The sequence below is a fragment of the Squalius cephalus genome (assembly GCF_949319135.1).
Source record: "Squalius cephalus genome assembly, chromosome: 1".
Lineage (NCBI taxonomy): Eukaryota > Metazoa > Chordata > Actinopteri > Cypriniformes > Leuciscidae > Squalius > Squalius cephalus.
Genome location: NC_137122.1, coordinates 56,013,079 through 56,301,436, shown reverse-complemented (window position 1 = coordinate 56,301,436; position 288,358 = coordinate 56,013,079). Strand labels below are relative to the sequence as shown.

The 288,358-nt window shown below is 38.6% G+C and overlaps 2 protein-coding genes and 1 long non-coding RNA gene across 3 annotated transcripts; all 3 read right to left on the bottom strand.

The window, feature by feature from the left end:
• Window positions 1–48,647: 48,647 nt before the first annotated feature.
• mgat5b (alpha-1,6-mannosylglycoprotein 6-beta-N-acetylglucosaminyltransferase B) lies at window positions 48,648–171,406 on the bottom strand. Its single transcript, XM_079866191.1, has 17 exons — window positions 170,781–171,406; window positions 166,611–166,723; window positions 140,707–140,851; window positions 133,101–133,210; window positions 124,869–124,942; window positions 119,280–119,447; window positions 116,027–116,191; window positions 109,794–109,963; window positions 78,624–78,755; window positions 72,921–73,054; window positions 69,204–69,334; window positions 63,168–63,323; window positions 59,881–60,027; window positions 58,886–59,002; window positions 56,430–56,504; window positions 53,160–53,431; window positions 48,648–51,862 (listed from the first exon to the last, which is right to left on the bottom strand). Exons 1-17 carry the CDS (start codon window positions 170,846–170,848, stop codon window positions 51,664–51,666), a joined length of 2,376 nt encoding a protein of 791 aa, XP_079722317.1. The 5' UTR covers window positions 170,849–171,406; the 3' UTR covers window positions 48,648–51,663.
• An 18,948-nt stretch (window positions 171,407–190,354) lies between these two features.
• Window positions 190,355–191,048, bottom strand: LOC307155822. The gene is made up of 3 exons (XR_013820588.1): window positions 190,989–191,048; window positions 190,698–190,860; window positions 190,355–190,606 (listed from the first exon to the last, which is right to left on the bottom strand). It is a non-coding gene; the product is annotated as an uncharacterized lncRNA (long non-coding RNA).
• Window positions 191,049–272,637: 81,589 nt separating this feature from the next.
• LOC307171728 (zinc finger MYM-type protein 1-like) lies at window positions 272,638–275,420 on the bottom strand (the record flags this gene model as incomplete). The annotated part of the gene is made up of 3 exons (XM_079893523.1): window positions 272,638–273,165; window positions 273,798–273,894; window positions 274,213–275,420. The coding sequence occupies 3 exons, from the start codon at window positions 275,418–275,420 to the stop codon at window positions 272,638–272,640; spliced, it is 1,833 nt and encodes a 610-aa protein (XP_079749649.1).
• Window positions 275,421–288,358: the final 12,938 nt, after the last annotated feature.

Genomic DNA, 288,358 nt, shown 5'->3' with positions numbered 1-288,358 from the left:
TGTATGTGGAACAAACTGAAATGTAAGTTATTTACAGAAAAATATTTCCCTCAAGTGCAGTTCGCAAATCTCATTTTCCATTTGGCTTATTCATGTTTGCTTATGCGATATAAATCCATGACATAAAACCTGACGCAAAACATCAAGGGTTTTTTTTTTTTTAAGTTGAATGTGAGTGTATAGGAGGTTTCGAGAGGAAAAAGAGAAAATTACAGCAATGGCATGGCAGGAGAGCTGTGCCCCTAATGATGTGTTTGGCCTTGAGCTCAGTGGAGATGAGGAACAAGAGAAACATCCAATTACTCTCAATCAGTGCATTAGCGCTAATCAAGGGGAAGAACATGACTGTGAATACTGTGGAGAAAAATGTCAGGATGAAAATGTTCAAATGAGACTAAACATATTATGTTGGCTTGACAAAGCTTATTTACGGCTTGGCAACGGAAGTTAACGCTTATAACTGTTATTGTATAAACGTGCTAATGTACAAACTCAGTTCACTAAAGGTATCCAATTGGTCCATTGTTTTGAAAAGTAGCATTGATTGTTAAAAGTTGAAGATGAGACACTGTAAACACTGAGATGTGATGGTGCTATCTATTTCCATCTACCAACCACATAGCACATAGCAACCACCCAGAGCGTCCTAGTGTAATTGGTCCTCCTTGCACCTCTCCGAGCGGCATTCAAACCAACGTCACTGGAATGGGAGGCAGATGCGCTAACAAGGACGCTAAAGATCACAGCCTTTAGCATCAGTTGCTTGTGTGTCTCTTGAGATCAGGGGAGTGAGGTTTACCAGCACAGATATTTACTAGCTAGTCTCTGTTACACTAGCAACCGCCTATCCTACACCCATTCAAATCTCATACTAGAGTTGTCAAAAAGTAAAAATGTGAAGATACCAGCATTTCCCTGTAGCATTTTGAGCGCTGTTTAAAGGATTCTTAAACACCTCTGATTGGCCTTTGTGTTCTCGTGCTCAACATACATGTCTGTGATTGGCTACAATGATCAACAATGATTGATGCTCTTCACTGAGCGCTTACATAGATACACACGGGAGCGTTTTAAAGCAGGCGTCTATCAGCGAATCCCTAGTATATCCACTAGTAGACGGATCTGCTGATAGATGCCGTTTTCAAACGCTCCCATGTGTATCTGTGTAAACGCTCGACGAAGAGCGTCAAATCAACATGTTTTTGAAGTGTTGATCATTGTGGCCAATCACAGACATATATGTTGAGCGCGTCAACACAATGGCCAATCAGAAGCTTTTAAGAATCCGTTTAACAGCGCTCAAAATGCTAGAAGGAAATGCTGTTATCGTCACAATTTTTTTATTTCAGTACCGACTTGGTAACGAAGTCGGTACTTTTAACAGCTCTTTCTCATTCCAATTTAAAACAATTTTACATTTTGTAATAATAATAATAATAATAAAATATCTTGTTCCTACAATTTTGTACGATCTGCTTACGCTCAAGTGACAACTGAACTTCATGCAAAATATTTTCTATAAGTGCTATATTTTCATATTATTCACATCACACAAATTCATTCAAAATCGTCACCTGGTAAAATACCTTTCCCATGAGATCGGGTTTGTTCAGACTCAAATCTATCTTCAACCTGAGAATTTAAATTACATACAAGTCATATAACCTACAGAATTCATCACAGATCTTGGCAGATCTTTCAGAAAATAGTTTACACAAAGTTTTGAACAAATGATGTTACAGAACTAGTTGTGCAAACTTTGTAACCCATGTACAAGAGGCCAGATGGTGCTGCATTTCCAGAACCAGCTGTTCCTTCGAGAGCCATAGAAACTGCTTCTTCTAATGAGAGGTTTTCCACACACACTGTACTGATACTCTGCTGCTAGTACATTGAGATGCAGACCTTTGCTTTCATTAACATTTGACCAGTATGGGTATACATATGAAAATGACTTCAAAATTACAACCACCACTAAGCAGATTTTTGCTTCTCAAGGCCAGTGACATCTCTATACCAATTCATTTGAACTCAGTCTTGGTCTTAAAAGATTCCTGCCTTAGGCAGTACATCCACAGTCTTGTTGCTATATTTAGTGACTTAAGCCGCATAGTGAATAATAGAGTTGGGCACAAAGACCTTTTCCATTGTGTAAAAAATACTGTACAGTACTTGAACCAAATGTTTGTGTGGATGTCCATTGTATGCATGTATGTGCAGCATTTATGTATCAGTCAGTCAGCATAATCAGAAATTAGCCATAGGTCTGTGAATGATCAGTTTGAACCAATCAACTCACACAATCACTGAATCAGTTGGAGCGGATGTTCTTCTTCAAGAATTAAAATAATTGTTAAAGGAACATGCCAACTTTTTGGGACTTTAGCTTATTCACCGTATCCCCCAGAGTTAGATAAATCCATACACGCCCTTTTCATCTCTGTGTGTGCCGTAACTCTGTCTGACGCACCCACCGCTAGCCTAGCTTAGCACAAAGACTGGAGATAAATGGCTCCAGCTAGCATACTGCTCCCAATAAGAGACAAAATAACGCCAACATTTTCCTATTTACATGTTGTGATTTGTATAGTCACAGCGTGTACAAATAACAAGGTCACAAGAGACACAGCCATCTTCTAACCGTATACATACAGGGAACTATATTCTCAGAAGCCGAAGCACTGCTACTTGGGCGGAGTGATTTGCTCACAGCAGCTGAGAAGCACCGTGGTGAGGAGTAGAGTGTTCGCTCAGAGTTGGAGTAAATCACTCCGCAGAAGTAGCAGTGCTTCGTCTTCTGAGAATATAGTTCCCAGTACGTATACGGTTAGAAGATGGCTGTGTCTCATGTGACCTTGTTATTCGTACACGCTGTGACTATACAAATCACAACATGTAAATAGGAAAATGTTGGCGTTATTTTGTCTCTTATTGGGAGTAGTATGCTGTTTACCTCCAGTCTTTGTGCTAAGCTAGGCTAGCGGTGGGTGCGTCAGACAGAGTTACAGAGATGAAAAGGGTATGTATGGACTTATCTAACTCTGGGGGATACGGTGAATAAGCTAAAGTCCCAAAAAGTCGGCGTGTTCCTTTAAAGGAGAACTCCGGTCAATTTTAACATTGAGCTCATTTTTTTGTAAATTTGGAGTGCTGTCAGTACAGAGAACAACAACAAAAATCTGTGTTGCCTACACCGAGTTATCCTCTTTTTAAAATTTGCACCCTGTTGACTTCAATGGGGCAAGTTTTAAACCTGCTTTTAGCCTCTTAACATCCTTGATGTGTCATTACAAGTGCACAGGTCATGTGAGTGATTCCTTCAGAGTTAACACGCGGTGAATCTGACTGCAGTAGATGTGCAAGATATGAATAAAAATTATGTTTATTCAGCCAGCGCACATACCTGTATTTACATCCTGTTTTCGGTTGAAGTGCACAGTAGTCGATTGTAGAGTTCATGCACATAGGTTTAGTACGTACGATCACGCGCGTGAACTCGACAATCGACTACTGTGGACTTCAACCGAAAACAGGATGTAAATACAGGTATGTGCGCTGGCTGAAATAACATCATTTTTATTCATATCTTTCACATCTACTGCAGTCAGATTCACCCGCGTTCACTCTAAAGGAATCACTCACATGGCTGGGCACTTGTAATGACACATCAAGGATGTTAAGAGGTTAAAAGCAGGTTTAAAACTTGCCCCATTGAAGTCAACAGGGTGCAAATTTTAAAAAGAGGATAACACGGTGTAGGCAACACCGATTTTTGTTGTTGTTCTCTGTACTGACAGCACTCCAAATTTACAAAAAAATCATTGCAATCAGATAAAAAAAGCTACCCATCCCTAGTGAATAAGGTCACTGCTAGAAGCGATTTTAGACTGATGGAGAATTTCCTGCATTCTTTTCCTGTTGAGAGTACTAAAAGAGCATTTAAATGACAGAAAGACTGCAGGGGAAGTTTAGTGTGGCTGTTACTGTCTGCATATGGTTAAACTGCCAGTGTTGGCCCCATTAGAACACGACTGTCTCTCCATATAAAATCATTTAGTGGCTCGCTCGGTTTGTTGTCACGCTCAGCGGACGCTGGTTGGCTGCTGCAATGGCTCCTTTCATCTCTAGGTTATCACCAATACACATTGCATTCAGCACGATGAGCTTGAAAGCAAATTCTCTAGGAATACGCAGCTCTCTGTGGCATCAAACCAACATGCCATAAGCCTCACAGACCCAGATCAGTTCTTAAATGCATTTCAATAAAGAGCTTCTAATGGAGAGTGAATAACTGAAGTCTTTTCAGAAACATTATTTATTGGACACTGTTAGAGGTTCAGAAGAGTGTGTCTCAAAGCTGATAACTCCAGGATGTTCATTTGGTTCAGAAAATGTTACTTGCATTTATGTCTTGCTAAAGATTGCTGCTGTTATTACTGCTGAAAAAACACTTCTTTAGAAATGTTTAAAATGTTCTTCAAACTAAGAAAATAAAGGTTATTAATGAAAGATTATTTGGCGAACCCAATATGATTCTTCTACAGCAACGCTGCGAAAACCACCTTCAAAAACCTTTATTTTTAAGACTTTATGTATGATTTTACAAGTAATAAACTACTAATATAAACTAGTAAAATAATTTTACTACTTATCAATTTTATTACCTGCTATATTTTCCAGTTCTGAGCGGTTGCACACCTTTATATTACTGTTTATGCTCTCTTGGTTTTGTGCTGGAGTTGATTTTTTGGATTGTTCACTGGACTGTATTTCATGATTGCTGTAATACTGGAGAACAATTTTTCTCTGTGGAATCACTGTCCACGGATTCCAGCACACATTACAGTCTTCCTCATTACAAGCTTTTATTCAGATGAAATCCAATTAGTCACAACATGGTCCATGCAATTTCACTTTCACAAGAGGGGCAAAAAGTAAAAAAATGGCTTGAACATTTATGACCTTCCCGAAAAGTAAGTTTTATTCCAAAATACTAGATACTGAATGAAACCGGACATTTTTTTTTTTTTTCAACAGGATGACACACTAAAGTCTACTGGCCTTTTTTTTTTTTTTTTTTTTTTTTTTTTTTAATAAGAGACGAGCCCTTCAATATGTCCCGACCCTAATTTTTTGTTTCAACAGGAAATTAAAGTGTCTTTTACAAGTGCTAATTTTAGAAACCTTCACATGAACAGAACATGCCGTGTGATCTGTCACAGCACTGCCTCTGCCAAACGCTCCCTATCAGCATCATTTTAAATAACATTTCCTCTTATTGCTCTGAGAGCAATCCTGATGAATTCAATTATACATTGCACTTTTATTAGAGTCGCTGAAGGACGCCCATGGGCTCAGCTTTATTTATCTGTGTTAAAGAGTCGTTCTCTGGCATCGCTTTCTCTCTGAGAGGAACACACACAGTTCAGACAACAATCTAATAAATCTTACATAAACCTTGATCTGGCCTATTGCCGCTGTCTTTGCACTCAGAGCGACATATCCATTTGCTTTATTGATGTTTTAGCACTAACATGTAGACAGATCTTTATTCTGAGAAGGCTGAAAACATTAGCCCTGCTTTCAGAATTATGACAGTGTAGGAGGACAGAAAGACAGAATTGTTGAGTTAATGCGATTATGCATTCATAGGATAGTGGCACAAATGAAAGGAATAGTTCTGTCATCAATCGCTCACCCTCATGTCGTTCCAGACCCGTATGGCTTTCTTTCTTCTGTGGAACACAAAAGGAGAATATCTGAAGACTGTGCCAGTTGCTCTATTGGACACAAAAAATAATGAACATGGACTGAAGCTTTCAAGCTGCAAAAAAGGAACATAAAAGTAGTGCACTATATTTCAAGACTTCTGTGGCCATATGATAGCTTAGTGTAAAAATAAAACCGATACATTTCAAAGAAACAAGTATTCCAGTTCATGAATTAACCATTCAGACCAGATCAACCGATTCAAACAACTCAAAATGACTGATGTGTTCACTAAATTCACTTTGATTTGTTTACTCTTTCTATCACAAAACTACTTTTCAGAAAGTGACATTTTGAAAAAGCTACTTGCATTTTCAGATATATTTAGAAATGAATGGACTTTCAATAAAACTTGGCTGCCTATACAGTAGAAGAGAGAGGAAAAAAAAGGTTTTAAATTAGTGCTGCCTGACTAAAGACAAAATGCTGTTGTCATCCTCTTTGCCAAACAGGTATAGGAAAACTACAACACCCATAACGCACTGGGCATATTGCCATCCAAGCCCACTCCCACCAGTCTGAATGAATACGCTTGACCAGAGTCAAAATACTGCCTTTGCTTTAGTTTTAAGCAGCTAACTTTTAGTCATAAATTTGTTGACTTGTATTGTTCCCGGGTGCAATAATTCAAAGAGTGAACGTTTATTAGCAGTGGGTTACTTTGGGTTTCCAGTGAAGAATCCAGTGTGTTCACGCTGTGGCCAAAGGCTGCAAAGAATCTTAAATATGGAGAGAACAGTGCGATGGAACGTCTGAAAAAACATTTGTGTTTGTAGACAACGTTTCAAATTGGATGACCACAAACACAGTCGCTGCGTCCGAAATCGAATATTTCCCTATTATATAGTATGCGAAAAACAGTACGGCAAAAGAGTAGTATATCCGAATACATACGGCGCGTCCGAGTAGGTGCTACATCTAAATTTGAAGTTACTTCATGTTCGTTTAAAAAAGTATCTTCTATATAGTATGAATGTGTGTAGTATGAATGTATTTTGGACGTACATCCACCATGTTGTCATTATCACATGATCTACCAGTGTCAATTACGTCACTTTACTGCCATTCACAAATGCTTTCCCGTGGCCTCATGGGATAGTAAAGTGTCCATCGTCTGTACACTTCAGATTCTCACCGGAAGTAGTAGGTTATCCGGGTACTTTTCGCCGACTGTTTTTCGAATACTAAGACAGAGAACGAGTAAACATTTTTAATTTACATATACTACTGACATTGTAACAATACAAAACGGGTTGAAAATCAGCAAAGTTACACTCATATTTTTTAAACATAGTTTTTGGCCATTTTTAATGTAAACGTGTTTTTATTGTCCAAATATATATTTTAAAAGCAACATTTTGAAGTCAATGTGAAGCCCTAAAATGCATTTTAAGATTTAAAATGAAATTTCTTGACCCTTGAAGTACATTTTCAAATATATTTTGCCATTTCAAAAGTTTAAATAATACGTATTTTAAATATGGAAAACAATTTTGCCGGATGGGATAGACCTAGTTTTATAGACCACTCTTATAACACTTTTATGGTGCTTTTGCACTCTTTTTAAAGTTTGAAAGCTTCAGTCCGCATTAGTTGTGATTGCATGGAAAAGAGCGACCAGCACAGTCTTCAAAATTTCTACTTTTGTGTGACAGGATTGATGACAGAATTAAAATTTTTGGTGAACTATCTCCTTAATATGATTTAAATAAAATCTTACAGCGAAACGAATGGCTCCATATTCACACTAAACACAACATTGGCCCATATAAGCATAATTATATCTGAGAATATATGAACGCTACTGATTCAAGAAAACAGATGTAAATGTCAACTCATATTGTCATTTAGTCATTATTTTATGGCCTGGTCCTGTGTGTGAGGCATATTGATGGAGATTACTCAGTAGTAATAAGAAAGAAAAAAAAATAGCTAATTCCTTCCTGCCATATTGAACACATCAATCATCATGATGAATAAGTTACTGATTACAAATTCAAATGAAACAAGGATGGGGTTTGTATTGACCTGTAGTGTGAAAAAAGTAAAAATGAGGTCCAAACGGAAGCTAGGTTTCATTATGACATTATAACTGAGAATGAATGATCACAGGGTGCTAGGAAAAGAAATTAGCTTTGACCTTTTGCGTGGTCTATAGGTTTGAATCAGTAGTTCTCCTCATCTACAGTCAAACCAAGAATGTTCATTCCCTAAAGGCCTGAGGCAGTTTGCAAAATGAATAATAATATCTCTGTAAAAGACAACTATTTTCCATAGGTTGGACTAGTCCCATTAACTCTGTTGGTTGATGCTGAAACTGAACAAGCATCTTTTCCCATTAAATAACATTCAAAAGTCCTTTAAAAAAAGGGTTTAGCTCCAACACTAATCAAACCTGTAACTCTAGTAATTCTGAAGTCCTTGAGTAGCTTGTTCTTGTGTTTTTGAATAGGAGGTAATTAGAACTAGAGCAAAACTCGGCAGGAGCTCAAGGGCCAGATTTGACAAACCCTGTCCTAATCAAACACACCCAATTTAACTAATCAGCTCTTGAAGGGCCAGTGTCCTGCAGAGTTTAGCAACAACCCCAATTAAACACACCTGAAGCAGCTAATCAAGGCTTGTCTTTTAACAACTGTCCGCTACACATTGTACGATTTTAGGTGATTTCTGTGGTTATGGCTCCTAAACGGTGGTCCTACGTCGTACAGTGAGAGAGGTTCAAAGACGGATGTTGTCGCAGTCTTGCGACCAAACATAGACTGCGATTGTCTGTCAGTGTCAAAAATGTATCCTGATCATCTCACAGTGTGTTTGTTGCTAACATACCTTTACTGACCAGCCAATAAATATGCAACATAATATGCCGTATTGATCAACGCGACATGCCGCAAAAACTTAACAACAACTAACCTTGAGCTCCATTTCCCTCTTTTCCCTAGCCATGACCATATTCTCTTTTTTTTCAGCGCTCTTTTCAATTGCTAAAGTGCGATTCATCTTGCTCTATTTGTTTACCGCTAGCACATGCTGATGACGTTTTATTCTTCTATATTAACTTGCGTCGTAGCCTATGATTCAATAGGTGTCATCATCTTTAGTCTACATACATGTCTAACAGTGTGATTTGTAATGATCTCATAGGATTGCCGAAATAGAAGGCATAAGTCTTCAGTCTCATCTTGAGTACACTGTTAGACTTTTCAAGGGTTTTTTACAGTAACTTACTGGCGTACGGACGGTAACGTTACTCCGAGTCCAAGCGCTCGCGCTATTTCTGGCAAGGGACAAGCAGGTTTACATTTTGCATTAATGGTCCGGCCCGGTGGCTTCAATGTGTCCAATATAGACAGCCTCTGACTGTTATAGTGTTGTAGACACGTGGTGTAAGGCAAAATTTAGGAAATAAAAAAGCATGATGGAATGGTGCCAGCCATAGAGGCCGTTACGTCAAATACAGTAGTATACAGCAAATTTAAAAAATACAGTAAGTCTCTGTATGTGGTGTTAGACGTCACAGAAAATTCCCATGATGCAATGGGAATCACAGTTATTTACTGTAAAGCGAAATAGCAGGGGGATTTAAAGTAAATAACTGTAGAAATTACAGAAAAGTCTAACAGTGTAGAGACTTCCAGGCCGGTGTGTTGGGGTGAGTTAGAGTTAAACTCTCTAGGACGTTGGCACTCCAGGAAAAGGATTGGACACCTGTGCATAAACTCATTAGAAGAAATGTGTCAGGTAAGGAAGACTTCCAAAATGTGCATTGTAGAAACATTATTTGGAAGGCTCTTATATGCTGCACATAACATTGAAGTTCAGGATAGTCCCCACTGAAGGTTTTGAGAATGTGCAGGTTTTCGTAGTGTCATCATTTTGCATGTTCAGAGTGATTAGTCACATGGCATTTGCAGCTTAGTTAAATGAATTAGAAAGAACTGAAAGCCCATGAGTAATGGTTCATACTCCCATAGCAACACCTTCAGGAAGCTGTTTTCAGTGTAGGTAATAGACATGCAAATAGAGGCCCAATCTGCTTGAAGACCAAAATGGTTAAGCACATTCCAAAAGCATATTTCAAATTGCTTACAAAATATTATAAAAGTAGTATTCTATCATGAATCAGGCAAAAAAAAAGTCTACTTTTAATGTTAGTCCTACATAATACTTGTTAGCAGTGCTTCTCAACACACTTTCAAGGGGGCCACATATATAAAACAACATAAAAAGCATGACATTTCTTTAATTTGTTCTCTCAAGAACTGACATTTTATATAAAATCCTTGAAAACCTTGTTACTGTGAGGGAAACTGTGATTTCCAAACATGGAAACACTCAGGATTCCTCACAAATATCTTATGAACAGAAAAACTGTCAAGTACACAATCATGAACAAAGAACTGCACAAAACAAATGTTACACATTATCACACGATCAACGACTAGAGACATCATGTAAATTCACTGGTCATAAAAAGAGTGAACCCTGAAATACATTCAGTTGTTGAAACACTTGGAATTATTGTTATAACTAAAACTATAATCAAAACCATAAAAAAAATAGCTTGAAATAAAATAAAATGTAACTGAAATAAAAACCTTTTTTTGTTAAACTAAAATTGAAATAAATGTTTATGAAAACTAAACTAATAAAAATGACAAAACCACAAACTTACTAAAACCTTAACAAAAACTAAAATTCTAAATGTACATACAAACTATAATAGTAATCAATGATACTAAACAAAAACTAAAATGTGTTATCAACAAAAACCTTAATGTGAAAGCGGTGACGTCATGCGCATGTGTATTATGTGTTCAGTTTATAGCTGTGTATATATTTGATCGCCAACGACTGGCCTGGCGTGAATAATACAGCGTTTAAGTTGTTTTCACAGATCCGTGTGAATGGTGATGATTTTGACAACATTCTCCTCTTTTCCATTTTTAGCACATCATCGTTGTGTAAACGTACCCTTAAGCAATAGGACAAGATAATGCCTTTACCAATTAGGTGATTTATTCTTTTAGATGAAAGTCGGCAATTCCTTTTGTATAACCATCATATTGAGCATTGTGATTTCTCCAATTCATTGTTCTACAAGTGGTCTGTCTCCTTTAGTTTAAATCACATCTTGACAAAAACATTATGTGTTACTTGCTATTGCTAGTCGGCAGCAGGAGGTGTCAGAGAAGAGAAAGCTAAATATAGTACAAAACGCAGATTTTCTGGGGTTTACTTATACAATTCCTCAATAGAGGCTTTCTCAAATGGACACATTGCTCATTGCAAATTGTTTCTGGTAATGTCACTGTTTTCAATGAGATGCTGGCTTTATTTCCCTGATAAAGATTAAGCTTAGTCGATGAGTCAGCTCCCTAGCTTCCTAGGTTGTGAATCAGTGTAATATGATCCTCATTGTGCAATATCACTGGTATTTATGAACAACGGCATCACTGATATCTTTCTGACATTATATTTTAGTGTTATTTTCTTAAAAAAAAAACCATAATGATAAATGCTTTGCTTGTTACATACATATACATGCAACATTTCAGCTGTAAATAAATTATAAATGTTAGCTAAATTATGTTCACTACCTGTCTAGGTATGTATGTTTATCCTGGAAAAAACAACAACATATTTTGTGTTGTTATATGTAGTGAGTTGGCTCACATGATTTGTTTTGCACTCATTTTGCATAGTGAGCATCGATGCTACTTGGTTTTCATGATGCATTGTGGGACTTTTTAGGGACAATGCACTGGAAGGATTTTGTGATTGAGACAGCCCTTAAAATGGCTGACACCCATATCAGTGCCCTGACTACTGAACTAGGGAGCTGATTGAGACGCACCCTAACGTATTTCACCCTTATGAAAAGAAAATATATTTCCCTAATTATGAATGATCAAATATTAAATGGTTTAACAGTATATTTGAAAATATACAGAATAATATATTGTGTTAATATATAACAATATACTGAATAATACATAAGGAATTGCCGCTTTTCATATATTGAAAATATTTATTAATATAATTTTATACTCGGTAATACTCTTCACAGTATATAGATGTACATGTGATCATATATGATACTGCATGTGTAATATATTGCAGAGGTATTTACTCATGCAGCAAAAACACACATACATAGAGATGTATAATTTAATATATTTCTTATATATTTTAATTATTTACATTATAAATATATTTTCAAGCTAGTTCACAAAAGCTCAAAATGGCTCAAAATATTTTTATATAGCATTTATATAGCACTTTTTGAGGGTGAGCAAAAACGCACAGTTTTTCGTCTGTTCCTTTAAATGCAAATGAGCTGCTGCTCCCGGCACAGAGGGCGGAGCTTCAAGAGCTCTTGTCCTTTTACCTCACACCAACATGCACTGAAAATTTCAAAAACTTTTAGCCTTTTATGTTCAAACCAGAGTCAGACAATGATGGAGAGACTCAAGAAGAAGTGACAACATGTAGAATGCAACGGGACATTTCTGAATGGTTAGTTGGTGAATTTATGTAGCTTATGTGTAGTTATCTTCTAGTCAGTGATTAGCATATTCTGTCATGATAATCTATAAATCGTGTTGAGGGGGCGGGGTTTATGTAAATTCTAGGGTTGGTGATGTCACTAACCCGGGAGGAATGTCTTGTAGTCCCTACCAGCCATTTGTTGTAAAAAGCGATTTCTTTAAAAGCAAATATCTCCCTTTGCTTTGAACTTTGAGCATTGTAACTTTGCAGATGTTGTTTATGCTCAAACAGCAACATTACACACTAACAAAAGTTAGAAAAGCTTTTGAAATTCCAAAATAATAGAACATTAAACACTAAAAGATCTCCCCCATATTAATATTGAGCAAGACACATTAAATAAGACTTAATTTTAACATTTGCTCTCCTTGAACAGTCGGAAAGCAAAGCATGCTGGGAACTAGAAATCTGACTCATTCCATGAATATATGTGTGAACATACATTCACAGTTATATGGGAACATGTATGTGCAATATATGTACACAATAAAGGATTAAAACTTAGTGAATATTACAAGTACTGCTATTTGTGTCTTCATTTATAAATAAGATTAAAAATGTATTAATATATAGCCATACATGGTCAATGCATATATTGCTGTATATTGAAAAATACAAGCACTAGTTTCCCATCTATGGAAATGTATTATGTAATATATCGCATTATATTTTGCAGTGTATTCCCATGTATTTTTGTTCCATAAGGGTATATTTGTAAGGTTTATGTTCCATGGCCATTTACAGTAAATGTAAATGTTCAGAAGCAAAAGCAAATCAAGATTAAACCGTCCTGACTGCTGGCTCTTTGAGCTATCCCAAACAATTACAGGGTGATAAAAGCAACACGTTTTTCAACATATGTTCTCCATCTGTTTATCTAGATACAGTATCAACCTACCGAAGTTCAAATGTTTGTACACAGTATCGCTCCAATTTGCTCTCTCTTACATTAAATACCCCCATGTTAATATTGCAGGTTATACTGTATATATACATATACACACACATAGTCTTTAAGTAATATTGAAGCCTTTTTCTGAGGGCCCTGACTCCCAGTTGACAACCACCGTCTTACAGTATATGTTGTATAGTTGTGACACACTTCAGTCAATATTTTTGCACTTCTGTTTGGTCATGCTAGCGGCTCAGAAGAAACATGCAAACATACAAACATTTACAGCTAAATGTTAGTGAGCAAAAAAGTTAAATGTATCAAATGACATGAATAAGTTAGTATTATAAGACAATCAGCAGTAAGTCCACAGAGACACATAAGGCCCTATTTTCTGATGTCTCTTCACTATATTGTCTTCTTATCTCAGATGTGCCAAGCTAAGATCTATCTCTGGGGGTTGTACTGCAGTGGTACTGTAGCTTTTATGAGCAGGAAGTATTAGAGGCATTTTATGAGCAAGACTTTCTCAGAATGAAGATCAATAAATAAATACCCTTCAATGTCTTCAGAGCCACCCTAGAAATAGCTTTCAGAAGCACATGCTCTATTTGAACTGTGACAAATTTCAGTGTTTGTTTGCTTGAAACTATTAAACCAGAGGAAAACCAGTAATGGGGTTTCAGAGAGACGGAATCAATAATTGTAATCCACTCTCAAACTTTTAATCTATCCAGCTGTAAATTAACCCTGTCACTCTGATTTCTCAGCCTCATTTTGGATGGAGGGATAGAACGAACCAGAGAAACAGCGGCGTCTTATCAGTATGAACAAGCAAACACACCCTCTGTGAGAGAGATTGAGAGAGAGAGACTGAATGACAGATGGGAAGAGTCCATTGTAATGCAGGACAATTTTCTTCTCACGCTGATTTAAGATTGGTTAAACTTCTCAAGAAGTCTTTTCAGTTGCTTTGAATGGCCATTAAACTTCTTTTATTTTAAACTTAAGAGAAGGGAAAAAAGGCTTGTTGACCTTCATTAATTTCACCACCATCGCTTAACCCAGGCACTTTGGAGAAATGTGCCTGTGGTGAAACTTCTGCAAAATGTTATGTTGCTTTTTGCATGTTTGTGACATTTTCAAAGTGAAATGCCCAGTGAGTTTATCCAAAACAGATGAACATGAATCTGATAAAAATGTGTTTTGTTGGTTGCAGAATCATGGCACTTTGGAAATTAAATGTGAGTGGCCCTGATGACTACAAGTTAAATAGATTAACGAACTGGTGTGACGTAATCTCATACTTAATCAGGCTATTGGTAGAATTTTGCAGTTTTGGGGAAAAAGGTACAGAGCAAAATCCCCAGTGTTAAATTAACACCCCTCAGTGTTCATTTGTGTCCATACTACAGAGTGTTAAAGTAACAATGAACCAGTGTTGAAGTTAATGAGATAATTGTGATTAATTAAGTGATAATTGACCATTAGTGGTGAAACCTGATGTTAATAAGCAGAGTCATTGAAGGGAAGAGGAACAACAACAAGAACATAAAAAAGAGAGACAGAACAACTAACTGACTTCTAGCCATTACACATTATTACACTTATTACTAACCAGTTTGACTTTATTTATGTCATACATTTGCAAAAGTTCTTATTTAGAATTAATAGAAGTTTAGATGTTAATGTTGTAAGGAAAGTTTTGTTTGAAGTCACCGTTATTATGATCAGTGTTTGCTTTAGTTGGGCTCTTGAACCTTTACTTTTCAATATTAGTTTTTCTCTGGATGCTCCAACTCTGTGTTTATAAAGCACATGTTATGGCAAGAGAAAATATGACCAGGTCACATTACTTTTTGATGATGACTTTTTCATCATATAGCGGCCCGATTCACAGATGTCATTTAGAGTTTAACTCTCTGACTATATGGTTGATGTGTAACTTTAGTATTGTTGACTGTAGCCCTGTGATTTTACAACTTGAGATCCTACAGCAATATGAACCATTTAAAAAATACATTGTGCAAAAAAGATACTAGACATCTAGAATCAGCATATGATTCTCAACAGTGGTGACAAACAAACTCAACATCACAAAACAAGCTACTAAAGCCACAACAAAAACAACCGCAAAATAAAAGCAAATAGGAACGATTCATGAAAATCACAGGACAATTCTCACAATTTATTCATGCTGCAAAGCATGATGGGAGCCATGGATGAGTTTCGATTGGTGGCTCCCATCATGCACTGCAAAATAAAGTGTTTTGTCTGATTGTCACCATTGTTGAGGTTCATATGGGGATTCTTGATGTCTGTGTGTATTATTTTTTTTTTTTAAGCACTGCTGGATCTCAAGCTATAACATCACAGATTTATTGTAATGAAAAATGAATAAAACATTTGCAGAACGAGTAAATAATGCTGGATGAGATCAGTGAATCAGGCCGCTACATGATGATAATATCATAAACAAAGCAGCTGCTTTTTCCAAATGCATTTTAAGTCTTTAGAAAAATTACAACAAATGGTCTCTACGATCAACTAAAGCCGGGTACACACTGCGCGATTTATAATAGTCCTTTACGATTATTGCTTGTCAGACTCTACGAACATGATCCTCACTTTTTGACGATAGTAGAAGACAATTTGACGGTAGTCGTAGGAGAAGTCACACCGCAGGACTGTGCGTCAAATATTCTGACACTGCCAGAATTTCTTCTGAGGTAAAATTGTATCGCAGCGGTCATTAAACGGCTGTCGATAAACAGATCAAAATATATAAGACTTCAGATTTTAGCCTTGAATCAGTGGAATCTTTTAGGATTTGCAAAACTTATCTTAGACTTCCAGATTGTAGCCAAAATTGTACAGTGTGAACCCGGCTTCAGGCTTACAATGCTTTTGGGAAACACAGCCCAGGTCATAGTTTCTCTTGCCATAACAAATGTGCTTTACAAACACAAAGTTGGAGAAGCCAGAGAAAAAAAAACAACATTACAAAGGAAAGGGTCAAGAGCCTAACTAAAGCAAACACTGGTTACCATAATGGTGACTTCAAACGAAACATTCATTGACACATTATCATCTAAACTTCCGTTAATTCTCAATAACAACTTTTGTAGATGTATGACAGAAATAAAGTCAAACTAGTAATAAGTGTAATAATGTGTAATGGCTGGAAGTCTCTTTTTTTCTGTTCTAGTTGTTTCTCTTTCCTTCAGTGATTCTGCTTATCATCAGGTGTCACCACTAATGGCCAAGCATCACTTAATTAACCACTTAATTATCTTCAACACTGGTTTAGTTTTACTTTTAACACCATGTAGTGTTGACACATATGTATATGACACACATTGCTACTGTTGTATCATCTGCACAAAAAACAAAAACAAAAAAAACCCTTTCAAACCTGGAGGGCTGTATTACATGTAGCGCTAGTGCTCAGCTTTGATGAAAGAAGGTGTTGTATTACTGAAAAATAATGACAAAAACGTTGGTTACAGAGTCATCATGGATGATAAATGGTGTCTATATCTATGGCATCTGTGATATCCAGATCACATTTGTTAGGTTGTGGACAATATCACTTGTACATATGTCTGACTTCTGCCAAGCATGAAAATTGAGAAATTATGTGAGTAGAAATATTGAAAGTGGCACAGTAGCTTTAGCATGCAGCACAGAGCACACACACACCGACTGACCTTTGCTATAGCCCTTTATTCCTCACAAATGGGTTTGAGGTTGTGATGAATACTTGCTCCCTTAAGAAGAAGTATAGTACTAAAACTAGGTGAGAATGTTGAAATGAGGTCATGTTGTTGTGTCATGCTGGAGCATTAGGCAGTTGAGGTTTGGAAGGCACCCAACTTGACTGCTGTTTGAGCCAAAATGAAGCATCATCCAGAGCATGTTCATTATATGAAACTGGTGGAGGATGCTTCACATACACACAGTCTCATAGTGCCAGTTTAGCTGGCTCTTTGCCTTTTTAACCGGCTGGGAGTGTATCTGAGCAATCATAATTGGTGCATGGAGAATTCAGTCACACTCTGAGCAGTGATAAGAAACACTATTAGTGCCAAATACATCAAACATAAATAGGCTTTCTTCAGAAATGTGGGTTTGTCTCTGTGGAAATGAACATCATCTCTGTTTTTCTCACCCAGATTGTTTCTCATTGATTGATTGAGTGCATGCTTACACTAATGCCGAGTTCACACTGAATGATTTTAGGCCCGATTTTTGCTCGCCGACAGGTTTTGTGAGATCGCAGACAAATGGCCGAAATCATAGACAAATCGGTGCTCGTTCACGCGAGTGACAATCACGCAGTGTGAATGATCAAATACGCGATCTGAGAGAATCGCCGACGAGTCGCCGACGTCTGTGAGATATTTGGAATGCTAAATATCTGGACCTGTCTGCGATTCAAAATCCAGCTGTGTGAATGTAGCCTGACCTCGTCATAGTCAGATTCTAGTCAGAATATGAGTCTGATACTGCTGCATTGGGCTGTGATTAAGGGGTGTGTTTCAAGGAAAGAAAATGCCTCTGCACTCAATTGGATAGACCTACAACCAATCAGAGCAACGGAGTAAGTGACGTATGTTCTTCATTCATTTTTCCAATCGACAAATGCCTTGATCGCAGTTCTCTGTTCCTCTTTTAAAATGAATGCGCTGTCGATATCTTCTATAACAGACGCGATGGCGGAATCTACACATCTCAATTCTCCAGTGGCAGCCATCTTTGTTGTAAACGAATTCAACCCAAGCGCTCTTTGGTGACGTGGATGATTACGTTACTGTTGATCATCTGTCCATCATCGTATAAAGCCCGCCCTGACAATTTGATTGGTCCAAACAGCTCTGGTTCGAGCATAGTTGCTCCACAACAGATCAAGTCCAGACCGAACTTCCCGACCTCAAATGTCGTGGGCGGGGCTAAGTTCGGCTGGCATCCAGGCTTGTGTGAATGTGTTCTGACTGAAAACCACATCGATGATGACCTACAGCCAATGAGAGAGCAAGATACGGGACAGCGGGAAGTTCGGGGAGGAGTTATAGACTGGAATATCAGTATTACACATAAGCTTTACAATTAAATCAAAAAGAAACAGCAACAGCAGCACATTGCAAAATTATTTATAAACCTCCAACTCTCTTTGCAGAAACACAATCCTTGCTCCCCTCGTCTCCCCAACCATCTCCTCCAGCATAAACTGTTTATTTTTCTCCTTTTCGCTGCAAATCAGCGTACAGACAATTTGGATCGCTATAATTTTGAATAAAAATTTCAGTCTCGCGCAAGAACTCCGGTCTCACGCATGTGTGATCTTGTGTTATTTCATATCACTTCTCGCGTGTGTTTGGTTGTGAAACGTAGTTTGCAGACCAGACAGAAGTTGTCTGTGATTCTTTCTTTCGTAAAGTCATGCAGTGTGAAACCCCCTGTCTCCGATCTATCGTGCGTGAACACACCAGCAACTGAGTGTTACCCCAGATAGTCCTGCAGTGTGAAAAGAACAGTGACCCGACTACTTTGAAAATCGTGCAGTGTGAACTCGGCATAATAGAGAGGATTGGCCCTCATGTTCTATTTGGGTTATTCAATAGATTAAGGGTCATTTTAATCGATTCAAAAACAATGTTAAACACATTGACCAAACTAACAGGAAATGTTCTCAGAACTTTAGCTAATATTTTGGCAAGGTTCTATTAAAGTTAAACAAATGCTTTTTTCAGTAAATTTAACAGAATGTTAATTCTAATCAAGCTGCTCTTTGATGATGTTCATAAAAATGTTAGCTCATAAACATTGTTCATAGAGAATTAAAAAGTTGTTTGTGTTTTTTACTACAATGTTGTTGGTGTTTTTTTTTTTTTTTCCTGGTATACTAAATCAGATAGCAGTCAGTTTTCTAAAAAGTGGATGCCAACTTTGTGATAGATAGAACGTATTAAAACAATTTGAAGGGAAAATAATTACTATTATTTTTACATTAAAGTCATTGAGGTCTCTGGAACCCACACAATTAAGAAAGTAACATCAATCTCATCATAACATGAGCGTTAAGATGTAACCATGCCAAAAGCAATTCTCATAAATTATATGGTTAACAGTCTGCATACTGCAGATAAAGTATTATACATGTTTTTATGCAGTCACCAAAAGGAACAACAAAATATGGATTTTAATGGTACTTGGCTTAATGCATGACACTAAAACCCCTTTAAAAAGAGCAAGAGCAACGTCACTCATCTCTCATTGATGCAAATTCATGCAAATCAGACTCGCTACACCCTTTGCTGACCCATTTAACAATTTCACTAGGGAAGGATCTCTGGCTTTGTCTCTAGTGCACATGTATGTATGTATATTCATTTTATGGATGTGTGAAGGATGATCATTTGTTTTAGGGTAGTGTGGTGAAGTAGTCAATGCTAATAATCAGTAAGTTTGAGTCCCGCAGGGAGTGAATCATTTCCCCTCATTAGTCATTTAAAGGGTTAGTTCACTCAAAAAAAAAGAAAATTCTGTCAGTAATTACTCACCCTCATGTTGTTACAACCCCATAAGACTTTTCATCACACATTTTTGTGTGAACTAACCCTTTCAGGATTTGGCTTTTCCCAGTGTTTTCAAAACTCTTCAGACAGACAGCTTTTTAATTGCTATGATACATAATGCACCTAATGACCACAGTCTGCAACAATTATGAAATCTTTTTTTCCACATTCAGCCATTAGCAAAACTATGTATCTACAGCCATTTTGCACACATCTATATATTGTAATGTGACTTAAATGTATGTTCAAAACACAATTGTCGATTAAATGTGTTTAATTTGTGCAATCTATAGAAGATTTACAACAATTTAAGGACGATAAAGGTTATCCAGGTACCACTAGTCTTTCTTATGTTATCGTTTTTTTATTTATTGGTGCATTTTTCCCCCCACTGGATTTGCTGGTGTGTTAATTAAAATGCATAAATTGCGAAGCACTTTAAAGTTATCTTGAAATAGATTTTCTAGTGTAATCTATTGTCTCGTGTTCTATAATTTTTCAAGGTAGAACCTAAAGTGACGTGTGTGGGTAATGGTGTGTGACATTTTAGTATGACATTAAAATTCATTTATTTTTTACAACACTGTCAATGAAGTCATAGAACAGGGAGCTAAAATTAAATCACAAAAGCATCTGAGCACTTAATGCAGTCAAGCATTGAGTGACTATCTTTCTTATGCACATACTGAAGGCCTAGAACTGCAGGCACACACTATTACAGTAATAGTGAATTTTCGTTTTTATTCACAATGTGGTCAGTTGTCACCTACCAATAAAGTATTTATGTCTCAAATTACATACAGTATGTGGATTGAAGAAATGGAGAGTGTACCTTAATTTCCTAAAAGAAACCGAGAATTTTTCCCTCTGCTGAAGTTGGCAATGTCTCAGCACTCTCCACCAAAATGTGTTTTCCCCCAGACATGCTCAGTAAATTATAAGAACGAGGGGGCAAACAGATATAGCTCTGCAACATACTTTGATTCTCATCATAAGCGTTCCCCCCCCCGAGGAATCATGTCACATATATTGTAGTATACATTTCGGTGTGTGTTTTGCTCTAGGCCATCTGGCTCTTTTGTTCAAGCTCAAGTCAAAAACTTCTAGTGTTTTTAAAGGCATTGGGCTGTGGGGAGACATGTCACATTAGCAAAGACATCGAACACAAAGCAAAGCATGAATCTGAAAAGACAGTGACTGAAATCTCTACACTAGATACAAGAATATCTACCAACAGCTATTGCTGTGAGCTGACTTCAGAATGAACTGTTTCTTACACCTAATAGTATAAAATAGTGTTTTGTATTAATTTTATTAGGTAAAACTTAAACTAAAAAAAAATAGGGTAGTATTTCATCTGGATTACGTAGTTAGATTCCAATTAGATTATCGAACATTCATGTCTCGATTATCCATCGACACAGACCGGTCCTACGCTTTGGGTTCAAGAGTCGAGCATATCAATACAAAAAATCCTCCCCTTTGGGCAGTCCCATGTCTTCATGAAGGTCGTGGAGGCGGCCCTTGCTTGTACATTATTTGCACATTATTTGCATTGTCAACTACCTCAAAGACTGGCTCATACTGGGACATCAACACAGGGACATGGTGCTCAGGTACCTCAGCCATCTGGGGCATCGGGTCAACTGGGAAAAGAGCAAACTCGTGCAGAGGATCTCTTTTCTCGGTATGGAGTTGGACTCGGTCAACCTGACAGCATGCCTCATGCAGGAACGTGCTCAGCCTGAACTGCCTGATATCGCTCAAGGGAAGGATGGTGGCCACACTGGAACTTTTTCAGAGGCTCCTGGGGCATAGGGCATCCGCAGTAAAGCCGCTCGGATTGCTTCATATGAGGCCGCTTCAGCACTGGCTTCATGGTCACGGAGTCACGAGATGGATGTGGCAATGCGGCATGCACCGGGTGACCTTCAGCCCATGGTCAGAACTTGCGTTTCTATATGGGCAGGAGTTCCCCTAGAACAAATACAGACTTGGGCGACACCCAACATGTTTGCAAGATTTTATAATCTTCGTGTAGAGCCAGTGTCTTCCCGTGTACTTGCCACAAGTAGCCAGTAAACACCGGGGACCCGCTTGGTGTCTCACTTACTGAGCCATACCCCTCCTAAAGACCGGATAAGTGTGCTTATCTTGGTCTTCAGGTGAACTCACCAGCTGGCAAACCATGTTGGAGTTCTTTCAGCACCCAATACGGCAATCCCATATGTGTATTTTTCCATGGTGCGGCTTCCCAGTCGTTGAGCCCATGTCTTTCCCAGCCTGTGTCAGAGCCCGCTTTCCCATGTGTTATCTAATAGTCTCACTGTATGGGTCAGAAGGAACAGCAGTGATCGACCTTCTGTGCGTAAAGCCCTGTCCCATCTTCCACCCCAGTAGGTGCGGGGGGGGGGGGGGGGGGGATCAGGTAGCTTACGTGGAGAACTCGGAAAGGGCAGCAATAGTGGCGCTTTGGTTGGGATCCCAATTCTTCAGTTCAGTTCTGACATAACGTTGAACGTGACTGACTGAAAGGGAACGTCTCGGTTAAGTATGTAACCCTCATTCCCTGAAGAAGGGAACGGACACGTCACCACCATTGCTGTACCACCACTGAACGGTCGGGACACACCGTCTCGGCTCTTCAGCGGAAAACATGAATGTGCGATGCAAGCGCGCTTCCATTCATACCCGCTTTGCGAATCTTGCACGCCAACGTCCATTGGCTCGTTTAGTTTACACTCAAAGGTGATTGGACTCTCAGGCGAGGTCTCAATTCGTCAGTTCAGTTCTGATGTAATGTCTTCGTTCCTTTATTCGGGGAGCGAAGGTTATATACTGTAAGTAACCGAGACATTTATGTTAACTAATGTTCACAAATGGAACCTTATTGCAAAGTATTATCAAAAATATATGTTCTTCCTTATGAAAATGGAATTATTTAGCTGTTTTTCACTGCATACTGGTGACATATGCACCAATATATTGAGTTATGCACAGATGGCATCGGCACCTGTCATAAAAATGTGAAGACCCATCTAATCTTGTTCCTTACTTTCTTTACTTGTTTCTGCTTACTTTATGCGAGGAATATTACACATTTGTGGAGTCTTAGGCTTTACTTCTGTACATTTTCTGTGGAAGGTTATTTACTGTCCAAAGCCAATTTTTACTCCCTTTTGGCATTAACCGAGGGTAATTTTAGACCCTGTTTGTGAGACACATAGATTTTAGTATAACTAATCTCAATATTCTTCCTTCATAAATTGTATTCTGTCAATCCAGGCAGTTACTTTAAGCCTGTCCTTCTCCTTTTTCACTTTCTTGCTCTTTTGTTACCCATAATGTTGTCAGAATGAATGGCCATCAGCTAGACTGCAGTGTCAGGCCGAGTGACAGTCTGTGCGGATAATAACATTTCTTCTCTGCATGGCGTTCTTGCTTTGTTTTATTCACAGACACAGCTATCTCCACCATCTCCAGAAACTAGGGAAGTCAAAATGCTCATCTTTGTGAGATATTCATCTTAACATTTCACGTCTTAAGCGAATGTAAACACACAGGACCAAATTCAGCTATCAAACAAAGTTAGGCATAAAGGAAAATAAAATAAACTATTCCAATGGCTGCTTCTTAGTCTATTAATTTCCAGTTTCTTAACGTTTACCCAAATATTTGAACCCATAACATTTGATGTTGTTGTCAAATAAACATGCTTAATTTGTATCTTTTTTTAATGTCGTCTATTTCCTGTAATTTGCTTCTTTGTTCTTTATTTTATTACCAACTAGTCGAATAATTACTTTTTTTTTGAGAATTTTTGAATGGTAAATGCTAGTGTTTTATAAATGTTTTAATATAAAAAATATATATTTATTTGACTTGTAACTTTTTGAATAAAGGCATGCTTTAATATAAAGTTTTGCTGTGATGATAAAAAAAAATCTGAATTGTGAAATTTCACTTGTATGGCCATTCTGAAAAAAAGAATATTGCATATTAATTACAAGTAAATTAAAATGTACTTATCTGGGGCCGTATTCACAAAGCATTTTATCTTACCACTAGGAGTACTCCTAAATCACACTAAAAGATTTTAGCTAGGAGTTTTCTCTTAAAAGTTATTCACAACGCCTTTCAGACCTACTCTTAGTAAAGAAAAATGACAACTCCTAAACTAAGAGTGAGTCTTCGTTGCCATGGATGACGTCATTACTCATGCACGAGCTTGACTGAAGTGACCACTTTGATTGGCTGATGATTGTAACGCGGGAATGATTCCAAACACCTCCCCTACGATGATGAGTGACAGGTGACAGGTCTGAGAATGCGTGCGCTACACAAGTAGTGCGAAGGACGGAAGATGATGAATAACTGAATAAATAGCCTAAATGAATAAAGAGTAAGGCAAAACAAATAGCCTATAGCCTAATGAAACATATGGATTGATGCAATATCTTTGCAACATTATTGAATTAATCTGTCACTATGCCTCTGCCTACGTTTGCAAAGAGAAGAACATTTGGTAACACTTTAGAATACTGTTCCTTCATTAATGAATAACTACACAGGAACAAATGAGTAATGCATTAGTAACACTCTAGTAACTACTATTAACTAACAAGAAACTCTGATTAACGAATTAGTAAGTAATAGCGCTCAGTCAGATGTGATAGTTTACTATTAGCTAATCAATAACTACTATTTTTCATACCTCACTGAAGACTATAAGAACTACTATATACAGGTTAATAAATATTTATAATGCACTATGTTTAATATAAGGTAATGGTAGCCCATTAGTAATGAATCAAGTGTTACTACATCATTCTAAAGGAACTACTAATTATTTTGATCAGTATTCTAAAGTGAAGATCATGGGAACACACTAGTAATGACTAAAGTGTTACCAAATCCATTGGAAGGAACTGCTATTCAAAATCTTACAACAATCTCAAAAGCTTACAATGACTTCAGTCAGTACTGTATTAGGTAGTTATCATGTTTTTCACTTTAGAATACTGATCCAAATAATTAGTAGTTTCTTTAGAATGATGTAGTAATACTTGAGTCATTACTAGTGGGTTACCATTACCTTTTATTATAAATTATGCATTATGCATGTTAATTATGAACCTGTAGATAGTAGTTCTCTGGGAGGTATGAAAAAAATAGTAGTACTTGATTAGCTAATAATGAGCTACTACATTCATCTGAGAGCTATTACTTACTAATTTGTTAATCAGAGTTTCTTGTTAGTTAATAGTAGTTACTAGAATGTTAATAATTCGTTACTCGTTTGTTCCTGTGTAATTATTCATTAATGAAGGAACAGTATTCTAAAGTGTTACCGAACATTTTAATTTGATTTACAATGATACGTTACAATTAGTTGACATGCAATGAGTAGCCTAGTTTTGGTTGTTGTTGGTGGCGTTATTGCATCCCTAGTTATGCCTACAATGCAAAATTGTTCCCTCGCGATTGGAAGCTCCTGTAGCCGCCGCATACGCATTTCAAAACATCGTGACGTGAAATGCCACAAAAAATGGTTTGTGAATAGGTCTTAGTTAGGAGTCCTCTCGACTTCTTTTAAGCTGTCCCAGGCTTAGGTGCTACTTTTAGGGCTAAAATGCTTTGTGAATTACTCTTAGTCAAAAAAATTAGGAGTCCTAAAGTTACGAGTGACACGCCCATTATTTTTAGGAGTTGCTCCTAAATTCGCCAGTTAGGAGCTACTTTTAGCCTTAAAATTCTTTGTGAATACGGCCCCTGAACTTTAGAGTGATTTCTTTTAATATAAGGTACATCTTTAAAATTTCATAATTACTAATACTGTCTTAAAAAATATTAATTAAATAATGTAGTGACAAGCAAATGGTAAACTAAAATATAATTTAGTGTCATTTTTATTCAAACTTGTATTTCATGCATTTAAAAAATATTTGTAATTAAACGTGTTTTAACTTAAATGTAATATTATAAAATACACTACAGTTAAAAATTACTTTACATGTGCTTTAACCCTTTAAGTGTCACCCCCCTTTTTTTAAATATACATGAAAATGCACATTTCGACTTTAAATGGTTGTAATTAAAGAATGCTTTGGAGTATAGACATAAAATTGGTCTTGTTTTAAAGAAGACATTTGGCAGATTTTTGTTGAAGTGAAATAAATTAAGCAAGTGAAACAAAAAAAAAGTTAGAGAAGTTTGAGTGTATGAAAATGTACAATGTAAAAAAATTAATTATTCATATTTTATATAAAATATATATTTTTAAAACCTGGCCGACTCTAAAACTGCTAGAAAATCAAAGCCAAAAATCTGAGTAAGTTGTGTTTCAAATTTTAGGTTGATATCTCAAAAAATGAGCTTTCAGTGAGATTTTGTTTGGGCGCAGTACCAAACATTTTCACTAGGTGACAACCAGACTCCATTACTGCCCATATAAGGGCGCCTCCATTTCCATATTTGTTATTAAAAACATTTTAATATCTTTTTTTCTAAAATAATTGAATGGATGATATCTTTTGAACTCTTGGCATTAAAACAAACTGAGGTTTCAACCATTCTTTCATGATTTTTCATGTTCATTGCTATTTCAAAATAAAGGTCTGAACACGCCTTAGGAATATGAAAATATTTTTGTTGCAAATTGATAAATTACAGCTCCTCTGTAATTTATTTTGAAAATCATTCACCAAATATGAAAACTAGAGTTTGTAAGCTTTCAAATGATATATAGTTTGTCAAGATTAGTTTATGTTTGTTATAGGATATTACTGTTTTAAATATGTAATGATTTTGGGCCCACCGGTGGGCCGGTGACACTTAAGGGGTTAATAAGTTGGTTAACACTTTAAAATAAGCAAATATAATTATCTACAATGAATGTATAATGATTTTAAATCTACATTAATAAACTTTTAGTTTGACATTATCACAAAGTACACTTAGTTAAGTGTGTGGTCTCTATTAAGTGCACTTAACAATGGCTTTTTATTTCATTACATTCTAGAATCAGCAAGTACAGTTTAAAAAAAAAAAAAAACTTACTTAATTGAAGTACACACTACTAGTACAATTAAGCACACTTCTTTTTCCACAAGTGAGTGTTGACTGTAATAGCAACAAAATCCCACTTACACATTTACAGCATCAATCACAAGTACTGTACACACGTCAAATAATTTAAAACGAGAGGTTTTGTCACTGTTTGACAATTAAACATTGAAATAAGCGTATTGTGGCCAGAACATGACTTATTAATCACAAGCCTTGACCTTCATGGCTCTGAATCAAATCCACACCATCATTACCGTTGTTTAATGGTAGTTTGACACCCATCAGAGCGGTGGTTGAGAGCCATTCACAACTTATTAAATTTCCAGCAGCTGCAAGGTCAAGGTCCTTGGCCACGATCCTGGACACAGTCAAGCACGGTGGAAAGTGTGGTGGAGAAATTAATTAGCTCATATAAAATGAAAAAGGATCCATTCCCCTCATGATGATGGGTTGAATGACAGAGAGTCATTATGTGGATACGCTGGCTGAATACATAAAATGGAAAAGATCCATGCACAGGGTTTATTGATGGCAATGAACCATCTGATAACAAACACATTGTAATACAATCCTGGATGACCTTGACCAAGCTCCCTAATGTGACTTTGGCAAATACAGTTCAGGACACTTTGGTTTAAACCTTAGAAGAGAGATTGTGTATGATGTGATTACTCACATTGGGGGGAAAAAAATGGTCTAGAAACAATTTTCATTCAGAAATTGCGGTAACACTTTATATTGATGGTCCACTAGTCCGCCAACAGACATTCTACTGACTATAAGTAACTCTACAAGTATTTCAACTTATTCTACTAACACCTAACAGTCTACTAATACTAAACCTTTAGTGAGCGTAAATGGTCCACAACTGAGACAGAGTCATTTTTATGTATTTATTTTTTGCCTTGCACTCCATCTGTTCTGTTGTCATATTAAAGTATGAATATTCATATTAATGCACATAGACAGGTAATGCCCAGAGTCTATTCACTGGCTGTCTGATCCACGTTGCCTTCACCAGTTATAATCTGATTGGCTGATGGCATTGCAAACTGATTTTCTGATAGTCAAAGGTGTGTGACAATCACTTCTAATTAATTAAAATGTAAAATTTGATTGGCTATCACACCCACTAGTTGCAAAAGTCATAATATACAGTGTAACTTTCAGTGTGTTACTATCACGATACTTTGAGTTAGATGATGGTATGGTGTGGTGTGTAAAAACAGGACTGTGCTGTTTTGGCATTTGCTTTCAACCACACTTTCCCAATGAATCCCTCACCTAAATCTTGCTGGTACAACTAAATTCATAGGGTGGCGCTGTGGATACTGACACTGAGCTGAAGAGAGATTATTCGGTGTGTTTTCAGCTGCATCCAAAGAGTGCCAACATTTTGTTTCTACTTGTTATATTTGGATCTTATTAGATTCATGCATCCCACCAGATAAGGATGTGCTTTAAAGAAGCAAAAGTCTGCTGTTTATCAGACCTGTATCTGTGTGTCCCTGCAACCATTGTGATGATTTTCAAAACAGCAGGACGTGTCTTGTTTTTCTGAATGTAAAATGATTTGATAGCCTTTATGTATGTGTGTGTGTGTGTGTGTGTGTGTGTGTGTTACTCAAATGTATTACTGTGCAAATTGGTCTCTATATAAGATGAGCGCAAGTCTTCTTTGTTTTTCTTAATTCTTCTAAAGAGGCTATTGATATTTTTATGAATGCATTTTTTGTTTTTTCAAAGGAAACCATGGGGTGTTGAAGTTAAATTACAAGATTAAAAATATTACCTCAATTGAGTGGTTCAAAACTTGATGACTATACATGCAATCTGAACAAAGAAAAAAAAAAAAGGTACATTTGAAGAGTCTAAGTGGTCAGCCCGGTCTCACCCCAAAACGTCACATACTGACGCGTCTTGACCATACGGCAACATACGACGAAAAGGGTACCCCTAAAACGTCCATATGAGACGAAGACATAAGCGCACCAGCAGCGCCTCTTAGCGGTACCCTAACGCATACCTAAACCTACCCATAACCCAAAACGTCACATATGGACGTTTTAGGGGTACCCTTTTCGTCGTATGTTGCCGTATGGTCAAGACGCGTCAGTATGTGACGTTTTGGGGTGAGACTGTGTTAAAGTGGTCATAAAAAGTCATATCTTGGCTGTTCACAACCATAGAAATGAATGGGGGAGACCTTAACATTTTTAATGTGTTGAATAAAATCTTCACATCAGCCACAAACACACACGAAAAAGGAAAAGGTGAGAATATGGTATAATGCCCTTTTCACAAGATGTAAAATAAGTGTATGTGAGGTTTTAGCTCAAAATACCCCACAGATATTTTTATATAGAATATTAAAATTGTTAATTTTTGAGGGTGAGCAAAAACGCACTGTTTTGTCTGTTCCTTTAAATGCAAATGAGCTGCTGCTCCTGGCACAGAGGGCGGAGCTTCAACAGCTTGTGTCCTTTTACAGACTCAAGAAGAAGTGACAACATGTAGAATGCAATGGAACATTTCTGAATGGTTAGTTGATTAATTTATGAAGCTGATGTGTAGTTATCTTCTAGTAATTTATTAGCATATATAAATCATGTTCAGGGGGCGGGGTTTATGTAAATTCTAGGGTTGGTGATGTCACTAACCCGGGAGGAATGTCGTGTAGTCCCTACGAGCCATTTGTTGTAGTCCTTAAAAAGCGATTTCTTTAAAAGCAAATATCTCCCTTTGCTTTGAACTTTGAGCGTTGTAACTTTGCAGATGTTGTTTATGCTCAAACAGCAACATTACACACTAACTAAAGTTAAAAAAGTGAAATCATAATCAACCACCCCTTTAACATTAATGACACAGACAGCAGCAGGTATATTAGGCTGCCATCACTTTAAGAGAGAATGCTCGGGTCCAATATACTGATACACATGCGTTTTCTTTTTCAACTGTTTAAATGGCGCTGACCGCGTACGGATTCAACCCTCATCCTTCCTTCGTACTTTGTAACACATCTTTCCCTCGCGGGTCAAAATGACCTGAAGCCTTAAAATTATACTACATTTTTTTTGTTGTGTCCTATAAAGCCTATTTTATTTCATTTTGATAATATATTTTTTTTTTCTATTTTTTTAATGAATTTCTTTGGAGATTTTTTATTTTATTTACCTTTAAATTACTAAATTTGATCAATAAGTAATAGTAATTTAAGCATACTTTTTAATAACTTTGAATTTAAGTAAAATAACACAATTTCATCCCTTTTAATTCAGCTCAAAATATCTTACATTGGGTGTCTTTAACGACCTCTTGTGAAAATAAATAAATAAATATTACATGATATTTCATGACTCTTTCCACTTAGATGGCCTCTATATGGAACTGTTCCGCTGGGTCCTAAAGTCAGTTTTTCTTCAGTATGCATTCAGGTTATCAGATACACATGCAGATATTATAATATATATATATTTCTTTTTTTTTGGCAAAATTTTAGCATTTTTAGTTAGAATTTTGAGCATTTTTAGGTTTTTCTATGTGTACTGAAGCATTCCTCGCACTCCATTCATCCCTATGGGGGTCAAATTGACCCGCGAGGGAAGGATTTGTTACTTTTTTTCAATTTCAACAACAAAACTCTTCGAATCCATTAAACTTTTATTTATTATTATTACTATTTTTCTGTGTGTGTGTATTTGTGGTTCAAGTGCGAAAAAAGTCCTAGGGTCAGTTGGGAGTTTCGGGTCAAAAAAATAGATTATGTTTTATTTCCATTGATTTATACTTTCGCTCCAAGCAAGATGATGCAGGGTAAACTTTGGATTTTAATACAATATAGTGCAATAATGTAAGCGAAGAGTAGGCAGTCTTTTTGTGGCCAGAATAAGCTAAAAATGGGTTCAGACTTAAGGCTGATATTCAAAAGTCGGTCTACAGTATGTCAGACTAATGTAAACACACTGACTGCTACCAATTTTTTACCCAGCTAGAAAGTATGATCTTTTCCTGCAGACGAGTCCAGCTATTGAAAGTAAAATTCTTCACCACACGCTCCTGAAGGGTGGCTGAAATAATTCAGTGTGACGTCTCAGTGAGATTGAAAAGAATCATTTATCCGGCCATGTTTGTACACAGTGTGAGTGGCGGAGTTGTGTGCTATTCTAGAAAGCTCCACTAACAGCCCAATTACACTCCCTCCATGCACAATTTACTCTGCCGAGACTCGCTCAGTCACCCTCCACTGAGAGAGGACAGTGAACGAGCCAATTTCACTTCAGACCCTTAACCAATTAGGGGTGAAAACACACATTCACTGTCACACAGGGGAGAGAATGCCAGAGAGAGAACAAGATAAATGGAAAATAGAGAGTCAGAAGAGAGCACGGTTTGTTCATGCAGGTTGCTTTGCTAACACCTTGTCTTTTGGAAGATGAGGTAAAATGAAGATATTTCATAAAAAATAGACACACAGGTGCACCACTAACTTCTGATAATATTTCTCTAGGTTTTTGAATATTGTATTCGCAGTACTCCATTCTTTAAAAGTTATTAAATATTGCATTGTCTCCTTAAATGCTCATACTGCAGACAAAATATGATGCAGCCCAACATGCTTTATTACATCGATAAACATTTATCTGCTTGTTTGCAGAGTTTCAATAGGCACATTACATGAGTCAATGGCAGTATTTGGCCAGTTAAGATTACAAATTGATCATGTTACATTACTAGTGAATTTTTTATGCTTTCAACTCACCTTCTGTACCTCTGCTGCCTCATGAATTTAACATTCATCTTATGCTACCACTGACAGGAGGACCTTCATCTTTTGCCTTATGCCTTATGGAATCTGTGCAAGACCTGAGTATAATGTTAGCTTGAGGTCATCTAGCTTGAGCAGATTTACCGTCACCCAGCTGAGATAGTGGCACGAGATGAAAGCAAATCACAGACTTGGCTGGTGGATTTTTCTGGTCATCCTAGTTTCTCTGTGGCATGACATTTCTCTGAGGAAATGGAAATCTCAAACCAATGGGATTTTCTTTTGATAGATGCCACTGTTGTGTGGGGGAGAGTTGGGAAAGCTGTGCCACATTTGCTTAATGTCCACAAGAAAAGAGGTGAAATGAGATAAATTAGGTAAATAAAATTAAAAAAAGGTAAATAAACAAAATAATATGCCTAATTATATGATATTATATGTGTCTGCTGTCAGCTGAAATGAGAAGAAAGCATATAAATATGTCAGTGAATGCGAGTTTGTGACAGACTTAATTAATACTGGCTTCAAGTATACTCCCACAGAATAAATCATTTTAAATGTCATTATAAAACATCACCCTGCATGAGACAAGCGGCTCGGAAAAATGGATGGATGAATCACAAAATATCAAGATAAATAGTAAATTAGCAAGTAAATGGAACAATCAATGACACAGATCCACTGGCAGTGCACATAGGGGTTAACTTCAAGTCTACTTGAAGCACAGTTAAAGTGTTATATATTAAGCAGAAAAGTTAGTAGCCAATTGGGAACCTGGTATACTTAAAGTTCAGTTTACTTGAATGTTCTACTTACAAGAATACTTGTAGTATGAACTATTCAATTGGTAGACACTGACAGCAAAAATCCCAAGTGTCAAATTAACACTGCTCAGTGTTTATATAATCCACACTGCACTCTCAGAGTGTTATAAGTTAATGAGATAATTAAGTGATTAATTGAGTGATGACTGAGCATTAATGAAGATACCTGATATTAACAAGCAGAATCACTGAAGGAGAAAAAATCACCATTATGGTGATCAGTGTCTGCATGCTTTAGTTGGGCTCTTGACCCATTTTTAACTTTAGATTTTGTTTGGCTGCTGTAATTCAGTTATAAGAGTGAGACGAACAAAGAGAAAAAGTGACATGATGGTGTTGGTTGTGTTTTAACATTATCATTTTTTACTTGAATCACTGAACATATTTAGAGCCTCATCTCTGAGTTAGGTTTACTTTATTGATTATAACAGCACTGTTCTTGCATAGCATAATATCTTTTTTTTTTTAGCATTTTCAATGTAATCCAATCGATTCTTAAAGCAGTTCTGAAACTAAGGTTTTTGTTTTGTTTTGTTTTTTGTTTTTTCTTTCATTTAGACACATAGACATCAAGAATCAGCCTGTGAATCTCAACAATGGTGACAATTATAAAGCATGTTGCAGTGCATTCTGGGTACCACCAATCGAAACTCATTCATGGCTCCCATCATGCATTGCTGCATGAATAAATAATGAGGTTCATTTTCTTGTTAATTTCCTTTATTCTTACTATTTTATTTCATTTCCGCTGTTTTCTAATGTTCAGAGTTGATCTGTTTATCCAAATATGCTGTTTATCACCATTGCTGAGATTCATACGCTGATTCTTGATGTCTGTGTGTGCCTAAATGAAAGGTTTTTTTTTTTTTTTTTTTTTTTTTTGAAGGTTTCTTTTTGTTCTTTTCTTCTTTTCTTTATCAGAATAACATAACATATCAGAATAATAAATAGAAATCCTTTGGGTTACATTGAAAATGCTAAATTTATTATACTGTACAAGGTCAGTGCTGCTCTAATCAAAAAAGTAACTCTAACTCAGGCTAACTCTAACGCTAAGATCAGGCTCTAAATGAGTTCAGTGATTCAGGTCAAAAACATATTATGTTAAACCATAACCAACACCACCAGATCACATTTTCTCTTTGTTCATCTGGCAGATATAACTCAGTTACAGCAGCCAAACTAAAACCAAAGTTAAAAATGTAAGGGTCAAGAGCCCAACTAAAGCAAACACTGATCACCACAATGGTGATCAGTGCTAATGCTGATCACCATAACTCAATATTTTTTTATTTTCTCCTTCAGTGATTCTGATTGTTAACATGGGGTATCCTCAATAATGCTCAATCATCACTCAATTAATCACTCAATTATCTCATTAGCTTTAACACTGCTTCAGTGTTACTTATAACACTCTGAGAGTGTGGATTATATAAACACTGAGCAGTGTAAATTTAACACTGGGGATTTTGCTGTGTAGTAAACTAGTTTACTGTAAAACACTAGGATAGAATAGCCTATAGCTAGTAAGCTAACAGTAGCCTATATCTCTAAGTTTACTTTCAAATCCCTTTCAATGCGAGTAGGACCAGTCACATTCAAAGTATAATTGCAATACAAAAAGAAAAATACTTAATGTTGTAAAGTAGTTGTCAATTTAGTTCCAAGAAGTGTTCAAATAGTACACTTACAAGTATAGTTCATAGATTTTAGTATATTACTTTATTCATAGTGTATTTGGCTGATTCTTTAATTGTAATTTCCATCAAAGAAATCAATCACCTTCGAGAACAGCTTGGATTGTTTACATCTCTTGCAGTACACCCAATTCAAGTGGCATTCTGTGCATGTAAAGATTTGCTAATAGATCCAAAGAGACAAATATTTTTAAAGCCAGTATAATTAGATACAGTGTTAAACAACTGCAGCCTAGTACACAAGTTAAGTTTGCTAGATGATTATGATAGCATTCAGTTCCTGACGCTATAGGAAGATGTTGCATAAGGAAACAAAATGGCAATTGTCTTCCAGCAACTGAATTGAAGGTTTAATTATCACTGAATGTAGGAACTTTGATAAAGTGATGCATTTGCCTTAACTGAATGTTCACGCGGCATCACACATCGTAGCACAATCAGAGTTGCCCTATTTCGAGTGGCATTTTATAGCATTTTTCTGATTAGAAAGAAACTTTAACTCTTCCAAGTTGAATGGAACCTAGGATTAATGATGCAGTTATCACAACTGCAGTAACATTTATCTGGTAAAAGCAAGTCAATTCTTGCTATTGCCAAAAAGGGCTGCGATAGCGGGCATTAGCATAAACTGTCTTCTTCTACGGCAAGTTTTCCCTTCAAGGTCGACTGTCATGGCAGAGTAAAAGAAGGATAAACAAATTATTTAAAGTCAAAATGTTAATAGCTTGTGACCTAAGTTCTGAGGTTTGTTACCACAACACAAGAACAGGTTTAGTCTGTTTGCGAATGAATGTTTGGAACATATTGGCCATGCATTCACATCAGTGTTTGTGTATTCGTGTCAGTTATGTTTCTGGTCTAATATATCACACACTCAACCACTCACAGCCACACTCTGAAAAAAAATGCTGGGTTATTTATCAACCCAAATGATGAGTTGAGACCAAGTTTGGAAAGAAAATCATTCAAAATCAGTAACACGATGGTGTCAAATAGATATAGCTCCAGGCCGGATATCTCCAAAAGGGAGTGTGCCAGTTAGGGTTAGCGTCTCCCTATGTCAGTGTTTCCCAATCCTGTTCCTTGAGGCACTCCAGCACTGCACATTTCCAAACACTCCCGATAAAACTCATCAGCTTATTAGGAATATACTGCAAAATATAATGCGATATATTACATAATTAATTTCCATGTATGGGAAACTTATTGACGCATTGACAAATGTATGGCTATATATTAATGAATATAAAGTATTTGTAAATGAAGACAAAGGACAAGGACAAAAGACAAAGGAACAGGCTTGGGAAACACTGCTCTGTCTTCTGTAATAGTTTGTAGACTCCCTCCCCCTTTTAAAGCTCCAGTCCCTTGGATATCTCTAGGCTGCGCTTATAGCATTCACAGCGGTGCTGGGTTGGAAATGTGGACGTGAAAGAGTCACACAAGTTCCAGCCTTTCTCTGAGTGCAGATACCACTTCGTCTATGTCAGGGGAGTCCAAAATCTGTCCTGCAAGGCCACTGTCCTGCAGAGTTTAGCTCCAACTTGCCTCAAGGCCTGGCTGGAAATTTCTAGAATGCCTAGTAAGAATTTGATCAGCTAAACTCTGCAGGACAGTAGCCTTCCAGAGAGCAGGATTAGACACCACTGGTCTATGACAGGAATGCATGTGAAAAATAGAAGAAAACTAAATCAAAAAGGAGAGGAAAAATAACTTGTTCTTTTAAAGCTGGAGGATTTTGTCAATGTTTTCTCTCACCGAAATCAGTCAAGTGGTGAGCGGTGAGCGGGAACTGAACAAGCCGGAATGGTTTCCGGAATCAACTCCTCTTGAGTGACTATAAACTCTTTAATTCTGTCGATTCTCTATAATATGGTTAAAAAAAGCAGTGCAGCACATTGAATCAATCATTTAACCCAACCCAATCAAAACAACCGAGTTATTGGAGAAATAAACTCGAGTTTATATCTCGCAATTCTGACATCTTTTCTCAGACTTGTGTGATATAAACTCGCAATTGCTAGTTATAAAGTCCAATTCCACAGAATTGCGAGTATCTCACAAATCTGACTTTATAACACGCAATTGCAACTTTATATCATGCAATTCTCGCTTTATATCTCCCAATTGCGTGTTATAAAGTCAGAATTGTGAGATATAAACATGCAATTCAGAGAAAAATAATATATTTGCAATTGCGATTTTATATCTCACAATTCTGACTTAATAACACACAATTGCGACTTAAATATCACGCAATTCTGAGATAAAAAGTCGGAATTGTGGGATAAAAGGTCGCAATTACCTTTTTCATTTTTTATTCTGTGGCGGAAACAAGCTTCCATACTGAATCACACATAGGAGAAATGATCTTAAGATCAAATGTTTCAACGCAACATTTTATAAATGAGTTCCCATGTGCCAGTCAATGGCCTGTCGAGGTGGCTTTTAGGGTAATGTCAGACCATATTAGGACCCAGTGTCGCATCACAACATCAAAGCCTCTAAATTATTGAGAGGCACAGCCCATTCTCTCCAGATGGGACCTTACGTCTATTGTGACTGCTGTCTATATGGTTTATATTCTGGGATGGTCTGTGTGCAGTCGCTCAATCTTGAGCTCAGTATATTTGATTTGGGATTCAATGAATGCCTCTCTTTTGGTTTGTGTGCCATTTACTAAATGAATTTCCTGCTTTTGGAATAATGCCGACTGGAGTTTGATTCAATTGTATGGAAAATATGGGAAACAATAGTAGTTTATGTGCTGAAAAGCAAGCAGTTTAGATTTTTTAAATGAATGTATATTCAAAAGATATGCAATATTCCTAATCTTGAAATCATTTAAAAATAAAAATCTCCTTTGCCTCTGATAAACATCATATACAAATTAAGTCTGTGAAATGTGCTTTTAATAGGCATCAGTAACTATCTGGCAGAGGTGGATGTTTTTTTTTAATGGTCTTTGGAGTATTTGTCTGTCTAAAAGAGCTCAACAAAGTGCTTTGAAATCTCCTGTTGTCTGTGAGGACGAAGATCATAAAGTGTGCAGTTGGTGCCATACGTGTATAATGCTTGTTTGTCCTTCAGGTTTTAAAGGGATCACACCGGAGACAAATTCTCCTTGATCTTTTGAGATAAAAGAGCTTCATGTACTATGAAAACATACTATAATATTCAGAACTCAAAACTTTTGCTACTCTAATAAATACATCAGCATGATCGCCACATTTACTAGCATGACATTACAGACCCATTGGAAAATCCCGTCTCCGGTTGGAACTGTCCCCAGAAATGTATACAGTACATTCAAAGTGAAAAATGATGTAATGTGGCAAATGGCAAGGAAGACACATCCGCTTAATCTCGTGGTGTTTGTTTAAAGCTACAGAGGGCTCTGCTCATTTTAGCGGATTCAAACCGTTTTATCATTTGTAATCCTCTACCACAGTAATTACTTTGCTCGTGTTAGTTCTAACATCCGTGAGAGCATTATCAGCTTCAAAGTTGGGGGAAAACTACTGGTTAAACAAATAGTTTAATAACATATTTAAAATCAGCATTGAAATCTGACGTTAATTATATCATATTGCTTACCCTTGAATAACTGCAAAAAAAAAAAAAAAGGTAAGTTTCAGGTGGACCCAGCTGTCAGGTTTGCACAAATGAAGCAGACAAGATGGTAAGTTTGATATTTTAATAGCAGAATGGATCGGACACAGCTTGAAAGGTGAGTAAACAGGAAGTAGATGATGGTATGAGGCTTAAAGGGATAGTTCACTTTGAAATTAAATTTTGGTATGTTTTAGCTTACCTCAAGGGCATCCAAGATGTAGGTGTCTTTTTTTCCGCAGTAGTTTCAGTTTTGATATTTTTAGGTCAAACCGTTCTTGTCTGACATTCATATCATGCAGGTCTATGGTCACTGTCTCAAAGAGCATGCACAGAGTCCAAATTAAAACAATTCCCCATCGTCCAAATTAAACAATTCCCCATCGTAAGTACACATTGATGGCCTAAGACACGAAACGAGCGGTTTGTGTGAGAAAACGAACAGTATTTATATCGTTTTTACCTCTTATACACAGCACACGTCCAAGTGATCTGAGGGCGCTCGCGCATCCTGGTGTGTGTCGTGTGCGCAGACTGGTGCATAGATATATACACTAGATGTCGCCTTGGCTACGGCAGTTCATTGGAACGAACGCCGTAGGCAAGGCGGCATCTATTCTAGTGTATATATCTATGCACCAGTCTGCGCACACGTCACACAGCAGGAAGCGCCCGCGCCCTCAGATCACTTGGACGTGGTTGTGTTATAAGAGGTAAAAACAATATAAATACTGTTCGTTTTCTCACACAAACTGCTCGTTTCGTGTCTTAGGCCATCAATGTGTACTTACGATGGGGAATTGTTTAATTTGGACGATGGGGAATTGTTTTAATTTGGACTCTGTGCATGCTCTTTGAGACAGTGACCATAGACCTGCATGATATGAATGTCAGACAAGAACGGTTTGACCTAAAAATATCAAAACTGAAACTACTGCGGAAACAAAGACACCTACATCTTGGATGCCCTTGAGGTAAGCGAAAACATACCAAAATTTAATTTCAAAGTGAACTATCCCTTTAACTGAATGATAACCAAGTCTCTCTCTCTCTTGCAGATGCAGATGATGAAGATACTCAGTAGACAGACTGAGGAAGATCGGGATCGATGGTAAGTATACAGGTAGTGATGTAGAGCGTCTGTGTGTCATGAGAAGATGAGATCAGACAATGACTGAATGGTGACTGCAGGTATATATGGGTGAGTGAATGATGAGATCCAGGTGACGGTGATTAGTAATCCGGTGATAATGAACGGGTGAATGACTGAGTAGGCGGAGTGTGGGAACGAGTGGGAAGAGATGGTGACAGAATCCTGACACCAGCAATGTGCATGTGTAGAGAAAAGGCTTTTCTACTTGACTTGAACACTAATTACAAATCATATTTCCTGTATTTGGACCAAGTGTTGAAAGTGGGCGTGAAAAACACAAGTGTGCAGAGAACTTTTGATTACCTGATGGCACACTTTTACAGCATTGCAACAATGCAAGAAAGTTTTTTAGAGAGCTTTATTGTTTTGATTTTCAATACATTGCACTTTAAAATAAACTTCTAAATGTCTGTTAAGCAGTTCCAATAGAGGTAACAATTTAACTGTGGTGATAAAAAAAAAACAAAAAAAAACAGTTACAAACGTTTTACAAAATATACTGATATACTATACACTTTGGCCTGGTTTCACAGACAGGGCTTAAATAAAGCCAAGATTAGGCCTTAGCTAAATTAGCTTTTATAAACATGCCTTAAAAATCATTACTGGTGTGCATCTTGAGACAAAACAATAGCACTGGTATATTTTAAGATATATCAGTGCAAGTTGCTTTTTACGTTTTCCAAAAAATGTATGTGTAATATCGAAATAATTTTAATTACACTGGAAATTTTCCTCGACAATGTGTGATTTTGGGGCATGGGAGTTCCTAAACATGATGAATTATGAGATGCTCTTAGCATCAAATACCAGTCTGATGCGTTATTAAAGATAGTGTGGATTAATGTTAAGGGCACTGAGCTTTGGCATTTTTCAGACCTGCGACAGACTTGAACTCCTGTCGCGTACACTGTCCCTTAACATTTTCTTAAAGTTTCACATAAAGACCAGGCTGTCAAATTTGCTCTTTTATTTAGAAAGACTTTCTTTACTAGAGCTGCCATATTGTATGTTCCAGTTCTGCCATATATTGTAATACCAGTGGTCGGTCTCAGCTATTTACAGTCTCAGGCTCCCTCCAGCCCGTCCTAGAAACAATTAAGCTACTATATTGTTTGGGAAGTGGTCAGCTGGGTCAAAACTAATAAAGTAATTTAACTGGATTTCAGGGTGAACATGCAGGATTTGACCTCTTTTAAAGAAGCATAGTTTAATAAAGTAAGCAGGTCTTGTAGCTTACCCTGATGAAAAATCACCATCATAAGATATGTTTTGCATGCTGGTTGCTGGTTTGCTGATTCCCAGCGTGGAAGTACCAGTTACACCAGCTCAGATTTGCTAGAGGACATTACAACTATCCTGTCCACCAGCTAGACCAGCACAATATACGCTCTAACCAGCCCGGACCAACTGTTCAATTCAGCTGTTCAAGGAAACTGCTCAATAATATTAATGGTTTGGGTCTTTGAGTGTGTCAGCAGCCTGGACAGTTTGTCTGTGTAATGACACATGCTGAGGAAGCAGGAGACAGCATTATTCAGTGTTCCTACACGTGTCTGTCTGAGAGATCACTCATCCTATTGATCAAGACAGCAGCTCAACAACACATGAGCAGAAACCGAAGAGCTGAATCAAGAGAAAGAAGGACAGGTAACACTTTACAATAAGGTTTCATTTGTCAACATGGTAACACTTTATTTCGATAGTTCACTTCAGACATTCTATTAACTATAAGTAACTCTGCAAAATCCTGGATCAATATTCCAGTCAAGGGTGGATTTCCTGCAGGGGTTCAGTCTGCAAGACTGCCGAATGACTAAAGAAACGTTATTTGCAAGATGGTAGAAAACTGTACATTTCTTGTCTATTCCACCCACTGCTACTTATACCAATGATAGAAATAAGCGCAGTTACAATAGCTTAATATGTGGGAGAGCGTTTCTATAGAGAGAGACAATATTGTATTGCAATAGGTAGCACTTCAAAGTCAATACCTAATCAAAACTAGTTAGCACATTAGTTGTAATTGAAAAGGTTTAATGACAAAATATGGTTATGGTTACACTTAAAATAGTAACAAAACAGATGTACGAGATGATGATAACTTATACCATTAATCTTATCCAGCATGTAAAATGTTACCAGAGAGAGAGGGAAAGCGACCCAGAGAATATGAAGAGAGCCAGAGCATCAAAGAGACAGAGCAACAGTTTCAATCTTGTTTTATCCTTTCCCTGAACATGTGACTAAAACCCAAATGTGAGACATTCAAGCTGACCAATCAGATAATTACAACTTCCCCCACCGTACTAAAGGTGTGACAATTCATAGACCCCCAAAGTACACACATCTTGGCCTACAGGTCTTGATCACTATCAGTCCCCCTGTGCCTTTAGGAACTCCAAATTGTCCTTGTGGTAGAAAGAGGGGGTGGAAAAACAGTAAAGCAAATGTCTTTTGTTGTCAAATATCTTGGATTATTTTCAATCCTACACAACCAATCAGATTTTAGGGACAAGTATACAGTACATTTTATGTCAATTTAGGCTTACATGATTATGTGCTTCTAAATCAGTTCTATTCACCCATCATTTCCCTCGGATTTAAGGATAACTTATAGGTAGGGGTAGGTTTAGGGGTAGGGATATGGTTAGGATTACATTTTCAGACAAGAATGTTGTTCCAGGATCAACAAAATATGTTGACTCAGGAATGCGTCTGCAAAAAACAGGACGTGTGTGTCCAGTCAGGATTGTGACATCAGACATGCCCATAATGTTTAAAGTCTTGTGTTTTCATTGCCGTATGTATTTTAAAGCACTCAAATATCAATATCCACCAAAATACTCCATAAGCCTAGCCGTACCACTGTGCTGGGAAGTTTTTGCATTATGACTGGTGTGCAATCTCCAGGAATTCTCACAAACAATCTTGACAAATTTTGGGGAATAAGCCAGCATGCAGCTGAGCATACGCAACCGATTCGACCTTTCGACCCTGCGTCCAGAGTCAAAACACTGCTGCGCTTGATTTGCATCTTTTGTTATCTTGTGCAGGGTAATTATGCACATTATGCATATTCTTGCCTGCTGCTCTGATAAGAAAACCATTTATGTAGAAAATAAATATAAATGTAAATGTGGGGGCACCTCCTAATGCAATAACTGATGCACTGCAAGAGTGGACTTGTTTAGTGCATTTCAATAAACTCTATTCAAAATACAACCATTCAGTTGTGTTATCACTCAAAAATGTTCACGAAAGTCTCAGCGTGGCTTTTTTTTTGTATATATTAAAATGTTTCTGTAAAATATATACAATATTCCTCTTCATTTTGATGCACTGTTATATTGCAAAAAATAAGTACAAATAAACAACAATTAGAAAATTCTTATAGTCTATCAAACAGTGTGGAAAACATCTTGAATAAAGAATTGTATAAACCATTCTGAATCTACTTGGAATAGAAAAACACCTTTTCAGAGCAAAAATTAACATATATACAGGGTGGGCCATTTATATGGATACACCGTAATAACATGGGAATGGTTGGTGATATTAAAGTTCTGTTTGTGGCACATTAGTATATGTGAGGGGGCAAACTCCTCAAGATGGGTGGGGACCATGGTGGCCATTTAGAAGTCGGCCATCTTGGATACAACTTTTGTTTTTTTCAATAGGAAGAGGGCCATGTGACACATCAAACTTATTGGTAATGTCACAAGAAAAGCAATGGTGTGCTTGGTTTCAACGTAACTTTATTCGTTCATGAGTTATTTACAAGTTTCTGACCACTTATATAATGTGTTCAATGTGCTGCCCATTGTGTTGGATTGTCAATGCAACCCTGTTCTCCCACTCTTCACACACTGATAGCAACACCGCAGGAGAAATGCCAGCACAGGCATCCAGTATCCGTAGTTTCAGGTGCTGCACATCTCGTATCTTCACACCATAGACAATTGCCTTCAGATGACCCCAAAGATAAAAGTCTAAGGGGGTCAGATCGGGAGACCTTGGGGGCCATTCAACTGGCCCACGACGACCAATCCACTTTCCAGGAAACTGTTCATCTAGGAGTTTTTCCCTGAGTCGTTCCCTGAGTTTTTCCAGCAAGATGGTGCACCACCACATTATGGGTGCCAGGTCCGAGCATTCCTAGATGAACAGTTTCCTGGAAAGTGGATTGGTCGTCGTGGGTCAGTTGAATGGCCCCCAAGGTCTCCCAATCTGACCCCCTTAGACTTTTATCTTTGGGGTCATCTGAAGGCAATTGTCTATGGTGTGAAGATACGAGATGTGCAGCACCTGAAACTACGGATACTGGATGCCTGTGCAACTCCTGCGGTGTTGCTATCAGTGTGTGAAGAGTGGGAGAACAGGGTTGCATTGACAATCCAACACAATGGGCAGCACATTGAACACATTTTATAAGTGGTCAGAAACTTGTAAATAACTCATGAACGAATAAAGTTACGTTGAAACCAAGCACACCATTGTTTTTCTTGTGACATTACCAATAAGTTTGATGTGTCACATGGCCCTCTTCCTATTGAAAAAACAAAAGTTGTATCCAAGATGGCCGACTTCTAAATGGCCACCATGGTCACCACCCATCTTGAGGAGTTTGCCCCCTCACATATACTAATGTGCCACAAACAGGACTTTAATATCACCAATCATTCCCATGTTATTACGGTGTATCCATATAAATGGCCCACCCTGTATATTAAATGTCAATTAAATGTTTTATCCATATCGCTCAACTCTAATATCTCTTAGTAGATGAAGCATCACTTTAAAAGCAAAATAATGCATTCACAAGAATTAAATGAAACCAGAGAGCTCAGATAGTTTGGTAAATGGACTGTGCAATTGATTTTACACACTGTCACCATTTACATGATTTTCATCACAGAATATGCTGATCATTTGAAAAACTCATAGCCTAAAACTAAGAAAGCTTTGTTTGAGTTATTTTGCTATGAAGAGCAGAATGACGCGAGCATTGATGAAATGTCTTGGTTTAAATTCACAGGTCAGTAGTGAAGGTCTTAGTTGGCCCACCAGACACCGGCCTGGATTAATGTGATGTAATATTTCAGTGATATTAGTTAAACTAGTAAGGTTGAAGAAGTAGAATATAATGTAAGAGAGGACTGACAGTGGAAGAGTAGAGGAGAGGCATCACTTTTTTTTTTTTTTTTTTTTTTTACAAACCAGAGAACTTTAAAGTAGAAGTTTACTACAACTGCCTGCAAAACTATAAGTGCAAAAGGGCATATTTACTTTTAAACACAGTCCAGCGTATAAGACATTTGAACCTGCTGCAGGGTTTTGTGTGTGAAGTCTCTGAAGGCTCTCTAAGCTTTTCTGGAATATTTTGACGTTTTGAGTCCATGACTGGAATTGCTCTCTTTTCTCTGCGGCCATGCGCTTCTCGTTCTCCTTTACACGTCCGCCTGTTTTCTCTTTTAGAGATGTTGAGGTATCAGCTGAGCACAAAACTGCACAGACAAATTGTACCTGCTGAGAATTCCTGAATTGGGAACACAAATCTCCTGAAAAATAATGGCAATAGATCTGACATGACATATTGCTTTATATTTATGCTTTATATTAAGGCCAAAAATTAAAAATTTTAAGAAAAGAGATCTTCTTACTGGAAGACTTTCTTCCACTCATTGGGGTTTTGGCCTGACACCCCGTGAAGACGCCTCATTAAGAACATTATTTAAAGCTGCACTGAACAGAAATTGACATGTGGAATCAAGAATGAGAGATGGATAGAGACAGAAGTGTTGAGTGGGAGGCTGATCAATTTATGAGCTTAATTTAGTCTGTATAGCTCATAGATAAACTGTGAGTTGCAGAACATCCTATGAATCATGGTGAATATTTTTGTACATGTATAAACAAGCTGAACTTTTCAATATGAGAATTTTTTTTTTTTTTTTTTTTTTTGTATCTTGCTACTTTTACTAACAATAAGCGATGTCGTGTTGCAATTACTGGTAAAATGAATATGCATACATATGGTAAAAACATGGCTTTTGATTAAAACACTGTGGTTTTGACAATTATAAGTCAGACTCACACTATAAATTAGTGTGTTTACTACTTTTATTAGTTGTATTTAGTGTAATCTGTTCCAAGTTTATTGCTGACCATCATTGTTTTTAGTATTAGTGTGTTTAGTATTAGTGTTTACTACTTTATTTAGTGTAATCTGTTCAAGTTTATTGCTGATCATCATTGTTTTTTTTCTAGATAAATACTGCAAAAGTTTATAAATATGAAAATAGATGAATTATATTTAAAACATCCAAATCAAATCCAAATCCAAATCATGCTAGTTATAGTGTGTGTGTGTGTGTGTGTGTGTGTGTGTGTGTGTTCAATCATGAAACTCTAGAGGATGCAGATAATCACATCATTACCGCATGCCAGAAGCTGATTGGCGTCTGTTGATCCTCCAGCCAATGAGATTGCTTGCTCATTATTTAAATAGTGTGGTTTAGCGCTGTAAGCTAGTCCTGCATCAGAGTTCAAATTTAGAGGAACTATCAGAGTTCATTTGAAACCCTCCACCTCCCCCAGCTCCACCTGCCAAGAAGCAGATCTAGGCAGGTGGAGCTGGGGGAGGTGGAGGGTAAAAATACGGGATCTGTACGTCCATTTATGTACCAGCAGCAGAAGCGTATCTTCCATTCCCACAGCAGCGTGTCTGTTGGTGGTCCATACTTGATCTGCAGCGTAGCGGATCTAGTTCAACAAGACCAAACACAATATCACTGCATATTCATTAGCATACTGAAAAAAAGATGTTGTGCATCTCTCAGAAATCATCTATAGAATCATCTAAACTACTACATCATACACATTTTCTAGTACTTGATATGTTTATTTAATAAAGGTTTTAAACCTTGTATGACATGTTACTCTGTCTCACTCTCGCCCTGAGACTGCAAGGCATCATGAAGCCTATTCTTTTATTCTTGAATTCCTATTCAAGATTTGCATTTGTATGCCTAAAAGTTGTTTTCCGTGCACAGACGACACCATTGTCCAAACGATCAACATTCACACGGATCCGCGAAAACGACTAAAAACGCTGTATTCTGCTGCCAGGCCATTAGATGGCGATGAAACACTATAGACTGAACACGTTATACGCATGTGCATGACATCATCGTCTTCAGAGATTCGCGTTTTTGTTGTTTACACGGAGACCGCTTTCAAAAACTTGCACTTTGAAACCCGTTTTCGAAAGTTTGTGTTTTCAGGCACCCGTTGTCGTGTAAACAAAGACGCATAAAAAGTTTTACGTTTTTTGGGGGGAAACAGTGTCGGGTAAACAGCCCCTTAGTTTTAGATGTTTCCCTTTTATTTAACATTTAGTATTCGTGCTTTAATTAGAAAACATTTCAATACATGTTATGATTATTATTTGATGAGGTACAAGGCATATTTGTTGAATGAAAACTATAAAGGGAAAATAATAGCATTTTAAAACTGGCCTCTGGTGTAATTTCATGAACTTTGGGTTAAAGCCACGACCACTTCCAGATTTATCAGAATACTTTTAATATTTAATATTAAAAGAATAATTTTGATATTGTTACAGATATTATCTCCCCTGCACACCCCTAATATACGTATGCAGCATTATCCCTCTCCTGTATTATCCCAAAAGTGAATCTACACAGAGGACCTGAGTTACACTCCAAGGATGTACTGCACTGCCAGTATAATTTATTTATTTTTTAAAGAAAAACTTTGAAGAAAAGAGCAGCTCGTCTGTGTCTCTGAGCTGCATGAGTTTCTATTCTCAGCAGGTTTCTCAGATGATGCCTCTGATGGCAAAGCTGCATCATCACTGTCAGATTTCCCAGAATTCCTCCTGCTATGAGGCCGTCAGCTCTGCGTGATACAGGAGCGAACAATGAATATCACACATACATGAGTCAACAGCTTTAAAAAGACACACACACACACACACACACACACACACACACACACACACACACACACACACACACACACACACACACACACACACACACACACACACACACACACACACACACACACACACACACACACACACACACACACACACACACACACACACACACACACACACACACACACACACACACACACACACACACTACAGTCAATAATCCCAATGCTTTCTGAAGTTGTACACTTCTGAAACATCCCACATTAACATTCATCCCCACTAGAGCAGCTAAAAATGTAAATACTCCCATTTTAAAAGTATATTTTATTTTGTACAAACAATAGTGCATATGAAATATGTAAAATGCACATATTTACATAATGACTTTGAGTAACTCCATAAATAATTCACATCTGTACTTTGCAAGCAGAGTGTTTTTTTCTTTGTTTGTTTTTTTGTTTTTTTCACAGCAGGGAATTTCATTCGATATGAACTTAAAAGTCAACATGAAACCAAAACTGACCCTAATTATGTAATATGCATTGCTGGTCTTATAGTACATTCGTAAGAAAATGCTCAAAGAATGTTCTTTGCAATCTTTCATCAAACCATAGTAATGTTTTTTTGCCTCTGAAGTGACATTTCAGTCATTGTCACCTAGGCTGCGAAGGCTACTGGTTAACCTTTCAGCTTCAGACACACAAGTTCTTGAGCCTTCAATTTTATTGTCATGAACATGTTCAAAAACAATGCTGTGTCAGATTTTGAATGTGTGGGTTCAAAGTCTTTTAGGTGATTTCTGCAGCACATTATTGGCCTACAGCTTCAGCAGTTTTTGGTAACAATTTTTAATAATGGTCCGTCATTAATAAATAACTATGCAGGGAGTAATGCAGGATTAATGAGTAGTTCTACATTAACATTTCAGCTACTACTATTAACTAATATAGAAACAAGCTTAACTAATCAGTAAGTAATCTCAAATTTAGGAGATAGTTCCTTATTAGGTAATCAATAATCACTTCCTGCATAGTTACCTATTAATGATGGACCATTATTATAAAATGTTACCCAGTTTTTTCCTCCCAATTCAAAGCATTCAAAGATAAGAAAGGTCACTGGGTCTGATAACACTTTTTTTTTAGGTGACACTTACACATCTTACATGTACTATAGTAAGAACACTATATTATGTATAATTACAAGCACCTAACCCTAAACCAAACCCTGACCTTATAGTAAGCATGTTGTGTATTCATTTAGTAAGTATTTGTGTTGTTAAAAAGCAATAACGTCACCTTAAAATAAAGTGCTATCTATCTATTGTGGCAATCTAGTGGTTATCATGCAAAACAACCATTTTTTACCTTAAACAATTACTGTATATATATATATATATATATATATATATATATATATATATATATATATATATATATATATATGCTGTCAGTGTCAAATCGATTAATAGCGATTAATCGCATCTTACATACAAGTTTTTGTTTATATAATAAGTGTGTGTGTGTGTGTGTGTATATATATATATATATATATATATATATATATATATATATATATATATATATATATATATATATATACATATATATATATACACACACACATACATATATACATACATATAATTTTAATATAATTAATCACAGGATTTGGCAATTCATTATTATAATCATATAAAGGCCTTATAAAGGCAAATTAATCACATAAAATTTGGCTGAGAAATTGTTAAAAAGATCATTTCAATAGAGTCATTATTGTGTTAAATGAGAAAAACATCAAATATATATTATATTTATATTTATGCATTTGGCAGACGCTTTTATCCAAAGCGACTTACATTGCATTTCAAGATACACATTTCCCTGGTCATGCCAGTCACAGAGCTGACTGCATACACAGCACTAAAACAAAAACTAGCCCTAATCTAAACCCTAAACTTAGTGTTGGTATAGCGTTAGTAGAACATATTTTGCCACGACTGGATCCATCCATGATGTATTTGAACGCTGAACTGAATCCATGAAGTATGTACTTGGATTGTATGCAACTTCAGGGAGAACATTCAGCCTTTGTGGTCGGATATTGAAGGAGAGATGTAGGTTTTTGCAGTCTAGCTAGTAAGCCAACAGTTTTCGTTTATTCGTATTTTTGGCTTATAATTTGAGTGACAGATGTCATATTTTATTTAGCCTATTCTTCTCTGTGACATTTTTTACTGTGTTGACAGTCTCATGATAAGACAAAAATAACAAATAAAATTCTTGCCTTTTAAAGTGCCCCTATTATGCTATTTTAAAGGTTCCTGATTTTGTTCTGGAGGTCTCCTACAACAGGTTTACATGCATCCAAGGCCAAAAAACATTTTCTCATAACATCTCGAATCTCAAACGACTCGTCAGATGAATCAATCTCTCTAAATCCCTCCATTCCGCCTACTCTGCTCTGATTGGTCAGCTGGCCAGTCTGTTGTGATTGGTCTACCGCTCACGGCGCACATCGGAAACAAAACGCACATTACCATAAACTTCAGCTCCGGAGGCTTCCTAAAGCTCAGTGATTGTACCCACTGTTAAGACAGTAACGGCAGCGTTGATTTCACCATATCAATCAGAGAGCGAGTCCGATGATGAAACATTGGAAGAACTAGTTATTGAACCCGAACCTCCATCGAAAGGATGACTTGAGCAGGATGTTTACACTACTCAGTTTGAGGTACATTATGAGATGTTGCAGCTGTAATTCCTCATCATCAGCATTAACAAGTGTACGCCATCAACAAACCCATGTGTATAGTTCTAATTTATTGTGGTGCACATGCGGTAACTATCAATAACGGTGCGTACATTAGTCGTGCACTAACGTGAATGACTGATGTAACATTAAAGTTAGCAAAACAAATCTTGCTCCATCCTTTATTTTTAATTAAAGTAGTGAGAACCACAGACAATCTGCATTAATAGACACAGTTTTAGCCAATAGTGGCCCACAGCTGCTTAGCCGGGAGCTTACACAATATAAAACACAAAACTATGCATTTTGAACACCCGGTAGAAAATATATACATCAATAATTATTCATACTTACAGATTGTGATTCTGAGGAGCAAGTTAGTCCAAATAAACTGAGTTCTGATCCTTCTTTCAAGAGCAAGCGATCCCGTGTTGAACTCTGGGATTTGAGAAGCAGTCGTCAGGAAAATTACGTGTTTGATGGCAGGACAATTTGTTCGAGGGCGGACACCATACAACATCGACGGGCATTATGCAAATGTATTTTCTAGTGACGTAGAACCGTCATCCAGTGGGATTCGAATTACAAATGACTCGTTTAGGCGGTTAAGAGTCAATTCTTTCTTTTGGGAGACAATAACATTACTTATCGTGCACTTTCGACTTTGCAACTTTGCAGAAAGTTTACATTCACAGACAGTTATAGTACACACTGCATGAAAGGGAATATTCGAAAAACCATAATAAGGGCACTTTAAGCGGGAGCGGGAGCAGAATAAAACCTAGCAGGAGCGGACGGAAGTGGGACGAAAAAAAAAAAACAGTCCCACGCAGAAATCTACTTTCGATCTCCAATTTGACTCCAAAATGGGTTAAAATGGGTTGTGTGCCTCAGTGCTAATGTATTTTTGTAGGCCGAGCCGTAAGTCAATCATCATACTGGTTCCATCGACAAAACCCAAATTGGCTTTTGTTTTGTTGAAGTAAATAAGCTCTGTGACCAGTAAAGGTTTATGATTTTTGCATGGATTGTTCATCATGATAATCTTCACAAATGAACACAACTTTTACCAATTTTGAAGCCTAAATACAACCGTCACAAGTAAAAAAGCTAAATGCAGGTTATACATGCACTACACTACAGTCACATGACTTCAATGCCACCACCATTAAGCTTTAGACAAATCTTTCAGTCTTTATTTAAAACCTTTTCCCTGGAAGTTGGAGTTATAATAGTTTGTAAGAGTGTGATTACAAACACAACGAGGCTGGGAAAGCGACTAGCGAGTAGATGAGTTTATTTGTTCAGATGATGACGTTTAATGTCCTCAACAACCTCTATAGTCACATTAAACACTTGGTAGCAGCCGCCTTTTACAAGACAAGTAAAAGCTTTAAAAAAAGGGGGGGGGGATTAATGATGTATTTCATGTTGTAGAATAAAACATGAACATATTTTGAGCTTGTGTTAATCACAGACCTTATTTCAGACATTTAACCAAAAACTCGTTCAACAAAGCCATTGAGTTTATGACGGAAGTGATAAAATGCTAACTCATTTCCCAGTTTTGGCCTACAAAAATACTTCAACCCTGCAACACTCTATAACGTTTCATGTTGACTTTAAAATTCATGTGCAATTCTGGCACTTTCAGCATTCATAAAACTTCAGCTACTAGAGTCTGGCCTGCATCACATAGCAGCCACAAACTCAAAACTGTATTTTGCATTTATTTTCGGCTCACGCCGTCTGACCTTGAAGCCACCACCAGCCGAACTCTTTCAGATCGACTCCAAAGATGGTGAACATCAGGGTTACCATCTCGCTTACCATCAATAGCCCATCTGGAGGCAAAGTTTTGCTTTGGATCAAAGTAACCAAGAGTGAGGACACTTCTTCGGACGTATCTTCAAGCTTGACGTCAATGACCTCAGTCCAGCAATTCCCATGAACCTGTTGATACCAGCGATCTGGGGATTCTGCCCTGGACTGGCCTCAGTTTACCACAGACATCTTTAAAGGTCTATGGTGAAAGCTCAAAGGCAGTCCCTGCACAGCGCCACCTGGCCGTGGAGGTAGTCTCTGCAAGGGCAAACCCGCTGGTGTTTGGCACTGACTCCAGCGCAACTGAACAGCAGCGGCTCCTTCTGCTGGAAACACTCTCTCCTGTCCACCTGTACAGCTGGAAACACATGGTTCTTCTCCGCTTCCAAAGACTCACACTGAGCATTAAGCCTGAAATGCACATATTCACACACAACACATCCGTTACAAACAACCACAGTCAAGTACAGGGGGAGATCAAAACAGCACGGTGAATAGAGAACAATGACTGCTCATTTCTACAGCGGTCTTGGTTACGTAAATACTTTTCTCATTCATTTTCTTCATAGGGATTTAAGATCTGTCAGCTTTAAACCAAACCATCCAGCTGTGAGATGAATAACACATTACACATTTTGACTGAAGCAAAATATTACATGAAACTGCTTATCCCATGAAGCTCTGTAAATGAAAACAAAGCTACAGTGACACAAAACTACTGATTTTATTGATTATAAGTATAGGAAATATTCAAGACTTATGTATATCTTTATTGCTAAAAAGGCTATTTGGTAACACTTTATTTTACAGTGTCCTTGTTACATATGTTACATGTACTTACCATAGTAATAACAGTAAATTATGCATAATTACATGCAACCAGAGGTGTAAAGTCCAGGTTCAGAAAGTAAAAGTCCTCCTCAGTATTTTGTTCCAATCACCTGGATTTGCTAATTAGCACAGTTTTTCAGCCAGGAGATATGAATAATTAGTGAAATCATGGGTGGAATAAACATATGGCAGGACTTTTACTTTCTGACCCCTGGACTTTACACCTCTGCATGCAACGAACCCTCAACCAAATCCTAATCCTACCCTATCCCTATAGTAAGTACATGTAGTCAATTAATATCAATGTTAATCATTAATATCATGTACTTAAATGTATAATTACACTGTAACAATGCCACCTTAAAATAAAGTGTAACAGCCTATTTCTATTTGGAGAAAATGATTGGGACATTTGCTTCGAGATTGCTGCACTTTAGCATGTTTCAATGGAATATTACCGGCCATTCAGAACTTCTACCAGCCAAAAAAAAAAATAAAAAAAAAAAAGATCACAGTTTCCTCGCAATACGCTGTATTTAATATATCATGATGACTCGATGAGTTGAGTATTTGTGCTAAATAGGGCAGATTTGGCTTACATGAACTTCCACAGCGAAGTGAGTAAACATAATAAGTAACACGCCAAATTGGCTTGTGATTTGACAGCGTTTCCCACCACAGTTGATATTTACCCGCATTTGGCAGTTTGGCGGGTGTTCATTTCAAACCCTGATTATACTCTTTAAAGATGTATATGAATACATAAGCATTACAAAGCGAATATATAATAAAATTAATATCATAACTTCATATGAACAAATACATTTAAAAAAAAAACAAAAACATGCAAACAATCCAGAAACAGTGTGTCTCTCACCCATTGAAGGCCTCCATATTGTTGATGAAAGGAAAGAAAGCTGGCTCGCAGATTAGACCGGCGTCCTGGCAGGTTTTCACACAGGACGAGGCCTCTGGAGACAGGACGAGCCGGAGGGCGCTGAGGGGGGGCCAGCAGGCCGGAGCAGTGATGTTGGGTGCCCAGATCAAAGCTGTGGAGTTGAGCAGCTGGAGGAAAGGACTGGGTGGATTCCCAGGCCACGTTCTGGATTCATTGACTTTAGGGAATGGAACGCCGCGGTGACAAAAATCCTACAAAAAAAAAAAAAAAAAAAAATGAATTTGACTGGAAATATCTTTTCAAGATAATTTATGATACATTATATATAAAAAAAACAAACAAACAAACAAAAAAACAGTTTTTCCTGAACAGATACAGAATTAAAATGACGTGTGCTGCTGCTATTTTTGTACAATTTTGTGATTCATCCAATCAATCCAATCAGGATTTACAGACAACTATGTTTTATAAAAATAATAAAACAATTTTATAAAGTTTTACTTTTGAGTTATTTTATTTTATTTATTTTATTTTATGAAAATTACCATATTACAAGGCAAAGGCTTTAATAGTCACCAGACATAAGGCCTGCTGCAGCAATAGCAATAGCAATAATGATAATGACAACTAGAACTATAAAGTTTAGTTTAATAATGGTTCTAATTCTATGAGAATAGGGAAATCCACACCACAACTATGACGATATCATATGATATTGAATGATATTGTCTGAATCTGTTATGGTGGTGCAAGGATGAACCCAATTGCAGACGGTTTGCGGGAAACAAGGTTTATTCTTTACAAATAACAGGGAAAACAAAACCCACGAGGGGGCAAAACAAGAGCGGATTGACTAACAAGACTAGACTAAGACTGACAGAAAACTGAACAATAAACTAACAGCTAAGACAGGATCAAACACTTCACAAGACTTCTCAACAGGTTACTCACGAATGAATCTTCACATAAAGATTGGCAATGAACCGGCACAGGACAGCAAACACAAGGGGATTAAATAGGGAGAACCTAATGACAACAGGTGACACAGATGATTAATAATGACTAAACAAGGGTAACAAGGGGGCGGGGTTACGTGACGAGACAACGCAAGCACACAGCCAAAACAAATGGCCATGTGCTTACACATAAAACATGGGCCTGTCATGATCCTGCCTCAAGACCAGGGAAAAATCAGAGACAAGGCAGAATCATGACAGAATCACTTTCAGAACAATTATTTCCAGCTGATGAACGATAAAAACATTGACAGCCAATCAATCCGTTTACATGCAAACTTAAAAAAAAAAAAAAAAAAAAGTGCAAGTTTCAAAGAGCATGTTTTTGAGAACTATCCCATTATATTCTCCATGTAAACTACAAAAAAGTGAGTCTGTGAAAACGGTGACGTTATGCACATATGTATTACGTGTTCAGTCTAAAGTCGCATAGTGTTTCTTTACAAAGTGACAATGCCATCTATTGGCCTGGCGTGAATAATACAGTGTTTTTATTCATTTTCACGGATCCGCGTGAACGGGGATTGTTTTGACAACGTTGTAGTCTGTTTTAAACACAAAGGAAAAATGTTTCTGTTTTTAGTATATTGTTGTCGTGTACACAGAATTTATCCAATTTTAACGAGTTTGAGCATTTAAAGTGACAAATAACAGAAATTAAGCGTAGCGTCAGTTCTGGCGGGTCACGTTAGTCAAGCTCACTTCAGCTGACACAAAGCTGATCCACGTCTACCTATAGGAATACGATGCCTATCACTGTATACTTATATAAGCTCCTTCAGTATTACCAGCAGATATCACGTTTCTCAGGAGCGAATTACCCTCCTCCCTCCCCAGCTCCTCTCGTCAGTCAGTATGGCGTTCTGATTCCCCTTGAATCAGAATAAATTCTCGAATCATGTTGTACTTTAAAATCTTGAATTAATAATATCTGCAATACATTCATGTTGTTTCTGTTCTGTTTACCCTTAGGGGGGATATTGCTGCTCTTATCTATGCTAGGCTGCATGGATGTGCAGGGAATCAGAATCAGAACAAATTCTCGAATCATGTTGTACTTTAAAATCTTGAATTAATGATATCTGCAATACATTCATGTTGGTTCTGTTCAGTTTCCCCTAAGGGGGGTTATTGCTGCTCTTATCTATGCTAGACTGCATGGATGCGCAGGGAGTTCTCGCCCAGAACAGAACCAAACCGCCAATCCTAACTGTATGCTAACTGTCAGTCATATGTGACGATAGTGGTCCTGACAGAACTGCAGCACGAACTTATAATAATAAAAAAATTACAATCTGTTGATGTGGACGATAATATTGTTATTGTATCATTATCTTTACAGTTATTGTTTTTGGTGTGAATGGGTCAATAGTCTGTTCAGTCAAATACAATAAAAAAAAAGAAAAGAAAATGTTTTTTTATAGTGTCATAATGCCGATACAAATAATACTACAGTACAATGCAAAATATTATTGCTTTTTAACTACTATTTTAACTTCTCTTTAATTGCCTATTTGTAATGAATTCTTAAAAATGAATACTCCCAGGGGTCAAAGGAGTTATTTTACTTTGTGTATGTTATTTCCAGGTTTGAGCTAAAAAAAGAAAGAAAAGAAGTGGTGCTGAGTACTGAAGGAGCTGAACAAAGCATTGAGTAGTTCAGGTTCTCAAAAGTGTGTTTCAGTGTATGTGCTCACATCAAATCCCAAAGGCAACCGACTAGCAAGCTCAGCATATATGTAGTTCACATCATAGGCAAAAATATGCTTACGCTTATTCTCTTACGTTTTTGTCTACGTGTGCATGTGTAAGTGTAACACAGATCATAGACTTGCTCTGCTCACGATTCGCACACTTTCTGTCCTAAACAGTATGCAACATAAATAGCAGTGTGTCCCAGATCATAAAATGAAAGGTTACAGGAATGCAATCTTTTTCTAGAGGACTTTCAAAGTTTCAAAATGGCTCTAGTTGTGCCATTTTTTCATGATGTCATGTTGGATCCAGAGTGATTAGTCACGTGGTATTTTTGGCTTGTGTGATTGGCTAATAGACCAGAACTGAGAATCTATAAGCAAGGGTGACTCAAAGTGTATATTTCCAGGGGTTCTTATCAAATGGCAAACAAAATAAATGGGAATACTAATGGATAATTTTCTCCAGTTGTAATGTAAATATATATCTGTTTTTATGTGTGTTCTTTAATAGTATTGAACTTGAAATGCATCCGTACCTGATGTTGAATGTAAGCGTTCACTCTCTCCAGCATGCCCTCACAAGTGTACTCGTATGGTATAAAGGGTTCCACCTGTGCAAACAGACGAATGCTAAAAGTCACATTTACAACTTCTGCAGCAAACACATGCTGTTCACTTAACTGTCATTATTGTGAAGCCTGATTAAACTATGCATCTTGATTCATATTTAAAGGTACTTTCAATGTTATATTCTTAAATAAATCATAAGTGAACATTCTTCTTGGCTAACCAATGGCAGATGGGCAAGTGTTTAGGGATTGAACCAAGCCTTATGAGAGCTTTGTGTGAAGAACTGACTTAATGTCACACATGGGAAAATCCTCTCCAATGCAGCTCACAAATATTCTTCTCCATCACTTTTGCTTATGACACACATGAATACCAATGACGTCAAATCCAGGGTGTCAACGTTTCTGTTTAGCATCTGATCGAGATTTCAAGAGCTTTGACCATTGGAAATATATTCATATCAACACTGGTTTAAGCCCTATTCTGACAGGACTAGTTTTCATGGGGGACGTTAGAGAAAATCCTTTGAATGTTTTTTATTTGTATTTAAAATCACAAAGACTTGACTTGATAGCTTGACTTGACTAAGAAACAAGAAACTCACCAACAGGTTACAAGGAACAAAGCTAGACAAGGCACAATGGAAACATGAAACAAACAGAACAGATGAAATGTGACACATGAAACAAGAGACCCAATCAGAACAGGACACATTAGACAAGGGAAGAACATGACATGATCACATGAGGGCAAGGGAATCACATGACAAAACCAGAAACTGGGGCTGTGTCTGAAATGGCCCCCTAAACTCTTAAATAGGTCCCTATTTAAGGCAACGGCCATTTATAGTGGTGTTTAATCATAGTGGACATTATCGAGTGCAATATCATTCAATCCCAGAATGCACCACAATAACGAGTGTACAACAAATGCACTCTAAACGGCTAGAGATTACCCACAATGCACTGTGAGGTTCGTGCTGAATGAATTCCCGCGTTGGACCAGAAGATGGCGCCTGCAACTGAATCATCCATCCATCCATCCATCCATTTTCCAAACCGCTGGTCCAATGTGGCTACAGCGCAATATCATACAGGTATAAATTCCTTTTTAATTGATTATTAAATTGTTTAATTAAGGTTTATACATGCTAGTTTCCATGACAGAGTTCAACATAAATATTTCCATTACTACTGGAGCTGCCAGTATGCTAAGTTTCAAATGATTATTAAACAGCAAGCTCAAACTATGCAAAAAGCGGAAGCCCTTCCGGCAAACTCGGTGTCCCAATTCACTCACTCATCTTCATTCACTCCTTCAACTGGACTATATTAGTGGAGTAATGTAGGGAAAAGCGAATAAGGGTATAGGGGGCGATTTTGAACACAACTGCAGACTTGAGCATGAATTAAAAAATAAAAGACATGAACAAAACCCAAAATTAACGTTACAGGCTTCAAGTGATATGAGCATGGGTAAATAAAAACAACTGTAGTTTGTAGGTGTATTCACTGACAACTTTAACCTGCCATTCATTTAGAAAATAGAATATTTCCACTTTTATAAGCTTTCACCAATGCCTCTAGTTCTAACTTTCTTTTTATTATTATTATTTTTTCTAATAAAAAGTACTTGTGTCTCCATAAGACTAGCTAGACTGGCTAAACCAGCATCAAACCAGCATTAACCAGCACAAGTCTTTTCAGCAGGGATGTGCAATCATTCCTAGAAACGGCAATATCCCACAGTGTTGAAACAAATGTAAAATAATTTATCTTTTTTTAGAAGCGCTGACAAAGATTGCACGTCGTATCATTCCACGGGTGATGGTGAAACTCAAAGCAAGTTTGGAAAGACTGATCTTGTGTACATCTACACAATTGCAAACTGTTGTTCTCTGTGCTCAAAAACATGCAAATTCTTTTGTTTGCTTTCCCTATTTTTGCACTGTGGATGAAAAAAAACGGAGATTTCAAACTTTTGACAGACACTCCGTGTGTTTCCATAACAACAGCAAGTTTGTGCTTTGAGAAAGCAACTGAGTCAGAACTAAAGACTAAGATGACTAACAAACACTACATTGCACTCCACTGTTTAATTGGCGCCATGGAAGATTTATATAAAAAAGATGACAGCATCTCCAAATATTCCTCTTCCAACTACTAGGCATGTCTTGATGGGAGTATGCAAATTGTATTGTACAATATAAATTGTATATATATATATATATATATATATATATATATATATATATATATATATATATATATATATATATATATATATATATATATATATATATATTGTATAATTGTATGTAAATTGAAAAAAAAATTGGACATCCCTATATTTCTTCATAAAGCCATGCAACAACCACTGTTACACTGCATATAACAGAGCTGTAACAGAAAACTACAGTTACCTTGTCTTTGAGTATGTCTACAACAGCTGTCTCAAATTCTTGAGAGTTGTTGAAGTCTACTGTTCTGACATGGGGTTTGCCGATGTACTGTTCAGTATACGGGTGCTGAGATGACACCTGATGGGGAGATAAAAAAAATAAAATAGTGTTAACTATCATGATATCACGTTGCCAGAGATGAGTTGAGGCAGGACCTAAATGCAGTAGTCAACTTTATTAAACATTCAATCAAATTAACAAACACTTAGGAGATCAAGATAATGCAAAGAAGAAAAACAACACTAAGCAAAGACATTTTCTCTACACTATGGAAGTGGCGCAGATGATCTGAAAACACAGACAAACAAGTAAGCTGGAGTTGAGCGATCTCCATTGAGAAATTCTGCTTAAATGAAAGTGTCATTCAGTCAGTCTGTGTTCTGTTTGCTTGGACTAAATCTGCGATCAAACCTTCTCCATTTTAAACTCTTTAAAGTCTTTTTTGCTGTTGTTTTAATAGAAGAAAACATTAATGAAAGGATTAAGGAATTCCACAGTTTTAATTTTTGAGAGAAGTTTCTTGTTTTAACAGTTTTCATAATGTATGCTATATGATAATAGCGATAACATTCTCTTAATTTCTGCTTATTGGTGAAAGTGGAATAATTCTGATGAAATATATATATATTTCTCAAATGACAACAATCATTGTGATTTTAATTTTGAGCAAAATAATTGTGATTATCAATGTAACCATTATGTAGCATGACTAAAATGTGACTAGCTTTCATTGACTAAAACTATGCCCAGACATATAGTTAAAACTTGACCAAACACATGACAAGGTTGACTGGCATAGGATGATTTTGTATTTAAGGAAGTAGACCTGTAGTATTTACTGTAGTAGTAATATACATTTTGTACCGTCCTGGTCAAAAAAAAAAAAAAAGAAAGAAAGAGAGAACTAATCCACAGAATATGGTTACTGGCATATAAAGCGCGCAGACTGCACTTACCTCTCTGGAAGTGGGCTTGCCCCTGAAGAACTCATGGTTGAGGGAGCTGCGAGGGGAGTCGAACTTTGGCTGCAGAAATATGCATCCATTGGCTATGGCCTCTAAAGGGGCGGGGCCTTCGTACGGAAAGCCAAATCCCAGGAAGAGCTAAGAGAAAATGTAATGGTATAAATTAGTTTAAACTCTAAACTAGGGTTGTCAACAGATTAAAAGTTTAAACATTTTTTTTTACATATACTCTAATACATACTCTAAACTAGGGTTGTCAACAGATTAAAAGTTTAAACATTTTTTTTTACATATGATCATTAATCAATAATAACGTTTATGAATATTTGATGAAGGAAGTCCCCTAAGTAATTGCTCTAATGGTAGAAAAATCTCTTAGAATGGAAATTACATTCAGTTCAAGATGAAATTCATACTTTAAATTGACAGTTCTACAGTAATATCTAAACTACATTATTACCAGTATTGCTGGTAATGCATTACAAGTAATGTGTATTATGCAATTAGATTACTTTTTTGATATGCTAAATGCTAAAGCCAATTATTACCGTGATAGCTTGTCAAATGATCTAAGTAACCCAAAGCAATTCTGGAGGAGGGTTAACACCTTAGTTGGTAAGTCCAATAGTACTTCAAATAATATGATAATTAATAATGAAATAACAAATGATCCAGCCGTGATTTCTAATGCCTTTAGTTTGCTTTTTTCTCAAACACCGCATGTTCCACCTTCTGTTTTTCACGCAGACCCGTGTCTTAACAGCCAACCCTGTGGTAGCACTTTCAAATTTAGACAGGTTAGATCAACGGATGTTCAACAGGCTATTAATAAGCTTTCCAATAGCAGTGGTCCTGGCCCTGATGGCCTTGAGGGTAAGTTTATTAAACTTGCCTCGCATGTACTAGCACCACCACTAGCTGTGCTTTTTAATATGTCATTTAATACCTGTGAAGTGCCCCTCGCTTGGAAATGTACCAAAGTCATTCCTTTGCATAAAGGTGGAGATTTACAAATTCTGAATAATTATAGGCCAATATCAATAATTAATAGTGTGGTTAAAGTCTTTGAGAAATTAATTTTTAATCAATTATCTGATTATCTATCTGATAATAATTTACTTACTCAATGCCAATCAGGTTTCAGAAAATACTTCTCCACTACCACTGCTCTATTAAAACTCTCTAATGATATCTTTTCTAGTTTTGATGATAATCTGTGTACCGGTGCCATTTTCTTAGATCTCTCCAAAGCGTTCGATTTAGTTGATCACTATCTTCTATTGGATAAATTGCATGCTATTGGCCTCTCGAGATCATCTTTACTCTGGTTTAGTAGTTATTTTCATCATCGTCGTCAGGGCGTGTCCTACAGGGGTTGTCAGTCTGATTATACAGGCATAGTGAAAGGCATCCCTCAAGGTTCTTCTCTGGGACCTTTATTATTTTCTATTTTTGTTAATGATATGCCCTTATGCTGTACAGACTGCAATATTCATCTTTATGCCGATGATACAGTCATTTACTGTAGTAAACCTACCATCTCTGGGATAAACCGCTCTTTACAGCACGACTTCAATTCTGTACAGCAGTGGCTATTGGCTAATAAACTTCTCCTTAATAAATCAAAGTCCTATTCTTTATTGTTCCATAGAAAAGCCTTGGATATATGTGAAAATAATCTTAAGCTTTGTTTTCTCGACTCCTCTCCTTTAGAGTCAACTGAGACCTTTAAATATCTTGGTGTTTGGCTGGAAAGTGATTTATCTTTTAAAACTCATGTACAATCAATGTCAAGCAAACTCAACTCTCGTCTTAAAATACTTTATCAATCTGTTAATTGTTTTAATTATCTGGTCAGGAAAAGAATAGTTTTACAGCTGCTTCTGCCTATTTTGGACTATGCCGATATTATTTATCAGAACACTACTGTTTCTTGTTTGCATTCCATTGATGTGGTCTACAACAGTCTTTGCCGTTTTGTTCTCCGCTGTCCATTTAGGACACACCATTGTATGTTGTACAGACAGTTGTCCTGGTTTGCCCCTTCTGCCAGGCGACAGTATCACTGGCTACAGTTTATTTTTAAAACTTTTTATTTTAATTATCCAGTTTATCTCAAGCAACATTTAGTGCTTTATAATTCGCCATATAGTCTGCGACACAATGATCAGATTTTTTTTGTTGTTCCTAGAGTTAAAAGACAGGTAGGGAAATACGCATTTTGTTTTAAGGCTCCATATGATTGGAATAATCTTCCATTTTCTATTCGTTCTTTAACTTCACTTACAGCGTTTCAAAGGGGTCTCGTGGAACATCTTAGGAACATTTGTCTTTGTTTCTAGTTTTGTTTGTTTGACCTTGGATTTCATTGGTCATGTGTTTATTATTTCTTATCTTTATGTCCTCTTTTTATTTTTTTTTATAATTTTTTTTTTTTTTATTTTTTTTTTTTTTTATAATTTTTTTATTGTTATTGTTATTTGTGTTTCTCTTAGTCCTTGACCTTGTGCAACGCTAATCATGTGTCTGTTTTTCTGTCAAGTTACTTGTGGGGTTCGTATTGGGTGGGGTGGGGTTGAGCATTGTGAGCCGGTGTGTGTGTGTTGTTGTGTTTTGTTGTGCTGTCTTTGACTGTGATATTTGCTCTGCTGTTTTGGTTCTTTTTTTGCTTTGATGTACTGGAGGACCCCCTCGAAAACTAGATGTTTCATCTCAAGGGGTTGATCCTCGCAATAAATATATGTTTATAAATAAATAAATAAATATAACGAGTAAAGTAATGCATTACTTTATAAATGCACACATTAATATTTAAGTTACTTTTTTTTTTTTTTTGGAAGTAATAAACTAAAAAGTAATGTACAATTATAATTATTTTTTTAAATAAAAAATTAAACTACTGAATTAAAATCTCTTCTCCATAACATAGTCACTTTCAATAAAAAGAGTTATACAATAGGTAAAATAACCCATAATGTTAAGAGATTGTTTGTATGGCATACATAGATCTAGGGGCCAGGAAATATTGTAAGTGAAGGTGTATGTTATATATGCTATGGTGTTGAGTGCATTACTGCATTAAACACTTGCAAAATGTAACTTCTCAGTGAGAGTGAGACAAAATAATGTAAAAGTAATGTAAAAAGTAACTGCAAGTTACTAATAAGTACCACAATTAGTTACTTTTTAAGGAGTAACAAAATCTTGTAACAAAATATTTTTAAAAGTAACTTTCCCCAACACTTCTTATCAAAGATTTAAAAGTACATCATGCTAACCTTAGCCTTTCTCAGAAGCTGCTGTAACTCCTGTTGGGGCAGTAAGCCGTGGTTCCTGACGAATGCTGGCACCTCTGGGGGACGCTGTGCCTCATAGTACACTGTCCCATGGATGTCCATGTAACGGTGTAAGATGGTCAGCAACTTCTCCTTACCCTTCATCAGCACAGAAAGTGGGGAGAAGGGATGAGAATAAGCTGTACACTGTACATTTCAATTAGTTAATTTTACTTGAAAAAATCTTGCCTCAGGAAAATCTAGTAAAGAGTATCAGTGTATTCAAGTTTTTAGAACTTGGCTTCTGAGATTTACTGACTTAATATTAACAGAGTAACAGAGTGCATTGCGGCATGAATAAATTAAGCAATTGCTTTGTTTTTACAGTTTTTTGCTTTATTTGACAATTGTATTTGCTGTCTTGTGTCAGTATTAGCACAATAAAGAACAAATAAAATTGTTTTGTAATGGTCAGAGTCTTATACATTTAAAAAGTAATGTAATGGTTACCACTGTTGTGTTTTGTCTGTTGAATGTTGATGTCTGTGTCACTAAAACAATGTTGATTGTAAGATATTGGCACAATTAGAGGGGGATCAACCCCCTTTAAATGTTTACTGTTTCACAATAGTGTTAACAATAAAATTGTAATAGACCGTAACTCAACATCAAATGTAGATTAGTTAGCGATTTAGAGTTATAAGCAACGTAGGTATTACTTCACTTCCTGTGAAACCACAAATAACTGTGATTCAAATGAAGTTCCAACTGACCAACCAAATGGAACACTGATCAGCATAATGGTGACTAAATCATTTTACGGAATCAACATCAATTTATAAAGTCAAATAATGTGATATTCTCTCAAAATGTTCAGTTGTATTGACAATTCAACATTGACTTAGAACATAAGCGAAGGCAACTAAGGAGAAAGATAACTGCAGAAGTGGGAGAAATGAGTGAAAAGTCAATCAAGAGTTGCCCCGCCTCATTTGCTTGACAAAATGGTACTGAATCCAATCAAGTAATCTTTACTTGGGTTTTCTGAGTAACAAAGGCATAGTATGTGAATAGTACAGATTACTAGATTTTTACAATTATGTTCAAAAATTGTTAGACATTAAGTAAACTAAAAAAGGGTTGGTTATAACAACTGTTAGAACAACAAGACTAGTGTGTCAAGCCCTCCTGGAAAGTCCCTACTTATGAGTTCTGTGATTACTATGTCATAAATACAGTTAAAGTGATTTTGGAATATAATTAATACATCTGGCAATTTTCTGAAAAACACTGAAAGATGTTGGGCCTAATGCAACATAATGAAGTTCATATTATGTGCACTGCATTTAATTGTTGCTTTTTCTGATTGTTTCGCAACTACTGACCTGAGATCAGCACCATGGACAGCACACAAACAGAAGCATGGTTACATAGGGGAGCAGTGAAACTGACTTACAATTAAAACTTTACAGCAGAACTACAAAATCTTATCAAAACTGTAATGCATTCGCATTTGCCTTTGACAAAAACAAAGAGCCTGATCTGATGTAGCCAGCATCCCAACAGCATTGATTCACTCTCCTTTTGTTGTCCAATAAAGCCCTCATCAGGGCACAACACATGTGCTTTCCGTGTGCTTATATATGCACTTTTCTTTTTTAGTTTGTATTTGTGCATATGTGACCTCAATCAACAAAAACTAAATGGAATGTAATGCTATGTACACACTCAGAATGATTGAAGAAAAATATTAAAATAATTAATGCCAAAACACATCAGCATGCATTCATTATGCTGGCAAGATATATTAAAACATATTACAACTTATAGATCACATCTTTAATTATGTATGACTAAAGTCAATTTCACCATCATCTCCAGTGAGAGATTATTTCATTTCATACATTAATACTGATTTGAGGCTGTCAAGAGTTTGACTGAGAAACATGTAATTAAAATGAGCCTTAGGCTACAATTTATAGGCATATTAAAATCATGTTATACCCAAGAGTAGTGATTTGATTTCTCTTTTCTTGAGAATATTGCTGTTTAGTTTATACTGCCTAACTCAGTTTCTTATGTACAGGTATATGCAATCTAAAGGTCAGATTACATTATGTTTTACTCAATATTAGATATTAAAGCAGCATAGAGTTGATGCTGTCTGCATGAGTGCTATGGTTTGACAAATTAAAAAAGAAAAGAAAACTAAAAATAGAAGAAATGGTGAACAAGATTGCTTTTTTCCCCAATCTGGCCCTTGACCGTACATTTGATACCTCTATTTTTGATGTTGCTATTTTCACATCAGAACTAAGAGAAGGACCATGTTCTCTGGACAATAATGAAAGTTCTATTAGATGTGCAGTTAAAGAGGTCTATAAATTATTTACTTATTTAAATCATTACTCCATTAATAATTCATACATCTCCTCAGGCAAGTGTTACACCTAATTTCCTATATCAAACCATTAAGAGTTGTGGAGGCAAGCGCACTCTCTTGAGAATAAAAACACATTTGGCCCTTTTCCTTGCGCAGCAAAAGAACCTTGACTCTCATGCATGCATTAACAGCACAGTTCTTAAAGTGACTCGAAAAGTTCAAAGTTTACCTTCCGGACATTTATGACCGAATGAGTCTTGTGTGAACCAAATTGCTTTTCCTCTAAGCAGTAATGAATGTGCGATTGAAGAATAAGAGTAACAGATGATGTGCTATTTCAAACAACGGACATTCGGAAAAATCAATGTCGGGCCTCGTTAAGGTTCACATTAAAGATTTCTGTCTGTCTCTGGAAAATCATTGGTAGGTTAATGACATCTCCGTATCGATTTCTGTATGAAAACGTTAGTTAAACAGCGCTGAGGATAAAACATTGTTTTATAATTCTGTATCAAGCTATCAGTAAATTTAAATTAAACCAATGAAAGCTTATTTGTGAGTCAGCAAGTTGACGTACATGATTCATTCCAATGCGGTTTTCAGAATCTAAATGGAATCTTCTTTTTTGTAAAACATTTTTATGCATTTGATAATAAGACATTCTGTGTTTTATATATTGTATTTTTTCTTGTATGTTATATGTATGCCCCATGATCAAACCACTGTTTAATGTGACCCAGTATGCATTATGCCTCATTTCAAAATGTATGTATAGCCCCAGGGTGTCGGACTGGGGGTAAAACCAGTACTGATTACCAGGGCCCCAAGGGGAGAGAGGGTTCTTGAAAAGTCTGGACCATATTTTATTTTACCTGGATATTTTCATTTCCTAATTAAATTTCATAATGCATGCCAGATGAAATGTAAAGTTAGTGTATTGGCGGAATAACTTGGTTGATTGACTGACCACATGTTGTATACAAAAAAGTAAATACTATCTAAGCCAGGTCTCAAGGTCCCACCCCTTGCTAATGCGCCAAATGGTTTAGTCCATCTGCACGCATTTTGTTTATGTTAGTTAGTTAAGCATCTGGTGGAACGCAAACTTCTGCTGTAGAAATGTCTTTATCAAAGAAAGCAAAATAAGGCCACCAAAGAAGAAAGCAAAGACAATAGAAGGAAATAAAACAAAATAAGGGGAAACAATTGGTAACTGATTTCTTTTCAAAGAAAGCTGAGCATCAACTAGAACAGACATCTATAGTGCTGTACTGCTTGAATATCTCTGCGATCATTAGTGCTAAAAATGAACTGAGACAACTCATTGAAAGAGCAGAACATACACTTTCAGATGATAATTTGGTGTACATGTAATCTGAGATAAAGGCTAAATAAATAAACTGTACACTAGCAATGCTGTTTGCATACAACACACCATTATACTAGCCTAATTTGAAATTTGAAACATGTTTAATTTTAAATTAATAGGTTACAATATCTAAAATTAGCAATAATAGGCACAGAGTATTATTATTTTATTATGAATAAAGCATAATAAAAATAAATGTCATCTCAAGTAAAAATCATTTAAGTAAAGTGACTGTGGACCAGAGTAAGAAAGTCTGAAATGGTGACTTAAGCACATATGGCATTAATATTAGGCTACCTTTAGTGGCATTTACTGGGGGGGGGGGGGGGGGGGACTCAAATGTCATGTATAAGCTATCTGTTCGTTTTGTCTTGTTCATTCTGCAAAGAAAATATGGCTGAATCAAGTCTTGTTTGGTTATCATACAGTAAGTAGTTTGTTCACGTAGGGATTAGAAAACTAAAATGGTATTTTAAGATGTATTATAGCCTACGTTGGGTGTTATATAAAAAATATTGTAATATTATTTAGCTTAAACTTAGTAACCACAGTAAAGTAGTCTAGATAAAGTTGGGAAAGGAGGTTTGAAACTTTGTGTAGACATATGCACACATGACAAATGATCAGGCCACTCTAAGCATTACAGTTAATAGTTATTACCCTATAAACATCTAGGCCTACAGATTCATGTGTACAAAGGCTAGATGATTTTTTTTTTTTTTCTTTGGGGTGGGCGGACATAGGGGCCCATCAGGACTGGGCCTGGGATCTTGTACTACGCCCCTAGCCATGTTTACACCTGGTATTATGATGCGTTTTGGTTGGGATCACAAGTAGACGAGGGAGACACATTCCTGTTCACACCTGGTGTTTTAATCCGTTTCTTTTGTCCACTTTCAATCACTTCTGTCCCGATTACTTCAAGAGGAGGGTCTATGGGCGAGTAAATGAATGTGTTTTTTCAGATCTTTTGATCTAATGGACAAAAGTTATAAAGTTTGAATCCCATATAACTAGTGCACTTCCCATAATGTTTAGGCATCAAGTCAGTAGGCGGAGAGAAGACAGTCTTTTGTGGCTGTTTGAACACATTCGACCACATAAGCGTTTACTCTACAAAAGCAATCCGGTCGAATGTGTTTTCAACTACATTTACATTACCTTTACATTTATGCATTTGGCTAGCGTCTAGCGAGTGTTTACATTGAAAAACAATGGGAAAAAAGCACAGTGGAATGGAAAAATGCATTCTTCTTTCAAAAACATTAAATAATCTTATCGACCCCAAACTTTTCAAGTTCCAGGCCTGGAACTTCCAGGTTTCTCCATGACCGTGGGAACCCAGCTCATCCATAAACTGATGAAAAGATTGTCACACTCTCAGTTAGAGCTGTAAGTGATCCAAGACGGTCGTCAAGAGACCGAAAAATAAATTAGAAATGGGGGGAGGGGGACGGAGGACAAGAGGAGATGATTGTCTTGCCAATCTCTAAGCATACAGTTGTGGTTCTGGGCTGAGTGACACATGCACAATGAGAGCGAGTGGGCTGCTATTTGGCCTGGAGGGAACTGTCAGTGTTTAGGGACTCCACAGCGCAGATAGCTTTAAAATGGCAACCTGTCAAACAAACAGAAATGACAATGCAAACCTCGGGCCGCACAGAGGCAGAGATGGAGACACGTTAACACGGCGCTGAAGAGCGCAGCATTCAAAAAAACGGCAGGAAAAAACATTCAGGTTAAACGTGGAGACTTCATTTCTCAAAGACTTGGAGCTTTTTCACGGCTCCTGGGATGCATTTTGTTCTCTTCAAAACCAATCTCTGCTCCCGAATGCCCATTGGTTCGAACACACTTTCTGATTAAAGTCTGCTACTTGTCAAGTTTTTTATTTATTTCTTTAGTTGGCGGACGGGTGGGCGCAGTTTCCTCTGGCGATGTTCACAGCCTGTCTCTCTCGATGCTGCAGAATGTTTGCTTTCATCCTGCTTTGAAGCGTGTTAAAGCAGGCTGATGTTATTTGCTGTCAGCACATCCAAACACCACTTTAGCACAATCACTGTGCTCAACAAGCCATGATAGGAGCCAGGCAATCAATCTCCGTATGTTCTGACAGTTACACGGACTGAAAGCAAGTCTACAGCAGTGTTTTCAAATGCTGAGCAAGGCTGGCGGTCTGACGCTATACTGCGTGATGGTAGAAATGTGTCAGAATTCTGCTCATTTCTGTTAACCATCTGGAAAACCTTTGCTTTGACCTGCTATTGTTGGATGCACACGTTCTTACCTTCCACATGCTGGCTTCTTTGCCGTAAACCACAGCCATGTTGTTGACTTTGTCTCTCTGGATGTGGAATCTTTCAGTCTGGTTTAGTTCCTCGGTCACAAAACCCATGAAAGAGTTATCAGGAGTGTGTGCTGGGGGGAAAAAACACAGAAATTCTAATTTCATAAATACAGTTCCGTACAAGAATTAATTCATTTTGAATAGAATCTTAAATGTTAGAGAGAGAAGCAGCAAACATAATTGTTTTAAGAATGTCCATTCAATTTCAGTTGTTTTGTTCAGTTTAGATGTAAGCAATATGAAGAATAGAATGCAACAGTTGGGTACCTGAAGGAAATAGGAAATTTATTTTTTTAACAATAACTTATAAACCTTTAAAGACAGCCTTACTGTGAACTATGAGGTTGTTAATCAATGGTATTTGCTTCCGTTGAAGATGTCAGCCTGCCTTATTTCAACTTAATTTTAAAATAATTGTTTAATTCATGGTGACAACTATATTACCCATGATGCTGTACAGAAAATTCCACCAATCAGAGAGTAGAAACAAGCAAAATGCACTCCACCCACTCCTATTTTGCAACAAACTTATATAAACCAAATATCTTGTTTATATATTTATATATATATATATATATATATATATATATATATATATATATATATATATATATTTTTTTTTTTTTTTTTTTTTTTAGCTAAGTACATAGTAGTTAAAGACATGAAGTGGTGCCAATATCATTAAAGGTGCTCTAAGTGATGTTGGGTGACGTCACTTCTTGTTGACGTTCGGAGTATTGTCAAACAAAACGGAGGCTAGCTCGACCCTCCCTCCTCCTCATCCCATCCCCGTCCCCGTCCCCATTAATAAATGTTAAGAAATATAAATATTAATAATTGTAATAAATAATGTAATACAATGTAATAAATTAATAAATGTTTATAAATAATACAAATTCAAATTCAAATGCCACTATTTAATTTACTGATTTTTTTATTACATTTAATAGATGTCATTTAATAGACCATAGTTAAAGAACATTTAATTTCCTCACAATAGTTTAATTTTGTTTTTATATAAATCTTGTATACACATAAAGTGGTGGAAATGTTGTTTTTCATGACAAAATTCAAATCAGTTTGATGACTGGTACTTGTTTTGACTGCACTGAACTTTCAGTTCAGGGAAAAACTGCCAGCCTGAAAAAAAAACCCTCTACAGTAAAGAGATATTTACTGAAAATATATCTTTGTTTTCAGTCATTCCAATCCATCATCCTGTGTGGAATCTGGCCAATTCAATTCAAATTCACACTCGCAAACTGAAAGGGAACAAATTGTTCAATTCTGAATTTCAGCCAACCCTGTGTCCTGTTATTATATTTAAATGAGCAGTGCCTCAGACTGTCTAGATGTAGATTTGTGCATATGCTGCACAGACCCAAACCCTCTCCAGCTCGGAGAACATCTGCTGCTCTTCTCCTGCTTACAGATGATCTGCGCCTATAGCATCTGCTACCCAAGACACAAAACACTCACCCAAACATGCATTGTTCTTGTTTTCTGCACTGTGATTACTAAACGTCTTTTATTATACAGCCTGGTAAACACATTAGAGAAGCTACTCACCATTTACTTTCTTATTTGTGTTATACTCTTAGAATGAAAGGTTCTATATATAGAACCTTATGGTGTCCGTTTACTGAAAATGCGGTATGTTTCATAGTGCGTGTTTTTGAAAATTGTATCGTTATTATTTCTGTGTAAACTATAAAAATGTGAATTAGTGAAAACAGTGACGTCATGCGCATGTGTATTACGTGTTCAGTCTGTAGGCGCTTAGTGTTACTTTACAAAGTGGCATCTGGCCTGGCATGAATAATAGACCCCTTTTGCGCCGACGTCACAATTTCGTCACGGCGTTAGCTGGAGGCAAAACAAACGGAAAACTGGATGGGGCCAATACAAACCAGCACAGATTCGGCTACATAATAAGGAGCTTATATTGTTATTAAATGTCATCTTGTTGTGTTGTTGGGTGCAAGAATCGACGGAGTACAGGCTCCAATTTGACATTTTATCGCATAATGTGATTGTGATTATTTGTGAATCATCTATGATTGTATACATTGTTTTGATTGATTGTGACTGGACTTTTTGAAGAACCTGGTAAGAAAGTGTAATCAAATACATAGTTAAAAAATGTATATGCTGTATCTGGAATTTTTATTTCTAGAAAATATTCACATCATTAAAATTGCACCGTAATGTCACTCTTTACATTGTCGTCTTCTGTCTGGCCTTGGCGCTGGCTAGGCAGAACTGCGGATCGTAGGCTACCACACAAGTCGTGTACAGTACGTGACCATTTAGTACAGTTATAGGCATCTAAATATGTATATGCCCTCAGTTTCTCTTTACGCTCAGTTTCTCTATCGGGTAGGTGTAGAAGTCAGGCCACTCAACCGGAGGTAGCATTGACGTTAATCCTGTCAGATCGTCCATCCATTGAATGAGCGTGTATGCCGGGTCAGCCAATCTGGGATGTCCGTTAAAATGAACTTTTGCAAATAACAATCGCGGTTCTGGACAGTGAGTGACCTTGCACATTAAGATAAAATCGGATTTTCTCCAGTCATTGTTAAAAAACAAGCTAAGAAAACTTGCAAACTAACTTTAGTGAAGCGGCCAGAGGGATCGTTCTGCCTCCACCTAAGCTCCGCCCACACAAAAAAAGTCACCATTTTTACCAACTGAAAAGGGGTCTATACAGCGATTTTAGTCATTTTCACGGATCCGTGTGAACAGGGATCATTTTGACAATGTATTTCTCACTATAAAAACTGAAATAACCCATTAACCATGAAAGTATTAAGCACTCATGTACGATATAGATATAGATATAGATATATATAGAATCTTTTTAGCTAAAATAATATACTAAACACTAAAATAATGCAATACTCATTGATTTTACAACATAAGATGTACTGTAACATACAACCTTAATGTACATAACTGATAACAAAAAAATTAAAAATAAGAAACCATTATTTAAAGTAAACATAATTAAATGTGAAATGTCAAAAAAGCAGAAATGTCAGTTTACGGTTATTTTTGCTTTAAATAAATTTTTTTATGAGACCAAAATGTTTGATACTATTGAAATTTCATAATTCGCGTCACCGATTTAAATATAACAAAAAGTAATACTAGCCTAAGTTAAAAAAACAACAACTCTCAACAACAAAGAAACTAATTACAAGCAACAGGAAAGCAAACTAGAACACAGACACAAATGAGAACACTCTCTTTTGTTGTTTGATTAACATTGATGACACAGACAGCAGGTTTATTAGGTTGCTGTCACTTTAAAACTTTATGCACGGATTCAATATACTGTTACACATGCATTTTATTTATCACTGTTTACGTTCACTTAAGACATAAATGACTGTGTTTAAAAGGAGACTTGCAAAGATGGGCATTTTGACATGTAAGTATGTGCATTTAACCATTCAAGCCCAGTTATGCAACAAAAAGAGCTCAGTTTAGTACTCACATGCTTTATGAAGAGCGGCTTTTTGCGTGCACATTCTCTCAGACAGTGCTCAGAACCCATCAGACAGTGTAGCGTATAGTGAAATGAGTTATCTTTCATTGCTTATTGCACTTCAATGCTTTGAAACTGTGAATAATAAGCAGTCATAGACTCACGGAACATGGTCATGTACTGCTTGCTGTTGAGATTCCAGTATCCCCAGTTGGTCCTGTAGCCATGCAGTGTGGCATACTCCTCATTATTATATGCTGGCTCCGTGCCGAAGGTGTCGATCACACGAATGTGGCACCTAGACAGAAAAAGCAAAAGTGTATTTGCACTTCAACCTCAAATCTGTTAATTTTCCAGCTAATATCCTCACACATCCCATTCCATCGAAGAAAACGCTGTGTTCACATTAGCAGAAATGTTTCCACATTACAATATATGTTTCCCTATAAAAGAGAAAATTGCCTCATTCCCAAAGCAGAGAAAGTTTTTTTTTTTTTTTTCATGCAACACAATGAAAGCAAGCTCCAAAATTAAAAGCACCACAGCACTAGATCATTTGACTTGTAATGCACAAATCAAATGAACTACCGCTGTGGTGCTTTTAATTTTTATGTCTTCTGAGGCAATATGATAGCTTTGTGTGAGGAGCACAGTGAAACTGAAGCCATTAAATCTTTCCCTCCATTCTAGCTATCAAATCTCATTAATGCAATGATATATGATTGAATATAGATATACTTATCAGACGTATCAGACTACATGACTCCAAAAATCTGGACAGATTTTAAAATTACTAGCCATTACACATTTGCTGACTTTGTAAATTGTCCCAGAAAAACATGGGGATGATACACTAAAAAAATTAAGCTGTTGCAAACACATCAAACTCATTCTGAAAAAAATAAATAAATAAATGATGTCAATACTCGCAGTGATGTTAGGTTTAAAGTGCTGTTTATCTACAGTGCTCGAGAGGTGAAACAGTCCCAGAGTTTTTTTTTTATTTTTTTTTACCAAAGCTATGTAACAAAGAAAAAGAAAAACCTGCACAAAAAGAACAAATTAAGGATATATATATATATATATATATATATATATATATATATATATATATATACACATTTGTCAAGGATAAGGAATTGCTCCCGGTACTACAGTTGCATGGTTAACTGACACCTGGTTTGGGGTTCCTTTTTATAGTCCATGACCCGCCCCTTTAGTTAAAACCATTGTAAACATTGGTGAGGTAAGTATAAAATTAAGTATGTATATTTTTCCAATATCACATAAATATGCACACCGACACTGACACTGACACTATTTATCCAGGCCACAGGGTGGCGCTCGGGTCTGGCCAGCTAATGGAGAATACACAACACGAAAGACCGGCATCACATCATGTGAGTATTAATGTAACAAACAAAACGAAAATCAAAAGAAACAAAATACAACTTAGATATATGCGTGTTTTTATGTATAGCGTGGATTTCTGTCAGGGATGGAAATGGAGTGGATATGTTTGTGTGTGTGAAAACCAGCGTGCTAATGGCGTGTGTGTGGGCATCCACATCGCCCCAGCAGGGAATGGAGGAACGAGTTAAGATGGGGTGTGTGTGTGTGTGTGTGTGTGTGTTTAAGTGCTGTGCTAACAACAGGGACAGGTCACTCTGTCACATCACCTCCCCCCTCTCCAGGCTGTAAACTGACCAGATTCCGAGACAGGTAGTTGGCTATTTTGTTTTGGGGTCCAGGTCGATGTCTGACCTTAAACTGGTAAGGTTGCAGGGAGAGATACCATCTGGTCACATGAGAATTATGATCTTTCATCATGTAAATCCACGTCAGGGCTGGGTGACCTGCCTCTAGGATAAACTCTCTCCCCAGCAGGTAGTATCTGAGACTCTCCAAGGTCCACTTGATCGCCAGAACTTCCTTCTCCACTGTGGAGTACCAGATTTCTCTTGGCAGCAACTTCCTGCTCAGGAATCCAATGGACCTCTATTTGCCTGCATCTTCCTGGGCCAGGACTTCTCCAATTCCCACAGCAGAGGCGTCTACCTGAACGATGGACTAATTTGTGAAATCTGGACTTTTGAGGACTGGGCCAGAACACATCTGCTCCTTCAGAGTGTTGAAGGCTGCTTCACACTCCTCAGTCCAGACAATTGATTTCTTGACATTCTTGCAGAGCAGGTTGGTCAATGGGACGGTGGTGGAAGAGAAGTTGGGGACGAAGCGTCAATACCACCCCACCAGTCCCAAGAAGGAACGGACCTCCTTCTTTGTCTTCGGTCTTGGGCTGAGTTAAACAGCTTCTACCTTGTCCACTTGAGGTTTTAGCTCTCCGTTTCCCAGGTGGTAACCAAGGTAGTTGGACTCTGACTTTGCCCACTCGCATTTAGCCACATTTAAAGATAGGCCAGCCTCTTGGATCTTGCTCAGGGGTCTTTTTGAGGTGTAGAAGATGGTCCTCCCAGGTCGCACTGTATCTGACAAAATCATCCAGGTATGCTGATGACCACTCCTTACAGCCTTGGAGGACTTGGTCCATCAATCGTTGGAATGTTGCGGGTGCTCCATGCAGCCTGAAAGATAGGACTGTAAACTGATATAGCCCCAGCAGGTTCTGGAATGCAGTATAGGGTCTGGACGCCTCCTTCAAGGGTACTTGCCAATACCCTTTACATAAGTTCAAGGTTTTAATGTACCTGGCTTAGCCGATCCTCTCCAGAATATCATCAATGCATGGCATTGGATATGCATGAAATCTTGACTGAGCATTCAGCTTTCTGAAGTCAATGCAGATGTGTAAGGTGTTGTCTTTCTCCGGGACGATAACAATTGGGCTGCTCCACTCACTCTTGGAGGGTTCAATAACTCCCAACTACAGCATTGTCTCGATCTCTACCTTCAGGGGTGCCACCAGCCTCTCAGGAATAGAATATGGCCACTGTCGGGAAGGTGTCTGATCTAGAAGGTGGATTTGGTGTTGTACCAGGTTGGTACACCCAGACCTCAGACAGTCTCTCATCTTAAGGACGTACTGGACAATGCCCTTGTCAGACTTCGTCTCCTCTTCAGACAAAGCGGCCTCTCAGCTTTTCCGCAGTTGATGAGAAACTGCCTAGACAGCAACAGGGAGAAGACCCAAGAGAATCTCCGACTGGCACAAAAGGCACAGAATACTTGGTATAACCAACACGCCAGATCCCGAGAACTGCAACCTAGACAAAAGGTTTTAAAACTGCTCCCAACGTCTACGAACAAACTGCTGGGACAGGTCACTCTGTCACAAACTACTTTAATGATAAATTCATGGTTCTTTTTGGAAACTTTAAAGATTGAAAACCCCAATGTCACCATTAACTCTCATTGTATGTAAAGAGCAGCTTCAATATTCTGCTAACATTCTTCTCATTTTGCAATCCAAAGAAGAAAGAAAATGATGCTGGTTTGAAACAGTGAACTATTGCTTTAAGGGGTGGAAATATGGGGGTTGTAGCACCTTATTTGACTTGCTCAGACAGCCGTTATAAAAGTTCTGCAGTCTAAATTCACATCGAAAGCCTCCCTGCATAGCAGTGGGAATACACAGGCCTCTGTAAAGGGAATCCGCTGCATCCCAACTAAGTGTTACTCTGATTTTTGGGAGGTAAACAAGTTTAAGGCTTAAGATCACAAAAAAAAAAAAAAATCACTTTCATGCATCTCTATTATTGAACCCACTCATTGAAGGACAACTCTTCATGTAACAGAAAATAGAGTCACCGCAAACTCACAGTGAGATTGTTGGTATGACCAAGTCAATAAAGAGTAAATAACATTATAAGCCCAAAATAAATTTAGGCTGACCAAGGAGATACAACAATATACATTTACTTTTCAGCTTTAAATCTTGACTAGCACAAAACAATCTGGCAATGAATGATAGGAGGATGAGAGCATAAAGACTCGAAATCATGAAATCAAAATTAATCTGGCACACTTTAAGGTCCAATTCTCTTACCAAAGCTCTTATGACTGAACAAGTGCAATTCACAATGTCTGATACACAATGATGAAATTAATTTTCACTCATAGTTACTGCAGTCATAAAAAAAAAAAAAAAAATAGGAAGTATCATCAGCAAAACTGGATATGGCTCAGTGATTTACTACAGAACCAGTACTGAACGTAATCAAATCAGAGTGTAAATGTCACTTGATGGTGGATCTGGTGAAGAAGCTGTCAAAATTATGTTTCTAAAATTATAATATTATAAGATGTTGAAAATTATAGATTAGAGGATATGTTTGAGATGGTGAATATGATCAGGATGCTGACAGTGAGGATGATTCATAAAACATCTGCTCAAACTGAACCCTTCCAAATATGCTTTAATTTGTTCTTCTGTAATTTATATTAAATTATCAGGAGATTTTTATACTCAAACCGGCAGTTAGAGATCCAGTTAGTGAAATAAGTATTTGATCCCCTACCAACCAGCAAGGATTCTGCCTCCCACAGATTGGTAATGTGCCCATGTGAAACAGATTAGTCCTGTCACTTTAAGAAAGTACTCCTAATGGCCTAATGTCAGTGGACACCTGTACACCACAGAATCTGTATCTTCCATTCCAACCTCTCCACCACCATGGGCAATACCAAAGAGCTGTCAAACGTCAGGGACAAGATTGTAGACCTGCACAAGGCTGGAATGGGCTACAAGATTGGTGAGAAGGAGAAGACTGTTGGTGCCATTATTCGGAAATGGAAGAAGTACAAAATAACCATCAATCGCCCTTGGTCTGTGACTCCATGCAAGATCTCGGCTCACGGGGTATTGATGATCATGAGAAAGGTGAGGGATCATCCCAGAACTACATGGGAGAAGCTTGTTAATGATTTCAAGGCAGTTGGGAACGCAGTCACCAAGTAAACCATTGGTGACACACTACGCCGCAATGGATTGAAATCCTGCAGCACTCGCAAGGTCCCCCTGCTCAAGAAGAGACATGTACAGGCCCGTCTGAGGTTTGCCAATGAACCTCTAATGATTCAGAGAAGGCTTGGGAGAAAGTGCTGTGTTCAGATGAGACCAAAATTTAGCTCTTTGGCATGAACTCAACTCGTCGTGTTTGGAGGAAGAGAAATGCTGACTATGACCCCAAGAACATCATCCCTACACTCAAGCACGGAGGTGGAAACATTATGCTCTTGGGCTCTCTGCTAAGGGTCCAGGATGACTTCACTGTGTTGAGGGGCTGATGGACGGACCATGTACTGTAAAATCTTGTACGAGAACCTCCTTCCTTCAGCCAGAACACTGGATCAAATACTTATTTCACTCACTGAAAGCCAATCAATTTATAACCTATATATAACTTGTTTTTTTCTGGATTGTTTGGTTGATATTCTGTCTCTATCAGTTAAAATAAACCTACCATAACAATTAGTGATCCTTCATTTCTTTGTAAGGGAGCAAACTTACACAATCAGCAGGGGATAAAATAATTATTTTCTCCACTGTATGTCTATATGGTAGTATACACTTAAAAGTTGACAAAAAGTTTTAGAATTAAAAACATAAAATTAGTTTCTCTTTGTAGAAAAAAAAAAAAAAAAGAATTATCAGTTAGAACAAGGAGCGGGAATTCTGCACTCCATTCAACACGGAACGTTGGAAGATTCCAACTTCCTACAAAATGCAAAAGAATTCAAGTGTAGAAATTCCTACATGATAATAAAAGCTGTTTGCAGTTTTCTGTTAATAGTTTTACACCTGCGAAACAAATGCTACCATAGTACAGCATCATTAATCTCTGCTCAGCCAGAGGTTCAAAAGACAGAAAGGCATCTTAGTTTTTGGAACAGAGGCTCAAACTGACCTGTGCTGTCTAAAGGAAAGGCCCATGTGCTGTTTCATCTGCTGCAGGCCGTGGTAGTCTGTATAGATAAGGTCAAAGGACAACGGGCCAATCAGAGGACAGCTTCCTCTTCCTGGAGGCACGCCAAGTGACCTAAAAGTTAAGAAAGAACAAGTTTTGACACACTGAAGCAGTTTAATTTGAAAGTTTGAGGGCAGTCATCAACACTAATGAAACTTTTCACTCTGCATTTCATGCATAATGACGCAACTCATGTTTACTTGCTGTGGTGCAATATACCTGTAGATATTTAAGTGAATCTGTGGATATCATGTAAATTATGTGCATTAATTTAAGGATTTCTTGCACCAATACAGTATCGGACTCGTTTCACTTGAAACAGGTCTTGTGAGACCATGTACTGGATCAAGTATGGTGAGAAAACATTTCTGGGGGCCGAAAAAGTGATTCATTTAAATGATTAATTTAAATGTTAGTGCATACTAGTTAAAGACACATCCATAATATAAAGTGGGACCATATATCCTTTAGTTAACTATAAATGCTTGTCAGTGCATTCAGCAGTACACTTTAACCATATTTCAAAGAAAACAAAAGTAATTATGAAATGAGATATAAAGATGTACTTTGTACAAAAAAAAAAAAAAAAAAAAAAAAAACAGCTAATTGCATTTTAAACTAAATAACATGTAAATAACATGCAATTAAGTGTCCACAAAAATGCTACGTATATTCTTATAAAATATATTACGTCCATAATAAGTTTTCATGGGACATTCATGGGACATAAGACATAGACAATGATTTTTATACTGTACAAACTGTAATATTCTATTCCTTTACACTATAACCCTACCCCTAAACCTAACCATCACAGACAATTTTCTGCATTTTTACATTTTCAAAAAACATCACTTTGTATGATTTATAATCTGATTTTCTTATGGGGAAAAAAAAGTCTCAACAAGAACAAGGATTTGGGGTAATAACCTAGGGTATATATACCCCATAAACTAGGGTATACCTGAATCTCACACATACGTGTAGGAGGTGAGTGTAATGAGTGCACCTTCTTCTCTCTGCTGGAGATCATTTGTCAGTTGGGAGAGTTTGTCTGGGATGGTCCTCCAGGGATACTGGAGCTGCCAAACCCAAAGCCTCTGGTGTTTCTGAGCAGATGCTTCAGCAGAGAAGGTGTAAGACGCCACATTTCTGCTGCTAAACTGGCTTCTGATATTTCATTATGAATTCTGGAATGGTTTCACCCACCCACATCTTTCATACAGAAAATGGGAAAAGAGCAATAAACTCATCTCAGTCATATGCAGGTTAGGCTCCGTTAAAATTCATTTGCGAATACCAAAGGTTTTTGATCTTATTTCGATCTGAAATGTCAAAATGTGACCGCCTTTAACCACAACACCCGGGGTTTAATAGACAATAATGGAAAGACCTTTTTTTTTTTTAAACAATTCCCAGTTAATTTATGCAAATCCTCAGGCATAGGTAAAGCTTTTTTTAGATCCTGGTCTGCAAATCTTCTATAAATGTCACCACTATAAGTGAGGTGGTCTTTTGCATAAACCAGGTAACTTTGTCCAAAGCAACGCGTTTAACCTTGTGTTAAACTAGGAGCTAAAATACATGTAACATGATCGAGTGTGTTTGTTCCACACGACTGGTGTGAAATCAGACATCCTGAAGATTTTTCCTGAACTAATGTGCTCATATATGTTTGGGTTTTTCCAGAAATTTTCATTCAAATGGCTATTTTCTTTTAAGGCGAGACACAGCAGGTGAAAACATCGAGCCAGTTTGCTGTAATATGTCAACATTACACATTAAGGTGGTTATTTCATTATATTTTGTCAACTTAGCACATTTAGATTTCTACCGGAAATCATCAAAAGTTAGCATTCTAACGCGAGCTCCTGCGCTGTCTCCATTCACAGACACATGTCATGCCTGTTATCATTGTAAAGCTCTCAGTCTCCTACACAGCGCTGTCTAATCCAAATATGGGCATTTCCTTTGTAGAAATAACCAACTGCGAAAGTTTGCCTGGGAATCTACAGCCGAAAACCACATCTGATTGATCGACATGGTTAGCAAACTTTTTTCAGTCCACTCGTGTGAAACGCAGGCGCCAAAACATAAGCACAGCCAAAAAGGTGAAAAGAACCGACAGGAGATCGATGAGGGGCCTGCATATGGTGCAGGCATGGATATATACGGGCCCTATCTTACATCCGGCGCAATTCAGCGCCAAGCACGATGCAAGTGTTTTTGGCTAGTTTCAGCCTGAGACATTTATCATTTTCACGTCCTGCACCACGTTAAATAGCAAGTGCATTTGCGCCCATGGTCGTGCTGGTCTGAAAACGAGGTGTGTTCAGACGCATTGTTGGCGCGTTGCTATTTTGAGGCAACAGAAATAGACTGAGCCATTTACCAACTAAAACCTGGTCTAAACTCAATGGTGCATAATTTTTTTTATTTAAAGAGCACGTTAGTAATGTGCGCCTATAGGCGGGTCCACAACGCGCGTACACTCTGCTTATTAAACACATAGGGATGCACAGCAGCACACAAACATGCCAAATATTAAAAATAAATGTAAATGGATTACAATGTAAAAGATTATTATTGTGGACATAAAGATATGGTGTAATCCGGCTTGTCCCGTAGATGGTCTACTTGCACACTTTTACCTCGCGCACGAGCAGATCCGTTTGCGCTCTGGAGATTCGTTTGGTCTTTCCACTATCAAATTCCGTCATGTAAATAGTGAATCTGCCATGGCGCGAACGCAACTGGCATTTAAAGGGAATGGGAAATGAGAGGAATATTAGATTCAATTAGTTATAGATGGACATTTTTTGTGACTGTTGTTATGTGTGTTTGTTAAGGTAGTTTTTTCTCACACTCAGAGTCAGATATATCCACTTTAGAAACACCTACAATAACCAACTTTTCCAGTCTTATACTATTATATTCTGAAGGCTTTTACAGAGGGATTTGTTGATATATCATTCCTATCCTGAGTTATAGGTCCCTTTACTCCAAAAATGTGTATTAAGTTTTTAAGTACTTAAGAAACATAGTCATGAAATTGAACTCTTTATAGAGCACATTCAACACAATAAGCAGACTTATGTTCCACAAGGGTGAGGCACACAGTATCAGGACACATTAGCAATTGCTGACCTTTAATTGTGGTTTAAGTGATCACAAAGCATGTTGGTCCCTATTTACATCTGTATTTAGCACTGACATGTTAATCCAAGGTATAAACAAAGCCTGTATTTGCACAAAATGTCTGCTTCCCTCATGAATCAGTGATGGATGCAGTATAGAAAAGAACAAAGGGCAGTACAGGCAGCAGGGGCTGGCGAACACAATCATACTGCAGAAACAGATAGCACAACAGCTTTACAGAGCACAACAGTGACCACCCACTTTCTTAACAGCCTTGGTTCTGGAAATATTTTTCACATTCATTTTCTCTAAAGGTATTACACAAGGAAAAAATAATCAATAGTTTTGAGCCATGAACCAAACAGACCAAGCTTCCAGATGAATCACAACATTAGAAACTTGTTTTAAAATAATAATAATAATAATAATAATAATAATAATAATAATAATATAAAAGTATTAGAAAAAAAATCAGAAAAAATAAATTGTGTGTGTCTGTGTGTTTCAGGTAAACACTACAAAATGTCCTTACAATGATGCAATATCCGAAATCCTTGTCCTTGTGAGGAAATGTTTTGGTCCCCATGAGGAAAAGAGCTTATAAATCATTCTAAATTATGTTTTTTGAAAATGTAAAAACATTACATTTGTGTGTACACCCATGTGTGTGTGTGTGTGTGTGTGTGTGTGTGCGACGAAGGAGATAACTCAAAGAACAATCTTTAATCACAAATACTCAAGAAATTACAGGGCAAAGGAGAAGTAGCCAAACCACGTAACACAGACGTCACCGAACTATGAACTGAATGAACACATGGAATGAATAATTGAAACAGAACAGGTGTTAACTAATTAAGAACCATGGATACCAGATGTGGAAACTATAATGTTGTTAGTGCAATTATTTAACGATCTTTATTCTTACAAATATAATTTCTAAATTGTTCTCCCATTTTATCAAAACACCGCTCTTATTTTTCATGTAAATTATAAAATCTAATGCACCCATTAATAGCTTCAGTGTAGTTTTTTTTAAAGATTTTCATGTAGATTACTACTTTATATTATTGTATGAGTACCTTTTACGTGGCCGAGCAAGCTATGAGTATTTGTAGCACGTTTCTGTATTTCATTGCTTTGTGAGTATTTGCAGCATGTGATGTAATTTTAATTTAATTTAATTTTTTTTAAAAAAATTTTTATATTTGTATGTTTTCTTTAGTTGCAGTGTGTTGAGCTCTCTCGGCCACCGTAAGCTTCTAACTTGGCAAGACACAGTTTGAAAATAGTTTCCCACAAACTTTGTCAAGTAAATCTAAAAGACTTACCACCAATGGCTGCTAAGCAGTTCCCTTTTGAGGGAACTCGCATTGTGTCGATGACAACTCTATGGGGAACGCCCCTTAGGCGTAATGTGTCTGAAGCATGAATGAAACTAATTCAATCCTATTGGCGTTGCGTGATGACGTAGAGTGTGACGGCATACACGGAAGCTACAAAGGGACGCCGGCACACAACAGCATTAGCTTTCTCTCTTCAGCAAGCGCTCTCTGTTGTGTGAATCGTCTATTTGGTGTTGTTCGTGATATACATATTGTGATATGGCAAGCGAGCAGTTTAAAAAGTGTGTGCATCCCTGCCCTCATTTTATCACGGGTGGGGACACACATGATATGTGTGTGTACTGCTTGGGAGTGCAGCATGCCCAGGCAGCCCTTGAGGGGGAGAGCTTCACCACTGTGAAGCACTATTGATTGCTACGCTCCCGCCTGGCTGTATTTGATGAAGCCGGCCAGGCTCGCGCTCCCTGCGGCTCAGATTGTGGGGCTCACAGAGAGAGTTAGCAGAGGGGATCGAGACTGCTTCGGCACTTTCTCGGTCCTCATCTGATAGCTCAGATCCCTTCAATCCCCTCGGGTTGAGAGCCCGGTGCTGCAGCTGTCTGACTCAGATGTAGACGTGCTCAGCATCACGGCGGAGGATCTAAACGAATCACACGTGCCATTTCAATCTGCACCCATGTGTTTGAGGAGCTTGTGGAGGTTGTGACGTGTGTTGTGGCCAAGCTTAACATCAGTTGGCCACAAGAGAGGCAGGAAGTGCAGGCTACAAGCAAGCTTGATGAGCGCTTCCTACAGCACCGATCACAGCCTTCACGTCGGGGTTTGCCATTCTTTCCAGACTAACACAATGAATTGTGTAAGTCATGGAACAGGCCATTTTCAGTGTGTCTGTCTAATCACCCGGTGTTGGATTACAGCAACATCGTGGGGGTTAAGGAGAATGGTTATGGGATGATGCCGCGTGTTAAAGAGGCTTTAGCCAGCTATCTCTCCCCAGACGTTGTGTCATCCCTTAAAGCCCTGGCGCTGCCCACCAAACCCTGTCGTACTACATCTGCTTTGGTGGGCAGAGCTTATATGGTGGCAGGTCGGGCTGGTGCGAGCCTGCATACTATGGCCATCTTGCAGGCTTATCAGGCCGACCTGTTGAAGGACCTTGATGAAGGCGAGGGTCCTACTGAAGAAGATATTGCGGAGCTGCGCAAAGCCACAGATCTGTCTCTCCGTGTTACCAAGGAGACGGCCTGTGCCATCGGTCGCTCCATGGCAGCATCTGTGAGGCATCTGTGGCTTAATCTGTCAGGTATCAAGGAGAAGGACAGGGCCTTCCTTCTTGATGCCCCAGTTTCGTCTACTGGTCTGTCCGGCGACGCTGATAATGCGGTCATCGACAGGTTCCAGGAAACGAAGAAACAGAGCGCAGCATTCAGGCAGTATCTCCCTCGCCGTTCAAGGTCCAAAAAGGCTGCCGCCAGGGGGCAGCCTCGGCCATCATCGAGCCCCTCATACCGGCAGGGCTAGAAGGAGAGTGTCGCTTCTAGAGGACCCCCTCAAAGACCTTGGGACTCTAGGCGGCGTTCTCACCCACAGGCTCCTGAGAAGGCGGATCTGAGGACCGTACTTCAGGCCAGGAAGGCAAAGGCAAAGATGTCCTAACTCATATGAGACCTCATACTTCCACATCTCCATCCTTCCATCTCACATGAAGTTCCTGAGGTTCGCTTCCAGGGGCAAAGCGTACCAATATCGGGTTCTTCCATTCGGCCTAGTACTCTCCCCTCGCACCAAGTGCATGGATGCAGCCCTGGCCCCGTTAAGGCTCCAGGGCATCTGTGTGCTAAACTACATTGACGACTGGCTCATTTTGGCCCAGTCTCGAGAATTGGCATCGAGATGTCGTCCTTGGCTACATTAGCCGCGTTTCCACTGTCGGGCCAGGGCCGGGCGTGCTAGTGCGTGCCAGGGCCAGTCGCGTTTTCACTATCACTTCCGGGGCTTCATCGGGGGCCAACAGCCAGGATTTTCTGGCCCGTCGAATACCTTGGTCCAAAGCGGGCCAGCTCGGGCTAGAGTCGGGAGACGGCAGCGCCGGATGATTCTGTCAGCATTAAAGACTTTTAAAATAATTTACCTCAAAACTCACTTTCATGTTTGAATGCCTTCTGTTTGTGATCCGATGTGGATTCTGATCATAAGGTAAAAATATTTATACGCGATGCAAAAGTCTATGCACGCTAAACATTACCATAGCAAGCATAGTAAATATGAACGCTTGAAGAAATCAGACAAATAATAAAGGCTATCACAATCATGTTTTTATTTCATCTGTCAGTAGCCTACCGTCTCTTTATACCAGACTACCATAAAATAAAGCAACTTTCTTTTCGGGAGCTTCCTCTGTTTCTCTGACTGAAAATATATGTAGCCTACTGGGAGTCGAGAGAGTGCTAAAGCTCCTCAGGTCGTATTTTTGGTGGCATATTTGTAGAAATGATCATTCTTTCTAAATGTGATGTAAATATGTCCTGTAACTACCAAATAAACAGAAACAGCCTCGACTGAATAAGTAAGTGTCCTCTTTCTTTTGTAAAATAGACCTAATGGTAATTTATTTCTGTGTGACTAATGTGCAATTTTGACATAATTTAATTCATTATGATCGATGTATCACTTTTTATTGTAAACCTGTGGTAAAACATTGATGCTTGGGTTTTAAATATTCAAGTAAACAACAAAAATGCCAGCAAAAGGTCACTTTTATCATGTTTGTTTTGCGATCACGCTGTTTCCAGTGATTTCTTTACGATGATTTTCAATGATTCTTTTCTGATAAAACTTCCATTTGTTGGTGAAAAGATGGGTTATTCCAGAGAGGCGTGTTATGGGCGTGTTTTAGTGAAGCGCTGTGGAGCTTCTGGCCCGACACTGGAAACGCAGCAGATTTTGGGCCTGGTGCTACTGGCAAGAGGCTATTTAAAGCCTGGCTCGCACTGGCCCGACAGTGGAAACGTGGCTATTCAGAGCTTGGGGTTGAGACTCAACATGAAAAAGAGCGTGTTGACACCCACCCAGCAGACTAGGTTCCTGGGGGTGGTGTGGGACTCGACTACGATGCAGGCACGAATGTCTCCTGCACGTATCGAGTCCATCCAGGCCATGGTGACCAGGATAAAGCTAGGCTGTGCCATAACTGTAAAATAGTTTCAGAGACTGTTGGGGCTCATGGCAGCTGCGTCCAACATGATACCTTTTGGCCTGCTGCACATGAGAGCCCTACATTGGTGGTTGAAAACCAAGGGGTACATTAACTGCCCGGTGGCTTCAGTGTTGGAGTTCCTCCAAGAACACTTCTCTGCTGATCTTGCCCCGTCCACACTCGAGGTGTGTGTGGCTGCCATTGCGGCTTTCCACACTCCTCTGAGTGATGGGCCTCTAGGAAGACATCAGTTGGTCGTACGTTTCCTCTGTTGGACCTGTAGGATGAGACCTGCTACTCAGACCAGAGTTTCCACATTGGACCTGGCAGTGGTTCTCGAAGGGCTGGTTGAGGCCCCCTTCGAACCTCTGGAGTTAGAGGTTTAGGCCAAGAACCTGTCGCTTAAGGAGGTCTTTCTCCTTGCCATCACCTCTCTTAAGAGAGTAGGAGATCTCCAGGCACTCTCCATATCTCTGCAGTGCCTGGAGTTTGCAGTGAGAATTAAGGCCATTTTGCACCCTAGACCGGGCTATGTCCCTAAGGTGCCGTCTAATATGGCGAGGTCGACGGTTCTGCAGGCATTTCATCCCCCACCTGATGTGACGGTGGAAGATGGGAGACTTAATTTACTCTGCCCTGTCAGAGCACTAAACATCTATGTTCAGAGGTCTTCTCAGTGGAGGAAGGCCGACCAGTTGGTGGTGTGTTTCGAGTCGCCCAAGAAGGAGCTTCCCGCATCCAAACAGACCATCAGTAACTGGACTGTTCAGGATATTTCCCTGCCTATCAGGTGCACAGTTTGCAGTCACCTTTGGCCGTGAGGGCTCACTCTACCAGATGTATGGCGTCCTCTCGAGCCCTCCTTTCAGGGGCACCTATTCATGAGGTATGTGATAGGGGTGTAACGATACATCGATATGGATCGATGCATCGATATAACGTCTAACGATACGATGCATCGATTCCACACTTAAAATATCGATATACACGTTTATTTTGACACCTCCACATTCTCACGTAAAATCCTTCCGCCAAAGCGCACATTTTCGTTTACACACCAACCGCCTGCCGGTGTGTAACGTTAATCTCCTCATCTGAAAAAGACGCCTGACAAGACTGACTAAACCCTAAACAAGTTTTTTTCACAAAAGCCGGTATTGTCCGCTGTCAAGGCATCGCGAGTTCATGTTTTACAGCAGAAACAGACAAGCACTCGCACCCTTGTTGGTGAACACAACACGATAAGTCCGTTTTAGCGACTCAGCGCGCAGTATTCAGGTCAGATGTCACTTTGAAAAGACGCGCTGGCTAAGAGGAGTTTCGTCAAAGCTGACTAAAAGTGATCGAGGATGGATAATTTCAATGAACTCGTGATATCTTCTAAAGGGCGTAAAAGGAAAATAAAACCTGAAACATTTTCACGGAACCTTACTAAAGCAGCTCGTTTAGTGGTGAGGGAAAAGCTCTCTGTACTGCGTGTATGTTATCACAACAACAAAGTTTGTCAGGCGTCCATGTCAGCTGAGGAGATTAACGTTATGAAGATTAACCGAGTGTTGTATTATTTATCATAGCAATTACTTGGTTTTGTTTGACTCAGAAAGATGAAATGTGAATGTATCTGCTCTGCTAAAAAAAAAAAAAAACAAAAAAAAAAAAACTTTTAACATATTAAAGCATACTTTCAATTAACTTTAATTTTGTAATTTACCTGTATTTTTTAACTTGTTATTATTGTTATTAATCAAAACAACCCAGCTGCAGTTTGATTGATATTACTTGGAATGCACAATAATAATAAAAAACATGATTTATGAAAATGAACAAGAACGGAGTACTTGCAAATGACCACTTCTGTAGGGTGTGCAATTTTCAAAGAGTTTAATTAAACGTTCATGTTATATATTTTGGTTGCATTTGTGAGTTAATAAAAACGTAACTGGTTGTGTGAACATAATATCTAAATATCGATTAATCGATCGATATAGCCCTGAATCGAATCGAATCGTGGAATTTTTTGAAGTATCGGAAAATATCGTATCGCTGGCTGAGAGAATCGATATCGTATCGTATCGTGATGAACTGTCTGATTTACACCCCTAGTATGTGATGTGGCTGGCTTGGCCACTCCGCACACATTCATGAGATTTTATAGTCTGGACCTCCCCTCTACACCCGGCACACGAGTACTCTCATCCTAGTTGTGCTTGAGACAGCTTCACACTGGGACAGGCAGGTTTCGTTGTGGCACAGTGGGTATTTTCGTGTGTCGTCATCGGTGCAGTGCAAGTTCCCTCGAAAGGGAAAATCTCGGGTTACGACTATAGCCCTTGTTCCCTGAGAAGGGAACGAGACACCCTTTGCCACACCTCCTCCTGCCTGTTGTGTGCCGACGTCCCTTTGTGGCTTCCGTGTATGCCGTCACACGCTACGTTATCATGCAATGCCAATAGGATTAGATTAGTTTCATTCCTGCTTCAGACACGTTACGCTAAGGGGCGTTCTCCATAGTGTCGTCACTGACGCAGTGTCTCGTTCCCTTCTCAGGGAACAAGAGTTACAGTCATAACCCGAGAAGTTTTAGGGGCAATACATTACAAGTAACACAAGTTACATAATCAGATTACTTTTTCAAGTAACTATTAAAGTAATTTTTTTAAATAAGTAATCCAAGTTACTTTGTTTTCCCATTTATTGATTGACTCCTCCTCTGTCCCCATGTTGAGATAAATGGTGAGTAAGTGCAGAGGCAGATCTCTCACTTACAGACTGTCAAACAGAAAGCAGATGGACCATAGAATGCACAGGTACATTTATACGGGATACAACTAGTTTTATATTCTTTATATCCTTAGTTGTTTAGACAATGAAAATAATAATTTAAATGTGTATGTGTGTGTACAGGTTTTGTGAGGACCAAATGTCTGCACAAGGATAGAAAAACCTGAAATCAGCTAAACAGATGAATACACATACTAAATAACGTTTTAATTAAAACTGCAAATAAGTTTCTGTGTGGATTATGTTTAAGGGATATAAAATACCATTAGCTCAGTAGAATAACAATGTGTGAGTTTTATTGTGTCTTTTAGAAGAGTATAACGGTGTATTCAGGCAATTATGACACACACACAAACTTAGTGTGACTGCTGCGTTTGTGTTAACACAATATACAACAAGTTTGTTTACAGGTTTAACCTTACACATCTGCTAAAAGATGTGCTGTTTATTTTCTAATTAAATATAAATGAACATGGATTTAACATATTCAATGCATATGGAAACTATATGGGAATTCCTTTTTAATATAAAATATAGCAAACTAAATGTGAAGCAATTGGTTTGCAAGATCAAACAACCTTAACTATGAAATGTGAGCACTGAAAGATAAAAATGTATCTTCATATGAAAAATATCATAAGGTGCCTACAGTATACAGGTATTTATTGATACAGAAAAAGCTATGTCTGCAAATGGAAGTGGAGGTTATTGATATCACTGTGTATCACTGTTTCTGCAACAAAAACAAAACAAAAAAAACTCAAGCCTTGATGATATTCTGGTTTCTAGATGTCTCAAACTAGCCTCTATTTACTTTTTTGGCCAAAAACGTACCTATACATACAGTTTTATGCCACGATACATACAACAACATAATAAAATGTTGTCAGAATCACGTTCATCTGTTTTGGATAGATCTGGACATTTTAACATCACTCACTGGACCTTTAACTTTGAAAGTATTGTGAAAAGTACAAGTAGCGAAATATCATTTGCAGAAATGTCACCATGCAGGTTCATTTTCCCACTAAGCATGGGTTGAGATATAGTTATGTCCACCCTTATTTTCTGAAAAGTCTGCTTAATATTTAGAAAATGTACCGGCTGGAGTGTTTCTGAAGCTAAAAAATGTCATTTTTCCCACTTAAAGCTGTCACGGGTTTCCATTCTTTCTTTGTGAACCAAGTGAACTAAAGCTGCCTCTCTCTCTAAAAAGAGAAATGACTGTGAGCCAAGTGCGAGCTGTGTTTCTACAGGTCACTGGAGCTCAGCAAATGTGACGATTGACAGACACAGAAGCTGTCACAGTGAGCGGCACACAGAAATACAACACAAAACATCACATCAATGCAGCATTTACAACAAACGTGCAAGTGTGACATCTACACCACATGTCTAACACTAACTCACATAAACCCACAGGAATGAAAGATCACAAATGACATCTCCAAAACAGCAATGAAGTGGAGAGAGAATGGATATTTTATTTTCCTAATTTTTTCAAGTGAATCGGGATATTAAACAATAACAAAATGGAGTGTGGGACCTCAGTGTCCATTTTAGTACAACATTTAGATATAGGAAGACTGAAATTGGAGTAAATAGAATAATGTATTGAGTAATTAAGTAAATATATAATACAGGCGAAGCACTGCTACTTCCGCAAAGTGATTTACTCCAACTCTGAGCAAACTCTCTGCTCCTCACCATGGGGCTTCTAAGGTGTAAGTAGCAGTGCCAAGTAGCAGTGCTTCGTCTTCTGAGAATATAGTTAGAAGATGGCTGTGTCTCATGTGACCTTGTTATTTGTATACGCTGTGACTATACAAATCACAACATGCAAATAGGAAAATGTTGCCGTTATTTTGTCACTTATTGGGAACAGTATGCTAGCTGGAGCTGTTTACCTCCAGTCTTTGTGCTAAGCTAGGCTAGCGGTGGGTGCGTCAGACAGAGTTACGGCACGAACGGAGATGAAAAGGGTATGTATGGACTTATCTAACTCTGGGGGATAAGGTGAATAAGCTAAAGTCCCAAAAAGTCGTGTGTTCCTTTAAGTGTAGCAGGCGCCAGCCCCGCTGAGAGATGCTTCTGTATGAACTGAACCAACCAGGTAGTCGACTGGATCCAAGCGACCAGGATCCGTCATGTAAATAGGAAATCTGCCGTTGCGCGAGCGCAACTGGCATTTTCAAAGGAATGGGAGATGAGACTCTGATTGGTTTAATGCACGTAAATCCCAAAACACAGCCATTACTCATTAAGAGAATAGGGGCAATGCTTTTAGACCATGCGCCCGGCGCGCCAACCATTTTTCCACAAAAAGTGGATTCGGACACGCCCTAAGTAAACCTGCGCCCTGCGCTTTAGACCATGCGCTTAGATTGTTAAGATATGGCCCTTAATGTGGTCTTCTTCTACATGGATGAGTTGCTAAATGCTTCCACTTTCCAATAATACCACTTACAGTTGACCGTGGAATATCTAGTAGGGGTGAAATTTTATAAACTGACTTATTGAGAATGTGGCATCACAGTTCCAAGCTTGTCCAGTTCCAAGGACCAGGAGAGGAAGAGCAAAGGAGAGGAAGAGCAAGGGAAAAGGAGAGATCTGGGCGCGGGGGGGCCCCCATCTAAGATTATCTCGTCCCGGGCCAGGCAAGACTGTCAGCTGGGCTGAGTGTACTGTCCAAGTAGTAAGATGTTTGCTGTTGTGATGATGACAGTAGCGCACACAAGAATAGCTGTTCTGTGCTCCGGCACTGTTAGCGATCACACTACACAACTGAACCGTGCTATGGCCCATCTCTTCCAGTCCAGGGACGGTTAAACTAACCGTACCCAGGATAGGTACGGAGCGATCACACTTGTCAAACGAACCACACTTTGGGGGTTAAACGCACTCGCCTAGTGTGAGTATACCCTAAGACTAGATTCAGTGTCACCCTTTAATGTCATTATTGGGTGTTGTCAGAACACCTCCAGGGCTCATAAAACAGCTCAGACCCCAGAGGGTTAATAATAGAATTACGTATAGTCCTATGTGACGTCATTGTGTGATTATGTAAACAAACTGTCCGAAAGAACCAGTTGCAGAAAAGAAAAGGATTGCCATTACTAATCTGAATTATGCAAGCCACATTAATATTATTATTATTTAATTTTACTGTATAACAACAATGGGCAACACACACACACACACACACACACACACACAGTGAAAAAAGTTTTTGCAGAGCAAATATCAGATTTAAAATCAGATACACCCTACTCTTCTATTTCCCTGTGATACATTTATCTCGCTGTAGTGTTTTATTTCAGGGAAGAACAGATGTCTCCTTGCTAAAGAGTAGCTAAATAATAAAATCTATAAGACAGCTTGTTCTACAGACTACTAACTAAGCCATTACAAAAGCTCTAGTTATAAAACACATCGTTCCTGCTCTAAAATCAGATAGGATGAGCTACATTTGAAAACGTTGTAAAATACTCCTCTTCCTCTGCTCGGACAAATGTGTGAACTTGAGGAGAACAATTCAGTGTATCAGCTATTTTATTCCAACCATTTTGCTATAAATATTTAGTTACGTTTTAATAGTGCAACGCACAGATATTTAGTAGTGCATAAGTTGTAACTTAGTGCTTGTAAGTTAAGTCAAAACTAGGCAAAATTGTTAACTTACTCACAGCTGGTGCAACCAGCCCCTGCTGATTAAAAGACAGTGAGCACAAATGAAATAAAAGTAAAGTTAGTGAAGAGAAAAGATTCTGCAGCATTTGAGCGTAAATGACATTTCCACTGCCGTTATATTCAGACATTTTTAATCGTGAGTTAATTGTCCAAAAAATTTAATCAGAGAACTCGTTTTTACTATGGAAATGGAAATCGTGGCAAAACAGCTGAGCAGTGACTGTCCACTCCCATGAAGCATTGCACATAAATCAAGTTGGTCTCCCTACATACTCCCTACATAGACTATTCTGGTGCTTGTGTATATTTGAATACTACTTGGAGATTCTTCTTCAAAACGGGATGATGTATCAGCCTGGCACCTTGTAAGCATTACTTTGTTTCCCAGTGGACTGCTGCTTTTCCCCAACTCCCAGAAGTTACCAATATTTTACCAATCAGTCTGGAACTAAACGTTTAAACCTGCTCTTCCATGCAGACAGTTTTTGTGTACAATATGCATCAGGTGATCAGTGAACGGACCATGTGGATCTTTCATCTGAAACTAAAAACATTGCATTAGTACAGGTAAATAAATTTCTTTTTGTCTCCATAGTCTGTTAAACACCATGAAGCAGAAGCACACACAGTCACATCTGAGAGCATCTCTGCCAGTTGCCACACTGTTTGTGTTCAGCTGTCACAGAAGTGGACCCATTAAAAATTAAACTGCCCACATTTCTTTCCATTAATTTCAGGCTTCACTGCTTCAAATGGTTCTTCTGCGGACAGCTTAGTCCAATTATAAATAAACTCTACTCAAAGCTGTTGCAACTCTAAAATCTTAAAAATCTCTGTGAAAAAAATAATAATAAAAAATAAACCCCACACTCTTATTCCTTCAGGACTGTCCTCTTCCAAAAAGGCAAAGGTAAACACCCCTGGTTCTAAAGACATTTTCTACAAAAACTCTAAATGTGTACGGCTCATTTCCTATACTGCAGTACAGGATTTTCTAGCACAATCACAGCAGGACAGATCTTTAATACATCTCAAATGTGTTTTTGTAACAAATGCAACAGATTACACAGATTAGAAGGCGGAGAATTTATGAATAGATGAACAATTGTGACGGGTGGAAAATCAAGAGAAGTGGTAGTGTATCACACAGAGAGAATGAATATGCTGTAATGGAAGAGCACAAGGCTGTATTAAGCAGACTGCCATTTCATTAAATCAACACTGCTAGAGGCTTTAATTAGATGTATGCAAATTCCAATATGAACTTGTGAAGCAAGCTATGTATGCAGTTATGTAGCATAAAGTGTGAGCAGTGGTAAAAATGTATCCTGAGTGCCTACATATAAACACATACAAGTAAGGAATTGAATGATTCTGGTTCCGATAATGATTCCACAGAACCATTCCAGTTCCTTAATTAATTATGTAATGATTATTTTAGTAATTTGGAGAAAGAAAGAATAGTTGGAATTGATTATATGTAAAACAATTATTTTTTTTAATTATTTTTTTTTTTTGCATAAACTCAGCATCGTTGTTCAATTACAAGTCAGACTTTAGCAGAACAACAACAATAAGAAGAAGAACTTATTGAGGCTGCTAGAGGCTTGGAGAACTCACAAATACAAGGTTTTACAGCATTTGTTCCAATTGCTCTGATGCTGACACATCTCTATTCAATTTACATACGGGTTGCATACAGGACTCTTGTCTCCAGGCACAAATTCAATATCGGTTTCTAGGGAGTGCTGCAAGGTTCATTGTTAGGCCCCTTAATCTTTTTCGGATGCATATGGTGGAATCAGACTTACTCTGGGAGAAAGACTAGCCAAACTGGATGCAGACATACATTTAGAGGGAGCAGTTTATGTTCCGAGTATACACTTCTGAGTACACAGCCCTTGCACACTGTTCCACTTCAATAGAGCCACACTAATCTCTCTCCTGATATCAAGGAAAGCCTAAGGAGAGATTTTATAGTGAATGTACCACTTCATTTTGACCCGGGGTCTGCAAATATAGCCAAAGACTTCCATTCTAGTTAGATCATAGGGCTTCACATGAAGCCACTGGGGTTCAGATTGAAAAACGGCAGGAAAGTAATGAAGCATTCCTTGTGACCAGCGATTTATGTCATATGGAAGAGATTTTTCTGTTAGCGTCGCCTCACTGCACTCAAATGAATCAGACACCTAGAGAAGTGAGACAGATGCAGACAGAAATCCCAAACACCACTAGTCTCTTTCTTCAGTAACATCTCAAAGCAAATGAATGCTGCGTTAGAAATAAGCTCTCAAGGACACAAATGAAATCATTGTAATCTTATAACGGCATAAATCCTTTTTCAATATACAAAATTTGTTTTGCTTAAAAAAAAAAAAAAAACAGCATTGCAGTTGAGCATGTGTGGTTCACTACAGATCAAAAGCTTCAGGATTCACATTAGCTGACCTTGTTCAGACTCAATACAAAGTTGATAAGAGACCGTATTGTTTTCTCAAGAGGCTGAGCAAGTTTCTCATCTCAAGTAGAAACAAAAAATGCATTTTCATTTACATTTGAACAACTTTTCAGGCTAAGTCATAAGGAACCTCAATAACCTTATACGGTTAACATGCATCTATTATTGCAAATTATAAAGCCTTAAAATAAAATTAATGACAAATCCAAATCCAATGATGTTGAAAGGCTGATGAAAATGGCAGTAACTCAAAATACATAAAAAATTAGGAGAAGATTGGTTGTGATTGTATTCTTGTTTCAGTAAAAACAACTGTATTGTTTAATAATTCATACATCAGATAATTATCTTTTAAAAATACGTGGGTAGAAAGAAATGTGAAACTTTTTTGTTGTTAATTTCCACCATGTATGCCACTAAAAATGTCACTGGGGCAAATGGGGAAAAAAAAATAGCCAGACTATTGGAATTGTTTTACCTTATTGTTGGCCCCTGAACAGTAACACAAGTTTCATTTCCAGTGATGCAGAGGATTCATATCCAACTTGCTTCCTTTGCAGCTGAAGAATCAATCTGCTATAGATATATACCTTGGTATTCATGCATTAATGGTCCTTGAAATGTGATCTGATCTTCTATGAAGACTTATAAAGGAAATGTAATGTCTATTCTAAGCTCAGGTCATATAGCACTGGACTAGGTTAGTTTCCAAACTCTTTTTAACAAGCATGGCATACCAAACCCTCACCTGAATTAATGGCACTCTAATTATCTTTCTTTCAATAACTCAATATCCTTGTTTACTCTGTTTAGACTAATGAACAGTTTTTAATCACAACTATTGTGTGTGATTAAACCCAATTCATTTGATTCATTCTAATTAGTAGAAGATAACAACACATATCAGGAGAAACTCCACTTTTTTGTGTCAAATTATTGTGTCATTAGATGCCCAGAGAGGAGAAGCTGGACGTCATTTGACTCTACAGTGAATAAAACATAAATAAAACAAAAGAAGATACCATTAAATTAAAAATTTAAAATGATTTTTATTTTATACTAGTGAATAAAATATTTTAAAAACTGAAAACTGCCTCTAATGTTCGAAGGACCACTAAAAGGGACACAACATGAGAAATCAAATTTTGAGATGACAAAAAACAAAACACAAACAAAAAAACACACACGTACGTGTAACTAGCTGTTTACATGCATCCAAATAGTCTGTTTATAACCACACTGATGGCTCAATCGATCCCATTGAGCTCAGTCAGATTGTAAGGGGTGGTGCAGACCTGAAATAATCGAATCAACAGAAAAAAAAAAAAAAAAAAAAAAAAACATGCTTCAAAAAACATTCAAAAACACCTTGCACACATGCTCACAGTGGTGTGATGTATATGTTCTCATTTGTTTAGCGAGCATATGTCACGCATTACGTCTACAGTATATTATGCATATAAAGGGCCATTCTTGATGGAGCCCGTGGTGAACGGACCTGAAGTCTAAGATGGTTGCAATTTTTTTTTTTTATTGAAGAATAGATCAATGCAAACTTTGTTGGACCTGCCAGCAAACCATCACCTGTATGATAGTGGCAAAAAATGCTGTTATTAATTTCACATGAGAAGAAGTAGTTTGCATAGAAGTCTTGAAAACAAAAAATGCCCATTTAATTATAAGAATCAGAAAGAGGGTGAAACAATCCAAAAATTAAAATACAATGTTTGGTGCAGAAAATCTTTAAAGCAGTACTCCTGGAAAAATAAATGTATGACATGACCCCTTTAAAGCATAACATTGTAAAGTGAATCAGGCCTGTAAGCTATAAGATTGTTATTATTTCAGTAATAACTGACATCTTCAGTGCCTTGTGTGCCATAAGCGGCATACATAAACTGTTCATCTGCTGAATATTTCTCTACTGAACAGCTTTAGTAATGGAAATCCGTTCTTTGTACCACAGGGCACAGATTTGTCTTCCAAGTCCCATAATACATAATTCTGTGATAGGACAGCATTCATATGCTTACAGGCAGTTGATAATATAACAACATGCTTTGTGCCCATAAAAGGGCTCATGTGTCTTAGCGAATTTGTGCAGTGTATCATATCACCGTTATCTTGATTAGGCACCTAACGCTGTTTTCAACTGGAGTGCTGCTGCTCTAGATACAGCTTCAAAGCATTGGAACAAAAGTACAGTGATAAAGGGAGAAAGAAAGAGTGTTAGTGCCCTGTGGCACTAAAAATACAGCTAATGCACACAAAAAAAAAATCCTCTTTAGTGTTTCGAGAACGTATTCAAAGAAAATCTGCGCAACATAGGCTGGCACCTTTAATACTGACTAGGGTAAGATAATGAGAGCCCTGACCAACTATAGGAGGTATAAACACAAAGGACAAACCGTCTGATATGTGTTCACAGTCGGCAACCTATAAACAAGGGGTGATGCTTGATACAGTACATACTGCATATCAGGAATAAGGTAAATCCTCTTCGTAGAATGGATAGCGCACCTAGAAAATTCTAAATTCTTTCATCATTTTACACCCACATGGCTTTCTGCATGATCACAAGGGAGACAGTCTTGGCAGCTATTTTTCTTATAATGAAAGTGGATGGAGACTGGGGATATCAAGCTCTGAAAAAACAAAACAAAAAAACAACAACAACATAAAAGCACAAAAGAGTCAAAATTCTATACTATATTCCAAGCCTTCTAAAGACAAAACATAACTTGATATCACACAATATGGTAACAATATGTTAAGTACAGTAAAAGTGACTTTTTCCTCATTTTTGTCTACTTTTATTGTACATAAAAAAATACACTACAGTTCAAAAGTTTGAGGCCAGTAAGATTTTTGTCAAGAAATCTATACTTTTATTCAGCAAGGACACATTCAATTTATCAAAAGTGACAGTAAAGTCATGTATAATGATACAAACGATTTATATTTCAAATAAATTAAATGTTTTTATGTTCTTTTCATCAAAGAAAATGTATCATGGTTTCCAAAATAATATAAATCAGCACAACTGTTTTCAACATTGATAATAATCAGAAATATTTCTTGACCAAATTACTGTAATGACTGTAAACCTGTTCCCTGAAAAAGCAATAACGAGATGCTGCTTACTCATACGCTACGGGAACATCATTTGTTTGATCGGTTGTGAAGCATGTGTGTCAAACACGGCAAGAACTTGGCTTAAATAAACTCTGACGATAGCGTTATTGGAATGCACGCTCGCGAGAGGCTATAAATAGACGTGCAACAGGTGCGCCTTCAGGTTATCACTTTGTCTAATGAGACGCTCCCTTTCAAAAGCTCCTCTCGTTTTCCAATTTCCGAATTCCAATGCGGCCGCACTGGGAAGTGTCTGGACCCCTCAAGGTTGTGTAGTGTGTCCACACAACTATTGAAGAGGTCTCAGACATAACTCTCCCCAATTCTCTTTAGAAAAAAAAATAAATCTTTAGAGTCAGAAGCTTGACAGGCGCTGACTCTAGTGGCTCAAAAGGGGTCTCGACCAGCCCCTCAAGGACTATGGCTAGATCCTACGAAGAGACCTTCACTCATGGGAGGCCTCAGCCGCCTAGCTCCACGAATGAAGCGGGCGATCAGAGGGTGTTTCCGCACTGGAGGCCCATCAATCAGGGCGTTCCAAGCTGATATGGTGGCCACAAATAATCCGAGAGTCGCAGGACATGTGCCTGTTGACAACTTTTCCTGCAGAAACTCCAACACTAAAACAATCTGTCAGTGAACTGGGAATGCACGGCGTGCAGTACACCACCTTTCAAAGAACACAATTTAAGGGCATACATTCTTCTAGTGGAGGGGGCCCTGGCACTCAGAATAGTCTGTACTACATCAGCTGGAAGCCCATAAGCCCCCTTGAGCACGACAGGGAAGACATTTGACGAAGGCTTCCTCATGCCTCTTCACCTCCTAGAACCTGCTGATGACTGTGTTCACAGAATCGCCGAACAGTCTGAAAGGCAAGACGGGGCATCAAGTAGGAACACTTTGTCCCTGTTCTTGATGCCCGTGAGGTTTAGCCACAGATGCCTCTCTGTGGAGACCAAAGCCGACATTGAATGGCCTCCTCGTCTATGCTCCCGCTAATGCTCAAATCCTTCAGCAGGTCAGCCAGGTTTGCCTGTAACACCACCATAGTGTGCAGAGTAGCATCAGAATGACCCGCTGATTGAAACGCTTTCCCCACCGGTGTGGATGTTGTTCTGCATGGTTTGATGGGGAGCGCTGGCTTTTTCAATGTCGATGAGCTCCCAGGGGAGAGACAGCCCACAAGTGTCTCTTCCACCTGAGGCATCAACCATGTGCCCTTACACCCACAATAGTCAAATAAGTCGGGGACACAAAGACACACGATGAATGTGGTTTGGTTATGGATAGGGATTTAACTCATCATGGAGAGCCTTGAAAAAGGGGAAAGGCCGTCGTTCAGGCCACTCCCCTTGGACACTGGACAGAAAGCTGTCCTCTAACTTTGAGCGCTTGGGAGCCTCTTGTTCCTGTGGCCAGTCTATCCATAACCTGGGGACTTCACGAGTCACCACCTCGAGTAACTCCTCGTGCACTTTATTACCGTGGGAGGAGCGCTCGGAGGTGGCGCTCTCAAAAGAACTTCCCAATCTGGAAAGAGAACGAGAGAAAGGGAAGGACCAGTCTCCTGCTCCTCAGCCAGATCAACTCACAAGCCAATCAACTTTTTTTTCCCTTTCACACTCAGAAATTCTGCACATTGACAACTCAAACTCTAACAAAGTGTACAGATAGAGAGGAAGCACACGCACAGGCACAATGCTGTCTCTGAAGACAAAGAAACCTGAAGGCGCACCTGTTTCACGTCTATTTATAGCTTCTCACGAAGTGTGCATTCTAATGACGTCATCGTCAGAGGTAAATTAAGCTTGGTTGCTTCTCAATCGGTTGAACAAAGAATGTTCCGGTAGCGTATGAATATGCAGAATTGAGAGTAGCTTTTGAAAGGAAACAGCATATTAGAATGATTTCTGAAGGATCATTTGACACTGAAGACTGGAGTAATGATGCTGAAAATTTGCCATCACAGGAATAAATTACATTTGACAGATATTAAAACAGATTAAAAACTGCTTTTAAATTGAAATATTTCACAATATGACTGTTTTTACATCAAATAAATGTAGCCTTGGTGAGTATAAGAGACTTCTTTCAAAAACAATTATTTAAAAATCTTACTGATCCTAAACCTTCAAATGATATATCTATCTAAAAAAATTTTTTTGATTCAAGTATTTTTTTTTTTTTGTTGTTGTTTTTATATATATCTGGTGTTTTGATTCAGCAGAAGAAAGTCATGCCAGTTCGGAGCGGCATTAGGGTAAGTAAATGATGACATAATTTTTGTTTCCTGCTGAACTATTGCTTTAAATTATGCACATCATTAACATTCCTCACAGTGAAAGACAGTGGTGATTTGAAATGCACAACCGATGATGCCGCAGTGCAGACATATGCTTCTCTAATTCAAAGTGTAGTGAACGACAGTTTTTAAACTGCTGTCCCCTCACGGCAGAGACCCCATTTATGCCTTCCACTGGCTCATTTTCCCTTCAGGATGACAGAAGGAAGAGTGCTAACAGGAATAAAGATCAGATAGACACCAGTGTGAGTCTGCTTCACATTCTAAGACAGAATGAAATGTAATAGATGACATTAGCACTGCATTAATCTTAATTTTGTTTCTCTCTAGCTTATACTGATGCTGAATAATTACCAGTCTTTTGTACAGGAGATCCCTGATGGGACGTGACATCTGTCTTTGCCTCTTTTCTCACCTTTGGCATCTGACGGCTTGTGTGACAAACTGTGTCTGCAAGCTGTTCTGCCCTCCCTCTAGCAGAACCTGTTCTCCGCAGATGCCCGGGACTCCATGTCATTCACAAAATTATGTCTATAACACAGTCCCACATTGCCATTAAACCTTTAATGGGGCATTCACATATGACATATATGGGCGTTCAGCCACTGTATTGTTGCAGGTTAGTGAGTAGCTGTATTGTTGATGTAGTGCTGTAATACTCCTGGAGTTCCTAACGTTATTGGTTAAGCTACACAACTGGCCAGAGATTATGAAAATGTATCAAATGCAGTGCATTTTGAAACGAACAGAGGCAAAATCAAAGAATGTATATAGTGTGTGCTTGCCTATGTCAGCAGAGTCTCATAATTATTCATGAGGCTGCACAGCCTTGTCCTATGTGAGGGCACTGTCTTATAATTATTCATGATGCCATGTGACCTTTCCTTTTTGACAGGTTCTTCAAATACTTTATGCCACACATAGGTCACAGGTGTTTGTATGCATGGAGCAAAAATACGGTGCTCTCACACGATGTTGAAAGAACGACAAGCTTTCAGTCAATCGCTGACACCTTTGAAATGTTTATGTGCAATGATTCACAAATATGGAAATTGTTTCACAAATGATTCACATTTATTACGGAAAGGATTTTTAGATTTACGGAGAGGTGGACTGATGCTCGTGTGAAACACGACGCGGTCTGACGCTGATAAACTCAGAATCTCACACACCATCCACCCTCACTGTCAGTGTGTCAATGATTACTGCATATCTGGGAATTGTCACAGAATGACTATTATTTAACACTGATTTATAAAAATGGCTAACACTTTAGTTTGGGGACCAGTTCTCACTATTAACTTGTTGCTTATTAGCATGCATATTACTAGGATATTAGCCGTTTTTTAGTACTTATAAAGCACATATGAATGCCTTTTTCTGCATGACCATATTCTACATCCCTTAATCTGAACAAATACCTAAACTTAACAACTACCTTACTAAATATCAATAAGCAGTAATTAGGTTTAAGTTTATAGGCAAACATCATAGTTAAAGGTACAATATGTAAGAATTTTGTATCAAAATCTCTAAAAACCAATTGCATAGTGTTCTATACTAGGGGTTTTCAAACTGTGGGTCGCGACCCATTTGTGGGTCGCAGATTGGGAAGAGGTGGGTCGCGCAGTCACTATTGGCTGCAGCTAAATTTACGTTTCATGAATGACACACACACAAACATTTTGCACGATGTACCAACGTTAAATAGAAATCGCTATGAGATCGCATTACACAGGAGAATTCAAATGTCACGAAAGGCGCTGCGTTTCCCAAAAGCATCGTATGCCCAAGTAGATCGTAAAACCGTTGCCACTTATGGTCTCTACGATCAGCTAAGCTCTCGATGCTTTTGGGAAACACAGCGGAGACCTGAATCAGCCTTTCGTGACATTTGAATTATCCGGTGTAATGCGATCTCATGCAGAATGCAGAGCAGTGATTGGAGTAAACGAGTTTCTTCTTGTTAATAATGCGCACAGAACCGCTTAATGAACCGCGCCGCTCTGAGACGCTGAAATTGTTAACACAACATGTCGCAAGCACGCGCTTCATGAAACAAATCGCACTGATTTCTCTGTCGTCTGTTCAACACAGCACTGTTGTCTTTCAGAGATATGGTCGTCTTAAGAGTGCGTTGTTTGCGTTCCCTTGCATGCATTTTGCTACAACGCAAAAAATATAGCCTATATATAAAAAGTATTTCACATGTACACACACGAGCACGAAAGCATTTTCTACGCTGAACAACACTCGCAGCATAAATATTAGTATTGAAATTCTAGGTCCTGGGCCTACTGTCAAATAAAATTATTAGTCTATTATATTTTTTTATATTCTGATTTTTGTCATATCAAACCTTTGGTTATGATTAAGCTTACTTAATCTTTTTTAATTTCTTTAAATTTGTTCTGCCATGTCTGGTAAATCAGTTGAGGCAGCAGACAAAAACTACTCAGTATTCTTCACATTATTTCAACAGCCATTATTAGGCTGTTAGGCTCTCAATTTTTGATAATGTGCCAAAAGTTTGTATTGCAATTAAACTTGTCATTCATACTATAACAAGGAAAAAAAACTGCTCCAAAGAGAACTAACGCCTCCCACCCCACATTCATGCTTTAAAATTATTTTATATTTTGGTGGGTCTTGAGATAGATTATTCTTGTCTAGGTAGGTCCTGGAATGGAAAAGTTTGGGAACCCCTGTTCTATACAGTATTTCGGTCCCACTTTATATTAAGTGGCTTTAAGTACTATGTACTTACATTGAAATTAATAATTTGATACAATAGACTTTTTGTGTACATACATGTTTTTACATTGTACTTATATTTTAAAAATACATGCATGTAATTACAGCTGTAATTTACATTTGTACATTTGTAATTACACTGTTGACCCTTCCCTTACACTTTAACCAACCCTTAAACCTACCAATACCACCACATCTGACCCTAACCTTACCAGTATCACACCTCAATAGCAGCAAAAGTGTTTTACAATACAACATCCACACAATAAGTACATTGTACTTATTTTTCGATGTAAGTACATAATACTTAAAGCCACTTAATATAAACTGGGACCTATATTTCTTTCAATTGTGTACTTCCATTATCCTAAATGTTTCCAAGAATTAGAAAATTCAGAATTAAAATAAAAATTCACAATTTGAAAAAGTGCCCATCCCTGTTCACTTGTTGCCTGTCCAATATCCGCGTTATCCCTGGTTTCCGCTTGTACTGCCATAGTAACCATGGCGACAGACGTGGACAACTGCGTAGTGTGTAACGTCTAGCGGCGCGCTGTTGTTGTTCCGTTCAAACATTATTTACCATGGCAAGCAGAAAGTGGGGTAAAAGGAGAACTAAAACAAGGATCAATCTCCGCGTGGCGTTTCCGAGATGCCGAGAGCTTCATGAGAGCTAACTTGGACTTGACAGAGCTTCACGAGTCACGACTTGACAGAGACGCCGCTCTTGCACGTACTTTATTAGACAGGTGAGCAAATGTTATATAGCTCAACATGATGAAATGTTAGAATATGATCAGTATGTTATTCTAATGTTGATCTAGCTTACTGCTAGTCTCATATAGCAAACAAACTAACACATAGAATAACATTATAACTTTCAACACACTTGCTGTTTAGTATGATAGTGTAACGTTAAACCAAATGAAACAGCGCTGCATTACCTCACAAGATTAATTCAGCACTTGCGGGTAGTTCGGTAGAATGAAATGTCCTAATTCCTTTATATCCGCGGGACTCGCGTGTGGTGCTGATATCTGTCTCTCATTAGCAAATCGCGCCCTGCTTCATACCACAGTCATGTTAAAAACATGAATATTTTCACTCATCTATAAACATTATTAGATCCATCAGCATGACAGCAAGTCCCATCATTACGCTTATCACTGCGTCATCAACCTACTGTATGCCTTTGTTATTGGAGGAGATTAGCGACCCCTAGCGGCGGAAAAAATTACATATTGTAGCTTTAAAGGGATAGTTCACCCAAAAATCTAAATTATCCCATAATTTACTCACCCTCAAGCCATCCAGGTGTATATGACTGTCTTTTTTGAATCAAACACAATCTGAGTTATATTAAAAAATATCCTGGCTCACATTATAGCTTTATAATGTGAGTGATTGGTCCTTAGATTTTTAAGCCCAAAAAAGCACATCCATCCATCATAAAAGTCATCCATACAGCTCTAGGGGGTTAATTAAGGCAATGTGTTTTTGTAAGAAAAATATCCATATTTATTACTTTATAAACTATAATCATTGGCTTTTGGTAACGGTCGTACGCGCGTCAAGTTCCAGCGAAAGAGTGACCTCTGACCCAACGCATGACGTAGGATGTAGGAGTAGCGTAAGCTCAGGTGAGAGTAAACGCCTCTTACGGTTTAAACAAATAGGGCTGGGCAACAAACTCAAGCTCCTCCAACATTTCTCTTTTCAAATTTCCTGTTTTCTAATTCATGACCAGTGTTTTATTTTGCTCTATCCTCTGCTCTTCTGCGTTCATCAATACGTCATGTCAGAGGTAACTAGAGGTAAACAGAGGTAACTCTTTTCCCAGGAACTAGACTCGATTTACGGCCGTTACCGGACACCATGAGGGTGAGTAAATTATAGGATAATTCCCATTTTTAGGTGAACTAACCCTTTAATAGTGTACATGTGTTCTCCCATCTAAATTGTGACCTAAAATATTTTTTTTAAAAACTATTAAAAATGCAAAAGCACATTTCCATATATTAAGATGTAGAGTACAAATGAAAACAGCTCTGAATTTATTTGTGCATAAAATGACTAACACTAAATGACTTATGTATTTGCGTAATGTACAGGATTGGCAGCTTTAAAAGTGTATATATTTGTGCATTTTTTTTGTGTACAATTATGGATTGCAGCATGCATTTGCAAACTTTAACACTCAAATCATTTGAACCCGTTATAATATAATGAAACTAATATAATCTCATTCCACAGGTTTCCATGCATACTTTTATTTAAAAAAATAACATTTTCATAACTGCGGTGAGAATTGACCTGTGCTGAAACGGGCAGCTACATGACATCTTAAAACATGAAAGGATGACAAGCTTCTTTCTTGTAGCGTGTGCTGGGCTTTTGACAGGAATCATCAGAGTTTCATGTATTTGCTGTGTATCTGTGCTCTGCTTTGACACTGACAGCATTCAGCCAGCAGGAATAAAGATGAGAATAGAGGGACAGCAGCTGCTGTGGACGAGAGAGTATCATAAACCTCTGCAACAGCTGGAGAACAGGCATCTGTCTGTTCCCTACAGAGAAGAGACACGGGGTATGCAGTCAAGAGGGGAAGCCAATCAGAGCATGTTGCCTTAGTGGGACTCATCAGAGAGGGTGAGTGTGTGTGTCTCATAATTTCAGAGAGTCAGAGGACATGAAGCTAGAATCAGGACATGCTGGGCTTTTCTGAAATATTCCATAGAGACAAATATAGAGGTGATGTTTTGAGGCAGAATTGCATGTATCATTTGTGGAGAAGACAATCTCAGAATGTACTGTATCCTGCTCTGTAAAGAAACAAAGAAAAAAAAAGAGGATATAGCAGGAGAATTGCCTTTCTGACTATTTTACCTAAAATGTGTCCATCTATTCTTACCATTTTGAAAAAGAAGTACATTTAATTGTATTAATTGTGCACTTGTAGTGTACTTCAAATCCTACAAGTACATTTTAAAAACTGGACTTGCAGATAATATAATATAAATTAAATGAAAGGCCATGTGAGTGCCCTTAAAGAGAGACACTTCCATGAATGTTTCTTAACACACTTAAGTACACTTTAAAAAAAAAGTCATTTTAAATCAATGACAAGAAGTGCCCTTGTTTTAATGTGTTGACTAGCATACTAATGCACATGTAATGTAGTGTGTTTCCAATATTGCATTTAAAGTTAATATATTTTACATTTATTTTAAACTTCATCATTGCAAATATATTTAAATACGTGGCATACAAGTTTCAATATAAATAATATTAAAGCATGTTTTAGTTTATCATAAATGCTTGTCAGTAAATTCTGCATAAAAAAAAATAACATTATAGGTCAGTATATTGTTGCCAATTTGTAATTTGGCAACATGTTTTGTTTTTGAGATATGAATTGGTCTCGCATGCTCAAAATAGTCATCGTAAATATGGTCGTCGAGTGAACTGATATTCGTTGAAAGGGTATTTGGCATTGCATTGCATAACAAACTCTTTTGAAATCACTTGTGAGTCTTATGAAGGTCTATTTTAGTTTTAGATAGGATGCTGCCTTAGAAGGCTTACTGGGTTTTGGAACGCAGCCTATGTGATATTTTGGTCCCTATATGGCCCAGGTCCCAGCTAAGTAAATGCAAGAGATGAGGAACCATTTATTTAAATAATAATAATAATAATAATAATGATAATAATTCACTCGAGTGAATCTGAGCAGAGAAATGTTTTGAGCAACAGAGAAATACATGCAGTTTCTTAAAATGACTCTACTAGAATGCAAAGACTTTTTAAAGTGTGTTTTGGCTCTCGCATACTGTAGATGTTTCGTGATTTCACTTGCCAATTTATAGACATATCAGAATTATTTTTCCCTCCTCATGAAAAAACTATTGAAATTGCATTTCATCTGACTTCAAAGCAGCACGCTGAAGTCTGACAGAGATTCGGATCAGCAAGAGAAGTGACTCCAGCATCCTTGCATGTTCTGACAAACCAGATTAAAGAAGAATGTCTTCAAGTTCAACAAAAACTGTAACTGAAGGCAATTTTCACACATTTCAGGTTTGACAGTTAGCGAGATTGGCAAAAGCCAAAAGCTGAACTTTAGAAGGTGAAGTGAGGATGGCGTGATCTTTCAAAGGACTGATGGAACTGTCTGTTGCACAGAGACTGGCAGGCGCTTGTGTGAAGGCCTTTCGCATGATTCGATTCAAGATGTCTCAGTGCATTAAACTGTAGAGCAAACCATCAATTACAACATTACCTCCAGCGTCATGTTTTCAGTCAAGCATCGTAACATGGCATTCAAACAATTTCAACTTTGACCCCGTCTGCTGCCCTACGAAGCCCAGCCAAAGATTACCAGAAAATGTGCATGTCTTTGCAATGACAGGAACCATGTTAAGCCTTGTGATTGGATTTCATATTTATTTTTAATCTTGGATCCAAAGATCCAATGTATCGTGAAAACAGTACTTCAACTTCATTACATTTTTCAGGTATGTGTACTTTATCAGTGTAGTTTTATTGTGTAAAATTTTACTTCACTTCATTCCAAAGCATAATATCGTATTTTTTACTCCGCTACATTCCATAAAAACATGTCGTTCCTTGTTATTTCGACCTGAATATACAGCAACCCTATACTGAGATCGGATAGCGAAGTCTTGGACGAATTGATTCTTTCCAGTGAACCTGCTGAATTGGTTCACATACAGTATAACACAGAGCGATTTATTCTCAAATTGGACTGATACAATTGCAACTGCTCTTGACTCAACAAATCACTGATTCAATGAACTGGTGAAAAGAACAGGAATATCGTCAAGGTTTGAATGTGTGTGTAACCGATGGTGCGAAAAATGAGTTACTAATGAATATTAGTACTGGTTATTGTCATTGAAATCATATTTAGTTCATGACTATCAGTAATTTGTGATGTAAATCTGCTGAAAAATGGGTAAGCTTTTAAGCCCACTTATGCTTAAATGTGTTGGTGTAGGAAATATAACGCAAATTAATGTCCATGCATCTTCCCTGCTGCTGTACCTCTTTCAAATGATATAAACAAGTATGTTTGCATAGTGTTCCTCTTAAAATGTTAACGCATTTTGCACCATGTGACGTATGTGTAACAGTAATGTTTAGTTTCAGTGTGTTTTAGCTCGGTTCTCGCTGTTTCCATTTGCATGTGCATGTAAATGTATTGAACTCTGACCCCCTGACACCCCTAATAATTAAAATAGTCATAATTGTTTTTTTCTATGGGGACAATGGGTCTTTTTCACATAAAATAGTAGTCCACAGAAAAAAATAACAATGTATGGTTTGGGGCTATGCTTTCCATGTAAAGTTTCACATCTGTATGTTACATCAAAAAAAAAAGTACAGCTTTGCCCAGGAGAAGGTCAAACTTGTTGTCCAGCATGAACCGAGACAGAAACCTGCTGTCACGGCGCTTCAGTTTTTCAGCTAATTTAAATTCACTAGGAGAGACAGTAAATTTCAATGTTCGACATTACCTTTTTTTTCCTTCCTGTCATTTATCAAAGCCATCACCAGAACCTTTTTTCCTGTTGTGAGCTCATTTACATGTTTACACGTTTACTGTGAACACTTACTGCTTTCTTGTCAACTATTTGACAAAGCCTGACTGATTACATGCACACATTCAGGCAGGTGTCACTCCTGGGGTATTTTATAATAGCCTTCTTTTCAGCTCTAATAATCCTAGAGCATCCAAGGCAAGTACAAAATGAAGAGATTTCACATCTTCCAGACATATTTTTCGTTAAACTCGAGCAAACACTGCCAGATTGCTGTGTGCATAATGGAGCTGTCCATAGTGCTGAAATATACTCTTTAGCATTGAATGCAGGAATTTGAAGGAGCACCTTTTGTTTTTCACCCTAAAAATCTACAAATACTCAAGTGATACTTTAATGAGAGTTAGTTGACATGTAGGCACAATGTTATGTATATTCAACATACTATCTAAAGGGGACCATCAAAATAAAGTGTAAACAACTTGTTTAGATAATTAGCTAATTCCCACAGCGGCAGGACCTGATGGCCAAAGAGTCAGAATGTGATTTTCAGAAAATCGAGCGAATTTAACATAGGCCTACTTTACAAAGAAAAGTTCACAATTGTATCTGAGCAGATCTCAATGTCACCATCAAAACACTGCAACTAAAGTGCATCTGCACAGGTCATCAAATAATAAATAGTACCAAGGCGACGGTTGGCTTATGAATATTGATGAGGTAACATGACTGGAGACACGACTCACCCCTGCAGTTCTTTGACTGAGAGTGAAATCTTGAGGTTGTGTCCCAGCACATGAAGGGTGGTGAGGATGTCTGCCCATTGGACCATCTCTCCAAGTGGCCCACCTTTCAGCACTTTTGGACTGAAGACATCACCGGATTCCTCTGTTAGAAAGCCCACATGCACCAGGATCTGAAAGAGGGATGAGATGCTATGTTCAGAATGATATATTACTCATAGTACTATTTCTGCAGAATAGTATGTCTACTGTGCACATTTTCTGTAAGCAGAGGATACCAGGATAACCTACTAGAATCGCCAAAATAAGCAATTTTTTTTAATGAACTGTTAAAAAAAGCCAAAAAAGCTACATATCAAGATTAAGTCAATATGTCTGAAGAAGGATAAAAAAAAGGGATAAACTTCCATAAAGCTGAAGTCCACAACAGTAATCCACAAATTAGAAATCTCACAATTCAGCTTGCAATTGGGTCAGTTTGGTTTGGTACATCACTATTAAGGATACATATCTATGTACTATAAAATATATATTAAAATAATATGAACCTTTTTACATGAACACAATTCATACTGTACATATTTCATACATAACCATTTCAGAGATGTCATTATACTCGAGATGTGTACCAGACTGTGGTTTCATTTTTGTAATGTGCTTGTTTGTTTGTTTGTCATTTTATACATCTAATATAGGAGATACAAGGTAGACTGAAGGCAGTCGAACACATCAGGGCTTTTCTAACTAAGGCATGATCAAAAGATCTTTATGATTTGGATCCAACCTTTATTTCAAGTCTCCATACAAGGTTGAAAGTATTTGCCCTTGACTAAAAAAAACATCTGAATTCACTTATCAACTAAATAGCTTGTAAAAGAAACCTACATAAGAGACAATAAAAGCATCCACTGCTAAGTCGTTTTCCCAGCATGAGCTCTATGTTTCTCTGTCTTTCAGATACAAAGAAGAAATAAATAGATAAACAGATAGACAGACAAAAAAAAAAAAAAAAACACAAAACAATTAAATAAAATATTCCACTAAAGAAGTGTGCAGAAGCCAAGTTTTTGGTAACACTTTATAACACATATTGTGTAATAAAGTACTTAAAAAATTATTTGTAAACTATTAGTTTATAGTTAATTACTTAATTAAAAGACTATAGACAAATAGTGAGTTCTTCATTGTCACTATAATTAGCTCATATGTAAAGAGTTAGATAATGTTTTGTTAACTTAATAACAGTAAATGTTATTAACAGTATGCTGCATTTCCATGTTTAATAGGGACTTTCCATAGAAATGAGTTTTATACTCTACAAACTGTATATTCTTTCCCTAAATCAACCACTAATCCCTACTCATCTATTTCAACAATGTGATCTTATGAGTATTTGTATGTAACTCATATTGTCATTTATTTGTTTGTTTGTTTGTTTATTTTTAAGTGGTTATTTGGGTTATTATTAATTAACTCATAATAATAATGCAATTACTGTCCAATAAAGTTTGGTTTAAAGCACTCACTTAATGTCATTTTCCCATTTTCCGTGACCTAATCTAAAGTGATAACTGTGTGAAGTGAATACGTTGTTAACAAAACATTATCTAACTCTTTACATATGAGCTAATTAACCAATAACACTTTGTTAATTACAGTGACAATGAATGAAGAAGGCTATTATTATTAATAACAGGCATTAAGTTTAGATCAGATCGTTACTATTTTGTCTGTTTAAACAGACAAAATAGTAACGATGGGGAAACATCTAAGATAATGTCAGTAAATTACGGAGTGCCGCAGGGATCTGTGTTAGACCCTCTGCTATTTTCAATATAAATGCTGCCACTTGGTAATATTATAAGAAAACATGGAATTAGTTTCCACTGTTATGCCTATGATACTCAGTTCATCATGACCAAATAAAATCTTTAAATTATCCAAGTTGACAGAGTGTGTTAAAGATATAAAATATTTGATGACAAGTACTTTTCTTCAATTAAATTCGGATAAGACTGAGATATTATTGGACCAAAAACCTGTACACAGAATCTCTTTGAATACAATTTGCATTTAGAAGGATTTACTGTTACTTCATCCTCTACAGATAAAGACCTGGGAGTTATATTAGACAACAACTTGTCTTTCTAAAATCATATTTCATATGTAAAAAAAAAAAAAAAAACAGCTCTTTCCAAAATTGTATACACCTCACAGATGCTAACATTTTCCAGTGCTGTGTGTAGAAAGACATTAAGTGTATTTTTTTTTGTTTGTTTTTTTTTTTTAGGGGAAAACAGTTAATTTACGGATAATTAGGATGGACTTCTATCTTCTTCTGGATGGTTTATTGAATGAATGTCACTGGATGTACCATAGATGAGTAATGCAGCTCTCAAATATTTCAAGGTATTTCAGAATGATTTATGAAGCTCTTATCCGAGATTTTTTTTTTGTCCATTTCAGAACCATTGTTTGCATGGTGCAAATGTATGAAATCGTTGCATGGCCTCCCTTGCGATGCTGACAGACTGACATGTCTGAAATATATGTGTGTAACATTCATTTCTTAGAAGGTTGATAAACTACAAATTACACTTTTTTTTAAACAAGAAATGGCCTGATAGTGTTTTAGCTTCACAAACTCTCCTCACATTCTCAAAAGTCTATAATTTTCTACTATTACTTCAGAATATGTATTTGTTTGTGCATCAGATTAAAGACACACATGACCAGTGTATATGTAGGTTGGCTTGCCATTTTTGGTTATTGTTTTGCGTGGCCACACTGCTTCGGGTGAGCTTTTTTTATTCCACTTCTCCGTCTATTTTATTCATTTTATCTGGCAATGCTTCAGAGCATCTTCACTCACCAACATATTTCTTATGCTGTGTCTGCAGTGAGAGAACTGCGGTCAATACACCACTCAAAACCCGAGCATCGAGAAGCATTGTGCGGAGTCCGAGATGGTCAGGCGGAGTTCTCTCGCTGCAGTGTGAACACGCAAAAACACTGAAATATTTCGAATTATAATCAGTAAACCAGGCCACTTCATTATGATGTTGTCACCATCAGTAACAAATGTCACCTGTTCTCATTGTAACAGTAAATTTGTTTTTTAAACATATTTTTTATAATAAACAAGAAAGACTAAATTTAATCTCAAGGGTCAAGAGTCCAACTAAAGCAAACACTGATCTCCATAATGGTGACTTCAAACAAAACATTTTTAATAAAACATCAACATCTAAACCTCTGATAATTCTCAATAACAACTGCTGTAGACGTATGACAGAAATAAAGTGTGTAAGAAGTGAAGATGTCAATGCTGTATATGGAGCTCTTTAATCCTCCTCTGCTAATATCTTGAAATATTTAATGTTTTCTTTTATCTTCAGTTGATTTCATCTAAGGATGTGGATGGAAGTCAGTTGTAATGCTTGTGTTTATCTTTTTTCTTTTCTTGTTGTTTCTCTTTCCTTCAGTTATTCTGCTTGTTAACAGGAGGTGTTCATCAGTAATGCTCAATCATCACTAACTTAATCACTTAATTGATCACTTAAAAAACTGCAATGTATATCTTCTTTTAGTAAACTCAAATTAAATAAGTTCAGAATACTCCTAAATATTGGCTTCTAAACTTAAATAAATTAATTAATTGGTTTGGTAATCCTCAAAATTAATGAGTTAGCTTAACTTTTTGAGTTTGACTTGTGTGCTGTTGTGAGCTAGCAAATAACTACAATCGCTCATTAAAAGTTTGTATCACTCATTTAAGTTCATTAAAATTTGTAATTTCAGTGGTTTTACTCAATATATTGAAGTTCACACTTTATAAAGTATTTGAATGCAATGTAAAGTTTGAATGTGTTTTAAGAAATATCCTTATTTTAGCGGACTAAATAAGTTATGAGAATAAGTAGCCTACGCATAACTATTGTTGTTTTAACTTCAATTAATTGAATTGAGGTAATCGGTGGTTCATCAAATGAAATGAGTTAGCTTAACTTGTTGAGTTTTACAGTAGCCACATGCTAAAACATGTTAGCCACATGAATAACCATCCTAGCAATATGTCAAAACAAGCTAGCAACTTAAAACAAGGTAACATCTTGTATTGCACCTAAAAAAAAAAAAACATGGTAGTAACCGGTTAAATACATGTTAGCAACAAACTAAAACATGCTGGAAACATGCGAGCAACATTACTGCAAAATGCCCACATGTTAACAGCGTGCTAAATCATGTTAACAACATGGAAACATGGCAAAACATGCTAAATCATGCTAGAAACATGCTAAATCATGCTAGATGGGTTACAATATGTTGGCAATGTGTAAAAACATGTTAGAAACACTTTATTTACTGCATATCTTAATTCTTTATCTGACTTCAGACTTTTCAGGCATTTTCAGACAGGGTTTTGTCAAGCCAACATCAAAAATGACATTTTTACACATCTAGTTGGAGATTGTGACCTTTTTAGTTTGATTTTAGTTACCTTTTTGTTGTTGTTGTGAACACTGACACCAAATAATGGAATAAGCTACATTACATGCAATACATTCTCGCAATTTCTCTATTTGTGGTTTTCCAGTGAGACCACTCTCAGTGAAAATTAAAAGCTGATAAAGTGATATATGACCATGGAGTAGAGGTCAAGCGCACAATCAATTCGCGTTTTGATGTGCTGCACAGAAACTTCAGCCACTTTATTTTCTCTATCTTTCTGAAATGAAATGTTTTCATCCATAAATTTCATGCATCACTTTTTGACATTAATTAATTGTATTTGTAGTATATTCAAGTTGCTTGTGATGTTTCTAATCCCTGACTTTCTAACCTAAATAAACTTTAAATCTCTAACCATGAACTATAAATATAGATGTTATATCATATATAATGTCATTAACACTAAAACTACAAGCTAACCCAAGACTTGACCTTAACCCTATAAGTATATGTAGTTAAATATTACTCATTACTGTAATTACACTATAACAACATCACCTTATAATAATCTGTAACAAAAAACACGCTCTGTCATAATAAATGGTTCTTTTATTAATATATAATATTTAATTTGGTATATGTATACCAGAAATATTGTTGTATTGTATCTAGTTTACAGTTAGGTTATTATTTGGGCTTCCTTAAAAGTACTAAATAGTTTACTGTGAAAAAAAAAAAAAGAGTTGTTAAGGAACCAATATCATTAATTAGAATCAATTCTGAGGCAAAATAATTAAATTTCCTATACACATGGTAAACACAGACAGTTGGTAATCCATATCAATTAATAGAAGGCAGATTCAACCAAGACTGTTGAAAGGATGTTAAATGACTCAATAGGGCACATCGAAAGTGCACCAACCAAACGGAAATGGAACGCTGAGAAAGCGAACGTGAAGACAAAATAGACAAAGAGACCATAATTAAAAACTAGCACATGGGAAATGTGTGCAACCAGCCATTGCAATCAGTTTCACAAGCACCTGCAATTATCTTATACTTTTCCCAGTCAAACTCATAAGCAGCATTCTTCATCTACAGTAAACAGCTTTGTCATTGTCACAGTCAAACTCTTTACAGAAAACCATTTTTCTCTGACAGAATTGAGAGTGTGTATCGGGGTTGTATCTCACAGTGAGATTGATTTAATTTAATATACAGTTGTTTTCAGGCTTGGCTTCGGGACAGAAAATGAAAATAATCAGTTTGTATCGGCTTATTTGTAACAGATTCTCTTGAAAGGAAATGGTACAAACATTACTGTTTATAATCTTCATAACAAATGTTCCTATTCATGCGAGACTAGCTTTTCCTGAGGAGGCTAGGTAAATTTGTGTTTTGCAGACGTATTTTCTGATTTTAATACCATCCAAATCAAACGCAGCTGTGTTTTTCTCATACAACCTCTATAAAAATTTAAATTTTCCTCTAACTCTGAGAGATCTAATCCCGGTTCAGGAACAGCTGTGATTGGTTTATAATTTATTTTTAGCGCATCTCATTTATTTTGACCTTCATCAAACACCATATCTACAGCTAAACTTGTGGTTTGAAATCCCAATTGCATTCAAATCAATACATGATCCTCTGTTAATAATCAAAACTAAAATGTCACTTCGAAAACAAATCCCATCTGAATAGTGCTAACGAAGTCATTGTTCTACAAGGAAACCTCATTATAGAGCCTTTAATTGAGCTTCTTTAGACAGTGTGTGACAGCTCACCCTCTTCTGCTCTCTGTACTGACCGCGCAGGCGCTCCTCGAGTCTTCGTGCAGCTACAGCCCACTGTGCAGACAGTCTGCGCATACGTCTTCTCATGAAGCTTAAGGACTCTTTGCCTGAGCCGACTCGTTCCAACAGTAGAGACAGGTCGGAGCGGAAAAATGCCTATGGAAAGAGAAAAGGTTAGAAAGAACAGGCAAAGAAGTGTACAGACGAAATGTATGTCCATACAAAAGCACTAAAGTCAGAAAAAAAATATACAGTTGCACTTTAGAAGCACACTTTAGCATAATTTTAAATGAGTACTTGTTACTGAAATAAAATACTTTAAATTAATGCTTAAGTGACACTCAATGGCATTTTAATTGCAATTAAATGAAAATGTATTATAGTTTGAATTTACATTAAATGCTGAACTTTAGAGAGATCCACTCAAGTAGGACTTAAGTACATCTTTATATGTAATAATTTCATAATTTAAGTGTACTGATGAATGCACTGACAAGCTTTTATGAAAAACTAAAATATACCTTGTCATTTCTATTGAAACTTGTATGCCATGTATTTTTAAATATATTTGTAATGAAGCTAATATTTAGTACAATTATATCAACTTTAAATGTACTACACACTACAGTTACATATGCTCAAGTATGTTAATCAATACATCAAAATAAGTGTTATTTAAGGAACAACAAATGATTAATAAAACATAATTATTTAAATTGTACTTCACGGTAAAACTTTTAATTTGAAATTACAAAGTGCACTTTTAAAAGTTTACTTCAAGAACCCCTGAAATCAAAATTTAAGCTTTTTAGCTCTTAATATGAATATGTTAGCCTTAAGGTTATGAATAAGCTGATGTGTTCCAAAACAATAGCAAAATTCACTTTTAGGAGATTTAGGTTTTAGAAGAAAACTTACAGTCTCTCACTTCCGCTCAAATGTATCACAAATTTGTATGACATCACCGTGGACTTCAACTTTTCATCACATCTTCTGTCCAATCAAATGCTCTCTAGAATCTAAAGCTCCGCCCCCTATGCTATAAATACCACCTGGCCAAAGCGACCGTTGACACGTCACGGAGCAATATGGTTGGAGATGTGTGTTCGGTTCCTCAAACGCTCCAGTTTTATTCCGTTTTCCAACTGTACGTTGGTTAAGAATGAAACGGCTAGAATTTATTCACACCTCTACTATTGAATCCAACGTATTATCAGCGCTCGGTTTCGCTTACATGTTGCTGTCAAGTACGACTTGCAGTCTGTGAGGTAAACTAAACGCTATTGGCTATTTGAAAAGGGGGAGGAGCCATCCAATATGTCCCGCCTTAACTTCCTGTTTCAGTGGAAATTACGTCAATGCATCACACAAAGCTGTGCGTTCCAAGGCACTTCAGTGGGCCTTTAATGAGAAACAGTCATGAAAGTGAACTCTCTTTAAGTACACTTAAGTGGCCTGTTATGTCATGAATAGTTTTAGAAAATAAATAGTTGAAGAACACTACAAATGCACAAATAATACAATTATGTGCACTTTATTTTACAAGGGTAGCCTATACAGTGTTTTGCAGTTCTTCTCTTGGATATATACTATACTTACTAAATGACTCAAACAAACTCTGAATATCTTTCAAAGATTTGATGCCACTAACCTGGAAAATCCAGTGATTAGCCATCAAAAGCTCAAAAGCAAATCAACCCAATGCTTAAACACAACATAGATTAATGGACGGCGAGTGGTCATGCTGCATGAGGCTGAGGTTAAGCAGGATTTTACAAATGAAAGAACTGTCATTTTAAAATGCCAGATAGTGGCATAAGAGTTCAGGCGTATGCTTGTAAAAGCTGTGTGGAATTTAAAGAGGTAATTATGCTAGACAGGAAAATGCTTCAGTATTTTAAGCTCTAGGGGAAAGAAAACTTTAAAAAAAACAACAATATCTCATTTCAGTCTTGGCAGGGTTCAGTGATGTTGTGAATAAGTGTCAAACAGCTGGAATTATTTCACTTGAAATGACACTGTGAGAGTATCTACTAACCAGGTGAGATCTGCACGCTGCACACACAGCAGAAAACCCACTGAGCTTCCTTGCTTTCTACAGCCTACCAAGGCAGAATCCTAACTGAAATTAAACCTCATAAATGACTGATTTGGAGCGCTGCATAGGTAGCAACCTGTGCGTCATGGGGAATGCGGGGGACTCAACACACAATGGAGAAAAGAGCTTAATGGTAACATATTGCTAATCCAACAAAGTGCTACTTCAGCCTCCAAAAAAAAACAAAAAACAAAAAACAAATGCATGGCTATTTTACAGAACGTTCACTTACGGTGTACTTACCTAAGAAAGTACTGGTAATGTAAGGTAACGATAAGGGTTAAGGTTAGATATAGGGGTAGGTTCAGGGTTTTTACCCAGTTATTGAAAATTGCTGTAATAAGAACATAAGATTCACACGGGGGACAGGGCTGTAAAATAAATTGCTACCCAACATATTATTATAATTTAAAATAACTGTTTTCTATTTGAATACATTTTAAAATGTAATTTATTCCTGTGATTCAGAGCATCATCAAGGTGCGTTCACGCCATGTCGTAATTACCGCAATTACATGATTTCAACTTGTGAAGAGCATCCACGTCCTCGTAGAGCTCGTAATTACAGCTTGTAAGATGGAAATTGTTTGAGAGCTCGACTTGAACCTGACCGCTGCAGATTTATTTATCCGTTGATAGTGGTGCCATAGAAACGCATAATTCCCAGTCTGAGGATGTGAACAGCTCCGAATATAATGTCCTCCGGAGTCTACGGTAATTACGACGGCGTGAATGCAGCATTACTATGTGTCATAATTCTTCAGAAATCAGTCAAATTTGTGATGCTCAAGAAACATTTCTGATTATTATCAATGTTGAAAACAGAGCTGCTTCATATTTGTTTGTGGAAACCATGAAACATGTTTACATAAATCTTTACTGTCACTTTTAATAAAAAATTCATTTCTTAAAAAAAAAACTCTTTCTAACTTTTGAAGAGTAGTGTATTTATGATTGCTTCATCCATCAAACTTTTCTGGATTTTTTTTTTTTTTTTTTTTGGGACAAAAGAGACCTGCAATAGTGCCTATGTAGTCAACTCATTAGGTTAAAGAAAATATCCTTATAAACTTCAGATTAGCCACAATAACTCACAATCACCTTCTCTGTTTCAGTGAGCTCAGTATTGTAAATATTGGCACTCACCTGTCTTTTAGGGGGGCTGCTGGTTGTGGGGTGGATGCTTTGATTCCTCCCGGCCAGCGGGGGGCAGAACCACTCGACTTCACTAAGGTAGATGAGGAAAGAGCAGTCGGAGCCATCCACTCCATAAAAGGTGTAGCAAGGGTCTGAAGTCCACCTGGCTCTCATCCACTTGAACATTAAGAGATGAATAACAGTTAACTGTAGGTTGGCATTATTTTGACATTTCACAGTGAGAGGACAGAGGTGTGATGCCCAAACCAAGCATGACGGGACCCATCAAATGATTAGTTTTCATGAATAACTCAGGTTTGGAATTACATTTACATTGTATTTTGCAGACACTTGTAGCGTCTGGATCAAATCACGATGACTTGTCATTTTAAGATTCAGAAAGCTTTTAACCTATTTGACTCGTTTCATGTAAATCACAGCTTAGCGCCGATGAGTCTGGACTGAATTGCTACTTATGACACGTTTGTGACTTTGTAGAAATTGAACAGGAACACCTCCGAAGCTCGTCGTGGGCTTCACATAGATCACTATCAATTTCAAACCCCCCTCTCATGGTACTCCAAGTCCAGGTGGCCAGGAAAAGCCCTCTCCGAGATGCCCAATACACACACACAAACGTCCTTTGTATCTAACTCAGAAAATAAATAATTCTGAAATGTATATGATATATTCCTGTATGAATGCATGTTTTCCCCCTTATATTAACCTAGTTATGACTTCCTAGTTGTGTTAGTTGAACTCTAAGTGCTTATTTTAAAGAATAAGAATGTATCTCTAGCAGAACGCGGTGTCCTGTTACAGGACCCCTTTGAGACTGATACGAGTTTTACGACCCCAAAAGGAATTTGCAGAGGGCTGTGACAGCTCACTCAATTCTTGTTGAGGATTTTAAATAAGCCATGTTAATCCTATATATCCTATATATATATATATATATATATATATATATATATATATATATATATATATATATATATATAACCATTTGAGAAATAGATATATCTAAACACATATCTAATTTTCTCATCTAATGATTTTCCTTCTATGTGGTTTGGCCTTTGTATTCTTGTAAACTTTTGGGATTAATGTAAAAAATTAACTTTTTTACATACTATGGTTTACCAAAATCATATGTGTGGCATGTTTGGTCTCTATAAACTCCAATCTTTGTCCCCCATTTGTTAATTTACATCACATTTTGCTAACTTTATGACGCATTAGTATTACAAAGATTCTTGTGTTAAACATCCAATCAAATTACATGTTCAGAGGCCTGCTCGAACAATGGGTCATAAAGAAATTTCCCTCCAAAGGAACACACTTCTTATTGGCTTACACACCTCCAGAGGGTGTGACATCTTCACACTTTGAAGATCACTGATCACAAGATCAGCTCTCTTCTTCATGTTCGCTCTCTTCATGTTTTCGTCACTTTTTGTTTCGCTTCTTCAAGCTTTTGTTTTCTTCAAGTTTGTTTTGTCTACCTAAGTCCGTCCTCTCTCAGCGTTTTGTTTTACATCTTGCCTCGTTTTAGTCTCGTGATCATTCATTCCTACCTACGAGTAAAACGGACTTAAACTGAGTTTAAGGTTGTCTGCCCCTGCTTAAGGTGATTTGATTCTTTGCTGGTTCTCAAAGGTTAACTGTTTGTGATAGTTTGCCATTCTTGATCTGCTCTTTCTTTCTTTATTTACTTTCGTTATTCTGTTCATATATATATATATATATATTCTTTGATTAAATGTAGTTGTATGTTTATAGTTTCAAAACCCATTATACGCTTGATTGTCTCTGTCTGCTGCTCATCGATCAAAGCCTCTTAAATGTGTGATCTTAAGCTACAAGCTTTACATTTTGATTAACCTACAGGTTAGTAATCTTATAGAACAAGAAGGTTATGCTTCATGGCCAGAAGAATAGCTTTTCTTGAGAGTTTATAAGAATAATAATACTCCTTGAGAGTTGATAAGAAGATCGTATGGTCGGTTCGGCGGACGGACGGATTATTCGATGTGGAATTAATTTTGTAGGTTATTCTTAAATTTGATCTATAGCCTATCTGTATATTTATAATTAATTATAATTCGTTGTGGTTAATTATCTATATACAGAGATACAAATATACAGGCTATGTATTCCCTTTTTGGGTGATTTAAAATGTGTAGGTAATAATGGCTCCTAACCAGTATGATTAATTGCTGATTATTAATTATTAATTATAATTCCCCTCATTTGAGCGGATTTCGCTACACACTTTTATCCAAAGCAACTTAAACGGCATTCAAATTGTTTATTTTACCAGTACTGGCATTCTCTGCATGGGGATCTTGGCATTGTTCAGGAACTGGAACTGATAGAGCATTTCAGTTCAGGTCAAAGGGTCTTATTTACATGTTGGGTTCAGTCTTCATCTTAATGCCTCGAAAGTTGCAGTGACATTGCTACATGGCTGTACCTCTTGGTTTTTGATGAAATACCTCTCTGATTTCATCAAAAATATCTTCATTTATGTTCTGAAGATGAACAAAGGTCTTACAGGTTTGGAACGACATGAGGTTAAATAAGTAATGACAGAATTTTCATTTTTGGATGAACTAACACTTTAAATCTTTGCCTGCAACCGTTTGTTTTTTAAAAGTTGCCAGCATTTTTGATAGTTTTCACAAAAGTTTCATGACCCCAGAATATTTTGTTGTATGGATATCTGAACAGGCAATATATCTAACGAAAGAACAGAGTCTCTGATTTAAAAAAAAAAAAAAAAAATTCTAGCTTCATGTGGGTAAATTTCATTTAAAAGCAACATTTTGAATAAAAAGCTGCAAAATTCATGTTGTTGTTGTTGTTTTTTCAAAGACTACAACATAAATAAGCAATGCTTTTATCACTTGTTTCTGCTTCTTTTTTGCCTGTGTTTTAATCCGGAGATTCTGTTCTCTTTCAACAGATGTGTAATAGCGCCGCCTACCATATAGCAATGAAAGCAAGGAAAGCCGTATAATTCCGTCAATGGCAGGAAAAGAGTTAATAATTGAAGGTCAGCAGCAAAAACATTAGTAAATTAAGTAATATTAAGTCCATAAACTCTATTTGATGTATTATTTAATTATTGCAGATTTCATAATGTTCAAAAATTTGTGATCAATAAGATTTTTGGTAACTAACTATACATAACTTTGTAACTACATGTCAACTAACTCTCAGATTGTTAGTAGACTGTCTGCTTAATATCTGCTAAGATTTTATTTTGATGCTCCTCCAACAGACATTCTACTAACTAACTTTGCAACTACATGTCAACTTATTCTACTAACCCGAATAGTCTATTAATACTCTAATGAGAGTTTGTTGACATGTAGTAGCAAAGTAACTTAGACTTAGATGTCTAAAGTGGATTATCGAAATAATGTTTTGAATTGTAATAATATTTCACGATATCACAAATTTTACTTCATTTTTTGGTCAAACAGCTGCAGCCCTGGTGAACAGACTTCTTAAAAAATATATAATTTAAGTCATGGTTATATGGCGTGCACATAATTAGGCTCATTATAGTGTGTGCTTTATTCACAAAATGCCATGCTCCATGTGAGATATGTCAGATCTGCTGTGCTCTCCGCAATACAGCACTGCGGTCCTGAGATCTCAACCGTACTGTGCAAACTGCGTTCAGCACAGATTTTGTGGGTGTGTTTGTGCCGTTGCCTGATCTGCATAATTAATTTAGTGGATCGGGGGCTAAAGCAGCGCAGACAGAACATGCAAATAAACAGCTTTCGGCAGGAGCAATTCATTCTTAGTAAATTCCCCCATGTGCATTACCTACAATACAAATCATTAAAGCCATCATAATTATTTTAACATGTTGACAGCCCTATATTTCATAAAAATCAATTTACTGAAAAGTGGAAAAGATGCAAATGTGATATATGTGGTGAAAGAATGTTGATGCAGGTAGGTGTAAATATGTGCAATAAGCGGGGAAATATTTATGAGGATGAACCATGTGTCATGCAGGGCAAAAGTGTAAATTCGTGCTGAATATTTTATGTAGGCACCTTGCTTATCAGAGGTTACGCATCTGTTTCATGGAAACTAAAGAGTTCATGAACTGCGAAAATGTTATTTTATAAGTAATGTTCAGGCTTATACGAAGACAACAGCAGCTACATGTGCTTTTGGCTTCAATGCTGGTTTCAGTGCATTAGTGCCAACAAATGCTCTCATTCGGGATGTTCACCACAAACAATGTGCATTGTTTCTTTCAATATCTTTTTTTTTTTTTTTTTTTTGTGCTGAATATTTGCATTGGTCTGAAAGGACAGAGAAACTCGTCTGGTTACATGGCACATTTGGCTGATGTCTCCAGTATTCACAATATATTTGTTATTATTCTACTAGCAATATAAAATTAACCCTCTGGTGCTCTTCGCGTGACAGTCAAAAATGACAGAATGTTTTATTTATTTTTTGTCAATGAAATGAACATACTATATTTTAGTTTGTATGTTTTTTATTTCATATTTTGTATTTTTAGGGGATTTTTTTATACTAAATTATTATTTACGCTGTATTTATAATCCATTTCACTTTTTTAGCATAGACAACTTAAACTGTCGTAAATCTTGAATGCTTTAGAGCACAGACTTAAGTTTGATCTCTTTTCAAAGACGACACTTGATAGATTATTGCTGAGGTGAAAAAAGTTTTAAAAAGTTAACTTAAAAAAAGTAACAGAAATTTACGTGCATTGTTATAAAAAATGCTCAAACATATTATTTAAATTTTTATATGAAATATATATTTTCAAAATCACGTTTTACTCTAAAACTGCAGGAGAATCAAAGCCATACTGTACATCTAAACAAGTTGTGCTCCAAATTTGAGTCTGACATCTCAAAATTGAGCTTTCAGTAAGATTTTGTTTGGCTGCAGTACCAAACGCTTCCACTAGATAAAATTCGTCTCCCATTCATTTCCAATGCGGCCATTTGTGATCGCGAGGAGTACAAGTGTGACTATTTTTCTACAGGACCATTTAACCTTTTCGAATCATGTCCTTGATTTTTTTTTTTTTTTTTCACATAGCAAGTGCCAAAACTTTTACCAAGTTTCGTACCATTCCAATAAAGTTAAATAAATAAATAAATTCGTTAACATTTTGGTAAAAAATGACCAACGAGCACCAGAGGCAAGACAGAGAACATTTCAGTGTTTAATGATTTGTATGTGGTGTTTTAAAGACCATGACTTTAGATTAGCTCTCTCCATATATAAAATATTGTAAATGCACTCTAGGTTTCTCATGGCCAAACACTGATAGGGAGACGTGTTCACATGGTTTCTTTAAACCTAGGACAAACTGCACTAGAATAAACAACATTAGAAGAGAGACATCATCTATAAAACAGCATCATCAATCAATGAAACAGGTGTGAAAACACTCTCCAAGAAATCAATTTGTTTGGTGCCAAGTGTTTGCTTCCACCAATCTGTTTCCCTCCAAGGCAACCATGGAAGAAAAAAAGACAGACATAAAGGAGTATGAGAGTTTTTGAAAAAAATCTGTCAACTCACATCCACTTTACTGGCGCAATCCGGGTACGCAGGATCCTTCGGGACTTCGCACTGGCCCATAACTCCATCTCGGCCTGTAGATGAAAAGGACGGGCAGTCACAGTCTGATAACACTCTTCCACAGTACAGTAGCTTCGGTGGTGAACACCAGTGGGATCTGAACGCTCTCGGCTTTAATGAGGCTTTGGGAGAGTCCTCCCTATCTTCTTCCATCTACTCAACTTCCTCTAAGCTTGCTTTATTAGGTATTATGAAAGTGAACTCTTGGCCTCATATCTCGTACTTGTCTGAGTAAGGCTTGCTCTGGGCTTTGTTAAGAGCTCTACTGCTTTCTCTTCACTAGGGTAGAAAATTGCAAACATCCCCCTTCTCCTTGATTAATAAACTCCCATCGCTCACTGGTAGCCGGTCCCAGTCAGCCTAATTAACTTAGAAAGATGTTGTTCTTTGTAAAACAGGCTACTTCAGATCCATCAAGGAGCAATACAGAGAGAGGAATTATGGGCTATTCTGCTTGATTATGAAAAGACATCCTTGAACCCTTAAATCAAAGGACATCCACTGGCTCTTGTATTCTGTACCCATGGAATATTAATTTAGGAAATTCACTCCATCGTCCTGCGTTTGATACTCCCCAAACTTTGTAGAGATCCCTATTGAAGTCTCTTTGATTGCAGACTCTGATATTTTGGAAACCAACAAAGAAATTGTTGAAATCTCTTTTGATATGAGACGTGATATTTGAGCAAAAATCTCAATGCCGTCTAGGAGAAACATCTGAAGTATTAAAGTGATCTAATTTATGACTTTTGTATGGGCATATCTATAAAACAAATAGCTATTTTTTGAGGGAAGTCACCAATGCTATATTTATTTGATAAAAAATACACTAAAACGTTAACATTGTGAAATAGTATTATAATTTTAAAGATCGGTTTTAGTTCTTCAGTGTCACATGACACTCTTTATAATCTTCATATAATCTAATATGCTGTTATTGGTGCTCCATTATCAATAACTCATAAATTAATGTTCCATGTTGTTTCACAATATTATATTTTTACAGTATTTTTGGTTCAAATAAATGCAGCCTTGGTGGACATAAGAGACTTCTTTCAAAATCATTAATAAATCTAGTAACACTTTCAATTGTCCACTTTAAAAAATTCTACTAATAAAGTAACTTTGCATCTACATGTTAACTAGCCGTTAGAGTATTAGTAGCCTGTCAGTTTAATTTCTGCTAACACTTTATTTTGATGCTCATCAAAAATACATTCTACTGACTATTGTCACGGGTGGTTGCAGGCAAACAGAAGAAGAAGAAGAAATATGGAGTTTCCTTTGTGTCTTTTTTTTATTCAATCAAACATACAAGGTTTGAGAGTAAAACTAAAAATGAAGAAGTTGATGACAATTATTTGCAGTGCGTGTACATCTTTGAAACCCTTTATTTTTCTTTGTGCATTTCGAACACTTTTTCATAACAAAAAGCACAAATTTTGCTCTCTTTTCTGCTGTCTTTTTTGCGGGTCTAAATCTTTTGCTTGCGAATGAAGCCGTGTCTCAGTGGGCGGTCTCTATCAACCAGGGATGCGTTTCCCAAAAGCATCGTAAGCCTAAGAAGATCGTAAAAACGATCTTACGACTGATCTTAATATTACAGTCTCTTTTAAATCTTGTTAAATCTCTTTTTTGGCTTATTTTATCTGAAAAAGAAAACTTGCCTAATAATTCTGCACACCTGAAAATAAGACATTTTTCATTTCCAGCCTTCATGAACAATTATATATCACTTATAAATGATTAAATACAAAATGAATAGTAGTTATTAAGATTAATATGGTTTGGAATTGGCAAAATGTTCCTGGGAATAAAATATAATCAGAAAATCAACGTGCCTAATAATTCTGCACGACCTGTATTGGGCATTTCTTGGTTGGCCAAGTATTGACAAGGCCATTTCTTCCTCTGCTGTGAGAAGAGAAGACTCATTAGGCCCACCACCTGTTTTATTAAATGTGGTCCTCTGCAGTGCCCTTTTCCTTTTAGCAAGGCTGGCAAAGTCCTGCACTTCTTCCTGACCTCCTTCCCTCATCTTTTAATTCCTCTAGTTGCAGTCCGTTCTGTAGCAATATCCTCTCAGTTTGTTTGTTTCTGTTTATTTGTATGACTGCCCTTAAACCTCTGAAAATAATATGTTTGTATAGCGCCACCTCCTCCAAAATGACATTAATCTCCTCTTTTTGAAAAATGTCTTTTCTTTGTTTTTTTTTTGGTTCAGCCATTTTGCTGGTGTCTCCACCCGTAGGTTTGTGCTTTTATAGATTATTGGCCTCGTAGAAAATGCACATCAAATGAAAACAATTAGGTTAAACATCCCAAAATACAAACGTGTGCTACAATTACCAGCCATTCTACAAGGTGACATTTCAGCACTTGGCAAACGGACAGCGACTCTTAAGTATCACTTAAAGCACAGCTGTGTGCGATCGTACCAAGTGTGTTTTTGTGAAACGCACGTGAAATGAACACGAACGTTCGTAAAGCTGCTCGTAGAAAATCCTCGTAAGTGCTAAGATCCATCATTATCTGGAAACGCAGCCCAGGATGAAAGGCCCTTTTCTATTGGTCACCCTGGATTGAAGTGACAGGTTGGCCACGCCCACTACGTTTTCCCGCTGCTGCCGCGCAGTGTGTCTGTGAGTTGTAACATGTCGAGCAACAGGTCGTTTACTGAGTAAGATAACTGATTTAATATCATAAACTCAGTGACAAGTCAACTGAATATTTATCTTCTTATGCTCTCCCATTTAGATACTTAACCAGTATGCTAAACCAGTGAGGTCGGGCCAAAGGGTCTGGTTTAGGTAATCATATGTCTGCCATAACTTCTGGGTCATTTCATTACTGGAACCGTGATTGGGCTAGCAGGAGAGACGTTACACTGAGTTTTAACAATATTAGGCTTACAAATTATAATTATAATATAGGTACATAAAATACATAATATAAATTAGGTTTTATAAATGATTTTACACGTTTTCTTTCATTAATATATATATTAAATTGTATAACATGCACTTATCTAGAAAGTCCAAGCAGTCTTTAACTTTTTGCTGTTATGTAAGTGCATTTAAACTTTCACATTTTTCATATTCATATTTATTCATATTTAATCTTAAGTAGAGATTTAAATAACGCTGACTGTCGGAAAAGAATCCGGCTGTCGCAGTGTGACTTGCTACTTTTAGCTGCTGGTTTATATGTCATGTGCATGATCTGTCTGTTATCAAAACTGCATGTCTCTAGAGCACCAAAAGTTAAATAGTGTACATTTAAGCAAAGAAATAACAGTGATTATAATGTGTGATCAATGATCTGCAGCAGCAGCCATATCACCATGTAGCCCAAGACTGGTCTCCCACTGAAGCTAAGCAGGGTTGAGTCTGGTCAGTAAATAGATGGGAGACCTCCTGAGAAAACTAGGTTGCTGCTGGAAGAGGTGTTAGTGAGGCCAGTAGGGGGCGCTCACTCTTTTGTCTGTGTGGGTCCTAACGCCCCAGTGTAGTGACGGGGACACTATACTGTAACAAGCACCATCCTTCGGATGAGACGTAAAACCGAGGTCTCTCTGTGGTCATTAAAAATCTCGTAAAGAGTAGGGGTGTAGCCCCGGTGTCCTGGCCACATTCCCTCCATCGGCCCTTGTCACCCATGGCCTCCTAATAATCCCCATCCACTGAATTGGCTCTATCACTCTCTCTCCTCTCCACCTATAGATGGTGTGTGTGAGCGCACTGGCGCTGTTGTTCTTTGGCTGCCGTCGCATCATCCCAGTGGATGCTCACACTGGTGGTGGTTGAGGAGAGATCCCTGGTATGATTGTAAAGCGCTTTGGGTGTACAGTAGTACATATGAAAGCGCTATATCAATGCCTCATTCATTCATCTGGATTTGTATTACACAGTTCCATATAAATGCTTCTGAATGTTATATATTTGTTACATCAGCTAATTTTGGAATGTTTTGTGCAGCAGCAGCGGGAAAACGTAGTGGGCGTGGCCAACCTGTCACTTCAATCCAGGGTGACCAATAGAAAAGGGCCTTTCATCCTGGTTGATAGAGACCACCCACTGAGACACGGCTTCATCCGCAAGCAAAACTCACAAGCAAAAGATTTAGACCCGCAAAAAAGATAGCAGAAAAGAGAGCAAAATGTGTGCGTTTGTGATGAAAAAGTGTTAAAAATGCACAAAGATTTTCATAGATTCACACACACTGCAAATCATTTTATCAACAACTTTATTTTTGAGCCTTAAAAAGACTTTTTTGCAATCTTTTTTTTATTTAATTTTTTTATTACAAAACAATTCGTTTTACTCTCAAACACAGTATGTTTGATTGAATAAAAAAGACACAAAGGAAACTCTATAAAGAAAAAAAGTTCCAACACGGAGTTAATCATAATAATCCAAATAATAGGCAAACAGGTAAAGCAACACACACACAAAGGCTAAGTTTGCATGACAACGATATGCTTAAAACAGAGTTTTCCGCGTACAGACGTCACCATTGTCAAAACCATCCCCACACACACGGATCCGTGAAAACGACGAAAAACGCTGTATTCTGCTGCCAGACCATTAGATGGCGATGAAACACTATATTGAACATGTAATACGCATGTGCACGATGTCATTGTTTTCAGAGATTTGCATTTTTGTTGTTTACACGGAGACCGTTTTCCAAAACTTGCACTTTGAAACCAGTTTATAAAAGTTTGCATTTCCAGGCACCCAAAATGCCGTTGTCGTATAAATGAACAACCAAAACACATAAAAAGTTTTTAGTTGAAACTGGTGTCGTATAAACAGCCCCTTAATGTAAGAGTGACCGGACAACAAACAGAGGAAAAGGAGGAACTTAAATACTGGCACAATTAAAGGTAATTAACGATACACAGCTGAAACAAACAAACTCAATGACGGTGACCATGGTAACAAAAGAGTGGCGGGAAAATCAAATGAAGTGTGACTAATGAAAAAAAACTGAATGTCCATGAAAACTAAAACAGAGAGAAGATAACTGTGACAACTATAAGTATATTTCTAAGTACATGTTAACTTACTCTGTTAACCCTAACCTAACAGGCTACTAATACTCTGAATGAGAGTTAGTCGACATGAAGCTGCAAAGTTACTTTACTAATTACTAGAATGTCTAAAGTGGACCATCAAAATAAATTATTCCTTAATTATTCCAAACTTTGGACATGAATATACAGTATATTCTGATTGATTGTCACGTTGTGTCACATTTTCACATTCATTGTGAACAGGCACAGTCACTGGAAACTGACTTTACATCAAAAGACATTTAGTATTATCAGTCAAATATTTCAGTTAGAAATGTCTAAAAAGTCATTAAAAACAATTTCAGTAGCACACTGAGGTTCTAATTTTCAAAAAAGAAAAGTTTTCTTAACAAAGTAAGCAGAGTTTGAGAAGAATCCTTGTACTTTCTGTCCAAATGGCAGAGCAGAAGTATGAATTATGTTTGTCTTGCATTAGTAGTTTAAATAAACCTCCCACACATCTTGCACATATGCTCGCTAAAAACCAGCTGGAAATCGACCAAACTCTGTTGGCAAACTTCAGAGATATCTAAACCTACAGAGGGCCTCACTGAACAAATAGCGGCAAGAGATGACTGGCATTATTGCGATGGAGTTCAATCAAGTTGCATTAAATAATAAATAGCAAATGTGTTGTCCTGCAAAATGGCATTGAGCCCAGACCTCTTCATGACTAATTTTAAACAGCATTTTTAATATGATTTTGGCTCACTATAAAGAGACTAAGACGAGAGTTTTTGGTGAGTTTATCAATCTTGTTTGCTGTTTTATGTAATCAGGCAAAAAATAACTTAATGGACTTAATTTATACTTAATTTAAGTATAGACACAATGAGACTAGTTTTATAGTATAATATATATACAGTATATATTATTTTTTGTTTCTTTGAAGGGGAGAGTACTATAAAAATCAATATGCCTATCGAGAGTTCACATGGACAACATATGCCAGCATGTGTGTGTGTGTGTGTGTGTGTTTAATGTATTTGTAAACATTTTAAGGAACACTGAATATCAATGCAATTAATCTCCAATAAAGGTTGGTTTAAAGCACTTAATTTATGACATTTTCCCATTTTGAGTGACCAAATCTAAAGTGAGAACTATTTACTAATAACCAATTAACAATTCCTTTACTAGGTAATTAAATAATAATAACTGATGATTACAGTGACAATGAATTAAGAACTCATTAAATATAGCCTATTATTACATGGCTCTGTGAAATACTTGATTCTGATTGGTCAATCGCGCCATCCAACGGTGTGTTATCCCCGGTAACAACCGCTAAAAATAGATAACACGGGCTCATCCAAAATGGAAAAAAAAGCACTATTTTTTAAATAATTAAAAACCACATTGTCAAAAGTTGAAGTCTCATCCTCATCTAATTAAGTTTAGTTAAAGGGACACTTCACCCATTTGCATTAAGCTTTGTATTGTTAGAAACCCAGTCATATATTATAATAAACGTGGATTTTTCATTAATTTTTCCCTGAGATGGGAGAAATAAGGATTTAAGTGTTTTACTTCCTGCTTATTATGACGTAAAAATCATCATTTTGCGTCATAATAAGCAGGAAGTCACATTTCATTGAAAAGTGTAGAGACTACAAACACTAGCTCCTCATTATTCCAGGGGGCGGGACCCGCTCACGCTACAGGCTTATTACAGATCAGTGGGTGGGACTTCACTTTCTGAAACTAAAAGCAATATCCTCCATCTTGTTTGGAAGCTAAGCTAACAGGCACTGTGGAGCCGTTTATATACTGTCTATGTGTGGAACCAGCTGTGAAGATATGACAATAGCGGAGGGTAATGTTACTCAATATGATATAGAAGAAGAGGATTTCGGAAGTCTGATGCTCGAATCAGGTGTTTGTGGCTACCTTTACAAGCCGCATAGCGAAGAGCAGCCGAGGCAGAAGACCTGCCTGCCGCGGACGAGGATCCCGGACTGGCTCGAGCTGGGGGCGCCGGTGATCTCACTATGCAACTACGAACACAGAGATAGAGTCCGTCTGCTTTAAATTTAAACGATGCCAATTTCTCCTGGACGAAATCTCTGAATCAGACGAGGACACGGACGTTTGTGTTGTGAACCATCCTAGTTTCGCACCGCATCTGACTGAACATCCCGGTAACGTTACCATGCAATAATTCACCACTTCGAAAGAAATACAAATGAGGAGTAATTCACTAATGAGTTTGCCAAATAACTAACGTTAGACAATTTGTATGAAATGAATTTCAAGCTCCGGTGGTAGCTAGCCTTATAGACGGATGAGTGATTCATATGCTGTTCTGGATTAGTGGGAGTGGCTTGCAGAGCTGTGCAATGTGGTGCATTGTGGGAGTTGTTGTCTTTCATACAAATGCGTCCTGAAGTTACTTTCTTTCTTTCCTCGGTCAAGAAGGCACCAAATTCAAAATTTATTTTACATTTCGACTACATATATGACCCACTTTCAATAAAGATCAATGTTCCCATGGGTGAAATGCTCCTTTAACTTCTGTTCTGTCACTTGTCAGATGTGATGCATGGAAGCTTTGTCATTAATGTTAATTTTATTTTAATTTGCAGGTTTTTAATCTATGCAGTGCCGCTTTTTAAAGTTTTCTTCATCACATCAAGCAATCCTGTTATGCAGAAGACTTCTTGAATGCATTCAGTGTTTTTCCTTATTTAAAATAAGGTATGTTCACCAAATATCCAGTGCTGGAATTGATTTGTTAATAAAGTGATGTGATCAAATGTTAACCCTGTTGTCTGTGTTCTGTATTTTGCTTAATGTATTTATGTTTTTCATACATATTTTCTTTTGGGACAGTGAGAAATAATCAATTGCTACTACAGCGTACAATTTTCAATTGGACCAACGACACGGTTTGATAAACATAATTTTTCCATTGGCTCAACATATTTCTGAGCCCATGTTAACAGACTATTGCCACAATTGCTAAAATTCAATTCACAGATATTAAATTAAGCCAATTCAAAAATTTAGATGGGACCAGTTACTAGAACATTTTGAGTTGGAGAGGTTATTTTTCTTCCTAAAACAACCCTTACAATAAGAAAATCCTCAATCACCTCTGCCTGGGATGTTAGTCTTCTTGAGAATCTGCTCCATTCGTATAGCCATGTCAGACACGTTCTGGGCGATGGCCTGGATTCGCTCCACCAGACCAACTGGCTGAAATCTGGAGAAGTGAACAGAAGTGAGAGAGAGAAATGATGCCCAACTATTAAAGAAACAGTTCACCCACAATGAGGCTACTGGACTACTTTGATCATAATTGATAATAAAAAAAAAAAAAAATTAAGCATGACAGTAGAAATCACAATCAACTTTGTTGTATGCAATAACCAGCTCAGACAACATCTCATTTAAAGTCCCACAGAATGAAATAATAAGACTTTAGGGTGAGAAAAGATGAGTTTAAATATGCATTATGGAAATGAGGCACATCTAACAGTGTCTGTGACTAATAAATATGAGAAATGAGAAGGTACACGGTCTATAGATGCATCCTCTTGCTTTGACTGAAGCAGACGTGTCTTTATTTATTGTTGAAGTGAATTGCAACATCCTTGAATGGTGCGATTACCCATTGGACATGCTAATTGCTTGAAATATGCTTGGAGCATGAAATAGCGATGCTTCTGCACTGACACCATTTACATAGATAGATAATGAAAATGACACACGGCATGTTTAGGCCTGGCCCTGAGAGAAAAACACGTTACAGCAATTAAGCCAGTAACTTAATTCCCTTGTTGTTGAAGCCTAGAAACGATCCGAGAGATTAAAACAACTGGGTTCAAATGAAGGGGAAATTGTTCCATTTAATTGTTCCAGAGGTGGATTTTTAGAAGATTTCACCACTTTTTGTTAAATAAAGCTAACATTGAAACAGCCTTGGAATGTTTTAAGTATGCAGTCATTATTTTCAAATGACTTTTATGTGTCATTATGTATTGATATTTTTTTTTTAAAAATTAAAATTGTATATATTTTTTTTAATTAATGATAATTGACAAAATAGTAAAATAATCATAAAACATTTCAGTAACACTTTGCAGTAAGGTTTCTTTTGTAACATTAGTTAATAAATACTGTATAGACAAATGTATTGCTCATTGTTAGTTAATGCATTAACAAATGTTAACTAATGGGACCTTACTGTGGACCTTAAATGCATAGTTCACCCAAAAATGAAAATTCTGTCATAATTTACTCACCAATCTTTTTGGTTTCCAACATTTTTCACTATATCTTCTTCCAGCAGAAGAAAGAAATTCGTACAGGTTTGGAGCGACTTAAGGGTGAGTAAATGATGACAGAATTTTCATTTTTGTGTGGACTATCCCTTTAGCTGTTACCAACATTTCAATTTTTATTAAGTAAAAATTGTAATGTAAATTTTTGTATGTTAGTGATGGGGTACACAGTTGAAGGCCGGGTCACCTATTTCTGAATTCTCTTGAGTTACAAGCTCAGATCTTTAACCATTATGCTTCCACCGCTCCATAATGCTTAAAGACATGGCTGAAATGAGTCTTAAAAATGGAGTATCAAATAACAAAATGATAGATATTTTTGACCAAATAAAACATCCAAATAGTGGCCCTGAATATTTGCCCTGAAAAATATGGATATATACAAATTGAGTAAATTGTTAGATTGTGCCGATATCCTGCCGACAAAGGCAAAATGTTAGATCAGATGGATCTCCATCTCAGAAATATCAGATATATTAGACATGTCCCAAATCACTGCCAGAAGATATCAGTCTTAAAAAAGTCAGGGAAGAGCAGAAGCAGGAGACAAAGTGATGATAGTAAAAAGAGTCTTTCAGCAAGCTCGGGGAGTGCATTGTCATCTTTGTTTCACACCAAGTGTTTGATTTCTTCATAATACAGCTCGCATGAACCGCCTGCAACCTCGTGCCCTGCAGCTATAGTACATCAGCAACACGCTGAAGCAAACAGCCTCCCTTCTGTGAGCAACTGTCACTCGCAATAAATGTCACCTCTGCACAGCACAGGGCTGAACGCTCACAGAACCACGCCATCTGAACCCTGACCTTTCTGACTTCACACCCGAAGACAATAAAGCGTTTAGGCGGAGCTGTCACATGCATGTTTGACTTCTGCATCCTCTGCACTTCTGAGATTTCTTTTTTTAGATCCTGTCAGAGCTTTTTACCTTCTGTAGTCTTGAATCCACACCAATCAAATCAGTTTTTTTTATAAAAGAACGTCAGTGTTGATTTTTCAGTCCAACAGACACATTTCGAAAACACAAGGTAAAGGCTCTAAGGCTTTGCTTATGCGGCACCCAATTCAATCTGTACTGTATTTGCAATCAATTTTAGGGCTGACTTTCACATTTTCACATTGGATCCGTTTGTTCAGTCAGTGTAGTCAATAAACGTTATTTCTACATCGGTTGTTGCAATAATTACTTCAGCTACAACAAGGTGCCCTAAGACTTTTGTCTACAGCAACAAAGAGTACAGTAGCATGGAAAGTGGTGAGCTCATCAGATAATATGTGACCCTGGACCACAAAACCAGTCACATGGCTAATTTTTAGGACATTGAGATTTATACATCATTTGAAAGCTGAATAAACGAGCTTTCCATTGATGTATGGTTTGTTAGGATAGGATAATATTTGGTCGAGATACAACTATTTGAAAATCTGGAATCTGAGGGTGCAAAAAAATTGAAACATTGAGAAAATCGCCTTTAAAGTTGTCCATTTATGTTGGCGATTGTGCTGCATTCACTCACAAAAATAAATATTTTATATATTTACGGTAGGAAATGTACAAAATATCTTCATGGAACATGATCTTTACTTAATATCCTAATGATTTTTGACATAAAAGAAAAATCGATCATTTTGACCCATATAATGTATTGTTGGCTATTGCCACAAATATACCCGTGCCACTTGTGACTGGTTTTGTGATCCAGGGTCACATATAAGCATCAGAGGCATGACAGTATTTTTAACAATCATTTTCATGTTCACTCATTCACTATTTACTATATACCAAATGTAGTTACATAGTTACAACGAGTCGTATTACAGAGAGCGAACAAAAATTTGTTCAGGCATGATTGTAGACTGCATTGTGTATCTAAAGCTTCAAATTAGAATATCGCATAAAACATTTGCGAAGCAAGTTGCATTTCCATCCCATTTTAACAATCTAAGCGCATGGTCTAAAGCGCGCGGCACAAGTGCATTTAGGGCGTCCAAATCCACTTTTGCTAGTTTAAAGATGGGAAAAATGGTCGTCCCTATTCTCTAAATGAGTAATGGGTGTGTTTTGGGCGTAACATGCAATAAACCAATCAGAGTCTCATCTCCCATTCCCTTTAAAAGCCAGTTGCGCTCGTGCCATTGCGGATTCACTATTTGCATGGCGTAATTTGCAAGCGAAAAAACTCAATGCGTCTCCAGAGAGCAAACGGATCTGCTCATGCGCGAAGTTAAAGCATGCAAGCAGACCATCTATGGGACAAGACGGATTCCACCATATCTTTATGTACACAATAATAATCTTTTACATTGTAATCCTTTTATTATAATATTTGGCAAGTTTGTGTGCATGCGTGGTGGACTCTATACTGTAGTATAGTCTATTACTAATGTGCTCTTTAAATAATAAAAAAAATATTGCACCATTGACTTTAGACCAGGTTGTTGTGACTATGCGCCTGAACACACCACATTTTCAGACCAGTACACATGGGCGCACAGATGGGCACAAATGCATTTGCTATTTAAACAACGGGACAGGACGTGAAAATACTAAATGTTGCTGTGGCTGCTGCAATATTGACAGACTTTTTTGTATTATTATTTAAAGACAGACATAGTTTGTTCAGTAAACCACTGTTTAATATATATATACTGTATATATATATATATATACTGTATATAATTTTTTTTTTTTTTTGGTTCAGCAGGGAAAATAAAAATAGTTTTATTTTTCTTGCTGAACCAAAAAAAAAAAAAACCTGAGACAAGTAACGAACTGTCATAATACCGCTACACCCCTAATATTATTGTAAGGCATCTGTCATTTTTAAAAGAAAACTGAATTCTGTGATCATCCCTTTGCGCCTGTCACATTTTTTTTTTTTTTTTACTTCTGAGTCAGACTGGACAGATAGTGAAACTAAAGGATGACGGAACAGCTTTTAACCCTCAAAACCTTTTTTGGACAAATGTGGGCAAAATAATTTGTATTCATTTTTTAAAAATACTTTCCTTAATCTGAGCGGTACAAGACTTGGCAACTTTTCCTAAGTTTGCCACCTGAACACACAAAAAAAAAAAATTGACTCGATTCAAGAATGTTAAGTGGGTGAAAAAAAAAAACTCCTTAATCTCGTGTTTGTGGACAAAAATGGGCACCCATAGGAATGAATGGGAAAAACTGTAATTCAGAGCATTTTTTGGGGGGGAGTCAAAAAAAAAATCAATAGATCCAACACAATGCATATCATACATACACACAAATGAAGGGGTGATCCTGTACAACAATCTCATTGTGGCAAACACTCACACTCACACACACACACACACACACAAACACACACAAACACACAGACACACACTAAGAAAGCATTCAATGAGCCAATAACAGAGCCGTTCTTTTTTCTTTTTTTTTAATAAAAAGTCACTCACACATATAAAAACAAAGAATTGAATGAGCCAATGACTGAATTTTTATTTTATTTTCTAAAATCACCTGTGCACACGCACACACAAACACACACATGCGCACAAGTGCATGAACACATTATAACTATGATTATTGTTTGTTCTTACCTGTTTATTCTTACTTAACACTTACTTTTTTGAGTTATTGTTATTTATTCTTACCTGTTGGGTACCAATTAGCTTTTTGAGTTATTGAAATTTGATGTTTTGAAATACTTTGTATTTTCCTTATAGCATCATATTTGATGGGTCATATTTGTCTAAGCATATTTTGGTATCTTTGTACAGTCTCACCTAACAAAGATATATATATATATATATATAATATATAATATATATATAATTTTAACTTGTGATAAAGTAAAAAAACTTGGTGGTTAAATTCATAAGAACAGTGTTTTATAGAGTTATAGAGCCTACATGCAGCCCTTTAGTAGAGCCATCTAGTGGCTAATGATATTTTATTTTATTTTATTTTTTGTTAATTTTTTACCAACATAAGACACCAGATGTCACCAAAGTCATTTATTCTTACCAGTTTTGTACCAATACATTTTTTTTATATTTTTAAATTTGATGTTTTTTGTTTAAAATAAACAATAAATGATCTACTACTTATTTGTCATATTTGGTCATATTTGTCTAAGCATATTTAGCATTTTTGTATTGTCTCACCTAACACAGATATATATATATATATATTTTAAATTACAGTTTTAACTTGTGATAAAGTCAAAAAATTACATTTATTATAACATTTTTATAGAGTTCAGCCTATATGCAACCATTGAGTACTAAAGCCATATTTACTATTGAAATAATTGATATTATTGCTTTTTTGTAATTTTTTTTACCAACATCAGACACCAGATGTCACCAAAGTCACCACATTTTTTGAGTTTTAGCTGTCTGAATTTAATGAAATGATGTTTTTTACTGAAGTTAAAGAAATATTAAATATAACATAAAAATAAGCATATTTTAAATATAAAATATGGTATTATTAATTTAAATAAATTCAAAAATACCCCCAAAATAAAAAAAAAAAACATAAATTGATAGTTTTTATTTTATCGAAGATAGTGATATAACATTTATTTAAAAAAAATTGTTGGATCACACCTTAGACCCCCGTGCCCACATTTGTCCACATTTACGGAATTAAGGGCTGTAATGTGAATAGGGTTTGAGGGATAAATTACTCATTTTTGTTGATTGACATGACAGAGTTTAGGGTATTTTGGTTTTGATGTGTGAATTGTAATGTGGACTCATAATTTCAAAGCAGCTTTACAGAAAATTCATGTGTATTGTGAAAAGCACTATACAAATAAATGTGAATTGAATTGAATTGAATTTAATGGTATCTTACCGGTGAAAAGACGAAACACATCTCCTTGTGTTAATACTTGTGTATTTACCAGAAATATCAATCTGGTAATTTTACTGTAATTTACCAGGCTTGTTGTGTGAAAGCACAGAGTTTGAAAACATTGATTATTTTTGCAGTTCCATTGGTGATAGATGAGCAGAAATTACACACTTCAGATTTAAACTATCACTTCACTAATTACTTTTCAGTGACACAGAAGAAACAGAAAGTTGACAACTTTGATATGCATCAAAGATTGTATAGCCGGTGTATGTGGGTGTGTTTATCCTCTAAGACTAGATGATCTCTGAAGATATCACACGGAAAGCCAAGGCACAAGTAACCATTTGAACTTCTGATGTGACAGACATATGTTTCCATGGAGACAGGTGAAAAATGTGGGAAGTGGCTTGACTAACTCATCAGCAAGTAGTTGACTGTCTGAAACATTCAGACTTGCTGCTTCCTTCAAGATTATTGGAAACTTCCTGCTTGCAAACTGATATTGTCACTACGGTGTGATGTGTGTTCACAGAAAATGATGGCGGATGTGTTTTGATTTTGCTGACCAGTTGCCTCATTAACCAGCAGCTATACTAGTGTTTTTGGAATGCTTTTTTCAAGCTATTGCTCATTATATATACAAAATGTATGCAATCCAGTGTTCACATTAACTCCTGGAAGTGGACAAGGGGTTAAAAATGCACATGTAAAAAAGCAAATCAGTTCCCTTTCAAGGAAACTCACACTGCGTCGATTGTCGCTGTAGGAACGCTCTGCGTGATTAAGTCTTGAAGCATGTGTGAAATCAGTCCAATGGTGTGGCGGAACGTCAGAGGCGGGGGACGTCTCAAACCAGGAAACTATAAAGCCAGCCCAAACAAAGCAGTGCTAGCTTCTGAATCTTCAGTAAGCGCTCTCTGTGAAATCGTTTGTCATATTTGGTGTTGGACTGATTTCACATGTGCTTCGAGACGTAATCACGCAGAGTGTTCACACTGCACACAGCGGGAACCGAGGTTACAGTCGTAACCAAAGCGTTTTTCTTCAATGTATCAAATAAAAGTCATCGAATTAAAACTTCTTTAGCAGCTGCAAAATCTTCTGCTTCATGCTTCATCCTTTTTGAACATATCTTAATTATTGTTTATAACACTTAGATATATACCCTATAACACCTATAGATATTGTTTTTTCCTTCGGTATGTTGCAACGCACTTAATGTATTTTTATATTTTATTTTAATTGTATTCTTTTGTTCAAAATAAAAGACAGAAAGAAATAAATCTCCTTTGGTTCCTTTTTAGTTGATAATTTCACTGACTCGATTAACTCGTACTCAAGCCGTGATGAACATTTTCAGTTAAACTATGCACTAACTGCTACTGTTCACTTCACCCAGCACACAGATAAACAAGTAGATAACTGGCAATTACAACATTGTGGTGCCATTCATGTGTGCTCATCTCGTAAATAGAATTATCTCCACACGACGTGAAGGCAGCAAGTGACACCTGAATTCAAGAATGTTACTGAAAATGTTATTGCTGTGTTGTAATCATGAATGTGAAGTTGCACCTGTGGAGAGCGGAGCTCAGCTCCTCCAGTTTCTGGGACTCGCTGTTGTTGCTCATTTTCGACAACGTGTCGATCCTCTTCATGATTATCTCCAACATATCGCTGATCTTTCTCAGGACCCCACGAGACTCGAGACCGCCCATCACTGTGACACAAAACAATGAGTACATTACAGTAAGTAGCCATGTACTGCCTAGAGACCCTGCTGAAAAGACCAGAATGTCAAGTTTCAGAATCGGGTTAAATTGATAGAGGCAGCCTTTCAGCATCATTACTCCAGTCTTCAGTGTCACATGATCCTTCAGAAATCATATTCAAATTTGATACTCAGTATACATTTCTGATTATTATCAATGTTGATATATGCTGTTCATATTTTTATATAAAAAATAAATAAATCAAGATTCTTTGATGAAATAGTAAGTTCAAAAGCTTATATATTACACCTTATATTTAAAATATATTCAGTTTTGTACAGTGTGTGCAATGATTGCCTTAAATTCCTCAAGCATGTTTTACTCAGTCATAAGTCATTAATACAAAAACATACAAAACAGTGTTGGGACAACGATAGACCATTTCGTTTGAAGTCACCATTATGGTGATCAGTATTGTATGGTGATCATTATGGTGATCTTTAGTCGGGCTCTTGCCCTTTGAATGTTTAGTATTATTTTTTTTGTTGTTGTTTTTTCTGGCTGCTGTAACTGTGTGTTTGTATAGTACATTTTCTATGGCAAAGAAAGCCAAGACAGATTTTGGGGATGATCTGTTGGTTATTTACTAATCATCATGTAGCCTGAATCACAGATCTTATCCCAAGGATTATCACTGAAAGAGTTCTAGATTTTAAATACTTTTAAATATTGCAATATCCACCCTGAAACATAACTGAATTGAGTGAAAGTAACTTACGTGAATACACATTTGTGTGACATAGTAAACATATTTTTGCTAACAGGTTTTGTCCAAATGCGTAAGCACTTCAAATCTCTTCCCCGATTACAACAGCCACATAAACTGCAGAGTATGTTGCTGTGGCTGCAGCAATATTGACAGACAATTGTTTTATTATTATTTAAAGACAGACATCATTTATTCAGTAAATAATAATAATAATAATAATAATAATAACACATAAAGCAATTCCTTGTGTATTATTAAATACATTGTAAAGTAGTGAAAAATAAATAAACTAAAATGTGTTTGAAATACATTTATTTTATGCTAAGTATACTACAAATACATTTATATATTTATGTACTTACCTTATATATAATATATATATATATATTATATATATATATTAGAGGTGGGCATAGATTAATTTTTTTAATCTAGATTAATCTAGATTAATTTTGAAATTAATCTAGATTAATCTAGATTAAAATGGCTCATTTGAATTCTGCCGAAGGCATTCAGAGTATGTGTGCTACCCAAATAATGACTATAAAAGTAAGTCTTTGAGAACGGGTTTCTCAAGCCAGGTGGCGCATTAGACCAGGGGCTCATCTCCTGTTTCCAAAATGCATCACAAACTGCTTGAGAAAGCTGTTCTACTCATAGACTGTAAAAGTTACTACTGTACTGTTACCGTCCGTAGGCAACATTAGGTAGGCCTATGTTATTATCAACTACTATAGGCTATCAATTAGGGATGGGCGATATGGCCTAAAATCCATATTGTGATATACATTGCAGCCTCTTGCGATAACGATATATATTATAATAAAACCATTTCAGAACAGGTTACACAGACCCTGCTAAACAACTGCTAAATGTATTTTTATTTTTTTTATTTTTTTTGAAAGGGTGTATGTAGTTTTGAGAACATATATTGTGCAAAACTGTAAGTATACAACATAATTTTGCAGATAAATAAAATTTAAGTACACTAGCTGCAGAGACTTAAGTAGGTCTAATGTTTATTATGGCTTGGAGCTTATGAAACCCCAAATTTAAAATTAGAATATTGTCTAACTGATGTCTTTTCAGTTAAAAAGAAACACAACAACGATTCTTAAAATCGGGCGCTTTTAATAAAAAGAGATTATGTGCTACACCACTCACTAAGATATATTGGGAATAATACGCGCTGGTATTCAGTGATATGTTTCGTTTTGAATTTGAGGTGGTAGAACGGATCACACTGGATCGTGTGTTAACTTACCGAACTGTTACACCACACAGTCTACGTCGGACGGCTTAAATCCGAACCAAGTCCAAATAATGGATGTTGCACGGATCTTTTACACCAGCTTTCACTTTCAGCCGTGTTTACTTAAGATGACGACGAATATGATGCGTTGCAGCCGGGTGTTCCTCGCGGCCGCGGGTAGATTGCGTCATCATAGCTTGTGTAGATTGAGCCAGCTCCCAACGCTCCCAACCCAACTTGGAGAATAGATTAACGGCGATATTTTTTTTATCGCGCGATAAGAGTCTCGCGTTAACGCAGCGCGTTAACGCCGATAACGGCCCACCACTAATATATATATATATATATATATATATATATATATATATATATATATATATATATATATATATATATATATATATATATATATATATTATACAATTGTACTTTTTGTATCCTAAATTGGTATACTTAAACTCTGTTAAATTGGAACAACTAACTGTGTACTTAATGTACTTTAGTAATCCGGAAGTAGTGCTTAGATCTATCAAAATATATACATACGTACAGGGATCATACTATCCTTACTAATAGTGATATTAAAACACATTTTAGGCCAAATAAGGTTTAATTATAACCTTTATATCAGTCCTTCTTAAGCAATATGTCAATAAATATGTTAATGGATTTGTAGTTAGGATGAAACACATTTTGGTAAAGGTTTTGTTTCCCCCCCAGGGAATATATTAACACAATATATTATTTAATATATTTATCAATACATTTAAACCATTTAATGTACTGATCATAAATATATGTACATATATTTTCTTTCTGTAAGACCAAGCACTAATTCAACATGGAAATTTATGTTGGCCTAATCCAGTCTGTTTAGCATTGGAGAAACACAATACAGATATAAAGATTCTCTAGGGCTGCACTCTCTTCCGAGAAAGGCTCAAAAACAAAGTCATGGCAAAACAAAGAGCCTGAATGGAGACTGAACTCAAATTCACTGGCATATTAGTTGTATTTACTCATAATACCAACAACAGGCTGAGGGTTTTATTCAACAACATTTCAAAAGCTTCTCATTAGCACAGCCTCTCTCGCTCTCTCTCTCCAGAGCATCAGTGATGAGGCAACCTACTTCAACTCTCATAACTGAAGAAAGGACACAAACAGCACAATACAGGAAGGGGACCAATTAGGCTGACAGTCGAGTTTAATTTCAGAGCTTTTAGAGCTCCTGCTGTCTGTTTCCCGGGAAGCTGGTGTGAGTGAGTGGATGCCTCTCACCTGGCCAATTAAACAGAACACATCTACAGCTGTGAGGTCAGTAGACCTCCAGAACACTTCGCTCTGACATTCTCTGTTATAGAGATCATCCTGAACTGAATGCATCCTTCTAATGATGAAGGCTATAGGAACATTACAGCCGAGTTTCTTCTAAAGTGCCCCAGATTAAGGCCTCTGCGGCTGATCTTCCTCAGAGTTAGACTACTTTCTTTTGGGGTCAAACAATTCTCACAGCTGGATATTTGAACTTTCATTGCAAGTAGCATGCTCACACTTTTATAATGATGGTAAACATGCAGGATTCATTTGTTATAATGAAATTCTGTGATGGTTTACTCACCCTAATGACATTTTAAACCTGCACGCATATGTGGAACAGAACCTATTTTGAAGAATGTTGGAGTCCAAACAACATTGGACCCCATGGGAAAACAACCAAAAAAAAAAAAAACATTCAATCGGAATAAGGAAGTTTGTATAATTAGTCAGGTTTCATTTTCACTTGACTGTGACTCGTTTCTTATTGGGCGTTAAGACATGTTATTGACATGTACATAAGACATCCCTTACGAAAAAAGACGTTTATTTGAGTGTGCTATTAGAATACTTCTTTTAAACTAAAAATAAGAATGTATACTTTGTCTTTTTATGTACTTCTCAGAAATATACTTAAAATTGCACTTAAGTGTACCTGACCTAAACTTGTACACAATATTTTTATCGAGATATACTTAAAAGGATTATTAAGTATTCTAAGCATTCTTGGCTTGTAGTTGTGTTTTCTCTTTTGTTTGAAAATATTGACTTATAAAGAAAACCGATATGTTCCTAATTCTATCTGAATTTGTGTGTAGGCCAGTTCACTGGTAGCGTACAGGGCAATTTACTTCAAATCTACTTTACTCTTCCCCCGCCATTGATGGAATTTTTCGGCTATGCATGTGTTCACTGTTATACAGTAGGGGACTCCGGATGAAAACACAGTTAAAAAAGAAGCAGAAACAAGTGAAGATTGATAACAACGTGATCATCAAACATTAAACAGCATATAAATCAAAACTGCCTAACGTTACCGAATTAAATGTTGAACCCATGAAGAGGAAATGACTTTGGGGGTGCTGATGGACTTGATTTACTCCATCCATGTTTTGATCATTGTTCTAAATCTGATCTGGACGTAGTCTTTGACAAAGACTAAGACTGGCAAAGACTTCACTTGTAGTATAGTTGCAGTACAAAATATATATATATATATATATAATGTAAACACTAAAAAGTGGACCAATTTAGTCTCAAGTAGTATTGAAAAAATACACTTTTAAGTACAGACCCTTTCCAAAAAAATAGAATATCATGGAAAAGTTTATTTCCATAATTCCATTCAAAACGTTAAACTTCTATAGATTCAGGGCCCACAACTTAAACGATTTCAAGTATTTAGTTGTTTATTTGTACATAATTTGGGCTTCCAGCTCATAAAACTCAAACAGGATTTAAAAAAAACAGGATTTATTGATAAAGCTGGATTTATTGATAAAGTATATTTCATAAAATGACCTTGAAGTATACTTGTTTTTCTGTAAGGGACTGTAAAGTCTTGATGTAATGGATGAAACAACAAATATTTCCTTCTGTATTGTGATGTACATCCGAGTGAAACGACTGGTATCACTTTATTTTAATATTCCACTTTAGACATTCTACTAACTATAAGTAACTTTGCAACTACATGTCAACTAGCAGTCACTAGAGTATTAGTAGACTGTCTTAAAATCTTGTACCACATTATTTTGATAAAGTAACTTTGCAACTACATGTCAATTTATTCTACTAACCTGAACTCTAACATAACCCTAACCTAACAGTCTACGAACAATCTAATGAGAGTTAGTTGACATGTAGTCGCAAAGTTACTTGTAGTTATAGAATGTCTAAAGTGGACCATTGAAATATAGTGTAACCAAATGATTTATTGATTTATTGAAGAAGAAAATATGTATATATTCATATATACAAAAATATATGGCAGGGAATTGGTTCTATCCATCTGGTTGTTGATTGGATGAAGGCAGATCTAAATGATCCAGATTTTAGGAGGAAATTTAAAAATAGAACATGCATGGATGAATTGTTCACAATAAGGTCAATAGCTTGCATTTAGGAAATAGATTTAGGAATAGATTAGGTGCATTTTAATTTCATGCTGACTTCAGGTTGACATGGAATCTTTAAAATGCAACACTCTTTAAATCTTTTGTAGGATTTTAATATTGTGACCCACCCTTAGTTGATGCCAAAAAAAGATCTGGGTCGAAAGCAAATATGACTTTATATCAAACTACAAATATGTGAGCCAAATGAGTGATTTGTAGAGTAATATCTAGTACCTGGGAAACTACTGTATAGTTTAAAAACATTCTGGTCAAGATGTTAACATCAGTACGCTAACTGGATGAACACTGAGTGCTTTTGATCTCTGAGATCTGTGCAGCGAGCGCTCTCATTCATCCAAATCAATTGGAAGACTGTGTAAAAACTAGATGAGTAATGATTATGTTGAGAATGATCTACAGTATAGACAATCTCAAACACTGTTCTGTATTTTAACTTGACAAAAAAAAGTAAAGTAAAGTAAAGTAAAGTAAAGTAAAGGAATACTGGTTTTGGTTCAACATCCTTCAGATTCTAAAAACAAATGTGAAATTCAGTGACACTGTAAGTAGTGGGAATTCAAGCAGTTGTTTGATGTTCTGCGAAGGTTTAAAAGCAGAATTTTGATGCTCCTTTTTTCTCTCAAAGCACTGAACTGGAATCTTGTTTGTTACTTACTCAACATGTACTTTCTCAACCACCAATGTTGCTTAAGTAATGAGTATTATGACATCATACAAATTATGTTTTCATTACTCAGACTCCCTTTTCACTTACTGTTTGTATCTGAATGCAAGCATAAGTAGTGTAATTATGTCACTGTTACTTCCATCTCACATTACTCCACTTACTCATACAGCTTCACAAACTCCTCTTTATAAGGTTGTAGGCAATCCCAACTAAAAAAACTGGAAAAAGACTACCTATGGTTTAATCTGTTTTAGCTAATGTGCATTTGTCCAAAACCATCACCAGACCAGCTTGAACAGTAGATATCAACCAGCATTGAGGCAGGTTAACACTAGAAAACCACATTAGGCTTATTATTCAGCCTTAACCGAAAAAGCCTGCTCAGATGCACACTTCAAAAATCCATTGAAATAGTGCACCATCTGGGCATCTTTGAAATACTATTTTCAGCATAGGTCTACTGTTATTTGGGATGCAAATTTTAATCATGCAGACAGATTGTATGCAAATTAGGATGAAGTGAGTGATTGTTGAATAGTTGCTTTTATTTCCCTTGCACTAGATAAAAGCAAAACAAAACAAAAAAATGCTTGGTAAACAACCACCGATTTATATGCTAACATGCAATTTTACACTTTTGAAGTGTGATAGTTCATACATTTCCCATTCATTTTTTCACTGAAGGGTAAGTTGAAATTTCTGTCAGAGGTTACTGACAGCTGCTTAGTGAAACATAACCTGGAATATTCCTTTAAGAAATTCCTTCATTTCATTCAAATGACTTAATTCAAGGAGCCTAGCAGTAAGGTACCAGAAGGCATTATGACTCAAAAATGTTTTTACTAACTCCTTAATCAACCCTATTATGTAGGCAGAACAGTGCGGATAGCAAAACCAGCAGCACAGTTCAGTCATTACTGTCCATGAGAAAGTCACCAACATTTGCTTAATTACAAGATACATGGTTTTATTGGGGTTTTAATCTGATGAGATTAAGTTCTGCTTTTGAAAAGTGGAGGTGGACTCCATAGTGTATGAACTATGAAGTATGGAATACAAATGTCTTTGAGAATCCCTGCTGAAAATAACAGCATAGCTAGAAGCAAGCATGCTAAGTTTGGTTGTTGATATGTTTTTTTTTTTTTACAAGTCATCTTATCCAACAAGAATGACTTGGTCAACCATCCAGTGTTGTAATACTTGAGACCAGACTTGGTCTTGAGTCTCCCATTTGGACTCAGTCTAGACTGGACTCAACTACTATGACACCAAGGCTACATTTTGTGGTTTGTGCAGGCTCACAAATATGATCCGCTCAGTGCTACAGTGTCTCTGGACAACTGTGGGTGTGCTGTGGAGATTTGTGTGATTGTTTATCCCAAAGGAAAGCACAATCATACAGCCTAAATTGCTCAGACCCATAGACTGTAAAAAAAGATGGACGACGCCCATTCGCTCTCTTCCATTGGTGAGAACTGAAGCCGCCAGTGTCCCGATATGGCGCTGACATATTGGAAAGTGAGTCTGCGCAGTAGCGATCTCGGGACCAGACCTGCACAGTAGTGAGCAGGAAGTAAAGCCGCGAAATCAACGCTCCGCCCTCACTCTTGCAGAATGCGCTCAGGGAGAGTGGATTCTGCACACTTTTTTGAAAATTGATTGCAGTACGACAAGAGGCTTGTTAAAATAAATACAATCTCCTCAGTCCTCCAAAGATCCCGAAAAAAATGTCCGTTGGTGCTTCAGTGACTACTTAGCTCAGAGAACCTGTCAATCACAGCTGTCCATCATGACGTTACACCACCGCATCACGTAACTAACTAAAAACCAACTTATTTTTGAAACAGACACTTGAACTTACATCAGCGTGATAAAAACGACAGCAAATGAAAGAAACCACCTTTGGAAAAAAGATATTTGAAGTGTAATTTAATTGTTTAGTTGGTCTCACGTCCCGTTGAATAACACGGGGAGGCGGGGCTTATGACCTATACTAGGACCAGTCACCGGGGGGCGATCGAGACGTTTTGGCTTCACTTTTCAGGGCTTGTGCGGCACGCTTGCTCAGACCTCTTTAGGTCTGTGTCTTGATTTGACCCTCTATGGTTTTGGTCTTGTCTCGAAGACAACTTGAAGACCATGCCGATGTTGGTCCACAAGCTAGGCCAGAATTAACCCAGCACTATAACCAGCCTAGACAAGCATGCCTTGACATTCCTTCTGGTCTTGTTCCAGGTCTAGTTTTATTGGACAAGACCTTGGAGTCTCCAGATTAGCAAAAGGTATCTATAGGAATTAGTACATGTTTCAAAACTATGTTCACGGTACCACAGTCAAATCCCAGCTGAGACGTAAAATCATTATCCTCGATTCCCAAAACCTTCTTGAACCTTAAGCGATACATTTGATCTTTGTGCTGTTCTAAGTTTGACTTTAATGCAGACACCATTTTCAAAGCTCTGGATCAGTGAGGGATGCGAGCAGTGTGTGCCTGCTAATCCTACTAACGTATGCTGCCTCAGCTTCCTGATGTATTTATTAGCTTGCTGAAAAGCCACCATTTGTTAAGCAGTGAGGGCTGATAAAGTGATTCACGACTCCCACATGCGGCTGTATACTGCTGACTGGAGCCGGATCTGCTTGCGTGTGCATGCATGCAGGTGTCTGTGTTAGAGATCCTTAAGGCCATTATACTGTATGTGTGTTATGTGTGGGTGAAGGGGTTCGGGTGATACAGTAATACTGTATCTAGCATTCTCGATGATTCATTTACTGCTTTTTGCTTTGTAGATTAAAGATGAAAAGAGTCTCAAGATTCTTGCTTAGGGATTCAGTTTTTTTGGGAGTCAGTTTCAGTCCATTAGAGGATGGCTTTATGAATGACCATGTCTTTATCTGAATGAACATTAGTACTGAACAAATCCATGTGCCTGTATCTAAATACCTGATTGACCAATCTCACGTACAGTATTGTAGACCCTTTAATGGGACTGTGCCATGTTGGGTCGAGAAGCGGTTCTAACCTTTCAGTAGTACTGAGGCTCAGGCCCCTGATCAAAAAAGTGTTAGATATACAGTATGGATATAAATTATCTTTACAATCAGTAGCAACAGAGTTGTTCACAAACTACACGTGCAATAAACGGCTTCATTGCCGACAAACTGAAAAAATCAGATTCCTACAACAGTAAATATCCACTCTCTCCAGCACCTCCTTTTAGTTTTCTGACTTACAAATGATCCCGTTACGCCGTGAGAAACCAGTGCATGAGTGAACTGTCCAGATGTAAATCTTTTTTTGCAAACTGATTAGCTTGTTTGACTGATTAGATCAAAAGAGGGACTCATTCGCAATCTGGCATTGCTAAGTCTGACGCACACATGTAATGATTGCTGAAATACTGTCAGAGGAAATTAATCTCAGGTCGTTATATGGTAATCTCCACCATCAGACAAAGATTTAACAGTAATAATTTACTGGGGCACAGAGTTATTTCACTGGGGCTCATGCCCCAGTAAAACAAGTCTAGTGATGCCAGTGTCTGATGCCCAGCAGCCTATGCAACAGTTTGTCACCAAATTGTGGACTCTAAAGAGTACCACAGGGGTTGAGGATGACATTTGGAATGGGGCCTTAGTTCAAATCAGACCAGGCCAAGATGCAGGATAATGAATAGGGGTTGATTTGCAAGAGTTGGCAGTCATGTCCTTGCTGACAAATCCAGCATTCGCCAGCTCTGTTTTGGTTGTGAACAACGTAACAATGCAGGTCCACCTAGACCAGCATAAACCAGCCTGGATCAGTGTGAAATTTGTGCTGGATTGTGCATGAGATGTGCTCATGGTTGTGATGATGATACTGTAATGATATGTAAATCTATATGAGGTTTTCACAGCATAAATTCAGTAAGTGAACCCAATCGCGTGCCTCATATTCTTGTACTTTGGACAGTCACGGAAACACCATGCTTTGGGAGTTGTGGGTTGGTGGTCAAGTGGTGATGGAAAACCATATCTTACCATACCTTACCATACCTAACCATAAATAATACAAGGACACACAATGCTAGAGCATTTAGGTAAAAAGGTTGCTTGCGCTGTGCGTACAAAAAATGAAACTGAAACCGCAAATGTGCAAATAAGATTATGTTTACAGAGGGTTTAGGAACATACAATGTGAAACAGCAGCTTATTAATGTACAAGAATAAATAATAACCCCGGGTAAGTTATGAGAAGTGCGAAATGACCCAGGGTTAACTGTCTCAAGTGTGAAAAGCCCTAATGTGTGTATACATTGACTTTTGCCAAGTTACAGATATTCTTTTGTTTATGAACAATAAAGTACCATAAATTGCACATGCAGTACTTCGTACGGCAAGCCACTGGCAACACTTAAAACAACTTTCACAGTTGTGATATAACACTTAAATTAACCTTCAGCAAAGTCAGAGACTATTGCATCTTTTTGAGACTCTAAGATAAGAGTCAAGCAGTAGACTGATAGGTAAACACTCTGAGTCAGCACAGGCTGTGGGTAAACATTCACTGCTGGCTGCAAGCTCCTGAAGCTCCTGAATATGGAGAAGTGTACCGCTGTGATTGACTGAAGCTTGGTGTTGTAGCATGATGTAAGCCCTGTTGGCTTACTGCATTAGACATAGGCCGTCGAAACTAGGGATTGTGGGTTTCAGTCCCATCTGGGCTGAGTTTAGCCAGAGTGAGGCAGTGGATGCCTAAAGGTCAACGGATAGAAACCATCCTCTGCTAAGACTGCTCATTACTCCTGAATTTCCCCTCAGGGATCAATACAGTGCATCTGTCTTCTAAGAGCTGAGAGTCTTCTGTACTGAACAGCTGGAGGAACTGTTTCCAGCAGTGCGAGTGCAGTGTGATGGGCTTGCTCCTGCAGAATATACAGATGTATTGTCGCTAATTGGCAGAAGAATAAAGTCACGTTATGCTCTACATGGGGTAAAATGGGTAAAATGTTTGCCTCTAGATTTAAGCGGCAAATAATGTTCATATCATGTAGTTAGCTTTGAAAATCAAGCTTGCATTGATAATTGCTAAACATTTTTTAGTTACCTTGACAAGATTTTTTTTTTTATGTATGTTCAAAGCACAACCTTTTACTCATTTTAAGTTGACTTTAACTAGAGATAATTAGTTGAGGTAATTTAAGTTGAGTGTGATGCCGTGATGTGGATCTAGAGTTCTGTAGCAGCTCTGATCTAGCAATGAAACTTTTGTCGAGCCTTTTGAAAATAGTGTTATAGAATGGTGCCAGGGTTTGCTGAGTGGTTGCTAAGGTGTCCTGAGTGGTTGCTAATGTGTTGAAAAGAGGCTGCTAGGGTGTTCAGAGTGGTTGCTAGGGCTTGCATGTTCCAGGGTGGTTGCTCGATTGCTCTAGGTATCTTTGGGGGTGTTGTGGTTATTAAACAGCTTGTTCAGTACAACATAAGATCAATCAACAGCATTTGTTATTTGGATTACCACAAAACTGATCCTCCTCTAAAGGGTTAGTTTACCCAAGAATTGAAATTATGTCATTATTTACTCACCATCATGTCATTCTTAACCTGTTTGACTTAGACTTAACACTTAGTGTGTGTGTTATTGATGTGTTTATTATAACATTTTAATTTAATAAATGCAAACAGGTAGCTTGAAATAATTGGATCACATAGTTTTTCTTTCTCCAAAAATACACAAGCAATAATCTAAATTCTGCACCATACCTCTCCAAAATCATTAGTGATGATTAGTCGCAGTGAATGCCCACTTTATGAGTGAAGGTGTGGGTACTGTATATTCCACACGTCAAAACAAAAAACTACTTAAGTCTTTCCCAACCAAATGAACTGCCATCTCAATGAAATTGAAACTAGCTTTGCATAGTACCGTTTGATGAAGTCACTTGAGAGATAACAATGAAATAAGGAGGTACACTCAAGACAGAATAAAAAAGTAATGAATTCTCAATTTTATCTTTAAAACGTAATCCCTTGCTTTCAGCATTCTGAAATGAGAACTATATAAATAAATAACCATATCCTGTTGTTTTTTGTTTGTTTGTTTGTTTTTACAAATGCTCTGCTCTACACTTCATAATCTAGTGGAGAAGACACGCTCTGCCCTGTCTTACTGTGGCTCATCTGTGTCTCAGGGATTAAAGTGTGTTTAATTCATGCACGGAAGTGTGTTAGAGTGTGTGTGTGTGTGTGTTTGCTTCAATTAGCAAACGTTCGCTCAGGGATTTGAAACTGAAGTAAATAGTCTTGCGGGAGGGATTAAAAAGCATGTGACAGAAAAGGCAAAAAGAGCAGTAGAACGATTAGGAATATTAAAGCCGGGTGCAGGAATATATTTCCACTGAAACGGAGAGAGAGGGAATGACTCAAGCTACAGCTCTTCATCACACACTCCACTGCTATTACGCTTTAAACAATGACCACTGCCATCCAGAAGAGTGTGAGTGGCTCTCAACGTGCCACCATCCCAATATCGCGTTCAGCCGTAGGAAAACAAAAGCTCTGTTTCAAAAGCTAGTGCCCTACAGTAGCACACTTGTGACTTGTGCACTATTCACTATTCACATTCACACAGCAGGATTAGATCATTGATAACAGGATTGATAATTCACATTCGCGTGATTGTCACTCGCATGGTCGAGCACCGATTCGTCTCCGATTTTGGGCATTTGTCTGCGATTTATCAAAATCTGTTGGCGAGTGAAAATCAAGGCTAAAATCATGCATCATGTTAGTTACCAAAAAAAATGCAAAAGTATGACTGTACTTAAGGATGTACATAAGGATGTAGTGTAACGACACTAATATTTTGTTGGTAGTTAACACTAAGTTGTCAACACTGCGGAAAAACTACCAACTAGTTGGTACTACCCAACAAATTCAACCAAGAGAAAAAAAAGCTTCTGTTTGGCTCGAGGTCATGGTGCAAAGGACCCTAGGTTGAAATTACTCCGAACCAACCTTTTAAGACGACCACCATACAAGTGAAAAAGTTTAGTACACTCAGCAAAGTCATCACACCCACTGTGAACTGAGTCAGAATGTCATTGGCAGTCACTGGGTAAGGGTGTATAAATTAATTGCCTGTCAAAAGCCTGTCAAATCATCATTAATATGTTTGCTTCCTGTCAGGGCTGACTCGTTTTATGTCTTATCTTGGTCAAACCACATTCTTGTGAGGCCTAATGGATTTTCCGTATTTTAATGAAGTTGGACCTAAGAAATCAGCTTGTCTAAAGAAATCATCTAAAAATACATCAAGATAACTGAGAATTGCCAGCACAGTCTGACCTAAAGTTGAGTTCATGCAACAGAATATCAAATTATCATAAAACACTTCCATTTATTAGTCATGAATGGTCCCACAGGAGGAATCTGCTCACTTGTTTTCACATTTTATTCAAAATTCTTGAACATCTTTTAACAATTCAAAGTCAAGTAACTTGTAAACTTGGACAAATTGGCCTGGGCTGCATTTCCCAAAAGTATCACGTAGATCGTAGAAGCCACCAAAGGTCTTTACGATCTATGATTTTGGGAAACACAGCCCATAACTCTGTCAATATTTTGTGTAGTGGATTTAGCTGACTTCCTATTTTAAGACTTTAACTGTTTTCTCAGTGGTAAACCATTTGGCAACACAGTAAAAGTATAAAAACGCTGTGATCTATTCAAAGGAAATTAGACTAATGATCACAGCTAATTAAATTGATGCATAAAGTTCATTTATAGGCTGTCAAGTCCACTAAGGCAAGCCGAAATAAGAACCCAAGGGAAGCTTTATTTATATCCATAACCAAAATACAAGATAAACAAAACCTGACTTGACCGAGAAACAAGAGACTCACCCACAGCCCACTGTAAAAATAAAAGGTGTCTGGAGGAACCTTTTGGGGTTCTTCACTTTGCCACACCGGCGGAACCGTCTGTAGATCCTCTCGGCACCCTTTAAAAAGGGGAGGTTCTCTGAGGAACCACACAAGTTTCCTGAGGAACTCTTATATTAGACACTGTGTGGAACCATTTTGGGTGCCTCCAGGAACCAATTATTATTATTATTTGTTTTGTTTTTTTCATGTTGTTACTATGGTAACCGTTAACTTCTATTAAACAAACTGAACCAAATACAAAATAAGAATAGTTTATTACATATTTTAGATCCATTTTAATACATGCACTTCCATGCATTTGGGGGAAAAAAAGATAGTAATCGATTAATATCAATGAATAGAATACACAAAAAAATTCTATAACACATTAGCAACATGAATAATCAACCATATAGGCTATACAAGAAAAGACATCTCAACAAAATGCATGGAAACACATGTTCCATGAAATAAATCAATGTAAAAATAAATTGACATTAACATTTTGACTACCCTAATTAAAAATGTGCATCTTCACTTAACTTGTTAAGTTTTAAGTCTGACGCCACTGTTTCCAAGTCCAAAATCTCTCTCAGATGCCAAAAACAAACAACAAACTGCTAATATGCACTCATTGTGCTGTAATATTCCTGAAAATTATGATCCTAACTTTTATCTCTGTAACGAAATCTCAGATGGTTAGTTATTCAGCTATTTTGGATCGTAAAATATTGAAGCCTGGGATGCCGTTAGACTGGAGACTGTAATGCACACTATGGCTTTTGAAAAGCTTAAATGTGTGACTTGAATCAACAGTGCTCATACATGGATGTTGAGTATTCTCACTAGAAACAAGATAGAGGAAGTAGAAGTAGAGGCTTCGACCCGGAAACAGTATTCCTTATACGTCACAACAAGCAGAAACGTTTTCCATTATTACAGAGTTAAGATGCAGTAAAATTAGCTGTTGTTCTGTGAATTGTTCTAGTCATTTCCATAAGAATCCACACGATCTACAATTTCGTGTGTGGTCAAAAATGTCACTATGGGACCAAGGTGGTCACTGGAATTCCCTGGATTTGACCAACAGAAAGCTGTGTGAAAGTGACTCCTGTGTGAGCTGTGCTTCATACATTACGTCGCTACACTGCTGACAATGGTCAATAGACCCTTTTGCCTGTGTAATTCAACGAAATTCACAAATGTGACTGCACCTTTACTCGCTGCAACATAAAATGCAATCAATAATAAAATCTTCACAGGGGACATGAGGTACTTAACGAGCTAGAAAAGTGAAAAGATTTTAAAAAATCAGTAAAAATGTACTGTAATGTTATTAAAGTGATAGTTGTGAAATTAAAATAATCTCCTCAGCCTTGTGACATTTCAAACCTGTTTGACTTTCTGTCTGTGGAACCCAAAAGCAGATCTCAGGCATAATGCAACCCCAGTCACCGTTCGCTTTCACTGCATGAAACACAAGCAGAAAAGAATTGTGTAAATCATTCATGAAACCATTCTTATGAACACTTGTCTAGTTCAATTCAATGCAACAATTTATGTAAAAATGGATAAATATTCTGAAATATGCTCCAAAAATGTCCCAGAAAAGATCCTAGAAATAATCAAAGAGTTCACAACTCATGTGTTATGGGTTTTGTTGCAAATCTTCTGAAGCCATATAATAGCTTTTTTGTGTCTAAAAAGACTAAACTTGAAGTTATAATTCAGAGTTCAAATGGCTTATATTCAAATGCAAATGATTAAGGTATAAGAAAAAATGCTTAGCATTATTGGCGCCAATTCGCCAAACCTATGATATTTTACATGTAAAAATAACATGAATGAGATTTGAGAGCATGAGGGAAGATTTTCAGAGAATAACTGATTAAAAAACACAAGTCCACAGTCAAACAATACAATTTCACACAGAAAAGTTCATAGTAATAAAGTACTTGCGTGTGGTGCAGGTAACTTACTGTAATTCAATGTTGCCTCTGAAATGTTCAGATTATTTTAGAAATGTAGGCTACTGGTTGTTCTGGCGAAACAGAAGAACAAAGCTGATTATATCCATTCACAACATAATATTTATTGACCAGTAAATGGCTTTAAAAGTGTATTAACCACTTGTTCATAACAAACGCCAATGACGACAGCAGGAATCAGCTAAATTTGTTATATCAGCAATTTGAAGACACAGTTGTACACAATACATTGAATTGAATGACTAAAAAAATCTAAGACAATAAGTCAATGATTTCCATTTGTGGCATAAAGTTGATTATATTAGTTAGCATCACGGCTAAAACCTTCATACCACATACTGTGCAATAAACAAGTGGTAAACACTGTAGTAAAGACGTAGTAATGTATAATACATTTAGTTTATATATGTATGTGTTTGAATATATAGTGAGTGGACAGTATATATATTTGTTTGGCAAGTTTACAAACCTTGTAACGGAGAGCCGAACAAACGGCGGAAGCTTCGATGAGGGGAGCCGTTACTTTCCTGATGACGATCAGCTGAGCTTTGTTGCGAGCGATCACAGCAGAGGAATAGCAGCAGTTTCGTGACAGAATAAAACTTTTCATATTATTTTTATTATTATTGTTGTTGTTGTCATCGTCGTTTAAGGTTTACATTAATCAAAATAATATACTAAATAAATGTAAGCCTATATGTATACTGAATCAAACTTAAATATAAACACTGGATTCATTAATACTAACGCTTTCTTTTCTTTTCTCTTCTCTTCTAATTTATATCTGTTTTAAAAAATAATTTAAATAAATAAACGTATACTGCGTCAGACTAAACTGGGAAGGGTCACAGCACTTACATACTGTTGTCCTATTGTTAGTTTAACTGCTTCTGTTTGCTCTCCTCATTTGTAAGTCGCTTTGTCTGCTAAATGATTCAATGTAAATGTAATAATAATAGGATAATAAAAATCTTATCGTGGCCTCACAGAAAAGTTAAGTGTTAAAAGATCTTACAATAACCCTTTTATAGAATTCGAGTTCCTCTAATTTCCCCCAAAGCACTTCGAGTTCTCGTAGTAATGAAAAGGTGACTCCAGAACCTCTGAACTGAATACAAAGTGCTTAAAGGATCCAATAAGTTCCAGCAAGAACCGCAAAGATGGTCAATGCTCCAGCAGTAACCCTACTATAGGAGAAAGAGCTTTAAGGGACTTAAATTAAATTTTTAAGTTCATTGAGTATCCGACAGGATATTTGAGGCACCTTTAGTTTTTACAGTGCAGGTTACAACATCAAATCTATACAAGACACAATGGACTAGGAAAACACGAGACAAAAACAACCAATGACAAGTGGAACTAATCGAACAAGAACCAATGAAAAGACAGAACTGAGTACAAGATAAGACAATAAACCAATGAGAACATGACACATGAGACATCGAAACTTATCAGGACATGACACATGAACTAAAGGGACCAAAGGTGCCTTGAATCGACAGATCACGTGAGAGGCAAGCAGGAAACATGGCTGAAAGTGAAATATCAAAATATAATCATTACTGGACACAGATATTTGTCACACTGTCCAAATGAAGGTATTTTCTTATTAGATAAAATGAAATAAGATAATTCAGGGTACATTTACACAAAAATTATGTACTAAGAACTGATTTTTTTCTTCCTTTGTGTCTTTCGCATACAGACGACAACGTTGTCGAAACGATCCCCGTTTAAACTGATCTGCGAAAACGACTAAATTCGCTGTATTTTTCACGCCAGGCCAGTAGGTGGCGATGTAACTTTCTAAAGAAACGCTATATGCCTATAGACCAGGGATGGGCAACTTCAGTCCTGGAGGGCCACTGTCCTACAGAGTTTAGCTCCAACCCTGAAAAAATCACCTGCCTGTAATTTTCTAGTAATCCTGAGGACCTTGATTAGCTTGTTCAGGTGTGTTTGATTAGGGTTGAAGCTAAACTCTGTAGGACAGTGGCCCTCCAGGACCGAAGTTGCCCATCCCTGCTATAGACTGGTCACATCATACGCATGCGCATGGCATCACTGTTTTCACAAATTCAATTTTTGTAGTTTACACAGAGATGATAATGGTATCAATTTCAAAAGCTTGCGTTTTCAGGCCCCCAAAACAGCATTGTCGTGTAAATGAACGACCAAAACGCATACATTTTAGTTTTTAGTTGCAAACAGTGTAGAGTAAACGGCTCTTTATTTGTGTTTAAATTCATTTTATACTATATGTTATAATACTAAATGATATGTATAATTATATAATACCATATAATAATATTATTATATATATATATATATATATATATATATATATATATATATATATATATATATATATATATATATATATATATATATATATATATATATATATATATATATATATATATATATATATATATGCATGCAAACTAGGGGTAACATTTGTTATTTCTTCTAAAAATTCAAGTATTGACTGCACTTAATAAATCCAGCTATTTTTCCCCCAGGTATGTTGGTGTTAAAATGTGAAGAAAACAAACCCGGATTCTGTCTAGTGAGTCGGTGTGAAATTCTTGAGCTCTTTAGCTCGACTCCGTCTGACAGCAACCGTGGGAGTGTGTGATAGAAGACGAGAGATGCTGCCGTGAAACTGCATTGGTTTACTCATGACTCACTCGCTGTAAGATGACCCGAGGGCTTCTGAAGAGCAGAAGGTCACCAAAAACACTAGCTCCAAATGCTATGTGTGCCCACATCGGCCCAAGATATTTAGCATGAGGGGGCTTGATGGCATTCATATGAAAAGCAGTATGAACACACAAGCACACACACACACACACACATTTTAAAATCGACATGAAATCTAAACTGATCCTGTTTACATTATATTGTTCAAGTTATTATGAAGAAACTAAACAAACAAGAAAGACAATACCTGGTAAGCTACCTGTTTGGGTTTCACTTTATTTTGATGATCCCTTTTACACATTCTGTTGACTATACGTAACGTTGCACCTACATGCCTACTAACTCTCGTTAGTAGAGTATTAGTAGACTGGAATGGGTTAGGGTTAAGAATAAGTTGACATGTAGTTGCAAAGTTACTTATAGTTAGTAGAATGTCTGTTGGAGGATCATCACAATAAAGAGTTATCAGATATTAAGCAGACAGTCTACTAATACTCTAATAAGAGTTAGTAGATGCATAGGTGTAACATTACTTATAGTCAACAGCATGTTCAACAGCACCATCAAAATAAAGTGTTACCCAAATGGGTAACGCGTGGCCACAATATACTTATCCCCTGCCCACATGTCATATGCGGGGCTCTGTAAGCTTGAGCTCGGTTTTACTTTCTCTACCCCTCTCCTCCAATCAACTCCCAAAGGAGAAAATCAAGTTGTTGTTTTTTTTCATCCTCACTGAATATCCTATTTTACTCTGAAAAGAGATCACAGAGCACAGATTTAAAATGAGTTGTATTTCATGTTGACTTTAAGGTCTACTTTAAAATGTTTGATCTAATCTGCAAAAACATTTGTTCATTTTTTTTTTTACATTTTTTTTTATTATTATTATAGAGAAGTCTTTGAAAATGTGCTGAAGCAAATGTTTACAGCATTAATTTCACTCCAAGAATCCAAAAGCAGACTCCTTCAGAGTGTGTGAAAGAACTCGGCTCCCGTTCCCATTAGACCCTCATTTAGCATTATAAATACACAACAGTGCAAGGAGGAAAACATGGATGCTGGAGAAACTAGGGCACATCTTGTGGCGAGGGGACTGGGGATGATTATATCACTGCTGTATCCTTTCAATTCATTCAATTCCTTAAAAAAATATTAGTAATAATAATAATATGCAATAGGTTTTGCAGCAGTCATTTGATTTGTGACTTAGAAATAGTGCAGAGATTTGTTTCTAATTCATTTGACATTCTTTTTCAAAACTGTAAATACAAATCTGAGATCTGAGGCCAGACTTTTCAGTGTGGTCTCAGACATTTGTGTCCCACGGTGTATACAAGTGAGAAAAGACCTCTATACAAGAAGATACAGGCTTATAATAGAATCAGTGTTTTCATCTCCTGCTGTGCCTGTGTGCCACAACTGTCGAAGGCCACAGTTTTTGAACCCTGTCTAAAGGAAAGAGCGCTGATTTTCATCTCGGAGCGGTGCAGATATCTGCCGGAGTGTGATGAAGCACGGGGACGACTCCAACTGAAATCTAAAGACCTTCCTAGAGGATATTGTGTCAAAAGCCCTGCAATCCACAGATTTATATGTCACTAGCAACCAAACACCATGCAAAGCACACGGGAGACTCGACTAACAGGGTTGTGCATCATTCAGAATAGAATTGAGCTAGAAAACAAGATGCAGAATTGCAATTTAAATATGAATGTAAGGAAGTAGACATGCAATAAATTCAATTCTCCTTGATCGTTTACATTTGCATTCGCTTACTCATGTGCAACAGCAAGGGGGCATTGATACTTTTTTCTATGCAATGTAATCAGCCAATCATAACAGTGACCGTTTACTGCATGTGAAATTGTGTCAATGTAATTTACATTGTTATATTGATGCGCAAACAAACACATTACAGTGTATTCATGTTGTTTCCACATTCCATAATTCTGAATGGATCTGTGTACTGTAATAGGCCTATAATGCAGTCAGGTCAAGGTGGTGGGTTTAGGGTTTTATTTTTTATTTTATTTTTTGGCATCTCCATGTGGTCCTGTTCGGTATACCGCTACTTGTCTATTTTTTTTTTTTTTTTTTTTTTTTTTCTATGCATGCTTTAGTGTGCATTCATTTATGAATTATATGAACTCCTTGTCATTTGGTTAAGTTTCCTTTTTTGGAAAGATACCTTGCAGAAAATATAGTTTTGTGAAAATCATCTGGTTTAATTTGCTGGATATTTCAAATGATGATAAAATATATGTGTTAAACAAGAATGGTGTATGCTTAATTTCACGATAAGTGTGCAATTAATCAATTAAAGTAAGGTAATTAAAAATTGTAATTTATTGCCAGCCATAATTATAAATCATTTACTTCATAATCATCAACAGCGTTGGATCCTTGCATAGGTGATATAAGCAGTTTCTATGGCGTTCTTTTAACAACAAATGTTATTAAACATGAGAGCGCTCAAATTTCCTTCACTCTCGCACGAAACTGGACATGCGCTCTCAAACATACATTGGTCTCATGGCTCTCATGTAGTGTGAGCACCCACCGGTGAGCACTGACTGGCTCTGATTGGTCAGGTGACCCAGTCTGTTGTGATACATACAACCGGCGTAGCGTCATAGAACGTCTCTGAAAAGGTTTACGCCCACTTTTAGGGGAAAACAAACCGGCGAGCGCCATACACAGTATTGGATTGAGGACGTGTACTAACCCTTACAAACATGTAATTTGTATTTAAACATTTTTTTTTTTTCACACAGTAGGCTACTCCTATTATGTATTTGTATTTAATTAAAATTTTCCACATAGTATTTTGTATTTTTATTTTATTTTAAATACATTTCCATGTATTGATGCCCATCTCTAACTGCCATCATCATCAATATCTTGCTGTTATGGAAATATCATGAATTACGGATGATGCTATCGAAAGCTAAATCATGCTAGTTGTATGGCTGGACAGAAAAGTGCACTCAGTAGCCACTCTAAATATAAAGACATAATATTATACATTTAAAGATGTTTACTTCTTAAAACCTATGTAAAATTATTCACTGGCTACCTGGTGACTCGATGAAGTACGAGTAAATGTCCAGGTAAGACACTTCTGGCCAATGGGTGGGGTTGTTAGACCAACTTGACGCTGTTAGGGACATGTTTTTAAGTTGCCCAAATTAAGTTTATAAATGTATCATTCACGCTCTATGGAAGGCAGGGTGGACATATAATTACTCGACATATTTCATCTAAGTGATTTCTGAAGTTATACACCTCTGCCGGCTGTGTACGGACGTTGTTTTGTGCCGCTATTTTGTATTGAAGTCTATGGGAAGTCTGGTTTGTTTTCCCCTAAAAAGGGGCGGTTACGAAATTTACAGTTAAGTTCCCGGATGTGCCGGTTGTATGTATTGGTCTACTCTGCTCTGATTGGTCAGATAGTCCAGTCTGTTGTGATTGGTCTACTCTGCTCTGATTGGTCAGATGGCCCAGTCTGTTGTGATTTGTCTACTCTGCTCTGATTGGTCAGATGGCCCAGTCTGTTGTGATTGGTCTAGTCTGATCTGATTGGTCAGATGGCCCAGTCTGTTGTGATTGGTCTACTCTGCTCTGATTGGTCAGGTGACCCAGTCTGTTGTGATTGGTCTACTCTGCTCTGATTGGTCAGATGGCCCAGTCTGTTGTGATTGGTCTACTCTGATCTGAGTTAGTGTAAATAGCCTCTGCCAACAAGACCATAGACTGGCATTATGCAAATTTGTTACAAACCATACTTTAGGTTCGAGTAGGAAGTAAGACTGGAATAACAGACAGTTCCAGGCAGTTCAGAATCTGTTCATTCTTTTGCTAGACAATAAATCCATTTATCGTGCACTTTGATCTTTGAAACTTGTAACATCCATATAACACATTGCATGAAAAGTAATATCTGAGAAAGAAGAAAAAAAAATTGCCACTTCAAAGGAGCTGTCCCTTAAAAAAGGGTCAGAATTCTGTGGTTAAATAAGAGTTAAACGTGATAGTTTTTCTACATATATATAAACCTTGTTAATGTTATAAGTGAAACTCAAGAAACATATAAACATAATTTAAAAAATCAATGTCATGACCCCTTGAACAGAGTACTGTTGTAATAAATAGTACTTAAAATACATTAGTGTGTTGCTAATGTCCGTGTACCTTCTGATAATTTGCTTTTCAATTTAAAAAGAAAATAAGAATTATTATTTTTAGGTTAATGAGTAGAAAATATATAAACAGCTGTGAAAAGACATTAACACACCTTCCGGCTGATTGGTCAACCAAAGACCAGCCCGTGCTGTCATGAGCTGAACGTTGGTTCTGTCTAATTTTGATATTGGATGTATGAATCACCATCCACATCCATTGCATGAAAAAGAGAAGATTTTAATCCCTAATAATGATGCATCTAAAAATACACATTTCAGCAATATTTTGACTAGATTATAGATTAAATCAGATAGGTTATCTATCCAGTTGGAATAGCAATTAGTTAGAGCCTGTCCAGTGAAGGGATGTATGGCTGTGATGCTAGGCATCCTGTATTTCTTGCTTAACTACCACAATCCTGCTATTTAAAACTGACAAAGTGCTCCTTGTATCAACCCACACACAAGCTTTCATTAAAAATGTATAATAACAAACCTTTCTTAGAATAGCCATTAGTATCCATTAGAGGCATAATCCCAGAACATATGCTGGATGGTATTATTCAAGATAGAACATGGCCAGAGTGAGGGTGTAAAAGCTGGTGGATCTCTTATGTGGAAGAGGATTAGAGAATCAGCAGGTTTTCTTTTAGGGGCCAAAAGAGAGCATTGAGATAACATGTATACCACTAGAGCTGAACATTACTGTAGATCAGCAATCAGTAATCCAAAAAAAAAAAAAAAATGGCTACACTTTATTTTACAGTATGTGCACTTACAGTGTACTCACATAAGAAAATACTGGGTAATATAAGGTAACTACATGGTTTAGATGTATGTTCAGGGTTAGTGCCTAGTTATTACCCAGTTATTGTAATTGCTATAATAAAGGACATGGTATGGGAGACAGGGCTATAAAATAAAGTGCTACCATTTTTTTTTTTTTTTTTTTTTTACTTTAATAAATAAATAAAATGAGTATGTAAATTAAGTATTTATACGTAATGGTGCTATTACATACAAAATTGGTATATATCAGCATTGTTTTACTTTAATACTGTGATACAATAAAAAAAAATGCCACAAAATTATGTAATATAGAAACTAAACGTGAAAATAACGACTCAGCGTTATTCCAAAAAACAAACAAACAAAAGACCATTTTAAGTTACACAGAAAAAAAAAAAACATAAATAACGCCATGTTTATGAAAACATACACATTTTTATTTTTGGATGAAATATAAGTCATCTATATATAACTAAGTATAAGTCTATATAACTATAAGTCATGCATTGTATGAGAACTGAACTGAGCTGGATGATGACATCATGGTTTTCTCCAGAGCAGCTATATACAGTATAGGCTTTATATAAAATTTAACTAAATTAATAACTTTTTTACAACACAAATGAACCATCACTGAACTTACTTAAGCTGTACTATGACGCTACTTTCTTCTAGAAATAAACTTTGTTGCATTATTTTCCTGTTATCACTGTAAAGCTGCTTTGAAACGATCTGTATTGTAAAAAGCACAATATATAAATAAAGGTGACTTGACTTAAATCATCTAGAGCAGGGGTAATCAATCTTAGATGCCACAGCCCCCCAAATATGATCTTTCTCGTATAAGGGACCCCCATCCTAAACATTTATCGATCCCCAGACCCCAGTTTGAAAATACGTGATCTAACAGATATTAACTATTCTTGTGTGTTTATTTTCATTTCTTGCAGCAATAAAAAAAAAACTAAAAAAAACCTAAAAGCCAGATTGCAATATGTGTAGTGATATTTGGATACTGACTACATTTTAAGTAATTCATATGTAATTAGTTTGAAATAATTAGTCATTTGTAACTGGAATTAACATTAAAGTAACCCTCACATCTCACATGTCAGCGCTGGGCTCCCAAAACACAGTGACGTCCATCTCTGGCTGATCAGCAGGCAGTGTTTAATGAGCGAGAGCCAGATGCTTTCTCAAGACCTCAGCCTGGGAGTGGTTAATTAATCAGATTGTGCTCTCTTTCTCTTTCTCTCCCCCTCTTTTCTCCATGCGACCTCTCCCACAACATCACAGAACACTAATCCATCATCTTCAGCTTTATACTGGGGTTTGCTGAGCACACCATGAAACAGTTTTCCAATTTTCCAGCTACCGAGTGGAGCTCTTAAGATGGCTATTTGCCGCATTTGGGTAAGCCATTTCCTGTTGGGCACAGCGGTGTTGAAACTAGAAAGGAACTGAATATTAAACATATTGGCTCTCTTCCAAACCTCTGTAGTGAGCCCATGTAGGCAGAATTTTAAAGCAGTATAGGTGTGATTCCAACATCTAAGCTTTCCCAAAAGGTAGACGGCATAATTACACTGCCTCGCTAAATTCTAAGTCAGCATCGCATACATCTATTGCGGAGAAGACAATCTCAACCAGGTCACATAGAATCTGTGCCGGCATCATTTTTGGAACACCCTTCATTCATCAACTTTTACAAATACCCTTGATGAGTGAGTAAATGATGACTGAATGTTAATTTGTGGGCGATTCTTTCTCATGGACAGGTTCTTTTTGGCATTTGCAGTGAGCGAGACCTCTAGCCTCTGGTGTGATCTATCTTCATAACAAAGTATGACTGAAGACAAATGGGGTCTTCGACAGCCAGAGATGCTATTCACAGCACACCGACCCCTGGATAATCAAGCCTGTTAAAGGCCAACGCGAAACCCTCCATTGACCTCATTAAAGATCCCATAAAATGACACTTTCCAAATGCCACAGGATGAATTAGACATGCATATGGTCAGCACAGGTGGACGTGCAGAGCTGCCAGTTATTAATGTACCTTCGGTTCGGATGCTGAATGGGGAATCGCCCAGTCGCTTGGCCGAGAACTGCCCCCCCAGAGAGGTCATTAAGAAGCACAGACTGAAGAAACCGATTCCCGCCACAAATATCCTGAAAAAGACAGACCGAGACAGACAGATATAAATGTGCTGTGGTGGAACAAGAAAAAAACATGTGAAAAAGACTTTCCAGCCAGACAGTGATGAGGATCAACTAGAAGTATATTGTTAGAAGACGTATGTTGTCCTTTAAATGAATAGTTCACCCAATAAATTCAAGGTGCTCATGCTCTGTTTGTCACACAGACATACCGTATGACTTCAGAAGATTTGGAATAGAACGGCAATGCGACTGTTCCTCGTGCAATGCTATTGTATGATTATTACCTAGTTCTGGCATGAAATTCTAGATGGCGTAGCCTAATAAGTCTTTGACTCATTTGGTAACAATCACATTATTATCTACATGGCACAGTATGCAACGCACTTTCAGAAACCCTCCACCTTCCCCAGCTCCACCTGTATAGATCTGCTACGGGGTTAAATCATGTGTTACATATGCAGCAGCAGCGTAGAAGATCTATTCCACCAAGACCAAATACATTAACACTGCCATATCCATTACCATGCCAATCTCTATTACCATACCAATCTCCTGAGAGTTGTCATGACAAAACTTGGAATATAACAAGAGTCATATGTTCTGTATGGTATGTAATGGTGGGGATATTTTGTCGTTTTTAGAGCCTCTCAGACATGGTCACTGTCATTTTATGGAAAAGAACAGCATGGTAGTTCCAGGAACTAGCCACAGGGGTGGTTCCCCGATAACTAATGGTTCCCTTAGGAACATTTTCCTGGTTGCATTTGCAAAGCCAGTAGGAACTCTGAAGTGACGTAAGCCGCGCTTGTTGATGTGACTTTTATTTGGACGGCGCTGAGAACATCAGCCAGAGCCTAAGCACACAGTCAAAGTCCACAGTAATCGATTGTCGAGTTCACGCGCATTGGTTTAGTACCTATGATCATGCGCGTGAACTCGACAATTGATTACTATGGACTTCGACCGAAAACAGGATGTAAATACAGGTATGTGCGCTGGCTGAATAAACATCATTTTTATTCATATCTTTCACATCTACTGCAGTCAGATTGACCCGCGTTCACACCGAAGGAATCACTCACATGACCTGTGCACTTGTAATGACACATCAAGGATGTTAAGAGGCTAAAAGCAGGTTTAAAACTTGCCCCATTGAAGTCAACAGGGTGCAAATTTTAAAAAGAGGATAACACTGTGTAGGCAACACCGATTTTTGTCGTTGTTCTCTGTACTGACAGCACTCCAAATGTACAAAAAAATGAGCTCAATGTTAAAATTGACCGGAGTTCTCCTTTAACGTAAAGGTTTAGAGGCCCATCAATCACTGTTTTCCATGTTCATAGAGTTATTTTGTGGAGTAAATATATAGGCTATAATCTTTGTTTTTACACAGCTTTATTTTTTTTTTAAATGGCAGGTGCTGATGTTTTTCATGCATTTGTCCAATCAGCATACACTGGTGGTAGTGTACAAGATCACAGGTAGTTCCTATAGTGGTTAGACCCTACTCTGAAGTTGGAGCTAAATAAGTCCCTCCAAAAAGAGGTTCCTAGAACTAAAATCGTTCCTACATTCTACGGTGCCAACACGCCAAAATCTGGGTACTTCTGCCAATAGTTCTAGGAATTATGAAAAGGTTCCTCCAGTACGAAAGCCCCTATGGTATAATGTCATAATAATGACAGAATTTTCATTTTTGGGTGAACTGTTTCTTTAAACTTCATTGATGCATTTCCATTGACTTCTCAGTTTACATTAAATCCTAAACATTTTTTGGAAACCAAGTCATATCAGAAACAGGTTCGTAGGATGGCAGTTTATCAACCTGGTCTCATAGGAAATACGTACCCCTTTTTGCAGTGCCACATAATATGTACCATCAGGTACATATCACTGCAGTTTGCACAACAGAAATGAACACTAGAGCAGTGGTTCCCAAACCTGTCCTGAAGGCACCCCAACACTGCACGTTTTCTTTGTCTCCCTAATCAAACACACCTGATTCAACTCATCAGCTCATTATCACAAGGGTTAATGAGCTGATGAGTTGAATCAGGTGTGTTTGATTAGGGAGACAAAGAAAATGTGCAGTGTTGGGGTGCCTTCAGGACAGGTTTGGGAACCACTGCACTAGAGGCAGTAAAACGGCAAGCACTTTTAACTGTTTTCACACACATTTATAATTACAGGGGCAGATTATGGATATACGCGGCTATTTGCACAATTATGTTATGACCTCAAAACACATTTTACCACAGTGCATTGTAAATGAATATATTTTGGAGTTTGCATCACTTAACCAGCTCCATATGTTCGGTTTCAGTGATGTACTAAGCTTGCTCGGTAGCTGAGCTGCTACAGAATTGTACATGCGGAGAGCTCGGGTACGACTCCCGAAAAAAACGAGTCACGATAAAAGAGCTCAAAGACAAGAGTTCAAAAACAAGCTAAAATGCCATGGTTACGATTGCCTTTTTATGTCACATTTGCTTTTGTTAACACTATCGGGTAAGTTTAGGGTTTAGCGTAGGTGTACGTTATTGTAAAATGGAGCATTAAGCTTTTAGCGCCACTCACCAGACATTTCAATTCAGAACTGCGGTGATACGTACAAACCCCAACGTAATAAAACGTTGCCATATTCATGTTAATCTGAAAAAAAATAAACACGTTTTCAGCACCACTCACTGGACATTTCACTTTTAAACTGTCGCGAAACGTGCACGAAGCAACGTATTTTGAGTTTTGCAATCATTTTGCCACAGGTACATTTTTCTAATGAGACCAGGCTACAGCTTATGGTAGAGCAAACATTTCTCAAATTAACCCAACTGTTCAAGCACTGCTAGTGCTTATTTAAAACAATAATAATAATTCTTATTCATCCTGTGAATTAAGGTAAATTAACGTTTGCATTACAGATTAAAAAAAAAAAAAAAAGTAGGTGGAATTCAAAACACTATTAATATGGCCAAATCAAGTTGATCAAACAGTAATGAAAATCATTTATTCATTCATTAAATAACTGCACAATATGAGAACCATCAGCAGAGTAACACTGAAGCATTGTTCGAGTTAATTAGATTAATTGAGTGATGGTTGAGCATTATTGAAGACATCTGATGATAACAAGCATAATCACTGAAGAGAAGAGAAACACAAGAATAATACTTTTTAAGTCACCGTTATGGTGATCAGTTTGCTTTAGTTTTGCAGTTTGAATCTTGATTTATTTTTTTTATTTTTTTATGTTAGTTGTCACTGGCTGCTGTAACTGTGTTTGTTATGGCAAGAAAAGCCAGAGAAAATGTGATGGCAATGTTGGCTACTTATTGATGATGAATATGTAATCATCTGCTGTTAGGCATTATTTTTATTTATTTTTATTTCCACAATACATGCCTAATTAAATTTGCTAATTAATACAATTTAATTGTCTGAGTTTGACCAAAGCATATTTCTGTAATATTACCGAGGGCATAATCATATTCATTTTAAAAGTTGCAGAGCTCCTGCAGAACAGAAATGACCCACATCCTCGCGCTGCTGGATTCCCGCCACTGTGTGAAAACAGCGGGAAAGCTCATCAGAGTCTCACTTCTTACACCTTCCTCACATCCTTTCCTGAAGCTCTTCTGACAACATCAATGAAATCCTCTCAAGAGCCTAAAATAGTTCCACCACCTCCATAAATTCACACCATGTCATTTGCAGTAAGCAGTTGTCTTTCTTTGTAGATATACTTTCATGTGGTAACAGTGAAGAGACGAAGTTTGACAACATTTCAGCTTTGTTCGAGGATACGGACTTGACAAGGTGATAAGTTTGCCGCGAAATATTTCTCACAAAAATGACCATGGTAAGCATCTATCTATCTATCTATCTATCTATCTATCTATCTATGATCTGGTTTGTACCTACACTACCATAAATAAATTAAAACCACAGTAATATTGTTAACGCTGTTAGTTTGTCTGATCTCACATTAATAAGGTCTCACATTAATTGTGTCAAATATCTGCAATATCTGAACATTTAAAATGAGTCCTAGATTTTCAAGTCTTACCTGAACGGTTTGAACGTCAGCAGGCATCTTCTCATCATAGTTATACACTCGCTATTTACAGCAATCATTTTTCACGCGGGCTGTGCAACAACATACGAACTAAAAAATACATAATTTACTTTAATCTTTTCCCCACCCCGGTTGTGTTTCTTAATATGCGAGCTTAAAGCAAACGCCTTCCTTTAACTGAAAGCTCTTTGATGAAGTTGCTCGAAGAAAAACATCCGAAGATTGCTGAGCAAAGTAATCAGCAGGTCATTAATTTGGTGATGTTGAACTCCTACTCATAATAGTTTCCAAATAGAGTCAGAAGTAATCCAGCAGACAAAGGTCCATCTCTGTAGATTGTAGTGAAGTATCAATGAGTAGAAGCTCGTGAGGGGAATGACCGCGTCAGAACTCCCTGCGCAGCGCGCGACGACACTGGATCAATTCAGCGGCACGACTGGCGTTTTCTGTGATGTGTGCCATCACTTTCACCTTCTCTGGGAATAACGTTGTCTCTGTGGCTCAATATAAAGAGGAATATAGTTCAGCTGCTTCGGATGAAGCGTCTGCGGGCTTAAACTGCTCAGCTGTAGTTTCAGAGCCGTGGACAGCTCCCAGTGCACACGCTAAAGGCATCAAGAGCGCCATCCGATGGATTTCCACCAGTTTACTCGGATTATCCGATCTGAGATATGACGAATTGGGTCTTTCTTTCTGTTATGAAGAGTTTTGTGTCAGTGCTGTCACTGTGCTTGCTACACTCTTAAAAATAATGTTTTATTGGCATCTGTCTGTGGTTCCATGAAGAACATTTAACATTCATGGAACCTTTCTATTCCACAAAAGGTTGTTTATTGTAGATAGAGGGTCTGTAGATGTTTTAAATGTTCTTCATATTATAAGGAAAAATGGTCCTTTTAAGAAAAGTTCACTGAAAGGTTCTTTGTGGAGCCAAAATAATTTTTTTCTATGGCATTGCTGCGAAAATTCCCTTCTGAAAACATTTTTCTTTTTTTTTTTTTTTTCTTTTTTTTGTCATGCTGGTTTAAAGTCTCTTCACATCCTGATAACAATCACAAGTTAAGTGGTCTGAACGTATCTCGTCTGTGGAAGGCGTAGGACCATAAAATGTTCGTCCAATCATTGCAATCCGTACGATGTCCTACCTGCCTATCAACATATTTCCATACATCAGCACACCTAGCTTGCGCAGACATCACACATCATCAGCAGGTTTACAGAGTTAGACAGACATTAGTCACCGACATAATACTCTATATTTCATGCTGCTATCAAATGAAATTAGAAGCATCAATAACATGTCACAAAATGACATCACAAAAAGGATGTTCAGTGACACAACGTGTCCCATATTTGTGCGGAAAAACAAATATAGCTAATCCCATGTCTTCTTTTTGCTCATTATTTTCAAGTCTATTTAAAGAAAAAAAAATTCTTTATAATAAATAAAATTTATATTTGAATATAATGAAGCATTTTTCAACATTCTGTAATAGTATTCATAACAGTTGTAGTATTTCCTGCATTTGGAGACAAAGCTTAATATCACCATCAGTTGAACAACTCACACAGCTTACGCCAACACTTTACTGCACATTTTATAATTCATAATTTATGTTTTTATACATTGGCAATTCCCTTTGCCTGTCGTTCAACCATGTTGGCTAATGATGTCATGCAGATGGTGGAGAAATAACTTCTTTTAATGAATCCGTTTGAGATCAAATTAGTGCATGATTTTTTGCTAATTATGGACATGGCATCTGAGGAGAATTCTCATTTTTCTTAGTAATTTAGCTTTATTTGTAGATTCAATCATAAGCTTGTTCTTACAGCAGGTTCGCACATGCGCACTCTTCAAAAACGGCACTTTAAATCTCTTGACAAACTAAAAGGAGTAAATGACATTGGTATGTATTCGAAATAAAAGAGATTGTACTGAATCTCAGCCTGCTTATTTGGATCAAGATAAGGATTTATTAAGTCCACATGTCATGCAAACAAGAAACTATGCTTCTAACCACAGGTCAAAGAGCTGACGCTCCAACTTCCATACATACAACTTTGTGATGCTGTTTGCGAAATATTCGTTGGAAATATGCTTATGGAAAACACAGACCTGCTGAACTATGCTGATAATGACAGAACTTGTGACCATAGTTGACTAACGATGCTTTCTGGAAACGCACCCCTGATTTACACTACACTGTTTTTAACTAAAAACGTAAAACTTATGTGTTTTGGCGTTTCTTTTACATGACCACCGTGTTTTGGGTGCCTGAAAACGCACACAGGTTTCAAAGTGCAAGTTTTTAAAAACGGTCTCAGTGTAAACAACAAAAACGCGAATCTCTGAAGACGATGACGTCATGCACATGCGTATTACGTGTTCAGTCTATAGTGTTTCATCTCCAGCTAATGCCCTGGCAGCAGAATACAGCATTTTTAGTTGTTTTCACGGATCCGTGTGAATGGGGATCGTTTTGACAATGGTGTCGTCTGTACACGGAATACAGAATTTGGTCCTTCCTTCCAAAAAGCTCAGAGTGCTCTGATTGGCCAGCTGATTGGTCAAACACCTCACGCGTGTGTCAGAAATATAACGCCCCCCACCATAATCGCGAGCTTCAGCTTCCAAAGCAGTTGTAAACACACAGTTAATAATCTTGTTGGTTTTATCGGTTTATCACTTTGATCCCAAGTGCGGATGACCAAGCAAATCGATCGGAACCAGCTTTGCAAGCACGACTTGAGCAGAATGTTTCACAGAGGTGAGTTTTTGTTTATTTTTTGTTTGTTTTTATTGCCGGCGCTGTACTCTGCATATTCAGGAAGCTGTCCTCTGTAAATGCACTGTACACAAGCAAACATTTGGGTTGTACTGCTCAGGAACAGCGAATATAAATATTTACAGTTTTCAGAAGGCCAAACAAAGCGGTTTTGCTTTCGGATCGAAACACACAGCGGATCCAGACAACATTCACTAATGCCTTGCCTTCCTTCTTTGGATATACCTTTGGGCGGTATTTCACATTGTGATGCGTGTTACCTGGACTTTGATCAAGGTGTTTTAGACAGGTCTGGATCAGTGTTCTCTGTTGGGTAGAATAAATGAGCTATGTAACTTTGCAGATCTTATACATGCATAAACAGATACAAGATTACTCTAGCCTGGTTAAAACCAGACCATTCTCAGTAGTAACTGAGTTATGGTCTGGCAAAGCTCCATAGACAAATCATTTCCAAACGGGCGTCACCAACTGACGTCGCTCAAATGCCTCTGGGCGCAATTGGATAGACCTAAAACTCCTAAAACCAATTAGAGCGATCGGCATCGTGTACAGCCATTTGCTGTGTCCCAATTCGCCTAAGTTACACTACGCCATAAAAGTATGTACTCTTTTTGTGAAGAAAAGGTATTTACTTTTGAATGTGGAGCAAAAAAGTAGGCAAGCTTTGGGACATACTACTTCGTCATCTTTATCGGACGGATCTGTCGCGTACATCCTGTCACGTAAACTGCCCTGTCAATCATCATGTCACAGTTAAAATCCTCTATTAAATCTAATTTAATTTCCTACCGTTTCGGAGAGAAATGTAGTAGCACGTTCATCTGCCAGTGGGTCTTTCATGGAGACTGTCCTCATGTGTTTGCAATTTGAATATAATAATGCATTTAAAAGTTGAACGGACGTCGCTCAAATGCCTCTGGGCGCAATTGGACCAAAAACCAATCAGAGCGATCGTCATTGTGTAAAGCCCGCCTCAACGTTTCTGATTGGTGCCGCGATTTCTAGGCCATGGAAATGGGCTTGAATGAGCTCTTTGCCAGACTACTTCGAGCAAATCTGAATTTGCCGGAAGTTGTCTGGGTTTTCCCAGGCTAAGATTACTCCCTAAAGGAAAATGAAAACATTAAAAAGCATTACATGACCCATTAATGTATGCGAATCTATGCAAACCGATCTCACGGCAAGTCATACGTATTTTACGAGGTGGCTAATTCGTGCAAATTCATACAACCTCACTCGTACGATTTTTGCTAAATCGTACTTATTTTACGAGTTGCCTAATTCGTATGAATTAAAATGAATTACCTACCCCTGACCCCGCCCATAAACCTACCCATCACTGGGGTTTAGACAAATCATACGAATTCATACGAGTGAGGAATTCACTATTATTATTCATTCGTACGAATTAGCCACCTTGTACTCACTTTTATGAATTTGTACGAATTGGTTGTGAGATAGCGTTGATCTATGCTATATGCTTACACTATCATTGCGTCTAGACAGGATGTGTTTCACTACAGTATTAACAGTAATGAGAATCTAACGAGAGTCATCATTCAGAATAATGAGGATTATGAACTAACTCAAAGGAAGTCAAGCATTCTCAAACACACTGTCTCCTGTCTAGCTCATGGTTTCATTCCCATCATTTTTGAGCCCTGAGAACCCAAAGGACTATTAGCAGTGCAGCCCACACCTTCGGGTGACACACTTCATATCCAGCAGTGAGTCTGACAGATCGGCCATTAATGAAAGCCTCACTCTGTACAGTTTAAGATGCTGAGGATCTGCTTTCAAAAAAAGAAAATCAATAGTTCTCTATTTTCTAGAGTCTCAGAGTACAGCAGTACAACTACAAAAAAAAAGGACAGTGGTGTACAAAACTTTTAGGCATATTGTTGCAGGGCTACTTTAAAATGGAGAGATTTCTGACTATAGCCGAGGAAAAAGTGAACAACAACAAGATGATTGTCTTGTCTAACAAAACAGACATACGGCATGCACTGATTGATGCTTTTTAGTGCTCCCCACTTTGTCTGTCTATACAATTTTCTCAATGAAACAACACCACAGATGCGAGAAAAATAAAGAACACGAAGTCGGCACAGTACACAATGTCTAGACTTGTTAACCTGCGCTCCGCCTGTGGAACACAAACCCTACAAATGACAGACCCAAATGGTTGCAGTTAATGAAGCTTTTGGACTAGAGACAATTGCGTGCATCATAAATCACAAATAGTTCATTATATTTTGGACGGCAAAGTGTGAAACTGCCATGTTTTTCTCGGTCTGCTGTGTTTGACGTCACTAGTGAAGGGCTTGAGACTCTCATGTCCCTGTGGTGTCATCAAACAATAAGCATTATCATTTTCCTGTGTCTACAAAGTGATTAGTCACATGACATTTACGGCTCAGGCAAAAATGAGTGCCTGTGCGCAAAGATAGCTGCATGTAAGTCACGTTTACTTCTAGTCCTGTGTAAGCCGAGCAACGTGCTATTGAGATAAATGGGAATGCTAATTTCTCCAAGTTATTAAACCTCTTTGAGTTAATCAGCATTTTACAATGGTGTGGAGCAGTGGTTCCCAACCCTGGTCCTCAAGCCTCTCAGCACTGCACATTTTAGATGTGTCTAAACATGTGCTCATTAGAAGAAACTCCAAAACCTGAATTGGTTGTGTCAGATAAGAGAGACATCCAAAAAGGGCGGTGTTGGGGTAGTCAGGGTTGTTTCTGAAATAGCTGTCTATACCCTTAAATAGGGCACTATTTGAAGGTACAGCCATACCACCAAGTAGTGGGCCCCGAAACCATAGCGGACGTTATCGAGTGCACTCATTCAATCCCACAATGCACCGCAATCACGAGTGTACAACCAATGTATTCTCAACAGCTATAAAATACCCATAATGCACTGTGAGAGTCGTGCTAGATATATTCCCGCGTCTGACCAGAAGATGGCGCCCGCAGCTGAATCATCCATCCATCCATTTTCCAAACCGCTGGTCCAATGTGGCTACAGTGTAATATCATAAAGGTATAAATTCCTTTTTGACTGATTATTAAATTGTTTAATCAAGGTTTATACATGCTAGTTTCCATGACAGAGTTCAAGATAAATATTTTCATTACTACTGGAACTGCCAGTTTGCTAAGTTTCAAAAATTCTTGCAGCAAGCACAAACTATGCAAAAGCCGAAGCCCTTCCAGCGAACTCAGTGTCCCAATTCACTCACTCATTTTCATTCACTCCTTCAAGTGGACTATATTAGTGGAGTAATGTAGGGAATAGTGAATGAGGGTATAGGGGCTGATTTCGGACACAGCCCAGGACTCGGGTTGGGAAGCACTTGCTTAGAACAAAGCTCATCCAATCGGAATTTAAAGTCAGAATATGTTTTATTAAACAGAAATTGGTAACACTTTATTTTAAGGTGACATAGTCACAAGTTACTGCATGTTTAATTACATGCATAATTATGCATAATTACAAGTAACTAAACCTAAACCAAACCCTTAACCCTAACTGTAACTCTATAGTAAGTACATGCAGTTAATTAATATTACTCAGTATACTTTGAATTTGAATAAGTACAATGTAACTGTCACCTTAAAATAAAGTGTAACCAAAAATGTAAACATAATTTTCTTGTTGAGCTCTTTATCGATCTACACCATATAAAATAAGTAATGGTAGCACTTTATGAAAAGGTTTAATTTGTTAACATCAGTTAACAGTTAAATGCACAATATGTATGATTTTTGGAATAAAATATCCAAAAACCACTAGAACAATGTTACATACTTTGACTTGTTTACTTACATTATCCCAAATTCAGAATTCAGCGATTGTAACCAGTGTAACGGCCCGTGTCATTGTGTCGCCTATCAATGGCGTCATATCCACGTTACTCTTGATTTCCAGCTTTACTTCTGTAGGAAGACCAAAGACGCTTTAATATATTATGTGTTTTATTAGACAGATGAGCAAATGTTTGCATACTTTTATCGACAGAAAACTAACCATTGTATAGCTCAACACAGTTTTATTGTTTGAATTTTTAATGTTCTTGATTCACCGCGAGAAACATGTTTGTACCCAACTAGTAAAATCAAACAACACTATCACAACATAATTAGAAAAAGCTTTATTTGTAGCAACAGTAATACAGCATTTTTTCTACCATGAATTTTTTTTTAAATGATTTGCATTCCATTTTGCAACACAAGTCAGAAAACATAATGTGCCTTTAACATGAACTAACAATGAGATATTCTTAAAGCATTTTTCTATCTTAGTTAGTTAATTACAACATTTATTAATGTTATTAAAGTCCAAATTTGTTTCTCTTAATTCTATTTAACGTACCTGAGCTAACCTGAACTAACAATGAACAGTTGTATTTTTATTAACTAACATTAACAAAGATTAATAAATACTGTAATACATGTATTGTTCATTGTTAATGCGTCGCCTAATTTCCGGGACCTTGTTGTCAAGTGTTACCAAATTAGTAATAGAATATGACTGATCAAAGCCACACTGATGTGAAAGTGTATGTGTATTATGATAGCTAGAGTACAGTTATTATAGTGCTGTAATAGGATTCTGACTTACACTCCCAATGATCGGATTCTCTCGCTTTGAACCCAATGAAAACAGATTGTAACATCCAATTGGTTTATTTTTAAAAGCGAAAAGCCAGCATTGACAAAAACAAAAAAAAACAAAAAAAAAACACTGAATTACATATCCTATAATTTGTGTTTCACACACAACACTAAAGCAAGCACAGAGATAAACAGTGCACATTTTACAGTCTTGGGCTACTCCTGCCTTCCAGAAATCAAATTTATTTCAGTCTATTCATCATAAGCCAGCCAGTCACTTGTGTGTTTAGATGCCAATAAACCACTTCAGGCTCACAACTCATCAAATTCAATTTACTCTCACTGTGCGCTAAAGGCTCTCCATGCACTCTAAATGCTCTCACTCATTCATGTACATTAAGAGCTATCAGTCCACTGGAACTATTGACAATCTAATTGATCTTTTCATTTAAACCTTTAATATTTGGGGTTGAAGTGCTCTTCAAAAGTAATATTGTAGTAAGGACAGCTGGGCACTGGACCTGCATCCACAGACCTCTGAAGTCTTAACCTGATAATCTTGACTGCAGTCTTCAGAAAATGACAGAAATAACAAAATCAGGCCTCAAGATGATAGGTCTCAAGACTGACACTTGGGGTTAAGAGTTTGTTCAAATCTCTGACTCCATGTATCACCCAGAAGTGTGCTGTTGTACTTGAAGGGTGATAAACAGGTGGGAAGAAAAAGCCCAATTAAAGGCTGACGGGGACCAGAGCCAGCAGAATATCATGGGGACTTGGATGTGGACTCTTGTCAAATCTCAATTAATTTAAATAAAGCAATTTATAATGGCTTGTCGCTGATAAAACAGCAACTGTAACATGTCTTCATTATCCTTCATCCTACATGAGGGAATTTAAGAAATGAACATATGACACCCAAAACATTGATTTGTGTTTGAAATATTTATGGACTCGTGGTGTGCATGGCTGTTAACAGCTGGTGTATAAAATATTAATATATCCAAGGTTTTTTTTTTTTTCTTTTTTTCAATGTGTCTCTGATTCACATACTGGTTCAGCTCCAATGACAAGTTTGCTGATTTTCATCCTTGAAAATGTAACCACTTGAAATGTTTCATGCCTTATGATGTAACCACTAGTTAATGTAATATGCTTCCTACCAAAGGTGTGACCTCTGCAGAAGTTAAAAGAGGCACTATGTCATTGTCCCTTCCTTTTCTTCTACTGGATGCTGTTTGTGTGGAAAAGACATGGAGACATCTGGTCTGATGCAACTTTCCTGGCCATAACCAAGTCGCTGAAGTTTGTCATCCCTGTCATCAAGACTTTCTTCTGAAACTGCATGGAGGATGCTCATTCAATGGCTAAGGCATTGTCCAATTGTCATACATTTAGCCCTTGTCCACACTAAAACATTTTATTTAGAAAACGCATCTTTTTCTCTCGTTTTGGCCTTCCGTCCACAGTGAGACAGCGTTTTTATTAATGAAAACGAAGCTTTTTGAAAACGCTCTCCAATGAGGATATATTTGAAAACAGCATTTTCACGTTGTAGTGTGGACCGTCAAAACTGAGGTATTTAAAAAAGATGACGTAAGTTTAGTCATGTGACGCATATTGTACCAATAGATATTCATGTTTTTTCATGTGCCTGTTATGTGCTATTCACTTTCACACTTTTCCTATAATATGTTTTTGTGGCCTTGGCTTTTGGCTTGCTTAGTTGGGGACATTTAATATTCAACAATATTATTGATCTGCCTTACTTGACGACGCAATTTTCTTCTAGAAACAAACTTTGTTGTATTATTTTCATGTTATCAATGTGAAGCTGCTTTGATACAATCTGTATTGTAAAAAGCGGCGCGCTATATAAATAAAGGTGACTTGACTTGACTTGAGGTAACTGAGTGCAACCTGGATCAGTGAATGCTGAGATATTTTGCTAAATAAAAGTATTCTGTCAGAAAAATTGCACGATAACTTTATTATCTGTATCATCTCAGTGAGCTTCTGTGAAGTTTTACGCATACACAGAAGGGAGAAATTTCTAAAGTTTCTAATCCACACGTCGGAAAATGCCTGAAAACGCTAGTGTGGACGGAGAGCATTTTAAAACGAAAACGCCGTAGACGTAGCCTTAACTAACTAAACAGAGGTTTAGTATAATCTGTAGACCCCTTACTAGCAAGGTGTTTTAAATGTAGAAACGTACTCGGTTACTAATGTAACCTCGGTTCTCTCTAGAAGAGGGAACGAGTATTGCGTAAGGTTAGCTTACGCATCGGGAAAGTCTTCTTTCTTCGAGATCTGAAGCCAAAAAATTATCCTTAATTTTGTATACATTGTCAACGCAGTGCAGCAGCCGACAGACCTAGGCAGGCTGTATAAGCGTGCTCATTGGCTGCTCGGCGGCAACTGCTTAAGCCTATCGGTGAGCGCTCTGAACGCGGCAACCAATGACCAAGGGCTTCGCGCCCTCCACACCCTTCTAACCGTCAGAATGGGTGTGGCCAGCGTGTATATATTCAGCGCTCATAGGCTAAAATTCTGGTTTTCGCAGTCTGAAGCGCAAAAGCTCGTGGCGCGACACGGCAGGTTACGCAATACTCGTTCCCTCTTCTAGAGAGAACCGAGGTTACATTAGTAACCGAGTACGTTCTCTTACGAGAGGTCTCTCGTATTGCGTAAGGTTAGCTTACGCATCGGGAACCCTTTGTCAACGCCGTGTGCGCCGAGCATCCAGCCCATGAATCCCAGGGAAACCGGGGAAAACACTCTGCTGGGAAATGTGGCCAGTCGGAGAGACGGGCCAGCGCAGTACAGGCACTTCATGCAGCATATGAAATAGAGCGGCGCGGCCGGTCTATAAACATATAACAGTACAAACAGTAGGGCCGGCAGAGCGAGCCCATACAGTACATAAGCACTCATAAGGGTAGGAGAAAAACGACATAGTCGGTCTCACATGAAGGGAAAAATTCCCGCGCGACACAGAATAATACGGGCGGCCAGCAGCGTGGGCCAGCACCGACAACAGCGCGTAACGGGAAATAGGAAACAGAGCGGATCGGCCGGTCTGAGTCAAACACTTCACCCTGAGTATAGTACCAGAATAGCGCCAGCACATGAACGTAGTCTGCACACGAGAAATGGGCAGAGCATACATGTCACTTATGCTGACAGTATTTTTGCCTGTAGGGCAGGAACTTCCAGGTTATAAAACCTCACGAATGTTGATGGGGAGGCCCAGCCCGCCGCCATACAAATACCGTGATTAGAAATTCCGCTGGACCAGGCCCACGACGAGGCCATGCCTCTAGTGGAGTGGGCTCTGATGCCCAGAGGGCACTGCAGGTGTCTGGAGGCATAAGCTGCTGCTATCGCGTCCACTATCCACCTGGACAAGCTCTGCTTCGAGGCGGCAAGACCCTTGGTGCGTCCGCCGAAGGAAACAAAGAGCTGCTCTGAACGCCTGAAAGCGGCGGAGCGCGTGATGTAAACTCTCAGCGCCCGGACAGAGCATAGGAGGTTATCACTGTCCCCACTATCGGATGCTGGCAGAGCCGAGAGGGACATAACTTGTGCCCTAAACGGGGTTCCAATCGCTTTGGGGATGTAACCGTGTCTCGGTCTGAGAATGACTTTCGAGTCATTCGGCCCGAACTCAAGACATGCAGGGCTAACAGATAGCGCGTGCAAATCACCCACTCGTTTGACTGAAGACAGAGCTATCAGAAAAACGGTTTTAAGCGACAGATACTTTAGATCCGCGGATTCAAGCGGTTCAAAGGGAAAAGCCTCTAGGGCCGCTAGGACCAAGGACAGATCCCACGAGGGAACCGAGGGGGGCCGTGGGGGATTCATCCGTCTAGCTCCTCTGAGGAAGCGGATGATGAGCTCATTCCTTCCCATTGCCCGGCCGCGCGTCGTCTCAGCGAACGCTGCAATAGCGGCCACATATACTTTGAGCGTGGAAGGGGATCTGCCCTTTTCCAACAGCTCTTGTAAGAAGGAGAGCACCCGCGGGACCCCGCATGCGGGCGGATCCAAGTTTTTAGTAGCGCACCATTTAGAAAACACCGACCATTTAGACGCGTAGAGCCGTCTCGTGGAGGGGGCTCTCGACTGTGTGATCGTGTTCACGACCCCTTCTGACAGGTCAACGGGTATCCGTTGATCACCCATGCATGCAGCGACCAGCGCTCTGGATGGGGATGCCAGATCGATCCACCGGCTTGGGAGAGGAGATCCTTTCTCACCGGGATCGGCCATGGGGGTGAGTGCGACAGCCTCACTAGCTCTGGGTACCAAGTTTGGTTTTCCCATCGCGGGGCTATAAGCAGCACTGAGTGGTGCGTTTCTCTGATCCTCGAAATGACCTGTGGCAACAGGGAGATCGGAGGAAAAGCATACAGCGGGAGGCTGGGCCATGTCTGGGACAGCGCGTCCTCGCTCTTCGAATAAAACTTCGGGCATTGAACATTGTCTTTCGACGCAAAGAGGTCGATTTCCACTCTGCCGAATAGGCGCCAGAGGACTGTCTGGGGGTGCAGAGACCATTCTCCCGGGGGAATGTTGTCCCTGGACAGTCTGTCTGGACCGACATTCAGGTGGCCCGGCACGTGCGCGGCTCTCAGCGAGCGCAGCGAGCGGTAAGCCCACACGAGAAGGCGTTCTGTCAGCCTGCACAGATTCCTGGATCTGACACCGCCCTGTCGGTTCACATAGGATACCACGGACGTGTTGTCCGAGCGGACTAGCACATGGTGATCCCGTATGAATGGGAGGAAGCGCCTGAGCGCGTTCTCGACCGCTATCATCTCCAAACAGTTTATGTGGAGGCATTTTTCCCGGTCTGACCATAGGCCAAAAGCCGGTTTGCCCTCGAACAGAGCGCCCCAGCCTGAGGTGGAAGCGTCCGTCGAGATAACTTTGCTGGTGCTTAGATACGGCGGATCGCACGCAGCGATAGCTGGCCGTTTTACACACAGTGTCCCGGTGGCTTTAGACGGGGAACATAAAGTGTGAGGCGTCGGGGGCGAAAATGTTCGTTAGTATGTGTGAGCGCTCGAGGGCGGGCACAGGACTTACATTCAGGGGCGGGCGCGGCGCGCGCGCTCTTGGTGCTTAGATACGGCGGATCGCACGTAGCGATAGCTGGCCGTTTTACACACAGTGTCCCGGTGGCTTTGGACGGGGAACATATAGTGTGAGGCGCGTCGGGGCGAAAATGTTAGTTAGTATGTGTGAGCGCTCGAGGGCGGGCACAGGACTTACATTTAAAACATGACCGGTCGTGCGAGGCCGTGTGACAGAGCGGGCAGTGAGTAGGTGTGGGCACGGAGAAGTGGACACGTGACCTACTTTTAACACTAAAGCGGCTTTTGCCTGCTTCATGAGAGTGGGCTCTGTGAGAGACACGGGATGTATAGTGCTTGTGTACAGGGGTGAGCACAGAAACGTGGGCACATTCACTGTACTAGAAACACATACGGCGTCAGCCGTGCAACCAGACATTATGCTCTTTTGAAATTTCTCTGGGTTGCCGTGAGAACGGCGGATGCGCGCAGGCGAGCGGGTAGATATACCGGCTCGTTGTCTGCGAGGTAAACAGCTGCAGTAGCCGTGGCAACGGGGACTGACAGAGCGTTAAGCTTCGACGGTGGTCCAGCCGCAGGGCTGCGGGATTTAACCGTCTTTTCTTCTCTCGTGTTTAGACGCTCATAAATACTCGAGCACCCTGAGAAGGTGTGGTGCGAGAGGTGGGTTCGCTTTCTGTAAGTAAGAAAGACTGGCCGCGAGCTCGGAGAAGCAAGCAGCATAAATTTTTATCTGCCCCGAGAGCTGGGATCGAACGCGGATCTCCCGCATGAAAGCGTATGATTCTGCCACTGAGCCACAGGGGAAAACACATTAGCTCTCAGTTAGCGCAAGCATATAAAAAGCGACCTCATGTGTCGCGTCGGCGTTTGTTTGCAGGCGTGCGTGTGTTTAAAACAGGCTCGTTTACTGCAATAGTAATATTTCCAGTCGCCTGAACTTAAGAGGGGACTGAGAAATGTGTGAGGATTGGCGGTTGTCCAGCCGTAGCGAGACTAACACACTCTCTTCTCTTTTCGCCGGTGAGTGAGGCGCGCACGCTGAACGCTGCTCGTGACCGTCCGCTTTGTCATCCCTTGAACGGCGCAATCTGCGCGGCCCAACGAGGGAGAGAGCGGGCTTGTTTTCTGTATGTATGAAAAACTGGCCGCGAGCTCGGAGAAGCGAACAGCATAAACTTTATCTGCCGCCAGAGTGGGGACCGAACCCGGGTCTCCAGCTTGACAGTCTAGGATTCCGCCACTGAGCCACAGGGGAGAATACTGTACATTAGTACTCGGTTAGCGTCATCATGTCTTGTGACGGTGTTTGCTTGCAGGCGAGCGTGTATTTATTACAGGCTCGTATACTGCAATAGTAACAATTCCAGTCGCCTGAACTTAAGAGGGGACCAGGCCACGGCGGGACGAAAACACTCTGTTCCCCTTTCACCAGTGAGTGACGCGCGAGGACGGAGTAGCTTTCTTGTAACGTAAAGAGAGCTCCAAGACCGTCCGCTCCTGCCATCCCTTGTGAGCGGCTCAGTTTGCGCGGCTCGAACAGAGGGAGAGGAAACTCGCTCCGAGACTGTCCGCTCCTGCCATCCCTCGTGAGCGGCTCAGTTTGCGCGGCTCGAACAGAGGGAGAGGAAACTCGCTCCGAGACCGTCCGCTCCTGCCATCCCTCGTGAGCGGCTCAGTTTGCGCGGCTCGAACAGAGGGAGAGGAAACTCGCTCCGAGACCGTCCGCTTCTGCCATCCCTTGTGAGCGGCGTAGTTGCACGGCTCGAACAGAGGGAGAGTACGGGTATCTATCACATTCGCCTCATCTCCTGACGCGGCGGCGGCGCGGGCGAGAGCCGGCGGTTGAGCGGCCAGGAGGGAGAGGGCGAGAGAGAGCTCGAGGGAGAGGTTCCGGCGAGCTCCTCAGTCACAACAGTCTCCGGTGGTCGCTGCGAGCGGCGCTTCTTATTGCGCGGCCCGGCAGGGACAGGCGGAGCGACAGCTTGGTCGAAAGCTTCAAGTCGAGCCCGCAGGGTCGACATTGAAAGCTCTTCGCACTCGGAGAGTGCGGTGGCGGCGTGCCCGCGGCCCAGGCGGAGAACGCAGAGAGGTGGCGGTCTCCGTTGCTGAGCGGGGCGCGGCACGAGCCGCAGGAAAAACGAGGCGTTTTTACAAAAACGCCTCGTGCTCTTAGAATACACACAGAAACAGTAATAATGTAAAGGATATGTCGCCGGATAGCGTAGCAGGCACGGATGGCTGAAGGCGGCGAAGACGGCCGGCTTCCTCAGGCGCTGTCCTAAGCTTGCTGGTCGCTGGTTTCAACGGCGGCGGCTCTCAAGATCCAGCGATGCGAAGAGCGTCGCTGAAGACAAGAAAATCAGAATTTTAGCCTATGAGCGCTGAATATATACACGCTGGCCACACCCATTCTGACGGTTAGAAGGGTGTGGAGGGCGCGAAGCGCCCTCATTGGTTGCCGCGTTCAGAGCGCTCACCGATAGGCTTAAGCAGTTGCCGCCGAGCAGCCAATGAGCACGCTTATACAGCCTGCCTAGGTCTGTCGGCTGCTGCACTGCGTTGACAATGTATACAAAATTAAGGATAATTTTTTGGCTTCAGATCTCGAAGAAAGAAGACTTTCCAGATGCGTAAGCTAACCTTACGCAATACGAGAGACCTCTCGTAAGAGAACTGATGGTTCTCTTCAGGTGGTTAACTGACTGTATGCGTGTATAACTGACTGAAACCCATGTATGCGTGAGTGTCTGTATGTGTTTGTCTAGACTAGTTATGTGTTTGTGATTTAGATAAGTAAAACTTTTGCGGACATTCACACGAGTGTTGATTCTGTGGTCACTGCTTGCAAAACTTTCCCTTTAACAATGCAATCAGCCCTGAGTAGCACTGAAAAAAATATCTGTTTCTGAGAGGTGATAGACGATTAATATTGAGTGTTCACTGGACAAACAGGTTAATTGATTGTAATATTAATTCTGCTGAATCAATTTAGTTTTTTTTAACTGACCCATATATTTATAATTAATTATAACGCAATATAATTAATTATTCACCTTTCCCTGCAGCATTATCTACATAATTTGCTACAGCAATGTGCTTGATGCTAACATTTAAATGTGTTCATGGCTGAGGTGGATTCACTGTTGCAATGGTCAATATTGACTTCGACTATATGTAGACACGGAGTGTGACATTTAAATTCACAGGATTAATTCATTTCATCCAACATTTAAAAAAAATAAAAAAATAAAAAAAAAATTCACTCACTACAACAAACCCTCAGGCATACAACAAAAACACATGCAATGCATCTTGAGTGAAAGTCCCAAGATGCACCTTTACTTTGGCCCTTTTTATTCTTCCATTCAATCCCCCGGTCACAGAGTGTGCAAGAGACGCACACACATGCAATCACCCCATGACACAATGTTCCTTTGTACATGTGTTTTCATGAAAAATGGCCAGAGGGATGAATCTCAGACTGAGTGATGGTCAACGGAAAGTCTTAAGTGAGCAATCCCATCCTTTTCTGAGTAAAAGCTTTAAAGTCGCCACTCTTTTTCTTATTTCCTCTTCATAGCCTGTTATTTTTTCATGCATTTTCAGTGAAACGTCAAGCTAAAATGCTTTAAATTAATGGTCAAATCCAGCTCACTCTCATTTGGTTCTAAACCTGTATGATTTCTTTCTGTGGAATACAAAAGAGAATTTCTGAAAATCTGCTCTGAAATCTCTGAAAAATCTAACAATCTCTGAAAGCTCAGAAATCTCAATCACATTCATATTCAAAAATGTATACATTTATGCTTCATGTTTGACGTCACTGGTTATGGCATGTTATGTAACTGACTGCATAATAAGTAATCTGAAAGCAATATGAACCTTTCATTTACTGCAGAATTTCAAAACACAAGACAATCTTGATGTTAATATGTAGATTAAGGCCATAATCATTTGATAGGTGTGCCTCTGTACTCCACTGATTTCACTAAGGCAACTCTGATTGGCTTCCCCTCTTGACTGCATACCTCTTGTCTCTTCTCTGTAGGGAACAGACAGATGCCTGTTCTCCAGCTGTTGCAGAGGTTTATGATACTATCTCGTCCACAGCAGCTGCTGTCCCTCTATTCTCATCTTTATTCCTGCTGGCTGAATGCTGTCAGTGTCAAAGCAGAGAACAGATACACAGCAAATACATGATGAAAAATGTATTCGGTTACTGACGTAACCTCGGTTCCCTGAGAATAGGGAACGAGTGTTGCATCTAGCTAGACGCTATGGGAAAACTCCTTTTCTCGAGAATATTGAAGCCTTTATTTTAAAACGCAGTGCAGCTGCACAGCGAGCGTAGAGCAGCCAGCTCGCCATAGAGTCAGGTTAAATCGACTGAAGTGAAACACCTGACCGTTTTGGTAGCACGGCAGGGTACGCTACATTCGTTCCCTATTCTCAGGGAACCGAGGTTACGTTAGTAACCGAATACATTCCCTTTTAAGAATGGTCACTTCGTGTTGCGTCTAGCTAGACGGGACACCCCTTGTAAAACGGCGTGCTACCACAATGGGGTGGGGCTGAGGGTACTTGCGGCGTGGGCTTGGCTGGCTGATGAAGTGGCGTTCTCTTAGGGCGCCTAGAAGCCGAGCTTGAGCACTTTGGCAAGAAATGACGCATGGCTTGTGATGACTTCTATGCTTCAGAATCTGAATCTCTCGGAGAAACCATTGACCGCTGGCCCGAAGAGGCCGGTGTTGGAGCGTCGAGGCAAGCAGTTTTGTCAGCGTCCTTAATCTCGCTCAGGTTCAACCAAAGGTGGCGCTCTAACACAATAAGGCTAGCCATCCCTCTGCCTATAGCCTGTGCAGTTGACTTAGTGGCTCGCAGGACTAAATCCGTAGCGCTGCGCAGATCACTAAACGCTTCCGGGTCTGGTCCAGCCTTGTCCATAGCACGGAGGAGTCTGGCCTGATACACTTGAAGAACAGCCATGGTGGCCAGAGCCGATGCAGCTTGGCCGGCGGTGGCGGCGTAGACGCGACCAGCGAGAGCTGACGTGGTGCAGCACGGCTTGGATGGGTGGACCGTCTTAGTTCTCCATCCGCTGGAGGTGGGCGTGCAGAGATGCGCGGCCACAGCCTCTTCTAGGGTGGGCATCCTGTCATACATCTTTTTCCTCGCCGCTGTCGATGATCGAGAGCATAGCAGAGGTAGAGGATTTCATGCACGCTGAATACGGGGCGCGCCGTCGTGAACTTCAGGCAAGCAGGGCGCTGGTCTCTGGTGGGGGGCCTGCTGGCGCCCTTGCAGTAAGCACCCATCGAGCCTGCTCACGGTGGGCTTCTCAGGCAGCGACCACTCGATGCCAAGGTCGCTAACGGCCTTTGTGAGGATGCGGATAAGCTCAGCGTCGACGTTCACCCTGGCTCCGTCACAGCTGGCCTGACACTGTAAGGCGGGGTCTGGTGTAGAGCTCAGCCAATCCTCTCCCTCAGACGCAGCGAGTGAAAGGGCCGAATGAGATGAGGTCTGCCAGAGATCCATCCGCGAGAACAGCACTGGTGAGGGGATCTCGCGAGGAGAAGGCAAGAGGCGTGGGGAAAGGGCCGGCACGGAATCGCCCTTCTCTCTCTTCTCAGGCATCCTTTGCGCACGTCGCTTCTTCCATCGAGGCTTGAGAATAGGAAGCGAGAGCAGGATGGCGATGAGAATGCTGTCACAGTGTAGGCAGCCACACTGGTTGAGTGCAGCTGTAGCGTGGGCGAGGCCCAGGCACGGCGCGCAATCGTTGTGACTGTCCCCATCGTGCAGAGGGGCTCCGCACGTTGAACAGTTAGTGAGAGGCATTTGCAACAATGCTCTCGGAAATTTGCTCTTAAAGCTTGTGTCGCGACGCTGAACACGTTGGAAACCTTTGAAAAGGATATAGGCATCTCTCGCCGGATAGCTGCAGGTTAACGGCGATTTCAGGGAGGCAGTGCCGGTCCTCTGAATCTGCTCAGCTGGCAAGTCGCACGTTCCGCTGCAAGCTGGACTTCGACGGCGAGATCTCTAAAGAAGTCAACGATGTGAAGTTTCGCTGAAGGAGATTAAATCTGACTCTATGGCGAGCTGGCCGGGAGCGAAGCACCCTGATTGGTTCGCGCGTCTCAGCCTCCTCGCCATAGGATGCGCAGTTGCTGCAGCACAACCAATGGAAAGCTAGACTCTGCTCTACACTCACTGTGAAGCTGCACTGCGTTTTAAAATAAAGGCTTCAATATTCTCGAGAAAATTAGTTTTCCAAGACGCAACACAAAGTGACCTTTCTCGAAAGGGAACTCAGATGCTTCCTGTCAAAACACCAATAAATCGAATTTATTATCATGCCCTCCTCCTGGAAACAGGAGTTTTTCCATGTGCGTTTGTGTTTTTAAAGGACAAAATACATGTTCCATCATCTAATAGCACCCTGTGAAGCTGACAACCCCACATTGGATTGTATTTTTTTTACAGCCAAATGTATTTGTTTTTCTTATATGGTTTGATTCTATCTATCTATCTATCTATCTATCTATCTATCTATCTATCTATCTATCTATCTATCATAATGTTACTTAATGTTGGTCAAAATAATATGTTTTTAGCTTTTTAATTTATAAACAAAGTTTTTAATTGAAATTAATAACTTAATTGAACCATTAAGTTAAAACTAAACAAAAGCTAAAACTAGCTAATATGAAAGTACAACTTTCCCTTAAGAAAGAACAAAAAACATTTTGTCAATCAATATTTGCTGTTTACTTACTATAATTAAAGGCAATTTCGTCTTTCGTGTGTTAATGTGTATTGTGATGTATTTTAATTAATAATTTCATGTATTAATAATATAATATCTGTTTAATCACAAGTATGTGTGTTAATAAAATACTTGTAAATAAATAAATACATAATTTATCATGTCTATTATAAGCTCATATATATATATATATATATATATATATATATATACATATATATATATATATATAAAACATCTGATGAGCTCACTGAGTGGCCCAATTGAATTTCTCCAGATATCCCATGCTCACTGTTTAGGGAATAGTGCGCACGATGTGGGCAGCATGTGGATTGGAACAGCTTCAGTCATGCACCATCTCGCAGTGCTCTTTCACTGTCATTAATGTACTATTCCTGTTGAATGAGGTTCGGTACAGCCGAGGGAGCTTGTGTTTCACTGACATTTCATTACCGGTGACTCTCTCATTTTCATTACCCTCTGGACATGAAGACGAATTACAGGTGTGATGACGCTTGCGCTCAGAGACCTGGAGAGACACAGAAAGAGAGTGTGCAAGAGTGTGACAGACAGAAATAGCCTTACCGCCGGCTCTGATATAAGGAGCTCTAATGCCACACCTTTGTCAATGCTCTGCCCAATACTGATGATTAAGGATAGCACTGATTCAGCCATTGTTGCTATGGTTACGTCCTCAGCGCTGGTCTCCGGGGCCCCTGGTGTGGATACAGCACTAGATGACTGTATAGGCCTTGTGGAACCTTGATCAGACTATGATGGCTACTGAAATGTTATTTGAATATTAATAGGAAATACGTAGGTTGGGTTCAAATCTTCTTAAAAGGGGTTTGACTCAAAATCTGCCAATATACGCATGTTGTTTTAAAAAACAATAATCAAACATCATTTACTTTCATTCCATTGTTCCACCTCGTGTGTTCTGCACATCAAGGGATCTGTCTCAGCTGAACGGTAGAGGGAAAACCGAAGAGAAATTACAGAACTGCTGGAATAAAAAATGTAGGACACAGTAGGAGAGCATTATGTTGTCATACAGAATTCATAAAGACTTCTGAGCTGCCATACTGATGTGTACAGTAGCGTGTTGTGCTAATGAGACTGTAGACTTGGAGGGTGTGATCCAGATAACCATCACCATCACGTTTCCAAATACAGAAATAGTACATGGTGTATAAACAGTAGGAGCACTGAACACATCTCGAGTTACATGAAAGGAAAATTCATTCAGAATCAGTAAAGCTTGATTTGACATGCAGTTTGACTGATGGATGTATACATTTAATTTCTTTCAGCCGAACACAATCAGAGTTATATTAACTAATATAAATAAATTAATATTACATATAGAATATAAATTTAATTAAATATAAACATCTATTAAATACATTAAATAATATGTCGGTTCAGAGGTCACCCTTCCGCCGGGACTTGACTCTTGTGATCGCGCGTATGGCCGTCTGCTGGAAGCCAGTGATTATGGTTTATAAAGTTTTAAATATGAATTTTTTTCTAACAAAAACACATTGCTTCACTTCAGAAGGCATTTATTAACCTACTGGTTTATGATTACTTTTATGATGTGCTTTTTGGAGCTTCAAAAACTTCAGAAACAATTTCAGCTAACTGCATTTAATTTGCATGAAAATGTTTTTTTTATGCAATGAACATGCAAATATGTTTAGAAAACATTGCATTCAGTTTGCACTTAAATATATTCTTGTAAAGTAAATTAGTTGCATAAGTGCTATTTTTTGGAAAGTGTGCTAAAGTAAGAATGAATATAAAATTGTTGTGACATTGTAAACCACTAAACTCTTATTTGCACTGTTCCAACATGAAGAAGTCCTTTCTCGTCTTGACTTGTTTGGGTAATGTCTCACTCTGTATTATGTGTCACTGGTGTCAAAATTGGTGCGACTCATCTTGGAGCTGCATACGTGAACCAGAATGACATTTGAGACCTACAGCAGAGGAGAGAGTAAATTATGACATAATGTCCATGTTTGGATGAGCTATTTTCCTCATTTCCCCCACTGTCTCCCATTTCACACACACTTTATATTTGAAGAACAGAAAGGTCAGAATAAAATAGCAAGCTCATTGGTTCTGCTCATTGGATAATGCTTGGGTCACTAGCATTGCCTGCCCTTTTCTGCTTATTTGTTAGTGATGAAAATGGTGTTTGTGAGCACTTTAAGGCTGAATACACACACACACACACACAATGACACATGATTGATAGAGCGAGCAAGGGATGGGAAATTGGTCTCTTATCAGCTCTACTCTGGTGCGCTTTGAACACATTCAGCACAAGGTCATCTGGGCTCAGGTAACTCTGGTCGGCTCTCGGTCGATAATGGACCACAGAGATGGAAAAGCTGTTCTGCCACGCCGCTTCAGGCACATTCATACAAACTACAAACAATTTCACCTGCATTTATTATTCACAAGCAAGCCGTTTCAACACTCCCATAAGGAAACATCACTCTCATGACTTTTATTCTACACCACCAAAATGTCACTTTGAAACAAATTTTACCACCATATTCACTCCTTTACCAAAGACTAAGGGCCCTAACATACACCCGATGCAATGCAGCGCAGGCGCAAGTGTTTTTTTGCTAGTTTCAGCCCACGGATATCATTTATACGTCCTGCGCCACGTTATTTACATAGCAAATGCATTTGTGCACCCATGGTCGTGTTGGTCTGAAAACGAGGTGTGTTCTAGCACATTGTTGGCGCGTTGCTATTTTGAGGCAACTGAAATAGACTGCACCATTGACCAACTGAAATCTGGTATAAAGTCAATGTCGCAATATTTTTTTGCTATTTAAAGAGCGCGTTAGTAATGTGCGTCTATAGGCGGGTCCACAACGCGCGTACACTTTGTCCCTTAGATGGTCTGCTTGCACTTTAACCTCACACACGAGCAGATCCGTTTCCTTGCTAGAGAAGCGTTCAGTTTTTCTGCTTGCAAATTCCGCCATGGCGCAAGCGCAACTGGCTTTTAAAGGGAATGGGAGATGAGATTAGACCATGCGCCTGGCGTGCCGACCATTTTTCCAGTCGTTAAACTTGCAAAAGTGGATTTGGACGCCCTAAGTGTACTTGCACCATGCACTTTAGACCATGCGCTTAGATCGTTAAAATGGGGCCCTAAATGTTAAAATTTTATGGAAATGCATGTTAGCTTTGGCAGTTAGCATATGCTGGAAGATGCTGTAACTGTACCATTGCACTGCCAGAAACATGTTTCTCTATCAACAGACTGCAGTATCTGTCCATAAAAGAATGCATGGTATAATACAATCACAGCCAGAATATACTTGCAATTTATTTTACAGCTATGAGGAGCAGGATGCTGAACCAATTAGAATTCATGACTACTCAGCATTACTCCACAGAAATAGACACCAAGTGGTCGATAGAATGTTCTGACATTCACAAATTTATTGCATCATGGTTCATGACTGGTGATTTTTCACTCAAAAAAAGGAGAATTCGGTCATCATTTAATCACCCTAATATTTAAAACCTGTATAACTGCCTTTCTTTTGCAAAACACAAATATATTTTGGAGAATGTTGCCATCCAGACAACCCTGTTGACTTTCATGGTTTGGACCAAAACAAATTACAACCCAATCCCCCTTAATCCTCCTAATTGGCCCTTTGCAAAGACCCGCCCCTTAGTGACCGATAAGCCATGGCGCTCATGACACACATGTCCTCACGCAGTGACAAATACATTGCGGAGCAAAGAGGACACTGACAACATGCCAAAAGACAAGACAGAGCATGTTCTTTGGATATGAAAAATGTATATATTTTTTTAAAGAAATTCAAACAAATACAGTTTTGTGGCTCATTAATGTGTCGTGACAGATCGCTGTTACACATCATTTCAAGCGGCACGTGAACCGATCATCTCTTCCTACTAGTTACAACACAAAATAAACATGAATAAACACCAGAAGGTATGTTGTTTCAACCTCCAAAAGATATCAATACACACCATTTTTCAAGTTCAAGTCTCTTTGGCTGTGTTTCCCAAAAGCATTGTGACATAAGTTTATTGTAAGATAACATCGTCTGTCTGATTTGTTTGTCGGACAAAATGGCAGATTATGTGTTATGATTGGTCAGGTGAGTTTCTGAAGTGAGCATCCAGTGGGTTAGGATCCAGATTTATTAAGAAGAGTGTGAAGAGTGTGAATGGCCAAAGTCCCTTTCAAGGAAAGTCTTTTCACTCGGCGGCCATATTTGCTACGCCTCCGAGCAGCTATTTCGGGCATCCAAGACCAAGTCCTATCTATTTGAATGGGGAAATCCCAAAATCTCAAAAACTTCTCGCCAAATTCACATTTAAATTTTAGCTTTCAAATCAGCAACAAATTCTGACAAGAACTGTCCCATAAATGTAGTTTCTTATTGCTTAAATAAAGCTTTTTCTTTTCAAGCTGGACAAGCCAATGTGCATGTGCAATCATGAGCGTGCGTCTCAAAAAACTAAGGCTGCATCCAAAATGACATATTTCCCTACTTTATAGTATGCAAATAACTGTATGTGACAAAAGTAGTATGACTGAATTCACAATAGTCATAATAAAAAGGACAAAACATACCTGGGATGACCTACTACTTCCGACAAGATTCTGAAGCATGCGATGGACACTTTACTATCCCAATGAGGCAACGGGTGAGGATTTGTGAATGACAGTGAAGCGACATACAGTAACTGACACTGGTAGGTCACATAATGACAACATGGCGGATGTAGAACTTCTGGATTACATTCATTCTACACACATTCATACTATAGAATGTACTTTTTAGCGGTTATGAAGTAATTACTTATTCAAAATAAGTAACTACTCAAGAGAGTATATGATTATGGATGCAGCCAGACTGTTTCAATAGCAAATGGAGCTTCTAACTGCAGCTGTAGTGACATGATGATTTTACCATTCAGCGATTGGCTCTTTAATTTAGAAGGCGGGACTTATCCCACCATATTGCGCATTGCACTTTCTACCATTCATAAGTAAAATGAGTGCACGGTCTTTGTAAAATATTGGGAATTGCAGTGAAGCGACTCAACTGACTCTGTAAGTACCATTATAAGGACAGCATAACGGATGCAGTACATCCGGCTTGCATTTATACCACAAACATTTATACTATATAGAACTTATGGTTTCCAACAGTTGCAAAGTAAGTACTTATTCAAAAGAAGTACCAAGTACCAAAAGTGTGATTTCTGGACTCAGCCAATGTGATGTTAGTCCAGTTTACTTCCATTGTTACTGCATTGCTTTGACCACAATGTATTTATAAGTCTAAATAATGTTGTAATTAACATTATGCCACAAATTCTATCGATTTACTTTACTGAACTAAAAGTGTAAGTGTACTAAAAGGTTAAAGTGTATTTTCTTCCGTGAATATTTTCTTTGACGTGACAGCAAAAAGAAATTATTTCTCCAGAATTGACAAAAAGCCTTTGCTGTTTTGAGGCGCTCTTATCCATAAAAACTGTCGTGTCTTTGTGAAAATAATCAGCAGTCTTGCGCAGCGTGATCTGCATTCGGACCTCTCTGCTGAAACAAGCTTTTCTACAATGTGTGTGCGTGTTTAGTCTGACAGAGACAGAGAGAGTGAGATAATAAACAGAGACCAGCATACTCCAGTAGGCGCCCTGCTGCATGTCAGACTCTTCCTTTCGGTTAGAAGTCTTGTGTGCCAGTGTGTGTGTTTCTTATCTGTAATGCATCCAGCAGATGAAGAGAGCAGATACACGCTCCACATACAGGCTCATAAGTCACATCACTCTACTGTGAGCTGGTCTCGGATGGGAGACGAGAACAGGAAATGAGACGAATGGACAAACAAACGCACTTGTAATGAATTGATGTAACCATAGTAGCAGCACTCGGGCATAGCAAACATTATCCTATGTGTGCATTTGAAGAAACTAATAAATTTCCCCGCTTACACACACACACTTTTAATCGTCATATTTTAAAAAGGTTATTGCTTGATCACAGTGCAAAGACTAGCACTCACCCATCAATAGCTACTTTTCAACACATGATATGCTACATTCAGGTTGTAATTTTGACTTAGAAACCAGTTGTTCTGAAGATGTGAAAAGGTACAAGTAAAATCTCTTTGACAACATAATTATTGATGATGGCAGCAAATACTGTCACACCATAAAATGGCGTCAAACTGAATACCATTTAAATTTGGCAAGAAATGGAAATGTACTTTTTTTATTTCTCAAGTGAAGCAGCAATCAAAAAGAAAAAAAGAAAAACATATAGGGCAGGACTTGATTGATCGCTGTTTGGATTGTAAAAAAGTGTGTGCTGTATAATGGAATGAAGACGGATCTGAATGTGACTGGCTTCACTGCAGTGCGGCCTTACATGCAATATGTCAGAAATCGAGTGACTCATATCACAGGAAGAGCAAGTTATGACATTTTGATGAAAAATTACAAAGTCAAAATATAAGTTTAGAACAACAAATATTGTGATGCTGAAAGCTGAATTATTTCCAGCATCATTACTCCAGTCTTCAGTGTCACATGATGTTTCAGAAATCATTCTAATATGCTGATCTGATGCTCAAAAAACATTTCTGCACTTATTATCAATGTTGAAAACAGCTTCATATTTTTGTGTAAACCAGGAGAACACAATGAATCAACAAAGTTGATCTCTTCAAACTCTCCCCTCTCCCTCCTACCCCATCATGAGTGGACACGCCCCCTACTAGGGATCGACCGATATGGATTTTTTAGTGCCGATGCCGATTTTTTTTCATCAGCCTTAGCCGATGACCGATACGGGTTGCCGATTTTCTTGGGCCGATATTTGGAGCCGATACTGCTTTTGCTCACTCAGTTTACATCATAAAAATGATATTTGACAAATATTAAAAACATGTGAGGTAGAACAGAAAAAAAGTTCAGTGCTGAAAATGCTGAAAATACTGAAAATAAATATTTAAGCATAATTCAAATTCTGAAAATAAATTCTGAAAATAAATATTTAAGCATAATAAATAAAATAATTTGACTGGAACATGTTATTCTGTGTAGTTGTCTGATATATGTAATCGTGATCTCCATTTTAAACAAAACAAAAACGATTTTAAACCAAATAGATTCTAAGTTTATTATGAATTAGGGATCGCGTCTAAAACGTGTGGAAAGCACGGCCGCGCCGCTTCTACAAGCGCTTGCGTGTGTTGTTGCTATGCAAACATGAACTGCTCTCTCCATGATGACGAGGAAGTAAGGATTCATTTATTTCTAGCCCTTTACGACTACATATATTTATGGAGATGAGAAATAAAAACCCGCCCTGTCCAGCTATGATCAGCTGTTCGGCCGAGCTTTCGATGTTGTCATGGAAAGGGCAGTTGTTTTTTGTCACATGACCTGCGTGCGCTTGCGGCATTCAGAAAAGTTTAGATGTTTTCAACTCACCACGGCATCGCGTGCGTGTCGCAACCGCGTCGCTTCTTTTGTGAGCACACGTCCAAACCTCAGCCAGGTGGTCGCTGAATAACTCCCACAAATATCACGAAATCACCGAACAACGTCGGCATTATTTAATCCTATGACCAGTGTTTGTAACAGCTGCCGTATGCATATGGATAGCCTCAAACTTAGCTATTTGCAGCTCCCTAAATACAATGACAAGCAGTTTTATAGGCATTCGCGTTTTCCATTTGGACCCACTAACTTGCTTAGCTATAGTTGCATGCACATATAGAGCAACGTGTTTCCACTTTCAAAGTGTATTTCAGCTAAGTCAAACAGTTAAAAAGATTCTTTGAAATTTTAAAACTAACCGTTGTCTAGAAGAGGCTTCCAGCACTCTGCTAGTGTGGGAGGGGCAGTGCATGGGCTGCACGTGAACTGCAGCGTCTCTGGCAACACAGAGCTGCCCGCGCACGGACGCCTGTCTGTAATTAATGCCGGAAAAAAAAAACTATCGGCGAATGCAGCAGCCTCGTATTGGCCGATGCCGATACACGTCAAACCCGCAAATATCGGCCCGATTTATCGGCCGACCGATATATCGGTCGATCACTACCCCGTACTGCTGATTGGCTACAAGTTTGTTGTGCTGCTCGATCCGATCCATTTCATTAGCGTTTCTCAGAAATCGCTTACCGCACCTTTAAGTAAATGAGTCAGCTGTGTTGATTCATTGTTTTTTTTTTTTGTTTTTTTTTTTACTTCTGGAAACCAGGTTGGTTTAGATAAGTCAAAACGATGCCCAACAATTAAATTTAAAGTGTTTTAAAGTGCTTACATTTTTAAATAGAAAAATAAATAAATAATAATAATTGAATTTTTACATTTGCGACTAATCCATATTAAATTAGCATTCCCATCATTTTTATTTTCAGCGTTATTGCAGTGTTTTAGACCTAGTTATTGAACTCATATTACTGGAATGCTAGAGTGACTGACATTTCAGGAAAGTTTACTTTTTAAACTTTTAAATGATATCTCTATGAATGTATCCATAGAAACAAGTCATTCGCTAACTGATGAGATTCATAATGTTTATTTTAGAAAGGCTGATGAGATTTATAATGTTCCCCCACTTTTCAGATCATTCCTGCTCGCATTACGCACACTTTTTATCAAAATGGAAGGGTAAGAATATAATACAGCACTCTGAAATGAATTTTAACAGAGCTCTGCATGAGATTGTAATGCGTTTATGCCTTTTTTTTATTCTCTCAAGTCTCTTGATGAAAGATGTGGGTCGGTGAAACCATCTCAGAATTCATAATGAAATATCAGAAGCCAGTTTAGCAGCAGAAATGTGGCGTCTTACACATTCTCTGCTGAAGCATCTGCTCAGAAACACCAGAGGCTTTGGGTTTGGCAGCTCCAGTATCCCTGGAGGACCATCCCAGAGAAACTCTCCCAACTGACAAATGATCTCCAGCAGAGAGAAGGTGCACTCATTACACTCACCTCCTACACGTGTGTACGTATGTGCAACATTTTACTGTAAAGCCCAAAGTACACGTCACTTTTACGCTTGCTCTAGGGTCTGCATACAGTCCGCGTGATGTGAACTATCATCATCAGCACAGTCACAGTTTTTTTCTAACCAGGTGTACGGTGACAGATTTTATTTGTGCTAATTAGCTTTTACACAATATGTCAACTTGGTTCATAAGGTAGGCTAGTCGAAGGAAATAACAGAAGAGACAGAAACGCAACAATGGATGGCTACGTGGATTGTGCGAGGAGGTTAGAAAGAACTCGCATCTGTACAACTCTAGCCTAAAACATTATAAAGATGTATAAATATCTTCACGACTGATCTCTCAGGGCTACAAAGACGCTAAAGGGAAGGAGTGCAAGTTCAAGTTCAAGGAGTGCGCATGCATTCCTACAATCGCCATATTGCAATTCCCCTTTCCCAAGGAAACTGGAGTGAGGGATTACAGTCGCCATACTTAACGAGACGATTTCTTCTATTTGGCCTTCATTAGCTTTAACAGAAAACCCTCCTGAGTATCTGAAAACCTACAGCGTCTCACAACGAGTCCTCTGTGACTCGACGCACCTTTCATGAAGATTTGCTCTTCAGTCAGTGGGTTCAATGAACAGATCAATTGAGAGACACGTCAAGGACTGATGATTACAGAAACATTATCCTGAAATTTACCTCATAAATAATGGAGAATATTTGTGCCTCATCGCTCACATCAAGATGCCGCATGCATAATATATTATAATTAGTGGAGGATCAAGTAGATGCAATTTCTCATTTGTCAGTTGTAAAATATGTCTTTATCTCAGTCTATGAGAGAATGAGGCTAATTTGTCTTTTGTGTAATAAATCAAATAGACTTTAAGAGTCAGCCTCACTGATGGTGTTTGCCAAGTCAAGCATCGCTATTATTACTCATAGTTGGGTTAGTGATTTGAACAAACTTCTAACTCTATTCAATTTAATTCCACAGACATGAATGATACGTCATATCATGCAGCTTGGTGAGGAGAGGTGTTGATACTTTTCTAGACTGATTTACACTTCAAATATTATAAAATGGACATAAATTAGGCTAGAGAGCAGAATATAATAGTGACTTGGGCTTTTTAACTTGGGCCAGTAAGCAACCTCCAAAAATACCCTAAAAAAACCCTAATACTGTACTAGTAACCACCCAAAAAACCTTAGAAATCAAATAGCGATGGCCCTGGAAACCACTAAGATCACTGAGTTGAATATTGCAGAGCAACACGCAGAATTTTTTTTTTTACATTTTATTTTATTATTATAATTTTTTTAATACTAGAGATGACTTGAACCCTGAGTCAACATTAACATTTCAAAGAGAGGTTAAATTGGGATTTTAGAGGCAGGGAGACCCTCAAATCTGCTGGTGATTCTGGTGCGCTAAGTGAGATATGACAAACACAACTTACAGTAGTATACAGGACATGGAATGGATAGAAAAACTATAGTTTTAGTCATTTATTTAAACTAAAGTTGCCAAACACTGTTCTAAGGGGTTAACACTTCTAGTATTTTGTTGTTGTGTAAACATACCATTCTTGACGATTAAAAAAAGAAAAGCATTAGATGCTGTGTTAATTGTATGCTAGCTATTGTATGGTTTCTCACATATGCACTGAAAAAATATATATAATTTTAAAGTAATTTGAACATACATTTTAAAGTTCTGTAAAAACCTGCTGGTTAAAAGGATGGTATAATGCCCCTTTTTACAATATGCAAAATAAGTCTCCGTTGTCCCCAGAGTGTGTATGTGAAGTTTTAGCTCAAAATACCCCACAGATCATTTTTACTGAATCAGTAAAATCAGTAAAAACACGTCGTTTCATGTGCGTCCCTTTAAATGCAAATGAGCTGCTGCTCCCCGAACAGAGGGCAGAGCTTCAAGAGCTCATGTGTGTTAGCAGCTCCCATTACCTCACGCAGACATGCACTAAAATGTCAAAAACTGTTCTGCCTTTTATGTTTAAACTGGAGTCGGACAATGATGCAGAGACTCAAGATGAAGTGACAACATGTAGAATGCAACAGGACGTTTCTGAATGGTTAGTTGATGAATTTATGTTGCTGATGTGGGGTTAACTATCTTAAATTAGCATATTCTGTTATGATAATCTATAAAATCACTTGTGTGGGAACTGTTGTAAGAACAGAACAGAGTGACATGATATTGCATTAGTGTTACGCACTGTATAGCATGTGAAAAGACGGATGCAACAGCTTGAGCAGAATCACAAATGTGCTCGAACACAACAACTCTTCCTCTTCTCAACATGGACTGCGTGTTCCCGGGGGCGGGGTTTATGTACATTTTAGGGTTGGTGATGTCACTAACCCAGGAGGAATCTCATGTAGTCCCAACCAGCTGTTTTTTGTAGTCCTTAAAAAAAAGATTTCTTTAAAAGTAATATCTTCCTTTGCTTTGAACTTTGAGCGTTGTAATGTTGCAGATGTTGTTTATGCTCAAACAGCAACATTACACACTAACTAAAGTCAGAAAAGTGAAATCATAATCAACCACCCCTTTAATGGTAAGTTCTCTTACTATGAACTGTTTCTAAAAACTGTAATAGAGCTAATGGGACATTTTAATGTTATTTTACAGTAAAATACTGTTATTTATTCACCTGAGCTTGAGGAAAAACTACTTGTGATGAACTTCATCATGTGGCTTCTTTAGTACCACATTGTATGGTGGTTGTCAGTATATTACAAAGGTACAAAATATATTTTAGTACTTAACTATATTAACATTACTGTAAATTCAATAAATTAATTCTGTAAAACTTAATGTTACTAAATTTTTACTATAAATTTCACAGATTTTTTTTTTACAGTATATAACCTAGCCACAACAGAATGAGATCTGTACCTGCAATAATACACACACACACACAAAAAGTAATGGGATACCAAAGTGCACCTTATTTGAGGAAAGTGCTAGCAAACATTACTCTGCTTGGTCTGTTATTACTGCTGTCACCATGGGAAAAACACAATGATGTTAGCTCTTAAAGGTCTGGGCTAATAATCCGAAGGGCACCGGTTCAAATCCCAGAAGGGGTGATTTGTAAAATGAGGCCAAGATCGGTTATCACCAGTGTGCCCTTGAAAAAATCCACTTAACCGCATGTTACTCAAAGGGAGCTGAAGCCCTTTGTGAATGTAGTTGATTTCAAACAAGAACGCCTCTGCTATACAGCAATACAAAAATTCACGTACACCAGTGTCGCTTCAAATCTATAAGAGCTTCTTTCTTTTGTGGACCAAAACAATTTGATGTTTTTCAGTATGTCAAAGGTTTGTTTTCCATGCAATGAAAGCATTTAATGACTAGTGGTGGTCAAGCTCTAAAAGGACAAACATACCATAAATGCACTATATTCCAAGTCTTCTTAACCCATATGATAGCTTTGAGCAAATAAAGAGTGAAATGTTAGTTGATTTGTACAAAACCTCTATTAAAGCCACTATTTTTGGCTATACAGAAAATGTTCAAACCTTTTTTTTACATTTTGAAGCTTAACATGAATCAATTTCCACTTTTCTTGTATGGAAAAAAAACAGCTTTACAAACTGCTAAATATTGCCCTTTTTACAATAGAAATAAAGTCATTTGGGTTTGGAACAACATGAGGGTGAGTAAATGATGGCATTTTAATTTTCGGGTGATCTATCACCATGCCTTTCCCTCTGTCGGAGTGATTTGAAAGGCTGTGTGATGTTTGCGCATATGACAGACTGTCATGTAGAAACCATCTGTGCAGTGGCATCCCTTAACCGTTCTGAAGATCTCACATCATCCAGTCAGTTTAATGTTGCTTTGATCCTGCTTATTTCCATTCCTGTTAGACAGTAATCGCTTTTTGTTTGCTGTCAATCTGTTACACAGTTCACATCGTGATGTGACGCTTCAACACATTTCCATTTCTGACCTTATCAGTCACAGCACTCGAAACGCTAGTAACTCATCACATTCTGGCAATGACAAATATGACGCATTTTTTACTGTGTTACTGTTTTTTTTTTTTATGTCAACAAAGTAACTTCAGATGGTGATACGCTTGTTTTAGTCACAGGCCTGTTTTTACAGACAGGGCTTAGATTAAGCCAGGATTAGGCCTTAGCTTTTATAAATGTGCCTTAAAAAAACCAGTGCATCCTATTCTTGAGACAAAAGAAATGGCACTGACATATTTTAAGATATACAGTATCAGTGCAAGTTGATTTCAGTTCAAACAGCTCAAACACTTTAGTCTGGGACTAGCCTTAAGCCTTGTCTGTGTCACAAAGTTCCCAACTCAATCCCTATGAATTGAATATGAAGTGAAGATAGATTTCTGTGAAAATGAAGTGTTTTAATTGTATTGAATGTGCACTTGTAGTATACATGAAGATAGTACACTTTCATGACTATTAAGTACACTTAATTGCAATAATGTCAAATTAAAAGTTTTACTTTAAGGTACATTTTAAATTCTAACTTTTTTTTGCACTTATTTCCTTGTGTTGACTAATGTACTAAAGTATATGTAATGTATTATAATTTTAACTGTAGTGTGTTATTAAATATTCTATTTAAAGTGAATCTATTTTAATGTACTAAATTGCTTCATCATTACAAATATATTATTTAAATGCATGACATACAAGTTTCAATAGTAATGACATTAAAGTATATTGAGAGGCCGTTTACACAACACCTTTTTCAACTAAAATCAGAAAACATTTTATGTGTTTTGGCCATTCATTTACACGACAACAGTTTTTTGGGGGCCTGAAAATGGGTTTCAAAGTGCAATTTTTTGAGAACGATACCGTTATCGTCTCCATGTAAACTACAAAAAAAGTGCATTTGTGAAAATGGTGATGTCATGCGTAGAGTTTCTTTACAAAGTGACATTGCCAACTACTGGCCTGGCGTCAATACAGCATTTTTAAATCGCTTTCAAGAATCCGTGTGAACCGGGATTGTCAAAGAGATTTTTTTTCCCGTTTTTAGTACATCGTTGTCTTGTAAACATACCCCCAGTTTACCATAAATCTGCAGCACACTTTAACCAGATTTCAAAGACAATAGAAATAATTATGAAATTACTTCTAAATATGTACTTTAGTCTACTTGAGGGGATCAAAAAGCTCTCTAAAGTTGAGCTAATTGCATTTAATTTACATTTTAATTGTGCTGTTGTCACAAGACACACTCAGAGATGAGGGAGAGTTAGATCCAAGTGCAGAAGGTTTATTAAAACAATACAAAATACAAAGAAACAAAAGCTGGGAAACAAGACACAGGAAATATGAACTTGAGCACCAACATTACAGCCATTGAAGGACAAGACCTGACCTTGAACACAGGGAACACTGGGATACACACAGGGTAATAGACTATCAAGTCACATCTGGACACAATCAGGGAACTAATTAGAAAGAAAGATTACAAAATGTGGCACTGGAAAAGAACAGGTCAGATTGCAACCTATAAGTCCACATAACAAAAACACAAGGTATACAAAAGCAGGAGTGCGTAACAGCTGTATACTGCATACTATTCCTTAACTCTTTCCCCGCTTTTGACAGAATTTTCCGTCTTTCAGTGTTTTCGCTGTTATACGGTAGGGGGCGCCCTTACACATCTTCTGAAAGAGTACAGAATCTCTGGATCAAAAAGTAAGGTAAAAAGAGCAAAAAACAAGTGATAAAAGCATAGCTTATGCTTATGTCTAAAAGCAGAGACTCTTTTCTTTCTTTTGCTATATTGCTGTGCAAGTAAACCTCACTCCTCTGATCTCAATAGGTGCTCTAGTGACAGACACAGTCATTAGCCTCCTTGTTAGAGCGCCTGACTCTCACGCCGGAGACCTGGGTTTGAAGTTCGCATAGAGCGGGGGCGAGTAGGACCCGAGTGGAGGTGTTTCACATGTTCACATATTCATAAAACAAAAGATTATTCGGGCCATGAAATTTATTGAAAAAAATCTAAAAATACCGGCAACTTAAAAAAAAAAAAAAAACACTGGCAGGGAAAGAGTTAAAAAATAATAAGTGAAACAGTAAGTGATAACTACATAACTCAATACAACATATCCCATGCTCAATTTTGATGTGCATGTTACCCACTCATACAGAAAAATAAGTACAGTGTATCGTGTGCACAATAGACATACTATATACTGAAGGAAAATTATAAGAGTATTATGGCAGTATGGTATTCTGAACAGAGCCATATCCTGTGTTTATGGCCTCCATCACTATTGTTATGTGAAATCGATCCTCTGCTGCCACTGACATAAAGGCAGCCTTCTAAACAGGGACAGAAATCTTAAGCGCTTTACTAAAAGGCCTTTCCATTGATTTCCCAAATGTCATTTTGCTCGTAATGACAGCATTCGTCCTGAAGCCCCTTTACCATTGAAAAAGGGTAATCAGTTTTATAAATCCTCAACGGGAAGGTCAACTAATATCATGCCCATTAACCTTTACCCTTTTTCATGAAAGTTGTTTCGTGTTTATATTTGACATTAGAATTCATAACTTATTGAGACAAGAGGGAATCTCACAGAAACGTGTCTAACAGATCTAGAAAATATTTTTTTGGGGGGGGTGGCAATGGAGTGCCATGAGGGGTGGTAAGACCAAATCAAGCACACATGCATAATTATTGTGGATGTATGACCTGACAGACACATACACTGTCATGTCCATGCAAAACAGTTACATATCTTCAGAGGAACAACAAAGTAATCATTCTTCTTTAATTTAATCTGCAAAACAAAAGTCTAAATAAAATATGAATATCCAGGGCACTAGATATTAAACAGGTCAACGAATTCTCTGAAAAAACAAAACAAACAAAATATTCTGAGTTTGTACATAAATAAAAAATGTATACTCACAGTATGAATAATTTATTCATATGTACTTTAGTTTACTGTAACTAAATGTATTTGTGGCAAACTATAATTTGGTATATTTAAAGTCTGTTAAAGGTGCATTGCGCAAGTCTCTGAGTTTTTGCAGAACTATGCCCCCTTCTGGCGACACACGAAACTGCAACCAGAGTTGTGCACGCGGTTACATGGAGTTTGCGTTGGGGTTTGGGATGAACTAGAAGCCGGTCTCTTTGAATCCATCTTCTACTTTTGCAAAAGTCGCTCGAGTTGTCTTCGCTGATGCGGATAATGGCGGCGAATACACAAACCTGCCAGACATAACCAGGTGAGCGTGAACGCGCATGACCTCACGCCCAGTCGATTCCGTCCCGAATCCCTCTTATTTATTTTACTGTACAGGATTATAGAGGCAATCGCAGTGATCATAGAAGGGCTCATTCAGCCCATCAGGCAATTGTTTAAGCATGTATGGGTTAGAAAAACGGGTATTTTTAACATGAAAAGTTGCTTAATGCACCTTTAAATTAGAACAACTAATTTTGTACTAAATGCATTTTAGTTTTCCAAAAGCAGGACTGAAGTTTAACTAAAGTTGTATTAAACACTTGTTTGTGCCAAAGTGGAACTATTCCAAGTATACTTAAATACAAGAGTAGATATTTAAAGTGTGCTTAACCCTCTGGGGTCTGAGGTGTCTTCTGGGCCTGGAGGTGTTCTGACATGCTCTGACATTTGTGCTTATTTCTGTTTCTTGTGACATTTTCATGGCTAAAATCTGATTACACTAGCCTGTCAAGCCAGACCTACATCAAGATGTTAGTTCTGGCAACTCACCATAGACACGGCTCAATCCGAGGGGCGGGATAAACGGCTGTCTTTCAAATTCCCTCTGCATGCAATAGGACAGCGCTTCAACCAACCAGAGCGTTTTCCCAACAGCGGAGCTAGTTGATAGATTCAACTTTTGCCATATTTGGCCGGCAAAACTACGAACACATCTTCCTTTTTTTAAGAATGACTTACAGTAAGTGCCGTTCTATGCTCTTTTCTCAAAGAAAAACCTAACTCCAAGTCCTCCAGAGTCGCGGACAAAGCCGATTCGAAAGACTGTTCTCCAGCAGCTCCGCCATTCTTTGTTTTCAAGTGGCAGGTAACCGTCGCAACTCTGTCATCATTATGTTAAGCCCGCCCCGCCTACTCTATACACGACGTGATTGGCCTGACCCAATTTAGGTTTTTGCAGCTCGAAAGTCAATGGAGAGTTGCTAGACTACCCTGACTGCAAAATACATTTTGCTGTCGCTAGGGTGCGTCTAGATTTCTAGGCTATGATTACACTGTATTCAGCACAAACTCTGCTACAATAATATATCAACATGTATGTAAAAGTTCGTAGTTTTGAGATAATGACGTTTATGCGTGGTTTGTGAAAAAACGACAAAAAAAATTGTCACTGAAATAAGGTCATAAAACCCATATTGATTATTTCTTCACAAGACTTTTGAAAATTGTATCACATAGCATAGCATATTTGCTCCAAAACTATGTGAAAATCATCCTGACAACTCATTCAGATAAGACAATATATTGATTTAAAATTTTGAAACGCAGAATTCACACTCACTAATTGTGAAATTACAATTGCAATTCAATTAAACTGTAAGAGTGTTGAACATACATTAATATTATACTGATAACAAACGTTTAGTGGATTTTAAAACACATTGCAAGTAAACTTGAAGTGTGCTAATTGCATCATTGTTGTGTGCCTCAAATAGAATAAAGTGATCTTTATAAATTATGGCACAGCTTAAGAATTTTCCTTTAACTGACACCCCCCAGTATACCAGTAACTCGCATATCATCAGAACATCAGTGAGACAATGGGAACATATACATATACATATACATATACATATAGTAGGAACCACGACGGACTAGAATCGAACACGGGTCGCTGCCACACAAGCGCACGCGGTTTACCAGTTGCGATACCACAGCAGATATGCAACACACAAAACTGTGGTTTACTTTGTGTACTTTCTTTACAGTTACAAGTACTGCTATAAACAAACAGAACTTACCATCAGTGACAGCATAAATTATATGGATTCATAGACTGCAAATCGTCGAGAAAAGTCTCAATATGTGCGCAGTAAGTGGTGCATGAAAATAAACGCAAAACTATATAGAACATGTAAATGCATTAAACTTGAAGTTGAAGAAATAAAGCCAGCAGACACAAAATGAAATAGCCTATCTGTAAGGCATGGCAAACTAACTCACTAACTCACTAACTCAAAACATAAAAGTGATGCTTACCACAGTGGTTACAGGGAAACAATACTTGTCAAGGACACATGGCAAACATGAGGGCTTAACTACAAAAGGAGTGTGGACTAGACAAGGGACACCTGTGAACAATCAAGACAATTAACCAATGAAAACATGACACATTCACATGGGGAACACTTGGCAGGATTACATGACAAGAACAGGGGGGATCACATGACAGACATGAAACAAAACCAAAACGTGACACTATCATCTGCAGAATGTTTTGCTTCCCTTTTACCTGACATGATCTTTCATTAACGCTGCAGGAAGCAATTGCATTAACCAGCATAACATTAGTTTTATTCTTGTGCACGCACTAAAACAGACAGTTCTGTTCGTTGGTGGAAGAATGTGAAAGTGAAGAACTGCGGATGGAATAAAACCTTTACTCTCTGCAGATTGTATCTGCGTGCTTCAACCCTCAATGTACTGCACAACTGCTTCTGATTTAAAACCCAATGAAACAATTTGGCAGTTTGATGGTCTCGCATTACGCTGCAGATTCAAATGTGACGGATTGAAATTATTTTAATACATTTTACGTTGATACTTTTCATGCAGTTAACGTTTGTGAATTTATTTGACATTTGTCATTTTTGAGGACTGGTCAGGATAATTGTAATAATTTGTTTAATAATTCATAATATTTTGACAGCCCACATTTTAAAGTGCAATGGGCCATTAAAGTATCATCAATGGGAAAAGTATTCCAGTAGGTGCATTGGAGTGTATTAGGAATACACTAAAGTAATAGCCTATTAGTAAAACCTTCTTCAAAATCTTTTGATGAAATAATTTTTTGTTGAGTGAGAACAAGTTATAAAATATCTACTTGGATGAAATATGTTTACATTACAACCATGTACTTGAAACTGAAAGGGTTTTCCTTTGCTTTTCCTTCCTGTCCATTTTTTTTTTTTTTTTTTTTTTTTTTTGCATACAGATGACAATGTTGTCAACATGATCCCCGTTCACACGGATCCGTGAAAACAATTAAAAACGCTACATTATTCATGCCAGGCCAGCAGTTGGCGATATATTTTTGTAAAGAAACTACACGCCTATAGACTGAACACGTAATATGTACATGTACACAACTGAACATGTGCATGATGTCACAGTTTTCACAAATTCAAGTTTGTAGTTTATATGGAGACCATACATGTCGTTTTCAAAAACTTGCACTTTGAAACACGTTTTCAAAAATGTGCATTTTCAGGCCCCCCAAATGCCGTTGTCATGTAAATGAACAGCCAAAGCACATAAAAAGTTCTCCGTTCTCCGATTGTGTTATCAGTGCAACAATTTAAGTGCAATAAAACTTATATTCAACAACAAATTATTGCCAATAAATGACTATTTTTTTTTACAAAAAAGACAAAATATCAATGTCCAGAGCACTGAGAGGAAATTACATTTTCAAATAATGTTTGACTTTTAAGTATCAACTGTGAATGTCTCATGTCTGTGATTTCATATACCAATACGGACGGGACAAGAGGTAAACCCTATTCCATAAAAATGTATCCATGAATGTGCAGGAATTAGGAAATATGATTTACAGTACAACAGACGAGAAGAATTAACAATTTTTGTCCATTGTACCCCACACAAAGTTATTTCATACTCCTCTAAAAACAACATACTGTACCCCATACACAGCTCAGAGGGGTGGAGAATTTCATTCTCCTCTAAAAACAGAATTATTGTACCGCAACACCCTACTCTAGGAGGAGGGAGGTGGTTATTAATCTCCTTCAAAAGTAGTTTGCTGCTTGGAGGAAAACTTCAAATCTTCTCTAAAAACAGAATGATTGTACCCCAGCACCTCCTCAGAGGGGGAGGGAGGATAAAAACAGGATGGCAGAAAGGAACGAGAAGAAAAGAATGAAAAAGGGCAAAAACGTTGACAGCTGCCCCGCTTAAACATTCTCCTATTTTTTGACGCACTCAAAGCCCTCTGATCTTAGTGCGGTTTCCTCCTATTATGGCACCTTAGCTCTTCATCCTTGGAGGGGGGCTCGAGTAGCTACGCTCGCCTTCCGCTTCTCTCTCCAGGAACTTGTTACCGGCAAGGGCTCCAGAATTTAGGAGGCGAGAAATAAATTTCCCAAAGGCAGCTGACTGCATTCTTGCCTCTCTAAACCTGTTCACCACCGTCTCACTGGCAGTGCCAAACAGTCCAGAGGGCGAGACGGGGGCATCCAAGAAGACAGCTTTGTCACACTCCTTGATGCCTGACAAGTTGAGCCACAGACGCCTCTCCATCATCACCATAGCAGCCATAGACCATCCAAGGGAATGGGCTGCCTGCCTGGTAGCACGAAGAGCTAACTCTGTGACCAGACGCAGTTCAGAGACCGCCTTGGGGAACAAACACTTCCCTTGATCCAGGTCTTTGAGCAGATCTGCCTGGTAAGCCTGCAATATTGCCATAGTATGCAAAGCTCCACCAGTCTGACCTGCCGGTGCATACACTACCCACCATTCTCAATATCATACGACATGGCTTCAAGGGCAAAACGGGAGCCTTCATCGATGAGGATGTCCCCGAGGAGAGGTCAGTTCGCTAAATTCCTCTCCACCCGAGGCATCCTCCCATAACACCACTCACTCAGCCCCTCTACATCTCAGTGTGCAGGTCTGGAAGACATGGAAGGAGCTGTACACTTATGACTTCGCAGAGATTGCTCGTCTAATAGATATCGACTCTGTGAACTCACGTTCAAGCCAGACAAGTCCGAAATCCAAATTCCAAAGCCTTGAAACCTTTAAAATATATAAAAATAAATCCTAATTTGTAAAATAGTGGCTATTATCAACCTCAACCCATTTTTAACACGCATTAAATTAAATACCTTGTCCAGAGGACATCAACCGTTCCCTTTTGAGAGAACTCAACGCCGCGTCAGTCAATGCTATGGGGTCGCGTCCCGCAGGACCTGGTGTCTGAGACATGTGTAGCAATTAGCCACTCTTGGCCGATGCAGTGATGACTTCACAAGGTGCGCCCCAACGTATAAAAAGGGCAACTGAAAACATGTCATAAGTTTCAATATCTTCAGGAAGCCACTAGTCTGTGTGCTGTGTGAAGATTGCTCTCTTACCTTCTCTTCCCTTAAAAAAATTGTTTCCTTTGAAATGTGCTGCAGAGTTATGGTGAGCAGACAGTTTAAACGCTGTGTCCCTCTGTGTCCACGTTTCGTAACGCCTGAAGATGGTCACGAGCTGTGTGTTTTCTGCCTAGGAGTGGAGAGTGTTCGTTTAGACCTCGAGGGGTCTAGATGCATTCATTGTGATGATTTTTCACTGAGAAAGACTTCCACTAGCTCATCGTATTAAGCATTTTGTCAAAAGCAAGCAACAAGTCTTCATTTAGATACTTCAGGCATACAGCAGAGCTAGCCAGAGAAGTGAAGGGATGTTTCTCACACTCCCTGGACAGCTCTGTCTGAGGTCCCCACGGCTTCAACCTGTGCGCTGCCTCGGTAAGCGCAGGGTTGATCCGAGAGTCTCAACAGCTTGACTCTCTTATAAAGCGCACCAGATGGGATCACAATGAATGCATCTAGCCCCCTCGAGGTCTAAACGAGCACGCTCCAGTCCTAGGCAGAAAACACTTGTATGAAACGTGTACACAGAGGGACACAGCGTTTAAACTGTCTGCTCACCATTACTCTGCAGCTCATTTCAAAGAAAGAGAAGGTAAGAGAGCTATTTTCACACAGCACACAGACTAGTGGCTTCCTGAAGATATTGAAACCGATGACGTGTTTTCAGGTGCCCTTTTTATGCATTGGGGCGCACCTTGTGACGTCATCACTGCGTCGGCCATGAGTGGCTAATTGTTACACGTGCCTCAGAGACCAGGTCCCTCCCCATAGCATCGATTGACGCGGCGTTGAGTTCCCTCGAAATGGAGTGGCTGATGTCCTGAGGACAGGGTCTTTCATTTCTTTCATTTAATGCATGTTAAAAATGGCTTGGGGCTTATAATAGGCATTCTTTTACAAATTAGGAATTATTTTACAAATCAAACTCTTGCCAAGGTTTTAAGGGTGCAAAGTAAATGTTTATAATGTGTTAAACAAAACATAACATATTAAGCATACTGGAGACATGCATTGACTTTTTAGTGTTGTCGACTGTATATTCAGATTGCAGCAGTTCTCAGATCAGCACACACAGGCCTATGCTACAGTTCTCGAATCAAGAACTGGTTGTTGCAGTGAGCTGCAGAGCTGAAGAGACTGAGCATGCGTCATATCACCGTCTTCTTTCGGCCAACTGATGCTGTACAGATACATGAGCACGGGTGAACTGATAACTTGAATGAGGGGCCGAATTCGGCGAAATGTAAGTTTATTTAATAACTGTAACGAGGTATGTTGTTACGGGAAGAAGGAGGCGGGAACCGGCGAACATTTAAAGACTTTTAATGACAAAAATAAAACAAATACAAAATGAAAGTAAAAGCCAGCAGCCCCTCACGGACGACTGCTGGCAACACAGAACATCAAATAAAACACAGGCCTGTTCCTCTCTCGCTCTTCACTGTCGTCGCTCCTCCTTTATGCTTCCGCTCCTCCGTGAGAGATGCGAGACCGGTGCGTCGCGCACGTGTCGCTCATTATCAATCACGCCACCGGCCTCGCGCCGTCCTCCCACGGCCCTCGACCTCGTCGTGCTCGCCACAATAACAAATAAAATAAAGTTGATGGAGACCAGTTTATTCAATAAATATCTTTAAGACATGTAAAACATTTACATTTGCACATCGCCTCTACAGGGTTCATTTCCAAAACGTAAATGTAAGAAACTTATCCAAGATGATTATGACGATGATTACTATTATTTAACTGAAGTTATGATTACATTTTACATTTACATTTGGTCATTTAGCAGACACTTTTGTCCAAAGCGACTTACAACTTAGGACTAGATTAAGCGAGTCATCGTTAAGAGGCAAAAACAATGCAAGAAGTGCTCAAAATACAAAGTTCATGCATTGCTCAGAGTAGCATAAGCCAGATAAGGGAGGATTAAAGGAATCAATTTTTTTTTTTTTTTAGGTTAAGTGCTCACGGAAGAGATGAGTTTTCAGTTGTCTTTTGAATGTTGTCAGGGATTCTGCATTCCGGATGAGGGTGGGGAGTGCTTTCCACCAGCATGGAACCGTGAATGAGAATGTTCTGGAGAGTGATTTTGTGGCTACCTGTGATGGAACCACGAGCCGTCACTCGTTGACCGATCGTAGGCTTCTGGTAGGGATGTAGACTCGTATAGGAGCGAGTGAAAGTAGGAGGGAGCTGAGCCTGTGGTAGATCTGTAAGCAAGCGTCAATGCCTTAAACTTGATGCGAGCAGCGAGTGGTAGTCAGTGCATAGAGATGAACAGAGGAGTGACGTGGGTCCTTTTGGGCTCGTTGAAGACGAGACGGGCTGCAGCGTTCTAAATCTTTTGTAGAGGTTTAGTTGCACATGATGGAAGTCCAGCCAGAAGAGCATTGCAGTAATCAAGCCTAGAGATGACCAGGGCCTGGACGAGAAGTTGTGTTGCATGCTCAGTCAGGAAAGGCCTGATCTTCCAGATGTTGGCATGATCGAGCGGTCTTTGTAATTTGGTCTGTGAAGGTCAGCTGGTCATCAAATATAACTCGGAAATGTCTGACCGACCTTGATGGGGTGATTGATGATGGATCCAGCTGGATGGTGAAGTCGTGCTGTAGAGAGGGATTGGCAGGGAGGCAGAGAAGCTCTTGGAAGCAGAGAAGCTTACGAATGCCTTTATTTGAATGTATTTTTATCCACCGGGATGATAGAAGTGACGTCGTTATGCAAGGATGTAAAATAACTGGTGAACCGTTATTTTTTTAACCGTTCATTGAAACGAACTGTCCGAAAGAACCGGTTTGCAGAAAAGAACCGGACTTCCCATTATTAGTCCTGACTAAACCTTGTTGTGGTAACACTTTTTAAATAATACTCTTATATAATAAAAAATAAATGTATTGTAAACATTTATGACTTTCTTTTTTCTTCTACAGAAAGATCTATATGAAAACATTTGAAGACCATCAAATAAGAATTGTAAAAGTTTTCACCTAATTAACTGAAAACCCTAAACATAGAAATATTGTTGATGTTTTACCATATTGGAAATTAATTGTCTGTGCAAAATATGTCACTTCAAAACGTCAAAAAGATTATAACCTAAAACACCATAGACTTCAACATGGGTATTTCAGTCTAAATCAGTCCATACCCTGTCTCCGTTCTGATTGTCCTTGCACCTTTAGGATATGGGGTGCATTACGGACACATTTGTCCAGGTTTCATCTAAGGACAACTAAGCTAGGCCAAACATGAAACTCTGCCGTGTGTTTTCAAAGACTGTGATTTCAAGTCAAATGTATACACAACATTCCACAGTCACAAGAGCAGGACACATAATACCCATTCAGTGGAAGATTTTAAGACCTTTGTTTTTGAAGAATACCAAAGCCAAGTTCAAGCCAATAACTTAATTTCCTTACATCATCTGCATCTGACCCAGTTATTAAAAACATTGCACTAAGCATGGCTGTACTATTGAAGATTATGTGATTTCAGAACTGGTGGAAGATATTTGCCGAAACCCATTCTGTGCAGCTTTAGGGGTGAATGGGCCTTTAAGCACAATATAGGAGAGAACCCTTTATAAAGGCGCATCTCTCACTGACTAAGCCAGTTGAATACATACTTGATAGTAGCAAGAAAATAACCTTCCAGTATGTTTCAATTCTCCCATTATTGTCTCAACTTGTAAGCAATGGACACATTCAGGACACAAAATATAACAGAATAGAAGGCCATGTAATGTTTCTTCTGAATGCAGATCATTGCATGATGGATCTTTCCACAGAGAAAGCACGGGTAAGCACTACCTTGCAGTCTAATCTAAGTTCCATTTATCTAGCCATTCCTTGTAAGGCAGATGATGTCACCCAATATGGGTACCTAGAAGTGTTGGGGCCACTGCTTAAAGATTTGAAATGCTTTGTAGATAATGGTATTTTTGTGTAGGGGACTGTATTTGCTGTAGTAGCAGATAATCTTGCAGCTCATTCATAGGTGGGTTTGTTGAAAGTTTTCCTTCCTTGGAGAGTTCACAGATCCAGGAACATGAAGTAAGTGCATGAATGTTTCCTCTATGGACTAAGTCCGTCCATACATTGCATGTTGAAGCAGCATTGTGTGACACTGTTGAAGCTCATCATTGTGGAGTAAAAAGATAGTGTCCCATCTCTGACAGATTGAGTTACTTTCATGCCACATCAGGTTATCCACCTGACCCAACCCCAGGGGTTGTACCTTTGGAACTGGTCATGTGGTCAGGTCTAAAGAAAAAAATGATTTTCTCTTCAAGAGCTTAACTCTTCAGTTAATTGATTTCCTTACATATGAAATAACAGAGCCAACTGTCCACAAGCTATCCCCTGAATTTTGCATCACGTAAGAGTATAGGAGGCAATGCGCAGGGAAACTGGTGCTTGTTACAGATGCTACCTTTTGGTTTTGATGACCTTGAAAGATGTTGTTGAGTTTGTCATGGCTCCTGGCCACAACGATGATACACTAGAGAATACATGGAAAGCAAGTTCAGTGAACACCTTTATAGGTCCTTTGATGTGTTCCCAGAAGAGAAATTTAAACTGAAACATCACTTCCATGAACATTATCCATGGCTAACAACTGCTTTTGGTCCACTTGTGTTTCTCTGGACCATGCGATTTGAAGCCAAACACCGATTCTTTAAAAGGAATCTGAGGCAGACTGGGTCATTCAGAAACATTATCAAAACAATGGCAAGAAAACACCAATCAATGACTGCATATCAAATCCATGATGCTATCATTCTCTCAAAACTCTCTGTGTCCAGAATGCCTCAAGTGGCAGTGGAGGCAGTGGAAGTTTCCCAGGGCAGCAGTTGTTAACATGACAAAAAAAGTCACCATTTTAGGCACTAACTATTGTGTTGGAATGTTGTTGCCTTTTGGATCGACAGGAGGGTTTCCTGACTTTGGAGAAATACTCCAAATAATCGTTGTACATGAAAATCCTGTCATTATTTTGAAGTTGCTAAGTGGGTGGTACAATGAGCACCTGAGGAACTTTAAAATAGAGTCCACAGGAAATACTGAATTCCTTCAGTATTCGGAATTGAAAGATGCAAATTCCTTGGCTGCATACAATACACTAGATGGTCGAATGGAGTCCCTGAAACATTTCATTTGCATATGGGAGTAGGTTTTACACTTCAGTTGAATTATTCATGCCTTATCAATCGTATGGGTGTGCCAAGTAAACTTGTACAATTTTAACAAACTGTTATATCTTCTTTTTCTTTCTTCCTACAGCTGAACACATACTGCCAAAAGAAAATGTTGGTCCAGTTGCAAGTCATCATTGAAGAGAACAATGTCCGAAAATTAATGCTTCCATCAGGAATTCCAAATAAAGTGGAAGATCTTGTTTCTAAAATTGTTCAAACATTTCATTCACAAGGGGAATTTGGAATACTCTATGAAGACAAAAGCTTTGGGAACCAATTTTTTACCATCAATTCAACTGCTAACCCTGGAAGACAAGGCCACCATGAAATTAGTTAGAAAAGAGCCTTTGATCACCCTTGACTTGATCCACTAGATGAATCAGGATGTCCTCTACATGAGTACCTTGGACACCCACGCTGTGGATGACGAAGTGTACACCTCTCTTGCAGATGATGGTGAACCGTCAAGCTCACAAGACACTGTTCTTCTCCCTGAGTCATATCGCTCTGCTCCATGGCCAGTGCTGTTTCAGGTGCCGAAGTTTTCTTGTGACATTGAACTTATCATTGTAGAGGAAAGCAAGTCATATTATGCCTCTGGAACACACTTTCATGATGCAAGTGTTCAAACTGCAACAATGCAATACCTTGCAAAAGCTATATTCTTTTACACAGCCTACCCTTCAAGTATGCAAATATATTCAGTGGCTGAAGCCCTTGTTGAGAAGTTTCCATGCCTAAAGGAGCCTGAGTCCTTTGCAGGGATGCATGGGTGGCAGCAACATACAAGATGCACAATTTCCGTGCCAAGCTTAAATCACAAAAATATACATATCCAGAATTGGAAGTAAACACATTGAAGAGGAAGCTACCGACCAATGCAGCACCAGCCAAAAAATGTGAAAAGACAGAAGAAAGTGGAAGTAATTTAACTCCCTCCACATCATGTCGGAGAAAACCAGGGCACGTTGGAAAATGAGAGGCTTGAGTTAGTCAATTAAATGTAATTGAAGACATTTTTTAAAAAGACTTGAGGCAGTGACCGTCAGCCCAGCAGTCAGTATCTAGGTTTACATCCAAAGTTACAAATTGAACTAATGCGCAAAACTGGAATATTGCATACAAAATTTGCGAATAAAGCACTGTTTCCATCCAGTGAGCCGAAGAGAACATTATCATCACTTCCTGATAAACTGACGCTAAATATCAGTAACACAAATGGAAGATGCTGCAGTAGGAGCAGCCACTGTATAGCACAATAAAGTTATCTTGCTTTCAGAGGCAGATGTCTGCGGTTTGGGAATGCAGTTGTGTAAGACACTTCTGGAAGGTAATTATGCTGAACCACTTTGACCCGGGCATTTCAGAATGACCAAAACAGCATTTCAGATGCTGTGCAACAAGATCAGTCTGCTGGTAGTTCCAGTTATGCCATCCCATCACAAAGTCACAAAAAGTGATTGAGGAATTTATATTGTATGAAACATAGCTAGTGTATTCAGAGAGATGATGCCACAAGGAGGAGGGGTAATTCGATTTATTATTCAGAAAGGCTCAAATAATAGTTTTCTACCAAGAAATGTTATTAATCTCATTTGTCTAATTAAACTGCAGACCTTTATAATTAGTGACTATAACTGATGAAATGGTTGTATTTGTATGTACCCTTTACTTCTTTAATAGATCATATATATTATAACAATAGTATAAGAAGATACATTTATGCTAAATCTTGATGGGTACACACCACGTCTTCTGCAGCTGATGCATGCCAAAGGGGGAGCTTTTGGTACCAGGATGCATCCTTTCCTGAACACTGTAAATGAGGTATCTTTTTGTTTTACTTTTTTCACAATTTTATTTTCAGAAACAAGTCTTATCTATGGTGGCTCTGAAAGCCCAACACACAGAAAAAATAAAAGACAAAACAATCTTATTACATTTGTATCTCTCCCTCATATAATACACCTGATTCAACTCATCAGCTCATTAGAGCCTGCAAGACCCCTATTACAACTTCTAACAGAAAGGGTACTTGCCTATACTTACCTTGAGCTATGAGATTCCTTGAGTAGTTTCAAAGACACAGTTCACCTGTTCTTTTACCTCTAAAATAAAGGTAAACAATATCTCAGCTCAGAAGTAGTATAAATACTAGAGGGGAGAAATATTTGTAATATTTCAGTTGAGAGACATTATCTGAATCCAGTGCTGCACCCTAAAGCCCTATTTGGACGGGATTAACTTTACAAGGGTTGATGGAGTAATGTAATTTTACCACAGGACATCTGTAATATTAATGGCCAATTCACATGGGATAAGATATCTCAGTAAAACTCAGTAACACCTTTGGAAATATATTTACTGAGAAAAATGGTGACGTGTTATTTCACCCGCTGTATTTAAATCGTGCCCCAAGCACTCCCATTCAAAAGGCAAATTGACCGAAAACGAAAATATGGTCAAACTTAAAAGCGGCGTTTCCATTCTAATTATGCTTTTAAACAAAAGTTTGCCTTGGGTAGATTAACAAAAAGACCCTAGGTTGCAATTTGGTGCGAGTTACCCTTTAACATACACACTCTGGGGACATCAGAGACTTTTTTTACATCTTGTGAAAAGGGGCATAATAGGTGCTTTATATTGTAATTTATATTGTAATTACATTGTTTAATTATATAGACAATCCGGGCTTACAGTGTATGTGAAATTCATTGTCCACTCCTCTATCATGCAGAACATGAGGAATTCTGGGATACCTGACAGTGATGAAACCTGCTTATAACAGAAACTCAGACACATTAGTGCTGCTTTTTTCTTCAAAGCTTTTCTTCACAAAAAGCTGAATTGCCATTGCACTTTGAGGATCTGTAAAAGTGTTAACATCTTAATTTGCTCAATCCTTGCAGGAATGCTTATTCTGAAACACGAAATATGTGGATTTTTGAGATGATAATCACTTTGACTTCCAATCTACTGAACTGAATGACAATTATGTTACCAGCTTTGCACTTGAATGTTGTTGTTCAACGCTGTCTCGCAAAGCTAAATGACGTTAGCCACATGAATGTTTCATTAGGTCCAATTATGTAGCTACCCAAGGGAGACGTGTTCATATTACAAGAAAGATGCCATATAGCGTTGTGAGAGGAGGAAAGGGGGGAATCTTGAATAATTACTTACACATTTGCAAGAAAATAGATTTGGTTTTGCCTTCTATTTAAATCACAGATGGTTTTATCAGTTTTCATAACTATTGAATCCTGGGAGATTTGAGAGACAGCGGCTGCCTGTCTGGTTATTCGCACCCTGCTGTTTTTATGGCTGTCTTTATGTATCTGTCTGTGATGCCGGTAGCAGGTTGTTTATTTCAGCACTCTGTAGGTGACACAGGGCTCTTGGATCACTGCAGGGGTAAAATGGATGGATGCATAAATAAATGAGAGTGTGAGGAGCTCAAGGCAGAGAAGATCTGTAGCCCTGAGCTCTGACTGTCAATGATTCCATGTGAAACCTCATGTCTACCAATAAACCTTTATCTTCCATACTGCAGTCATCTCAGCCTGCCAGACCATGCTGGAGCTGTCTATCGCTAATGCTGCCGGGAAATTTCTGCTTGTTAAGTCTTGCCAGTAATTCACAAGAGCAATATCCATTAAACCAGAATTCGTAAATAACTTTGTGTTATTGTGAAGAATGAAGATATTGTTGGCATGTGCTTCTATTGATGTCTATATTTGCATAAAAGTCAAATATGTTGACTTTTCACATTTCACTTTTTGCATTCGGGAAAGTGTATCAATCCACCATCTTTAAATCACAAATTTTCATACATATTAGATGAACCTGCCATGTGATAAATACATTTTTAAAAGAACAAATATTCAGTGCAGTCTCTTTATAAACTTTTTGGGCTAGATTCCCCGATAACGTTGTCTCTTAGCGCTACGAAGACTCTAAAGGTATAACTTAACTAAAGGTATACCATTTGTGTGTTTCCCGAACTATACCTTCGGAAGCTGCTTAAGTCCTTCTTACGTGCAACGTTACCAGGTGCTGTCTGTGGAAATGGTAATGAACTATATTCATGTCGAGTTCGGGCGCATGATCGTACGTACTAAACCTATGCGCGTGAACTCGACAATCGACTACTGTGGACTTCAGCCGAAAACAGGATGTAAATACAGGTATGTGCGCTGGCTGAAATTTTATCATTTTTATTCATATCTTTCACATCTACTGCAGTCAGATTCACCGCGTGTTGACTCTGAAGGAATCACTCACATGGCTGTGCACTTGTAATGACACATCAAGGATGTTAAGAGGCTAAAAGCAGGTTTAAAACTTGCCCCATTGAAGTCAACAGGGTGCAAATTTTAAAAAGAGGATAACTCGGTGTAGGCAACACCGATTTTTGTCGTTGTTCTCTGTATTGACAGCACTCCAAATTTACAAAAAAATGAGCTCAATGTTAAAATTGACCGGAGTTCTCCTTTAATAGAACAGGCCAACATGCTTCCATCTAATTGGCCTTCTAACCTTCACAAGAACCAAAACAAACAGCCGATTCTTTTCTGAGATTAATTAAACCTGTTTGGACAAATCCCTAGTGCTAGACGTGATAGACGTATTTGCTGCTGATCCATACACCACACAACCATAATCTAATACAGATCTAATCAGCCCACTAAATAGCCTTTAATGCCATCCTATCTGCCCCTATTTCACTTCCTAAACACCTCATTATATTTATCACTTTTTTACATTTGTCCAATATTTTCTGGATATGCATTGCCCATGTAATTTTTTTGTCAAAGCACAATCCTAAAAACTTAAAATGTTTCACTCTTTCCAGTTCTTGATTATATCATTTTAGATTTACCTCACCTCCAATTGTTTTCCTTGTAAAAAATATTATCTTTGTCTTGTCAACTGAGAATTTAAAACCCCATCTATATGACCATTCTTCAACTATTGTAATAACCTCCTGTAATTTTTAACAATAAAATCAATGTTCCTTCCCCTTTTCTAGATTGCCCAATCATCAGCAAAAAGTGAAAACCCCCAGCCCATTCTCCAAATCCTCAAATGCATATTTATCATTATAGAAAATAATAAAGTACTCACTATACTTCCTTGTGGAGTTCCATTTTCAATCATAAACTTTTCTGAATAACTGTTTCCTATTCTAACTTTTATGGCTCTCCCAAAGAAAAAAAATCCTTGATCCATCTATACATTTGACCTTTAATACTTAACTTGCCTAATTTGATTAACAGCCCTTCTCTCCACATCATGTCATATGCTTTCTCTATATCAAAGAAAACTGCCACTACACTCTCTCATTTATTCATGCTTTTCTTATTTCGTGTTCTAGACACACAGCTGGATCCATGGTGTTTCTCCCTCTCCTAAAACCACTCTGATATTAGTTTCCACATAATACGTTAACCTTTTTCATTTACCATTTTTTCCATTATTTTACAGATGTTAGATGTCAAAGCAATTGGTCTATAATTTCCTGGATTTGTGCAATCTTTCCCTGGTTTGCGTATTGGAATTATCACCGCCTCCTTCCAACTTTGTGGTAATTTTCCTTCCACCCAAATTTGATTGTACATTTAATAAAACATCCTTGGATGATTCACTGAGATGATTTATCAGCAAATCTGATCCATGCCTGGAGCTGAATTCTTGTTTTTTTCTGAGAGCACAATTTAACTGTGTCTTTGTCAATGGCATATTTAATTGGTCATTAGTGTATTCTTCATTCTGTATTAGCTCTTTATACTTCACTAACATATTTTCCCTTCCTATTTTTCCCTCTTCACTAATATTGTTTGAGTTATGAATTTTAACAACATTTTTCGTCAGCATTTCTGCTTTCTCCTCATCTCTTACAGCTTTTGTTTCTACATCCCATAATATTAGATACCCAAATTCTCTTTTTATCCCATTCATTCTTCTTATCATTCCCCATATTTGACCAATTTCTGTTTCCCTTCCCACTGTTAAAAAATTTCCTCTAAAAATCCTTCTTTGTATTTTTAATGAATATCCTTACATTTGCTTGCCTCTTTTTATACAGTGCATGCAGAATTATTGGGCATGTTTTCTTTTAAAGATAAAATAAGCCAAAAAAAGAGATTTAACTCAGACTGAAAAGTCAAAAATTATGAAATCCCCATGAGAAGAATGCAATACTAATGCAATACTAGAAATAGCAGTTAAGGCATGACCATTGGAAAGTGAAATACTCATTGGGTCAGCAGGGTCAGACAAAAACAGGTGGAGAAGAAAAGACACGTGTTAACTGCAAAAGAATTAAGAATTAAGGCGAAGAATTAAGTGTGAAACCATCGGGAACCCTTTAGTCTCCAGCGCCACCATTTTCCAGAACTGCAACCAACCTGGAGTCTCCAGAAGTGCAAGGTGTCAGGGTCTCAGAGACTTCTAAAAAGTCTTAGGAGAATCCTAAAAAAATGCCCTCCTCTTAATAAGAATCACAGGCTGAAGTGTTGTGAAATACATGAAGACTGTTTTTTTATAGACTTTATAGACAGACAGATTGAGAGTGACTCTTGAAGGACCAGCACCACATCCTCTTCTACCACTGTTTGAAGAATTCATCTTCCAGAATCTGGCAGCAAGTTTTGGGGGTACATTTTTAGTCCATCTCTGCAAAACAGACTTCAGGGTAGGAGATGAACTAAAAATAAACTCCAAAAACTTATTAAAGCGTATTCTGGAAGAATGAATTCTTCAAATAGTGGTAGAAGAGATGTGGTGCTGGTCCTTCAAGAGTCACTAAAATCTAATACTGGCTTAATCCAGGTTTCCTAAATACATATGATTTCTGGTCTCTCTCTAAGCCCTTTTATAAATCCTTTAAACTCTTGACCATTAGCTAACAAACTTCTTGCATTCCATTGTACAATGTTCAAGTTGACTTATCACCTGCGCCTCCTGGCTTCCCACCATCTTCCAGGCATTTTTTGATATTTTCCCAAGATATATTGTCTATACCCAAAAACCTTTTAGCTCCTCTCACAATTATTTTAATTTTTTGTTTGACTTGGTCTGTACAATTAATTACATAAGCAATGAACAAAATCAGCATATCCACTGTCAGTGCTGTGCTGTTTTCCTCTGCTTGACCAACCTCTTGTCTCGAGACGTGTTTAACTTTGTCAGTATCACTTCTCCTTTGCCCTTGGACCTTCTTCATAACTTGTGTTGTTTACATCTTTCACTTGTTCAATTTCCACTGCTCTCTTCCTTACATCACACCCACTGTATGTTACCCTATGTTGCTCACCACAATTACAGCATTTATCTTGTGTAACTCTCTCCACAGTTTTCAATTCTATGATCACCTCCACACTTGAGACATCTTTGTTTTCCTTTGCACACCGCTGCTATATGTCCATATCTCTGACATCTAACAGCGGAGTGGGGGATGAATATATGGCCTCACTACGAAGCTCATATATCCAATTGCAACTCTTTCTGGAAGCACTGAATCCTGAAACTCCAAAAGAACTGACAAACTATCAATCCTTTCCCCATGCATTGTTTTTTGCAAGCTTTTTATTCTACTCACTTCCCCTCCAGAAATACTTCGTATTTTTATCTCACCCAACATCTTTCTTTCATTCACTATTTTCTTGCACACATTGTCAATTTTTTAACGCTTTGTTTTTTTGTTCTTCTGTTTTACATATTATTAGAAGGCTTCCGTCTCTCAAAATCTTAGCCATATCCATTTCTCCTAATTTTTTCTTGGATTCTTTAGACAACGCTATTGGACTAAGATTAACATGCTCATTTTCCTTTCTGAATTTAAGAATTATTTTAAATTCCTCTCTTACAATCTTTTTGCGGACAACCCTGTTATCTTCATCTGAGCTGTTTCCTTTTAATAATCCCTGTTTACTGGATTGGCTTGCTACCAGATTCCCTTCATTTCGTACATTTTTTCTCTTTTCTTGTCCTTTCCCACTACCTACTAAATTCCAATCATCAAACTCCATATCATCTTCATTAATTTAGCCGACCCACGCGCGCCTCTACCAAGGGTGCCCTCTATTGGTTAAGCCAAGTTTAACAAACACAACACTCTTTTAAAAATATATTGCTCGCTACAGTATTATCAGGAAATGTCACTGTAGTATTATTATTGTGAGAACTTTGTAATTACTTACAATGTTTATCTGTATCTTTTAAACTGTCAATAAACACTGAGGGCTACCCTAGTGAAGCCCAAAGGCATTTTAAAGAGTGACTTTAATAATGTGTACCTGTGTGCTAAATTCTCAGGTTTATTTAACTATCGACCTAAACCAACCATGTGCCTGAGCCAATATGTACCCAATTATGTGTGACTAACAAATAAGATCACGTCTCAAGCTGATGGAAAAAAATAACCCCCAGCAACCACCTGAGCAAGCATCCATGCTGCATGCAATTATTCATATTTTGCCATGTTCGAACAGCATAGAAAAGCACGGTCATGTGATCACGTTTATCGACATAGTCTGTATCAGAGTATAGCATTTAAGAAGCAACATGGAACCACAGAAGCAAGTTATTTCAAACACGACTGACATATAGTGATTTTGGAGCAAAACGTGATATTAATCTCATAAATTGTAGTGTTTGACACTAAGCTAAGCTAACATACTAGATTTATTACTAATTTTGAAAGAAAGTTTGCGTAAGACCATTTGAATGTTTTTTTTTTAAGAAGGGCAAAAGCAAAGAACGTTAAGTAAGAGGTCTGATCAAAGAAATGTGGGATTAAAATTGTTTGAATGAAAAAGTGCCAGTAAAACAATAAAGTAGGGTACGGGTTAACAAGTTAAATACAATAAAATGCTCTTTTTTTCGTTCTACCGAAAATGTGCCAGGAACCCACTGTTACTATAGTAACGTGCATCTGATTGACAGATAAATCATGCGATCTTATTTCACTGTTGTTGCTAATGTTGAGGTTATTTCAGCTTCATACAAAGTTTGCTTCGTACATTCAGTTTAACTGCACTGTTTGTTAAAGAGGGCAAGCTTTACCATTAAACTGAACTGTGTGCATGCATTTTAGACACTTGTTCTTGCTCCGTCCATGCAATAACTGCGTCCTTGAATGAGTCGAGTTTACTATTAACTTCCACTGCTCAGTGCTTTAGTAATATCAATGGTATGACCCATTTCAATTTGAAATCAGAAAATGAGCATAGCTCACTTACATTCAGTAAAATATTGAAACGTTAGCAGTAATGAATACTTATTCAAAACACCAGCGCCAGTGATTTTTGATTGGTTTTGATTGGTCTGTTATTGGCTGAAGTCCTTCAGACCTGTCTGTTATTGGCCGAAGCGCAGTCCTGGGCTGCGTTCAGCCCCGACAAAACGTTGCACAACATTTTTTAAACAGAAACGGTGATGCTTTGAACACACTGTTCTGATGACGCAAGAGTGTTCTATGGCAGCTGAGAAGGCCATTCTTTGTGTTCTTTGTGAAGAATTTTCTGAGCCTGATGAAATCGGTATAAATATGTGTTTAATACTACAAAATATGCCCGATGTTACAGTTACTGCACTTGCCGCCCAGAACAAAAGAGAACATCCCAATCGAGTGAAGGGATTTGTGGAAACTGAAATGGAAGCACACATCTTACCTAATTCAGACTAAAACACATCTATTTAGCCTCACATACTGACTTTATTTGTAGTTCATACTGTTTTAATACCCTGTATTTTCTTTCTCATTTGTAGGAAAAGCACTTAATTACCATTGTTTATTTCTATACCAAATGTCATACACTTGCAATGAAGCTAAAAATATAAACAACTACATCATTATGTTGATATCCTATATTTTTACAATAAAACTTACGACAAACATGTCTTCTAATATCCTCAGTTGTTGCGTATACCGAGCTGCATCGAACACATTTGTAAATTACTTTCCTTGAACCCACTGTGCGCACTGGCCAAGTGGCCATAGGAACTGGTAGGAGGGGTAAGGGAGTGACGCAAGCACGGTGACTTTTATTTTGACGGCGCGACGGACCTTTATTTTGGCGGCGCTGAGAACGCCAGAGCAAACAATGCTCGCATTCTCTGTGTTTATTAGTTAGCGATCTGTCTAACAGTACTGTTTAATATCTTATTAGATAGAACTGTTATAGAAAGTAGACAGTATATGAAAAAAGGTTATTAGCCTACATAATCATGTTTGGCTTGGTCCCCTCAAAGTTGCGTTGGATTTTCTCTTCAGCATTTAAGGTTTAGAGACCCATCTATCACTGTTTTCCATGTTTGTATAGTTAGTTTATGGAGTAAATATAGGCTATAACGTGTTTACATTCTAGCTGTTTTAAAAATGGCGGGTGCTGGTGTTCCGCGTGCGTTCGGTCAATCAGCGTACACTAACGTCACGGATAGTTCCTATAGTGCTGGTTTAGACCCTACTCTGAAGTAGGACCCAAATTAGTTCCTACAAATGGAGTTCCTAGAACTAAAATCGTTCCTAGTTCCTGCGGTGCGAACACGCCGACATCCGGGTACTATAGCCAATAGTTCTAGGAACTGTGAAAAGGTTCCTCCGGTCGGAAAGCGGCTATAGACAGTAAAAGAAATGGACACAGCGACCCCATTGGAACTCAATTGAGACAAGTGAAGCCCATTTTTAGCGATTTTTAGCACTTCCTTTCCTGACGCGCAGACTCGAACCGAGCAAAGCGTTACACGGACCACGTGAGCAACCCGTCTGTCTTCTAGTAGCTGTGCCAAGAGAAATCTGAATCATTCCCTTTCGAATCTTGCAGAGACGGAGAGTGTGAGTAGGAATTGTCCATGAGCTAGGAGCAGGAGCAACTTTTGCTAGGTATTCTGATTAATTATATTGTCATTTTGCCTCCACGTCCCCCCGATTGCCCGCGAGCTTCTCCTCCCGTCCATACGGTAATCTCTCTACTGTGCGACAGAGAGACGCGTGGTTATGACGCAATCGTTAGCCTACTTTTACAAAAACTGCTTCTACGGGGCCATAACATAAGCTACAAGGCTACAAGCTACAATGGAGCATTTTATACATTGTCGTGTTTCTTTAGAAATAAATAACGGACAAATGGAGTCTTCAAACGCCTCAGATGTAAAGTTATTCGCTGTCAAAGTGACGCCAAAATGAATGGGAGTCAATGGGATGCTAACTGCGGTGAAGATCTGCTACAAGATGGTGGCACGCTTCAACTTCCGGTCGACTTCCTTCCCGCCTGGTTGCACACCGGTGCACGCCGTTTCCAGGAAACATGACGTTCAACCCGGAAACCGTAGCAGAACGTTGCGCACCGTTTTGAACTTGAATGTGCCCCTGCAGTAGTTTGAAAAGTGCCTGTCAAATGCCAGCTCGCCCTGTTGCTCCGTTGTCATAGTACTTTGTACTTTTGGTGAAATATAACTGTAGCGAAGTTCATTGAATACTTTATTTTTATTTGACTCAAGTAAAAGTACTACAATTTAATTATACTCAAAAAAGTAGAAAATATTTTAAAAATCTACTCAATTATTGTAACAAAAGTATTTGTAATTAGTTACTTTCCACCAGACTATTTAAATGTTGAGCAAGCAATCTCATTGGCTGCAGGATCAGCAGAGGTCAAATAGATTGTGCCATGTGGTAATAATGTGATTGCTTGCAGATTACAGCCCCTTTTATATATATTCCATATTCCATATATTATATATATTCCAAATCTAAAAATGTAAATGCTGTCAAAACATCTATATAGCTGTAAACATACACAGGTGTTAGTCTTTCAGTTTCATTATGTACCATACAAAAAAAAAAAAAAAAAAATTAGGAATAATTTGGTACTGTAAAAATGGATCATGTAACATACCGCAAGTCAAACCTAAACAGCAGAGAGTGTCATACTTGTTTTGTAAAGACATTTTTAAAAAAGAAGACATTGAGAAATGCGTCCTAGCGATTGTAAAAAAAAAAAAAAAAAAAAAAATAAATAAATAATAATAAAAAGATTAAGACACAGAATGTGCTTATAGATCCTAAAAATAGACCATGTTTTCTTTATACAAAACATAATTCTTAGTTATTTTCTGTTGAGTTTGGGGCGTTTTATTGACAGGCTTCTTAAGATTCGTCTTCACGCATGCTCAGGTTATCATTTAATGGATAATTCCAAAGTACATACTTTTATACAATTGTATTATCTTTAGTGTTTATGAGGATCTGGGAAGCAGCAGTGAATCTTTAGCATATAAAACAGAGTGTTTAAAAAAACATACTTAACTCAAGTTACATCCGCATGAACTCTGTGATCTCATAAAATAAATATGTTACATAAGATTTTACACAGCCTGCAACCATACAAAGGACAAGTAGTTTGGAGAATGGATGGATGAATGGATGTATTTTACTCAGAAAAGGACACCGTAAAGTTCACTCTATTCCATACCTTGGATCCAGCAGAATAATCACACTGATATATAAGCTTCCTCCCAAGGTGGAGGAATTCATTCCACACTCATCCATACAAGTCAAACAAGCCGTAAGAGATGCATTCATTTTCACTCCAATCAAATGTGTGCTCTCTACCTTCTGCTGGAGGCAAGGAGCAATTAAACTGAGCTCCGCACACTGGGAAGTCCACTGAACACACTCTGACAGCAAGTCGCCACACGACTCCACTGGGAAGAACAGGACTTGATGATGTGCAGGACTCGGATGTCATTTGTGACCGATTTCAATGTGCTGTGGTCTCAAAAGACACCTTGAAAGATCACAATAAGCCTCATTCTTGCTGTTTCAATCTTCTTCCTAATCAAACTGCAGAGCTATAAATGACAAAAGAGCTGACAGGAAACAGCACATCAGACGGATGAATAGGTTATTAGATTTGTATCATAATACATTCAAGCTGTATTGTAAAGTACATTGGAGTGTATAGTCATATATTGAGTGGCATGCAGGGAAATTAACGTCAGTGCTGCTGAGGAACTGAAGCTGTGGGCGGCTGAATGTGAACTGCATTAAACTAATCTACCCTGCTGAGAACAAAAGCACTTAAGTGCCTTAGCTGTAAATATCCAATGTCACTTTGTTAAATGGTGGGACATTATTATTGGAGTATTTAAGGTGATTAGTTCAGCTTACACTTTTCATTATAAGGAGATTTGGATGGATGGCAGATTGAGGGATGGGTAGGAGATTGGGCGAACAAATGGACATATGGTCAGATAGATAGATTTAAAACATGTCACACACATTTTCATTATTCAAAATTCAATAATCCATATTCACCTTTCAGATTTCACTTTTCCAAAACATTAATTCTGTTTAAAAATCAGTATCAGAATCAGAAAGAGCTTTATTGCCAAGTGTGCTTGCACACACAAGGAATTTTTCTTGGTACTGAAGCTTCCAGTGCACATATACATATACAAATACAAATACAAGAAGAAACATAGCAATACAAATTATAAGAATACAAATATAAATATAAAAATATGAAAAAAAAAGTATAAAAGTATAAGTTCACAGTTGGGTTTAGTCAGAATAAACATTTACATATTATGAACATATTTACAGTATTTTGAATAGTATGAATAAATATAAATATCACCTTTAGAAGTTTAGAAGATATTGAGTTTAGAAGATATTGCACTAATGCAATGCTACAGGCATATGCCTTGGGAGGTATGTTAACTGTTCAGAAGGGAAATGGCCTGTGGGAAGAAACTGTTCCTGTGCCTAGATGTTCTTGTGGCCAGTGATCTGAGTCGCCGTCTTGATGGTAACAGTTCAGACAGGTGGTGTCCAGGGCGAGTGGAGTCTGTCATGATTTTACCTGCTCTCTTCCTCACTCTGGAAGGTCCTACGGGTCCTGGAGGCTGGGCAGGGGGGCACCAATAATCCTCTCCACAGTCCGGACTGTCCGTTGTAGTCTCCTGATGTCTGATTTGGTAGCTGAACCAAACCAGACAGTGATGGAAGTGCATAAAACAGACTCAATGACGGCTGAGTAGAACTGAATCAGCAGCTCCGGTGGCAGGTTGAACTTCCTCAGCTGTCTCTGCTGGGCCTTTTTCACAATGGAGTCAATGTGATTGTCCCACTTCAGGTCCTGAGAGATGGTAGTGCCCAGGAACCTGAATGACTCCACTGCTTCCACAGTGCTGTTCATGATGGTGAGTGGGGGGAGTGCTGGGCTGTTCCTCCTGAAGTCCACTATCACCTCCACTGTTCTGAGCGCGTTCAGCTCTGCACCAGACAGCCAGCTGTTCAACCTCCAGTCTGTAAGCAGACTCGTCACCGTTTTGGATGAGACCGATGACTGTGGTGTCGTCAGCAGATTTCAGGAGCTTGACAGAGGGGTCTTTAGAATTGCAGTCATTAGTGTACAGGGAGAAGAGCAGAGGGGAGAGAACGCACCCAGAACGCCAGTGCTGATGGTGAGGGTCCTGGATGTGAGTTTCCCCAGTCTCACGAGCTGCTGCCAGTCCATCAGGAAGCTGGAGATCCACAGATTGAGGATGGCATGGAGAGCTGGATCAGTTTGGCTGTGAGAAGATCAGACATGATGGTATTGAAGGCCGAACTGAAGTCCACAAATAAGATCCTTGCATAAGTCTGTCGAGATGTTGCAGGATATAATGCAGTCCCATGTTGACTGCATCATCCACAGACCTGTTTGCTCTGTAAGCAAACTGAAAGGGATCCAGCAGGGGTCCAGTGATGTCCTTCAGGTGGACCAACACTAGTATTTCAAACGACTTCATGACCACAGACGTGAGAGCAACAGGTCTGTAGTCATTAAGTCCAGTGATTTTTTTTGGGGGGGGGGGGGGGGGGGACCGGAATGATAGTGGAGCGTTTGGAGCAGCAGGGAACTTCACACTGCTCCAATGATCTGTTGAAGAAGATCTGCGTGAAGACTGGGGCCAATTGGTTAAACAAGCAGATGAGATGCCGTCTGGGCCTGAAGCTTTCCTAGTCTTCTGTGTTTTGAAGACTCGGCTCATGTCCTCCACACAGACCTTAAGCTCAGGTTAATGGCAGGAGGGGGAGGAGAGGGGGTGCAACTAAATAGCCGAGAGAAATATATGTCTACTACCTCAGATTTGGCGTTTGATCTGTACATCAGCATCGGGGAATAACATTATAATCTTGTTCACGGTAGAGATCAGCTTTTGCATATATATAATACCTGATAATCATCACAAATACTTACCGCTTGCTCCATTTCTGTAATCCGTTTTTATGAATGAATGACTCTCTCACCTGTTGCTCTAGTCTTCGTCAACAGCCGCTTGCACCCCCTGCTGGTGAGGTCGACTAACAGCTATGGAGATTATCAGTCGGCAATCTACTGATATTCCTGCCGTTCCCGGATGTCAAATGTTGAATTTTCTGTCGAATTTGAACCACTGAATTTATGGAAGCGAATTTGTAAAGTGAAATAAAATGGACCGAAAATACCTGTCAAATATTATAGGTTGTATTTTTAAACAGAATGAATGTTGTGGAAGTGAAATCTGAAAGGTGAATATGGATTATTGAATTTTTAATAATGAAAACGTGTTTGAAATGTTTTGAATATATTCACAGCTTAAATATACAATCATGTTGAATTTCAGCCCATAAAAATGCAAGCCCTAAAAATACAATGCATTAACATGAGGATGAGGAATTGATCACATCATTTTAATTTCTGCGTAACCCATTTTTATGTACCCTTTTAAAAAAATCTTCTAACGATCCTTTTCTTTTTACTGTTTTTACTTTTAACATCTTCCTCTGTCAGTCCCTCAATTTCTCGCTCTCTCTTTGCCTCTTTCGCTTTCTTATGGTTTCCCTCAGTGTGATAGTACATATCTGTAAGCGTTTCCACCTTTAATTGCTGGAGCATCTGAAGTGAAATTGGCTCGTTCACCTCTCTCAGAGGAGCATGACTGGGCTACTTACAGCTGAGTAAATTGTGCATAGGAGGAGTGTAATTGCCTGTTAGACTTGGAGCATTCTTAAGTTTCCTCACCACAAAGTGGCACACCATCTGCTCATCGTTATGCAGAAATACCTTTATGGATGAACGATTACTTCCAATTACCCTGAGGCATTGCACAGGGGTATTTCAGCTACCGGCACAATCATGTGGAGTGGGCTTTATTTTAGATTCACTTTAACTAGCTTGCAGAAAGATAGTGTCTGATATTTCATATACTCTGAAAAAAAAAAAAAAAAACAAGACTTAATGGAACACAACAGTAGGGTTCTGGATGTAAGAATCTCATTAATTTTCTCCATAGAGAAATACATGTTTATGGAAACCATTCTAGACCTACCATGAGTGCTGAGATTGTTAGTTGATGATATATGCTCCGGTAGAAGCCGTAAGTCTGTGCGATTTCATTAAAATGTCATTAAAAAGTCAGTGTGACTTCATTAGAGCTTCATTAAAAAATAAATATATAAAAACAGCTGAATTTGCAGTTAAAAACTACACTACCCATAATCCTGAAGAACGCTTCACCATGAAACAAAACAAAAAAAAAAAAATCTAAGCAAAATGAAGTAATCGAGTCGGCCTCACTAAACTAAACTCAACTCTAAATACTAATGCATACTTGTAAATATTGCAATGTTCTGCAACAAATTTCAAATAGCCTATAATGTATTTCATATTACACCATAGATTTTGCATAGTTAAATTCCACCATTCTCAATGCTGCTGAAAAACTAGGAGGCTGATGCAATATACATCCTCATATCAGTTCATGTACACTGAACAAAATTATAAATGCAACACTTTTGTTTTTGCCCCCATTTTTCATGAGCTGAACTCAAAGATCTCAGACTTTTTCTATGTACACAAAAGGCCTATTTCTCTCAAATATTGTTCACAAATCTGTCTAAATCTGTGTTAGTGAGCACTTCTCCTTTGCCAAGATAATCCATCCACCTCACAGGTGTGGCATATCAAGATGCTGATTAGACAGCATGATTATTGCACAGGTGTGCCTTAGGCTGGCCACAATAAAAGGTCACTCTAAAATGTGCAGTTTTACTGTATCCAATACAGTAAAACTGCACATTTTAGAGTGGCCTTTTATTGTGGCCAGCCTAAGGCACACCTGTGCATAGAAAAAGTCTTAGATCTTTGAGTTCAAAGATAATTGCGTTTATATGTTGCGTTTATAATTTTGTTCAGTGTAAATTTAAAATAAATGAATTACTTCTATACATAACTCCAACATACATATATGTGCTAGTATTATTAGAAATAGATATTAACATTAGGAAAAAAAATGGTGTTTGGATAAAATTCATCACCTTCTGGACTTAAAAATGACAGTATTAAAAACTGGCATTAAAATGTGTACAGATTTGTGACTCACAAAATGTATTCTGTTTATCTTTTTTCTAATTTTAGTATTTTGTATCATGTCCATTGAATCAGGGTTTCTTTCAGCTTGGTCCCCTAAACCTGCTACAGACTGTTGCTAGGAGATGTAAAGCATGGATATAGATTACTGTATGCCAGGCAATATGAAACATATGGACAGCTAATATAAAAAAGTTTATACACCACTTTTAAAATTGCAGCTTTATTAAAATGTAATTATATATATATGTAGTGAATCTATGTAAACACATGTCAGATCTTTTTTCCACCTTTAATGTAATATTGAATCCAACAAAGTTCATGTAACAAACTTTTCAAGGAAAAACAAAAGAAAAGAAAACAAAAAAAACTACAATAACCTGATTGTATATGTTACACTGGGTTGCAAAATAAAGATGACTTAACAGATCTAATTGCAGCAATAGAAACCCGAACAAGGCTTTAACAGAACAAACCAATCAAAGACATGAATAACATGTCCGCAAATTGATCAAACAATGAAAAACTTTAGAAATGAACTGAAAGCTAGGACACATAACTAAAACATGTAGCATACCCACCCAAAACAGAAACAAACCCAGATAATCCCTTACATTTCCCCCATCAAGAAGACGTATTTATGCGCCTTAACTATAATAACATCAAAACAAAGAGTCCAACAGAGGAAGGTGGGAAGGAGCTTAGTAGGTAAGGCAAACGGAACAAACATAAGAGCCAGGCAATTTCCCCCTAGCATTGTGAGCGCTGTTGAGTGCTTAAACAGCTCTGATTGGCCATTGTGCTCACGCGCTCAACATTAATGTCTGTTATTGGCTACAATGATCAATGGTTCAAATGCATGTTGTAAATAGACGTCTCTGACGCTCTTCACTGCGTTTACACAGATACACACAGGAGCCTTTGAAAGCAGGCGTCTATCACCAGATCACTAATATATCCGTTGATAGACGAATCCGATGATAGATACACCCCTGCACAGCATAACACACCCTATTATAATTGGCCATGTTTTTGTGTTTGGAATTAACCAATCACATGACTCTCACTACAAAGTAAGGTTACACTTTATTTTAAAGGTCTAATTTAGACATTCTACCTACTATAAGTACTAATAACTCTCATTAGACTGTTAGGGTTAGAGTTCGGGTTCGGGTTCGGGTTCGGTTTAGTAGAATGAGTTGACGTAGTTGCAAAGTTACTTATTATCGTCAATAGAATGTCTGTATGGGGAACATCAAAATAAATGTCAGCAGATATTAAGCAGACAGTCTACTCTAATGAGAGTTAGTTGACATCTAGTTGTAAAGTACTAAGTAGAATGTCCAAAGAATGTCTTTCGAAAGAAAATCGAAATAAAGTGTAACCAAAAGTACCAAAATTATAATCCTCCGTTCATCATTTGAATGATGTTGATTAACCCTGAATAAAAATAAGCTGTTTCTGAAGGATTTTTCTTAGCCTTTTCTTGGTCGCATAATATTCCTGAAGCCATGACCTACAAAAAACTTACAAAGGATGTATGAGATTTCATTGTGAAGACGTACCAATAAGGAGAAGGGTACAAACATATTTCCAAAACATTAGATGTGCCTTGGAAGTCCATTGTCAACATGTGGAGACAATGGGGCACCATAATGACAACAGGGACTCTGTAAAAAAAAAAAAAAAAAAAAAAAAAAGGTTGTGAAAACTTTCCAAGGAATATATATTTTATTCCTAATATGCCTGGACTATAGGTTAGGATGGCCAGACAGAAGGCATTATTTAAAACACACACACAAAAAAAAGCTTTCATAAAATCATGTGGCGTAATTAGTGGTCCATAATTAGGACCATACTTTTATGGTCTGAATAAACCAAATTTAACCATTAGGTCATAATTTTAAAAGTTACATTTGGCACAAGACTGCTTATCACCCAAAATACACCATAACCACTATGAAGTATGGTGGAGCAAGCAGGCTATGAGGCTATTTCTCTTCAGCTGAGACTGGGGCAGATAGAAGGAATAATGGATAGTGCCAAATACCAGTCCATTTTGGCAAAATAAATAAATAAATGGAAGTCCTCCATTGCAATCTGAAGCTGAAGAAGAATATCATTTTGCAGCATGACAATAACCTCAAACACAAATCTAAGTCAACAAAGGAATGGTTTCATAAGATGAAGAACTTTTTGAAATGGCCCAATCAGAGCCCAGATCTAAATCCAATCGAATTTTCCAATGACTTGAGGAGGGCTGTACACAGGAGATATAGTTGATATAATCTTATTCAAAAATGACTGGCTGCTGTATTAAAAGCAAAATGTGTTTCGAACAAGCATTAGTTGAGGAGTGTGCACAACCAGTACATTTTAAGTCCTTTTTTATTTATTTTTTATTTTGTTTGTTACATATATGTTGTTAGTTTCAATATTCCATTAAATGCGGAAAATGATCTGACATTATTTTAGTTGGATTGTTTTTTTTTTTTACATCTCAAAAAGCTGCAATTTAAACAGGGTTGAGTAGCCTTTTTATACTCACTGTATAAATACAGGCTGGACATTTGTTAAAAGCAAAACCTTATCTAGAATTGAATATTTTGAATAAAGTCATTTATGGTTGTATCACTCAATTTCAGTGCATCTTGCAATAAATCTAAGCATCACTGGTATGGAAGCCATAGCAAGGTTACTGGTGTAGTAGAAGGTTGAATTTTTAATACATGAATTACTTTACATTCAGTTTTTAAAGTCATTACTTTATGAATTATTCTGCAATAGCATTTAAAATATTATACAGGGCATGACCCTGTTGCCAACTATGAGAGGATGTACTGTTCATGAAAATGAAAAATATAAATGCAAAGCCTGTATGACTTTGGGTTGGGTGTTTTATAAAATAAACGAAAGTTTATTTGAATCAAATCAAAAATCAAAAAAGGAGTCAGCAAATGGTACAAAATTATTATTATTTTCATTGTTCAGTGTTTTATTGAATAACGAAAAGTTACATACTAAAAAAAAATGTCATTACATAACAGGGATGAACAGAAAAATATGCTTAAAACATTTTACATAGTGAAAGCATATTTTAAAGGATTGGTTCACTTCAGAAATAAAATTTCCTGATAATTTTCTCACCCGCACGTAATCCAATATGTTCATGTCTTTCTTTCTTCAGTCGAAAAGAAATTAAGGTTTTTTAGCTCTGTGATGCGCCACGCATTACGTAATCACGTTGAAAAGTCACGCGTGTTCGAGTTCAAAAATGTTGGGTAGGGCGAAAAGCTCCATCTCATTTTCTCCTCCAACTTCAAAAATCATCCTATAATATATATAAAATATATACACACATATATATATATATATATATATATATACAGTATATATATATATATATATATATATATATATGTGTGTATATATTTTATATATATTATATATGATATATATATATATTTGTAAATGGCATTTGACTTAGTCTTTGCATGTTCATTTTTGTAAACACTAGGTCTGTACTTTCGCCTATGTCACACGTGACCTTTCAACGTGATTACATAATCTGTGGCGCATTGCAGAGCTAGTGCAAGATGAGCATTGGTGTTTAAAAAGTATACAAATGTTTATTTTTTTAGATAATGGCTGATCATTTCGCTAGATAAGACCCTTATTCCTTGGCTGGGATCGTGTTGAGCCTTTGAAGCTGCACTGAAACTTCCCTTTGGACCTTCAACCTGTTGGACCCCATTGAAGTCACAATATGGAGAAAAATCCTGGAATGTTTCCCTCAAAAACCTTAATTTCTTTTCGACTGAAGAAAGAAAGACATGAACATCTTGGATGACCTGGGGCTGAGTAAGTTATCAGGAAATTTGAATTCTGAAGTGAACTAATCCTTTCATTTAAATAAAAGCAACATTTTGGTAGAAATTTATTTTCATACAAGCCATTGATATAATGAAGATATATCAGATCGTAGCATCCAAATTGGCTGATATTCACATGAAAAACATTAAAAGCAAAATAAATGTTATATTTGCCTAACAAACAAAACAGGTCATATCTAAAAGTTAATAGATGTTCTGTGTTGTGTAATTCACAGAGATACACAAACATGGCTTATTCAAAAATATGTAGCATGGAATCCAATTTTTACTTGCAGTTGTAGCAAATTAGCTATATCAAATATTAATAATCAATAATAACTGGTTATAATTGATTATGAATATTTGGATCAGTTAATATAAATAACTTAATGTCGTAAATTAATATTACAATCAATTAACCTGTTTGTCCCGTGAACACTCAGGATTAATTGTTTATTAACTCTAAGAAATGTACATTTCCGGGGCATTGGAAATGTCTTTCTTAAGACCTTTCTTAAGATCTAAATGATTAATGACTCCAGTTATGATCTTGAGACACGGACAACTTTACGTGTGACATGAACAAGATTTTATTAACTAGTCTAAACACTTAAACTACTCTAACACACACACACATACATGCGTACAGTTTACCAAGGGAAAGAGAGCTGAAGCAGAATACAGGAAAGCAAGAAGTTATAGCATTGTTTGAAATTCAGACGATCAACAGCCTTGAGCAAACCATCAGTTTAGTTCTAACACACCCTTCTTTAAAGGGGTAAGGATACTTAATGTATCAAATAATGAGACTAAGTTTGATACTTGCATGTCTCGCCCATTTGAATTAACCTGTCCTGATGCAATTTGTTGAGGCTCCAGTTGACCTTTGCTGATGTGGTCTTGATGAGAGAGAACCAGTGGTAGTCAGAGTATTTTTGGTGAATGGAAAGACAAGGCCGCAGCCTGGCACAAGCTTGGTGGTCCTTAGAAGCTTCTAGTTTAGCATCATCTTCACGTCAGCATCTCAGGAAGGGACTAAGAGAGGGTAAGAGAGCTAAGAGAGCTAAGAGAGAGAGAGCTGATCTTGTGATCAGTGATTTTTAAAGCGTGAATATGTCACACCCTCTGGAGGTGTGTGAACCAATAAGACATGTTTTCCTTTGGAGGGAAATTCTTTTATGACCTATTGTTCAACCAGGCCTTTGAACATGTAATTTGATTGGGTGTTTAACACAAGAATCTTTAAGATGCTTATAATACTAATGCGTCACAAAGTTAGCAGAATGTAATGTAAATTAACAAAACGGGGATGAAGATTGGAGTTTATAGAGACCAAACATGCCACACATATGATTTTAGTTAACCATAGTATGCAAAGTCTGAAACATTAACCCAATAGAGTTTACAAGAATACAAAAGCCAAACCACATAAAAGGAAAATCATGAGATGGGAAAATTAGATACATGTTTACACATTTCTCAAGTGGTGAGAGTCGCAGCTCTCTGGAAATTCCTTTGGGTCGTAAAACTCTTATCAGTCTCAGTGTGTCCTGTAACAAGACACCGCGTTCTGCCAGTGTGTTAGCTTCATTTGGGATGTTAGTTTTTGGGGGAATTTTCACAGGCCTTTGTTGGGAGAGTGAGTTTGCTGGATTATTCATTTAAAAAAATGAATAATTTGTGTGTGTCTGATTGGTCCAGACGCTACACAGTAATGGTTTGAATCTGAACACAATAACATCACTAGCCTGTGGTATTTGACCACCTTCTTTCTTCCTTCTTTTTTATTTATTTTATTTTTGTGAATGGGAGTAAAAGGGGGATTTTTGCAGCTCAGGGATGGCGACTTCCTTCCAGCTGGATTATCACTCAAATTTCTATCTAGAAAAGCCTTAGAGCTCAACACAGAAGCCATCAATAACATGTCTCTCTATGCCAGCAGTGCTCTTAGCGGACACCTGCAGGAACAAATGGTCTCTCAGTGATATTTTGTCTCAGGTAAAAGAGAAATTAAATTAATGAGAAGATACAACTTACCGACATTTTGTAAAATACTGAGTCACCTGTCCTCAATTTAGGTTCAGGCTGCAACCCAATTTACATTCTTCACACTTCAAGTATGTACTTGATAATGGGAAAGCACATACTTTTTTAAATTGCATGTTCACTCTACAGAGTCAAATTTTAGCAGTCTTTTCTTCCCTATGAAACAGGTTCTTGAACAAGAAAAAAAAAATGTAAGGCAGGATTTTGTCCATGGTGAATTGATTGGATGGTTGTGGTTTGCTATTAGTGGATCTCATGTGAGTGACAGGTTGCTCCGCCCCCACACCAGTAAACACATCATCAGAGAAGAGAAGAGATGCTGCAAGAGAGAGGGGAAGTTATTTTGATTAAAGATTAAGAGGGCACATGAATTAAAAAACATAATGATGTACAAGAATAAATCATTTATAATAAATACTGCAATATTCCATAAAAATAAGAATTATCAATTTTGATTTCATGGTGACTTTAATAAAAATTACTCAAAAATGTTTGAAAACTGAGAGTGTCTTATCAGTTGACAAGGCAGTCGGTCACTTTGTAAGGGCATGTTCACACTTGCACTTGGCAAAATGAACCCTGGTGCGACTGATCTGTTTGTGCGGTTCATGTGAATAAGTGTGAACGCTGCCATCTGAACCCAGGTGCACATCAAACAAGCAGACCGAGACGCCTGAAAAGATGGGTCTCGGTCCGCTTCTAAACGAACTCTGGTGAATGCAACTCGGACCACAGACATGTAAACAAACCAAAAACAGGACAGAATGCTCACGCATAACTGTTTTTTCTCGTCATAGTCGTGATGTTGCCCATCACAGTTCAGTACAGGCGTCAACACCTCGTCTCCGTGCAGCAGATCTTGGTTTGTGTGTGTGATGGATAAATAAAACAGCCACCATCAGCGGCCAATTTATCAAACCACAAACTGCCACGCACATCTCACCAGCTAACATACACATTGTACCCTCTTTCTCTCTGCTTTCAGAGGCAGTTCAAGTCTAGCTACTGGAGTGCCTCAGGGCTCAGTGCTTGGACCACTTCTCTTCTCCATCTACATGACATCACTAGGATCTGTGATTCAGAAACATGTCTTTTCCTATCACTGCTACGCTGTCACACAACTCTACCTCTCATTCCAGCCTGATGATCTGACGGTTGCTGCTCGTATCTCAGCCTACCTGACAGACATTTCTGGCTGGATGAAGGACCACCACCTTCAACTAAACCTTGCGAAGACAGAGCTGCTCGTGGTCCCGGCCAACCCAACACTACACCACAACTTCTCCATTCAGCTAGGTTTGTCATCCATAACTCCATCAAGGTCAGCCAGGAACCTTGGAGTTGTGACTGATTATCAATTGAACTTCACAGACCACATTGCTAGAACTGCCTGGTCATGTAGATTTGCCTTATACAACATTAGAAGGATCAGGCCCTTCCTATCAGAGCATGCTACACAATTCCTTGTCCAAGCACTTGTTCTATCCAGACTGGACTATTGTAATACTCTCCTGGCTGGTCTTCCAGCTTGCACTATCAAACCTCTGCAACTGATCCAAAATGCTGAAGCTAGAGTGGTCTTTAATGAGCTGAAGAGAGCACGTCACTCCTCTCCTCACAAAATTGCACTGGTTGTCAGTTGCTGCTCGCATCAAATTCAAGTCACTGACTTTTGCCTACAGAACAACCACTGTAGCTCCCTTTTACCTAAACTCATTACTTCAGACTTATGTGCCATCCAGAAACTTGCGCTCTGCAAGTGAACGCCATCTTGTGGTGCCATCTCAAAGAAGCACAAAATCGCTTTTTCCTGGTCTGTTCCATGCTGGTGGAATGATCTGCCCAACTCAACCAGGGCAGCTGAGTCCATAGCCATTTTCAAGAAATGGCTGAAGATGCATCTTTTTCGGCAACACTTGTTCCATTAATACAGGTACTATCACTTTATCTTCTATTCTGTATCTATTATATATATATATTTTTTTTTTTAAATGAATAAATGTAAATGTAAAAAATACCATCATATGTAGCCCAGCAGGCATACACACAGCATTGTTTTAGATGTTCGGTAAGTTCTATCACGAATACACATATTAAAAGGCGACCAATCAGGTTGTGAACATATCCCTATGCCAGATTCATTGTTATTATGAGAATGTGAAAGCTAAGCAGACCAGAACTAAATGTTTTTTTTTGTTTTGTTTTTTGGTCTGGACCAAACGAACCAAGTGGACCGAACTGCAAGTAGGGCAGCACGATTATGACAAAAATCATCATTTTCGATTATTCCCTTGAAATTGTAATTGCGATTATTATTTATGGTTATTACAATTGACACTGAATGATGTTTTGTATAGCTTTATACCATTGATTAATGCAACTGCATGCCATATTTCTTTGTAAAAAAAAAAAAAAAACTGAATCCTGAAAAACTTTTATTGCTTTTCTATAACATTAAGCCTCAAATGTCAACTATACATTGGTTTGGTTTCTTCTTTAAATAAATAATAAAAAAAGTAAAAAATATATATAGTATAATAGTAAGGGCTTTGTCACCAGGTAGTTCTAGGAACTTAGTTCTAGGAACTAGCCATCAGGGTGGTTCCCCGAGAACTAATGTTCCCCTATGGCCGCCTTCCTGGTTGCACTCGCACCGCCAGTAGGAACTCTGTAGTGACGTAAGCCACGCTTGTTGTTATGACTTTCATTTTGACAGTGCGGCAGACTTTTATTTTGACGGCAGAGCCTTAACACACAGCGATCCCATTCTTCGTCTTTAGTTTACGATCTGTTTAACAGTCCTATCTAATATGTTACTAGAGCTGTTATTTAAAGTAGACAGTATATGAAAAAGTATAAGTGTTTTGTGTGTGGTTAATGCCCAATGTTGCTAGCTGAGCAGAAATACATGTTTGGCTTGGTCCCCTCAAAGTTGCGTTGGATTTTCTCCTTACCGTAAAGGTTGAGAGGTCCATCTATCACCGTTTTCCATGTTCGTAGAGTTGGTTTGTGGAGTAAATATACAGGCTATAATCTGTGTGTGTACACAGCTTTTTAAAAATGGCGGGTGCTGGTGTTTCCTGTGTGTTCGACTAATCAGCGTTAACTTACATCACTGGTAGTTCCTATTGTGCTGGGTTCTCTCATGATTCGCCTCTCACAACGTAACATGCTCTAAACCTTTTTTTGTAATCGTTGTTTTGAATGGAATCGTGGCATCCGCAATTGTAATCGCGAGTAGAAATTCGATTAATTGTGCAGCCCTAACTGCAAGTGTGAAAACATGCTAATTGACACAAGGGAAGCTGACTTTTTATTTTGAACTGGCTGATATATTGCTCTTTAATTTGAGCACACACAACTAATGCAGCAGACTGACAGTAAGCTGAAGTAATATCAAATGTCGACATTTGTGTGTCAGCTGCTGCAAAAACAGATGAGCATCTTGAGGCATGTATAATGTTCAGCTTTGAACAGCACTAATTGTTCTCGTTTGGAGTGCTTAACGAGGACGTCAGCTCCAGCTGCCTCGTCAACACTCAATAATTAGACAGGAGCAGACTGGGACACTTTCCCAGACAAAGATGAAGACCAGTAATTTGAATAAACTGGGTTCCTAATTATAATTTGCTTTGAAAGTTCTTTGAGGTTTATATTTATACTGCTTTCTGTGCTTGGAAATCCAATCTAGTGCCATAATCCCTGGAAAGTCTTTGGATACTGATCTCAACACACCCATTCAGTATATATTTGGATACGCTTACGCGACAACAATGTACTAAAAACAGAAAAGTTTTTTCTTTGTACAGGACAACACTAAAAACACTGTATTATTCATGACAGGCCAGTAGTTGGTGAAGTCACTTTGTAAAGAAATATTTTATAAAGAAGCACCTACAGACAAATTCATGTTTTTGTACTTTACACAGAGACGATGTGGTGAACAGTGTTGAATGTAGTTCAGAGAATTGTGTAATCGAATCAGAGAAAAAGGCATAATTAATCCAAATGAATTAATTGTGTGTTTTTGAAATTCTTCTGTTTTGTTATTTTATATTTCAGTAAATTCCTCTTCCTTCTGTTCCAATTCCAATTCAACATCATGTATGGCATGAGGCCAGTTCAATTCAGATGCACACTCATGAATTTAAAGGGAGCCATTTCTTGTATTTTGCCTAACCTTGGTTCAAGTACTAGATTTGAAAATGGTACATAAATCCAATAGCAGCAAAAGCTGTTTCTGCAAAACAGAGACAATCAACACATTGGTCATTTTAAATAGCACTTGCCAGACAGATACATCTGTTTATTGACGTTAGGGCACTGTTGTGCAGGCATATCTGCATTTAATGTGCGCGGCTTGCAAATGTTCACAGTTTTCTAAATGTGAAAGATTTTCTGCTCGCTGGGATAATGTGATATCAGAGGAGGCCATTAGCACTGAAACATTATGCCACAAAACAACACAATTAAGATAATTAATACATTTAACATCCTGACGCTTTTCTTCTGAAGTGGATGTTCTCTAATCAATCACCTTGATTTTGCTCAGACAAGCACTTTGAGCAGAACACATTTTTTCACAATTAATCTACAGTCCATACTCCATAATGACAAAGCAAAAGTAAAACATTTATTAAAAAAGTAAACACTTAAATATCATATAGACATAAGTATTCACACCCTTAATTCAGTTGAAGCAACTGTGACAATGAAACCACGCTGGCATTGTCTTGGCTGTGGGTTTAGGGTTCTATTGAAAGTCGAGCGTTTACACTACGAAAGTGGACAAGCTCAAAACGTTTTAGACCACGTTTTCCGCTTTCGCCGTTCATTCACACGACAACGGCGTTTTGGGGGCCTGAAAACGCAAAACTTTTGAAAACGGGTTTCAAAGTGCAGGAAATGGCTTCCTTTAAATTCATGAGTGTGCAACTGAATTGAACTGGCCTCATGCCACACATGATGCTGAATTGGAATTGGAACAGAAGGAAGAGGAATTACTGAAATATAAAATAACACAACAGAAGAATTTCAAAAAATTATGCCTTTTTCTGATTTGATTACACAATTCTCTGAACTACATTCAACACTGTTCACTACATTGTTTATATGTAACTGATGGACACCACGGGAGAGGATTTGTGAATTTGCAATGCAACTGATGTCATAAGGCGCATGATAATGACAATATGGTGAATGTAGTACGTCCAGATTACATTCATACCACACACTCATACTATAGGCCTAAAGAACATACCTTTTTTAGTGCTCGCAAAGTAAGTACTTATTCAAAATAAGTACCTACTCAAGAGACTATGTGATTTTGGATGCAGCCATGGGCTATATAAACACAAGTGCAATTAGAGTAACAAGTCACAGGTGCAAACAACAAGCGGAACAGAAACAACTACAAGACACTATTACAAAACAAAAGCACAAAGACACAGAATACATAACAGATCATTTTCAAAACATTTATTTTTTCATAAAGAAAGTTGTACAGGTTTGGAATGACATGAGGGTGAGTAAATGGCATCAGAATTTTCATATTTGAGTGAATTGTCCCTTTAAGAAGCCAATCCTTGCTTTGGAAAAGGTCTTATTGTGGAGCAAAGGCATGCAATAGTTATAAGCCGACACACTTACATTCAAACCTCTATAACAGTCACGATCAATAAGCATCTAGTAAAAAGATGAGCTCTTAACATCATCACGCTACACATAACAGTGACAACAAAACAGAGACAACAACATAAATAAAGCCAGCAAACAGCAACACAATAACACTAAATACATAATTTATTCATGCTGCAATGCATGCTGTGTGCCTTCAAACCAGAGAAAATATTGTTGGTCTATCAATATATTTTTATTTAGATTCAAAGTAACTCAGTATCTCTTACTCTAAAATCCATGTATGATTGAATCACTTTTCTTATAGTGTAATGTTGTGTGTAACTGTGTATGATGATAATTCTTACTGAAACTGATTGGTTTATTAAAAAGTACATATAGTTACATTAATTTTATTCCACCTTAACTCTGCTTCTTTCTAATTCAAATTATAATTCTGCATTCGGCCTTCCTCAAATGAAATTCAGAAATTGAATTGGGATTTCATAGGTATTCTCAACTCACCTCTGAGTGGCACATAACCCTGGGCTGAACAGCTTTACGTAGGTGTTCAGGGTTGAAGGCAGAAGGTGCACTGAGGGATGAGCACTGTATAATATATTCAGCAATAAGATGTGAGGTTTTTTTCAGTTCTTCTAAAAGAAAAAGGCAGCCCCTGGGGCTTCTTTACTGCAGCTCAAGTAAGGCAAAAACACACAATTACATTTCCCACTGTGGTACATCTGGGAAAAAAAACAGTCTAAACAAACTTTGAAAGTACAAGCGTTTCTTATCGCATACTGACATTGTGGGGGAGGTGTGCTGTACATCAGATGGATATTGCTGCTGACAATCCCTCCTTAAGTCATACATATGGATCAGTGTGAATTCTGAGGTGTATCGGATAATGATGAGATCTCTGTCCATGTAAGAACAGGACTCAACCATAAGAGATGTTACATATTTCATCGAGGTTGCTTATGCTATATTTCTCATCTTCTTTACCTATATTTACATTTTCTGAATATACCATCAGTTTCTCTCCGTAGTCGAAAGAAAACCTTACATCGCTGATGTGCAGACAGCAACACAGTGTTGGCCCAGACATCTGGGCCTACACTGTGTTGCTGTCTGGGTCCATTCCTAGGTTATTATTGATGGTTTGCTAAATGTTCTTAATAGTTGTTAGTGTTTTGCTAAGCAGTTGCTAAGGTGATGTGTTAGACTATTTCTAAAGGTCCGTTCACACCAAGGACAATAACGATAAATATATAGTTTTAAAATCATTCTAAATGTTAAATAATAAAAGAGTTCACAACCCAATGATACAGGGGAACGATATTGTTGGAATTGTTTTCAGAACTTTGCTCTTTTTCCAGCTGATGGACGATAAAAAATTGACAGCCCCTCAGAATCCACCGACTATAGAGCTCAAAGACAAAGAGCTGTGGAAGACAAAACTGTAGAGTGAGCTTATAATAAACAGAACAATATTGTGCGTTGCCGTGGACGCTAATGTAGTTCTAGTTATCTTTTTATCATTCTTGGTGTGAACGGGGCTAAGTGGTTGCTTAAGTCATTCATATGTAAAAGTTTTCATACTTAAGCCCAAATATACTACAATCAGTTTTGAAGCAAATTCTTAGCATACGTACAGCTGAACACTTTGAAAGTATACTTCATTTGTTAAAGTTTCATGCTTTTCATACATTTTTACTTGAAAACGGTTTTGAGTAAACGGACCCTAAAGGCCCTGTTTACACCTGGTATTAAGATGCATTTTGCGGATCACAGGTGAACAATGCTAAATACAGGTATAAACAGGGTTTAAAATGTTTTGAGCTTGTCCGCTTCCGACAACTTCTAGAGGTACTCGAAAACGCATTCAAACCGATTTCTTTTGTAGTGTCACCTTTCGATAGAACCATAAACAAGACATTGCAAAGTATACTTCATTTGTTAAAGCCCGTTCACACCAAGAATGATAACTATTATAACGATAGCTATATTAGTGTCCACACCAGCGGACGATATCTTTCTGTTTATTATAAGCGTGCACTTCAGTTTTGTCATCTGTCGCTTTAAATTCTCTAGCTGTTTAAAGCAGGTTGGCTTCTGATTGGCTGTCGTTGTTTTTATAGTTCAGCAGGAAAAGAAAATCGGTCTGAAAATGATTCCAACAATATAATTTCTCTGTGCTGTTATCATTATAGTTGATGTGTGGGCTTTACTATTCTTTTATATGTAGAAAGTTATTTAGAACTATATCTTTATCGTTATAGTTCCCTTTCGTCAGCAGGGAACTCCGACGCCTCGTCGGGGGAGTTCCCCTGACGAATTGGGATCACGCCAGGGATCCAACCACCTTCGAGAGAGTTAACAACGAGCCAATGAAAGAGAAACTGAATTGGCATGCAAAATTTGCATTCCGCATCCCGCCTACCAGCGCGGGTATAAAAGGCGGAAGTAAACATTGCATCATTGCTTATCGCCTCGGAGCCGAACAGATTGCTTTGTGCTGCTGTTTTCCGCCTGAGAAGTGAAGTTTTTTCAACGAGTCTCTTCGGGAAGAGTCCTCTCTGGTGCCGGTGTGACAGCCTCGTCAGTGATCGCCGCTTCTGCCAGCTGTGAAAAAAAAAAAAGCCGTTTTCACGGCTGGTATTTGAGTGCCCACACGGGCTTGCAGTTTCCCCGTGTGTGGCCGCGGTGGGTCCCTGAGTGCTTCGGCACTGAAAGAGAGGTTCTCTCTCTTTCCTAAAAGAGTTTTGGGCGACCTGCTTCTTTGTCTACGTGACAAAGATGTCATCTCGCCCGTGTGTTTCTGGATGCGGTAGACTTCTGTCTCAGGGTGATGGTCACAGACACTGCGTCTCGTGCTTGGGCTTAGCGCACGCAGAGGCAGCGTTTGTGAACGAGTCATGTTCTCATTGTGGGAACATGACTCTGGCGACGCTCCGCTCGAGACTTCGAATCCTTCAGCAGAAAATTGCTGAGGGTGTCCCTTCAGTCTACACCCGATCTAGTTCGTCGGCTGGTTCAGTTCAGCAGGCGACTACTTCGGCTGTGGCTGTTGGTGAGCGTATGAGGGTTACAGTGCGGACTACCTCGCCAGGTGAAAGATCCTCACGAGGCTCCCACTCCTCTGTAGCGCCGTTGCCATCGGTGCCCCCGTTGGAGCCACTGGTGCCGCCCCGTGCGGTTCCGGTTGTTTCCTTCGGGGCGCCACCTGAAGATGCGATGTCTATCGCTGCATCGGAGGGAGAGCGGTCATCCTCAGGTGACGACTCGGCGGGTCTACCCCCTTCGGGTGTGGTGGCTGCGGCCGAGCCGGATCCTGAGCTGGCCGCTATGCTTGCCCGGGCGGCCGCGAATGTCGGGCTCGTGTGGAACCCCCCACCGTGTCCCGAGCCTTCGCGGCTTGATGATTGGTGTATCGGGGCGGGTCGCGCTGGTTCTCAGCGTCCCGCTCCGGTCCCTTTCTTCCCGGAGGTGCATGAAGAGGTGACGAGGTCATGGATGGCACCCCTGACTGCCAGACATAGATCAACTCACCCCTCCTCCCTCACCACTTTGGATGGTGGAGCGGTTAAGGGATACGAGGGAATCCCCCCGGTGGAGCGGTCAGTAGCGATGCAGCTGTGTCCGAAAGCCGCTTCCACTTGGCGGGGTGCCCCTTCACTCCCCTCCCGCGCCTGTAGGTTCTCCTCTGGTCTAACCGAGAAGGCCTACACGGCGTGTGGAGAAGCCGCTTCCGCCCTGCATGCCATGGCGTTGCTTCAGGTCCACCAGGCCAAGGCGCTTCATGACATGCAGCAAGGTGGTCCCGACCCAGGGGTGCTGCAGGAGCTGCGTGTGGCGACGGACTTCGCCCTCCGGGCGACGAAAGTCACCGCACGTTCTCTGGGACGGGTGATGTCCACTTTGGTGGTCCAGGAGCGCCACCTCTGGCTTACCCTCGCGGATATGCGGGATTCAGAGAAATCCAGATTTCTGAATGCTCCCATATCCCGAGGGGGCCTTTTCGGCGACTCGGTGGGGGACTTCGCCCAAGAGTTCTCCGCCGCCCAAAAGCAGTCTGAGGCGCTTCGGCATGTCCTGCCCAGGAAACGGACTGCTGCTGGTCCGTCTCCTGTGGCCGAAGAACCTCGGGCTGCTCGTCGCCGAGGGCGCCCTCCTGCGGCCGCCTCTGCTCCTCCTTCTGGACAGCAGTCCAACTCCAGGAGGCGGGGCGCCGGTCGTAGGGGGGCTCCCCCGCCCGCTCAGCCGCCTCCACCCCCCAAGAAGGCGAAAGGAAAGAGGCGTTCCTGAGACGGGCGACCCAGAGGACCGAGGAACTGCTCTACGGGAGGGGGCCTCTGCTCCCCTCCTTCCCCCGGAGGAGGGCCGGGTGGAAAATCTTTTGTTTGTGTCTGTTTCTGTTCCGCCACCGACCACCCGGTCGGTGGTACCCACAATTTCAATAAAAGAGCAGTTTCTTCCTCCTCTGGGTCATTCACGGATGAGGCTGCTGAACAAGCAGTCTCGTCCGTTAGAGAGTGGGACGACAGTGTGCGCCACCCTCGGGTCTCGCCACTCTCAGTCCCCTCTCCCCAGCTCTCAGATAGCAGTGGCGCCACCTCGGTCACGCCACTCCTCTCTGTCGCTGGGCGGGAAGGCTCGGAGACCAGCAGCCGCCCGTGGGCCTCGCTCCTCGTCTCCTCCCCTTCCCTCGCCAGGCGACAGCCCGCAGCAGAACACTCTCGGGTCTTCTCTGCCGTCTGTCCCCCGGTGGAGGCAGGTAGGTGTTGTCCAATTACACACCCAGACCCCGCTCTCGGCCGCTACGATGCCACCAGAGCCGTGTCCCTGCCCTCCACCTCGCTGCCCCTCCGCGGGTACGCCGGTCGTGCGGGTGGGCTCGTTGCGGCGGTTTCTCGGAGCCTGGTTAGAGCTCCCGAGTCCGTCGCGCTGGCTCATCCGCACCATCCGGCTCGGCTATGCAATTCAGTTTGCACGCCGGCCTCCCAAGTTCAGGGGCATCCACTTCACCCGTGTGCGTCTAGTGGATGCTCCGGTCTTGCGGAAAGAGATCGACGTCCTGCTGGCGAAGGACGCGATCGAGCCGGTCCCTCCAGCCGATATGAGGTCAGGGTTTTACAGCCCTTACTTCATTGTACCCAAGAAAGGCGGTGGGTTACGGCCAATCCTGGATCTGCGAGTATTGAATCGGGCCCTGCACAAGCTCCCGTTCAAGATGCTCACACAGAAACGCATTTTCGAGTGCATCCGTCCCCAGGATTGGTTTGCAGCGATCGACCTGAAGGACGCGTACTTTCATGTCTCGATTCTTCCTCGACACAGACCATTTCTTCGGTTTGCTTTCGAGGGTCGAGCATATCAGTACAAGGTCCTACCCTTCGGGCTGGCCCTGTCGCCCCGTGTCTTCACGAAAGTCGCGGAGGCGGCCATTGTTCCCATGAGAGAACAAGGCGTTCGCATTCTCAACTATCTCGACGACTGGCTCATTCTGGCTCACTCGCGAGATGTGTTGTGCGATCACAGGGACATGGTGCTCCGTCACCTCAGTCAGTTGGGGCTTCAGGTCAACTGGGAGAAGAGCAAACTCTGCCCCGTGCAGAGGATCTCTTATCTCGGTATGGAACTGGACTCAGTCGCTCAGACTGCGCGCCTCACAGAGGAGCGCGTCCAGTCAGTGCTCACCTGTCTCAAGTCCTTTCGAGGCAGGACAGCGGTCCCACTGAAACAGTTTCAGAGGCTCCTGGGGCATATGGCAGCCGCAGCCGCAGTAACGCCGCTCGGCTTGTTGCATATGAGACCGCTCCAGCACTGGCTTCACGACCGAGTCCCGAGGTGGGCGTGGCAGAGCGGCACGTTCCGGGTCAAAGTCACCCCGCACTGTCGCCAAACCTTCTCCCCTTGGTCGGATCCTGCATTTCTACGGGCCGGAGTGCCCCTAGTCCAGGTTTCCAGGCATGCTGTGGTGTTCACAGATGCTTCTGCCAAGGGTTGGGGGGCCACGTACAAAGGGCATGCAGTCTCGGGTCTGTGGACGGGGCCCCAGCTGCATTGGCACATCAATTGCCTAGAGTTGCAAGCAGTACGCTTGGCCTTGTGTCGCCTCAAGGGGTTTCTCAGACACAAGCATGTACTGGTCCGTACGGACAGCACTGCGACCGTTGCGTACATCAACCGACAAGGTGGTCTGCGCTCCCGTCGTATGTCGCGACTCGCCTCCCACCTCCTCCTATGGAGTCAGAAGCATCTGAGGTCGCTTCGTGCCATTCATGTCCCAGGGGAGTTCAATTATGTGGCCGACGAGCTTTCACGTCAGCCTCCCCTTCCGGGAGAGTGGCGACTCCATCCCCAGGCGGTCCAGCTGATTTGGCGAATCTTCGGAGCCGCACAGGTAGACCTGTTTGCCTCTCCGGACACGACCCATTGCCAGTGGTATTACTCCCTGACCGAGGGAACTCTCGGCACGGATGCCCTGGCACACAGCTGGCCCCGGGACTTACGCAAATATGCGTTCCCCCCAGTGAGCCTTCTTGCACAGACACTGTGCAAGGTCAGGGAGGACGAGGAGCAGGTCCTTTTGGTAGCCCCGTATTGGCCAACCCGGACTTGGTTCCCAGAACTCATGCTCCTCGCGACAGCCCCTCCTTGGCCGATTCCTCTGAGGAACGACCTTCTTTCTCAGAGACGGGGCACTCTATGGCACCCGCGTCCAGACCTCTGGAAACTCCATGTCTGGTCCCTGGACGGGACGCGGAGGTTCTAGATGGCCTGCCACAGGCAGTGGTAGATACCATCTCTTCAGCTAGAGCCCCCTCTACGAGGCGCCTCTATGCTCTGAAGTGGAACCTGTTCGTCGGCTGGTGTTCTTCCCACGGGGAGAACCCACGAACTTGCCCGATCAGAGTCGTGCTCTCCTTCCTACAACAAGGGTTGGAGCGAAGGCTGTCTCCCTCCACCCTTAAAGTGTATGCTGCCGCAATAGCCGCATATCACGATGTAGTTGAAGGTAAGTCCGTGGGGAAGCACGACCTGGTCATCAGATTCCTCAAGGGTGCTAGGAGGCTAAATCCACCTCGCAACTTGCACCCTGTACCCTCTTGGGACTTAACTCTGGTGCTTAAGGCACTTCAAAGTCCTCCTTTTGAGCCTTTGCTGTCAGTCGAGCTTAATATCCTGTCCATTAAGACAGCGCTCCTGTTAGCATTGGCTTCCTTCAAGAGGGTAGGGGATCTGCAGGCATTTTCGGTCGACGAATCGTGCCTAGAGTTCGGGCCTGGCCTTTCTCAGGTCATATTGAGACCCAGGCTCGGATATGTGCCCAAGGTTCCTACCACTCCCTTCGCGGACCAGGTAGTGAACCTGCAAGCACTGCCCCAGGAGGAGGCAGACCCAGCCCTAGCTTTTCTCTGTCCCGTCCGGGCCCTCCGGGTTTATATAGACAGAACGCAAAGCTTTAGGACCTCAGATCAGCTCTTTGTTTGTTACGGAGGCCAGCAGAAGGGGAAGGCTGTCTCCAAGCAGAGGTTAGCCCACTGGCTAGTGGATGCTATCACCAGGGCTTATGAGTCCCAGGGTGAGCCCTGCCCACCTAGGTTGCGGGCTCACTCCACTAGGAGTGTTGCCGCTTCCTGGGCTCTGGCACAAGGCGCCTCGCTAACAGACATTTGTAGAGCTGCGGGCTGGGCGACACCGAACACGTTCGCTAGGTTTTATAGCCTACGTGTGGAACCGGTTTCCTCCCGAGTACTCGCTACGGCCAGTAACTAGAGGGAATAGGTGTGTCGGCTTGCGACGCCATTCCGTGAGCGGATACGTGCGTCTTTGTGCTCCGTTGGTTACCCAACAAACGGCTAACCTCGTGAGTTCCTCCATCACCCCTCCGGTGCCAGGCGTTGCGGACCGCCCGGCACCAGGTCTGCTACCTTCAGTAAGGAGTTGCTAGTAGACTGGGTGTTCTTTCCAGTGATCCCTGCGGCGACCCATGATTGCCACGTGCAGTTCAGCCATGTCTTCCCCTTGACAGACTCATTCTGTCGTCCCTGTTGAGTACGCTCCTCACTCCTCTGGACTGGGACTACCTTCAAGGACTGCCATATGTTTCACTACCCTACGTGGTTAGTACATGTGTGTATATGAGGGCCTTCCTCTAGGCTGCCTCAGCTTCCGCAGCGTTCCTTCCCCCTATTATATCCTTGGGGTCGGGCACGCTTTCCCAGTGTTATCCAATATCCACTGATTGGGTCTTGCGGAACAGCAGTGTGATTCCCTAGCTAGCTCCCGCAAAATTTTCTGGAAACTGCTGCAGGGTAGCTTAGCTGGGCGCTGGAAGGGGCCAGCACTATGGCGTTTTGGTAGGGATCCCAATTCGTCAGGGGAACTCCCCCGACGAGGCGTCGGAGTTCCCTGCTGACGAAAGGGAACGTCTCGGTTACGTATGGTAACCCTCGTTCCCTGAGTCCAGGGAACGGAGACGCCTCGTCCCGTCGCCATACTGCTGTACCTTCGCGGAGGACTGGACACTGTTCGGCTCCTCAGCGAGAAGCAATGATGCAATGTTTACTTCCGCCTTTTATACCCGCGCTGGTAGGCGGGATGCGGAATGCAAATTTTGCATGCCAATTCAGTTTCTCTTTCATTGGCTCGTTGTTAACTCTCTCGAAGGTGGTTGGATCCCTGGCGTGATCCCAATTCGTCAGGGGAACTCCCCCGACGAGGCGTCTCCGTTCCCTGGACTCAGGGAACGAGGGTTACCATACGTAACCGAGACGTTATCGCCCTTGGTGTGTATGGGCCTTTAGTGAGCAAGAACTCAGGGGGTTGACACACGTGTACTGGAAAATGTTGTGCTTGTTCAGTGTCTATGCTACTTCTATCCGGAAGTTAAAGACCAATACAAATTGTCTTTGTACTAGTTTAAACTAGAGGTGTGGGTATCTCTTAGGCTACGTTTACACGTTGGCCGGCTATTTTCATAAACGGACATTTCACCCCTCTCCGTTTTCAAAAATAACATTGTGTACACCTGTCAGTTTTCAGAAAAGTGTTAGTTTACACGAACCCGCGAATTCTCCGTTTGCGTGTAAACACAGGGCACAAACGAAGGGAAATGTCTCCGTGTTTCAAAATAACCATGTACGTGTAAACGGGGCCTTAATCCCCTCACACAAGAGCCTGTCAACACTAGTCAGGTTTGCCAAATCCGTGTTTTTCATGCAGAAATAGACTACTTTCACACTGTTGCCGTGGGTTGTTGTTTTTTTGTCCGCAGGTTGAAGTGATTCCCGATTTTGGCCGTGAGTGGGTGGATTTTGAAAAGCAATTGGGCTGGTTTTGTTTTCGCAAACCTGGCAACCCTGACACTAGATGATACCCACAACTAGTCCCTCTAGAACAGGGTTCACCAATTTCGGTCCTGGAGGTTCGCTGTCCTGCAGAGTTTAGCTCCAACCCCAATTAAACACACCTGAACCAGCTAATCAAGGTCTCATTAGGCATACTAGAAACTTTCAAACAGGTGTGTTAGAGCTGGTTGGAGCTAAACTCTGCAGGACAGCGGCCCTCCAGGACCGAGATTGGTGAACCCTGCTCTAGAACACCCTTGCAACCACAAGTTAAATGTTAAAAGCACTCAGAACACCTTAGCAACTGCATTGCAATGCTCTGACAACCACACAAAAAAAAACCTTATTGTGGCGGTGATTTTTTTGTGGTAATCACCAATTATATTTTCTTCCCGAAAATGTAAAATCAATTTTTTGGGGGTTCAAAATTGACCTTTTCTGGTAAATGTCTATCTAATTAATACCTCACAGTATTATACAAATCTGTTTTATAAGATTGTTTTTTAATTGGTGCATGCTGACTGTATTTTCTGAAATATTCAATGCAGATTAGTCAATATATGTGTGGGCAGTTTTAATGAGTTATTGATACTGCACCGTGATGCCCACCATAAGTCATTGAAGCCACAAGCTCCTTCTGTCAATAGATTCCACGTGCGCACACACACAGCAATATTTTCATTTCCTCTGCGTGAAACTCTGTATGCAGCAGAAGTCCGTGGTGGAGAGGGAGTTTCAGAGCTGCTGCATAATAATTGGATTTTGAACTGGTTTCTCCTTAGAGTTTAAATGTGGGCTTTCTGTCAAGTTGGTTTTAGTGCCCTGGCTTTAATTTCTTACTTTTCATTGCTTATAGACCTCTGGCAACTTATCCGATCTTCCTATCCCAGAGAGATCGCCAAAACATGAAAAAAAAGACGACCAAATATAATTTTATTCAAAATATATAAGGAGCTCACAATATTTCCATTCAGACCAACTCACCAGGGATGATTCCAGTCTGATCCAATGGACAAAAATAAAAACTAGATTCTGAAGAATATGCAAGCTGTGCTTGCCCGTGTAGCAATGCTGGATGTGTTTGCCCGGGTGTAAATGGTTGTCTGGGTGTTTCTACATGGTTGCAAAGGGTAGTTGGTTAAGTCGCACTGCACTGACAAACGGCAACAGACACTTTCTCTGTTTTTGTCGGATGAGTGTGTTACCCCTGTTGCAGTCATTTGGGATTGGTTGGCTTTTCGCCAATTGAAAATGTTGAATCTGTCGGGTCGTGGAATGTCCGAGAAGTGACGTACTGTAATCTTATGTTAGGGTGGATTTCCTACAGGGGTAAAAACTGTACATTTCTTGTCTATTCCACCCACTGCTACTTATACCAACTACGGAAATAAGCGCAGTTACAATAGCTAAATATGTGGGAGAGCGTTGCTATAGTGTGACAATATTGTATTTTGTAATTGAAAAGGTTTAATGACAATATGGTTACACTGAAAATAGTTACTAAATAGATGTATGAGATGATAAAAATGTATACCATTAGTTGTACCCAGCATATATGTAAAATGTTACCAGAGAGAGAGAGAGAGAGAGAGAGAGAGAGAGAGAGAGAGAGAGAGAGAGAGAGGGGGGGGGGGGGGGGGGTTAGAAAAAAGAGACTTTAGAAAAGAGAAGAGAGAAAGAGCCAGAGCAAAGACGACAGAGAGAAAAAGAGCCAGAGAATAAAAGAGACATTGCAACTGTTACAATCTTTTTTTTACCCCTTCCTTGACCATGTGACTGAAACCCAAATGAAAGAATTCCGAATGGCCCTTGGGGTAAGAAAGAGGGTGGTTGAAACAGTAAAAGCAAATGTCTTTTTTCATTTTCAAATATCTTGGATTATCATCAATCCTACACTGATAACTGTCGCCGTTGGTCTGCACTTGTCGGTGCAGTGTGAATTTTTTATGTTGTGTCTACACTAGACCTTACCAGGCAATTTTTTTACAACAAAATACTGGCAACTCTGTTGCCAGCTGGTTACTGTAATGAATCTTTAACAGAGAATAAATGTTAACACTGTTGCCAGTAATTTACTGTTAATTGTACAGTTCTTTACTGTAATCTACAGCATGTTACTGCAAAAAATACCATGCATGTTGCCAGTCTTTCCAGTATATACCTGTTTATAAACATACATTTTATTACTGTTAAAATACATTTTGTGGGTATGTCTTTTTATCTTACACTGTTAACCCTTTCAACTCCACAGGAAAAGCCTGTAGTGTCCACACTACAAAGAGTAAAAGTAACTTTGATGCAGTGTTGCAATGAGATAATTATATGAATATGTAAGTGATTGTTGAGCATTAGTGATGAACACCTGCTGTTAACAAGCAGAATCACTGAAGGAAAGAGGAACATCATGAACAGAAAAAGACAAGAGGCGAGCAGAAACACAAGAACTACAACTGACTTCCAGCCATTACACATTATTACACTTCTTATTAACCAGTATGACTTTGTTTCTGTCATACATCTACAGAAGCTCTTATTGAGATCTTTAATTGAAAAATGTTTGGTTTGACCATCACCATTATGGAGATCAGTGTTTGCTTTAGTTGGGCTCTTGACCCTTGACTTTTTAACATCAGCTTTTTCTCTGGCTGCTTTAACTGTGTTTTTGCAAGCCACATTTGGTATGACACACACTCTACTAATTTATATATCCTATAAACTACTGGCAACATTTCTCCCAAATTCTAAATAAAAATATTGTCATTTAGAGCATTTATTTGCAAAAAATGTCAACTGGTCAAAATAACAAAAAAAAAAAAAAAAAGATGCAGTGTTGTCAGACCTTGAATAATGGAAAGAAAATAAGTTCATATTAATTTTTAAACAATACAATGCTAATGTTTTAACTTAGGAAGAGTTCAGAAATCAATATTTGGTGGAATAAGCCTGATTTTCAACCACAGCTTTCATGCTCTCCAGCAGTCTTTCACAATGATTTTGAGTGACTTTATGCCACTCCTGGTGCAAAAATTCAAGCAGCTCGGCTTTGTTTGATGGTTTGTGACCGTCCATCTTCCTCTTGATCACATTCCGGAGGTTTTCAATGGGGTCTGGAGATTGGGCTGCCATGACAGGGTCTTGATCTGGTGGTCCTCCATCCACACCTTGATTGACCTGGCTGTGTGGCATGGAGCATTGTCCTGCTGAAAAAAACAATCCTCAGAGTTGGGGAGCATTGTCAGAGCAGAATGAGGCAAGTTTTCTTCCAGAACAACCTTGTACGTGGCTTGATTCATGTGTCCTTCACAAAGACAAATCTGCCCGATTGCAGCCTTGCTGAAGCACCCCCAGATAATCAATTTTCAGCTTTGTCCAACACCTGGTCGTCTAATGGTTAGAAGGAGACCTGGAGAGGCCTACAAGCCACAGTGTCTCGCACCCACTGTGAAATTTGGTGGAGGATCGGTGATGATCTGGGGGAGCTTCAGCAAGGCTGGAATCGGGCAATTTTGTCTTTGTGAAGGACGCATGAATCAAGCCTCGTTTTCTGCAAATTAGTGCTCTAAATGACAATATTTTTATTTGGAATTTGGGAGAAATGTTGTCAGTAGTTTATAGAATAAAATTAAAATGTTAATTTTACCCAAACACATATCTATAAATAGTAAAACCAGAGAAACAAATAATTTTGCAGTGGTCTCTTATTTTTTTCCAGAGCTGTATATATATATATATATATATATATATATATATATATATATATATATATATAGTGCCTCTTCATTCACTGATGAATCAGTTTACAGTTTATACAGTTTAATCCTGTAATCCTGATACAGTTTAATCCTGTATCAAAAGTATGACACTACCACCACTGTGAAACTACAGCAAGAGTTCCAATATCAATCAGTTACAATGGAGAATTTTTTTAAACACATCATGCACAAAAAAACAAAAAAAAAAACAGCTACAGTGTCATTTAGACACACACACACACACACACACACACACACACACAGATTAAAAAAATCAGCACATGAATCTCAACAATTGTGGCAATTAAAAAAACAACATAATTTATTCATGCTGCAGTGCATGCTGGGAGTTTTATAATATATTCTGGTACCCAGCATGCATTGCGACATGAAACTTTTGATTGTCACAATTGTTGAGATTCATATGCTGATTGTTGATGTCTGTGAGTGTCTAAGTCATGCTGGAGTTATATGAAAATGTATGCACTTTATGATTTCAATATCCTTCAAAATAACTGAGTACTGAAACACTGCTTATCTCATGCTGTAGATTCACAGAGATACTATGATCAATAAATATAATATTAAAATACCCATGAAATAAAAAATTAGAATAGAAATTAGAAATAAAATTTAGAGAATCAGACAGTCCATGATGATTATGACATCATAAGACAAAAGACAAAAACACCTGATCAATTTCCTCTTGGCTTTTTCTTGCCATAATAAATGTTCTTTGTAAACACACTGTCACAGCAGCCAGAGAGAAACTAATGTTTCAAAGCCAAGGGTCAAGAGCCCAACTAAAGCAAACACTGATCCCCATCATGGTGACTACAAACTTTATTATTTTCAATAAAACAGCAACATCTAATGCTCTGTTCATTCATACCAAGTACTATTGTACATGTATGAAATATATTTAATAATGTTAAACTGGTTTGTATACTGGTTTCACACTCGTGTGGCTGGAAGTCAGTTGTAGTTCTTATCTTTCTGCTCGTCTCTTCTCTTTTTTCTGTTCTTGTCCTTCAGTGATTCTGCTTATCAGGTGTTCATCAGTGTCTGAATTCACTTGCTTCTTTTCATTCACTCTGTCAAGTGGACTATATTAGTGAACTAATGTAGGGAATAGTGAATGAGGGAATGAGGTGTAATTTTGAACACAGCCTCTGAGTGTCGACTTTGAGCGCTGTTAATTCACAGTATATTCCTGTAGGCTATTTTCTCGAAAGGGACAAATATTACTCAGGATGCATTGTTTTCTACGGTATATTACTGTTTTAATGGAAAATGGTATGACACTGTCATCATTTGGCCATTTTTTTACAGCAAGGTTTAACAGTGTAGATATGGCTCAGGTCCCTCCTGCAGTGTACGGGGTTTTGGGGTTTCTTCAAATCACTAACCTAAAGCCTAATTTATACTTCTGCGTCAAACTCACGCCATACGTCGTAGGCTGATACAAGGACAATACTAATATATATATATATATATTATATATATATATATATATATATATATATATATATACAGTGCTATGCATAAGTGAATACACCCATGCTAAAGTTGACTAAAAAGAGGAATAAAAAATCATATTTTGGAAATTGAACGTAATGCCTTAATTTAAAAAATTAGGAAAAATCCAACCTTTAAGGACACAAATTTTCTTTGTGAATGAATAATGTATCGTAAATAAATAAATGTTCTTCCTTAAAATACATGGTGCATAAGTTAGTACACCCCTATGTTAAATTCCCATAGAGGCAGGCAGATTTTTATTTTTAAGTTTTTTTTTTTTTTTTTTTTTTTTTTTTAGGATACTATGCATCCTGATAAAGTTCCCTTGGCCTTTGGAATTAAAATAGCCCCACATCATCACATAGCCTTCACCATACCTAGAGATTAGCATGGTTTTATTTCAGTTAGCCTAATAGCTAGTTTGATTTGCATTGAGAGATGATCTTATGGAAAGTACCCCATGCCAATCTCTAGGTATGGTGAAGGCTATGTGATGATGTGGGGCTATTTTAATTCCAAAGGCCAAGGGAACTTTATCAGGATGCATAGTATCCTAAAAATGTTTTTAAAAAAATACTTAAAAATAAAAATCTGCCTGCCTCTATGGGAATTTAACATAGGGGTGTACTAACTTATGCACCATGTATTTTAAGGAAGAACATTTATTTATTTACGATACATTATTCATTCACAAAGAAAATTGGTGTCCTTAAAGGTTGGATTTTTCCTAATTTTTTAAATTAAGGCATTACGTTCAATTTCCAAAATATTATTTTTTATTCCTCTTTTTAGTCAACTTTAGCATGGGTGTATTCACTTATGCATTGCACTGTATATATATATATATATATATATATATATATATATATATATATATATATATATATATATACAGTGATTATCCTCTATTCAATTCCACTTGTTCGGCTAATGATGCAGCTGTGCATGACAGTCATATAGATGTCAGAGACAAAGAAGGACGATGAAAGCAACAATATGTTCATATTAAAGACTGTAGCAGATGAGATTTGTCTTTAATAATACTCTTGGGTCTCAGCAGAACAATGGAGATTATTAAAAAGGGAGGAAAAATATTCAGTTACACTCAAAGTATTAATGCTATTCAAAGGGAGTCACAGTGGTTAGAACGGTTGAGAAGGTTGGACTCGATAAATTGTGAATTGAGATAAATTGTGAATTAAGAATATATTTTATTTATTTGATATACATATTTGATGTTGATTTTAACGAGGGAATATTATATTGAATTGCCTTCAAGTCATCATAAGACATTCCTACAGATGAGTTTGTAAGTTGTATGTGATGTGATATATGTTTAATTTATGACGTGAGCAGAACAAATTTCAGTAGGACTTTATTTTACAGTCCTGTTCCCCCTTGTGCATACTATGTACTTATTATACCAATTACATTAATTGGGTAATAACTAGGTACTAACTCTGAACCTGCAGGTTACATTGATAGTAGTTGGTTGAAAAAGTAACTGTTCTCTGTACTCAAAATTAACTTCTTGTTTATTTCACGCTTGCAATCATGCTGTTTTGACGTCTGGTGAGGCAAGAAATCTCCAAATGGGTGTATCTTTGGGAAATAGTGTGGATCTTATAGTGCTGAAGGGATGATGTATTTTTGTATGCCAAAACCCCTAAACGAGCTTCATTTTAGCACTCCTGAAATAAGGTCTGTGGTGAACACAAGCTCTAGATATTTTCATGTTTTATTCTACAACATAAAATACATCAGTAATACCCATGTGATTTTTTTAAAAGCCTTCACTTCCTGGTTTGGAACCAGGGAGATGCTAATTTTGAATTAGCATCGAAAACTCGAAACCCTGAATCTCTAAAACTCTTTTACAAGTCTGTTCTTTTACAAAAACTGTCCGGATGAACCAATTTGCCAGAATGAATCAGGCTTTCCAGACATACTGTACATATGGTATGTTTAGAACAAACCGTTTTTCTAGATTGACTTGGACTTTCCAATGTGAGAGAGAGCAGACGGTGTGGTTGTTTACCTTCTCTTGCTCGGTAGTAAAGTAATACAAACTGTTGCGCTACAACTAAACATTCCACCGCACATTGCATTCATAGTGGTCACAACTTTTGAAAGACAGTACTTGCAGCCGTGATCATGTACAACCAACATTTTTTACATTTTATTCATCCAATTTTAGAGCCTGAACTATCAACAGTATTTAAAGTCAGTTTCAGTATGTTTGCTGTTCTAGATCAGATATTTATGAAAACATCTGTGTTTGCACAGAACAAGGACTTCCGCTGCATTTCTCTGTGCTTACAACATCTTTTTCTTGTTTTATCATCATCAGCATGAGTCTAAAATCGCTTTCCATTTCCAACGCCAGCTGTTCCTTTGACTTATCGCCTTTCTGCATATTCATTTGCTTTCTCAGCTGTGACAAAGCAAACTGAAGGAAATAAAAAGGAGCCTAAAATCAGAATGCAGAGTCATTCATTAGAGACCGACATGGTCCAACTACAAGAGGTATTGAAACTGATATTCTCTGTGAGTGTATAGTATAATGTTTGTGTTTTCTCACAAAAAGTACAGTGGTGATATACCATATTAATTACACCAGCAAACTGTGTTATCATAACACAGTCATACTCACAAAGGTAAAGTGTCACTCCTCTTTTTGGGCTAATTATAAAAAGATATAAAAAAATCTGATATATGACCTAAAGTCCAAACATTTATCCATCCAGATCAACATGAGTGTGTTTAATGACATATGAAACCCTTAGCATACAGATAATAAACAGACTTACAGAACGTGAACATGATTCTTCTGCTTTGTTAATTAGCAATGCACAGATGTTTTACTGAATTTTAATTAAATATAATGTGAAATAAATTGGTGATTATTTTCGATGGCCAGTAGTTATGGTTTAGCTGTCTGTCTATAATAGTACATGGGAAATATGACATCTACAGTGAAGTCTATCGACAATATCCCCGTTTCTCCAACACCTTCACCTCCCTTGCAACTTGCACATGTCTGTGCAAAAATGTCCTACACCTGAAACGCATCTCTCTGTCCCATGAGTCTGACCACCTCTTATTCCCACATTTACTTCTATCAGTCACTTTCTCTTCCTCCCACCCATGTGTCCAGGCATGGTTTCATTGCTGCAACTCCCACAATGCCAAGCAGCATCGTCCACACACACCCCTGAGCGCCGCTGACATACTGGACCTAACTAACTCAACTTACTACATCTCTTTCATACTCTGACGATCGATCGATCAATCGATAGATAGATAGATAGATAGATGAAGAGGAGGACAGCACAGTGCAGCGTAGCAGACATTCATGATCAGTTTAAAAAAGTCAACAGCGCCATCTTCTGGCTAATTTTGCTTGTTTCTCAAATTTGTTCAAATGCAATCCTCTAACTGAATTAAGCTGGAGAAAAAACAGGTACACATTTATAGTAGCTTAGGGTACAATGGTGCTAAAGGCACACCCTAAGAAAAATGTGCTTATATATATATATATATATATATATATATATATATATATATATATATATATATATATATATATATATGGAGCAACACATTTTGTGTGAAAATAAATCATATAAGTGGTGTTTTGTTTGTTTAAAAATCTTATAAATTAATGAGGTGGCAAGGTGGGCCTTTTGCCCCATAGAGGGTAAAACCAGCATGAGGAAAAAGGCACAAAGTATTGATACTAATACTTTAGCTAAAATTATATGTTTTTAATAATGTCTAAGTTATTGCAAGTTCTAAACAATCACTTTAGCAAATATTATTAAAATAAATAAAATAATTTATTTTTATTCAATAAATAGATATTAATTTTAAAAATACAGAAACAAAATTATTTCAAAAAGTAAAGATTCTGACTAATTGAATAAAGCTTTACATTAGTAACAAATAAATATATTTTAATATATGATATGATTAATATAATATTTTATAATTAACACAAGTGGCATTAGTCATGTATACTTAGACTGTAAAGGCTAAAGTCAAGAGGTGACGTCACGACCAGGAAAGGAAAAAAGCACATCCGGAAAGACCGGCGTTAGCTTCTGTGTTCATACTGTAACACTCAGCCCAAGTGGCAGAGAAACAGAATTAAAAGGAGAATTGTTTAAAATACTTGTTCAATGGGTTTAAAAATGAAGACAAGAAAACAGCGGTTATAAAATAACAGAAATGTATTTACACCAATTGAAATGTGATGCTCACATGACAGGTAGAATTTCAGTTCTTTAAGACAAACACACTTTTTTTAAGAGAAGTAAATGGGAAAATTAAACATGTAAAACCTACTGAAACTCTGATACCCAAATATACAGTTATACACAGAGTGGTTAAGACATTTCCCTTATGTGGCAGTGTCACAATACTGTCTGTCTTAATTATTGTTGTCTGTCCCAAAGTAGTAAAGTTCAATATAAAGAAAATAATGGCGAACAAACAATCATTCAGGTCGTGTGCTTCTCCCTGCCCTCATTTCCTTATGGGAAGAGATACACACGAGCTGTTGGTGGGATGTTTTTGGGAGCAGAGCATGCTCTGTCAGCCTTTGAGGGGTCTGACTGCGAGCATAGTGAGAATGCTGCGGCTTCTTCTGCCCTGGAGGTGAGACAGATGCTTCAGCTATCTAGTTCTGAGAAAGTGGATGTGCTGAGCATCGAAATGGGGGAAGAGGATTCTCCATCTCTTTCCCCTGCATATGAGAAGCTGGTGGAGGTAGTTTCTCATGCTGTGTCAAAGTTAAACATCGAATGGCCAGCCGAGAAACAAAGCGCTAGTCCCAAAAGTAAATTAGATGAGCTTTCTCACACCAAACACGGTACCTCCACCACAGATAAAAGGAGATAGACAGAGCCTTTCTGCTGGACACCCCGCTGTTGCCTCCTGACCTCTTTGGTGAAGCTGGTAACACCGTTAACACCTATCAGGAGGCTAAAAAGCAAGCGGGGGCGTTCAAGCACTACCTCCCTCGCTGTCCCCAGGCCCCTGGGGCTACTGGGCATGAGCAGCCCTAGCCGTCGAGCTCCTCATATCGAGTGCAACAGAAAGACTCTCTGCCGATTTGAAGAACATTCTTCTCTCGAAAAAGGCTTCGGCAAAGGAGAAATCCTGACGCCCATGGCGTCAGACTTCTGATGGTAGCCCCCTCCGGGTAGGAGCGGTGTACACCTCATTACACGGTGCTCGCACCACTTCGGTGCCATCGGGAGGCCAACCCCGCCACCCTCGGTGCCTCTGGGCGAAGCAGTATCGAGCGAGCTAATGATTCTACGTCACCATGATGCTGCGCCAGGCTTCCACCCTATGAGGAGGGTCGAAAATTAGTCAAGTCGGTCGTTTCCTGCCAGTATGCTTCAGGTCACAGAAGTGGCTACTCCAACTACACCAGAGGCCTGCCATGAGAGGCTGGTTCCCTTAGTAGATTATCTGGCAGAATGGACAATTCTGCCAAACATATCTCAATGGGCCCTGCAGATTGTTGAAAAAGGTTACAGAATCCAGTTTGGTTCTCATCCACCACGTTACAACTGGGTGTTACTCACAGCAGGCTCTGGTGATGGATCAAGAAGTGAAATCTCATTTCGCAAAGGAAGCTATATAGGTCAGAATGCGAATTCCTTGCAGTCTGAGAGGTGCCAGAGCAGCATCTACGCATTTCGTGAACGTGCGGGATGATAGAGCTAGACCGAACGGAAAATCTGATACTGGTATGCTAGAGTCACGATCTGCTTCAACGTTAACATCTTGAACCTCAGTTTCTTGACAGAACAATTCAGAAGACGAAGACCTAATATAGGACGCAACCCTCCATCCTCTTTGGGAACAATGCAATTCCGGCAGTAAAAACCCAAGTCCCTGTCGGGTGGAGGAACCAGTTCTATAGCTTCCTTTGCGAAATGAGATTTCACTTCTTGATCCATCTTCTTTATCACACCAAGAAAGGTGGTCCTCTGTACTGGAGAAAGCACACTTTTCTTGGCATTCAGTCTCAACCCCAACTTTTTCATATTAGCGAGAACAACATCGATATGTTGTTCTCGCTAATATGAAAAAGTTGGGGTTGAGACTGAATGCCAAGAAAAGTGTGCTTTCTCCAGTACAGAGGACCACCTTTCTTGGTGTGATATGGGATTCAGTGACGATGAGGGCCATGCTTTTGCCTGCTAGTGTCGCCACGATTCTCTCAGTCGTAAAAAAGAGATAAATCTAGGCTAGTCATTCAGTGTAAAACAGTTTCAGAGACTGTCGGTTCTGATGGCAGCGCGTCCAACATAATACCTTTTGGCCTGCAGTACATGAGGCCCCTGCAGTGGTGGCTCAAGACCAAGGGGTTTTCCCTGAGGGGGAACCCACTTTGTATGATCAAGATCACGCGACGGTGTCTCCGTGCCTTGGTTATATGGAGGAAACCTTGGTTCTTGTCGCAGCGTCCAGTGTTAGGAGCTTTTTGTCATCGAGTCACTGTCTCGACAGATGCTTCTCTCACCGGCTGGGAAGCGGTAATGGAAAGCCGCTCAGCTCATGGTCTGTGGAGGATTCCTCATCTTTCGGGGCACATAAATTGTCTGGAGATGATGGTGGTATTTATGGCATTGAAGCACTTCCTCCCTGACCTGAGAGGCCATCATGTACGTGTTCGTAAAGACAACACATCGGTGGTCTCGTACATAAATCATCAAGGGGGTCTGCGTTCACATCTACTATGCAAACTGGCACACCAGATTCTCTTGTGGTCCCTGAGGAAGATGCTCTCCCTGAGAGCAGTTTACATTCCGGGACATCAGAATGTAGGATGTCAATACATCCTGTAGAGACTGGGCCCTGGGAATGGAGACTTCACCCCGAGGTGGTGGAGCACATTTGGGAGGTTTACGGCCAAGCAGAGGTGGATCTGTTTTCGTTTCCACGACACACTGTCCACTATGGGTTTCTCTCATACATCCAGCCCCATTGGGACTGGACACAATGGTACTGACTTGGTCGGGGCTACATCTGTACACATTTCCCCCAATTGCTCTGCTTCCAGGAGTTCTGGAGAAGGTCTGCTGGGACAATTCTTCACTCCAGAGCTCCATCCACTAGGAAACTGTACGCCCTGAAGTGCAAAGATTTACTTCTTGGTTTACATTACGACAATGGGATCCAGTTAATTGCCCCATGGGTTCAATTCTAGAATTCCTTCGAGATAATTTTTCTGCAGGGTTATCTCCGTCTATACAAAAGGTGTATGTGGCGGCCATAGTGGCATACTATGTCCCCTTGGTTAGATTATCTGTGGGGAGAGACCCTTTGATAACATGTTTCCTTCGTCATACTTTGAGGCAGAGGCCTGCTGTTCACACCAGAGTTCCAGCTTGGGACTTGGCGCTGCAGCGCCAAGGCCTTAGAAAGTTTATCTGCGGCTCCCTTCGTGCCTCTTGACTCTGTCTCAGAGAAGTTTCTGACACTAAAGACTGTGTTTTTTCTGGCAATTTCTTCACTAAAGAGAGTAGGAGATCTTCAGGCCTGTCGATATCCCCCTCATGCCTTGAGTTTGCACCAAGGATGGTCAAGGCTTTCCTTTACCCTAAGCAGGGCTATGTTCCGAAAGTTCTGACCAACGTACATCTGACTATCGTTCTGCTGGCATTCTCTCCTCCTCCTTTCAAGGATCAAGATCAGGAAAAGCTGAACCTTATTTGTCCAGTTAGAGCACTGGATACTTATGTCCACAGAGCTGCCCTGTGGAGGAAATCTGATCAGCAGTTTGTCTGTTTTGGGTCACCTAAGAAAGAGCTCCCTGCATCTAAACAGGCTGTTAGCAAGTGGATAGTTGAGACTCTCTCTCTTGCTTATAAAGCTTCTGGCCAGCCATCGCTTTTGGCCATTAGAGCTCATTTCACTAGGAGTATGGTGGCCTCCAAGGCCTTCATTTCTGGGGTCTCCTTTCAAGAAGTTTGTGATGCGGCGGGCTGGTCATCGCCGCTCACTTTCGTCAGGTTTTATAACTTGGACCTGGGGGCCCCTGGATCACGAGTGCTTATGTCATAGCTGCTCCCAGTATTCACACGACAGGTACTTGTGCGTATGGCGTTTGGGCATTGTCGTTCCCAAAACGTCATTGACGCAGTGCAAGTTCCCTCAAAAGGGAACATCTCAGGATACAACTGTAACCATAGTTCCCTGAGAAGGCAACGAGACACTGCGTCACTTTGCCATACTCCCTGCATCCCTGTGATCGATTTGCTTCGGCTAAATCGAAGCTGACACCGGTCATTGGATGCTTTTATCCTTTCCTGGTCATGACGTCACCTGCCCGTGACGTTCACTCTCGCCATTGAACTAGTTGACACATGTGCTTCAGACGCAATCACGCGGGACGTTCCCAAAGCATTATTGACGCAGCGTCTTGTTCCCTTCTCAGGGAACTGGACATTCTTTACGTTCCCAGAACCAACACTGATTATTTGGAGAACGTACTTGTAACAAAACTCTGTTAGCTGGGATGTTGGTTGCCTTATGGGCAAGAAAAATGTATAGAAGTGTTGATATTGAACTAATATGTCTTTTTCATAGTTTTACCTCCTGCAGGTTATTAGACATGTAATAGGAGAATTTCAAGACATGATGGTGGCTAAAGATAAAGACTGCTTTTGAAGATTCAAGAGAAAGTCTGGATAACAAAGGTTAAGTGAATTCAGCATTACAGTGTAAATTGCAGGTTAACCACCATAACCAATTAATGTGTAAATTAAAGTGCTCAGTATGTATATATTTAAACATTTCTGTCTTAAAATGCGTTAAAATAACATTTATTGGGGTTTCTTCAAAGGTAGCATGTTTTTTTACAGTAAGGGTGATGACGTCATAAGAGGGAGTAGCAACCCATAATCTGCTAGATTCCTACTGTTTGTGGATTGACTATGGAGAACGACTGGGAGACTGCCAAAAAAAATTCAATGCAGGAAAACCCCTGGACTGGTTGTATAACGTTGGATAGAATGATGGTCCGGCCATCGCGTATCATCACACATAAGGTACACACTGTGAAGTAATTTGCAAAAAAATTTTAGAGAAATGAAAACGGGTCGCACCACAACCATTATTTGCACTCGCACAAATGCCCCCAAATATATTTTTAGGTCGCACAGATTAAATTGGTCAAAATGGTCGCAATTTCGAGCCTTGAATTATAAATGTCCATACACTGCGAATGAGCTATGGAAGTCTCTATGGAAAAATGGAAGGATCAGTAAGTTAGATACCGTAATTTTTTTAAAGCGCTCAGTTCATTCAGTGAGCAAGCGTTAAAATGTTCTGTCCATTTAGTTGTGAAATATAACATGTGAAAGAAAACTCAAAGATGTATCCAACCCGACGCGAAAAGAAATCTCAGTCTATTGATCCGCTCTTTGGGTGGCCCGCCATCTGATTCTCTCCTCGAATGCGCTGTTCAGTGTTTAGCGTCAGTGATTCAATAACTCGAACACAGTAGGGATGGGTAAATGAAGCCTATTGAAGCACTGAGGCTTTCCCCTGAATGTTTTGGTTAAAGATTCAAAGAATTCGACTCTTTCGAATTCGAGTGTCGAAAACAGTCAGAAAACAAATTTATAGCTGCATGTTTATGAGCAGCTGAATGCACAGTGCCATTACTTTATCTATTAAGCACAAATAAAAGACTGACAACGCTAAATGTTCAGTTTTCTGATAATATAATTAACATATTAAAGTGTGGCAATAAAATATTTTTGCTAGCTAGGTCTCCAATATAACTGCTAGCCTACTTGCCGTTAGACTAACGGTAACCGACGGTAACTATAGGCTTGGAGTCCCTCTTATGACGTCACGCCCAGCCTAGTGGAAGGGAGAGGGAGTGCTTAAAACCACTGTAAAAAGTACCAACTTTCCATATTATATTCAGCATTTTGGTATAAAAAACATACAAAACACTGGTGGGCGGTTCTTATCTTTATGTTTAATAAGCACATTGCATTATATTCGTGAAAAATGTAACCTGCAATTTACACTTTAAACTAAAGATAACCTAGGAATGCTCATAGCATAATGTATTTTAGATTGTCGTAATGGTTCTAATTTGGAAGTTAAACATCCTTGTGTGGAAACATTAACCTTTGTGAATGTTTAAGAGTTCTATATTATATATTACATTATGTCTAAGTTACGGTCTTAAGAGGCTGTAGAAAAGATTCATTGTGCAGTAAGAGAGAGAGAGACTGTTTGAGTGGAGGCAGGAATGGTGTTACGTCTGACTATAATCTGCTAAAGCTTAAACAAAACAAAGCAATTGTATTTGAACCAAAACAATCCAGCTGACTTTTCTAATAACAAATGAATAATGAACAAATTATTTGAAACTGTTTAAGAGACCATGCTAAAACTAGGTAAAACCTGAGGAAAAGAGCAAACCTTGAAAATGAGCAGTTCATAATCATGTGTGTCTAGTAGCCTATGTGTGTCTAGCATCACAGTGTGTGTGATGGTGACTGCACTGTATGTTTCATAGGTATTAATTTGGGGAAATATTCTGTCCTGATTGTGTGTATATTGTGTCATTATCCTCTGGAATGAATGTTTTTATGGAAGTAAAATAATGACAAATGTTTTTGAAACAAAACGCTTGTTGAATTGTAGGCTACTACTTGAAAAAAAATATGCATTGCATTAACCCTGCTTGCATTTTAATGCATCGTATTTTTAGGGCTTGCATTTTTATGGCCTGAAATTCACCATGGTTGTATATTTAAGCTGTGAATATTTCAATTCAAAACATTTAAACACGTGTTTATATTAATTAAAAATTCAATAATCCATATTCACCTTTCAGATTTCACTTGCAAAATATTCATTCTGTTTAAAAATACAACCTATACTATTCAACAGGAAATTGTCTGTCCTTTTTATTTTGATAAACAAATTCACTTCCATAAATGAAGTGGTTCAAATTCGACAGAAAATTCAACCTTCGACATGGGGAACGGCAGGAATATCAGTAGATTGCCGATTGATGATCTCCATAGCTGTTAGTCGATCTCACCAGCAGGGGGTGCAAGCGGCTGTTGACGAAGAAAACTTTATAGCAACTATGAGAGAGTCATTCATTCATTCATTCATTCATTCATTCATTCATTCATATAAACATTCATTCATTCATTTACAGAAATGGAGCAAGCAGTAATTAGGCTATTTGTGATGATTATCAGGGCTAGTATATGCAAAGGCTGATAAAGACACAAAAGCTGTGTTAACATTTAAGTCTTCGCTGTTCCTTTTGCACCTACATGTAAGCAGCTTTCTCTACCGTGAACGAGGTTATAATGTTATTCCCCGATGCTGATGTACAGATCAAACGTTAAATCTGAGGTAGACATATTTCTCTCGGTTGTTTAGTTTTCTTTATATCCCGGGCGCTGTGCTGCATGGGGATTCCCTCAATATGTCATTCTCTAGGATTCCCCTGCAGACAGGACACAGCTCAATGGACGAATACAGTGATATAAAAGACCAAACTCGCACCTTATTGGGGATGTAGGCTATAGATATAGGAACAGGCAGACAGACAGTTTAAAGCTAAGCGATTCCCAGTGAAATACTGGCATAAAGTTGGCTTGACACTGTATATTTGATATTGCACATTTAGGGACAGACTCTAAAGTTACATACTTTTTTTTTTTTCTTATGTGGGCTATAATGACTGTGAATGGATATGTGTTGAAAAGAAATAATGCTGAGCGTTCAAGGCACTTCAGTGGGTCTTTAAGTGGTCTTAAGTGGCCTTTTATTTAATATTTTTTCATCTGTAAGTCCAGTTTTTCTATTTTACTTTTAATATTTTAATCAGTGGCGGCTCCTGCAAAATCTCTCAGGGGGGGCAAATGTTTGGATGATTGATAAGGATAAGGTCCACCCATGCAATGGATAAATTAACAGCTTAAGCATGTAAAGGCAACTTCACTACTTTAATATTAATGAAAAATAAAGTGACTTACAATAAATCTCCTTTTTTGTTTCTATGAGTGTTAACAATTCGGCAGCAAGTCAAAATCAATTCAAACAAAGCCCAGCCAGGATGCAAATTTCGAAAAACCTTTACTCCAATTTCAATTTAATAAAAAAAACAACTGAAATCACATAACTCACTATTTACGCTACTTTTAGCTACGCACTTTTCAAACCTTAAACACATCAAAATTCAAGCACTTTCAAGGATCAAGCACCTGTACGAACCCTGCAAATTACTCACTATTTACACTACTCACTATTATTACACTGTTTACATCACATTACTCGCTTAATACACTGTTTACTTATACTGAAATTTTGCCCTTCTCTCTTTCAAAGTAGCAAAGTGATCAATTACTCTCTCATTGAAAGCAGGCATGTTCCTGACTAGTTCCCTCTCCATGGAAAGCATAGCCAGTGCATTCAGACGTTCCTGTCCCATTACATTTCTCAGGAATGTCTTGATTCTCTTTAAGGTTGAGAAACACCTCTCAGCTTCAGCAGTTGTCATTGGAGTGGTTATGAGGATGTTCAACAGAGCAACAGTCTCTGAAAAAGTATCCTGGAGGTTGTACTTCAGCAAAACCTGGTACAGCGCCAGTGCACCACAACAGCCCTTGAATTCTGGACTCTCATAAATGAGAGACAGTTCAGTCTTCAGCTTCGCCTTATTTAACATAGGGTATGCCCTGGCAGTGATGTTCAGAGCCTCAACAGGGAATGTATGGCCATGCTGTTGAAACATCTCTCCTTGAAGCAGCGTGGCACTTACAAGGTGGTCGGTAAAGGAGAACCTTTCTTTGGTGTGGACCAAGATTGTGTCGCAGACCTGACAAAATAAATACATTTATTTTAGTTATAAAATAAATTACTTCTTATAATATAAATATGGAGATACAAGGTTTCCATCCCGACAGCAACAATGTATCAGGCAGAATCCATATTTTATATCTCCATATATTTTCAAACATTAATGCTATTGGTCACCCTTTACATCTGTCAATGTGTTTTACAAATATTTAACCAATGAAAACCATTAAAAGAGCTTGGAAATTATTTTGGGGAAAAAACAGGTTTTCTTTCGTTTCCTGAAAAGTAACAGTTTTGGACATACAAGGCTTCTGTCCGACAGCGATGATTTGTGTGTGTGTGTGTGTTATTACATTAATTAACATTTTACCACAATTCAAGCTCAAATGGAGTTTGACTAGGGTTTTTGACCAGTAAATGTATTTTCAATCCACTCAGATAGTTTATTTTATTAAAGATTCCACTAGGTGGCGACAAATAATATTGTTGACGTGTAGGATAAAGATTGTGTTGCTGTTCGAATGGAATGTACAAATTTCAAAGTACAATGCTAGGAGTAAAAAAGACTGCTACCATCCTTTCCTAAACTGATTGTAAAAACAAAGTGAGATTTTCCAACACTCGAGTATTTAAATGGTCAGCAATAAATACCTCTTTAGACAGCCTCTGCTTGTCTTCTTCTCCCAAGGCCCTCCTAGATCTTGTTCCTGTTGCTACTTGCTCCTGCTCCTGAAATGAGCTCTGGTCCCTGAACACAGATAGATCAACAGTGTTTTGAATAAAACTATTTTATGAATAGTGTCATTGACAATACTTATTCATGTCTTAGAAAAACAGAAGCAACACAAATAGTCTGTTTTATATATATTTTATGAGAATAGCTCAAAAGATATAAAAATTGCTGGCTAAACTTTGTTACAGACAAGGTAATTACAATTTCCAAAGATGCAGAGGATTAAATTAGTTCCCTACTTTTAAGTGTCTAAATCTTGTTACCATATAGCATACATTTTTAAATGACACGGTCCTATATTGAGAAGGTATGAACAATATTATATGATCTTACCTGATGGACTGCACTTTCATTGTGAAGTTCTGGAGGGCTTGTTTGATGAAGACTGCATCAATGTTCTTCTTCTGCAGCTGCTGGTACATCACGTCGACGTGAGGCATGATTTGATGAAACAGATGCAGAAAAAACTGAAAGTCTTCATCTTGCAGCATCCTCAAGAAGCCAGATGCCTCCCTCACCGTGTTGCTATCAAATGAGCTGTCCGTCGCAATAGATCTGAAACACTCTGTAAGGTCATCTAGGTTCTCGTATACAGTGTTCACGATTCTGCTATTGAAGTTCCATCTTGTGGATGAGGCTCTTGGCAGCCTTCGTGCAACAATCTCGTCGAGAATAGTAGTACGTTTTGGTGACCGGGTAAAAAAGCTGGTAATGCCACTCAGATCAGAAAAGAATACTCTAACTGCTGGAATTTGAGATGTAGCTTGCTGCATGATTAAATTCAGCTGGTGTGCATAGCAATGCACATAATGTGCATTTTCATAATGTTCACGCACCTTTTGCTGCACACCAGCCCGCTCTCCCCTCATCACACTTGCCCCGTCGTATGCTTGCGCGATGAGTTTAGGTTTGTCATCCTCAGTGAAAAGACTGTTCAGCCTCTCCAGAATCACACTGGCAATCGACTCCGCTGTTGTATTCAAGATAGGGATGAACTCATAGAAACGTTCTTGCACAGCATGGTCCCGGTCAATGTATCTGAACACAAGCACTAACTGGGTCTGTGTAGAAACGTCAGTGGTCTCATCTGCTTGAATTGCTACGAATCTAGCTGACTTCACCTCTTCCATTATATGCTCCCTGATGACTGATAGCATGCAATCCAACAGCTCATTTTGTACCGTCTTTGATGTACCTTTAAAGACTGTGGCAGTTTTCAAGTGCTCCTCAAACACCTCGTCTAGCGATGCTACCAAGTTGACCAGTCCACGGAAAATGCCAGCGTGGCTTGAGCCTTCGCTCTCATCTTTGCCCCTCAATGCTAATTCGAACAGGCCACAAAACTTCACGCAGTCGATAAGACGACCTAGAATGTGGCGGTTCTTACTAACCTCGTCATTGTGACGACGTACAGCTATCCGGTAACTGTCGTCCAACTGTGTGGCAATATTGACCGTCCCGAAAGCCGCCAATTTTAGGCAACTGTCCATATGCATCTTCGCCGTTTCATGCTTTTTCACCTTCTCCGAGAGATGATGCATATCGGTGACACCTGTAGTTGTCCATGCGATGTCCGTCCCGTTCTCGGGATGGAAGAGAATGCAGGGGTAGCAGAATAAAGCATTAGCTACTTCGCAACCTGCTAGCCATTTTGTCCGCTCGTACCAGTTCCTCGAGAATCCTCTATTATATGATTTCCCGCCCTTTGTAGATACTTGTTTTATTTTTAAATTTGGTCTTGGTGGTCCTAACTCTTTAATTGACAATTTATCCTGATTACTACGACGGCTAAATGGTATTTCTTTTAATGAAACGATAGAATGAATGTTAACTGCGTTCGCCATGACGTTGCTCAAGTTCAACTGGCCTCAACTCGCGAAATGCCGCGAGATGTCCCAACAGTCTCTCTTGCTCTCGCTCTCGTTCTCTTTTTTATTTTTTTAATCACATTTGATAAAGATATTAAAGTAGTGTTTCATTTTTTCTTGTTGTTCAAATTCAAAATTGTTTTCAAATATTATTTGTCACTTAATCTTAAAGATTTTTAATAGGGTAAGTTTGTTCCCACCAATCGCTGCACAAGTTAAGGATACGTATGATGACGTAAGCACGTTAGGGCGAGCCCTCCCGGAACCCATAGAGAATGCATTGCAGTGCCTGCAGTTCGAAAAAAAACATCTTTGAATGTAAGTCTATGGGAACACTCTGGGCGATTCTCAGCCAGACTGAAATCGCCCAAAAAGAGGCGGTACTCCACAGAACGTGACTTGGCGCTGATTGGACTATATCCAGAGGCAGAACATACAGTCACGGCTAGCGTAACTCTGTGGTTGAATGAGATTATGAATGTGATTGAAAAAGTCCCTTCCCTTTCACACTTTGGTGGTGCGTCGCCCAATCGCCCTAATGAAGAAACCGCCCCTGATTTTAATTACACTACAAGTGTACAGTACAATTAAGTGCACTTCTTTTCACAAGAGATTGCATGTTAATATGACAGTAACTTGTTTAAAGGGGAACTTAACTATTTCAACTTAACAAATCCGTTTAGAAATCATTTGGATGGTTAACCTTTTCTGGTGAGAATGGTGACTTTCCCCACACCCCCCAGCGTTTCCCGGCGGAAAACCAACCTTGCAACATGGGGACTAACCTTTCTTTTACTGTCTATGGGACTAATTCACGTGCTATGGTAATTATGGTAATTATGGTAAATACCAAAAGCCGACGTGGAAAATGCACATGAAGACTTTGACCTTTTCAAAATGGCGGAGAGCAACGCAATTGTCGTGAATACTGTTAGCGGATAGTTTTTGTAACAATGTTGTGTCATTAACAATTATAATATAATGCGTTAACACTCAATGTTCAACTTCGCCGCAATTTCCTTGGTTCATATTTAATCATTTTATGTAATTTTTTTAAAATTATTAATTATGTTTTAATAATCAGAATAGCACCACATTTACGGTTTTTTGTTTTGTTTTGTTTTTATGTAAAGATAAAAAAAGATACTCTACTGACACAGACCTTGCGGGTACTACATTACGACAACAAAAGCACTTGAACACAACACACTGGTAAATACCAGTTCACAAGTGGAAAATATCATCTTTTCCAGAGCACATGAAGGCAGCATAACGTCTCGGTAAGTTGGAAATAGGAAGTCTCGTGAGAAGCGAGAACGAGCGAGAAACACGAACTGCTTTACGGCAATTCAACATAAACACAAACGCCATATGATACTGTGTATGATATATTACCCCACCTCGGTAGACATCGCTCCACACGATAAAGTTGGCCGGCTCCCATAATAACAAATGCACATGAGCAGGGGTAGAAAAGGGGAGGAGGGTGCTGCAAGTGAGATTTTTTTTACTACAGTGTTGTTAAATATACAGCCCACAGCTGTAGGGGGAGCTCGTTGAGAAAACACACGACAACAAAAGTGAAAATCAGCGAAGAAATGGCTAGAGTTGCCTTGTTTCCCTTTAAAGGGGACATATCATGCTAAATCCACTTTTTTAGCCCTTAAATGCATTTTGTTGTATATTTGGAGTATTTAGAAGTACAGAAAAGTTGAAATTATTCTCTTCAGGTGCTTCGTTGATATCTTTATATTCTGTTTTGGCCTTATTTTTCAACCTGTTCCGATTTTTCTGTTATCTATGACGTTTTGTGAACTATTACGTCAAAGTATTTGCTGCGGAACTGCCAAATAAGGACATTGACTTCCAGCCCAACACTTCAAGCAATCCGCCATTTTTATTTCTCGCTGCAATTTGGTAGTCCAAGCTAAAAGATGCAGAAGTTACGAGAGGGTAAGTTAAAATGTTCGGTTGTTGGATGTAGTAACCCACACGCTTCATTACACCGTCTAATGTAGATGAACTGCCGCACTTGTGACAGGGCGCATGTTTAACTGAAAGAACGAGCAGAGAGAGAGAGACCCGGTCGCGCGCACGCACTCTCTCTCTCTTCGGAGCCAGTGAAAATGTAAACAAGACACCGTCTCCAAACTAGACGCTGTCTTGCTCTCTCTCCCTCGCACATATTAATCAAAATACAAAGTACAGTCTTCAAGAACATGCAAATTTGTCATTTATTTCAGTAAAAACTAATGGAGAACAGTTCTTGTGTTCAGTGTGCAAAGACAATGTCAAAATCAAATAAGGTGAGGATGTTTAAGAAATCAAGCACTTTCCACTTCTATGGGCTACGTGCACAGGCAAAGGCAGGGGCGTCAGACAGGGGGCAATAGTGTAACTGAGTAACAGGGGCCCTTGGCGAAGGGGAGTGTTGTGAGGGGCCCACCCCTTGGTTCTGTGACCGGGGCCCAACATTTGGTGCTACGCCCCTGGGCGAAGGAACAACCTTCCGGTTTGTCTAGAAGTTGGCGTATTCATTTCCGGTTGTTCTATTTACATCCTAGCAACCAAAGCGGAGCCGTCGGCGTTGTTCGCAAAATGAGTGGTGCTGGTGTACAAAAGAAGCACAATGTACGTGGTACATTTAAACTGATGAAAACTGTGGCCGGCTCAAAGGATCACTGCTGTGTGCCAAGTTACTCGGCTTCAAGTCGACACAACAGTGTATTAAGTTTTCATCGGTTTCCTCAGGAGGCTATCCTATGTGCTAAGTGGCTGCACAGAATACGGAGGGCGGAATTTACAGTCACTCAAAACACGAAGGTATGCAGTCGTCACTTTGAAGAACATTTAATCCGGACGACTGCTAAGGGTAGACGGGTTTTATCACGTAATGCAGTGCCATAGTTGTTCCACTGGAACTACTACTCTGTGAAGAGACGTGCCGGGGTTTGGGAACGGCGTACTAAACCCTCGAGTCCAGAGCCTGAGCTGGAGGACATCGAGGATGAGGCCATCCCAGATGAGGAAGCCGTCCCGATGGAGCACGAAGCCTGACCCACCGTTTGTTTTGACAGGGAAGAGTATGAGAGGATGAAGGCAGAAATTGAGGCCTTGAGAGAACAAGTCCAAACTCTCCATCTAAACAATTCTTTTGGACTTCAGCGATTTGCCTCGTCACCTGAGGACATTAGATTTTACACCAAGTAAGATGTACAATCCCACTTTCTGTTTTCAGTGTTGGACAGTAACTAAGTAAATGTAATCCAGTACCTACTTTTCTTGGGGAGGCTAATTATGTGAATTACTACTTAATTGTTATTGTTTGCTCTTGCCTATCGGTAGTGGATCCTAGTCTGTCATTGCAATGGCCACTATTATACTTGAGCTATTGACCCCTCTGTGCGCAATATTAATGTTATCATAACCAAACTCAACACAGCATCAGTCGAAACATTTTGCATTTACCTTGAAAAATAGAAAACAATGAAGCAATATTTAAAAAAAAAAAAAAAACTTTGAACAGAATGAGAGGCTAGGCTGTGTAATTTCAACAGCAGTGAATATTAAGTGTTTTACTTTCACTGATGTACAGTATTTGTGTACTTACTATATTACTATACTATATTTCAGATTCCCATCTTACAAGCACCTGATGGCGTTTTGGAGCCTGATAGAGAGTGCAACATCCAAAATGATCAGGGTGACCAGCAGAGCCAAGAGAGCATCTTCCAGACTGTTTTTAAATGGGGTTAGATAAATATTTTTTTGCTTTTAAACAGTGTGTGCGTGATTTTGGTTGGTTAACAGATGTAGGTTTGTTTGTACAGTTTGAAAAGAGTTTACAGGCTACAGATCAGGTGTCCCTAAAGAACCCGTGTATCTAACAGTAGTTCCGCATTACATTAATTACTTTGCACGAGAATTTTATTTATTTTTGTACCGTGTATTCTCCGTGTATATTCATGCACCGAACCGTGACGCCCGTACCGTTTCGGTTCAATACGAATACATGTACCATTCCACCCCTAGTGTGTACGTAATATAAGCTACTGGATGTCTAAAATGTCCTTCAGGATGAATAAAGTATCTATATATTTCTCCCCAACCCATAGAAACTGCTAGCGATATATGAGCTCTTCTTGTTCCTGACATACCTGTCCACTGGCTGCACACAGAGGGAACTGGCTCATCGCTTCATAGGACAACAGTAAGTCGCATCATCGTCACCTGGGCCAACTTCCTCTACACTCTGCTGGGCTCAGTCTGTTTTTGGATGTCACCTGCAGCTGTTAAGGACAATAGAGTTCACCAGAGTTCAATGCATACAGTGACACACAAGTCATCCTTGACTGCACTGAACTACGGTGCCAGACACCATCTTCCCTGGTTCTACAAAGTGAAGTGTTTTCACACTATAAATCACATTGCACTTTTAAAACCATGGTTGGTATGTCCCCTCATGGAGCTCTGATATTCATCTCGCCCCTCTTCGAGGGCTCCATGAGCAACAAGGAAATATTCCGTCAGTCTGGGATCAAAAACCTCCTTACCCCTGACACAGCAATTATGGTGGACAAAGGGTCCTTGGTGGACGACCTGGCCCCTGGGACTGTTTACCGCCCAGCCTTTGTCATCCAGAGGGCCCAAATGGCAGAGGCAGATGTGCTGGAAACACAGTCAATTGCTCGCTTGAGGGTACATGTAGAGAGGCTAATCAGAAGAGTGAAGGAAAACAAACTGTTTGAAACCACAATCCCGCTTGCCATATCAGGGAGTATTAATCAAATTTTTACAGTCGCCTGTCTACTCTCTAATTTCCAAAATGGCCCTCTGGTCAAGACCTGGGCAAATGAGGTTTGAAATGTTGACCTTGTGTTGAATGGTGTGTGCGTGTGTGTGCATGTGCATTCTTAAAATAAATATGTTATTTTTTTATATAAATGTTATTTATTACACTAGGTATATGGACTCCACTTTTATGTGCTGTTTGTCTAAACCAACATTGTAAAAAGTAAATGAGCCAAGTTTGCATGTTTAAGTTTGTATTGTTTATTAAGTTGATCAGTTACATGCATTTTCGCATATAAACATTGAAATAAAATTGGTCAACTTTGTCTCTGATGACCTTGAACACTTCTACGTCTCTGTATATTCTATCAATCAATGTGTCTTCCTCCGCCGACACAACAAAATCACACCACGTCATGCCACTTACCAACAGCTGCCCCTGAATTTGGTAGTAGTACGCATGTGATGTCTTCAGCTCCATTTTGCCTAAGGTCATTTTAACATAGGGACAGTCAATGTAGTTTTTAACATTTGGGCACTTAATTTCTAGAAGATCAAAAGGAGAGGGTTCTGTCGGGTCAAAAACTAGTCCATCCGGAGATGCTCCCAGCCAAGGCATGTCTGGGTGGATTATAAATCCACACGGACAGTGGTTGACCCTCTTTATTTAAGTGTACTCCCATATGGCATCAGCCTCCAACTCCAGTCCTCTTCTCATGGCCTTTGTCTGATATGTTCCCTTCAGGATCCTATCAGCCAGACTGTCCTCACATTTGTTGCTGACAAAGCAGTTCTCCCTGAAACGGGAGGCAGTGAGTCTTGGTCTCCGCAACTGGTGCCATTCCTCGCAGGAGCTTTGGCTTCTTGTGGCACTTTCCAGTTTATTTGCCATGTCCCAAGTCACCTGTAGGCTCTGTAAGTGCCTGCGCTCTGCCTCAGTGGTGTTAGACATGTACTGTAGATTGAGGGCTGTAAGTGGTAACCTTGCAAGGTTAGGGATGGACAAGGTGGGGCAACGTGGAAGGATAGATCTCTATGTGCTGCTGCTGGCTGTTAGTAGGCAATCGGGCTTCCGGCTTGCACCATCCCAAGGGCAGAGTTGACCAATGGAACCTCACAGCTGATGTTCATGCTACACACCATTGGCGACTCCGCTCTGGAGAAGTCGGCATATGTCTCAGTCACCTTGGGATGGAGTAGTGTATAGTTTAGCAATACAACTCAACATCAACTAAGCACAATTTTAGTTCTATGCACACAGTATCTGGCACATTTTGTACAGCTCCACACAACATTACAAATGGTAAACTCACCCGAAGGATGGAAAGATCAGGTAGATCCCCACTGAGGCCTTTGTAAAGTGTGCTCCTGCGAAGTGAAGTGTAAAACATGTATAAGTGGAAATGCTCGATGGCTTATAGACCTGAAATCAAAATACCCATGTATTGTTACAATATTGCTTTTACCTTATACCCTCTGTTGTTGCTTTAGGACGGCTCTTCGGTTTAGCAGATAGCACAGCCATTTTGTCCACTGGGCCTGGTTTTATACCCTGTAATGTTTGCAGGACATACTTTAAGCACATCTCCAGTAAAACAACATAATAACTACAAAACAGTAATTAGTTATATGTTTTTGGTTGACTTACCAAAGTCCTAGGTTTGTGCCACTGCTGTTCTCCCTCAGTACAGCTCAGCACAGGGGGGACTACAGGCACCTTCAGCTGCGAGTAGTGGGCTGACTGGTACAAAAGAGCAACACAGTGGTTGCACAGCGCAGCTCCAGCAATGCAAGAACATTTATGGTGAATCAGCTGCACAGGCTTGCTGTCTTTAAGCACCACCTGCAATGTCAGAATGTCATAGTAAGTCACAATTTATCATAGTCTGGTCAGTCATTCTTTTAGGATACTCATTGCTTACAGATTCTTTTAAGATACAGCCTTGCATTGTGACTCATTTCTTTAGACCAGCAGACCACTCCTGATGTTGAATCCTCTGTCTAACATTTTGAAGTTAGGAGATAAGACAATATTCTAAGCTATGTGTTGTATTAATGTGCTGAATATTATGCCATATCATTTTCCACTTGTATTTCAGTAGTAGTACCTTTCACTCCAGACTGTAGCTTAATTGAAGGATCAAAACAATGAGCAAGAAAACCTTCACCCAGTGGGGACCAGCTAGATAAACTTACCTTTTAACCTGCTTGCTCTTACATTAGTCACTATTTTCTAGTCACCATCGTCAATTCACTAAACTTTACTCTAGCTGATTCCCCACCTGCTAACATAATAACTAATGCAAGCAAAAACCCAGTGGGGACAAGCAATGCACAGTAAACCTGTAGCAGCTAGCTGCTAAACATGTAAACATGCTAAACATTGAGCACTACAGTAAACATTGCTAATCCCCAGGAACATCAAAAACGCTGGGTTATTTGGCTGATAAGCAAACTCTTATCTTATCTTCTTACATTATCTTATCTTATCTTATCTTATCTTATCTTATCTATAACTAGCATCACCATGCACTCAAGCTGTGAGGTTTCTCTTTTTTCGTCAGTGACCTGTAGCACATTGCCCTGACAACCACCTCTCCTGAATCCTGATCTTTTATGGAAACTGACGGAAGGAGGAGTATATCATTTGTGTTGAATAACAACATTAGTATTTGATAACAAGCAAACATTTATATTAATTTATATTAAACATGTATATACATCTATAGTCACAAACACTAGCTGATACTTTTACTAGGTAGCGTTAGGCAAGCGCTAACGTTAGAAGTTATCAGATACTTACCCTCATAGTTGTGAATGTACGAAGAAATGTACATTTTAAATCCCTTGTCCCTCTTACTTGTCGGGGTGTGGGACAGGGCACCGACGATCCTGTGGATGTCGCTTACGCTCACTGCCGCTAAATCCGAAAGACACAGGGAAAAGGAAGAACTGCTAGCGGCGGCTGCCATTTCTGTGGTAAAATTCTAGTGAAATCGACAGGCTCATAACCGGAAATTGATATGCCAACTCTGAATGAAATCGAACGTTGGCTCCGCCCATTGTGCGCAGAGGCATTTCTAGACTCTTACATTGTTTGCTATGTGTTTTATTAGGAACCCTAATGCAAAGAAAGCAAGCATGTTCCCCATAAAGTCCTATAAAGAGCTAAATCTGGTTGATTACCGCCACTCATTTGAAGGGCTCTTTTTACGGGATCAGTGACCTGAGATGCAATGAAGCGGAAGTAAGCAGATGAATCAGCTGACACATTGAGCGTGTCTTCATCTGATTGATATGCGTCGTTCAATCTGTATCCGTCTCTGGAGATGCAGGCCCGAGCTGTGTGGCCTAATGGACAGAAGACAGGCCTCTGTTGGGTTAGAACATCAGTGAATATAATACAGACACCAAAGGAGCTGAAGAGTTACACTTTAAACTTCAGACATTCAGAACTAATTTGGTCGCAGGTTAATAAAGCGGTCATCTGTTAGGCAACTTCCTAAAACGACCACTAAAAGACACAATTTCACTAAAATGCTTCAGAATGCAGCAGAAGACTCTTGATCAATAGGCATTACTGGTTGAAACTCTTCACATCTTCTGTGGAAGTCTCAGGACCAAATTGTGCTTTGCACTTTGAGACATGAAATAATTTAACGCAGTCTTTTGTCTAGTGACGCTTTGCAGACTTTGCTGTGTGTGTGTTCATGTGTTTGAGGAGTGTTTGGGTCTTGGGGAGGGGAACTTGTACATTCCTAAAGCACTGATGCCAATGAGCCATTATGTGAGAGAACCACCAAACTAACACGGGCATACCAAAAACACCACATTTCAATCAAGCACTTTTGTTTTTCCATTTAAAAAAAAAAGAAAGAAAAGAGAAAGTAGTCTTTATTTATTTGGTGATAAACAGGGAAAACATACCATGTATCAAATGGTTAAATCAGCACAGTTAAGCATAGGCATAAGGGTAAGCTCGGACAAGCACTGGAGACTCTGGCGGTTCGGCCGCGGGCTTCACTGGAGACTCAGGCGGTTCGGCCGCGGGCTTCACTGGAGACTCAGGCGGTTCGGCCGCGGGCTTCACTGGAGACTCAGGCGGTTCGGCCGCGGGCTTCACTGGAGACTCAGGCGGTTCGGCCGCGGGCTTCACTGGATGGATACAGACAGTAAACTTTAGTCAGTCCATTTAGTCTCGGATACAGCACAAACACAAATCAAGATTTACTTAAATATTAAACATCTATTGATTTTGTAAAGCCGTGCTGTGCTTGAAACCATGCTTAAAACCGTGTTATTGGTTGAATACTTTTTACAATGAGAACGATTAATTATAAAACAAGACAAACTGAAATAATGAGGAAGCTGACCCAAACACTAATATAATAGTGGATAGTCACTGTCATAGTAACACAACTCAACACACATTCCTGCTCCAGAGTTTGTGCTTGGACACTCTCCTGGCTTTGCTGTTAAACAGACACATGACAGAGAAACCACATAACGGAACACTGAATGTCTTATTCATTTACTATTTAAGAGTAAAAATAAATAAAATTATCATAAGCCCTATTCAGACGATAATAGCTTCTCATGTGGACATCTGTGAAATAAATTTGCATGGCACCATATTCAGATGGTGATTTATTGACAGTAAAGGAGCGAGTTTTGTAATCCCACGAACCCGCTGCTCACGTGGTCAGTCGCATGATTGTCTGCTGTAAATAAAGTGTCATATGCTTGGAATCCTTTTCACTTAATAAATAGCACTTGACATTCTGGATTCGGACTGCAATAAAATCACTGACTAACCCCTGTAAATGTTGAAAATACCTTACGACCCCATTAGAAACAATTACTGTCCGAATAGGTCTAAAGATGATCGGAGTAGGTTCACAAGATGATCACATTTAGTTCAATGCGTTTCTTTGCAATTATTTGTGAAACTTACTAGCAATTTCTCTGTGAAAACTTGTGTATACACAATTTTTCAGTGTTTCTTTGGAAGACTTCAAAGCATGCATCATTAATTGAAACTCAGGCCCACAGGAAAATTGCCAGCATTTGTGTCCTCCAGAGCAGTGTCTATCAGAAGTACATCCTCAACGGGACGGCAAAACATTTAAAATCTTTGATGTTGTCATAAAGTAAATGTTGCGCTGACCAAATGACAACATTGTAGGCTACCAACGTACTGTGTTTTCTGGGCATTTCCTTTTAAGCATTTTAATAAGCTACACAACAGAAAACAAAAATATAGAAACGCACCATCCATCTATCCATCTATGTATCCGAGTTATCGGTTAACCGATAAGCCTACAATATAACATGGGGAGCTAAATATAATTATATTTAGCTCCCCATGTTATATTGTAGGCTTATGTAGCTGTTAAAACAAAACATTAGGCAAAAGTTTAAACTCTGGATTGATTTCTATCTGGTAACAATTTTGTAGCCATATTAGAACAATATAATATTCCTATTTTACAGTAAACAAAGATGCCTATATTAGTGATTATACTTGGGTTTTACTTGTACAATGAAAAAAATGCATAAACGTATGACAGCATAGTTATTTGTACTTTGGTTTAGTTTTAATAATAAGCAAAGTTGAACTTCCACTGGACGTCTGTCCTTTTGTAAGCCAATGCGCCGAGATTTGTCTAAAATCAAATTTTGTAAGGCACTTTATTTATGCACTTCTTCAGACTGTGTAATGAAGCTAAAATATCTTCTCACCTGCGACTCCAGCGTGTGTTGTGCTCAAACATGCAGACAGACACAATAAAAAAGCACTAAACGAGCAGAACACTCGAGCGGTCATCCTCTCGACCTGCGATCTCACAATCAACTCTGCTGGAAAACTCGCTGAATTAGTCAGTCAGGAGGAGCGGACAGCGAGGAACACAAGACTACAAAGAAAAACCCTGTTGCTGCGCCTAATCTTGAAGACCTTGATTAGCTTGTTCAGGTGTATATGATTAGGGTTTGGGTCGTCGTAATAATTACCGTAATTAGGAGATGATTTAGCGTTTTTTATGGCAACACTATCAACGCCAAATGAATCTGCAGTGGTCAGGTGGTACAGCGATCACGTGGTACAAGTCGGAGCTCTACCACAAGTTACAAGTTGTAATTATGGCTGCGTTCGAAACCACATACTCAATGAGTAGGTACTTAATTTCAATAAGTACTTACTTAACGAGCGCTAAAAGAGTAGGTACTTAGCCAGATCTCGTTGAGTATGAATGAGAACCGGACATCTGCCATGTTGACGTTATCATGTGACCTACGACGCGTTATCACAAGCGCAACAACTTAAAAGATTTGAACGACACGTTTAATTCATCTATCTGTAAATATCATGATATTGATTAAACTTGCTCATTTTGTGGTCTTTTTGAAGAAACTGCTGCCCATTTATTTTGTGAGTAGCCTACATTTAGGGTTGATTTAAGTTCTTATATTTAACCCTACTAATGTGACCCACCGTTTTATCCTTAACGATATTTATTTTTATTACGAAATCCCAAAATTGTCATCTCTTGAATATGTTGTTAATTTCTTTATTTTATATCCAAACATTTTCATCCATAAGCAAAAGTGGCTTACTTCTTTGTTTTCCTCTTTTTCTTGTTAAATTTAACTCTCGTTTCATCCCTCAGGCCTATAAATAACAGAAAATGCATTTTTTTAAATGTATTATATAATTAATTATTTAAGAAAATATATATTGATATTCAACCTTATAGGTTTTTTCCTGTGTATAAAATCTCATAATATGTTTGCAAACCCATGATTGATATATATATATATATATATATATATATAATGGACAAATAAAATAGATAACTTATGTTTAGTTACTTTATAGATTTGTTCTACATAATAGCACACATACATCACTCAGATGCCTATTTCATATCTATTAAACGTAGTAATCTGCAATTCTTATAGAAGAGTTTCTTGCCAGATATTAAATAGACATTTAGTAATTGTATTTAAGATGTATACGGTTTAAAATGTATGCAAATCCACTTTGGAGACGTATGTGTCCTTACTGGAGCTTCTCTGTTAGCTATACATAATAAAATGTGATTTACAGCAAAATCACAAATATATAGCGTCTTTACACCTTCAACAATTCAACAGTTTACTGTACAGTAGTTCAACACATGCGATCATTTGATTTGTAATACTCACATTTGAAAACAGTCTCGTCCGTCATCCTTTCCGTCACGTTCGAGTATGACCTATCCTTCTTCTTCTTTTTTATGACGTATCCTCTCGCGTGGCCTCCTGGGATAGAAGAGTATCCATCGTTGAGCACTCAAAAATCTGGGCGGAAGCAGTAAGCCATCCGGGAACTTCTCGCCTACTCTTTTATGAATACTTATGTTTCGAACGTACTGCTTCCTTCACGTACTGTTTTCACCTATATAGTAGGAAAGTAGGCATATTCGAACGCACTTAAGTCCGAATCTCGCGATAATTAGTACGTCACCCAGGTAATTCTCGCCTACTCTTTTGGATTCGTACATACTTTTTCGCTCGCCTACTCTTTTTCCCATACTAAATAGTAGGGAAGTATGCGGTTTGGAACGCAGCCTATTACTAAACTCCTACACCTAAACTCTCCACAGGAAATGGATCTCTACTGGAGGCTGGCATAAATCTGCACTGAACATCAAGAGACACAGCACAGACACAGGGTCATGTCTAGAATTTGAATCTGAATTTTTCAATTGCTGATTGAATTGCGATGCAAATCCATGCAAGTAATTATGAATGAAAACAATGTTTCCAGCCACTATAGT

Excerpts from the sequence above, each read along its gene's own strand:
- mgat5b (XM_079866191.1), bottom strand. The coding sequence starts at position 170,848 with ATGATTGCTGTAAATAGCGAGTGTATAACTATGATGAGAAGATGCCTG. Across the intron at positions 59,003-59,880 it reads GCAAGCCCACTTCCAGAGAG|GTGTCATCTCAGCACCCGTA; the intron begins GTAAGTGCAGTC and ends TCTCCCCATCAG. Across the intron at positions 56,505-58,885 it reads TAGACATACTCAAAGACAAG|GTGGAACCCTTTATACCATA; the intron begins GTAACTGTAGTT and ends CTGTTTGCACAG.